The following is a 288,358-nucleotide window of genomic DNA, read 5'->3' as shown; positions in this document are numbered from 1 at the left end:
GCCCTGGGGGTAGATAACATGAATGTATGTATAATAAGTAACTAGTACATAATAATAATATACTTATACATAAGATTGGCATATAATTTCTATGTTTATGATAATTTATACATAGCCGATAGCTATGTAGCTACTGTGAGGATGAATGGTTGTCAAGGTAACGAGTAACGGGTTTAAAAAAATAGATAAGTGACATAATGATAGGTACATAGGTGCTAGCTAAGTATCGTAGTGGCCTAGAGGTTAAAACGTCCGCTTCTCATGCATAAGGGTTCGGGTTCGAAATCTGCCAACGGTCAGATACCTATATGACTTTTTCCGAGTTGTATGTCCTTTCCAAGCATGTTTAGATACCATTGACAAAACGGTAAAGGAAAATATCACGAGAAATGACTAATAATTATAAGTTTGAAATCGTCAAAATTCGCATTGAGCATTTCCGTGAGAAAATAAAAAGTACGTGTCTGATGTTTTAAAATAATCTATTAAGGACAGAGGTGGACATTAAAATAGAAATTGGTCATCTAGGCAAATTAAAATTTTACTTGTACCTTTTTAAGACACAATTAACTAAATCAATTCAATTCTATATTACTCGTATTACATTCTTCAAATAAAATCAAAGTAGTAAGGTAGTAAAGTATCAAAGTACTTCTCCTTAACACGATAACTTGAGAAAATGGTCATTTAATCCGCTTTAAAAAGCATAAAGGAGAAACAATCTAACTGTAGATCGAAATCATTGATAAAGTTCTCGAGTTCAAACGTAATTCTTGCGCTGACCCGTTTAGTTAAACTACACATAGATAACTTCACCTCGTTGTGTTACTATTAGAGTGACATTAATCTAGTTTGTCTGACAAAGTCGAAATTACTGTTAATTTATTTGGAACTTGCTGATTGATGCTCGCGACTTGCTTCGTGTGGATTTCGGAATTTGTGAGTCATAAAAGTTACTCCTTAGCACATGAGTTACTCATACCTGTCAATAAAATTTTCGTCATAATCGGTACAGGCATTTCCGAGATTAGCCAAAATAAGCAGACTGACAGACAGATAAAAATTGTAAAAAAAATAATTTTGGTGTATGTATCAAATGTATGTTCTGTGCATGTAGTAAAAAGCGGTTATATTAATATGGACTGGACCAATTTAGACGGGACTTTTTTGCAGGTAGTTGATGTACTAAGGAGAAACTTAGGCTATTTTTATTTTATATAAAATAAAGTCACAATGTCTGTAATCTACGCAAGTGGATCTGCTGTCTCTGTTACATGGACTGTCACTGTTATATGGTAGATTTGGTAATTTTATTATAACAGTGATGTTAAAAATGACAATTATGTACTTAAGCTTCCATGATTTGCAATTACACTTGGGATTACAAGACCAATAAGGCAATCCCTATTTCTTAGAAGAAGAAACCATTTCATCTTTTTAATCTAAAATATGAAGGATAAGTTACAAAAGCAAAAAAAATCGGACATCAAACAGAAATTCTTGAATAAAATATGCTCGAAAGTAAAAGAATAATAAATAATTATAATTAAAACAGTGTTCCTTGCCTTAGGGTGTATAATTAATTACAATGTAACGTTACGTTTCGTGTCGGTTTTCAAAATGGATGAGCGTTAAATACTACTCTAAGTCAACATATTAATTGGTGTGGTTCGCTGTGATTGCCGGACTTGGCTTTTGCAGTGTCAGAAACTGATTTCTTAACCTTGATAGTAGTTTTGTTTGGTGGGTGCTTTTTGTATACTTAGCTGTGATTTACATTGAAAGTTGTTCCTGAATATAGTTTAAAAGTGTTAGAATCAACAAGTAGTATAAAATTATATCTACTGCCTTTATGATATTTATTAAAATCAAAAAATTATATCAATATTAATAAGTAGGAACTGGAAGTTAGAGCTATAGACTACTTTCCGGAGTTGCAGACAATGTAACAGGTCAGTGGGGCTCAAATCAGGACTAGAAAAGGGGTGGTTTTTAGTCAGTAAGAATCTGAATCTCCTTCTCACCTCGCTAAATGGGGGAGAAGTCACTTAATGATTTTGCCCCCGTCAAAAAAGAGAGATAAACTTTTTCTACATCTGATGTCACTAATACGTCTATTTTGTTTGATGTTCCTTTTTTGTTTCGTTATTTTTTTTATCTTACGTCCGTGAAGCATATTGGAACAGTTTATAGAGCTACTCAAAAAACTTAGCTTATTATCATATCAGACACAAGATGTGCACTACTACAAAATTATCAGCTTTCCCTAATGTCTTCCAGATTGGCAGGTGAGAAGGGACTTGTATCCACCAACTCCTTACGACGATTACCTGGTCATGTATCCATTTTGTGAATGAAAATCTTATGCTATGCTTGACGGTACGCGTCCTCCATTCGAGAACCTTTTTGCCCTATAGATAATGCATATTTTCCAAACGACCTCATTTTTTTTCTTTAACTTTTATCCCTATTGTCACAAGTCCCTTGGGCACAGAACGTAATGCTATCAAATGTCACGCGTATTCTATAGGGGGTTGGTAGAGAGCTCCGGTTTTGTTTTCAATTGTTTTTCTTTTTAAGATGTCAGTTGAAGATCCCTGACGGAGAACGTAGTTTGTCTTTAGCATTAGTCAATAATGTTGAATTTTGAAATGTCAAATATATTTATTTAGACTTTTTAAAATGATTTTTAGATTGTTATTTTTAAATGGAGGAAGCACAAAGTATGCTCACAATAACTGTCGTAAGATGTACTTAATTAACCAAAAACCACGGAAATATTCTAAGAAAAGCTCTACTAGTTTCGAGTCACAGATGAACACCATGGAACAGCGTGTGCACGCTGCCTGTAAGTAAATCTTTGGTTTTACTTAATTTAGTAAGTAGAATATTTGCTATAGTGCTATAGGAGTGGTGGTGGTTCCTAGATACTAACTAAAACTAATTAAATTCTCAAAACAAGAAACAATTATCATGATAAATATTACATTTCCACAAGGACAAAAACAGACACAGAAAGAAGCGTACCGAAAAAAATTAAATCAATCTTTTATCCGAACTAATCGTGACATCTAACGCTCTCCAGCCCAGTCACACAAACAAACCACTGCATGAAACCAGAAAATCTACCCTCAAGAACGCCACGTCATACTCTTAAATCTAAGCACCTGTTCAAGAGTCTACTGGAACAAAATCCAAAAATGGACGTTAAGCAACTCAGTCCAAAAGAAAAAAAAAGTGCCAAGCGCTTCGTTGGCGTTGTTCCAATGCCTGGCAATATTGCTACCTGATGGCCAGCTTATCCTCTATTTAAGGTAAATGCCAGACTCTTGTCACGTTCAAACTAGGATTTTATGCTGAATAGGCATACTTAAGTTGTAGTCATTGTTTAGATGAGCTGGTGTTATTGAGAGGACTAAATAATGGTATACAATGATGAGAATAGATGCTGGTTGCACCTTACCTTTGATCTGTAGAAGAGGTCAATTAAGGGTAGCTATAATGTATTTTATGAGAAATCTCCTTTTTTCAAGTCGGTTAAAAAGTATATAGGATGTAAACGGAACGCTCCTGAAAATAGCTACAAAATAGTTTGGTCTTTATATAATATTTTTATCGTTTTTAATTTCGTGTTATTCATGCAACATCAATCTTAATCAGTTGACTACAATTATTATTGTATAAAATAAACATTTTTTACCATCTCCTGTTTGCGGCGATTGAGAGCGTTCCGTTTACAGCCTGTATATTATATACATTTATACATAATATTGTAATTTTATTGTAAAAGTATACGTATATCGTACAATGCACTATGTAACACTTTTCATCATAATTGTCATATGTATAATGAGATTTTTTTAATGAATAAATTCTTAAATGCTTTGCAAAATATGGTCTTTGTATAATTTTCCAACCCTTCTAGAAAAATGTTACTCGAAAATATCATCATATAGTTTTCTTTTTAACGTTGCCCCACTCTAGATATTGTTCCTGTATCGTTGATGCGTTTACATACATACAACATTTACAGGATTACACAAAGAGTTGCTCCGTGCGGGAATCGAAACCGGTACACGTTGAGTAGCCGCTTACCCAGCCTACGCGCCAAACCTGCAGCCAAGTCAGTCATATATCTGCTACAATAGGTCCACTGCTGAAAGGCTTTTCATCTCTAGATAGGATGACTGGAAGCGACATAGCACACAAGCTACTAATAAATCCCTTGCGTCATTCATAATTCAAAACTGCTTACTGCACATCAGTGATATTAATGAGGAAACATCAAGATTATCACTTGCACTAACATTATTGAGTATTACTCAGTATTACTGAGGGTAAGGTTTAAACTAATGATTAATTCCGTTCACACACGACCGTAGCGTATTAAGGGTTAGGCTATAGTGTACGGTAATGGGTGAATAATTGAAATTTGTATCGGGTTTTAAACTTGGTTTCTCTTGCTTGATGTTTAGCTTCGGGTTAGCTCTATATACATAGTATAATTTCACGCCTTTTAAAGAGTTCATGGTTAGCAGTGCTGCATATAATAGTATACAATGTATAAGACAGGTAATAAGCCATGTAATAAAAGATGAGCATTGTTAGGGGGGGATCATCAAATCTCCCACCTTGGGTCAAGCGAGGGGGAGTGTCAGAGTCTTACTGACTAAAAACCATCCCGTCCTACTCCTGCTTTTAGAGCCGAAGCCCCGGTAAGCCCGCTTAGTAGTCCGCAACTCCGGAAAGGGTGAGTCTATTGCCATATACTGGAAACGATTTTAGACTCCGTGTTATTACGAAAAGAAAGAAAAACTGAGAACCCTTTAAAACACATTACTCTGCACTGCAAAACACATGCTCGCCAATCACACTTACAACCATTCAACTAAAGAAACAACTTGCTTTTATTATGCCCGCTCCCGCTACAGCCTATCACCAAAAGCACACCCAAAAGCGATCACTTACAGAACACTTAAAATATATTAACGTTAATGTTCAGTTTAAATGGAGCAACCTTAATTATGTACCAAAACTCTCTGCATGTCTTTAACAGCCATTCTCACGAACTATCTCCTATATCCGGCCATCGGTGTTAAGTAAAGATTAATTACCGAGTAATTATTTTAAATATTTATTTTGGTACAAAAAATCTACATATATGGACTTTTTGTTGGTACGATATGTTTATGGTTCATTGAGTTTGAAGTGAACTCTTTTACTCGTACGCTTTCTTAAAGAGTCTTGTTGCTTTAGGAATCAATGATCGTGTACATATTTTTTATTGTATAAGCCGGTAAACGATCACCTGATGGTAAGCAATCGCCACCCCACATGGCCTACCGAAACACCACAAGTGAAATTTAAGGGTTGTTGGGGAATCGGGGATTGTAAAGAGTGAGAAGAGGAGTAATTGTGCCGCCGGTAACCTCAGTTATACAACGAAATACGACACAAGCGTTGTTTCACGTCGGTTTTCTGCGAGGCCGTGATATCACTCCGGTTGAGCCGGCCCATTCGTACCGAAGCATCGCTCTCCCACACTTTAATGGTGCTACACCTTACAATACTCTGTCAGACCAAAGTATCGCACCCAGGACATAGTTCTTAACAGTAAAACTTCCAACAATTTCACTACAATAACTAAATACTACCTAAAAAGAAGGATTAATTAAACAAATAATACCTAAGTACCAATTCATTTCAGTCCAATTTACTACAGTGTATACTATCATCGTATTTCCAGTTTTCAGAGTTCCTCAAACAAGCTGAAATATAATTGTGAAATTAATTTAATTTGCTAGACGGACGGACTTTCAGCTGAAAACGGATAGAAGTAATGTAGCTGAAATATGACAGACTAAGAAGCTTGTGAATTCAACAGGTATAGTTGTTTTGGAATGAAAGGGTTGAATTACATCTTGGTATCTGTTTAAATGACATTTTTTCTTTATAGGAGATAATTTGTTTTTTTTAAAAAGGCCTGGCCCCAAACTAGGGTTTGTTCTGTGTTATGGGTGCGTTTATAAATGTACAAGTTCACATACACATGACACCCAGACCCAAAGCAACAATTTGTGGATTGTACAAAGAGCTGTTCCGTGCAGGAGTTTAAGCCGCTATCCGTTGCACATCAGCCAGTTGCCTTTTTAAAGGCCTTGCCCCACTCTAGGGGTTTCTCCTGTGGCGTGGGTGCGTTTACAAACATACATATTCACATACACATGACACCCAGACTCGAAGCAACAATTTGTGGATCGGGATCGGAATGGGAATTGAAACCCTACCCGTTGCATGGCAGCCGGCGTTGCGGCCCAGGCACCGCATACCCAAGTTAAAAAGCCTGCAAAGCACTTGTCACTTCTCTAGTGTTGCTAATCGCTTACCGTCAGGATTAGGTGACTCGTCAGGTGATTTTGGATGTGGTAAAGACGGAATAGAACATATTTGTCATCACCACTACCACACCACACACGTGGTTGTCAGAGAGAGAGACTGGGCAGTAGCGGCAGATAAATTAACAGATTTCTGCTTCAAAAACCTCTGCACAAAAAGGATTGGACGACCGAGGCTAAAAAAAAATATCCGCTCCTGAATTTTTTCAGAAGAAAATTCGTGGAAATTCTAAATATATTCACAACGCAGTTCCATGAAAGACAACGTGAAAACGACACGTAATACAATCCCTTCACGGATCTTCATGTCCATTTTAATTACGTCACAGCTTTGTTTCAAGAGAAATTAAAAGAAAGAAAATATGACGTTTTCAACATTAAAAACTCAGTCGCTTTTACAAAAGGGTTGGATTTGAAGTTGTATTATTTCATTTGGGACTAAATATTATTATGATCTGTTTTTCTTTAAACAATTGTTTCACTCATTTTGAGTTTGTCAATTACTTAGCGATGTTTTAGTTAGTTGATAACTTAGTTAGTTAATAATGCTTATATTTGAAATTATTGGTTTTATATATAACATGTGTAATATATTATATTACTAATTTATAATGGACCTATGTAAGAGAATTTGATAATAAATTCTAATTCTAACAATAGTTAGTTAATGATTAGTATAATATTATGAAGTACTTATAGATTAATATAATATATAATATCTAAATTACATGATTATTTAGTTACCAGATAAATTTCTGCGCTCTAACAGGGATATGTACTGCATTAGTAGCATATATAATACCTCTACGTTTGCAATAAATAAATGAATAAATAATATTTTAGTAACAAAAATTAAACCGTAAAAAACCCTACAAATAATGATTACCACAAAAAAGTGCCTGAGACTTAGGAACTTTCAGTTTTAATAAAAAAAAATCAATCATCTTGAGTATGAAAAAGTGCACTCAAAACAAATATAAACTTCCAAATTCACTTACCTACATACCCAAAAACTTTACCAAAATATAATAAACCTTTATAAACTATAAGTCCCATAATACGACAACACCCTTTCAATACAAAAGAAAAAAACACTCAAAACACATGAACAACTGCCCTTCAAGTGGGCATCTTGCGAAAAAACGAAAAACTTTCGAAAAAAAAACTTGTAAAATGAAAAAAATATCATTGTTATTCGTTATTCAGCCTCACACGAGGCTCTCTGCCTCCCCCGAAAGCCACGGGTACGAGCTTCGAATACTAAATAATAATTATTTACTTGCTGTTGAGGTAACCTTCAAGTAGAATGGATATAGTATGCGAACATTTTGGGATAAAACTATCTTGGCGCGTTTAATTGAAGAAAAGAGTTCATTTTTTAAAAGGCCAGCAATGCACCTGTGAATCCTCTAGTGTTGCGGGTGTCCATGGGCGGCGCTGAACGCTTACCGTCATGTGACCCGCATGCTCGTTATCATAAAAAATAAATAAAAAAAATGAGTACAATTTTTTTTACTATACTATTTTTTTTTCTTTTCTAGAATGTCATTGTCACGTTTTTTACAATATTTAATCAGATCTTTCATGATAAGGTTCTTTCTCTAATAAATGTATATTAGTGTAAGTTAAGATTTCTTAAATAAACATGACCAAATAAATCACTAACGTTAATGAAAAATAATAATATACTATTCTAACTTAAATATTATTACCATATATCAACAGGCATAAATAATTTTAAATTGATTTACGATTTACAAATCTCTATAAAAACACAAAACGAGCCAATCGCATCCTCTTTCCACCCTAACATACCAAAATCCAGATCTGGACATTTCCCGAAAATTCCTCAGCGTAGCCACCCCAAGCGAGGCGCGGGACAAATGTGTTCGCGTACGTATTCGGAATGCTACCAACTTTTTCTTTTTTTTTCTCCTGAAAAAGATTTTCAGGAGGGCTGTATATTGACCCCCGTGTAAGGTCGCAAGAGACTCCATTATCTGTATAATTTTATGAAGTGCGCCTAATGTGCTGTGTGGTTTTAAGGAAATGGCTTTTCTTTTGGATGATAAAATTTGAAGGTTATTCTTTCGATATGGGTTTGTGGCTTTGGTTCAGTATGTCTCATAAATATATAAATCTCCCGATCGAATTCGATCATGGGTGGCTAGTATGTCTAAACTAGACTAGTCCACTACGCAAGAGATATTATAGTGCACAAGTTGTGTGCAAACACATGTGCTGCACTCTCTGTTCCCTCGCTCTCTGAACCCAATAGACCGGAGAGAGATTAGGCGCAGAACCAACAGCCTTAAATGAATTTCCTGACTCTTGAAGAATAATAATCATTTTACTCCAAAAATGCCGTTATCTCTTTTTGACCGGAACGCAGCGTGGGACATGCCATAGCATGTCTCATAGTACTGACCTAGTCAATAGCTTTTGCTGCATTTAGGTACATGTTGATTGCTGAGTTAATGAGATCAGTTACGTTCTAGTGACTAGTCTATACTTCAACATCCGTGCGTCCGGCGAGTCGCGTTCTGCGTGCGCCTCAAAGAGTCATCAGACCACCACAGATGGAGCCCAGTAGGGCTGATGCCTGATCCGGAGCTGCGGACTACCTAGTGGACCAGGGCTCCGGATCGAAAAGCAGAAGTAGGAACGGGGTGGTTTTTAGTCAGTAAGAGTCTGACACTCCCTCTTGCCTCGCCCTGGCAAGAGAAGTAACTGGATGATTTCCCCCTTAAAAAAAATACTTCATCATGCCGTGACAGTCTACTCCAAGAGAAAAAATACTATAATCTCCAGGACAGGTGATATTAGTTTAAAACACCCACTTACGACAGGGCTTTTAAGACACCCACGCGATGAGTAGGGGCGTTAAGAAATATACTCTATCGTAGCACATCCCACGTCTGGATTAGACTATAATTTCTATTACACTTTAGGAAACAGCGAATAAAGCTCTCTAAGACCAGTAAAGGAGGATCTTCCAACCAGGTGAGATGACCCCTGTTGGGCAGAAAGACCGCGACCATCTTTTTTTTTGAGGGGGAAAATTATCCAGTCTCTTCTCCCACCTTGGGTAACAACCAAAAACCACCCCATTGACTCCTACTGACTAAAAACCACCCCATTTGTCGTTTGTCCTGCTTTGAGCCGGAACCCCGGTAACCTGTTACGTTGTCTGCAGCTCCAGTCACGACCATCTACGTTCGGTCTTTGACATTCTTTGTTGGGACTTTCTATCCATATTTGTTCGCATGTACACTTCACATGTGTGATGTAGAGTTTGTGTCATTTCGGTCATCTACGCGCGTCATATGTACCTTTACCATGAGTTCGAAGCAATAGTATTATTTTGTCGATCGTCGCTAGCGACGTCGTAAAATTTTCCTATTGTATTTGTCGTAAAATAATTTACGTCGTCACTATCGACAAATACTATTGCCTTAAGTTCATGGTAGAGGTTCTGACTTCTACCATTTGTCAAGTGTCGTTGAAACTTCAATGTGCCACAATACGTATAATAATAGACATGATAAGTCTAACCTTGAAAATTGACATCATCGTTTTGTTTCGCCCTCCATCAAAACCTCTATAATTGAAAGCCTCATATTTGTATCCAAACGTCAAAACATTCAGCCATACAGACAACAATTAATTTCATGCCACAACAACAATAATTCTAAGAACGAAACTCCCAAATCAAATAACGTAGCAAATTAGTCAAAATCAAACCCTAACCCGACCTCAGAGGTCATAATTTTCAATACAGCCCACAAATAGAGAAATAAAACATTGTTCTTTTTAAATGATCTTTCTGTAACGAGGGCGGAATATCTGATTGTATAGCCAGTATAAGATGGTCTGGCTTCTTTTGAAAAAAATGTGTGACTCGAGTTCATATTATACTGGATTTGTATAGTATGTTGTGTTGGTTGTATGTTGAAGCGTGTCATTTGTATCTGACGACATCAGATTACCTGCGAAGTGAGGTTTATATGTTCTGTGAAGGTTGTATTAAGGACATTTGTTTGGAGTCTCTTTTGAGTGAAGTTGTTTTATGATTACACGTGTTTCATCATGAGTTTTCCTTAAGGAGCTAGTTGAAATATCTGTTGTGTTATGGACCATCTTGCTTGTTAATTCCTGAAAGGATATTTTCAAGCGACGGCTTATATTTGTTGCCAACTGTAATTTTTTTATTGAGATTTTCATGAAAACCAAAATGACTCTCGTGTCTCTTTGCCCAAACAGGGAATTGTACGTGAAGCCTTTTGCTCGGCAGTCAATATTAAAGTTTGAACACATCACATCACATCAACAGCCTATTAGTTTGGAGTCTAGTAGTATGCTAACCGAAGACCTCTTTTCGCACGGAGAAGGTTTGAGTATTAATCACCACGTTTGCTCAGTGCAGGCGGGTAATTTCAAACTTGAAATTATAAGCCCAGGTTTCCTCAATTTTTTTTTTCGTCAACGTTTGTCAGCAGTGCCTAAATAATTTGAAAAAGTACATGTAGCTCGGAAAAAGTCACATTGATACTTGCCGTTGGTAGGTTTCGAATCGGCACCCTGTCTACAGTTTAGTAACTAATCAGTTTAGTAATCCTTCGAGCCAGATCCATTAAATATACGGTACACATTAGTTATTGAATATTAGTGATGACAAATAAACATTTTGGCTCTCTTTGTCAGCAACTAATCAAGTCAATATGCGTAAACCACAACAGCACTGAATCACACACAATTATTAAACGCACAATTAACGCACAGACCTTTTAAACACAGGCGTGGTTGTACAACTAACAAGATGTTATAGTAACAACAAGCTTCTACAATCGGCATAAATTAAAATAATCGGGTCACACAAAGGTCTCCACTCGCCAGGGATCGGCCACCTTTCACTAGTCGCAGGCGTGCGAACTAAACTGGAACCTTCGAAGGATCGCCTGGGTGTGGCATCTTGCATCTTGAGGCTAATTGCAGCTGTGAATCTATTGTTTGTGAACGTCTCTGATTTTAGTTCTATCATTTTGTCATTACTCAGATAAACCTGAAACTATTTTGTATTACTAATCAATAAAAATAATTACATTAGTAACTTTACCAATAATTCCCAATCTTTCCAATCCCCGATTCCCCAACAACCCTTAAATTCCTAACCCCTAAAAGGCCGGCAACGTACTGGTAATGCGTATGGTGTTTCGGGTCCATGGGCGGTGGCAATTGCTTACCATCAATCAGGTGATACGTATGCGCGTTTATTGGCATGTTTCATAAAAAATATAAAAATATTGCTGCTGTGAATCTATTGTTTGTAAGCGTCTCTAATTTTAGTTCTATCATTTTGTCATAAGCAATTGCAATAATTAACGATAACAATGCGGCTAGTCTTCTGGGAATGTTCCCCAGTGACAGTGATGCGGACGAGTACTTTGACGGCTAATGGAGGGAAGATTTTTTTCTTGTTTTATTTTTAGCTTAAAATGGGGTCTGCCCAATGATAATTATAAGTTAAAAGGTGTAGATAAGTCATTAGCGCTCAGAAAGTAGCACATTAAAGGGTAAACAATAAATTGGCAACTTCTTTGTAGTATGGAACTGCATTTTGAAAAATAGGACGTGTTTTATAATAAATATATTGCGCTCCCCGTAACGTGTCACGCGGCAGGTAGGCAGAGGTGCATCTGCAAATTACGGAACGTAATGCCATTGAACAATGTACAACCAATTATCACCATTTGTGTTATAAGTCCCATATAATAGGGAGTGAGCCTATTGCCATGTACTGGACACAATTTCACACTCCGTGCTACTACTGAAATTTTTTTTTCGAAAATGGGAAAAATACCAGTAATACTTTTGTTTTCCAGTTGCAGTTAATCCAGTTATGATATCTCTATGTATTTGCTTCATGTTACTCAGTAGCATCAGTTGTTCAACACAAATAACAAGAAAGTAAAGAATTTTTACCTAGCTACTGAGCTTAATAAGCCCACACATACAAACAGTTGCATCAACATTTTTATATGAAATTTCTCACGAATGCTGATTGTCCAAGAAGTGAATATGCGTCTTATTAGGCACAGGTGCACATCAAGATACCCTTACCTAGTCCATTTCGTCGTTCAATCTTCAACCTTAAACTTTGTGAGATAGGGTCAAAATTGAGATAATGGTCAGTATAGCTTATAATGCTGGTGTCTGTATACAGGGTGTATAAATCATGTAATGTCGGTCTGGGCGGCGTTCGCTGATTGCTAGCTACTAGCTAGAGTTTGGACGGCCTTCCGTTTTCAACTGGGATGGGTAAGTAGAGAAAAGGATTTTGTTAAGTATGCGAAGATGATTTAGGTTATTTTGTTTTGTTTCTTTTACTTGGTTGTTACATTTTTAAATATTAAATTAAAAAACACTTATAATTATTGTTTTGTTATTATTAATGTTTTTGTACTCCGAAGAGTGTGTAAGTTCAAAGATTATTTCAACGTTGCCCCACACTTTTTTCTCCTGTGTCGTAGATGTGGGAATCGAACACGCAGCGCGACGGTCGGCAGCCAGCCACAGCATCAACCGTGCGGTAATAATCAACAGTAATTTTAATATAACTTATGACATGATTTTTTTATAATAATATAAAATAATACCACAATACCAATTTATCTACAAATTATCCCTTTTCAGTAACTAAACGTAAAAAATTACATCAAAAATTATCACAATCAAAAATCTATGAATTTCTACCCAAAAACGTAGACAAATCCATAAATTTCCCATTAAAATAATTTAATAATATTTATCCATTAAAGTCATATAATAATACCAACCATAATACTTAAAACTCATCCAAATAAAATACAAGAGCCCACTCTATACCAACCAAACCTAACCACAGGTTACTAGTGAGATAAAAAGAAAGAAAAAAAAAACCAAAATAAACCGGCGGTACAAATGAAAGGTTTCGGTTTGGGACCGCACCGCATTACCCGCACCGTCCGTTAGCTGACCTTGAATATTATTGTATCAGTTTCTACTTGAACTTATTATGTCACTAACATAAAAATTCTACACTATATTTCGAGTTTTTAATAATTTTATAACGTTAAAATATGTGTTTTATAACGTGCCGTCATGTGCACCTCTGCCTGCCCCTTCGGGGATAAAAAGCGTGATGTTGCATAATTATTTTTTATTATTATAAAATCTATTATAGTTTCGCGTTTTATGACAATAATAGAGTAGCTACTTATAAGATGCTAGTAGACATACTAGCATCTTATAACGACTTTGCCCGGGATCTGTAGGACAGCCTCTGTGATATTCCAGACTATAATCTACAGGTGGTGGTGAAAAGTGGTGAAATGTGAGCGTTAAACGCAAATTTCTGCCAGCACCTTCTTGATCAAACAAGCGTGATGCTTAATTAATTATTTATTGTTATCAAGTCACGTAACTGTTTGACGAGGATCTCGACTAGTTTTAAACCTTGCTTGAGGCTCAAGAAGAGCTGGTGCTCTTCGGGAGCGGGAACGGGATGGTTCCCGCGACACATGACGCAGCGATTGTCGCGCTGCTACTGTAGCAGCCTCCAACATGGCTTGAAACTAGTCGAGTTTTTGTCAAACAGTTACGTGAGTAAGCCGATAATATCAAGCTTGTTTGTCTAAGAAGGTATTGGCAGAAATGTACGTTTAACGACCACTTTTTTGTCGATACTCCTATATTTAAGCCGATAACATAATAATTAATTCAGTATGTCTTATGAAAGTTATAGAAAAAGCGTAATGATGTATGTTTAATATAAGTAAATCACATTTCAAAAATAATTACCACAGAGAAAGCAAACGAGCATGCGTATAATGAAATTAATCGGAATGAATTTTGCATTGAGCGTATTAATAATTATTGAATGCGTAAAATTTTTCATTAATATACGTAGTAAGTACCTAGATATACCGCTCAACGCGAACGGTCAGATTATTGGCAAACGTTGAGTAACAAACAACGAGAATTTTAATTAATTATATATTAACAGTTATTAATTATGAAAACCGACATCCAATAAGGACTATTATGTAGTGGCAGTTGATTATTTTGATTCGTTACGTGTGTGTGGAGTTAATGTTTAATTTTGATTGAATGTAGTGATGGAGTTTTAATGATAAGTAGGCTACATTTTTGTTCGAATTTTTCGAAAAGTGTCAATACCTATACAACGTGTAACAAAATACCCATAAACATCAAGAAGCCCTGATGAATACAGGTTGAATATAATCTCTACACAAAGTTTCAGCTTAAAACACGTTAAAAAAAAAATATTAGTACCAAATATTTTATTTAGTATCGCATGGTTCTTGATTTCAAATCATACAAACGTGTCACAACACTACAGGGATCACTCGCTAATATTACGAAACATTTCTTCTGTCAATCTAACCGCCTAGTACCTGTCTATCTAATTTTGATCCGCTCGCCGGCGCGATTTGAAAAATTCATAACTTGGTACCATGAAAACATGAGTTTAAAAATCCCTTCCCGTATCGTTTGTTATGTTATCTAGAAACCGTGCACTTGATATGAATACCCCCTTTTTGTTACACGTTGTATACTGTGATATTGGCGGACTTAATACCATGGGTATTCTGTGATAGTCAACCATTGGGTGGTTTACGATGAAGTGGTAGGTGCAAAGTTATAGAAGAGAAAGCATAATGTAAAGAACAGAAGTTAAAGAATTAGATAAATAATTAGGAGTAGCCATAAGTATTATAATCGACACACAGCTTTGTGTTTTATATATTATAATAATCTAATCTATTTTTATTATTTTCGGAATTATAAAGATTAAACAACAATTTAAATATGCATACAATAATTCCATTAAAACTATCGAGGTCAGGCACTGAGCAAAATCTAATTTTAAAAGAAGTTACCTAAGAAACTCAAAACACCAGGAAAACCTCACGAAAGTCCAATTTAAGTTTTCTTTTAGACCCTCAAATTTCGGGCCGTTTTGCCAGGGAGGCACTCTTAGCCTCGAGAGGTGAAAAACTTTTTAAGAGCCCAAAGACGTTTGTAAATTGGTTTTGCTTTTTGAGAACTGGAATTCGAAGGCTCGCATTTCATTTCGTCGACGTTAAAAAGTATTTTTTTGTAAGAAAAGTTAACAGATGAAATTATTTTGTAATTAGAAAAGTAAACAACCATTCCAGTTTAGTTTGAGGGCATACTTTATGTTTGCAACTAAATAAAGCTAAGAAAGACAAATCGTAATGCGACTATTTTCATCGTAGCAGAAAATTTAAATAGAAATAGAAAGCAATTTCCCATTCAACTAGCAACCATCAAGTGCTATCTCGACGAACGAGAAACATAAAAACAAAACTGCATTGTTTTCTTAAGTGGCCGCTTACAGCCGGGGCTATTATGCATCTTTTTGACCCAAATGCGCCCCTGTTCGGAAAAGACGTTGATCCCTAACATCAGAGGAATATACTAATGGCATTTACACAGCGTGGTTATTTGAAAAGTTTTTCGAAAAAGAAGGAAATTTGTGTTTTTTTAAACGTTCCACCTCAGAGCTAAAGCGGTGTGACGGTTGTTGAAAAAAAAAATCTCGAACTTTCTTTGGCTCGGCGTTGAAAAAGATGTGTACAAAGGGAGGCTCGGGCAATAAATATTTTAGACTTCGCCGGACAACGCTGGTTGGCTTATTTATTCTTCTTAAAGATCTCTATCTGATTTTTTGCACGCTTAATTTTATAAGGAAACAATTTTTTTGCTGCTTTTAGTTAGTCTCGTTGCGTGTTTGTTCGCTGTTATTCTAAGTAGATACTTAGTTGGTGCATTTTGTGTATAACGCATAGTAAAAATATCTTTATTTTTTATCTTGTGGGCTATTCTACAGTATAATAAGTAGTTTACATTCGATTTGTTTTGGGTCACTACTGATAAAAACATACATCATAAGTACGTACTTTATATTGGAATAAGCCTACCTCAATATCAAAACGAAAACACAGGAACACTGAAGTCCAGCGCGTCCCAAAGACATGAATAAGTCTTGGATCTCGCAACGACATAAATCAGAAGATATTATTAGAGAAGAAGAAAAAGAAAACGATAGTTTCCACATCCCTCAGTGAATTAAATGCAGGAGTCAAAATAACTTCAGCTTACAGGCACAAAAGAGACTACACGACTTGGACAAGGCCAGTCGTCAAGCACTACGGAAATTTGACTTAAAACTAAGTAGGTCCACGTATGAGCTGTTATACTTGCTCCCAATAAATAGGTTGGTATGGCAAAAACGCCTGACCACACGGAATTTGGTTCTAGATTTCACAAGATCCGTATACCTGATGAAACAATTAAATGATCTAACATTGTGTTACGTTCATATTGCTTACACAAACAAAACCATGTCCATAGAGCTAATCATTGCAAATTTTTAAGCAATTACTTCAGTCACAGTTCACACCAAATTGCTCGAATCCAACGATTACATGGTCAAAGCACTTGGCCATTAAAATTAGTTTTAACATCGGTTTTCACTATTACGCGGTCGGCTAAACCAAATATCGCTTCATTAGCCGCTGTGTTTGTTTTAAAATGTTCATTTTATTGCTAGTTTAGGTTAGTATTACATCGGTTTTTATATAACGTAATGATTGAATAAAATGTTCTTGGTTCGATTGCAGGTCAATAATATCTGTTATTGTGGCAGCGATCTTATTTTTGCTTTTTGTAACTTTAGTTGTCTTTATAAAAGGGTCCAAGTAAAGATTACAAGAATCTGCTTCAAGCAACTAATTGATTTTTTTAAGGAGGAGAAATCACCCAATGTCTCCTCCCGGCTGAGGCAAGGCGAAAGGGAGTGTCAGACTCTTACTGACTAAAAAACACCCCGTTCCTATTCTTGCCGTTTGAGCCGGAGCCCCGGTAAGCAACTAATTAATTAGGAAAGTCATTGGGGAGGTCCATATTAAAAATACTGAACGATTTGCGGCTGATATGATGATGATATCCTACTATAAACGCGAAAGTTTGTATGCTTGTTTATTTGTTGCTCTTCCATGTCAAAACGTCTGAAAGGATCGAAATTAAATTAAGAACAAGGGCTAGATTATGGTCTGGAATAACGTATAAGCAATTTTTCTTCTCACGGAAACACGGGCGAAGTAGCTGGGAGGAGGTAGTAAGAAATAAAGGGATTTTCACCAGGGCCTGGCCAGGCAGACAACAGATACTTAGACATGATAACTAGGAATTGACTTTTTGAGAGTAGAAACAGAGTAAGCAGCCAAAAAATACTGTCCAAAGATATCAAAAATCGGTAATATATGTAGATAAGCTACGTAATATACTTGCACACAACAAAATATTATGCATTTTTAATGGGAATGAATAAATAAATATTTATTTCAAACACATCACGTAAGGAATTCGCACTTAATGATAGGATAGCAATATGCAAACATACATTACTTTGTGGATTGAAAAAGTTGATGCTAGTTAAGGCTGGTTGCATATGAGACAAGTTTTGTTTTATCTACAGGTTGGTTCTTGGCTTCTGTGACTGCTAAAGTCAAAGTCAAAGTACTTATTTCAATTAATCCTTAATTAGTCACTTTTGAACCGTTAAATTGAATTGTCCGTCAGTCTGTCTGTATCTATGTCTGAGTGCAATGCCGATTCCACTTTCACTCGGATTTTTGGCATCGGCATTCCGTATGATATCATCGGTACGCATCGCATGTAGGCATTGCCGATGAGCGCTCCGTACAATGCGGATCAGTTGTATGAGTTTCTATATAAGACAAACTAAAATCCGTTGCGTGCAATACGTCCGATGCATACGATGCGGGCTTGTGAACGCTTACCTCGTGTCGACTCCTGTGCTACGAACAAAAATGGTGACAATATATGTATGTCTTCTTCGCCGCCACTAAAAATAATTTGAACCTTATGTTGAACTTACAGAGTTCACAATAACAATCTACCAGTAACCTATGTATTTCTAAAATCGAATATAACGTATCACATCAACTCAGTCTCGATCCATTGGCCTAATGCCTATGAATGCTATCCATTGCTCCGTAACTAATGTCTTTGCTTCAGCCTTTGAATGCCAGCGGGTTAATGGATGTAATTATTTAGGTTTTCGATCGCTTTGAGTAGAATGTGTTAGATGATGCAAGTTTTAACATGATACTCATGTAGTCATGATGTAATGAGCTAATGGGTATGCTATAATTCGATTCAAGAACCTAATTTTTCTATGGGTGCAAACGAGCAGACAAGTCACCTGATGGTAAGCAATCAGCGCCGCCCATGGACACCCATAACACAAGAGGAGTCACAGGTGCGTTGCCGGTGTTTTATAGAAGAGGACACTCTTTCCTTGAAGGTTTGAAGGTCGTATTGGTTCGGAAATGCTGCCGACGACAACTCTTTCTACTGTTTTGCTGTACCAGTTTTTAGTTACGAAGTTATAGGATAAGGGAAAAATTATGAAAACATTTTTTTAACACAATGAGAGCTACCGGAATTTTTTGTCATCAGAAGGCGCAATTGTAGCAAGAGAGTTCGAAATCTACCAACGGCAAAGCACCAATGTGAGCACCTTTTTCCGAGTTGCATGTACTTTCTAAGTATATTTAGATATAGTGAGTGAATAGGTTGCTTATGGGCAGACGTGCTCCACCGTAGGCCGCATCATCACTTACCATCAGGTGAGATAGCGGCCAAACGTCGACCCATTAAATGTAAAAAAAAAAAAAAAAAACAAAAAAGATACCTAACGGAACTGAAGGAAAGCACCATGAGGAAACCTAAGCTTGTAATTACAAATTATAAGTTTGAAATCGCCAACCCGCATTGAACAAGCGTGGTGATTAATGCTCAAACCTTCTCCACGCAAGAAGAGGCTTTTGGTCAGCAGTAGCTACTTATAGGCTGTGGATGATGATAATTGAGGGTAATTATAAACTTATTCTCTTTTATCGTCATATCGTACGCATTATAACCATACTTTATACGTTATTTTCGGTAATCAGATTTGTATGTCAACAATAATGAGTTTCTCATCACGTTCGTTTTATTTTTACCTCATCCATCAGTGAATTTGTCAGAATAAATTTACCGTGTGCAACGAGCTTAAGCGACTGCCATTTTCAATTTATAATATCTGCGGGTCGACTGTTGTTTTTATTGAAAGCGTACGAACCTAAATTATAAATTACTTTCATGCCAATCTGGATATTTTAAATCTGAATCGTTTTTCGTTGAAATGTAATATAATGTGGCAATGTGTTAAGTTATATTTTTGTCTATGCTAGTGGCTTTTTAGACTATTAGGAGAATTACTTCAGTTTAACCCTTATTTTTGGAAAGATATTTTTGCCGAATTGAGGTTACCGGAGACCTATTACCCTCCCCCCCCCCCTTCCTAGTCTCCGATTCCCCAACAACCCTGAAATTCCTAACCTCCAAAAGGCCGGCAACGCACTTGTTACGCCTCTGGTATTGCGGGTGTCCATGGGCGACAGCGATTGCTTACCCCATCAAGTGATCCATCTGCTCGTTTACCGGCTTATACCATAAAAAGGCATATTGCCCAACTCAATCACCGAATTCAAAACCTTGAACACAGCAAAACGATCATTATAAACAACGTACATACACTAATCCTAATTTTATGTATCAGCCTATCAAAGAACAAAGTAATATCACCAGTTTTAATAACAGCCTCGGCGACAGGGCCCAATTACGGAACATCAATAAAAGTAAATAATTACTAATTGTCAATTCCAGTTGCTGTATGCCCGAGGCAAATAAAAACTAAAACAATACAAATATAGCAATCAAGTGTTATTAAATCTGTAGCAAAAATATGACCAAGATACGGACGGAATATGAATTTGTGAGATAATTGTTTCGTTGGTGGAATGGTCCAGCTTGATGGAGTAGAGACATCCGCAAACTGGTTGGGTATGAAGAACTGGGATTTGAGCTCAGTAGACTGTTGGATAGGCATATTCTTTGAATGGGATAAGCTCATCATGACAATCTCCCAAAACCACTGCCACTCTGGTGTAAGCCAAGATCTACAGATAGAAACATGAAAACACCAGATCACTGAAGTCCAGTACGTCCCAAGGACATGAATAACTCTCTTGGATTCCGTAACGAAATAAATCAAAATATGATAACTAGAGGTGAAAAATAAGAATAGGCGTATATCATATTCTTGAGAGATACGAGGGTGGTGATGATTAAAAGAAACACGGGCTGATGATAACGATGGATGGAGTCACAAGGGTCGTTGCAAAGAAAGAGGTCTCAGTTCATGCAACATTAGCAAGGAGATAAGAATTGTGCTCTGGATTCAAGTCTAGTACGATATACAAATTTATGAATAAAAAAAGAAATATAACAAAATCAAGACTTAAAATCTCAAATAATGAAAAACTGAATAGCCTAAATTTTAGTAGTATCCGATTAGCCTGACCTGTAATGACAACTACAACAACATTAATTACATAATTTCCACGAAGTAGAAATTTTGTAAACGCATCCTCCTTCCACATTTTCCACATAAACCCATGATTTAACGTTTAAAATGCATACCAAAGCTCTTTTATATGGCCTCCACCTTTTGTCAGAGAATTCAATTATCGCCTTGTCACCGTATGAATGAGATGACAATTTATTATCCGATTCTGAACAGAGACATTTCATTATTATAGGAAGGGGGAAATCTTTTTTCCCTCTACATAATATGGTGGGGCGAATTATATTACGTACAAGTTCAGGAAAGGGTAGACAAAATATGTACGTATGTATATACAGACGTGACGTCACGCATGTCTCCCATTGACGTAGACAGAAACAATATAACGCCATATAATATGATTCTGGTATTCCTCGTGGTGGCTTTTTCATGGATGAGGGCACGGCTTCGAAAGCCTACCAATGACATGTACCAATGTGACGTTTTCCAAGTTATATGTAATTTCTAAGATTATTTAGATACTACTGACTAACGATGAAGGATATCATCGTGTAACCTGGGCTTATAATTTCTAATTATAAGTTTGAAATCGACAAAGTATGCGTAGTATTGACTAGAATAATCGTCTTGTATTACATGGGACTTATAACATAACTGTTCAAAATTGGGTGGTATGAAATAAATAGAGCACTATACTATTCCAAAACCAACATATGCATGTAAATCTTCAAACGAAACATAGTAAGCATTAACTGTAATAGATTTTCCAAAAACTATGTAAAAAACTAAATCATTTTTAAATTCAATAGCTACCTAAACATCAACTATAATAGATTTTTAAAAACTGTATAAAACTATATCAACTCTTTATATTTATTACAACAGCCCTTGTAACAACATTTGTAACGCCTTTGGTGTTTCGGGTGTCCATGGGCGACAGCGATTGCTTACCATCAGATGATCCATCTACTCGTTAATCGATTTATACCATAAAAAAAATCATTTTAAATTAATTAAAGGTTTTACGAAACTTAATATCCTTCAATAATTTAATTATTTTTTCAACACTGTAATTGCACTAAGGCCATCTAACTCAATAACATGATCACCATGAATCCAATAAAAATAGAATAAAAAGAAAAGATTTCACGCCAATTTTAGACTGAAGAGTCTGTTATGAAAAGGGCCAATGAACTTCTTATAATGAGTGACTAATTGTTCTAATTAGACCATTTATAATTAAGTGGGTTAGTTCAAGTTCTTGTTATAAATACCCCCTGCTGAGATTAGATACTGCTTTTCGCTCAAAAATAAAAATAATTATTGTTTTGGTGGTACCGTTTGTTAATTGTTTTTATTTATATGCTGTGAAGACCAAAAAATGGGGTTATTTGTATTTTTTTTTATTGTGGTTTGAAAATTAACTGCATTAGTCTGTGCTTGAGTGCTTATGAGTGCAAGGTTTCTATGTCGAGCATGAGTTAAATTTATGGGTTGAGTAAAGATTGTTTTATTTAGCAAATTCATTCATTTTGAACTTGTAGCTGTTTAGTGGCGAGCTTGTATGGATATTGTATGTCCTAAAATTGAAACTTACAACCGAGATAAAATGATATAATATGATAAAAGATATTTATTTTTGCAAATTGGTTACAAGAAGAGAACACTTTTACACGTCAATCTTTAAAATGTTCTATCGGTCTACTCCTGAGAAGAAATGCCAACTCAAAGGTCGTAGTCTCTTTTATGGTCCAGACAAATCAAATAAAGAATAATGTGAGAGAATCGTGCAAGTTGATTCTGTAGTGGTCTTTAGAGGAAAGAACCACAACAGTTTGAGCGGCTGTTCCGAGAGCAGCAATGGTACTCAATTTTCAATAACTAATCTGCGATGCGAATTTCTCACCACCAAATGTTGTGATCATTGCAAATGGAGGATTTGCAATGGTCTTAGGAGTATTTACTTCAGAAAAAGACGTAATCAAAGTAATACTCATTTTTGCTTACCATATAAGATTGACTGATCTAGCAATACTTATTCAGAAGTCCGACTACTAAATCATATCAACAACATAAAGATGCATAGAAACACAAAAATGATTTATGTAACACCATGTTGTTAATTAAAACACCCTTTGTTCCTTTAAATCTTGCTCAATACATTCAAAATACACCTTAACTTAACACATTTAGAGTTAAATTTCGTATAAAACTTTTTTTGTTCTTATTATGGTTGAGATATACCTACCTGGATTCCAATGGACACATACAAAAGCAACTCTAAAATTTTAGAGGTAAAGTGCAATTTTGAACAAAATCTAATCGTCTTGTTAAGATTGGTACCAGCTATTTAATGATTGTCAGATCAAGTACCATTTATAAATAGATTGATGATATAAAATGTCTATTGTTTATGATATTTCTATAATATAAAGTATTGCTTTTAACATCTATTGTGATAATTATATTCTTTTATAGTGTAGAGATAATAATTATATTAATTTAGAGTTCTGTAAACGTGACAGAACTTGACAGAGACTGTTATTGTTATAAGAAGCTTTATCCTAATCTACATTCCCACCAACCAGTATGTTTTAAAACAATTTATTTAGTACGGGCCAAAAAGTCTTACACTAAATAGTGACAATAAAATAAAACCTCGCAAACGATTTTGATCTCGCAAGATATATTATAGTGCAAAAGTATTTGTGCAAAAACAGGTGCACTCTCTGTTCCCTCACTCTCTAAGCGCGATAGGACAATACAAAAGAGCATACTACTTTTTAAAAGGCAGGCAACGTACCTGTGACTCCTCTAATGTTGCGGGTGTCCATGGGGGGCACTGATCGCTTACCAGGTAATTCCTCTGCTCGTTCGCCAACTACTCCATACAAAAAAAAATTGGTATCAGCAATAATACAGTACATTAGTACAGAACCATTTAATTTAAACTCGATACCCACTTACCACATTCTTATATTAAATGGTATTGAACGATTTTTTAAGGCTTTTGATTGATATGGACAATGTGGGTCTAAATAGAAGCCACTGAAGATACCGACTGGAGGTCAAAGTATTATATTAATTAGTATAGCAGTTTGTTAATTAATGAGCCCCTCTTGTGGTCTACTGATTAGTTGCGTGTATGTGTGTGTGGTTTTTTGTATAGGTCTCGATATCTTATAGTTAATTAAAGTTGACTGAATGTTCTATGTCCCTTAATTTGAGCAGAGGGCGTCCATAGAAGTCCTGCATCATGAACGCGTTCAGCTCTCTCTCAGATGTCCAGCTGTGAAATGCCATAGGCTGTTGATTATGTGTCTGTATTGAACTGTAGTTAGTTTGTTTTTTTATTATTATTTTTTATATCTTCACGCCTTTTATCTAGAGGTGCACAACTACACGTTATGGCACATTATCCCACTGTACAATGTACTCCCACTTTTCATAATTTATATTGTTAGTTCCATGTAAAAAGTGGTGCTGGTGAGCCTGTTGCCATATTTTCAGACTCCGTGCTACTACTAAAAAAAATTCGAAAAACCGACCAATATTTTACCCTATCCTCGATCGAACCGAAACCCCATGGCAGGCAGTCGCACTTGCAGCCTCAACACTAGGCCAACGAGGCAGTTTTTATTTATGTCGATGATGGTAAATGATATCAAGCTCTTATTTTCCTACTTATTACAATTTATACTGTGGTTACCTATTAATTGTAAATACAGAAGAGTGCTATATTACTGTATTCATGTTGGTGACACTAAATAAATAAATAAATAAATAATTGGCACGATGATTTGTACTAGAAAATGGATTAATTCAACACGGCATTGACATTTAATACTAAGCAGTAAGATAAAATCTGTAGCGTACAAAGTAACAGGTTGTAAACCTTGTCCTAATAGATCACTACTTAGATTTTAATTCTAGATATTATTGTTAAAATACTTACTGCAATTGATATTAATAAATTCTTTGAAATGGATTACCTGTCTCGTTGGTTGAGTTTGATTAGATATGTTCTGATACTAAGCTTTGATTTTCATCTAGTTTATAATCTATCTTGTTAATTGGTTCAAATTGTAATCAAATGGTCAAACATAAAATTCTAGATTGTTGGTTCAAATTGTGATCTAACGATTGCATATAATATTCTTGTCAAACAATTGAACTTTGAATATTTGCGAAGTACTTCTTCATCGTACGTATACACATGGAACTGACTGCATGGTTGCCTAGCGGTAGCGGGTTCGATTCCCGCAAGGGAGCAACTCTTTGAGTGAACCACAAATTTTTGTTTCGGGTCTTGGTGTCATGTGTATGTGAACTTGTATGTTTGTAAAGCACCCACGATACAGGAGAAAGTCCTAGAGTGGGGCAACGTTTAAGAAAAAAAAAATGTATTTTCGATATTTGCGAAGTACTTCTTCATCGTTCGTATACACTTGGAACTGACTGCACGGTTGGTGCGGTGGCTAGGCAATCGGCTGCAACGAGCAACGTGTAGCGGGTTCGATTCCCGTACAAAGCAAATCTTTGAGTTGATACAGAAAATACTAGCAACAAAATAACTAAAAATATCTCCTAATTAAAAATGTAACAGTCAAAATTTCTATGGTGTCAGAGAAATATTTAGAAATAAAAGAAAGTAAATGATGCCATGAGATAAATTCTTTAATTGATGTTTTAATGACGTTCTATTGTTTAAATCATTCATAACGATCTGTAGCCTGCAATGATTTATATCTCAAATCTTAATGTGTTTTGATTGATAGCATTAACATTCCCATGAACATAAGTTTAATATTATCTTCGAGGTAGTGGGCAGGAGAATATACTTAAGTACATTACAGGGCCACCAACTTACTTGGAGCGAACCAAATTGATCATTTGAAAAAAGAAGTCTTTATCAATTTCAAATAGAAGAAATTCCATGGTTTTTCTTTTGAACAAATCGGCAAAGGAGCTCACGATTAACCTAATGGTAAACAATGCAAGAAACGGCGCCATTCATCCGCAACACCAGAAGCCTATTGGGCGAAAGGTATTTAAGGATTATTGGTCAGTCGACGCTTTGTGTCCCTAATGAAAATGTATCGTAGCGATAGAAGTAAAAGACTATTCCTAAATATTGTGTGACTATTTCTATCTTTTTGTTTTGATGACGGAGGTAAAGCTTCAAAAGACTCCTAGCTTTGTGGGGAGAAAGACAAGGGATTGTGAGATTTTTACCTCACTAAAACCAACCCTGTAGCCACCTTCAGTACCGATAAGGAGCCCGAGTTCTCTTATTATACCTGCTCCGGAGCCCTGACTTTTTCTCTCTAGTGTATCCAGTAAGCTATAAAGTTGAGAATGCTAGCAATGAAAAATCCATAATACCTGAACTCAGAATCGATCATGATCTCTCAACAGATGCTACCAACCATAAAACAAGGCAGTTTACATTCCAACATTAAGCAAAATTTTCTCACAACTATCCCACAAAGCAATTCAAGCATGACTTTCCTGTCTTCAAGGTTGAAAGTTCAACAACAAAGGTCGCAGCAAAATGAAGCTAAACGTAACATATTACTTACAGTTGGTGTCACATGTTCAACATATAAATGAGGCATTTCCAACTTTGTGAACATGACTGAGAGGCACGCACACAACTTTGTAGTTAGGTTCGTTTGATAGTGAAAGCGGGAACAGAAATGTTAGGATTGTAGTGGAAATTATTATTGTGGATTTTAAAAGAAAGGTTGGTTAAGGAAATTTTTGTTTATAGCAGAGAAAACTGTTGTTTTTAATGGGTTTCAAGGCTTGCAGTTTCTCAATTAGGTCTACTTTTGTTTTTTTTTTCTTGAGGGGCGAATATCATCCAATGGCTTCTCCCGCCTTGGGTGAGGCGGGAGGGAGTGTCAGACTCTTACTGACTAAAAATCACCCCGTTCCTTCTCCTGCTTTGAGCCGGAGCCCCGGTAACCTTTTACGCTGTCCGCAGCTCCGGATACTTTAAGGTATATATAATACACTAACAATGAGATAAATTCTTCGTTTTAATTCCTCTATAGATGTATTTTCAGCATGCGGTGTATAGCACCACCCTCCTGCTCGCAAAGAAATGCTCACGCAGCAGGTTATATATACTTTTTAATCGCCAACCCGCATTGGACAAGCGTGGTGAATAATGCTCAAACCTTCTCCGTGTGAGAAGAGGCCTTTGAAAAGCAGTGGCCCCTCATAGACTGTTGACGATGATGATGACGATAGGCGTAGCAGAGCATTCTGATAAACATTAACTGTTTAAACTGTGGCCTTCAACCTGTCCGCTAAGCGAAGCTATCTTACATAAAGGAGGCCTGTAATTCAACACTGGATCATTGCCATGTATTTTTTAGACATGTGCTGTCAATGGTGGATTAACAGCCTTACTCTAATGCTTTCATACTGCGAAAATGATATAGTTTATAATAAGTTACTTTGTCGCATTAGATTTAGTATATCTGTAATGGCAAAGGAAACATGTGATAAAAATAAATAAAAATAAATAAATTTTTCCAATTAGGATATTGACTTTGCAGCGAGTCATTTTCGATATGTAAGTTTATCAACATTTTTGTGGAACAGTCTTTATAATAAAATTTGGAGTGGCAAAGCCGGGATTTACTGCTTCAGATTACTTTTTTTAAGGGTGGAAAATCATCCAATGTCTTCTCCCGCCTTGGGTGAGAGAGTGTCAGACTCTTAGTTACTAAAATCCACCCCGTTCCTACTCCTGTCTTTCAAGCTAGACCCTCGGTGAACCACTACGCAGTCAGACCTTCACATTATTCAGTTTTATTCGGATAAAAGGAATCCCATCTATAATTGAAGGCACAGAAAATACTAAATATAACGAAACATTTTTAGGTACAATTTGATTAAGACAGCAATACCATCTTTCCATTATCATTATCAACATGATCATTACGAACATACATAGGACTGTTTAATTCCAATAACACGGCACTAACCTACGTTTTTTAGCTCACCAGCTCACCACGTTCTACGTCTGCTAGTTATAGTACATTACGGAAAAGAGACCTAATAAAGAAGCCACATTTAGCACAAGAGGAAACCACCATCAACACGCCAAACAGTGTCAAAGCAATCGATTACTTAAAAAACCTTTTTCCTACCACGATAACATGAGTAAAACCGAAGAAAATCAATGTTAAACAAAGGCTGTTAATAGGGTGACAATGCAAGGACGATCACGCAACAGGAAGGGAATAATTTAGTAAATTACCATCCGTACCGCAACTGGACTGGACTCGCGTTTAAGCGGACCGGATTGAAAGCTCGACAGTGATGGTCAACCTACTCTGACCTGTCAATTGCGATTATTGGAATTTCGACTTTAAATTAAGATTATTTATGTTGAAAATCGAGTAAAGATGTTTGACAGAATGGAGTAGGTTTATATGCTGTAGCACGACAGTGATGGTCAACCTACTCTGACTTTAAATTAAGATTATTAATGTTGAAAATCGAGTAAAGATGTTTGACAGAATGGAGTAGGTTGAAATGCTGTTGTCTGTACATGCTCATTCTCTTTCCACTAAGTTATGGTAAGTGAATTTAATTTTAAGTATCAGCTTGCTATCTTAATGTTGAAGAAATATATGAGATGGTTTTGTTTTTAATGGAAATGGGTCGGTCGGCGAATGGCTACTTTCTCACCTGGAACTATTTTCAATCACAGTGCAGGCATAATATGTTAATATATCGAAAACCATTTATCTGCTTATGTTGTTTTTCGTTGTGTGACTGAGGTTCTTTGTTAACATTATGGAATGCAAATAAATATATGAATATGAATATGAGGTTACCGGAGGCCCAATTACCCTCCTTCCCAATCTTCACTATCCCCGATCCCCTACCACCCTTATATTCTTGACCATTAAAAGGTCGGCAACGCACTTGAAACGCCTTTGCTGGCGATATGATTGCTTACCGTCAGGTGATCAGTACATTACGTCATCCGGCTTATACCAAAAAAAAATATAAATAATATTAGGTAAGTAACTATGAAATTACATATATTCTGAAATTGTTAAATTCAAATAAATAAATATTTATATACTGAATATAAAAAATCTGATAAATAAACATATAAATATTAGAATATAATTTATTCAACTTCTAATTTATTTATACAAAATTATTATGCATCTAACCGTAATTACATTGTGTTATAATTTAGTTAAATTATTTCACTTAAATTTAAAATTAATGACATTATTAATTTAAATAAATTACATAGCTAATTCACGTTTACATTTTGTAACCAAAATATTATTATGTAAATCACTTCAAATGTGTTGTTTTTGCTCATTAACTTCAAACTGATTAGATTGGAATTTATTAATTTGTGAATTATTTTTAGTGATTTAGTTACCTGAAAGAATGCCCAATATAATATGGCAACAGCTTATTGCTCACCATCAGGTGACCGGTAAATAGTTGCGGATTTTCTCCTGTCTCGTGGGTGCGTTTACAAACATACAAGTTCACATACATATGGATAACAAGCTTATTTCTATACATCAGACACAATTTATACTTCGTTATAATACTAAACTATAAAACCAAGTATACTTAATAATACTTTCCAGAACTCTGGCATATAATTCGGACCTTTTTGCTTACATCTATTTAACCAATGACGCACTGTTTGAACTAGGTAATAATTTGTAACTGCAAGCGTAGGTGAAAAGATCAAAGACCATAGAGAGTTGTGTCATCGTCCTAAGTACAGTTAGGTGCGAAAGGTACTAGTATTTTTTTTTTTTGATGGGGTAATATCATTCAATGACTTCTCTCGCCTTGGGCGAGGCGAGAGGGAGTGTCAGACTCTTACTGACAAAAACCACACCGTTCCTACTGCAGCTTTTCGAACTGGAGCCCCGGTAAGGGGATTGGACACCCCCATCTATGGTGATCTGACGGTTTATTGAGACGCGCGCGGAACGCGACACAGCACGAAACTGTCAAAACAAAATAGTTTTTTTGAAAACGATTTATTAAGATAGTTAGTAGGTAATTCTCAGCTTCTGGAGAAAATCTAATTTAGGACCTCGTGTCATTATCACTACATTATCAACAAATACACAAGGTAAGTATATCATGCATTGCAATTAATAATGCACCTATGTTTTGACTGAAAGCAAAAAAAAACTTATAAAACAGTTAATTTCATCAATTAAGCCATTTTAATAAAAATGTTTGACATATTTTTATAGGAATCCATTAAAATGCAAATTTTCACAAGCATATAAAACGAATAATGTGAAACATGTATTGTTGATGTGAACATAAAACATAATAATTGTAAAATAAAATAAAAATTATATTTCACCAGCTAGTAGAGTTGTTCAACAATAATTTTATAAGTGCACTTGGCTTAACCTCAAACTATCTTGATTTGACTTCATCTTACTAGTATTATTATAAATGCATGATTCGCATTTGCGCAATGCGTTTGTGTATTTGTGTGTATGTTTGTTACTCAATCTTGTCAAAACGGCTGACGGGATTGGGATGAAATTTGGAACAGGGCTAGATTATGGTCTGGAATAATACGTAGGACTTTTTATGCCACGAAACCGCGGGCGAAGCCGCTGACAGAAGCTAGTTATACGCGTTCTTGCGCATGATCAGCTGTGTTAAGACTACTAGGTACCTATTTTGTTGTTTTGTTATTGTGATAAAAATAAAATGAATGAGTATACATAAACAGTTTCTTTGGGAAAGTTCTTTGTAATCATGAGTACAATCATGTGTTAAAATATCGTTCACTAATTATCAGTGACCCTATTTATAAATCGTTTTAATTACACTAATAAAGAGTACTTTTAAACATCAAACAATTGATTTAAAGTAATAAAAGTTCTTACACTGTCTATCAGTTGTTCATAAGGGTCGATTTATACTAGGGCATTTATACTAGTATAAATTGACCTTAAGCTGTATCTTTATCAGCTGACTGTACTTCATAACACAGTACTCTCTTTATTTGGACTTTAGACTTGCAAATCTAGGTTAACAAGACTCCAATTTAGTATCAAAGTAATGTAGGCATACTTAGGTTGTCAGTATAATTTTATGTTCCGTCCTATTTGGTAGGATATGAATGCATTCTTGCAACATTGCGTAGTTTAGATAAAGTATCTTTGCAGATTAGGCTAACTGCCTTATTGGTCAAGTTGCAAATTCGAGTGCTGAGCATTAGGGATTGAGTGTTATGATAATTTGGACTGAGACTTAGTTTGAGAGGGTTCTACATTCTTTAGAAGCAATCATCTTCGGCCCGAGATGGTGTACTGCTGGTCTCTTCTTAAAATAAATTCTGCACATCAAGCCGGTAAATGGTATAAGCCGGTAAACGAGCAGTCGGATCACCTGATGGTAAGCAATCGTCGCCGTCCATGGACACTTGAAACACCAAAACCGTTTCAAGTACGTTGCCGGCCTTTTGGGTGTTAGGAATTTAATGGTTGTTGGGCAATCGGTGATTGGAAAGGGAGGTAATTGGGCCTCCAGTAAACTCATTCACACAACGAAACACAACGCAAGCGTTGTTTCACGTCGGTTTCCTGTGAGGCCGTGGTATCACTCCGGTAAAGCCGGCCCATTTGTGCCGAAGCATGGCTCTCCCACCAGGTGCCACAACAACTTGTCTTTTTGTAAATATTTCTATGAGACTTCATAATATGTATGAATAATGATAATATCAAAAACCTGTTCCTAAACAGTTTCTTTACATAGTACAGGATAATTTTGCTGCGAAAGTATGCAAAATCACTTCATAAACCAAATTGTTTATGAATTGAAAGTTTTGTCATATAGATATGCAGATAGCAAGTATGATTGTATGGAGAAACGTCTTAATTCGCATAGGATTGCATTTATACCGAAACAAGTAGTCTATGCTATCATTGGAACTTGAGACGGGGTATTTACCATGTTTATTTTTGTCAATAAGTTTCCGATATTGGTATGATCATGACGATTGCGACAGTGCCGAAATATCGGAAACTCATAGACAGAAATAAACATGGTAAATATCCCGTCTCATGTTCTAATGATAGTGTTGGTGATCATGTCAGTTTAAAAACTTAAGTACGAATTACATACTATTATTTTTACTATTTTATTAGATATCTTCATTGCTTAATAGTAACGATTAATAATATGAATGTTGGTGTAAAAAAATTATTAAAATTAAAACCCTATTTAACATGTGAAGTTTAATCTAAGTTACAAGTGCATTGCCGGCTTTTTGGGAGTTAGGAATTTAAGCATTATTGGGAAATAGGGTATTGGTAAGGGGGTAATTGGGCCTTCTATGTGCAGAATAAAACAGATAAATAAGTCGTAGTTTTGATATACACTAGGGGCAAACTTTATAACAATTACAAGCTACAAAATCCATACAAATATCACTACATTAAAATACAATAAAATGGCGTCCATCCAACGCACATTTGCGATTAGCCACACCTACGGCACGAGTAATTGAGCTTAGTGATGGACTAATCTATCGATAATGTTATTATCGATATTATTAATTCAAATCGCTTTGCGTTTATGTGTTGTATTAATTCGGATTATAATGTGATTAAATAATTATATGCAAATGTTGAATTATAATTGAATGCATTCAATTATTGTTTATGTTGATATCTAATCTGCGTATTAGATGAAATGACCACTTATTTCCTTTTTTTTCTTTAAGTCTGAACAGAAATGTAGTTTTAAATAACTTCAAAGATGATTTAATTCTAGGACTTTGTTTCCTACAGTGATTCAGATATTGATACAGTTGGTTGTTCGACATCAAAAATGACAGTTATATCTTAAAATCTGAAATTGTGCCCAATATTACTCTTAAAAAACTAATCTTCAATAATCAGTATATTATTATATTTTTTATAAAAATGTTGCCTCACACTAGAATCTTCGCCTGTGTCGTGGGTGCGCTAACAAATATACAAGTTTACATACACATGACACTCAGACCCGAAACAACAATTTGTGGATCACACAAAGAGTTGCTCCGTGCGGGAATCGAACCATTACGCATTGCACGGCAGCCGGTTATCCAACCACCGTACCAATCGTGTAGTCAGACATCGTATCTTCATTTTCAGCTTCTAATATCAAGATTGTATCTTCATTTTACAACCAAACACATTAAAGGCCTCTACAGCACACAACCTTCATTTCCTTTATCTCCTCAAAAATTGTTATTACAAACACGTTTTATCTTGTAACAATCGAAGCAATTTTATCGATAACACTTCCCATCCCTAGCGCCGACCACAGGTGTGGCGCTTACATTACATTGCTATCATAGAAACTAGGAATGTCGATATTCTTTCCGTCTCGATACATATCGACCGGTGGCAACACTATCGGTTCACCGTATCGAAACGAACTGTGCATTGTATAAATATTTGTGGTTACTTTATATATGGTGATGTCTTCATATTTATGTGTCTATTTTAAACGCTGTGTGAGTGATTACAAAGTTATGACTGCAGTAAGGCCTTCTTTCATAGCCTTGATAATACTAACAACATGGTGGTGTAACACCTCGCTCGAGGCGGGAGAAGTCATTGTAGGATGATATTTGCTACTCAAAAAAAAAAAATGGAAGGTCAACGTTACGTCCTTTGACGAATGCTTGCATCCTTCACAAATAATAGGCGGTCTACAAATCACATTTGTTTGCAACTTGCTTAAAAAAGCTGAAAACTGTCCAAGAAGCGGCAACGTTAAACCGCCTATTGTTAACTTATATTATTTTATTATAATTTCACTGTTCAGTAGTAATTTGATTTCCTCATTGGTCGAGTGGTCGCAAGAGCGACCGCCGGACAAGAGGTCTCGTGTACGATTCCTAGGTCGGGCAAAGTATTACTAGGCTTATTACGGTTCTTCCAAAATTTCTCAGCAGTAGCACGGAGTTTGAAATTGTGCTCAGTATATGGCAATAAGCTTACCCCCTATTACATGGGACTTATAACACAATGGTGAAAAGTGGTTGTACATCATTATGTGCCGCAATGTACACCTCCGCCTTCCCCTTCGGGGATAAAAGACGTGACGTTTCTTCTATTTTTTTCACAGTTCAGTAGTAACAGCGTGATTGATGGACAAATATCAAAACAAAGAAACTTTATCACTTATAATATAAGTGTGATTATGCTATTATAAACTGTTTAGAATATTTAAATGCAATGAATTCAATGTTTTCATTTGGGCATTGAATCGTGAAACAGCTTGCTATTGTTTGTTGCTCATTTCAAACATTTTGTATGCACAGTTTTTGTTAATGTAGTGATTATAAATAATTTAGTTAAATGCTGTTTTATTTTATCTTATCTACATGCTGTTTTGATTTGAAAGATTTCAGTTTGAATGAGTAATAATACTGAATTTTTATTAAATAAATACACAATATTTTTTATGTTCAACGGTTTTAATGTGTCTCTGCAGCTGTCGTCTGCAGTTTTTGACTGACTTTAATTGACTGCACGATCGGTTGGTGCGGTAGCTGGGTATCCGGCTGCCGGGCAATATGTAGCAGGTTCTTTTTCCGCAAAGAGCAACTCCTTGTGCGTCTGGTGTCATGTGTATGTGAACTTGTAAAGGGTCCAAGGGTGGGACAAAGTGTAAAAAAACATTAAGACTAAGAGTGTGGTACCAAATATCAGATCGATCTGTCGTCACTTACATTACACATACATAAAAATTTGACCCAAACAAACAAACGAGACGAGCTAAATAAAACGGTTTAAAAAGTAACTGAATCACATCAGTTATGCTTGTAACCAGTCAACTATCCACTCTACTAAGTAACCAGTCTTAAGAAATTTCCTGCAATTTTGTCTTCCTGAGAAATCTGAGCATAATTAGTAATTGCATAATTTCTGCAATGATTACTCATGATCTGTTTGTGTAGTTGTAATTTGAATACAAAATCTTGTCTAGACATGCATGCCTATGATATAATAAGAACCTAGGTATCATGTTAGTAGTATTCTGGAGCTGCGGACAACGTAAAAGGTTACCGGGGCTCCGGCTCAAAGCAGGAGAAGGAACGGGGTGGTTTTAGTCAGTAAGAGTCTGACACTCCCTACCGCCTCACCCAAGGCGGGAGAAGTCATTGGATGATTTCCCCCTCAAAACATAGGTACCATGTAGTATGATAGTATAAAAAGTAATAGGGTAGTTATTACTTGTAAGATTAAAGGATCACATCATATCAACTACCTAAAAGTGCACACTGCTGAGCAAAAGCCTCTTCTCAAACGGAGAAAATACCGTGTCAAAAAAGTGCCGTGAGAAAATTCACCTATGTCTTATTGTTAATCAATTCTTTTCCTAGGGATGTGCTGCAAAAGGCGTTGTACCGTAGCGGCTCCGGAGCACGTCTATTTAGAGGACTCGGTTAGGACTAGTGCAGATGGAGGCCACCGGGGTTGTTTTAGTAATGTAAAAATCCCACTCTCCCTACTCTTTTATCCCCAAAAGCTAGACGCCTTTTGAAGGTTTCCTCCGTCATCAAAAAAATGTTTACTCGTGCACCAAAATACTGACTGACGGGATTAAAACTAGGTCATATCTACCAAATTCTACCAAAGCTTCAACAAAATCTTTATCCCACCAATCAGCGATGCTTTGCCAATAATATATGTTGACGTTAATCAAAAAGAAACAGTCGTATATGAGCACAGACGGGGAAGATCGAGCAGTCTGCTGCCAATTACGGTGATTACGCGTCGCAGGTAACCGAAGAACGATTGTCTTAAATTCCACCTAATGAACCCCATTTATTGGGTAAACGGTGCGTGTGTGGGTGACACACGGTGGTTAGGATTGGCGAATATTTTTTTCATGATTCTTAAATGTAATTATTTTTAATCCAACATCACTCAGTCAAATATAGTGTCTACAGAATTCTATAAAAAATCTAGAATCTTAACCCTTAGTACGAGTTTCCTTTACGTTTAAAGTAATCGACACAAGAGCATGTTCGGCGCTCTGATTTGCTGCCTCAAATCAACTAAACAATCAGACCGCATTCATACTAAGGGTAAAGCTAACACATACTAAAGGTTCAGATTCTAGAATCTTTTTATTCATCATGTAGCCTATACTTATAGTATCTTCAATATCCACATTGATAGCTTGTGAAAATTCAGTATTAGATAAGCTACTGAACCAGACCTAAACATAAGTAGAATTGCTATAATCTAGCTTACCAGACAGATAACCACCAGACATAAAGCTGCCAAATTTCTATCATTAATAATATACTTCCTAACGCTCTTACCTGCCTAATGTATTTTATTCCGCCATCCCTACATGGCTCGGTGTATCTAATAAACAAAATAGATTGCACAAAATTACCTGTCACCCATTTCTCTCGCCCGTATGTCGCCTAATTGCGAGTCGTCGGTGAAAATCACAGTTACAATTGACGCGAAGCTTTATTTTCATTTCGGCACTCATTCCTCAAGGTCCTAACTCAGTCCTTCATTTTTATTGGAGCAAAAATGTTCTTTTGGAAAAATTACTGCGCCCTGATTGGCTGATTGAAACCGGGTGAGTTTTATCGTACTTTCCAAGTGTTTGGTACCTAATTTCTGATTGTTTGTGACTTAGGTTTTGTTTGGTGGTATTATTTTCTTTTTTTCTTTTGTTCTGTTGGATTTTTTCTTTGTGATTTCGCCCATTGCTAAATTAGATTTCATTGTAGAAATGTTCTATTGTCACATAAGAGGGTTTGCTCTAATCTTCTCGCTTTGCAGGCGTTAGGAATTAAATAACACTGTTTAAAAGGCTTAGGTTGGCCGGCCGGATCTGGCCGGTCTTTGACACGGCTTGAAACAACGCAAGTCGTATGCATGAGGTTACCGAAGGCCCTATTTTCTCCAATCACCGAATTTTCAACAATTCTCCTACACCTAACCTCCCAAAAGGCCGACAACACATTTGTAACATGTCTGGTGTTTCGGGTGTCTATGAACTGCGCCAAAACCTTACCATCAGGCGACACGTCTGCTCATTTACCAGCCTATCTCATAAAAAATATGTTTTTACATATTTTATATGTTTTTACATATCAAGTGGAAAGTGTAAAAACACTCTCCACTAAAACTGCCTATATTAAAACTACGAAAAAAAACTCTGTGACATAAAGCTGCCTATATTATTTGTTCATCTAAAAATATCCATAGCCTAGCCATATAACTTTTTCAACGTTTCGATTTGAAAAAATATTCACGGACAGCTCCCTGGGTGTAGGCACGTAAATAAACCTACAAACTGGGGCAACTGATCTAATTCTAGATCTAAAACTATGTTAGTCGAAACTGAGTTTCACAAACCAGGCTCAAAAATAACGTTTTTTTATGTATATTGGTCGGGTTTTACGTAAAAAGTTTGGGATTTTTATAACGTGTGATGTGATGTGGGCGTGATATGGATATAAAATATAAATGTAGGGTTTATTTCGATTATATTTGACTACCTAGACTGTTTTGTTATGATAGTAATTGTATTTTAAATTATGATGTTTCGAATTTGTTCGCCAAAACCCTATTTAATTATTATTTTAAATATTCCATAGTAACGATTTTGTTTCGAAAATTAACCATTAAATAACTTTGAGTAAGTATTATAAATTTGTTATTATTACCAACAGGCATTGATAGTTTACTTCAGGACTATAAGTTTCCTCTACATAAGAGGGTTTGAGTGTTACCATGGTCTTACAGAAAACCGACGTGAAACAACGTGTGTATGAGGTTACCGGAGGCCCAATTACCTCTTCCCAATTCCCGGTTCACCAAAAACACTTAAATTCCTAACCTCCAAAAGGGTGACAACGCACTTGTAACGCCTTTGGTGTTTCGGGTGTCCCTGGACGGCGCCGATTACTTACCATCACGTGATACATGAGCTTGTTTGCCCGCTTATGCCATAAAAATAGTAACGTGAACTCCCTAAGTTAGCTCCTATGATACCCACGGCAAGAGTGCGGGTGGTAAAAAAAACAAACACAAACGTATAACCCAAATAACTACTAAACGAACCACTTTAGAACAAACAACTTAACAAAGCCATTAAATCTTATTGATTTAACAAAAATAAGATCTTTGACTCTGACTTTGACTTTGACATTGACTAAGTAACTAATATAATCTTGATATTATTAATTTCGATGCTCGGAACATCAGAAGCGAAGCAATTATAAATAATAGCAGCGTTATCTAGTGGCGGTATGTTGCTTGTTTTATTATTTCCGTTCAATCCACACCGGATGAAATAGCGTTATAATATTTAGGGGTCTATAAGATTAAACGTGTTTCTTATAGGTTTTTAATATAAGTGTTATTTTTATACTAACAATTTTTTTAAGGGGTGGAAAATCATTGAATGACTACTCCCGTCTTGAGTGAGGCGAGAAGGAGTGTCTGACTCTTACTGCCTAAAACCACCTCTTTCCTGCTTTTCGAAGCTCCGGTAAACCCGCTAGGCTGTCCGCAGCTCATAAAAACAGTCTATAATGCCATTACAAAAAAAAAAAAAAAAACCATTGCAAAAAAATACTGAAGTTTAAAGTGCTACAGAACCCAACTCTGAATACGTTAAACCTTTTACTAACCACATTTTTTGATATATCAGAATCGATTTATACTATCGTATGTTAGTATAATTATTTTTCTGCATTGATTAATCTAATTAAATATACTACATGTTTATATGTACTTTAAACACTCAAAACAAGAACTCTATTTAAACCAAACCAACTTTTATTTCCAAACATATAAAGCTCATTTTAAAATAACAGGGAATTTTGAATAGGCTTCGCTGATCATAGGAGTAAATGAAATTGAACCGTGTGTTTAATAGGGAATAAGGTTGTTTATCCTAAAGCTGGGTAAGCTTAAAGTAATTTATATAGATGTTATATCATATTGATGAATGGAACTGGTTGGTGTTTAATCTTGTGCCATATATTTGCTATGTTTGTGTCACTTGTTAGTCATTTATTTGTAGTATAGTAGCCTAGTACTCATGATCCGGAGCTGCGGACTACCTAGCGGGTTTACCGGGGCTCTGGCTCGAAAAGCAGGAGTAGGAACAGGGTGGTTTTTAGTCAGTAAGAGTCTGACAATCCTTCTCGCCTCGCCCAAGGCAGGTGAAGTCATTGGATGATTTTCTCCCCTCAAAAATAAAACCAAATGCCCATGGCCATGCGTGGCGGTCTCTGGATTGATTTTCAGGTTGGCCAAGGATAATTAAATTTTACTATTAAATCCCTTGATGATTATTGAATGGCAATTGATTTCGTACTTCATCACATTAATATTTATGTTTGTCCGTCATTCACGCTGAAACTAATTTTGGTACACAGGCAGAGTATGTTCTGACTTAGGTGATAGGACTTTTTATCTAGCATGAACGCGGGCGAAACCGCTGGCAGCATGTCGTTATACAATATACTATGCTTGATTTTTCTGTAAAGGTTTTAATATCATTTAAGTAAATCAGGCTATCTATTTGAAAATCGCATGATTTTGGTGCGGTGGCTGGGCAACTGGCTGCTACGCAACGGGTAGCGGGTTCGATTCCCGCACGGAGCAACTCTTTGTTTGATCCACAAATTGTTGTTTCTGATCTGGGTGTCATGTGTATGTGAACTTGTATGTTTGTAAAAAAAAAACAACCTTAAAAGCACTATAGCATTTTACCTTGCATTTTTACCAAACAAAACACACAATTCACTAAAAGCCATAATAATTAGATAGCACCGGGGGAAAACGAAAAGAAAAAAGTATACTATACTATACAGTAGGTGCCCAAAAACCTCTAATTACACTTCGGAACACGTACCACGACAAATGTACACCATATTTTTTACAAGTAACGATTGCATTTTGACATTTATTGTGGGCATTAAGGAAAACGATATTTGCCACAAATAGCAGCCGCATTTTCGCGCACGATGTGAATTCATAAAATGGCGGATTACGGTCAACGTTTGACAGATGTCGTTGTTTAGATATTAATTAGTTTTTTTTAGGTACGCGTGTGTTTTATGTTTTTGGTCAGGTTTGACAAATGCATGCGTTACTTTTGTCATTTTAATCTATGATTAATGCAGACATTACTTTTTTAATGAAAAGCGAATAATGTTTTATTTTCTTCTATTAATCGTTAAACTTATGTATCGTTACTTATTTAAGTGTGGACCGGCTCAACACTGGTGAAACAACGATTGCGTTGTGTTTCTTTGTGTGAGTGAGATTACCGGAGGCCCATCATTCAATCTTCCCAATTCCCGATTAGGTACCCACCAACCCTTAAATTCCCAACCTCCAATAGGCCAGCACTGCACTTGTAACGCCTCTGGTACTTCGGGTGTCGCAGTGATTGCTTACCATTAGGTGGCCCGCCTGCTCGTTTACCAGCTTAAACCATAAAAAAACTTATGACAAAACCGAACAAAAGTCTACATTTGGGTGTCAAAGCATTTGTTCATAAAAAATCATAACATTGCCTCTTCTAACTCATATCTACACAATTTTTACCAAATATTTACAAATAACTTAAATTACAATATTTACCAAATATTTACAAATAACTTAAATTACAATTTTTACCAAATATTTCCAAATAACCCATACCAATTAACAACTAAACCACTACACAGCTCACAGGAAACAAATTTAGCAAGGACTAAACGCGATTCGCAAAACCATTTTGCAATACTCGTTCGTGTATTAAAGTCCTTTCGAAGTGAAGGGATAAATTCTTAAAGGCCTCGCCTACTAGCCGGGTTATTCGGCACGTCTGCTTTGACTTTGCCCAATACGTTGCTAAACCTAACCTGTTTACAGTGCAAGACAAAATTATTGGGCAAGATGTGTTTTGTAAAAAATTGTTTGTGTGTTTTATGAAGTGATTACAATTATTAATATCGCCGACTGCCACGTTCATTGAATAGTATCCATTGATTCCTGTGTCTAGTCACGATTTAAAAAGATCAATTCATCACTACGCACCGTGAAATTGCGATTTGTATTATGTTTTACTGTTTCTGTTATGACTACCCTGTTTTTTTTATACGGAATATCTTATTTCCAGAGACCGAAACAAAAAATACATTAAAATACTTTGTCAATCGGTTTTCAATAAATTAATAAAAAGAAAACGTTGTCCCACACTATGATATTCTCCTGTGTCGTGTGTGCTATTACAAACATATAAGTTCACATACATATGACACCCAGATCAGAAACAACAATTTATGGGTCACACTAAGGGTTGTATCGTGCGAGAACCGAACACAGAACACATTACGCGGCAGCGGGTCACCCAGTCACCGCGCTAACCGTGCAGTCAAATTCCAAAGTCAAAGTCAATTGAATCCAAGAACTCGACAATCGCACTTGAAACCACTAGATCCATAAATATAGCAATCGTTTATGATTTTTAAAATAAACATTATACTTTAAATTTTCCTTCACCTCCATAAAAAAAAGAAAAACATCGCAAAACAAGATGCCAATCTAAATACCAAAACAGTGTAACTAACTGTGATGACGTACCGCTAGGAATTCTGCTCACATCGTAAGCATAATGGGAGCGTGAAGATCCATGGTAACCTTATTGCAATTGTTATTGTGATTGTACGGAATCCCACGACCATGGGTACTCTACTGACATGGAGAAATATATGCTGACTGTTACTACTCAGTAGCTTGATGATAGTTCTTTGGTACAAATAGCATTTACTTACCTACCTACATTGTAATCGTAGTAGTTGGCTTTGTTGCTGTACTCGTTTTGCATTTCTTTGAATTTTGATGCACTTTTATTATAAAGTACACTTATACTTATATTTTTATTTGTTAGTCAGTATCTGATGTACATGGAGTATTGTAACTTTCATGAGACATACTAAATTATTAATTATTATATTGTTATCGACTTAATCACGTAACTTAGTAGCAGCGCGTTCATGAATATAAGCCTCTAACTTGGCTTGAAACTTGTCGAGTTCCTTGTCAGACGTGAGTAAGTCGATAACATAATAATTCATTTAGTATGTCTCGGATCACCGATAACCTGTAAGGTAGTCCGCAGCTCCGGATCAGATCCCCAATTTTTTATCACCAGGTAAGTTAGGTATTAGTCCTTTATAACAGGGAATATGCTTAAAACAGGGAATATGCCTAAAACAAGGAATATGCGTAAAACAGGGAATATGCGTAAAACAGGGAATATGCTCCGAACAGGGAATGTGCTTCAAACATATTTATACACCTCTGTCTCCACTTATCCACGGGGAAAGTATAACTTACAACTACTAACGACTACCTTCAAAACTGTAAAAGCTAATTTAACAAGACCGCGTTATATTTCATCAGCAATTAACTCATAATTGCTTGTTGTTGTAAAACAATGGTTAATACAAATTGTAGCTAATCATAATGTAGGTGCGCGAATCTCAACATTAAAAATGAAAGCTTTCTTGGTGAAAGTGAGAGAGCTACTTCATTTTGGCAAAAATATTAGGTCATGATTTTTCTTTTTGATTTTATTTACTATGTATCTTCAATTTAAAGGTAGGTAATATGATTGCTGTACTTAATATCATTATAAAAATTTTACTTCTCCAAGTAATAATAATAAGCATTCATACAATATTACACTTTGGATCAGGCGATCTTTCACTTTTGTTCGATTTTCGGGTCGGACAAAGGTATAACTAGGTTTTTTCCGGTTTTTCGAAAATTTCTCAGTAGTAGCAAGGAGTCTGGAAACTTGGCCAGTATATGGCAATAAGCTCACCGCCTATTACATGGGACTTGCCTATAACAAAAATGATGAAAAGTTGGTGTACATTTTACAATAGCATTATGCCATAATGTGCACCTCTGCTTACCCCTGCAATTGATGCGACTTTCAAAGTCTATGCTATTACTAAGATTTTTTAAAAACGAACAATAAACCTTAACCTAATTCGCTTACAAAAATGACAATAACAATGTGGTACTGTTATGTTTGGCTTCAAGTGTACAAATGATAATATCGGGCAACCGTACTAAGATCTACACAGTAGGACATTGAAACAGATTCAGCTTTGCGATAAAATGCACTGCGCTACACAAAGATTTGTAGTTGTAGCTTTAAATACTTTCTTATATGGCATAGTATAATAGTACTTCCAATTTTTTTTAAAAGATGTTACTCCACATTTGTTCTTGCTCCTGTGTCGTGGGTGCGTTTACAGACATACAAGTTCACATACACATGACACCAGACCCGAAACAATAATTTGTGGATCACATAAAGAGTTGCTCCAGGCGAGAATTGAACCCGCAACACGTTGCACTGCAGGGCAGCCCAGCCCAGGTTGCTCAGCCACCGCGCTAATCGTGCAATCAAAATAAAATAGTCAATACTTATCAAAATAGTATTTGAACTTAAGTACATAACTGAGTTAAGTAACCATTAAGTGACTCTAAGTACGGCGGTAAATCTATAATCTCATATAAATTAGAAATTGCAACTGAACTAATAATTCATAACTAAGTAATTTTAAAGATTCGTAATATCAAACGCAGTATCCTAGAACGAGTTTTAAATAACCATAAAAAAACGTCTTAACGACATTTTTTTGTTGCCAGGAAATAAAAGAAAAAAATATAATATTTTTACGTTCGTAGTTAAAAGAGAACTAATTGCTAAGATTACTGTAGTTAGTGTTGCAAGTAATGAAAATGTAATTGTGTAGATTATAAATAAAAAATCTCGTTATTTTAATGGTTTCGCGCACGCGTGTAGGGTTTCAGGCTCGATGGAGTAATTTGTAAGTAATGTACTGTAAATTGGTAGTTGTTAATACCTTGTCATAAGAATAATTGCTGAGCTCATACTCAGCAGATTTTCTTATGATTTATATTACGGGGTTCCAACTCAATACTAAACGGTTTTGGCTTGATACTCAGTTCGATAGAATGCAAGAATATGCTATTAGTTATTGATCTTCTCAGTATCATGTAATTTACAATTAGTACTCTAATAAATATTTTTATTCTAACTTTCGTGAGCAATACTAAATTAATTATTATGCTATCGACACGTTTCAAGCCATGCTAGAAGCTCATATCATAATAAGTAGCATTGCGAATTTAGTTAAACAATTACGCGAGACAGCCGCTAACATAATAAATAAATAATTAAGGGTAAAAAACAACATGGTAACAAATTTGTCTTTTGTGTACAGTGTGCTTTTTACAAATGTACAAATTCAGGTGTGTTTCTATTCAACACTTTGAACAAAAAGAAAACCTTATGCTTGAAAACTATGTTAAACCTCACACTTAATTTTAACCTGAACCTATTGTCCACAATATCCCAACAAACTAACATAAACGAACTAAATCAATCAAATAACAACAAAATAATTTCCAGAACAAAAAAAACAACCAAAACTGCATTCGCATTCTTCATCTGATAATCGTCCGATCGATGTGCAAAAACCTAACGTGACGTGGCGTGACCAAGAGATACCAGAATATATTTTTATCTCAAACAAAAACTGGAATCCTGACAAGTACTCAAGTCATACCACATAAGTGTAAAAGCGGTTTTATATTATCCGATACGATTTCGCTGTAGCAGTATCCGACACGACGTACGTACTATGTACGATGCGCCGCAAGACGTTAGGAAATGCCGACGTCATCTAGATTTTTTTATATAATAATTTGGACGTGTAAAAGAGCTCTTTTGTAGTCTATTTACAAAAATAAATTCATTGTTTCATAGACGTCCACTCCTGAATGCAGGAATCGACCTGCATCCACCTGCTTCTGGCAAGTTTTATCTGGTGGTCCATTCAGTATTCAGTTTGTTCTTGCTACGTATAAAATCTTTACATTGTCCGTTCCGATGTCAGATATTAGATCAAATACTAATACATTATCCGCAGTATCGGAAGTGAATATTGTGTTTTATAAGTAAAATACATGAATATTAAATATATAATTCTTTGTGTGCAACACTACATAGTATAAAACAAAGTTGCTTTATTTGTTATTTGTGGGACTTAAATCTTTAAAACTACGCAACGGATACCGTTTTTTAATAGATAGAGTAATTCAAGAGGAAGTTTTATATGTATAATACATGCATAAGATATCACTATTGCAGAAGCTGGATCGGGTCGTTAGTATCATAAAAGCTATTAAAAAAATTGTTGGTTCACAATGATTTTGTTGTAATCATGACACGAAAACAGCACAAGATTTCGCTTTTCAAGATTCTACACCGATACCGGATCGGATACTTTAAAAGCTGCTTTTACGGAAGACAGAGATAGAAAAGTAAATATGTATAAGTGTGACAAGGACGGCAGATGTCGCGTGGCCATACAGGATAGTTCTAGGTTCGATTTTTTTATCAGTTACTTGTTTTGCACACCTGATGATTGACTCAGGTTTCGCAACGGGAGACGATTCATCACGGTTGTTTTTTGATTATGGGGTCGGCAGAGGCAACAGGTTTTGTGGTATTGTTATTTTGAAGTTGTAATTGTATTGTGGATTCAATGGTTTTTAGTTTAAGTATTAAAGTGATTGCTTTTACGGAGATTGAACTTGAGATATCAAAATTCAAAATCGCTATTATAATTATTGATACTTTTATATATTTAAAATCTTATTTTTTTTTAATTCGTTTATTCACGTAATACATACATATAAAAATACATACAAAAATCCAAACTGTGAGCCAGTTTGTTGGCGATAATGGCGCTCTTTAATTTACAATTACACACCAGTTTAAATGTTTGTCACGAAACTAGAAAAAAAAAACAAAACACTGAGTTTTACACTATCCAAAAATTAAACCTTCAATACACAACGCAAGCGTTGTTTCACGTCAGTTTTCTGTGAGGCCGTGGTATCACTCCGGTCGACCTGCTTCATTCGTGCCGAAACATGGCTCTCCCACACAAAATATACAAAAGTACATAAAGATGCAATCGTTAGAAACAAATTAGTTATCTCAAAACGAAACGTATACAAAACGAGTCCAATTTTCATAAATCTTACACAGCAACCTCATTTAAAAAGCGAGATTAATAAAATATAATACAAAAGTAAAAATAAAAATAAGAATACGGTGCGCAAAAATAACTTCCTACAAGGAAAGGAAATAACCAATATGCAAAGAGACGAATGAGATTTCAACGGAAAAAATTAAGTATATTTTTCTCCCACTTTTTTATGGTACCAGGAAAAAAACATTAATGAGAATTTCCTTCGCATTTTTTTTCATTTCTTATAAGTCATTATTTTGCAGTTTATAAAATTACGAAAAAAACCGCAAAAGCAACGATTAGTTTGTGTTTTAATCTTTATAAACATTTTTTATGTAAAAAAGAAACATCTTTGATCACTGAATCTAAAAGTTTATAATGTAGCACAAATTAATACTGATTAAAGAATCAATCTTAAACAATTAGGACCCTATATCATACAAGTGAAAAAATCTTTCCTCACGCAATGAAAAACAAAATATTTTGTACAACTTTTATTTAAAACATTATCAAACTTTTCACTAACAATAACACGTTGCTTCCCCATCAAAACAAAAACAAACTAATTGTCTAATCAACATCCAAACAAAAAAAACCATCATCCAAACAAAAAAAACACAATTTTCAATATCCACCCCCATTCCTCTTCACATACTAGACCGCAGAACGTATCGTAACAATAATAGCTTCAGTACACAGTAACAATCCGATTGAAAATATCGTCTGACCAACTGTTCCTATATTTTATTCAACCCGCACCAGACCAGGCCAATTGTTCACCAAAAAAAAAGAAAACAGCCCAACTTATATCTGCATCCATTTCTTTATCCTCCAAAGAAATTTATAAGTCATCCAAACCCTCATACTTAACTCCTCATTTCTTGAAGAAACTCCACACAAGAAAAATTCATAGAACTATAAAGAAAAATTACCAGTAAGATCAAATGTTTGAACCGAAGAAACCTACTCTGTGTCCAGTCTAAAGGAAAAATTTCTTATTCGGAACGCGCACGTTGATAGTACGGTGGTTCTACCTCGTTTTTGAGGCTCTGCAGTGATGGGGAACAGAGACAGACATATACGTTTACGCTTTGTGAAAGAGAGACAGAGGTATTATTGCACCGGTAGTGAGGAGTGAAAGAGATCAATAATGAGACGCACGAGGAGTTGAAAAGGGATTTCAGATTAAGGTCGTTGTCGAGTCAAAGAACAGGTTAGTGGGAAATTTTGTAGAAGTGCTGTTTTGGTAGAATAGTTGGAGGCTTTATAGTGAAGCCTCAGTGATGACTATGAGAAGTGTCAAAGACCAAGGAGGTATTAATAAATTAAACTAAAATTATCTTTATTAAGTTAATAAGTGTAAGTAAGTTAATAGAGAAGTGTTATTGGGGTTGTGATAAGAATAATCTTTACCTGTTGCATCGTTCAAAATCTTTTTGATATTCTAGAACGAAAACTATGCTTGATTACATTATAAGCGTCATGGTTAAGTAAGTTTTGCTATGGAATATACTTTGATTATTGTATACATTAAAAATATTTTGGATAGGTTTTAAAACAAAAAAAAAAGTAAATATAGTATAGCATTTGATATATGATATATGAATATTAAGTATTGACAACATAGAATATTACAGTAGAGTAATCATAACTGAGCACGTATTTTATATTAAGTTTCATTCAAGTATTTCGAAAAGCAATCACAACAATCATACCTATTACCTTTTTTTGTTTTTTTAAACAAACACATATAAAACAAGTAAATCAAGAGCAACGCTTCACTTCAAATGTTCTGACAAACTTTCACACACACGGTAGGTAGAAAAGCGCCCGCCATTTCTACAAAAGTCTGCTCTTTGGTGCTCAGCCTGGCCGGGCGAGCGCAGCTTTACATACACCCTCAGTCAGTGGCTGAACGTCACGGGCGTCAGTGTGTTTTTAGCTCCCCAACGCGCGTCATTACGCGGCATTTTGAAAAAAGCGAACATTAAAAAAATATTCCCAAAAAATTAACAATTCAGTGCTATTTTTCTGTGAGTGCGTGTGTGAATAAACAAGAGATTTTTCTAGTTTGAAGTGGATGATTATTACCGTGGATTTGTATAGTGTTGTGTCGTTTCAGATGTTGGATTTTTAATGTAAAAGATTACAGGATTACCCAAGTAATGAACGTTTTGTTTCGTGATTACGTAGCTAAAGGTTAGTAGATTATTTTACGTGAAAATTTATATATTTTTGCGCGCAATTCTCGCGTGTTTTGCTTGGTTGAAACGCTTTTATTTTTGTTATGAATAAAATGTGTTGACGATGCAGTGTTTTTGGACGATACGTCGAGAGAGAATGCCGTTTCCATGAAAATTCGGCACCATTTTTGGGTTGTAAATATGCGCGTGTTCTATACATATATATTCTCGTTTTATAATAGAAAAGGTGGCTTGTTTAAAGCGGTTGTATAAGCAACAAAGATTCGTTGAATTTTCAAAATGTGTGAGAAAATTATGAAGCTTTTGTGCCACGCGTTTTCTAAGAGAAAATTCCCTAAGGATGACGGTTCTTCCTCTAATATTGTGATGGGATATTGCCTGTATATAATATTCACCAGTTTTTTTCTACAACCAGTTTAACTGATAACAAAGTGATCCGATATTTGGAACTGTAAAGGCAAAGATACCAACATTTTTACGTCTTGTTTTAAAGGTTATAGCTATCCTAGAAAAAAATGAGTTCAAGGCTCTTTGCCAGTAAGCTTTGTACTCGTAATACTCATATTCATTTTCAACTTTAGCAACAATGTACGTACATATTTCCCCTGGTGTTCAACATAAAATTATAACGTTCCAAACTCATTAACATAATCACAACATAGAAGTTATTGTGTCAAAACATTCTGTTGGCGTAAGGAAATTATCTTTTGTATACACATGCTAATAATTTTGCGGGTATAAGCAGAGTTTTAGTTAATAAGTCAGTGTTTGTTGCGTTGAAGGCGTGTTGTTTGATAATGAATTATTATCAACAATATTATTGCGCTTGTTTACTCCTAAAGGCATCGGTAGAGGTGTGGTTTATTATAGTACTTGCACTAGTGTCTGTTATGATACATACATAACCTCACGCCCGTTTCCCATGGGGATAGGCAGAGACAATGCAACACCAATTGCTACGAATCTTACATACCTCTTTCGCTTCATCGATAGTCATTTGTCTTATTACTTCAAGTTCTTCTCGTCAGTTCAAGGCACTTATTTGTCTATTATGATATTAGTTATATAGTTAGGTCTAACCCGCATTGAGCAAGCGTGGCGATTAATGCTCAAACCTCCTTCGTGTGAGAAGAGGCCTTTGGTCAGCAGTGGCCACTTATAGGCTGGTGATGTGATGTTAGGTCGAGCCAGGATTAAAAGCAAATACCGGCTTCAAATCTGTCCTTTAATAGTTTTCTAAACTATGAATAGACTTGGGCACTACTGCAAAAGTAATAACGTGTAGGTAGGTATTAATGTGTAGGTACCTACCTAGAAATAATTTTGGCTTTTATCGATTGCCGACTTATCACTTTCAGTTAATAGTTATACAAACTATTATTGTATATATTTATTTATTAATTTACACTTCTGTATATAACATACGATGTCTGACTTAATTTAAACCTTTTGCTCTAGATAATTACAGTTGATAATCGTAATGCGTTATCTTTCAGTAATAATGTATGAAATAATTTTCCGAATAGCAATTGAAACAGGGAACCGGTACTTTTATGGAACAAAGTAAATTATATTCAACCAAATTACACAGAATTATGAACAATATATTACTATTGATTATTAAATATTGAAACTTTATGGTAATATACTTTGACTACATTCAAATTATTTAATATACACCTACGTGTAGTAACATTAATGGAATTATATTATAAGTGATTCCCAATCGTTGTAATTTATAATTCTTGTATTTTTTTTTTGTCAGTCTGTTTAATATTAGTGTATAACCATAACCAGAGTATCTTCAATGACTGATTGAATAGGTTGCTTTATGGGCAGACGTGCTCCATCGTAGGCCGTATCATCGCTTACTACCAGACGAAATAGTGGCCAAATGAGTAGTTGCTAGCACGGTTTGCTCGGTGGCTGGACAACTGGCTGCCCCACAACGTATAGCGGGTTCAATTCTCTCACGCAACAACTCTAGGTGTGATTTGTATGTGAACTTGTATGTTTGTAAACACACCAATCCCCACACGAGAAAAAGTCCAAAGAGAGATAAACAGTCACTGTTACTCTGTCTATTCAAAATCTAAAAATAAAATTCTAAAACGATTTATATTCAAACACTTAATTATACTCAAGTTGATCGATCATACAGGTAAAACACAAAAGAACTAAATCCAACCCACTTAATGACAGACCAAACAGAACCGATCTCATAATTACATGGTGAAAAAACTACAAAAAATTGGTTCTTTTGAAAACACGACATCAAACAAAGTCGTAATTATAATTACTTAGTATCCAAACTATGTAAAGCAAAATTAATTACGGAGTTGGTTTGTTGGTCGCAAATACGACAGGTAAGCAAGTGATCTCTGTTTTCAAATCGCGTAAAGCATTGTTGAGATTTTTTTGTGATTTTCGCAAAAGGCTTGGAAAAATAGAGAGTTTAGTATTGCCAATGGCAGGTTCCTATGAAGATATTAAAACATTACAAAATATTACTGTTATAGTAGTGCCTAGATCAATTCATAATTTAGAAAATTCTTAAAGCACAGAATTGAAACCGATATGTGGTTTTAATTCTGGCTCGAAAATACGATTTACCTACCGTAAATCGTCACGCCTTTTATCCCTGAAGAGGTAAGCAGAGGTGCAATTACGGCATATAATGCCACTGTACAATGTACACATACAAACTATGACTAATATCATAATAGACAATACTGCATGTACTATAACCACACCTCTGCCGATCCCTTCTCTGTGGACGATCTGTACCTGCTTACCTTAAGATATCAAAACTTGCTCACTGCTACATGACATTCATGTCAAAACTGAGCAAAAGTGCTCAAGTCAAAATAAAACTGTTGAATAGCACCTCTGCCTACCCCTCCAGACATAAAACCTATGGCTGTTATGGTATGAAACTATAAACAGTGGTTACATACAAGGGTGTATTTCAACTCGCCCCCTAAATCTCCCCCCAACTCCTCCCTAACTGCCCCCGGCACCTAATTCAGAAAAGTGTCACGAGTTTCACTGACGTCAGGTGAAAAATGTCGACTTATGTTTGAAATACTCAGTTATTGTTTTATATTGAGGTGGGTTTATGTTTGTGCTTAGGTGTTTTAGAGGTCATCTGTGGGTTTATCGAGCAAAGGGTTTTTGACGGCAATTTTTAGTTTCATTTGCAGAGGTACCTAATAGGAATGATGTCGGGGAATGAAAATTAAGAATCTATTCAGTCCCTCCGCTAGGTAATGAAAAAAATATTAGGCACGTATTTTTTTAGATAGAACTTAGATAAAACCAATCAAAGTTTAGAAGTGGGAGCAAATACGTTATTTTTACGTATAGAAGTAACGTCACGCGATATTTCAAATCAATATATCTTCAAAAGTATTTGTTTTCGTAAGAAAGTAAAAATACTCTACTAGATAGACATTAAAATGAAAATTAGTCATCTACCCTATTTGAAACAAACAAGTCTAACAGCACCACACCTCGCAAAAAGCCCTATTAACGAAACCTAAATCGTTAGTGTTCCTAGAATCTAGGTAACACAACAAGCTTTTTATATAGCCTTATAAAATTATAGCCTTTTAGCAAGCTAATTTATGGACGCTACTATAGGTCGACGAAAATCTTTAACGTCACATTCAATGGGACGTTGTTCGAATATTTTCAATTGATTTTCCAAGTTATCCATTAATTATTTTCAGGTTAATGTAAATTCGTGATTTTGGTGTTAAATTTTGAATGAATGGTGTTTGGTCGTTAGTGGGTTATAGTATTGGTTTTTTGTTGTAGCTAAAGTGTTGTATTGTTGGGGGTTGTTGGCCTATGGTAGCTGTTGTATTGGTTCTGTTCTGTTGGTATTGTTGCGAAAAAAAAGGTTTTTCGGATCACGAACTTTGGCTTCATTAAAAAGGTTCGTTAAAGTATAATAGTTTATTATGTACTTACTAGATTGCCAAAATATAAAAAAGGGCCAAAGAAAGAAAAAGGTGTGTAAGATTCGTAGCTATTTCCGTTCTATTGTCTCTGTTTATCCCCATGGGAGACAGGCGTGTTATGTATGTATGTAGTGTATTAGTAGAACTAGATTCACCTCTTGGGCTTTGCTGACATGTGGTCAAAGAAAAAAGAAGTAACCTCCATCATATGCTGTTCTATTGTCTTCAGCCTTTTATCTATCTCCAAATCTCGCAAAGCAGGAGTAGGAACGGGGTGGTTTTTAGTCAGTAAGAGTCTGATACTCCCTATTACCTTGCCCAAGGCGAGAGAAAGCATTGGATGATTTTCCCCCCTTAAAAAAAATGTATACCCAGATATAAAATCCTTAGTCGATAAAAAGACAAACAAACATACGAACGAACACGCTTTTGCAATTACAATATTTGGAAGGATCCAAAAATATTATGAAAATCACGTACGTACCTCAAATTTATCGAACCCACCCCTACTTTAATGAATTTTATCGTCCACCCTAATTACAACACTTAATGGTAAAATTATTAAATTACTCTTTATTAACCCAATAACATAACATCACGGTTATATTCCATAAAAGAGTATACAGAAGTGTAATACACTTTTCGCTGTTCATGTTTATGGGTACTACGTAATAAAGGGCAACCCTATTACCATATATCGGCCATAAATTCGTTCTAAGTACTACTATTAAGAATTTACAAATTAAAACTTTCAATATTTTTGTTCCTTGAAGGAGGGGTTAAATAATGTCAAACTCACTTTTACACACACCTAGGTTCACAATTGGTCAGTTTCTTAGGTCAAAAATAAATTATTTTGACTTTTAAATTCAATCTATCCCAAAAAAATAAAATAAAATAAAAACTAATTAAAATTAAATGTGTTATTTGATGCAAAACTTTTATGACGCTATTTTAGTGCAAATCTCTTACAAAATTCATAGAAAAGGAACAAACGAAATGGTGGTACGGGTAATCTAATAATCACCTACATATTGATATTTGACAGCTATGAGTATCAAGATTATTATTAAACCCGTGACATTTAACGGTCTTTGTCAAAGGGATAATTAAAATTATAGATATATTCCTTTAGCAGTCTCTTATGACACCCACCTCAAGAACAAAGATGATAAGACAAATATATTCAATCCTGTCATCCCCCACAGCTAATGACTGACATACAGACAGAACAATTGGGTAGTTTCCTAGGTCAAAAATAAATTATTCTGACATTTCAATATAATTGTAGGTTTGTCTGTGTATTATGTCTTTGTGAACCTATACACTACACCACTTATTACTGCTATATATTAAGTTCAGGGTCAATAATTTGGGATTAAATGAATAAGATGGTAATACGTGAAACACAGTAGATATATTTCCTACGTGCGCCTACGGTTCGGCGTTACAAGCGACTGTCTGACTGGCTCTATACTAGCGTACTCAACGCAATCAGTAAAGTCAGCATTTGTGTCCCTACATAATGAAATATCCCAAAATAATCTTACTTTCATTCATTAGTTTGATGATAATATACTTATTTATTTAATTTTTTTGGTGAATTTTAGAGAAGTAAGTAATTAAGTATGCTAATTGACGTAAAAAAAATATGACGTCAAAGTTGAGATCTCCTACAAAATTCATAAAAAAGTAACGTTTTTTGACATTTCGATGAAAGTATTGAATTTGACTAACTAGTAGGAAACTACCGTATTGTATTCCCTTCACAAAACACAAATATTATTATTGATCCTATAAAAAGAGTGGAAGGCACAAGTGGTATCAATAAAACGGTATCCAACCGAAGTTCTCAAGCGATGGAACATCTGATCGGGTGCGGTCTCAAAAACCAGTCGACTTAGAATAAAAATAAACAGCCGACACACCTGTTGGTCAATTATCCCAGGGCACAAAAACCCGCTCCCAGTTTTAATAGCTAGTACTAAGGGTTCTCGTTTCGAGGTCACCGCTTGGTCGGTTATCACTCGAATTGAATTTTAATTTTACAAGATTTTATTTAGCTTGAAATGTTTATGATGTTTGTGTTTTTTTTTAACGTTGCCCCACACTAGGATTTTTTTCTGTGTCGTGGGTGCGTTTAGAAACATACAAGTTCACAGTATACAAATTTAATGATACCCAGACCCGAAACAACAATTTCTGGATCACACAAAGAGTTGCTCCGTGCGGGAATCGAACCCGCTACACGTTGTGCGGCAGCCGGTTATCCAGCCACCGCGCCAAACGCGCAGTCCATTGTATTAAATATAAATGGATACCATGATGCCTAATTGAATTAAGGATTTTATTATGATGAAATACTCGAATGGATAGTGTATTATGGAAGTGCAATTATTTTAATTTACTCACGTATGTATTATAAGTGTCATTATTAGATGGTGTAATACATATTGATATTAACATACGTGTTCCACCAATTGAATTATTATTTTCTGTTAATGTTTTCATTTCATTACATTTAGTTTTTCAATATAAATGTAGGGAAACTCGAAAAAAGTAATGTGTGTAAAGGAACAAAATACAACCATATAGTCATTGTATTGTCGATTTTTAAAATGCAATTGCTAATTGAACCAACGAAACAATGTAACTAAGAATTGTATTGTGAACCTGATAGAAAAAGAGTAACCTATACAGTTTCTTGCTCATTCTTCTCCATAGGGATATACACTTTGGAACAAGCAAATAGCTTCACTAGAGGACCGACAGATAGACGTTTATTTTTTTTTATATTGTAATATTTGCTTTAACGTTCAAAAGTGCCTTCCTGGTCTATTTGAAATAAACTTTGACTTTACTACAAACTTATAACGCATAACAAAAAATAATGAGTGAGAACGGCTATACCAAAGTGATAATCGATCGAGTTTCGTTAGTATATGCCCATACTAATGTCAAGTCCCCTAGCTAGGGATACCTTTTACAAAATCAAGGTACATTTTGCAGTATCACATTTTTAGTTAAACTTTTGTTTTTGATGGAACGTTCGACGTAAAGTGCTAAGTTCGATTTTTAGCAAGCTCACTGTTTTTTAAAACGAAAGTTTTCGAAAGTTTGTTACGGTATTAGCTTTTAGATAGAAGTTTTAGTTATTTTTGTGTTGTGTCTGTTTGTGATTATTTTGAGCATAGTGTTGTTCGATTCTTGGTTTGTTATTTTTTAAGGTTTAAGTTTAGATTATGCTTTTTTTTTCTCAACTCTTAGCCAACAATTTACAAAATCATCTGTTGACATCGTATCAACAGCCTATTACTGGCCACTGTTGACCAAAGCTTCCTCTCACATGAAGAAGCTTTGAGCATTATTCACCACGCTTGCTCAATGCGGATTGTCGATTTCTCAAACTTATAACTAGAAATTAAAAGCCCAAGCTTCCATACGATGTTTTCCTTCACCGTTTGTCAGTGTTGTCTAAATAATCTTAGAAAGTATATGTAGCTCGGAAAATGGCACATTGGTACTTGCCGTTGCTAGGTTTCGAACCCCCACATAATCAGTTGATATAATCATTCCAAATCAGGCATCGACCATGTTAAAGGCTTTTAATCTCCCGTTTACTTAGTAGACCATAATAAAAGTCTTAATAAGTCATTCATACAGCTTTTATCGTAAATCATTTCAACACGTAATCGAACCTAGGTACTATGGTCTTATAAACCATTGTGTGAAGTGGACTGCATCCATTTCCCTTAGAAAACTAAGTCTTATCAAAGTTAACTATAACTCTATGTACCTTATCGGTCATAAACACCAATCAAACAATTTTAGAATTCAACACAAAAGACTTAAAGTTCAAAATAATTATGCGGAGATTCGAAATTTAATTAGCGAACGATTTTCAACTTTCACGCCGCAACTTTAAAGTTGTAAATCAAATTTTAGATTTCAGACCGTTCCTTTGTTTTAGATTTCTCACGGTAAATTGATATTTTGTGTTCAGCGAAAAGGCTTTTTGCTGTGTTTATGTTATGTTAGATTATTTTAGGAATTGGTTTTTAATATAATACTCGTATTATATGAAGTTTATTCAATCGATAGGAGCCACAACTAACGAAGCATAGAGTTCCATTCTTGGATCGGTAAAAAATGGGTTATTTACATTTTTCGAAATTTTAGAGTAATAAGTAGCAAAAAAAGAAACTTCTTGTTCTACTTTTTGATCTACATGCATATGCATATACATACTTACGACATAGTATACATCCAAATTATTTTTTTTTTTTATAATTTTTGACTGTCTGTCTGTTTGATCCCATTAATCTCTAAAATGTCTGGATTGATTTTAACAGGACTTTTATTGACAGATAGCTGGTATAATAAAGTGTAACTTAGGCTACTTTTATATTACGCAGAAATAAATATTTAATTTCAAAAAAATGTCAAATACCCAAATTCTGCCATCAGTCATTTTTCTACGCGGACGAAGTAGCCAACAATAGTTAGTTCTAACAAGAATCTAATCAACATCAAAATCTATAGTTAACAAACATGAATCCTCAAAGCTGTTACTAAACGTATCAGAGTGAAATTGTAGGTGTATTCGTATGAAATTGCTCATGCAACGCCCTCCTCAATCTTGCCCACGCAAATTCTAAGAATCACTTAAAGCAATAGAAATTCAGCCCACCTGGTTTAACACAAGACCTAAGTATACCAACAGCTTTCTTCATCCAGACTGCCTCGTTGGCCGAGTGGTTGCAAGTGCGACTGCCGGGCAAGGGGTCTCGGGTTCGATTCCCGGGTCGGACGATGTTTTATTGGGCTATTTTCGGTTTTTCGAAAATTTCTCAGTGTTAGCACGGAGTCTGGAAATGTGCCCGGTATAATAATATGGCAACAGGCTCACCACCTATTACATGGGACTTACTATATAAATTGTGAAATGTTGGTGGACATTGGCATTATGTGCCATAATATGCATCTTTGCCTACCCCTTCGAGAATTAAAGGCGTGACGTTATAACATAACAACTTTCTTCATACAATAATGCTTTGAGGAATTCTGTTGAATTGGTTGTCATGTATGACATCTCAAATTTTCTAGAGGTTATATCGGTTATGAATTTGTTTTCGTAATATCGTGGAGTCTAAAAGTTTATCCACCTACACATTCGCAGACACCTACACTTATGTGACTCATAAGATGATTGACTTAAAGTAGTACACTTATTCATATGTATAGATGACTCCCATGTCGTGTGTTAACCGTATAGTAAAATTTTACTGTGATGATGAATTTGACGATATTTTTGTCGAGACGTAGATGATTATGGGTATAAAAGTAAAAGGGATTTAATTTAATAAGAAGGAATGGAAGAAGATATCGATTTCAAGCCTCTGGCTGCCTCGTGGTCGTGACTGCCGGGCAAGGCGTCTCGGGTTCAATTCCCAGGTCGTTGGGCTTTTAACGGTTATTCGAAAATGATGTGTATATGCCGTAATTTGCACTTCTGTCTATCTCTTCGGGGATTAAAGGCGTGACGTTGCATTGAGAACCATCACGAATATGATGACGAAGAATGAAGAACGTCGTACAATCAACGAAACATGAGCCAGACTAGAAGCTACCTTTACTAACGAAGCGACCATCTGACAAAAAGAAGATTATAACAATGAATACGCGAAAATACTATTTATTACCAATTCCAAAAAGTCTATTCTTGTTCAATACAAAGATTATTCTTGAACCCACATGTTAGCAGCATTGAACGTATTATCATCCTCCACTCATCCGTAAATAAGCCATTATCTAGATTGGCTTTTACGGACGCAAACACTTGAGGCTTAGCACTTAATAAAAGCCAAAATCGTCTGATGAATGATGAATGTACGGTAATGCTCTCCATCATTAGGAATATGAACATTATTGGTCTGATAATTGAGTTCTATTTTGTTTAAATTACTTATGGTTTATACCTGTAATCGAAAAGTTCGTCTTTTTGGGATGATCAATCAAAAATGATGATGTTTTTGATTCTCTTATGGGAGTTGTCGTAATCAAAATGAGATGTGGTGTAATCAACGTGTGATCTATATTATGTGTTAGATATATTTTATTTTACTCGTAAATTACGTTTCTCGATTAAACGCTAACAACGATTTAACACGTCGCAAGTAAGTTACATATTTGTCGTTATGCTGTACGATTGCGCGATTGGCGTGGTCGCTGGGCAACCGGCTGCTGCAAGACATGTAGGTGGTTGGATTCCCGCACTGAGCAACTCTTTGTATGAACCACGAATTGTTGTTTCGGATCTAGGTGTGATGTGTATGTAAACTTGTATATTTGTAAACGCATCCACGACACAGGGGAAATTGTACTATTTATTTTAAAATTAAAATAAATAATAATCTGCCAGTACATCTTGTAGTGATACTTAAACTCGTCTAATGATATAAATAATAGCGCTTTGTAAAACAAGTAAATGTGACGGTTCAATAACATGGCAGTATTGAGAATTATTCTGAATTAAAATTAAATACAAATTGACTCTAAACCCATAATGAAACACAGTATCCCCACAACAAACATAATTTCGCAGACATCGTCACGGCATCACTTCGTCGCCGCATTAGCAAAAAAAAATAATAACTATAATCCATCGTAAAAAATATCATAATATTTGATATAAGTAGACATAAACCCAAGAAAATCACACAATCGTTGCCACAATACCATTCGGTATTCGTATGTCGTTGCTAAACCGTTAGCCCATCGCCCGATCTTCTGGTCCGCCCACGGTACCCATAACTTCGGCTTGGGGTCACATGAAGAAAAAGTCTTGTGGTATTGCAAAATGAATGTTGATCGGGTTTTTTTTTCGTTGTTGTTATATAATTTTTTTTTTCTGGTTTCTGGTGTTTTGTGCTGGGTTATATTTTGGGGTTTTGAGTTAAAATCTCAGGTAGAAAAAAGGGTGTGATTTGTTTTAATTGTCTTTTTTTTTAGATGATTGTGTTTTGTTTTTTTTTACTTTTTTATCTATAGTGAAGTAGGGGATTTTATTTGTCCTTCCATCGATGTTAATTTACACCAATACGGCTTTAAAAAACAAAATTAATGGCCAAAAAGGCTACCTAATACGGAGAAAAAAATGAAATGAAATGAAATGAAATATCATTTCGATAGAATCATTGTCAAAGTCAAAGTCAAACCAAATCAAATAGGTATCTACCTATTTTTTTTTTATTTACCAACAAATCACGCTTTTGATCAATATCATAACTACCGAAGATCTTACTAAATACCTAAACGAAATTGTTCCAGCCAACTCATTACTTTTTATGCTATCATACTTTACACTTTAATCAACCTTGGTAAATAGCCAACTGACACAGTTTCCTGTAAAAACCTGTATACATAACGAGGTTAATTTAGTATGCACCTACACTAGGTATAGGCGTCCCATTAGCTAGAAAAGACCTTTCTATATCCCACTTTCTATAGACTAAGCTGTACAGGGTGTAGTTTTGAAACCACAGTAGTCATAAATGTTCGATTTAAAATAAGGTTTCTGGTCAATAGGTAAAAACACGGCTATAATAAATTATTTAAATTTGGCAGTATTTTAGAATAATCCTTGGTAATTGGTAATAATATCAAATACGTGTTTGAGTTTGTGTGTGTAATGCCGCGTTTTAAGCTTTCAGTTACGGATTTCCGTAATTTACAAAAAAACCCTCCATTTTTTTTTATTGATTTGGACTGAGAATCGATAGCCGAGTTACCTCCTTGAATGTCTTTCGGCTTCACAACGACAGCCTGTATAATGTTATTAGAGTTTGCACCTTATAAGGTGTAAATAAATTAGCTATTTTGGTCTGGTCACCACCGCAAATTGGGATTGGTCAAATTATTGACCAATGTTGGTCGTTTCTTAGAATTAGTTAGGTGGAAGAAATTTGGTCGTTGGTTTTTATTTTAAAATTATATTTATTATTTATTTGATTGTTTGGCAGTTTGGGAAAATTTTGGGAAAGTTTTTCATTGGAAATATTATGAACTTATGGCTGACTACACCATGTTAAATAACGGAATATCAATAGTCGTATATATACTATCAACAAGCCTTTCAATGAATGACGTTATAGAAATGCTAGATCGCACATATGAAGATAACTTGCGAACTTTACTCCCTGTTATAAACTGACTTCTGTCTGACACTGTGCTACTATTACTAACTAACATAACATCACTTGAAATGTAATTAAGATACAAAAGCGTAGACTTTGCAGCACGTACTTCTTTTTATTTCACCATACGTGTTACACTATTTTCAACTTAAAACTACAATTAAGAAAGCTTAAAATGGAAAATCTTTTAACCTTAATTGACCAGACACCGAACTCTCACTTGGAATTTGCATTTACCATCTACAACGAATTTCAATAAAGACGTTAATCCAAAAAACAAGGTTATAAACCCATCGATGTTACACTACATACTATGCCGAACCCATTATTGTACCGTGGGCGATACTGATATATTACCCATAAATATAAACGTCTGTCGTTTTATATTCATTTTATCTTCAAAAAACAATATATCATCGAATTAATGTCCGAATTTTAGAATATTAAGTTAACATTGTAATTATTTCGTGAAGGCTTTTTATGGAGGCCGACAAACGAACAAACCTGATGGTAAGCAATCTTCTCATCGCCGCCTATGGACACCCTCGACACTAGAGGAGTTATGAGAGCGTGAGGCCGGCAAACGAGCATAGGGATCTCCTGATGGTAAGCAACCTTATCATCACCGCCTATGGATACCCGCAACACTAGAGGAGTTATGAGAGCGTTGCCGGCCTTTTGCACTTAAGGGTTTGAGGATTCAGAGAGATAGGGGAGACAAGGAATTGGGTTTCCAGTAACCTTACACAAACGGTGAAATAATTAGCAAGCGTTATTTCACCTTGATTTTCTGTGCCGTGGTATCACTCCGATCGAGCTGGCCCATTCGTGCTGAAGCATGCCTCTCCCACACTTAAGGTTTGTCACGGGCGAACATTTTGACACGTGCTCGAAATTGGTCAGAGTATAAAAATACATGGTTTATATTGTTGAGTTGAAGTGATGATCTGTGTAATAAAATTGTGTGGGTCAGAATTATTTATGGCACCATTGATCTGTTGATCTAGCCGTTGGGTCAACTATAATAAAATGACTAAACATTATAATTAGCAAATATAAAACAGGTCCGTTTTTTTTTTTCAATAGTAGAACCTATGGAATAAAAAAATGCCTCAAATTTATTAAAATACTTTTTTGAGGGGGAAAATCGTCCAATGACTTCTAACGCCTTGGACGAGGCGAGATGGAGTGTCAGTCTCTTACTGACTAAAAACCTACCCTTTCCTACTCCTGCTTTTCGAGCCGGAGTCGGAGCCGGTAACCCGCTAGGTAGTCTGCAGCTTCTGCCAGCGGTTTCACCCATTCCTGTGAAATAAAAGTTATTGCAGACCATAATCTACCCCTGTTCCAAATTTCATACCGATTTCTTCAGTCTTTTTGACGTGATTGAATTAAACATAGGTACTTACAAACTTTCACATTTAGGGAAAATATTAGTAAGATACTCGTAGTAGCTTTGACAACAACTCAACTAAACTTGCTATCTTTTTATTTCTCTTCCAACACAATAACGACTCATACCAAACAATTGAGTGACAGCCTATCACAAGTTTTTGCCAAATTGCTACCAAAAACGTAACAGTTACACGAAAAAAAATGTCAACCACGTAATGAGGTCTTAAAATTTTTTAATAATAGTTCGTTACTTATAAAAATAATTACTTTTTGCGATACTACCTTCAAGTTCTATACAATAGATTTCACACTTTTCAATAATGAATGTCGAGTCAACTAAATGAGGTTTTTCTACGTTTAGACATGAAACAAAAAACGTGTAAATTCTTCTAGTACTCGTTGCTATAAAAAGCGAAGGGTTCTGTATACATTTCTTTATGAAAACGTGGAGAAAGTGTATTTACCGTACCGTGATTGTACAACTGTCACAGTGACTGGACAACCGACTGTTGCACTACGTGTCGCGGATTCGAAACCACTCTTTATTAGTATTTATCTAGAAATTGTTGGTCTGGGTCTGAGAGTCATTTTTTTCACGATACACTAGATAAGTAATTATCATTAAGCGAACATATCACAGTGTGATGTTTTACATTTATGACATAATAGACATAATTAAGCGAACAGAGAATCTTAACTTTATTTTGTTTTTTCTTTTAAAATAAAAACAAAATTTAAACGTTGCCCCTAACTAAGATTTTTGAAACGAATGAAACAACAATTTGTGAATCACACAAGGAGTTGCTCCGTGCGGAAATCGAACCAACTTGCGTAGCAGCCGGTTGCCCAGTCATTGCGCTAACCGTGCAGTCAACTCAGTTAAGTCAATGAATATGTGTAAGACGCGGGTCCCCAAAAATATAAACGTGCTATGTGACAGTTTCTCTTTATTACAATTTTCCAGGCAACCAAATAAACCTATATAAGTTATAAGTTTATTTATTATACTCTAACATAGTTCGTGTTCTCATTAGAATATGATACAGCAGAAAAATTTTATTGCAAATTTTAAGTTTTTTAAATTAAGTGTGATAGAGACATTATTCGGCCCGAATAGAGCGGCTCGGCCGAAGTAAGTGTCACGGCTTCACAGAAAACGGACGTAAGACAACGCTTGTGTATTGTTTCATTGTGTAAGTGAGGTTATTAGAAGCCAAATTACCCCTTCCCCAGTCTTCCCAATCCCCGATTCAGTAACAATTCCTAACTCACAAGGCTGGTAACGCACTTGTAACGCTTCTGGTGTTTCGGGTGTCCTTGGGCTGCGGCGATTGCTTACCATCAGGTAATCCGTCTGCTTGTTTACTGTCTTATACCATAAAAAATTAACAAGTAGCGTAAATTTTACATAAATCAAAGATAACTAAAGATTAATCTTTATTTGACTTCTATCCAATCGAAAAATAAATAAAGGAAGTAATTCGTCATCTACCTCTTTTCTTGAATTACCATTTCATTCAAAAGACGTACCTATACGAGTATTTTAAAATTCCAAAGCGACTAACTATTTTGTTATTTTTCTGAATGAAATATGTACGCACAAATCTTTCGTTGACATCCCGATTCATTCATGAATGATTCACTAACATTATGCTGTTGAAAAATGTTAATTTTATTACATACAGACAGATGCAAAACTGATACTGATGAACAACGGACAGACAGTTCAAGATTTATTACTATATATTTATATGCTGGCTACTTCCACGCAGTTTCACGTATCGCCTACTCTGCTCGGCTTCTTTTGAGTATAGCGTGATGTTTTATAGCCTTCATTGATAAATGAAGTATGTAACAAATAAAGATTTATTCAAATCGGACCAGAAGTTTCGGAGATTAGCGCGTTCAAAATAACAATAAAAGTACGGTATAAGGTATCACAAGTACTTTTTAATTTAAGAAAGCAAACAAAAATATTATTGACTTTATTTTCTACAATGAACTGTCCAAATTAGTATGTTTCACTTTTAGGGCATTTTTAAAATTCATAAATAGCAGGTGCGCCAAAAAATGTACAAGATTATTCATTTAATTAACACGATAGTCTCAGCCAATCCCGCCTTTCAAATATATTAAGATACGTTATAAAAACTCATCTTGCAAATATATGGCGTCCTTTATCACTTTCCATAAGGAAATGCCTTCGGTTTTCCATAAACACTAAAATATAAAATACCCAATTTTAGCTGCTCACAGCGTTCAGAATTTCTCATATAACTGTTGTAGATAGTTTTAAGAGAAGCCTTCGACGTTTAGAGACCCTATAAAAGATTTACCGCAAACCATTTCGGTAAAAATACAACCCGTATAAAAGTTATAAAAAGATAAAAAAATATAAAAACATAATTTACGAGATCTTTTGCTTTCGTAAAAAGGAAAAAGTTCAATGTATTGTTAGGAAAGTAATAAAATCGAAAACAGTGTGAAATTACATTTTATAGGCCTTAAAAAAAATTTAAAGTTTTCTTTTACGGGTTTTTAAGCCGGACGCCGAGGATTTCGGAGTTTATTTCCGAATTAGAAACGTTAAATTGTTTGTTATTTTTATATCTATAGTATTATATACCGATGTTTTCTTACTAGATTAAAGTATTACAGTTTTATATCTTATAATATACAATAGGTATTATAATTCCATCTGCTTATAGACTCTTCTGTCAAAAATGATGTGTTCTCTACACACACCGAGTATCAAAATACTCAAGTACAATAACACTAGAAATGTATAGAATAAAATCTTTTAATCAAATTAGAGTTCCGATATGTGGCTAGTGCCTAGTGGTTGCACTTGGCTTGCCACAAGCTGAATAGAATAGAATATTTTATTTGCAAAGAATGTAGGATTATATTATTATTAGGTGATACAAAAATTTTAAGTCCCTTATACATTTTACCTGAATTGGCATGCAATTTACATTTTAAAAGAATTTAATAATACTTATCATCTAAGAATTCTTGTACTGAATAATAACATTTTCGTAGAAGTAAATTTGTTAAATGCTTTCTAAATTTTGTTAGTGGTAGTTCCTTGACATTATTTGGTAGCTTATTATAAACAAGTGCTGAAGGCTGTGATACTATCGAGCCAATTTTATCTTTGTTGGAATAAAAATACAGAGCTGAAAATCAATAAGGTAGATGACTATTTTTTTCATTTTAATGTGCGTCTTGTAGATTGATTTCAAAATATTAAACACGTATTCTAATTATTTTTTTGGGAAAAAAAACTTTCGAAGATAAGATTATTGATTTGAAATGTCGCGTAACGTCACTTCTAGGTGCGTTTTATACGCTGAAATGACGTAGTCGTCATACAGGCCCAAATGTACCCATGATGCTTGTTTTACTAGTGTCTGTGTTAACTCATAGTTATAATCAAAATCAAAAGAAACATTGTCTGTCTTTATCTTGGTATTTTGCTCAAGACTTTAGTTAGCAAAAATTCAACTCAATCAAAAAGGACCTACAATAATATTAGAAATGTATATATAGAACAAAATTGTATAATCAAATTAGAGATCGGATATGTGGCTATTGGCTAGTGGCCAGTGGTTGCATACAGGTACTCGGCTCGCCACAAGACATGTTGCTGGGAGGCTGCGACCGGTCACACATCCGGTCTATACACCTGTCGTGAACGGCGCCTGACCACTGTGCAGTGTGGTTAGACAGAAGGTTTATTTTGATTTTATATGTTTGGTACAAAACTGTTACTTAGACTTTGAGTTTGGTGTGTTTTTTTTTTTGTATGAATACAGTAATAACAACTCTTTCTCTAAATTTGGAATGAAAGAAATGACGTTAAAATACGTATATGGTGAATATAAATAAATGTAAAACTATAATTACTATACAATCGGTGCGGTGATTGGGCAGTTGGCTACCGCGCAACGTGTCGCGGGTTCGATTTTCACACGGGCTCTTTGTGGGATTCAAAAATTTATTAGGTCTAGGTTTGATGTGTGTATGTGAAATTGTGTTTGTTGTGCGTATGGGACAAGGTCTCTATTTTTAAATAGGATATGATCTTCTTTTACAATTAATACATTAAAAAAATTGTCAATAATAGTTAGCACGCAGTTTGAATTTGTGCCCAGTGAATGGCAATAACATCTTTCAAATGCTATCAGTGAGTTTTTTTTTTTTTTGATGGGCTAAAATAGTCTCATGACTTTTCCCACTTTGGGCTAGGCGAGAGGAAGTGTCAGACTCCTACTAACTAAATACCACCCCGTTTCTACTCCTGTTTTTCAAGCCGGAGTCCCGATAACCCGCTAAGCAGTCCGCAGCTCCGGATCGGAATACCTTTTGATTAATTGTAGGTAACTTAACTTACATATTCGGTGATTAAAACACATGACATTGATTTACCTTCTAAACATGTATCTACATAGTGGCCGGATGCAGTAACGTTTATTTTGTTAAGTTACATACTTGTGACGCCTCGTTGCTTGGCTACTAGAGTCGTGAGTTCAGATACAGAGGGACTTAATCCACGGTGAATAACTGCCGTTTAGTTATTTTATGGGTGCAATAGAGTTATATGGGATTCTGAGTTGTTATTCCTTTTAAAGATAGCTGGTAAACTAGTTGGGGTATAAAAGTATTTCGTTTTGTTGTTCATTGATACGTTTGTTCTTTCTTCTGTACATTTTATTGAGTAGAGGATGTTGTCAAATATGGAGTGTAGGTAATGATCAGTGCTATTATAGTCTTTAACTTGTTGTGAATGCAGTCATTACTCTGCCTGCGTAGTACATAGTGAGTTACCGGGGCTCCAGCTCGAAGAGCAGGAGTAGGAACGGAATGGTTTTTAGTTAGTAATAGCCTGAGACTCCTTCTCGCCTCGCCCAAGGCGGGAGAAGTAATTAGATAATTTTAAAAAAGTCACTTCACTGCAGAGCTGAATACATTTTTGACCAATCCTACTCTTCCAAAAGATGTCTTAATGGTCGACTACGGGATAACTTATTTGGCGCACTCTTTGATAAACATCACACTTTTTAAATTGTGGAGATCGCAAACCATGGAACTCTTTCAGATAGAGGAGCTGATCTCTCTAATGTAATAGCACATTTATGATTTTATAATAATAAGCTATTTCACACCAGCTACAAAGTAAAATTATTATTCTTAACAATACATAAGGATTTTATGTAGTTTCATATAAAAATATTGCAATAAAGCCTCACAGGATTACAGTACAAACACAAAGCGTAAATGTCAACAATATTTATTTATTTTAACATAAAGAAGGACATCACAAGATACGGTGAAATCTCATATTTAAACGCGAAAACGAAAATATGAAATATAGACATTTTCGAACAATGGTGTAAAAATAAAAATTCTTCTTTAAAGATTGAAGCAATCGCGACGCATCGAAAAAATGCGAAAAAAAAAGGAAAGAGATATATAAAAAGAAAAACCAGTTGTGTCCCCGCTAGTACTTTACGCGTGGCCACAATATCCTAACATAGAAGATCGTATACACCGTTTCCCTTTCACCCCAAATTGGCACTTACTTCCAGGGAATAAAATCCAAAATGGCCTTTAGGGTACAGAAGCGTTCGCGTGGCGGTCGACCGTGCATACAATATCTGAAACGGCATATGTACTAAAGTCGCTTTGATCGAGAATGAACGTTGTGCTATGAGCATAAGGTTGTATGTTTATTGGTATGTTTTGTGGTAGTTTATAGCCTGTAATGTTTTGCGACGTCTCAAGTCGTCATTTAGCTACCAGTTTTGTAGGTACTGTGTTAAAACTTACGACTAGAGAAACAGAAGTACTATAAAGCGGGTTTGAAGTTATGTGGTACTGCGAAGAAGGGATAAGATTACAAAAAATACATGATTGTGTTTAATGTAATCAGATGTTTATGTTTATTGTAGATCTTAATGACTGTCTAGATAAATTTATTTTACTTACGTTTTGTTTAACAAAGCGTAGTATAAGTATACTTATTGTAATTAGTGCTGACTGTTTCGTTGGTTGAGTGACGGTAAGTGCGACTGCCGGGGTCTCGGGTTCTATTGTCGAGTCTGAAAAAGTATTACTGTTTTTTTTTTTTTGGTTTTTCGAAAATTTTTCTGTTGTAGCACGGAGTCTGGAATTGTGATCAGTATATGGCAATAGGCTCACCCCTGTTATATAAGACTTATACAACAAATTGTGAAAAGTGGGTGTACATTGTAGCATTACCGCTACCGATTCGGGGATAAAAGGCGTCACGTTGCCTATATAATCAAAAACTCAATAATACTTTATCCCACTCGAAAACAGATAACAAGACCAGTAGTCCCATTAAAAACTTAACCAAATACTCACTTAAACCGTAATCAATAACCATTAAAGGTATTAACTCGATTCCATCAATAGCTTATCAATTTAAGATAAAAATCTCATCTAATAAACTCTACAGATTTGTCATTTTAAAGAGACTGACACAAAACACATCTTATCTCTTCGTGTGTGGTCTGAAACTGATCTTATCAGATAAAGTCCTTAATTGAGAGACATTTAAGACAATGTTTTTTAGTAAACTTAAACGGTGCTTTTTTGTATTAATTTAGCCGGCTAATTGGGCTATGTTGTTTTTGTTAATCGACTTAACTGGTTAAGTGATAAGGTCTAAATTAAGTTGGTTATAAAATTGTGCTAAGTGATGCAGTTTTGTTTTGGAGTACGCCTTCCATACTTTGAAGCAAATATAAAGAAAAGATAATAGTATGACAACGATTCCCCAACAACTCTTAAATTCCTAACCCTAAAAGGCCGGCAACGCACTTGTAACGCCTCTGATGTTTCAAGTGTCCAAGGGCGGCGGCGATTACTTACCATCAGGTGATCCAACTGCTCGTTTACCGGCTTATTCCATAAAAAAATATATCTGGATTTCCTTTTAACATATCGATAGTACGGAAGCCATCTATAGTACACATCCATAGTTCACATCATTCTATATAAAAACATATCTTAATTGAACCCGTTTCCACCAGTGCTAAGCTATGTTTACCAAATATGATTGGTGGAAACAAACGCATCCACAGTAACGTAGCATAGCATATCTCTGGTGTGAGATCACCCTAAGGAATTAACAAACAAGAATTAACAATAATGTTAAAATTATGTGTAGCAAATAACAACAGCAGATCTCATAATGTAGCCGGAATCAGGAACCCATAAAAATTCCAAAATATCTGCGTGGGAGTTCTTACTCATCTTGTTTTTGAAATAAATTATATTGATCTAGTTCTTACATCATTTTCGCACCTGTTACAACATTATAAGGAATAATACTAACCATTAGTAAAGATAAAGATAAGTATTATTATTATCTTTTACTTATTTTCAAAGGAGTTGGCGTCAACGATTAGATTTAGATACTTTTCTCTGTTAACCTTTAGAAAAAGGTGAGGTTTGTACTGCCAATAAAATAACAACATTATTTTTTAACAAAATAATGTTGCCCCACGCTAGGCATTTTCTCTTTCTCCTGTGTCGTGGGTGCGTTTACAAACATAAAATTTCATACAAACATGATACGGAGATCCGAAACAACAATTTATCGATCAGACAAAGGGTTGCTTCGTGCGGGAATCGAACCCGCTACACGCAGTCAATTAAATTGATTTTACTCAAAATCATACCTGGTGTCTTGAGTTACGTAGTCCTTCTCCTTATAATTTAGTTTATTCAATAAATATAACTTAACTGTAACCTTTTTATTACAATAATACAGAAGAAAATTTACGTAATACGTAAAAACATAGAGTCCGATTCTGCATGTGGTCCTTTTCGCGGGTAAAAGACCAAAATAATAATACTAACTACAAACTCAACGGTTATCGATCTTTAGTAAATTTTTAGTCACTTTTTTGTTAACTAACTTGAAAGTGCAAAAATGATAAATTAAACACACGCAATACAATGATTTGTTTCGTTAAAACTGGTTTTTGATTCGTCACTTTGTTTGAAGATGGTGGAAAAATTTATTTTACCTACAGTTGTTAGGTTCCGTACTTGATAACCAATGCATTTTTTTATTACTTATTATTTTTTTATTAAGGGGGAAAATCATCCAATAGCTTCTCCTGCTTTAGGCGAGGGAAGAGAGAATGTTAGACTCTAACTGACTAAAAAACACCCCGTTCCTACTTCTACCCTTCGAGCCGGAGCCCCGGTAAACCCGCTAGATAGTTCGCAACTCAAGGTAGTCCACACGAGTTAAATACTAAAGCAAGTAATATCAATGAACCCCAAGAGCCACATCCAGTCAAACAAGTGTCATGTGTGAAACAAATTGTACAAAAAATACAAAACGATCTTTAGTTACATTGGAGTTTTAACGATTATAAAGATTTACTATTTCGTAGAATTTTTGCAACAAATATTTTTGACAACGGTCAATGTATCTTGTGGAGTTAATTTTATTGGAAGGTAAAGAAGAATAATTAATTTGTTTTGTATCGATTGGTTGTAAGTTAATGAGAAAGAGATATCGGATTAAAGTCTACTTATTATTATCTTATGTATGACACTTAAAAGAAAACTAAATTACCATAATTAAGTCTTTGACTGCCAATAGAAAACTGTTGAAGGCAAATCCTCCGCTAACGTCGGTCACCGGTGACCATCACCGCGTTCAAAGTGCTAAGACACAAAATCGCATGCGAGATTTTCGACTCTTGATTAGTCCAGTGTATATTTTGAATTGGTGTATAGGCTCGGCCCCTTATCAAAATTAGACTAATAAAATTACCAACAAAAAATTGCCTCCATAACTTACACAGTAATAGATTTAATGTAGAGCATAAACTTTATAGCCACTACTAATATTTTACATAAACAAACAGAATAACTATGAAATAATACAAATTAATGCCAAGGGAAATACGAGCTACAAGCCACATATATTAAAACAAAACATACTCATGTTAATATCAAAAATTTGCATAATAATCGGCAAATTGTTTCAAAACTAATTTAGTGGCGATTGGGGAAAAATTTCGACAGATATTAAGTATCTACAAGAACGGAACGAAAGTTATTCGGTTATGTAGTTATAACTTTATAAGTACAACTATTGAGCATAATGCCTTGCATAGATTGAAAATTGGTTCATGTCAGATATCTTAACTTTAATTAATAACATGTTGATGTCGTCTCTAATCATGTTTGGTGTTTAGCAATCCTCACGCACTCCTTACAAAATAATGAGCCTTATTGTTATAAGGCTAAATAAATAAATATTTTAGATCATGTTTGTAGTAACATGTAAAACCTTTACGTCCTGATCAGGGATATAAAGTAAAATGTTAATACATAAGTGTAAAACATGTTACAAACAAGTCAATATAAAACATTAACAGTTTAAAACCTGTGATGTAACAGGTTTGTAGGGGATTGTCTGGTTTGCCAGTTATGTACTGGTTCATATACATCGTTGACATTATATTGCGGTCACCGATATGCTTGCGTGGCATGATGGTGTCTGTCCAGTGGTTTGATAAATTGGTAGTGAAATGCTTGCTTGTGACTTTAGGTATGTTGTGACAAAATTGTAATTGGTTTGGTTTTTAAAAGAGATTATAGTCTATGTTTTACAAAACGACTTCTGTAACTTTTCTCGTTAATGGAAAATGCTTACATTGTATTGTCTTAGAGAAAAAAAATGATTGAGAAAACAATCTTCATTTAAGTGTGTTCATCTTAAACATTAGTTATTCAGCTTTTAGAAACTAAATATAGAAAAACACATATGTTTAAAATTATCATCGTCTTCACGACTTTTATCATGTAGGCAATTCATATTAGGGCACGTAATGCCATTGTACAATATACACCCACTTTTCATAATGTATAAAGTCCCATGTAATAGAGGGTAAGCCTATTGCTAGATACCGAGCACATTTCAAGACTCCGTACTATTACTGAGAAATTTTCGAAAAAACGAAAAAACCCAGCGCTTCTTTGCCGAATCGGGATTTGATCCTGAGACCTCATGTCCGGTAGTCACACTTACAACCACTCGCCCAACGAAGTATATATAAAATCAACCAAAACCATAAAAACCAAAAAAACAAAATGTCTGTCTCTAAAAATATTCTAACTATCACATCACAACCTCATTAATTTTACATAACATAAACCTCAAGATTTTAATTAAAACCTTGCTCTCATTTAGATGAAATTTTCTTAATATCTATCTCGGGCGAATGATAAAAAATTGATCTACGTCGGTATTTTCCCATCAAGGCTGGCCACTGGAGACTTAGGCTATTAAACGGGAGTCTGAGACTAGATAATTTATTAGCCTAAGCGACTGTGGCTGCTTTACCGTGTTTTATCAGTTTTATGGGATTTTAATTGCATTGTGATTGAGTGGGTATTATAATTATCAAGTTTATTTATGTGTGTGTTCAGTAATTTGACATAACTTAAATAAATTATTTATTCAAAAAGGTATAAAGATAAATTATATGTTTGGTCTTAATTCTACATTATTGCTATATCATGTCATGTGTTTGAACTAAGTTCGAAACTTGTACCTCAGATCAGGTAATTATTAAATGATATATAATGTATCGTCTGATTTTCATCAGTTATGTTAAGAGTTCTGTGTAATGGGGTAAAGAAATACATATACCTATATATCGGGTATATACGAGTACATACATCGGTAAATATATCTATGTGGAGTTTCTTGCTGATTCATCTCATCAATGAGCACTTAGCTTTACTGACTAACTGATTTTAAATAACATCAAAGAGTACTAAAATCTATATAAGCTAATTTTTCTCCAAACTATAGATACATAAAAAGTCCCAAAATCCCTATCAGACACACATTGTCCATTTAATTATCCACATAAAAAAAAACTTCGATTAACGAAAAAAAAAACGAATCTGTGGGCGTTATAACATGATTCTCTGCTTAAATTCTAAATTATAGTATAGCTCTATTAATTGTGTGTAAAGGTCAGCCATATTTATACTATATCAAAGCTATTTTGGGTCAATTTAAGTATCATTTTGTGTGATTTTACCTTTCAACATGTTTGAACATTTCCCCAGTATTAATATTTGTTTAATGTTCTTGTATAGGTCTGTACTAAAGGAGAAAGCGAATAAATATTGTGTGAAATATAGTAATAAAATTAATGTCTATTTGAGAGTGTGTCTCGTTTGAATAAAGGAACTGTCAGGAAAATAGTGAAGTTACTCTTTTCTAAAAGGCCAGTAACGTACTTATAACAGTCTACTGCCAATCAGTTTTCGCCAGGTTATCCACTATTACCCTTGTCCTACGCAAAAGGACAGATTTAAATAAATATTGTCCCACACATTTTCTCCTGGGTCGTGGGTGCGTTTATAAACATACAAGTTCACATACATCACACAAAGATTTGTTCTTGCGAGAACCGAAACCGCTACTCGTTGCATGACAGTCAATTTCTCTTGATTAAAATAAAATAATCATATCTTAGCATAATTATAATGCAAGGATAATTATTATGTTAACGAATTATCATTCAAAATAATTTCTTAGCGAATAATTATACAATGAATTATCTATCATCATTAAATGATAAATTATATTTATTTTTACAAATAGGTTACAATGTAACTCTTTTCCACATCATTACTTTCTAAAGTAAGTTTTAAATAGTACAAACCTGTACAAAACTAAAATTTTGTATTGAAATTCCGCTTACAATCGCACCAGAACTGAACAGCGATACGACTATTTAATTTGGTCTGTAGCTAACGCGATTTTAATGTTGAAACTTTTGTGGCGGCCTGTGTATAAATTATACAAGACACATTAACCTTATACGTATATAGGAAGTAATGTTTTGTATGAAATATAGATCAAGTTTGTTTCGTTTTGGATGGGTATTTAAAAAATATATAATTATATTTAGTAGTCTTCTCATGTATGAGGGTTTGAAGCCAAATGCATATGTGACTCTTTCTGAGTTATATGTACTTTCTAAGATTATTTAGGCACCACTGAAAAACTTCTGCTAGCGGCTTTCCCAGCGTTCCCGTGGGATAAAAATCTTATAACCCAAATCAGCTCATACCAAATTTCAACAAAATTTGTTCTGTAGTTTTGGCGTGGTTAACGGATAAATATTAAAACAAAGAAACTTTTAGATTTATAATATTAAGGGTGATCACGTATTCACAACTGATATTCCTGCTAGTGGCTTCGCCAGCGTTCCTGTGGGATAAAAATCTTATCACCCAAATCGGTTTATATCCTGTCTGTATACCAAAAATCAAAATGTATTCAGTAGTTTAGCCTGGTTTACGGAAAAACATACAAACAAACAAAAATTTACATTTTTATAATTTTAAGGGTGATTATCCACGGGGTTCCGGCTCAAAAAGCTGGAGTAGGAACGGGGTAGTTTTAAGTCAGTAAGAGTCTGAAACTCCCTCTCGCCTCGCCCAAGGCAGGAGAATTCATTGGATGATTTTGCCCTAAAAAAAGTGTTGATAATCACACAATAATTAATTGAGATAATTCCAAAAGATAGAGAGAAACAATAAAATACTTTTGACATGTTATGGTCTTAGAAAATTTATTATTTTTCCTTGTCTTTTATCAGTTTCAATCAGAGGTCAACAAACTTTGATATTTATTTTATTGAAATAGAGTTGTTTTTTCATTAATAAATTACTTGATAATGAAATATTAATTCGCCAAAGTCTTTATCGGCGCTAAACAACTTTGAAAATTTATGGAGTTATAGTTTTATGGTTATAAGTAGGTACTTTAATTTTATTACAGAAAAACAGTGACTATTTTTTTAATTAGACACTATTTTTACAAAAAAACAATATACAGTATTCTATTATTCTTTTTTTAAACTTTGCCCAACACTAGTATTTTCTTCTGTATACGTAAACAAACATACAACTTCACGTACACATGACACCCAGACCCGAAGCAACAAATTGTGGATCATACAAAGATTTGCTCCGTGCGAGAATCCAATACAACCAGTTGCCCAGCTACTGCATCAATCGTGCAGTCTAAACTCTACCTACTCTATTAGGAGACACGTGTACAGACACCTATGTATGTTTGTAATACAATATAGAATAAAAAGAAAAAAATAAATTGCAAATAAACTATAGGTAAGGATGAATACACATTTTTATACATAATAATTATAATGTGTGGGCACACACAACTTAAAAAATAAGAGGATACCTATCACAGCCATTATATTTATTATATGCATTATCACTTCCTGTGACTCACGACAGAATTCCAAATAGGTGGTTAAAAAACTGTTATTCTTAGCCACAAAATAACTGGTTTTTGTCTCATATTTGTCGGTTACTCATCAACCTTTCTATGAACTGCTTAAAATAATTTGTGGCGACATGTAACTCCGGAGCTGCGGATTACGTAGTGGGTGGTTACCGGGGCTCCGGCTCGAAAAGCAGGAGTAAGAACGGGGTGGTTTTAAGTAAGAGTCTGACACTCCCTCTCGCCTCGCTCAGGGCGGGAGAAGCCTTTGGATGATTTTCTCCCCTTAAAAAAAAGCGACATGTAACGAGATCATTCCCGATAATCATTTTTTATTCCCAGATTATAGCGCTCATACTTTTTAGGAGGTGAAAACATACACAAGCCTTCTTATTGCTCAGTAATGGCATGCGTTTAAACTAGCAGAACAGTAAAAAAAACTTAATTACCGGAATCCAACCTGAACCTGATTAGTGGCACAAAATGCCTCTCGATGGTAATAATGCTTTGCCCAACAACCGAACCAAATCCTAGACGCCTAGCTCAATACCTATTTGACTAAAGCATAGTCGAAAAACAAGTTTACATCTAGAATTAGTCGATAATAATAATTTATCATCCTGGTTCCATGAACTGCTTATGGTAATCAATGGTGCCATCTATTCGGAATTAATAGGACTACTCGCATTATCGGACGCTTTACGTGGGCGATGCGGAAATTGGAAAATACATATTATATTCAACGAAGTGCCTCTGGTATATTTGTAGGAATATATTATTATCGTGTTAGCTTTCTATTTATTTGATGTTTTACATAATGTTATAAAATAAAGAGAATTTTCTACTGTTAGACTATGAGCCTGCATTACATGAAAGGGTTTGCGATAATTTTTATATCTGACAGGAAGGTTAAAGATCAGTTTAAAGGGTTCAAGTTAATCACATAAACCGATAGTGTAAAATCTCTATCAAATGAATAGTGCCATTTAGTCATCGCATATATATAATGGCGCATACAGTCTTTTAGAATTGTTTGTAAGCAAAAAACGCCGTAATGCGGCCGTAATTACTGTATGTGATAACCAACAACACCCAGGAAAAGAATTGGGGTTGTAACAAATGCTTACTACACCTCATTGTTTACTGGCAATAAAATATCAATAGCGAAAATTCTTAAAACACTATTAATATAACAGAAATAAACGGATTTATTTCTTCATACACTTCTTTCACTAATATTTTCAACATCAAAAAATCGTATTTAAGAACTCGAAAATCCAAAGAGACATCAAATTTATTACATTCAATTCAACATGCTGTCTACACTATAGCACCTATCTAAAGAAACAGGAAGAGCAGCTGATACACATTCTATATTCCCATACAACTAAAATAAGTCCAATTAAAATTACTCTATTAATTACTTAGTAGGAGAAATCTTAAACCAGTTGGATCAAAATGTTTGCTACTTAATTATTTAACACTTCTTTTAAGACAGCGATTGATGAGTACCTACTGGAGTTTTTTGAACTCGATTTTCTAGTTTTGGGGTTCTGTTTTAACTGATAAGTAAATAAAATAAAGTTATATAGCTACCAAATATTTTCTTTCAAAGTATTTATTTTTGCTTTGTGTCCACAGAATATAAGTGCTTAACATTTTGTGGACGCAAAATAGTGTCTAAAACTATATTTTGTCATTGGTATCATACAAATCAAGATTTTTGCCTAAATCACCGCAATTTTTAATCAAAGGATTAATTTAAATAAATGCTTTGACTTTGACTTTGATTTTAAGCGGAAATTCTAATCTATCTTCTCTTTTATGACTTCCAACAAGACACCATATCAAAAAGGTCTTTCGCGGTCACATAACGACAAAATTATCAAGGTCAAACTGTTATACGATAGGTCTACAGACAGAACCCGACTTGGCGCCATCTAGGAGCCAAGTTTTAATATGTCCACAGGAAACACTCGAATATTTACGACTTTTATGAATGAAATGTTTTAGTACATATTTCCTTTGATGTTAATTATTTTGTTTTATTATGCTTGCTTTGAGATTGGATACTGAGTGGATATAATGAGTTAGTCCTTCATAATTTTCTCGTGTAAATACTATGTTCATTCAGGCTTTGGGTTAGACTATGAGCAGTTTTATTATGGACTATACTACACTAAGCATAAAGATGTAAATGAAATATAAGGCAAAAATATAGTCAATAGTGTTTAGTCTGTAGGTAAAATGGTCGCCAATGCAATTGCTGAACAAGAAAAGTCGGTCAAACAACTCAACGGAGACAAAATACTCTATATCTTTTTTTTTCATTTATAAAGTGACACATATGCAAAAATATTAGCAGACCAGTACATACTAAAAAGACCAGCTTGTAATGCTTCTGGCGTTTCGAGTGTCCATGGACGGCACCGATTGCTTACCATAAGGTGATCCGTTTGCTTGTTCACAAAAAAAAAAACTATCAACAAACAAAGCATTCATCATAAGCCAAAACAAAAACACTGCTGAACAAAAACCTCCCCTTTTACAGAATGAAACCACTGAAAAAGAACTTTTTCAACTTTCCTAACTGATAAAACACAAAACAGCTTCAAAATTTGCTCGAATATCTCCCCATAACAGTAAAGTCACACAAAACAAAAATACCTCACATATACAGCGTGTTTTATTCATTCCTATCATTTTTTTACGCCCAAAAACACGAGACCAACTCCCAACTGTCAATTGATACGCCTGACATTTCCTGACACTGGAATTACCAACCTTACTTACCGTCCCGCAAATCAATCAACACCTTTAATACCACAGCACAAAGTTCACAATCGAAAACAATAAAGCGTCCGCCCGTTGCAAAAGTTCGGTAATAAAATCGAAATTGAATATTTTGCTGTCAAAAAGTTTCGGTGTTATTTTTTTTAATAATGCCCTCAGAGAAAGATTAAGCCATGCGCAACGGAGTCGAATTTAATTAAGCCTTTGTATAACTTTGTTTGCAAAACGTGACTTATTAAGATTATCTTAAAACCGAGAGAAGAAAAAATCGGCCGATGCGGTGAAAATTCGAAAGCATTTTGTATCGTAGCAGCCATTTTGAACTTGGTGACGTCATAGGTTATTTTTAAGGGGGGAAATTCATACAATGTCTTATCCCGCCTTAGGCAAGGCGAGAGTAAGTGTCAGACTCTTACTGACTAAAAACCACCCCGTTCCTCAGGAGTAGGAACGGGGTGGTTTTTAGTCAGTCGGGGTGCTTTTCGAGCCTGAGCTCCGGTAAACCCGCTAGGTAGTTCACAGCTGACGTCATGGGTTAGGAAATCGATGTTTGTAGTGAGAATATTACTGTACTTAATCATATTATTTTATGTCGTGTATGTATGTAGGTATATAAACATAGGTTGTAGAGAAAAGTGTGATAAATCGCTAGGTCGATGAACTCGAATATACTCATTATTTCACCATTACTGTATTCACAAGTACCTATATCTCAATGAATTAAATGTGAAAATTATATGTTCATTTGATAAGCATACTATGTGGAACGGAACGTCACGTCTTTTATCCCCGAAGGGGTAGGCAGAGGTGCACATTGCACATTGCCACTGTACAATGTACACCCACTATTCACCATTTGTGTTATAAGTCCTGTGTGATAGGTGGCCTATTGCCATATACTGGGCACAGTTTCAGACTCCGCCGTGCTACTACAAAGAATTTTTCGAAAAACTGAGTAAATCGCCCTCAATGCCTAAAATAAGTATACCACGTATATCAGTTATATACATTACCAAAAATAATTTATTGAACATTTATGGAGTAGTTTCTGAAGCTACAATTATTGATAATACACATTATTCTACCACATAATCACCTATCATTTCAAACAAATGTATCTGCATAATTAATATTCTTCACCTTATCACTCATGAATACTAAATAAAAGATACAATTTTACATATAGATAGGCCATTATCAGAACGATTTCTGCTGTGGCGACACATGACAAGTGACAGATGACAGAAGTCGCACATAGACGATCGACGAACAAATCGACGGGTGACGTCATAAAATCCTATATCGCACCTGTGAGGTTTACATGCGAATTAAACATCGATAGAAAATGTTAACGAACAACAGTTCGGTAGAAAGCCAGCCAGACACGATCACTTCGCCTTGCTTTTTTTTAAAAAAGAAACGTTGCCCCACACTAGGATATAATTTCACATGCACATGACACCCAGACCCGAAACAACAATTTGTGGATCATACAAAGAGTTGCTCCGTGCGGGAATCCGCGAATCCGCTACACGTTGTGTGGCAGCCGATTACCCAGGCACCGTGCCATCCGTGCAGTCATCGCCTGGTCGGAGGATCCTCCTAGTCTTAGGGGATTTTACTCTCTGTTCCCTAAACTGCAGATATAATCAATCAAGTAACGTTTCTAGTTTCAACTAAACTATATTATCACTATTATGATAGATATTATGTCTAGAGAAAAAATATAGTGTAGAAATATTATTTCTTCTTATAATATTATTGACTACCTTCACAAGCTTTGCCTTTGTGATCAAAACGTCTTTTATCTAAAGTAATCTTGATCACTCTTCAGCTTCTCACAATGTGAGATTTTTTGAAAGAAATACAAACAAAGATAATAATTCTACTGACGATTATAATGCATTTTTTAAAGACAGAGAGAGATAACCTAATTGGAAATTTTAATTAAAACCCATCTCTGTAAAAGCGAGTTATTGAATATTTTTGACAAAGGCTAACCCCAAGACGCCACACCGTGCGCCATTGCAAAAATGTCCGTTCATTTTTTTTTTCAATCGAAATTATAATAAGACTGTTCTGTTTGTTTTTTGTGACTTTTATGACTTTGTTTTTTGTGACTGCTTCATTAGTCGAACTTGCGTCCACTCGCAAGTTCGATTGCCTGGCAAGGGAACTAGGGTTCAATTCCCAGATCGGGCAAAGTATTACTGAGCCTTTTCCGGTTTTTCAAAAATTTCTCAGTAGTAGCAAGGAGTCTGGAATTAAGCTTAATATATGGCAATAGGCTCACCCCCTATTACATGGGATTTTTAACACAAATGGTGAAAAGTAGCTTTACATTGTACAATGGCATTACGTGCCGTAATGCAGGTGCATCTCTGCATACCACTTCGAGAATAAAAGACGTGAAGTTGCGTATTATGTGTTGTTTGTATTTTTTAAATATTTCATTTTCCAATTTAAAAGCGTGTGAAATTGTCTGAGTGTACACATATCAGATTGTGTGCTCAGTGAATACGAAATAAAAATATTTGCAAGCATGTTTACTTGTGCGCCGGTTGGAAAATTTAAAGCATTAAAAATATAAAATTCTGTATAAAAATCTTTGCCTGTTTTGTTGTTGATTGCAGTCTCAGTCTCATAATAAACGTCTCTTGTTTGTGTTTTTCAGAAGAATAGAATATACACTACCTACCCACACTCTGTTGATATGTATGTATGTTTGTGCGCGATTATCTTACGTTTAGCTCAACCGATTTTGATGCGGTTTTCAGCATATTATTTTTCAGACTTATGCGAAGGTTTATATTATAGTCGACTTGAAAAAAAAATAACTTTTGATAGCGGTTCCCATTTTTTTTTTAAGTTTTATTCAAACATTCTTACCAATCGACGATCGAATCAGGAATAATCAGGATACATAATATTAAATTTTAATGTACTACATCGATCCGTCTAAGCTCACAGCAGTCAAGACAACTAATATAAATATTATAACAGTTACTTATAACATCTCATCACTTTACGATTGACGTGTTAAATGTTGTGACGTAGCGCCACTGAATATTCCAATCAATATGTTAATGGAATAAAATGACTTTTGACTGACAGACATTCCAAACGTAAACAAAATTCAACTTTATACCTTTTGTATCAAAATTGATATTACTATGAAAAAGTAGCATGCTGTATCTTTAGATCTTTTCGATCGTGTTTGGTTAAAAATGGATCTTATCGCTTTGGAATAGGGTGGTTACTTATTTAACCTGTTTATAAATTATTTGATGGTAATTGAAAAAATGTGGTAGGTACATTTTTTTTCTTTGATAATGTTATTTAAATATAAAATATGGCTTCGTTAAGTCTTGGTTAATATTCTCATCAGAAAATTCATTTAGAAAACGATGCTACTATAAGTACTTCAATCTTGTTGATGATCAAGAGTGATGTGTACCTACTGTTTATAGTATTTAATTTTAATACTGCCTCGTTAGTCGAGTGGTTGCAAGTGCGACTGCTGAACAAGGGGTCTCGGGTTCGAGAATGTTTACTCATGCCAATATAAGTGTAATATGTATAAAGAAAAAAGGTTTTAAACAAGATTTTAAATTTTAAGACTTTTTCTGGATTTTTCCTTCTAGAGGAATAACACATTTCTATTGTTTTATTTTTCTATTTTTCCAAAATGATGATACTCAATTCACACTTAAGATCATTTAATTTTATTAATTATCAAACATCATCCAATGCCTTTTCCCGCCTTGGATCGCGGCGAGAGGGAGTTTCAGACTCTTAATTACTAAAAACCACCGCGTTCCTTATTCTGCTTTTCGAGCCAAAGCCCCGGTAAACTCGCTAGGTAGTCCGCAACTGCGGTACTTGAGATCCTAAACCTCCAACGGTCTCTATCGAAGCTACTACACCAAGCCAATTGATAAATCAATTTCAATGTTAATTAAAATTCCACATTGATTTACTGCCGTCAACGAGTTTTTCTTATTTGATTTTGATGTCATATTCAACTTACTACCCTTGGTAGGAAACCAGCTGTTGTATCTACTTATTTAGTTCTTGTTTTATGATTTATTTGAATAGTCATTTAATGATGTTTACTTGCGTATATCATGTATGTTTGTACTTATTGAAAGTAATTATTTTAGATTAAACATGTATGATGATTGTCATTCACAAACTTTAGGTCTTGTAGTAAATGCGTAAAAGTGGCTTAATGACATCCTATTAAATACTACTGCTCGGGTCCTACAACGATAAATGAACTATATAACACAAAAGTTGTTTTACAATCGATCTATATTTTACACCGAATAACCCAACTAGATGTCCTCCTAAATAAGAAACTCCTAATTCCAAAATTCCAGCAATGGACTCGTAACTCCTCTGGTGTTGCGAATGTCCATGGACAGAGCTGATAGCTTACCATCAAACGATCCGTCTACACGCTTACCGCCCTTTGTCATAAAAAATGAAACAGAATGTAGGTTTAGTGAAACAGAAATAAAGGTTCTTACGACACTCAATAATTTTATCAGTTTAATGTTCTCAATGTTCGTACAATGAATACCGGCACAACATTTAACAGGCAACTCAGATTACACGTGTTTCTTACAAGACTGTAAATTCTGACTGTCTGGAAACAATATTATGGTGAAATGGGAATAGTGTACTATGACTAACACTTTGGAACGAGCACCTAGCTTCACTGACGGACAGACTGACAGACTATTGTTTATTTCTTTCTTTGTTGACGTTTCAAAAGTACCTAAGTATATGTTTTAATTGGAATAAATGTTCGACTTTGACTATGACTTTGAACCGCATACATAAAAGTGTACATGTATTTACATGCACATATTATTGTCCCTATACAGAAAAAGCGTTTCTTAAAGCAAATGACTCACATGTTATTAGTACAGCAATGTTAATGACATTAACACCTGTTGCTGTCAGGGCTGCCAACCAAACAAATCTTTGTGTGAAAACAAACAGACCTCTGGATGCTCTAGACGTGCGAATGTGAATTTTATGAATGTTGGTATTGTACAGTGTACTAAGAGGCTTGGAGTTTAGTTTCGAGTATTCATTTTATTATTGTGTCTGTCTTTTGTCTGGTAGTTAGAGGATATGTTCGATAACCAGGTCACAATATTGCAGATACAATTAGTCTTTACCAGCTACTTCTACAAGGCTTCACCGACTCTGTTCGGCTTCAATTGGTCGGAGCGTGATGTTTTATAGCCTAAAGCTGTCTTCAATACATTCTATATCTAACACAAAAAATATTCAAATCGGACTAGTAATTCCAGATATAAACGCGTTCAAACAAACAAACTCTTCAGTTATATATGTGTGGTAGTTATGTATTGGGAAATATAAACTTAATTCAACTTACTACGACGGTAATCCGAAAAGATGTACCTGTAAAATTAATATAATATACCATTTGCCGACTCAAACACAAATTGTGAGTATTCCTACTCAACACTGAAGAACCACTAGATCAATAAAGCAGTTCACCAAAGTGCAGAAGCATTAACCAATTTACCAAGCAAAAATGATCCCTAACACTTAAACCCCTTAGAGACCAAACTCAAACAACACTGCTGACTCATTGAATTCCCAGACTAATTAAAACGAACACCTCCAAACTAGTCGATTCGAAATTAAACTCGATCGTCAAAAAAAATAATCGAAACTCACTGAAATCAATTAAACGCAAGCTAAAAAATAGCCCCTTTACTTCACGGCCCTTTCTAATCGACTAAACAATCGATTATTCGATTACTTCCACTCGATTCGACTATGCAATGTTTACTTTAAAAGTGTTTGGTGTAAGTTGAGGGCAGATGAAAGGATGTGAGAGTAAATTTCATTAGTTACGGTAGATTTTGTTGCTTCGGTTCAGATCAGTATTTTAGTCGATCCTCTCGGGATTTCCTTGTTCTGTGGATCTCTTTACGGCTTATGTATTAAATTTGTCCAGATTTTGGGCTTTGGTTTCATGTTATATGGATTTGCTGTCAATTTCAATAACTGATCTTAATTCAAAATCGTGCTTGCATTGTGTTTCGTTCTGTGAGTAAGGTTACAGGAGGCCCAATTGCTCCTTTCTTCTAATCTCCCTGATCCCCGATTTCTCAACAACCCATGAATTCCTAACCCCTAAATGGCCGGTAACACACCTGTTATGCCTCTGGTGTTTCGGGTATCCATAGGCGGCGGGGTGGTTGCTTACCATCAGGTGATCCGTCTGCTCGTTTATCGGCTTATACCATAAAAAATCTATTACGCTCATTTGTTAATACACTTCTCATTACATTATAAAATAATATAATAATATGTATCTTATAACAATTCGCTTTACACGTCTTTGTAATCTCAAAAAAAATACAATCATAATGCTAAGTTACGATATGACATTATCCTCTTTTGCCGAATAAAACACAATAAAAAATAAACCCTATTATTATAGCACGAACGTGCAAAAAGCATCGACACCCTGTATTAAAAAAGGATAGGCAATAAAACCTTATATGTATCTGTTTCACCTTTTTTTTTCTCTTTGGCCAGTATCGTTAACTCACTCACTTTATGCACAGTTCACCTTTAAAATACTGATTTCATCACTAAATATCTACACTCGATCTTCACCCTTAACCTCTTTAGAATAAAATCTGTATTCGTTTGTATAGATGTGTCTGATCATGGTTACTTGTTTTCGGATTGTACGATTAAACGGATGCTGTGGGCATCCGTTCTCAGAAGGATTGGAACGGTAAAAAAATTGAGACATACGGATGAATAATTTGTATAGCTTGTTGGGAAGTAGTTGGTTATTCATGATGTTAGTGATTATTTTTCCCAGTGACTTCAGTTCCTGCTATAGTTGGACCATTACAAACATACGAATAGGGTAGATGACTAATTTTTATTTTAATGACCGTCTTGTAGATTATCTCAAAATATTAGACACGTATTCTTCATTTTCTTCCGGAAACAAATACGGTACTTTCGAAGATAAAATTATTGGTCGCGTAACGTCACTTCTAGGTACATTTTGTACGTAGAAATGACGTATTTGCTCTCACTCCTAAACTTTGATTCGTTTTATCTAAGTATTGTTATTTTATAGGACAAAATAATAATATACGTGTCGAATATTTTTTCATTTCCTAACTGACAGACTAAATAGATTTTTAATTTTTATACCCAGTCATTATTCCTAATAAATAATTTGTACACAAAAATACTTTTTAAACAAAACGACCGTATCTCACAATCACATTTAACCCTTCAAAACAAGGTAACAACAGTAATAAGATGATTATTTTAACAATAGCTCCTTTGCTCATAATAACCCTAAACCAGTTTCCATATAGTTCAAAAAACAAATAATTGGGAACAAACCGACGAATATAATTGGTATAATGCCATAGCTATTTTTGGGTTAAATAATATACCGTGCTCATTGAAATTATCTTGCGTTCTCTTCAATGAGTCATTACAACAGGTTTTCTTATTTTTGGATATGAGAAAGCAAGGGCTTATATTTTAGGTGATTATTGCATAAGATTTGAGTTGTTTATCTTTTAACTTACGGTCATTAAAAGTTAAAAATATTTGCTGGTGAATAAAAATAGTACCTAGAGTATAAATGCTTTTTCGCCAGAGATGTGCTATGTAGCTTAGAAGCTTAGAAGACTACAGAATTCTACGAAGATGTAATAAGATGCTGTGAAACTATAATAATTATTATGACCGTTTTCACTTCACTACACTAATACTGAGCTATGTAGCTGTGCGAGTAAGATGCGCAGAACGAGTGTGTTTGTGTTGATAGTAGGGAAGCCATACCTAGCACACATCCGTAACACGTATCTTTTCATATAAAAAAAAAGATAGCTTAGTTGAGTCCGTTTCCACCAGTTATAAGCCATGTATACCAATAAATATGATTGGTGGAAGCCCATCGCATCCACAGCAACGTAACATAGCACATTTCTATTGGAAAAGCACCCTGAGTAGTGTAGGTGTTACGTCTGTTGGTTTACCGGTTTAGACCAACAAAAAAAAATCTATTATCCGTTTCTCGAACATAATCACGAATTGGATCTACACACAGAAGGACAAAAGTTTATCACTAATTGCTATGATAATTAGTTTTTTTTATTGATAACATGTCAAATGTTCAATATACGGACATTAATGACTGATATTAACATGTGTTTGAAATATTGTTTTGAGTAATTATTTTTATGTCTAACTACCGCACACAGAGACATGTATTATTGTATGTCTTGTTTAGTGATAGGCGGATCGTCACACCTTTTATCCCCGAAGAGGTAGGCAGGGGTGCACATAATAACTGAGTCTATTGGAATTAATAGACTCACCCCGTATAACATGGCATATACTAGGCACAAATGCAGATTCCGTGTTACTATTGAGATATTTTCGAAAAATCGAAAAAAAACTCATCAATACTTTGCTTGATCCGGGAATCGATCACGAGACAAAAAATTAAATATAAATACAGTTATAAGAATACTTTTTTCTTCTAGTTATACAAATAATATTTTTTATTTGATTGCATCAAAAGTAGAGAAAACGATATTTTTTTTTCCACAATCCAATCTTTACAAAAACCATAGAAATCTATTTATTCGAATCCTATTATTTTTCTGTTATGCAAAACGTTTATTCATTCATCTTTGATTGTGAAACTCAAATCTTTTATTTATCTCGACAAAAGGCATTAATCTCACTTTTTTACTCAAATGAGTTGAACAAAAACTAAAATGAGTTGAACTGAGTTACACTATTACTCAGTAATAGTTGTTGAATACTATTTTACTTTATTCATTATTGGACTTTTAAGCGACCGTAACGCACGTACAAAATAAATAGTTATAGAAATAAATTAATCTGAAGATCAGCTACCATTTTTTATACCTATCAAGAAAGTACTCGTACTTCAAATATTCAAGTATTTATAGCATCGATAATGTACATAGGTGTTGGAAAATACAGTATTTAGTCACAATTATGGACCCTGTCGGGCACAGCAAAATAAATTCGTAGGAGAGAGGGAGGGCATTTAAAACTAATTTATTATCGTATTAAAATTAATAAAATAAGTTATTTGGTAATTTCAATATTGTAGTGTATATGTTTATATACTCGTATTTAGTCCATATTTATAGTATATCAGAATATACTATACTATACTATACTTAAAAAACTAGTTCACGTCGAAACTTGTATGTTGGTACCCAGAATGCAGTCCATATCCGGACAGCCAATAGCAAGTCAGAGTTTAAATTTAGAACCATTTCTAAATTAAAATCTGGAATGGCGTCTTCCCTAGTGTCTGGCTGTAAAAGCAACATTTTGGAAAACATTTGTATAAATGAATTAAGTTAAGTAACGTCACGCCTTTTGTCCCCGAAGGGGTAGGCAGAGGTGCACATTACGCCACATAATGCCGCTGTACAATGTACACTCACTTGTCACCATTATTTATGTCATCATTGTGTTATAAGTCCCATGTAATAGGGGGTGAGCCTATTGCCTTATATAGGGCACATTTCCAGACGTCCGAGCTACTACTAGGAAATTTTCAAAAACCAAAAAAAAAGCGCAGTAATACTTTGTCTGACCTGGGAATCGAACCGGAGACCCCTTGTCTGGCAGTCGCAGTCGCACTTGCGACCACTCGATCAACGAGGCAGTCAGAGAATTAAGTTAAGCTTTTGTATCAACTGTTTTCATAATTAACTGAAACTTTCAGTTGTGAAAGCCATTCAAATGTAATGTGTTAATATATTTTTCTATTCACTCTGGTTAAGCGTCTCCGATGTCGTTTAAACCGATTTGAATTTCGAAAATGCGTTTAATGTGCTGTTCTCAGTTCAAATTTGGGTGCAACTATTTTAATTGTAATTGATTTTATGTTCGTTAAAGTGTTCCATATTTGGAAACTTGAATTCGACAACGATTTAATTCGATATTCAAATAGGTTGGGATATTTTAGTTAAAATGTTTGTGTTAATTAATTAATGATTGTGTTTTAAACAAACTTTAATAATTATTTAATTAATTAGTAATAACACTTTCAGTGTATTTTATAAATACATTACCTATTAAAATTGACGTATTATTATGGTGATTTAATTTATTAATTACTTTTTATTAAAAAGCTCTTTCGTATTAAAAATAAAGATATGGTTACGGTACTATTTATAGTATAAGTAACAAACGATTATTTTAAAAACGGATTCATATTATTTACTCAAGCGGCTTCTCTATTTAAACCAGCCTATTATTCAATGAAACATTACCCATTCATTTTTGTAATCACAACCAACTGTAAGAATACAAACGCCATAGTTTCTTTTTACTTTTATCCCGTCTGCATTAAGAACTATTTTTAACACAGAAACAACAGACACGATTAATTATTTAGTCGATCCGAGATCGTTGTGGCACCCTCTGTGACTCAGTTCCGTAGCTTACGAGGGGGTAGGTTAAAAATACCCACGACGGACTGAAATTTAAATGCCGAGACAGTCGCGTGGCACGGGTTGACTGGTCATACCGTTTTTACAGTCTGCAGTTGAGGGTTGAGTTTTGTGTTTTAGAAAAAAAACGTGTGATTTTTTGTATTTGTGTTCGTACTTTTTTATTGGTGGTAAGTTCGTTTGTGAATATGAGATTATTATCTTTTTTAAAATTAATAATTTTCGTGAAAAATGTACAAAACTGTAAAATAATATTTCTTATTACTTAATTAAAACATGATAATATATACACATTAAATTAAATATTTAATTTAAAACAACAAAATAATTAATGCACCAATAATTATTACCCCAAAACGTTGTACATTTTCAATCTATTTTCGAACATAAATAAAAAAAGATACTCATTAAAGAATCGTGAGATTTTTTATTCAATGAGTACCTATTTAATAATTAGTTTCGAAAATTACTTATCTATGTCCATTTCAACTCTTATCTAGAGGCGTCGATAATAATTCGGATAAGCTTTTCGAGTAAAGATAATGATGATTCGGACTAATTAACTTCGGTATCGGAAACATTTAATTTTATTACGCCGATTGATATTAAACTGATATCTTGCTAATGAAACTGTTAAGAAGCCATGCTTCTTAAATTTCGTTTAGCATGTAAATATGTTAATTGTGAGATAATTTGTTTGTGAATTATTGCCGGATGGTGAATCATTGTGGCGCTATTAAAGTCGCTACTATTTATTACTTAAATACTTACTTATTAACTAGTTAGATACTACTGGAAATTTTAATTTTGATTTCCATTTCCTTGCACAGTGGTAAGAACGACTTTGGAATGACAATTTCGGGTTTTCGAAAAGTTTCCAGTCGGAGTCTCGAACTGTGTCCGGTATATGGCAATAGGCTCATCTCATCGTCAATCGATATAATCATCGACTTCACTCACATAGGACTTATAACATATTTCATTTAGAAGATAACCTAACGTTTGACATTAAATTCACTACCCATAAATTACAAAAGTGTTAATGAAATTAATATCAAAATACTACAAAACTAACTCAACCTATGCATAATACCTATAAGGATCAAAATGCAATGACAAAATAGTTCTGATATAATGTAGATAGTCCAAGAAATATCTTCACTATTAACTTATCAGTGTTGCATCGAAACTAATCAGATTCCTATTCGAGACATCGTCTGAAGAACGAGTTGTGGTGTTCCTCTTTGAACGATTTTGACGGAATTAGATTATCTTTGAGTTCAATATTCTATCGTGTATCGTATACTAAAGCTACACTTTATTTAAATTTGGTTTAAAACTGGCTAGAATAAAACTTATCTCGTCGAAGAATAATAAAACTTCAATTTAATGCTGTAACAGAAATTCTAACTTGCCTACTTAAACTATACTTCCAAAACGTAATAATAACTATTCTATCAGTTTTAAACGTTCAGAATACTCTTGGCACCTCAAAACTAAAAAAAAATTGCTCATTGGTATCAACTCGACCCTTAAACACAGTTCAAACTAACAAATAAAAGACAGGCAAACTTCGTCCAAGACCCCTGGCTTGAAAGACACATTTTGGTACAATTGACTACAAAACTTACTAAATGTCACATCTTAGTAAAATATAACACAACTACTCTCAATAATTCAGCTAAATCAAACTCCTTAACTCAAATACCACGTGGCATTCCTATTAAAAGGCCATGTCTGGCCACTTGTCCAATGAATCAGTTAAAAGAAACACTTAAAAAGATTTGATGGATGAATCAACATATCCATCATCGACTGTCTACCCTTTTCCCAATTATTTCGGGTCGACACAACACTTATGTATTACATTTATCCATTATTTTTTTCTACAAAAAAAAAACAACGGAAATATAATGACCAGATTGGCAATATATTAAAGAAGGACCAAATTAAAAGTACGACGACGATTATGCATGAAAAGACTGATAACTGTTGATGAAGCGAAAGAGGTGCGGAAGAATCGTAGCAATTGGCAATAGTGCATAACACTATAAAATTCTAATATTAGGTACGAAATCGTTTCCCACAAACAAATTTCTCAGGGACTTTAATAAAGAGACCACTCATACAAAAATAACATAAATCACAAATAAATTTCACACTAAACAATGAAATAAATGATTAATAAACATAATCCATTTTAATTAATTCAATACCAATTTATATTTCACATAAAATGCAACAACAAATTAATTGTACAACTATTTTAACAAAACGTTACATGTGAATGAAAAAGAATTTATGATAATTGAACTCCGTATTTTCTCTTCTATTAATCGATTTTCATTTAAATTATATGAGTTCATTTATGTGAGATGAGTTCATTAATCGCTATGGAACTGTTAAAGTATTGTAACTAAAAATGATAGGATAACCTCGAGCATTTCTGGGTAAAATATATCACTTTATTTAGCCTCAAGTCGACAAAATCTTCTCTTTTGAAACCACAAAATGATAATAACATAATATATTGAAATGTCGGTTCCAAAATTCTCAGTAGTAGGCCAGAGACTGGAACTGTGGCCTCCAGCTATAATCATTACTACGCCAGCCTATTAATATTACTTACCAAAATTGGGTGTTCCCTAGAAAAACCTACGCCAAACCTTCGCAGAACAACCTATAAGCGGAACGTAGTTAGGTATAGGCGTGGTTCTTTCATCGCTTTCTTTTAAATAAAAACTGTTCCAGGAAATATTGGTCTTAGGGCAGTTGACAAAAGGATCATAAAGGTTACCAGATGGGCAGTAAAGGTACGCGTCCACAGGCCCGCATCGTACGCATTCCGTATGACGTCAATAGTACGCATCGCATGTAGGCATTGCTGATGATGCGATCCGTATGATGTGGATCAGTGGATGCAGTTGTATGAGTTTCTTTTCAAGAGGGCCTTTTCGAGGTCAGAGCAAATAGGTACTTTCTAAGTCTGGTTGCTCCATCTTCGGCCACATCTTCGCTTCGCAGTCCTGGCAGTAAACGGGTTGGAAGCCAAACGCAGACTTATCAACGTTAAAAAAAAGTTTCTATACAAGACACACATACGAAACCACACACACGCACGAAGCGCTTCGCTTCAAGCTTCCTTGTGCGAACTGCTAGGGACTGGAACTACTTGCCGGAGTCTGTGTTTCCTGATGGGTATAACTTGGGTGTCTTCAAGGTCCGAGTGAATAGGTTGCTTATGGGCAGACGTGCTCCACCGTAGGCCGCATCATCACTTACCATCAAGCGAGATAGCGGCCAAACGTCGGCCCATTTAACATAAAAAAAGACAAACTAAAATCTGTTGCGTGTAGGTCAATGCGGGTCTGTGGACGCGTACCTTGACTATCCATCTTCTAACACATGCAAATAACTCGAGAGTCATTATACATAATCGCACTATTACAAATACAAGTGCCATGGGAATCAGTACAAAACGATATAATTATTCATAAGGCTATACATTATTAGAGGCTGCTATAATTATTAGGCCATTAGTCTCATTTGAAGGCATAGATTAGTTCTAAGCTAGAAGCTAATTTCGAACCAGTTCTTGCTTGTGTAATGACAATTAGTTTGTTCCAGTTTTACTATTATTTATTTTAACTCGTTCTACTAGAATTTGTTTTACACAGAAATTCTAAATCTAGGTGGCACGCTAAGTCGTAAATTATAGAAAATAAGACTGCATTTTTCTTTCAGAAGAATTTTAAGAATTAAAACGTTTAGGGCGCTTTTATTTAAAATGCCAATGGAAATCATAAAAGTAGGTATATAAAATTTTGACGTATAATAATACATAACATTCTTGTTATACCTAAATATTTTTTATAATAGGCCTTTTTATAAAAGACCTGTTAACATAAGTGAGCGTTTCGTCAATTTGATCTTTAATTTCATGCAGAAATATGACACAATATTGTAACTTTATGACTCAATTTTCGGTACCTCCTAATTCTAAACGTTCTTTGTTTAATCCATGATCTATCAAATCCATCCAATCCATCTTGATCGAAATTGAAATTGAAATTCTATTTCAACTCAATAGTTGCATTTTTTTAAATCACTGAATCGATCTATCAATAACCATTTAAAATCAGATTCGCTAAACAGAAATGAACCTACTTGTTTACTAGACGATAAAAATACAATTTACTAGAACAAATTAATAAAGAAGAAACTGCAACTACAAAACTTTGACTCGGAATGTTAAGGAGATTGTTTCAAAGTATTTTGAACCTTCACTCAATGTTGTTATTGTTGCTTCTTCTTTGGCGTAGAGAATTTAATTTAAAGTGTGGTGTAGACTGTAAATGGCGAATTGATGTCTGTTTTTAGTGCCATGATTGCAGGTGACATTTGCTGCGTAGGAATTCTTAGCCTTTTTTTAATAGGTTGGGCTCGGGAGCTTAATCTTAGATTTTTCTAATGAATTTGATATTTATTTATTAAGTGTCACCAACGTAAATACAGTTATATTGCACAATATACTTTGTAATGGTATTTAAAGGTTGTTGTGGATTAAGAAGGGGGGTAATTGGAGCTCTGGTACCATCACCCACAACGCAAGCGTTGTTTCACGTCGGTTTTCTGTGAGGCCGTGCTATCACTCCGGTCAAGCCGGCCCATTCGTGCCGAAGCATGGCTCTCCCACATTTAGATCAATAATATGCTAAAAATAATTGTACAATTCAGTAGTTAAGAAGTTGTGATCATAACTATAAGTTCATAGATTATACTTGATAACAAGCCTAAAACACGTGGAAGTCGCATCAATACATTTTAAACTTTATAACGAAAACATTATAAGGTTAAAAACCGAATAAAGATATTCACAAATATAGCCCTTATCAATATCTAAAATGTCCCAGAGCTAAAAACATAGACTCTGATTTACTACTACAAATTATATAAATGATCTCATAACCAGTATTTTAAACAAAATGAGCTGAAAATAACAACAATAGCGATACACGAAATCACCATCAAAATAATGAATTATTTCGCTCACTAATAGACTCAATTAGTCCCATTTTATTATTTAAAAGGTTTGAAATAGCCGTGCTTTTAAATATTATATTAATTTTGAATGCATTTTGCTGTCTGTCTGTCTGTCATAGATTGCTGAATACTGAGTTATTTTTGCCATTGATGATGGACGAATACAGTATGGTTACTAATGAACGTGAATTTTTAATCTTTGTGTTATTTTGAAAAGTATCTTTTGGAGATAATTATTTGAATGAGTTTGTTCGCTTGATAATAGGAAAATAGTTATTAATGTATATAGAAGTATGTTTCTTTGTCTTTTATTCTTGTCATAATTTCATGCTGATTTTATGGAATGATTTTTGTATCTAAGACTGATGACTGTTGATGAAGCGACAAAAGTATGTAAGACTGTTGATGTGAGGCGGGCGTTAGGTTATATATGTATGTAGGTATGTATACATGTATCTGTCTGGAGATAGTATGTTAGAAACACGAGTGTAAGTTTGTGGGTTAAAAGTTAAAGTAATTATGATGACAAATTCATGAAGACATGCAACGTCACGCCTTTTATCTCCGAAGGGGTAGGCAGAGGTGCACATATTATGCTTAGATAAATCTATGCATCGTTGGAAATAACTGGCATTACCTACAAATACAATAATATTGAAAACCGATAAACGAAAGAAACGACCAACATCTACAAATAAGAAATGGAGCAAAAAAACTCTATTTTCTCAATCTTTCCCTCAAGCGGCGGACTGCACAGCAAAATAGTTTTATCGCGAGAATTTTCTAGAAAAAAAGTGATCAGTTCTTGAGTACGAGAGTACGAACTGGAGACTAGAACAATCCTGCCTTCAAACTTGTAGGGAACTTTATGTTTTCTTAGTAATTTATTATTTTTAGACTCTTAGCAAAGTGGGGCTAACGGGCAAGCCGTGGGCACGTTTTACCGAAGTTCGAAACTTGTGCGGATTCGCTTTTTTATGTGGTTGGATGATGATAATGTGATTTTTACTAACTTTTGTTTTGAGAATCCTATCGATAGTATAAAGTCTCGTTGGTTGAGTGAACAAGTTGACTTTTGGTTCCATACTTAAGTCGGTTAAGATTTTATTTTTATTTTTTAGAACGTTGGGAAACACTCGGATTTTGTCCTGTTTCGTGGGTGCATTTGCATACAAGTTCACATACACATTACACCTAGACCCGAAACATCCCGAGAAAATCATAGTGTGGGGCAACGATTTAAAAAAAAAATTTTAGAATTTCGTATTTTTTATTTGTAATGGTCCGCATTTGACTTGATGGTAAGCGATGATGCAGCCAATGATTCACAATTATATTACAGAACTTGATATTATATTTTGACCGCAATATGGCTATAAGGTTGGGTTTAATAAGGTCAGGGGCCAGGAGCTAACTTCCTATTATTACATTGGTCTCTCTTTCGCTTTGCGTTCCTTATTATAATAAGAATAAGATTAGTTATGAACACACACACACAACTTCACGCCTTTTATCCCCGAAGGGGTAGGCAGAGGTGCACATTACGGCACGTAATGCCTCTATACAATGTACACCCACTTTTCACCATTTGTGTTTTAAGTCCCATGTAATAGGGGGTGAGCCTATTGCCATATCCTGGACACAATTCCAGACTCCGTGCTACTACCGAGAAATTTTTCGAAAATCCGAAAAAAGCCCAGTAATACTTTGCCCGACCCGGGAATCGAACCCGAGACCCCTTGTTTGGCAGTCGCACTTGCGACCACTCGACCAACGAGGCAGTCAATTAATAGATTAATTCACTGCATACACAATGTTACAATCATATTAACTCCATAATAATCAACTTGAAATACGAATCTACTCCATCAATCAAAATATTATTTCACTTTAACACAATGATTCTCAAAATAAAAATTACTAGACTAATTTTAAATTTAAAATTCCATCTGCAAATAAATCGTGAAATAAATTAAACGTTGTCATAAGCTAAGTGACAGCACACACGACAGCGTTCAGTTCAAATCCGAAAATAATATCTCACACAAAAATAAATTTCATCAACTCACATTAAAATTAATTTATGATAAAAATACATTCATCAACTCACATTAAAATAAATTATGATAAAAATACATTCATCGACTCACATAATGATAATGATAAAAATTAACCTTACATTTTTCTATTTGTTGCAGATACGACACATCAGCGAGTCCTTTTAAAAACCGAAGAACAATTAATCATTTTATAAAAACAGTGACTAAATATAGAAAATGGAATTCCCTTCGGAACGGTTCAGTGTAAAAATAGACTGTTCATATAGGGGAAAGCGAAGCTTCCGTTAAAATGTGAATGTCTATATTAAAACCCGGATTTCCTTGTTATGTTAGCATATGGATAATTTTGTGTAGTGTGATTATCATGCAGTTGAAATATAGTTTTAGAATAAGACTAACGAGTAGGGGAGTGTCACAATTATTTCTGTTGCTACGGACTCAAAGTTTCGTGATATTTGCGATGTGTACAGTGTTTTTTGGAGTGTGTGGTGGTTATCAGGAGCAAAAGTTTGCTATGGAGCCTCAGGATCAGGTAATACTTTTTTTATATTATTAATTTTTTTAAGTTATTGTTTATGTGGTAACGCATCTGTTGTGCAAAAAGTTATTTCACGCCTTTTTTCCCTGAAGGGCTAGGCAGAGGTGAACATTAGGACACGTAATACTTGTACCAGTGTACAATAGACACCCACTTTTCACTATTTATGTTATAAGCCGCATGTAATAGGGAATAAGCCTATTGCCATATACTGGGACACAATTCCAGACTCCGTGTTACAACTGAGACATTTTCGAAAAACCGTAAAAAGCTTAGTTATCTTTTGCCCGACCCGGGAATCGAACCCGAGACCCCAATCCCGGCAGGGGCACTTACAACCACTCTAACAAAGAGTCAGTAGAAAAATACATATTTTGTATTATACCAGTAAGCGCTTCGTATTCCATATATTCCCAAGTTTGCATTGCAAAATATTTAATCCCGAACACCAAAGAAATAAACCTAGATAGCCTTTCCACTCCAACCAACCTAACACTTAGATCCACAAAAACCTAATCACAAAACCTAGCTCTCAAGCACCACAATAGGATCTAAAATTGAGACCACACGTCTAGCAATGCGGATGTAGGAAACGGGATATGAGACGAAAATGACTGTCGCCTCTAAAATAGTCACATGTCATTAGTTGCTATCGGACTGCAGTGAAGTGTCTTACAGGAGGAAATTTCTTAGCTTTGTAGACGGGCGGGACATCCCGTTAAATTAGTTGTAAGTCTAAAAATAGTAGGACTTTTTAATGCACTTATCTTCTTTTGAAATGCCTCGTTGTAAGAGTGGTTGTTAGTATGACTGTAGTAAAGGATGTCGGGTTCAATTGACTGCACGGTGCGGTGGCTGAGCAACGGGTAGTGGGTTCGATTCCCGCATGAAGCAACTTTGTGCGATTCACAAATTGTTGTTTCGGGTCTGGGTGTGATGTGTTGGTGAATTTGTATGTTTTTAAATGCATCACAATACAGAAGAAAAAATTAGAGAAGGGCAACATTTAAAAAAATAACCCGTGTTGGGAAAAATATGTTCAGGTGTAATTTTGATTTTATGAGCTTTAATTAGACTTCTGGAATTGTGAGAATAGGTAACTCTATTACATGATACTCATAGCGTCATTGGTGAAAAACAGGTGCTGTATCTCTGCTTATTCCTTAGTAGATTAACAATTTATGACGTTAATCTTTCTTTCTTTTGAACAAACATTAATTTAATCAAGTATTAAGCATCATCAACTATCAAAGTATTTCATTAAAATAAATGAAAATCTTCTAGATTTCAAATCAAAACTTACTAATAGAAAATGAATTACTTTAATGTGTTGATACAACTACTTAGAATTGAATAAACTAGACGAATTCAATGAGATAAGTAAATGATTAAGAAACTTTAATTTCTAAGAAAAATCCCTTAAGACCGTTTGGGATTCTGCGAACTAATCTTTCTAAGTAAATATTCTTTGGACTTGTAATCTAATTGTTGCAGTTCATAAAAGATTTATTACTTTTATTTCTTTGATATAAAGTCTCACAACTTTTAATCCTCGGAGTAGACAGAGGTACAGTTAGGGGGCAAAACTGCCATAACAGTGCAAGTGTAGTACAGCTTGATGCTTTTAAAGAAATGAACTCGTCACCATGGTTTAGTACACACGATGACGAACATACTCATTCGTTTACTCATGGAGATCACTCATATGATTTAAATGAAACTACAAGTAGTACTCGTCCACAGAAGCATAATACCACTGAATATTTCTACGATAATCGAAAATTAAAAAGCAAATCCAAACAATATTAATAATTAAATTAATTAAGTATTAAATTCTGTTGGATCATTCCTAAACTTTAATTCCTTTTATTGATTATTGCTATCTTATATGATATTGCTATCTTGACTGCCTCATTGGTCGAGTGGTCGCAAGTGCGACTGCCGAACAAGGGGTCTCGGGTTCGTTTCTCGGGTCGGGCAAAGTATTACTGGGCTTTTTTCGGATTTTCGAAAATTTCTCGGTAGTAGCACAGAGTCTGGAATTGTGTCCAGGATATGGCAATAGGGACATGTAATAGGGGATCACATGGGACTTATAACACAGGTGGTGAAAAGTGGGTGTACATTGCATGGCGGCATTACGTGTCGTAATGTGCATGTGCACCTCTGCCTACCCCTTCGGGGATAAAAGGCGTGACGTTGTGTGTGTGCTATCTTATATTACAAAGTAAAAAAATACTTGTTTAGGTAATATTTTTTTATTCCCTAAGTGACGTACTAAACCGATGCTTAATTTTCATACCGTACTTCTTCTTCATTCTTATTATGTATGTTAGTTATAAAATACTTACCTTTGGTCCACAGACAGCAGTAGTGGGATCTCGAGTGACGTTACCATGCAGAGTAGAGAACAAGGCGGGCCAGCTGCAATGGACGAAGGATGACTTTGGACTCGGCCTACATCGAGAACTGAGTGGCTATGACCGATACAAGATGATCGGGAGCGATGAAGAAGGTAATTTAGTTTTTTTATTTTTTTATTTTGATGCTTTGATCCATTAAGGCCGGCAAAGCACTTGTGGCACCCAGGCTAGTGGTTTCAGTAGTTTTAAGAAATGCTAGAGGCTCATATTCATAAGGTGATTGTCGCGGAATGCTACTCATGAATATGAGCCTTTAGCGCATGGCTTGACACTAGTCGAGTTCTTCGTCGAACAGTTTTGCGAGTAAGCCGATAACATAATACTAATTAATGTAACGTTAGACGGTTGAATCAAGAGCCTGATGCAGAAGGTAGTACTTCTGGATACAGCGCATATTGTCCGGTAATTCCTCTCTCTTGAGCCCTGACCACCGGTAGCTTGGATTTATCCCGTTACTGGTGGGCTACTGCTAAACGCACCAACGACACAGTAAAAAATCTGGGTGTGGTGCAACGTTTAAAAAACTTTGATAAATAGAACGACTATTCTCTGCTCGAAAATGTTAAGAATTGCCTCCATGACAATTCTTAACTTTTACACTAGGCCTATGTCATCTTTCTCCCGTATAAATGCGGTACTACACACCCACTTTCACAAAAAACACATCACACCCAGACTAAGTACAACAATTTGCAGATCACACAAAGAATGCTTCCGTACCGGAATCCACATCCCCCGGTTGCCAGCCACTGCGCTAACCGAGCAGTCAAGTCAATTTCGTATTTCTAGATTGTTCCTTATTTTGTTGTCGTCCACTGGGACTTGCTAAGCTTCCTACCCTTCCTTGTAAGCACGGGGAAACAATTGGATATATTTGGATCGATAGTATTATTTACGAAGAAAGATAATTGGAGGTTGTGAAAATTTTGAAAGTTTTTATATCTTTTTTCCCTGGCTTTACCAATTAGGATGTCGTGGATACTGAGTTTTTGAGATTCAGATGAATGCTAGCATCTACTATTATTGACTCCAAATCCATTCGAGTGTGATGCTACATAATTAGTCAAACCCGTTGTAAGGTGATTCAAGGGTCACTGCTGACCAAAGGCCTCTTCTCACACGAATAAGGTTTGAACATTAATCACCACCCTTGCTTAATAAGGGTTGATGATTTCAAACTTATATTTAGGAATTATAAGCTCATGTATTGTTACCTCACGATGTTTTCCTTCACCGTTCGTCAATGGTGTCCAAAATAATCTTAGAAGCAAATCCATAGCAGACACAATTAAATTTTATATTTAAAGAATCACTGTACTCTCAACCCATCTGAAACTACTTAAGTTCTACACAAATTACCATCATCAAAAAACCGTAAATAAAAGGCTTCTTCGAAACAGAGACCCTTTAATAGATAAAGTGTCGCCAAGATCAGTTTGTTGTGAACAAAAGCTATTAACACTACCGCCAACTGGTAGTTGCGTCTGTTTGTGGCTTTTTGCAGTTGCAACTCGTTAACTATCACGACTAATGTTCCATGGGAAACACTTTGTGACCGACCACTGGAAGATAAATCTTCTACAAACGTTGAACAGGGTCTGCAGTTGACAGACAAAGGACTATCGTGGACTGTGGAAAAATGGAAACATTGGGTTATGAGTTTACTGTCGTATTCAGACATATTTAATGTTTTTTTTTTTTGGTCTAAGCCGGTATTCATGATTCAACATACGGATCACCTGATGGTAAGCAATCGCTGCCGCCCATGGATATTTGAAACACCAGTGGCGTTATAAGTGCGTTGCCTTTTGGGGGTTAGGGATTTAGGGGTTGTTGGGGAATCGGAAATTTGGAAGATTACGAAGGAGGATAATTGGGCCTCCGGTAACCTCACTCACATAACGAAACACAACGCAAGCGTTGTTTCACGTCGGTTTTCTGTGAGGCCGTGGTATCACTCCGGTCGAGCCAGCCTATTCGTGCCGAAACATGACTCACCCAAACTTATGTGTGGGTGAGCCATACTTCTAAAATCCATCCTCTAAAATGTGGATATAAGCTTATACATATTATGCAATCTTATAAAGATTTTTCGAGGAATAGTAAGGCGTTCTTTAATATAACATATTTACAAGCTATGAGATGCTTACAAAGATGCAGCGAAGAAGACTTTTTCGTCTCACAAAGTATGAAACCTTACGGAAAATTGAAATTTATATGATCAAAATTACAAGACCTGTGCTAGAGTATAAATAGATATTCCCGAAGGGGTAGGCAGAGGTGCACATTACAGCACGTAATGCCGCTATAAAATGTGCATCCACTTTTCACCATTTTTGTTATAAGTTCCATGTTATAGGGGGTGAGCCTATTGCCATGTACTAGGCACAATCCTATACTTCGTGCTACTACTGAGAAATTTTCGAAACACCGAAAAAAACCTAGTAATTCTTTGACCGACCCAGCAATCGAAGACCCGCTAGAGTCCGGTAGTCGACCTACCGAGAGTGTCAAATATATAAATAGATATTCAATTTCGAATATTCAATTTAGTTTAATAATACTGCAGTGGTGCTGAATTCTAAAGGGGAATTTGGTCTCTTGTATAAAGCTAAACATTCCTTGAAGTGAAATAGCTTGAGAAATTATCTGCAGCCTTCAAGTCAATTGACGGGATTTGAATTCGGCCATTTTGATTTTGCTGGCTTAGCGTTGGTTGGAAAGCAGCTGACCAATCTTAGATATTCTGTGAATCTGGAGTCATATTGAATATTATTAATTTTATAGTCGGTTATAATGGTGAAGATTTTAAGGAATCATGATTTTTATATTGTTGTTCTGTGTTTCCTCATGGGTATAACCTGAAAAGTACGGGATTGTTTTACGTTGAACGAAAACGGAACGAGAGCGCGGTCGGGGCTCTGATTGACCCGCACAAAAAACCAACCAATCATAGCGCAGAACGCACTGTCTTTAAACGTAAACCAAACTCAAAATATTTAACATTACTAGTACCGTATTATTTGAATTACAATAAAACTTCTTTTCAATCACACTCAATTAATAAATGTGAAAGTTTGTTTGATTGGATATTGTCCGGCAATCACCCTAAAACTATGGAACGGATTTTGATGAAACTTGGTATATAGACAAGATATGTACTGACTTGGATGATAGGATACTTTTTATCTTAAAGGAACGTGGGTGAAGCGCTGGCATAAGCTAGTCTTACATAAATACTTCATCCAACACTAAATGGGAGTTTATGGTGGTACAAAGATTTTACCAAATAATATTCTTCCCTGAATACCAATTTCAGTTTCTTATTATTTCGTCAGCATTTAGAATTTTATAGCTGGCTCAGAACGCCATAAAATTCACCTTAACAAAAATTTGATAACCAGTATATAGGTAGCGTTAGAATCTCTTGATTATATTTTTAGACCTACCCCCGAGTGAGTCGTAAAATAAGAGGAATATTAAAATGCTTATAAAACATAAAACTGACTAATCCTAATTTTTAATTAAGACTTGATCTAATTACCAAGTTAGCACTACCCACTAAATGGGTGTCTGTGTTTCATGAAACAATTTAATGTTTTGTTTTCCCTTTTAAGTTAATTAATACGTTAATTTTCTTCTAGAGTATCTTTTTTGTCTTCATGTCTTTAAGGACAAGAACAGGACTAATGTCCGAATACGCAAACGCTTCTCAATTTTAAGACGCTCTCAAAACTAGTTCTGTCCTTATCAATTCTTTATAAAATGACAGAGATAGCATGATATTTAAGTTCAACTTAAAATTGAGTAGCATTCCAGTATTCGGGCGTAAGTCACTCGTATTAATGTTAATTATTATGGTATCGGCTTACTCACGTAACTATTTGACGAGAAACTCGACTAGTTTCAAGCCATGCTAGAAGCTCATATTCATGAGCAGCATTCTGCGACACATGACGTGGTGTTTGTTGTGCTGCTACTCTAGCGAAGTAAAAGAGTCGAGTTCCTCGCTAAACAGTTGCATGAGTAAGCCGATAACATAATAATTAATTTAGTATGTCTCACGGAATTTATAATAAAATTGCGTATTCATGTTACTTAGATTGACATAAGGTCGTGTTAGGTATTTTCATCTACATTCATTGTTTTTTCTCTGATTGCAAAGACTAGGTCATCTTATTGTCAACACCTTTACACTTTAACTGCCAAGTTTAAACTGGTGAAAGTCATCACCTCCATTCGCGAGGTACTCTAAGGGTTTATAATATTATTCCCCAAATAATTTGGTAAAGAAATTTTGTAATTGATACACTTTTGAAAATTATACCAGTAAATAACTAGCATATCGCTTTAATGTATATTCAATCTTTCTGATTTTACGTCCCACAATTTTCATGTACAATAATTACTGCTATAAATACGAAAATATTTTTACATCTCCATTAAATTTCACATTTTCGTCCTAGCATGTCTAAAATGGCCTCTAACTAACCTTTCCATGTTATGTCTGAAAAATTCGACCGATTTACCCCCTTTACGTTTGCTACCATTTTTCTGAAAATATTTCTTTAAAAACCATATTCGTATCAATTATTCATAAATTATCCATAATTAACATAAAAAATGGGGTTTTACTCGATTTTATCTTTCAGTATTAAAATTTTGAGCTATAGAAAAATGAGTAATTCTGTTTGGAAAGAAAGATTGTATCTAGTCGTTTATATTTGGTTTAATATCACGCTAGTTATTGTGTTTTCAAAGAACATCGCATTTAAATCACTAATTAATGGGGTTGAACTGTACAAAAATGCACACACACCCCTCTTTCCAATCTTGCCAATCCATGATTCCCCAACAACCTTTAAATTCCTAACCCCTAAAAGGCCGGCAACGCACTTGTAATGCCTCTGATATTTCGGGTGTCCATGGGCAGCGGCGATTGTTTACCATCAGGTGATACGTATGCTCATAAAAAATAAAACACCACCAGTTACTATTGATAATCACAAAATATGAATACAGAATCATACACAACAAAACAATACGTATTCTTCTAGCATAAGATTTAAAAATAATACGAGACACTACGTTTTGTATCAAAGCAACACAATTCGAGCATCTGTATTCAATGCACTAAAGGAAATTGTAAAGAATATATGTATTAAACTAGACAATATCTTAAAGCTTATGAAACAAAATGGATACAGTATTGTAAAGTTTATAACGTTCTTTGCATATGTGTGTGTGTTTGTTATTCATATTGTTTATTCATTTGAATCCTTTATTGTGGTACGGTAGTAGATTTTCCTAGAGCCTAACAGTTAAAAGTATGGGAGAGCCATGCTTTAGCACAAATGGGCCGGTTCAACTGGAGTGATACCACTTACACTATGGCTTCATAGAAAATTAAGTGAAACAATATTTGCGTTTTTTTTTCTCGTGTGAGTGATGTTACCGGAGCCCTCCCCAATCTACCCAATCCCAAAATTCCCAACAATCGTGGTTACCATCAGGTGATCCGTTTAATCGTCTTATCTTATTAATAAGATTTTCATTATTAATCATATTTTATTTTTCTCATTAATAAGTGCTCCAAACATATCGTATTATCGTCGATGATGACGTACAATCTTGTTTAGATCCATAGCCTTTTCCAACACTAACACAACAAGACTAGCTTAAGGACGAAATAAACCCTATCATTAAACTGTTTATTTCTCCCACAGGCGACTATTCCTTGGACATCAGAGACGTGACACTAGATGACGACGCGAAATACCAGTGCCAAGTCAGCTCCGGGATCAAAGGTATGTAAAGAAATATAAACTTTATATTAAAGTATTATGAATCAATTTCGAAAACGATGTGGTCAAATTGCATGGTGCTAGTAATATTACTGACATAGAGAGGTCTCAATTTCTTTAGCAAAGAGTTGTTATTTCATTTGTTATATATCATGACTTGCAATTTGACTGTACACTTACGTGTCCATATTTTGAAATGTTTAATATCTTTAATATTATGTTTCTTGCGGATGGCAATTCGCATTATATTGGCAAATTATTTAACTACAGAAAATTGGCGAAATCTTAAATAAGACCAACCCTTTTCCAAGTATCCACTTAAATCCAACTTAATCTTCATTAAAAATGGTTTCCATAAATTAACTGACGCATCGTTAAAAACTCACTTGATCATACAATATTAAAAAATAACCAAAACCAGACCACTTACGATGGGTAACCAGGAAAACCAACATCCATTAAACCAATAATTGTCTCAAAAATAAATTGGAAACTTCCAATAATGTACCTTATTTTGGAATAAAGTGATCTTCCTGAGGCATACGGCGTGTAATTTGAAATAATAAATCAATACATGGCACACAAAATTACGATACAGTAGCGTACAAACAGACGCTTGTTAGGGGCAGCATGCGAGGAAAAAATGAATTTGGTGGTCCAAGTGTTGAGAGAGGAGCGATTTTAAGAATAAAACGTTTTATAATAATCTTCTAAACAGACATTAAAATAAAAATTAGTCACGATTATGGCAAAACTTCCATAAAGAAAGCCCATAGTCCAACTGGACTATCATAGGTTTTTTTGTACAAATGGTTGATTTGTATTTGTAGTCAATAATGAATAGAAGTGAAATTACCAGCAAAGCTAATAAAATTAGGCACTACATACAGTTAACAGAGCAACTTTTAATCATAAAGCTCTTTAGTGGCTTTTGTGGTCCTTTTGACATATTAGTAGTATAGGATTTCGATGATTAGTGTCTGACCACATTTTCACTGGAGATTTAGAACCATTATTGGTTTTCACTATTTAGTGAACTCGTAGAAACAATGATTAGATTAAATTCTAATGCAATAAATGCCATTAAAATGATTTCTTTGTTGATTTCTTTAAGGATTACGTAACTTATATAATAAGGGAACTCTGCGTAAAGAAAAAAGATGAGATTTAATGAGATAATAAATATATTCTGGTCAAACAAACGAATCCTAAGAGAAGTATAGAAGAAAATTTGTACAAGCCAAATACTCGTAATATTTGTTAAGATAGCACTTACTTCGAAAATCAATATAAAATCTACAACAAGAAACAATTTTAATATCCTCGCAAATAATACTGAAGTAACAACAGAAATGAAAAACAATGGAAGAGAAGGAAACGAAATAGAAAAACTAAACTAAAACATCAATTCCGTTGAATTGTTGCTAGTGCTTTCTGGTTGGAATACTGCCAACGACGTAATTGAAAAAGAGCGTGAAGATAACAGAGTATAGTACTTGATATAAAGGAACAGATAAATACTACAATTTGGCGGTATAGGAGTCTTCGCTATAATTTGGTTTTAACTTGAAAACTTTTGGGAAAGGGATTGTTGTTCTTCATAGTAATATTGTTAACAAAATCAAACCTGATTCTGCTTTGTATGTCATTGTATAAGTGCACATTAATGAAATACAACATCTAATTTACACCAATTGTATCATAGGTTCTATATAAAAGTGGATGAAGATTCATATACAGTGGACTCAATTCTAGACTGACGTTATATTATCTCATTGCCGTTAAAGAGCTTTTGTATTTAATTAAATTTTTCTTTACTTAATAATTCAATTTAAACACCAGACCAACAGTTACGCTTCTGCTCATCGTATAGGGTTGAATTATCAATAGAATAACTAAAAATTACGGTTTATTCACGTACATTTATGGAGAAAAGGTCTTCTAATTTCGAGTCATAGAGGACCTGACACGTGTTTAGGCTGCACGACTGCGTCTGCGTACGCAGCTCATGATGAAGACTGTAGTTTGTTTTACGATAGTTATTATAAAAATCTATAGAATGTCTCAAAATCACTACCAACATAGCCCTTACCGTCTTAAACAAAACCCATTGTTCCAACAAATGTCCTTGACGTGGCATTACATAAGTAAAGTCACCAAAACTTTCTTGTACTTATTAAACACATTTCTTGATTCACAAACGTTGACCCTCCTTACCCTTATTATACAGTTCACTTTCCAACATAATTTGAATATATTATTACTATAACATAGTTACTGAGAATTATAAACTTCCAAGTCCCAAAGGCTAAGCAAACAAAGTTGTGGACAAAACCCCGAGTAAGTAATATACTTGTATCATTAATGTTTGTGCGTAATATATGGGTTTGTAGTGTATTTTTATATGTTATCAATACTCAAGAGGATTTATCAGTATTAATTGAGATTTATGTGTTTTAATGGATTGAAGTTGTTAATTAAGATTTAGCTTCTTTGTTCGAATGACCGTAAGAGGTTTCACCTCAAATGTTTTAAGCAAGCAAAGTATTATTGGAGTTTTATAATTCTTAGCAATTGAGCCCACATTTGATATTTGAAAACAAGATAACTTATCGTAGTTAAATAAACTCCACAACGAAATTTACCTTAAACTAGACCGAGGCGAAACTTAAATAAACCTAGGTTTATTTTTGACAACCTTTAACGACAAAGAAAAAGAAATGAAAAAACCTGAATCAGGTGCGAACCCTGATTAAGAAGGAGATTCTGATAGCAGTGATGATGATACATCTGATGCTATAAATGAATCTGATGATGGCGAGGACAATGAACCCATAAAAAATAATCATGTTTACCCTTTCCCATTATATTTTATCACCACTTGAGAAAATTTAGTACCACTAATTGATATCTTTTAATAGATTGAACTTATCGATACAGATTACTGGCTCGATTTTACTGCTATAGAATAAGCTGGGAAACATGACAGCAATGGAAGATTAAATACTCATAATTGATAATCTTTAACCCGAGAGGGAATAAAAATTAACTCTTTATCAAACATGAATATATTAGTATAGATTACACTTGATTCCCACGGTTTATGAGTGCTAATGATTTGGATCTAATCTTTATTGCGTTTTGTTATTTAACACCTCTGGTTTGTAAACGAAAGGATGAAGTAAAAGTATTTTAATTTCTATAATGTTGTTAAAATTGGATGCTATCGACAATTTTAAGGATGCAAAAGCAAAAAATGTAGTTCGGCAAAAAGTAAATGTGAGAAAATTTTGGTTTATCTATAATATAGACTTTGCAGGGTCATTCCTTTTTTATTTTCGTGTGGTGTGTAAGTATAATCTCCCGTTCATAAAATAATTTCCAAAAAGCTGGTGAAATACTAAATGATGAGTGGTATAAAATGGTTTATAAAAATGTCTAAAATAAAGCGGTTTGTAAAACGACAAAAATGTTGAAACCATTGTTATATAATAATCCGCTTACCTCTCATGGCTTATACCAAAGCTAATTCTTTCGATCCAAGTAACTATTGTTTTCGTACTTGAGCTGAAGCCTGCGAAATTGTGTTTGCTTTTAATAAATTGAAAATCTTGACTCGTATTTTATTCCTGGCCCTGTTTTCAGGCCTTCGTTTCACGATTTTTCTCCCCATTTTTATATAATACCTATATTTTAGGGGCTTGTAATCCGGTCTGATGGATTTTGAAAGTTTGAGCCTTGAGGGAAAGTCTGATTGTTTTTTTCTCAGCTGGGTAACATCAATTTGGGAAACAAGTTGATGTCGTTACATAAATCATTTGCCACGAAGCCAATTGTCATAATATTCGCGTTTTCTCTAAGGAACAATCCTTTGTGTTTTTGTTCTACAAAATTTGCGTGGTTTAATGTATTTTTTTGTTGTTCGCTTTTTTGTATGTGAACTCCTTTGGGTCGTATTTGATTAGATCTATACAATTCTTTGTAAAACTTTGTTGTTGGAACAATACATTTTAGATATCTTCAAATTGATTGTTTATTAATATTAGTTGCTTCTTTACGCCTTAAATTTGTTAATTTTGTGTAACGTTATATTTTTTTATATATTAACTGCTATTCTGTTGTTAAGACTAGCGATAAACTTATCAAATAAAATAAGTCATGAAATCAGTTCAATCCTTATTTAGGTATCACACACGACTTGCCATAATTGACTACCAATTAATGCAAGAGGTCTTAATTGTTTGAAGAGCGAAATTCGAAACAAAACCACCCAAAGCCTCCACCACTTCTCCCGTAACCAACCTCATCAATACCATTATTATCATCTGCCATCAATTCCTCTATATTTCCATCTTAATGCCTGTCAATACGTCCATTTGCCGATTGGCAAGAATCAGCTCAATTGTGTTTGTGAATAGAGTTGCAATCTGTCAGTAGCTGTTCACTATTGACGCATTAGTCACATACTAGCTTGTCGATGTCAGTCAAGCCTTGCTATTCTGCTTTGTTCGTTATTGACGTTTGTAGGTTAGTTCGTATCAAGAATGGACAGAGGATTTCTTGTTAGTGCTTTTGCTTCAGCGGTTTTGAGTTTGGATTTTCGATTGGTTGGTTCGGATTTCTGAGATGTTGTTTTTGGAAAGTGTTGAAAAATGTTATTGTAGTTTTGGATCTTCAATCTGTTTTTTAAATAGTGTTGAAAAACAGTATAGAGAATTCTGTGTCATTGTTAATATTGGACTTTTAAATAATTCTTCTTAACTTCGCACGGAAACTTTTATCTATCAAAATTAAAAGCCTCATTCACCTAGCTATAGAATACAGTTATATTGTAGTAAGGTGCAAGGCATATTGTAACATATTTTCAATACAAGTCTTTGAGTGACGTCACTAAATATATCCACGAATTATATTTTGGTGTAATAATATATTTTGAAAACGGGTGTTCCATTTATTCACCGAACACGCAAATTCGTGAAAAATAAAAAAAAATAAAATTGTAACTTTTTGCGAAGCATACAAATTGTCAGAATTATTGGATCCAAAAACCAATTTGATTCATTTCGTTGGTAAATTTTCAACATTTTCTATTATTTAATGCAAATTTTGATTCCGTGGTGAACCATAATTAGTAATTAATTCATCCACAACCCTTTCATTTCGCTTCCATTTTTGTTTTGTAATTTTTCGCAACGCTTAATTTGCATTTGGCTCCGCAGAAGATCTTCTAGTCTTGGGATTTGATATAAAATTTTTCTTTCAAGGAATGACGACTTATTTAATTTAATATTATATTCTTAGCTTATCATAGAAAACATGAAAATATGCTCATTTTATTAAATCTATTAAAAAAATTTCTTCTCTTTCCAATCTTCTAAATCTCTGATTCCCCAACAAGCCTTAAATTCCAAACCCCCAAAAGGCCGGCAACGCACTTGTAACGCCTCTAGTGTTTTGCGTGTCCATAGGCGGCGGGGATTGCTTACCGTCAGGCGATCCGTCTACACGTTTACCAGCTTATACAATAAAAAAAGAGTTTTTACTGTATTTGCTTTTATATTTACCTTTTTTATTCCATATCTACTGTTCACAGTTTCCTTGGTCAGCAGATTCCTCAATTTCCATCTTCGTATCTGCCCATAAAAGCAATAGATCTTTATCCTAGCCTGGAACTGGCAGACTTTATATGCCATCTAGTGTACAGATTTGGAATACTGCCAGATTCTAGACTTTGGTTTCCAACAAATATTTTCTTGACGGTATAATCTTGTTGTCTTTTTAGAGATACATTCTAGAGCGTTTTGATAGTTAAATAATGAACAAAAGGGTGTAATATTTAGGGGTTGCACATTACGACACGTAATGTTGCTATACAATGTACATCCCCCTTTCAATATTTATAAGTCCTATGTAATAGGGAATGAGCCTATTGCGATATACTGGGCACAATTTCAGACCCCGTGCTACCAAGAGATTTTCAAAAAACCGAAAATAACCTAGTAAAACTTTGCCCAACCCGGGTATGTATTTCAAAATTAGAAGTAGTACATTTACAAGTGGTTACAGAACAGCGTAAAAAATAACTTTTAATTTTATTCCACGCATATACAAAATCTCTTGAGTATTTACCACCATTCTCCCTAAAACATCGATACGTTCTCAGAAAAATAACCTGAAAAACGAGAACCAACTAATTAAATACCCTTGCTCCAATAAGATAACAGTTAAATTATCAACTTCCACGAAAACGTTGAACTTTGTATTGCTTATTTCCTCAACGATAACATCTTCAGCTTATTATCTTCAATACACTTTAACCCTACCGTTAAAGTCATCTAAATTAATTTCGCTGGCATCATCTTCAGATATAAATACAAATTTATAATAGACTCATCTCAGAAATTTCAAGTGCTTCGATCCTTTTAGAGTGAAGTGGTGAAGACTCTATTCAAATGCAAACGAAAAGGTTCATGATATTAATTTACATTGCTCTTTGTAGCTAACGTAACCTTTGATAAATTCCTTCTGGCTTTTGTATCTTCTGTGTTAGAATTCTTATCTCGCCTTAGAAGGCTATGGTCTATTCAGCTTTTGTTTTAAGATTTAGATTATGTTTCATAAGTAATCTTAAACATTCGTTATCCAAATCCTCATGGATTCCTTTGGTGTGGTCTTTGAGTAATTTACTCGTGATTATTTAGCTGTTTCTTAGTTTTAGGTTATGTATTTAATCTTTGTTAGTGGGATTTTGGTTTTGATAATAGGTTTTCTTGGAAAATCTTTTTAATCTAATTGTGTGGAATATTCTAATTTACATTATGGCTTGGAATTTTGTTAGGGGCTTTGATTTATATTTTAAATGGAATTCTCAACGAATTCTTATTTGGTATAGTTAAATAATGCTTACAAGAAAGTATGTATTATAAAGTACATTTCTGGTGAGTTCAAGGAACGACATAGTTCAGTTTCATTATATCAGACATTTATATTGATTTCTTAAGCCATGACCATTTAATTTGTTGAGAGTGAATTTCATCTTTCTTAAAAGACAAGATTGTCTACACTACAGTATTGTAAACCAGAAAGTAATTTACTAAAATCTTACCCCTATTCTTCACAGACAATAAAAACCCTTTGCAATTATTTTTAATCTTTTCAAACTAGAATTAGATGCGATTATACGCCAGGATCCTCTCTTAATATCGCGTTAAAGAAATGTTCTTGTTGCTAACAAATCCGGTATCTCAATAATAAGCTCAGTGCCTCAAGTTGGATTCAGATTAAAATAAATTAAACTGTGAACAATTCTTAAAACATTGTGTTCAGCTGTTATCTCTGAAGCCTTCAGGCGCTTTCATACTGTTTATGCTTATGTTAATTGTGTTTCACGTGTTTTTCGCTTCACATGAATTTCGTTTTGTGTAAATTTTATCTAGTGTGTATTAAAGGTTTTTGTTTAATGAAAATAGGATTCTAGGGGCTTATAAATAAGTCTTGAATTTAAATATCATATATTTTATTAAACAAGAAAATCTTGAAGTTTTTTTGAATTATTTTAGGTAGACAAGAAATGTGTCTGTGGGTTATCGAACCTCTAGTCATACCTGTAGTTTCGGTTTATTCTTTCAGTATAATATACCACATATATTTCAATATAACGTTGAAGAATTAATGTTTGGCCAAGCCAAGCAAAGCCTTCTTTAACCTATTAACTACCTGTGTCGTATTGCTTCCACAGTGAACATGCATGATTCTTTCGTTCTTTTATTTCGATGTAATTTTTTCGATCTGTAGCGGGACACTGTAATTGATATTATAACTTTAGGTCTTGTGAGCATCTAACATCTCTGTTTACGTTAGGTCCTTGAGCATAATGAAAAAAAATCATATTATTAATATTATAATAGATAACAGTTGGTAAAATCACAATTCAGTCTTGTAAGTATATTTGCATGTATCTCTTCAGCACGAAAAGTAATAATGACATTTTAAACAAACAAAACTAATTTAAAAGCCAACAAAATGAGAAGGAAGTTTGCAAATTCGTGGCTGGGGGCCGATGGATCACAATTTAATACAACAGGAGGGCTCAGAGACAATGCCTTGTCCCGTCTTAAGATAGTTTCTTCAGCGACTCGGACCAAAGTTTGCGAAGTTAAATAGTGCAAAGTTGTGCGATTTAGCCCCAACTCCGGTGGACCATTGTACGTACTTTTGTTGATAAAAAACAAAGTTACTGCAGTTACTTTCATGTAAATTTGTGGTCCTTTTTCCTTCAAAGTTTTCTGATGATGGAATTAATTTCAACCTCCGTTCGAGCGGTGTGGTGTGGTGGTCGGTTTGGGAAATATGGTGTATCGTTTCTTTTGCTGTAGATTTTTCTTTTTCAATATTTTTCTCGTTCTTTGTTTGTGGGGGCAATAAATATTAATGTAATGATTATTTTCTTATAAAATTCCGTTTAAATATTGGTTTAAAGTGTACTTAGTTGATACTGTAGTTAAATTATTTATATGAAAAGTTAAAGTGTATTATTTTTTTATGTTATAAGCCGACGATCAGTCGGATCACTTGATGGTAAGCAATAGCCACCGCCCATGGACAAACGAAACACCACAGGCATCACAAGTGTGTTGCCGGCTTTTCAGAGGTTAAGATTTAAGGGTTATTAGGGAATCGGCGATTGGAAGATTGGGATGGGCGGTAATTGGGTCACCGGTAAACTTATTCTCACAACGCAAGCGTTGTTTCACGTCGGTTTTCTGTAGGGCCGTGGTATCACTTCGATCGAGCCTACCCATTCGAGCAGAAACATGGCTCTCTTACACTTAAAATCGTAAGGTTATAAATATCATTGAGTTTCTATAAATTATTTATGATAAAAAGATATAACTGTAGTTATATCTTTTAGATATAACTGTAGTTATATCTTTTTTATCATCTATAACTCATTCAGTAACTATTATCTCACCATTAGTTGGAATATTATAACTTTTATCTATTGTAGAAGTTTTATTAGCTATCTTATGAATAATAACGGGGCTAAAGTTGAAACTAGTTACGACATTTTACTTGACATTTTTTTTATACGAAGATAATGAAAAATTTTGCAGAAGTTTTATGATTAACGACAGCTTGGAGCTAATTTGAATGTTAATTAGTATAATAGTTGTAGTTTGTAAACTGATTTATGTGTCCTTATTAGTTTGTCTAACAAATAGCTAATAAAAGAGATGTTTGAGGCTATTATTGTTTGTAGTAATTTAACTATTTCGGGTTTATGCTAACAATGTTAGTTTTGTTAATTTATCATCACCAAGTTGAGCAATCACATTCCTTGATTCTTCGATTGAATACGCGGTTATCAGTTAAGATATTGTCGAGGTTTAAAATTTCGTTGTTTTTTTTCATATCATCTATTTAACACTAAACATTTCTGTGAATACATGACTTGAAACCCAACTACAAGACCGTCCATGAATACCGAGCCGGAGTTGCAGACTGCCCAGCCGGTTACCAAAATCCCGACCCATAGCTACGGATTACCGAGGCTCCAGCTCGAAGAGTAGGAGTAGGAACGGGGTGGGTTGTTAGTCAGTCAGTCAGGCACTCCCTCTCGCCTCACCAGGGAGAAGTCATTACATGATTTTCCCCCTTTAAAAAAACATCCAAGAATGAAATATTGAATCACAAGTAAAGGATGAAAAGGGCTATAAATATCTGCCGGAACCCATGCGAAGTGTCATTGGATAGCCTACAGCCACACGTGACTTTACAGCAGCCATGAAACAAAATTGCCATCCGCCATTTTAATCTCCTGAACAATTTTATAACTCCCCAATATTTTTCCGATATCCGTACTCGATACGGAGCTATATAACTTCATGGCTTTTGTTGAATATAAGGGGTATGCAGACGAGTGTTAATGTTGCTTCCAATTTTCACATTTTTGGGCCGAGCAAAGTATTATTCGGATTTTTAAAAATTTTTCAGTAGTAGCACGGAGTCTGGATTTGTGTCCAGTATATGGCAATAGGGTCACCCCCTATTACATGAGACTTATAACACAAATAGTGAAAAGTGGGTGTACGTTGTAATGTGGATAAATGGCGTGACGTTGACATTGCCAATTTTCACCAATGCTATTTGAGTCCTATGTAATGAGAGAAGAAAATTGTATCAGTTATGAGTTCTATATAAAACAAGTTAAGCCTTTTATTGTAAATGAACTGTATTAGGTGCTAGACATCCACTGCGACACAAAGGTCCTTTGTGTACCACACTTAAATTACGTCACGCTAAACGACAATTTGCCAATTGTCTGTAACAACTACAGAATCCTAAATTACGTACTTATTACTTGAGGATTTTGTAAAAACGAATATAATTTTATTTTTTCCTTACCAGACAATCTTGTGACTGCACGGTTGACGCGGTGGCTGGGCAACTGACTGTCGTGCAACGTGTAGCGGTTTCGATACCAGTACGGAGCAACTCTTTGTGTGATCCACAAATTGTTGTTTCGGGTCTGGGTGTCATATGCATGTGAAAACAGGAGGCACAGGAGAAAATCCTAGTGTAGGATAACGTTTAAAAAAAAAACAAAAACAAACACAATCTTCTCATAGTTCGGTAGTCACGTTCAAAATTGCCATCCGCCATTTTAATCCCCTCAAAAATTTTATAACTCCCAATATTTTTCCGATATCCCCCATGCGATACGGAGTGATATATTAAAACTGTTTGACAGGTGAACCGGCTATTCGATCGCGGTACGCACGACTCACCGTGTTGGTGCCCCCAGAGCCGCCGCGCATCGTCGAAGGCAATTTCTTTTCGACGATAGAAGATAGAAATATCAAATTGGAATGCGTGTCCATTGGTGGAAAACCGCCGGCTGAGGTAAGGATTGATTTCTGTGTTTTATAGTGTTGATTTGTGTTTGGGAGGTGTTTTTTTTATGGAATAGAATCAAACGAGTCACCTGATGGTAAGCGATCAGCGCCGCCCATGGACACCCGCAACACCAGAGGAGTTATAGGTGCGTTGCCGGCCTTGTAAAAAGGAGTATGCTCTTTTCTTGAAGGTTTTAAAAGGACAAGGGACAAGTGACAGAGCCGGTAGCAATGAGCGATGAATTTTCTTTCTTTGTTTAACTTAAGTTAGTCTGTTTTGTGATAAAAAATTATGACTTATTGTTTTATGTTAAGGAGTTTCAGATGTTATGTTATGTCGTAGTAATGTTTAATTTATTATCTTAACCATCTAATTAAAGTTGAAAATATCATTAAGATACACCCTATAAAAGTAATTTTGATGTAAACAAAGAACTTGGATGTGAATGAAACAGATCGTTTTAAAAACTTTATTATATTGTATTTCATGAAAACAATTTCGTTTCTCCCATTTAAAAAGTAATATTCACACATGTTTTGCAGTTTCGGAATTGTATGCTTTAAAAATATTTCGTTTCATATAAAAAATGGGTACGTATATTTGCAACCGAATGCTTGTTGAAACACATATGAAAACATATATTTTCATGATATTTTGTAAAAACTTATTATAACTTTCGTGAGACATACTAAATTACTTATTATGGTTATCGGCTAACAGTTACTTGAGTAACAGTTTAACGAGGAACTCAACTAGTTACAAGACATGCATAGTCTCTCATAGTCATTTATTCATTAATTCATTAATTGAGGCTTGATTGTAAGCTATTATATCCATGTCGCAGAATGTTGCTCATAGAACTGAGCATCTAGCATGGCTTGAAACTAGTCGAGTTCCTCGTCAAATAATTACGTGAGTAAGCCGATAACAGTAATTAATTTAATTAGCATAATAACTCTGGATCCTATTCCTATGTGGCTAAAGGCCAAAATAGCCAAATGTAGATTTTAAATTAATACTAGTATCTCTGTTTAGTTTTTCGACCAATAAAAAGCAACGTCTAATTTTCACACCACAAGTAAGTAAAAAGAACACAAATAAATGTCACTATTAAATGTTTCCGCGGCGATATTTTTTTCAGTTGTCACCAACTTTCAGGGCCAGATAATATTAATTAATCAATGTCGCTACTTAAATGGAATTTTACAGGCTACCCGAATGTAATACGCGACCTTTCCATAAATTTCGCATTTTTCTTTAATATTCCACTTACATTTAGTGAACACCTATTTTTTTCTATTGAAAACCTTTTAAAATAGGTAGGTATATTGTGTTCAAAGCTTTGCAAACTAAAATGTTGCCAATTTATGGCTTCTATCGCCTTTGACACAGGTTCTAAGTCATTAATCTACTTAATGGATATTTTCTAGACTGCTAAAGAAGTTAAAGTTTGTCCTAAAAGCGATGATGCTTTTAAAAAATTTCAGCCAATTTAGTTTGTGAAGAAATTTTTGTAAACTTGTTTGTTTGTCCCGAAAATTATGTTCATAAATCACATTACAGTAATGATATCGTTATTTATTATGGAAAATATTTTTTTAAATTAGGTTTTTAATGTGCTTAAGAGATTTATGACTGAAAATAGGGCTTATTTCTTTCTCTTTATGAATTTCACAGTTCAATAATACTTTGTTCAAGTGGAGCGTTAAGCTTAAGTTGTCATTTATTTAATGATAACTAAAAATACTTATAACTGATTAACTAAAAATAACGGTTTACTCACGTAATTATACTGAGAAAATCTCTACTAGTTTCGAGTTACACAGGGACTCTTCCTCATGAGCAGCGTAGTTAATACTTTTACTTAATTTAGTATATCTCATGACAGTTTTGTAAAGATGAACGCCTTATGTAACTTTTAATGTATTTTTAAGTTATAATATTAAGTTAATATGGTTTACTAATTAGTGTAGTTTGTGTTATCAATAATGCTACGGTGATAACCGTAGCTATTATAAAGAACTATCAGACCACCACAGATGGGGTTCAGTAGGGCTGATGCCTGATCCAGAGCTGCGGATAACCGAGCGGGTTTGCTGGGGCTCCGGCTCGACAAGCAAGAGTAGGAACGAGGTGGTTTTTAGTCAGTAAGAGTCTGACACTCCCTCGCCCAAGGCGGGCAAAGTCATAGGAAGATTTTCCCCCCTCAAAAAAAGCTATCTTAAAAACTCGTAATATCAAACAAAATTGTGAAAAAACAGTGTATGTATACGAGAGAAAATTTTTACTCCAACTTCAAAGGAAACGTAGAAAATTCTGACCTATTTACAAACAGCGTGGAATTCAGAAAGCAGGTGCAGGGAAGTACTAAAGTATGAAGTATTATCGGAAACGGTACGAGTGCACACGAATGCACATCAACTTACACTGAACCAGTCTATCTTGGTCTCGTTTCGAACGATCTTTCCACTCATTCAAGGGCCAGTTTATACTGGTATGATATAGTTTGATGTGTAGCTGTGCACGAGAAATTGCTCACAATTTGTGAAGAGTACGCACGGTTTGTTGCAATGCAGTTCAAAGTGCAGACGAGTTTTTGAATAGTGCAGTGGGATATTTGAACGTTAATGTGCTTGTGTGTGATAGATGTCGTTGTGGCTCGGAGGTTTAAGTTGTCTGCTTCTCATATATGAGTAGGTGCGAAACCTACCAACGGCAAATACCAATGTAACATTTTTCGAGTTATATGTACTTTCTAAGATTATTTAGACACGACTGAAAAACTGTAGGAAAACATCGTGAAGAGACCTGGACTTATAATTTCTGATTATAAGTTTGAAATCACTAACCCGCATTGAGCAAGGGTGGTGATTAATGCTTAAATCTTTTCCGTGTGAGAAGAGGCGTTTGGTCAGCAGTAGCCACGAGTTATGTTAAACTATTACATGTTCATAGAACTATTGTAAAATGTTAAGCGTTTTTGTAGGTGTTCAGTAAAAATAACACAATAATCCAATACTCATCTCATGATGTAATATGTAGGGTGACTGGTAATTAGTGAACAATATTTAAACACGTCATTGTACTCATGATTACAAACAACTTTCCCAAGGAAACTTCTTCTTGGATTTTTTTTCTTTGGCAAGGTGTTTGTAATCATGAGTATAATCACGTATTTTAGTATCCTTCACTAATTACCAGTCACTCTATATAATTATTTGAATTTGTTTTCAAAATCCGTCTTTACTTTGAAATGGATACCAAATCATGAATCATTTACAATGTCAAAATCTTCAAACTACCAAAGTTTACATGTATTTCATCCGGAATTTCAATGAAGTTATCACAATCAGAATTAATTTTAATACAAATGTGTTCGGCTATGTAGTTGCGAGCGAACAGTGCATTGCAAATTGAGGCTTGGATTACATAAACGGTGTTAGTTTCAGAAATTAATAGTAGTCTGTTTCGTTATTAAATGAAATTCAGCTTCAACGAACAATTTGTTAGTGAATTTATACTTTAATTGCTATGACAAATTTGTCGATTTGTGTTTATCGATATTGTTGTGTGAGTATTTTCAATGCTTTCGTTTTTTGGGTAGCTACTTTGTTGTACATAGTATATTTTTATTAAATTTTATTATATAACATTTTTGTTGAATTTAATTTTATAGCAACAGACTTTGAATGCACAGTTATTTCAGTAATTTCGAACGAAAAAGAAAAACAGTAATAGTACAAACTGGCTGGTAACAAGGTTATCCCATAAAGTATCAAAGTAAAAAGTATTTATTGATACCTTAAAAAACCTGTCCAATATTTTCAATTAATCTACCACACAGACATAAAAATAGCCGTCTTTATTAAAGGTTCCATATCAATTTGTTTGTCCCTGTATTTCCCAGAGAATATTTCATTGAAGCTTCAAGTGGAGTGAATAGGTACCCATCCCGAGAGATCCCGTACAATTAGGAGCTAAATTGAAAATCATGTTTGAGCTTGTAGACCAATTCAGTTGGTATTTGGACGAAATATTTTATGATAAGTGAACAATACTCGTAGTAAGCTTGGTTATGGAGTGAAATTAGCAGGTCTGATTCTTAAATTAGGCCTAATAACTTTGGTGTTTCGATACTGTCTTAGTGATTAAAATTTCCGATCAAGAGCTGATGACTGCCTTTTTAAAAGGGGGAAAATCATACGAGTTACCTGGCCTAACAGGGACTCCGGCCCAAAAAACAGGAGTAGGAACTGGATGGTTTTTAGTCAATAAGAGGCTGACACTTCCTTTCCCCTCACTTAAGGCAGGAGAAGTCATTAGATGACATACTAAGAAAAAGAGAATCAAAATTTTTATCATCGATTTGAAAATTCTAAGTTAAGCAAAGTATTATTCGATTTTCTGATCAAGATAATAAATCAGCAAAACCATTTCTACCCAAAATAGAGGAAAGAATGTCTTTATATACCTCTACCAACCCAGAAGAACAAAAGTAACGATTCTATCTATATTATGCTACGTTGTAAAGGATTAGAATCGGTTAAAGTAATATTAGATATAACAGATTTTCTGATGAGGTACCGTACGGTTCTGAACTGCGGAAATTATTTGCCGAGAGATTTTAATCATCTTGCATAATTGATGTAAGCTTGTGAATTTCGGATTGGGTTCCTCTCTCCTTTTGTATTCACGTTTCTTAATTAAAATAATGATTTAGATGGATTAAAGTATTTTATTCTAGCTTTTCTTTATTAGAAATGTTTTTTTAATCATTAAATGATGGGTGGAAGTTTTTGGTTTTAAATATATAAAAGTAGGGAAAAGCCATGCTTCGGTACGAATGGGCCAACTGGACCGGAGTGATACTACGTCCTCACAGAATACAACGTGAAAAAACGACCCAATAACCCTTAAATTCGTAACCCCCAAAAGCCCATCAACGCATTTGTAACGCCTTTGGTGTTTCGGGTGTCCATGAGCGGCGGCGATTGCTTACCATCAGGTGCTTCATCTACTCGTTTACCAGCTCATACCATAAAAAAACAGGATGGAGTAAAATTGTGTATTTACTGCGTCCTTGTTATTACCCAAAAAAAAAACAAAAAAAAACTACGGTAACGAGGCAGAGATTTTCTGAAAGTAGGTTAGGTAACTTGTTATCATTTTTATCTAAGCATGGAGAGATCAAAACTGTATCAAGCAGTAGACAGAAATATGCTGATGATTATGATGACGATGATAACATAGAAACATAAAGCACATACAATACACCAATATGCAGTAAAACTAACACTAAAACCATTTCACATATCAGACATAACATAACATAACCCAAGCTCTTTCCTTTAAAAACTCCTATAAAAATGAAAGAAGTTCAAGCAAAATTGAGCTCACATTTCCTTACAAAGTTATACAAGCAACGGTTCTATAAACCCATATTTTTCTTTTGTAATTCCAATGCCCGAGACATTCTCAAAAGAGTATTTTGCATTTAAATAGTTCTCATCCTGATGGCTTTGTTCTTATATCTTTATACTTTGTTTCAGATTACTTGGGTTGATAGTAATGCTGGTGTTTTGACGCAAGGCGTCACTTATAGTGTGGAGCCCATGCCTGATGGGCAAAGGTTTACAGCTAGGTGAGTTTGTTTTATGTTTTTTCTGGTTATAACTTTCTTATTATAAAGGCCCTATATTTGTACAATAAAGGTTAAAAAAACCTTCTAATTATGATTTTAAACGTAATGTGTAATTCATCTATTGCATCTTTGGTTAAGACTAATCCGTACCCTTAATACGAGTTTGCTTTACGTTTAAAGTAATCGAAATGAGAGCGTATTCGGCGCTCTGATTGGCGGGCTCGAATAAATCAACCAATAAAGCAAACTCATACCAAGAGTACAGTATGGTATATGCAAAGATATACACATGTATGTATTTCAAGATTTTTCTCAAACATTTATGTCATAATATTATCTGAATTCTTAGAACTATCTACTTAAGGTTTCTCAAGTAAATGTAAATAATAATAATATTTTGCCGTACAATGACTGTTTTTCTTTTTGTTCCACCAGGTCAATTATAAAGATGACTCCAAAACAGGAGCATCACAACCAAACGTTTACGTGTCAAGCGCAGAACACCGCTGACAGAGCGTACCGAGCTGCTAGCATACAAATAGAGGTAAATACACTAAAGAAAAGTCATGCAACGTCACACCTTTCATCCCCGAAGTAGGTAGGGGTGTATATTACGGCACGTAATGCCACTGTCAAATGTTGTCCACTTTTCTCCATTTGTATGGGATGAGCCTATTGTTATATACTCGGCAAAATTCCAAACTACTACTACTGAGAAATATTCTAAAAACCGATTAAACCCAGTAATACTTTGCCCGACTCGAGAATCGAACCTGAGACCTCTTGCCCGGCAGTCGCGCGACCACTCGATCAACGAGGCAGTAGTTAAGTAGTAATATCAATTCATAGAATATAAAGCTCATCTACAAAAAGTAACTTAGGCCATATAGATTCGGAGCTGCGGACTACCTAGCGGGTTTACCGGGGCTTCGGCTCGACAAGCAGGAACAGGAATGGGGTGGTTTTTAGTCAGTAAGATTCTGACACCTTCTCGCCTCGCCCAAAACAGGAGTAGTCATTGTATGAATTTTCCCCCTTAAAAAGGCCATAAAGATATAAAAGAAGAAGTGTTAAACAAAATCCCATAAAACTCCGTATAAAATAAACACCAAAATTTCCTAGACACAGAAGTTAGCCACGACGAACAAAATCCAAAACATACAAAGAAAAAATGAAAAACAAAAATACCAGTAGGTAGTCCCGAAAAAATATTGACAAAACGGACTGGACACCGGTTCGGATGGGCGATACGTGTCGTCGTTCGCAACATGAAGAGATTTAGCACTGCCAAAGGCTTGCGCAGTAAATATGACCACACTAGCAGAATACGAAATGACGTTAGAAGTATGAAAATTGTTTCTAGAAGCGGCGTCGTATTTTTATGGCTTATATATTTATGACAGTGGAATTAGGGCCGCGTTGTCCGTTGAATATAATTTGCATTGTTTTTGGAATTGAATGAGCGTTGTTTTTAATTGATTAAAGAGGTATACTGATGGATTATTTTGTTGCATTTTGATGAGTTTATGTGTAGAGACTTCAAAAATAGGAACTTTTCAGTTTGACATGTTTGTATGGTTTTGTGCGATTATCTCGCGTTTAATTGAACTGATTTTGATGCGATTTTTAGCATCATATTTTTCAGACGTAGGACATTTTACGAATATTACACGACTTAAATAAATAGAGACGGTAACGAAAACTGAAGGCAGTTCTCGTTTTATAAAAAATATTTCTTAAACATTAAGAAATATTTTGAAATTAATCTATTTTAGTCATGATAAAATTAAACGTTTTCAAATCCAGTTTGTACATACTGATTAGTACAAAAATACAATTTTGAAGACTATAATGAAATAAAACATCCTATTAAATACAGACCTAATTGACACCAGCCATAGAATTTACTCTTACAAAACACATGAATTCCCATAACAAAAACCCCATCAAACACGTTGAATATAGAATTCACCCTCGCCTAATTAGGAAAATACTTGGAACCGACATCAGCCCCTCAATGCTCCTCTCATCTCCTTATGCATTCAAGTCTTGTTCGACATTGCCAGAAAACCCGTGTTTTTCTTTGGAAACAGCTAAGAACTGTTTCGAGTGAAAAATGGATTTTGTTTTCTAGTATCTTCTTACTCTTGCAAACATTTTCTTTTGTGATTTTAGTTTTTGTTGCTGTTTCTTTAGGTTTCATTTTTGATTGTCTCGTTTGGTATAATTTCTTTAATGTTGTTAATGGGTACTCTTTGTAGTCTTGTATCTAATGGTTCATATTTCACGAAAGTTATTAGGAACTTTTCATTTCATTGCTGATTTTCTTGTTACTAATGTTCCATAGTACTTTAATATCAGTGAGTATGTGCTTTTGTTAATTCATTGTTACAAAATATGTTCATTGGTAAACATAGCATCGTGGAAATTCAGCTAAGCTATATTTTTATATGGAAAGATGCGTGCTATAGATGGCTTCCCTACTATCGATACATCGCATATTTGAGCTGCGCATCTTCATAACACATCTTACTCGTACTGCTATAAAGCTTAGTATCGGTGGAAACGGTCACATAGTTATAGGTACAGCTTAGGTACTGCATTTTCATGTAGCATAGCTACATAGCAAAAACACCCTTAGTTTCACTAATAATATTATAACAAAATACATTTAATTCAATTTCCTTCCCTCTCTTGTATCGTGAACGAATTACAAGTATCAATACACCACATGTTACCAATACTTACACACGATTCTACCAAAACGAAGATATAAGATATCAATATAAGAAGTTTTGCTTTCGAAAAGTAAATAGCTTCTTTCTAAACTTTCCCTAGCTTGAACTCGATTGCGTTCCCCTCAGTTTTGCCTCATAAAATATTGAGATAAAATTCCAGGCGATGGTATATATATGCTATCTTCAACCCCTAGTAAAGTTTCTTTAGGCTGTTTTGTTTTCTCCCTTATAAAAGCATTGCCTATTTTCCATGAATTTTTCTATGGTTATGTTCGGATCGATTTTTTGTGTGGAAATTGTGAAAATGATTTGTCTGGGCTGTGTGATGGGATGGTGTGTGATGTTGATGTTTTCGTTTTTTGTTGTTATTTGGATTTCTTGGACTCTATTTGATTGTTTCAAATGAGTAATAACGTACATTTAATGATTACTTAAACTATTCGTTATAGTATGTAACGAATTTGTTTCGAAAACAATTGCTAAGTAACCGGTACGGCGGCAGTTAGTATTACAGATTTTCTGTTGTATTTTTCGATTCAGTTCGAATTCCAAATATACTGCTTTTGTTATAAATCTTAAAACACGTCTTTTAAGTATAGAGTAAGATCCCGGGGCCCCCAGACGTTACTTATTTTTGAAGTAACGAATTTTACGGTATAGACTCTCTTCTATGTGTTTAAGAGTGTGTGTGTAGTAACTAGTTTGACTAGGCGGCCCGTTCACAGGTAGCAGGTAGAAAAGGTAGACAAAAACATAACTTACTTTTGTTGAATTTGAAGTGCTGATTTTTATATATGTCACAGAGAATATTATTAAAAATAAATATTTCATATTGACAGACCGTTTCTGTGGGCGGTAATTCCTCCCAGACGCTTCAAACCTCATAAAAAAATTACCGAACTTTTGTTATATTCGAAGTCTTCCAATTTATATATGATGTTTGGGGGACTATTTTAATACCTTTTGTCTACAGCCAGACCAATCCGAAGGGCCAAACATTCTCCCAGACACAATGAAAGTTCCGCTAGTAGGGGCATTATGCAAGCGCTTGAGCGTGAGCGAGAGCAATATATTGTTTTCAGAACTACTCTATACCCTTTGCGCCGTAACAAGGTGCGGCTGACAGATTCAGCAACGTTTCGTATCACTCTTGAAAGTTGCTGCAATTTAAAAATTATGCCTTAGTATTTTAACTGTATCACATTCGTACTATGTTAAATCATTCGAAAGTGTAGTTAATTAAATTAAAACTAACCGGAATGTTCTAGTCTTTAAATAAAATCTAATGAAATGAAAAATAAAGTAAAGTGTTATGCGTATAACGTAAAGCTGGGTAGTCGATGTTTTTTAGTCGAGAATAAAAAACGTCGTTCAATTATCACTCTTAAAAAACCTTTAATTATGTGGGTAAATCTACTGTAGACGCGGCTCTCTCTGCCCGAACCACAGTGACTTTATCTGAGCACAAATATGTAGTAGACATTTCCGGCGCCTTTGATAATGCGTGGTGTTACTTAATCTGAAAGATCGTGGTTGCTTTAGTAACATATACAAACTAATATATACTTATATTCTTCACGGTTCTGTAAAACTAAGCCCGACATATGTCAACGGTCCCATCCTTAATAATATATTTCCGGTAGTTATTCGTAAGGATAACTTCGTCCATAATTGCACAGAAAAATCCTTCAGTTTCTCCAAAGAGATTACTGAATCGTAGCCAAGATACGGACGCCAGAAAATCTACACTGGGTCCATGAAGGGCCCGGAAGAAGCGTCCGTGGAGCTCCTTGCTATGCCATACCTCCTTGCGGTCATTGACGCTTAGTACCACAGGTTTACGCCAGTTCTCTTTTGCTAAAGATAGTGGAGTGAATCCATTGTCCACTGCCGCTACTTCTCGATGCATACCCTCGTTTACTTTCAGGAAATATTCCCTGAGGTTGCACACCTCACGGTTATGAAGGGTCTTAGCATTTAATAAGCCTCGACCCCCACACTTCCGCGGGATGTACAACCTCATTATTATGATCATTCATTTATTTCTTTTACTTGGTTGTTACATTTTTAAATATTAAATTAAAAAAAATAAAATAAAACATTTAAAAATATAAAAAGCAGTAGCCCACCAGTAACGGGATAAATCCAAGCTACCGGTGGTCAGGGCTTAAGAGGGAAGAATTTCCGGTCAATACGCGCCGTGTCCAGAAGTACTGCCTTCTGCATCAGGCTCTTGATCCAACCATCTAACGTTAGCCTACTCAGGTGTTGGTCGAGGCTTTTGGCTATAAGGCCATTGGCAGATACGACTATCGGCACAATGATTGCTGAATCTACATCCCACATGTCGACAATCTCATGAGCTAAATCAAGATATTTACTGGCTTTATCTTGTTCAGCTTTCACAAGATTCTCGTCATGTCAACCTCATTATTATTATATTATTATTATATGCATATATATTTCTACTGCATTTCTACACATAAAAGACATTTCTGTATATTTTTGTATAAATATAAAAATATAAATTGTTATTGACTCAATCCATTTGTTGTTGAAAACAAACCCAAATGTAGGCATTAAAAAAGATGCCATTCAGCCTCCCCGAAATGGAAGGTTTAGATTTAATTTATATGAAGATTTTGGAAAAGCATTTCTGTTATTTAATTTGTTGAATAACAAATATTTGATGTCAAGAATTATTCTTTTACAAAATTTAAAAGTTTTCATTATTTTTTATTATTTTTAAATTTTTGGATGAACTATAAAACTAATAAAAATCATTATAAAGTATAAGTGTTAGAGGTCAAATTAAAGGTTTTTAATCAGCTTCATTCATGCTTTTCATAAATGAGCTTTTTTTTGTCAATCAAAAGTTATTTACGGTTAAAGTTACAAAACTTGCAATTTTTAAAATTTTGAAAATTTTAAATGGCCGCCATTTCATAACTAATTGACCGATTTTGCTCATCTTCGAACTCGACCTAGGTAATTACCCAAAAAATAGGTGTACCAAGTTTCATCAAGATCGGTGAAAACATTCAAGATATCCTGATGACAAGGCTGGGTTATATTACATATACATATAAAAAATTTTTAACCAATGGTATTTTTGGAACTTACTTGACTAATTATAACATATGATAGCAAAATCAGGTGAAAATTCCACCATGAGGACTAATGCAATAGTTAGATTTCTAAAAATCTACCTTCATCATCATCATCATCATCAGCCGAGAGACGTCCACTGCTGAACAAAGGCCTCCCCCTTGGTCCTCCACGTAGAACGACAAGCCGCCACCTGCATCCACTGGCTCCCCGCCACTCTGACGATGTCGTCGGTCCACCTAGTGGGAGGTCTGCCCACGCTGCGTCTTCCGGTCCGCGGTCGCCACTCAGTCACCTTCCTGGCCCAGCGGCCATCAGTCCTCCGAGCGACGTGGCCTGCCCATTGCCACTTCAGCCTGCATATTTTGAGAGCTATGTCTGTAACTCTTGTTCTTTGGCGAATTTCCATATTTCGGATTTTGTCGCGCAAAGATACTCCGAGCATAGCTCTCTCCATCGCGCGCTGGGCGACTCTGAGCCTTTCTAAAAGGCCAGCAGTTAGGGACCATGTCTCGGTACCGTACGTCATCACTGGCAACATACACTGGTTGTACATCCTGGTCTTCAGACACTGCGGGATTTTTGACGAGAAGACTTCATGCAACTTCCCAAATGCTGCCCATCCGAGTTGGATTCTTCGAGCGACCTCTTTCTCGAAGTTGGACCTACCTAGCTGGATGATCTGACCCAGGTATGTGTAGTGGTCTACAACTTCGAGTATATCGTTCCCAACGACAACCGGTATAGGTGCAACATGGACATTTGACATGATTTTCGTCTTGTCCATGTTCATTTTAAGGCCCACCTGTTGGGAAACGGTATTGAGGTCGCTGAGCATGGTGTTCAGCTCTTCCAGCGACTCTGCCATTACGACTATGTCATCGGCGAAACGGAGATGAGTGATGTATTCGCCATTAATGTTGATGCCGCGTCCGCTCCAGTCCAAGAGCTTAAAAACGTCCTCCAGTGCGTTCGTGAACAGTTTCGGAGATATAACGTCTCCCTGTCTCACGCCCTTCCGCAACTGGATTGGCCTCGTAGTCTCTTCCTGGAGTCGGATGCGCATGGTGGCGTTGTTATACAAACACTTCAAAACCTCGATGTATCTATAGTCGATGTGGCACCGCTGGAGAGACTGCAGCACCGCCCAGGTTTCGATTGAATCGAAGGCTTTCTCATAGTCCACAAACGCCAAGCATAGTGGCAAGTTATACTCCTCGGTCTTCTGTATAATCTGCCGCAGCGTATGAATGTGGTCTATGGTACTGAAACCTTTTCGGAATCCGGCTTGTTCGGGAGGCTGGAAGTCATCAAGCCTGCGTTCGAGACGGTTCGTGATGACCCTCGAAAACAGCTTATACACATGGCTCAGAAGTGAGATAGGTCTGTAGTTCTTTAGCAGACAGTTGTCGCCTTTTTTAAAGAACAGAACCACCACACTCCGTTGCCATGCTACCGGCGTGGTTCCCTCGAGTATGACGGAATTGAATAGCTTCTGGAGGACTAAAAGTATCGGTTTTCCACCCGCTCGCAGAAGTTCCGACGTGATTCCGTCATCGCCCGGCGCCTTGTTGTTTTTAAGCTGTTTGAGAGCCATCCTAATCTCGTACAGGCTGATGTCTGGGATATCCTCAGTGTAGTGCCGCGTCAGTTTAGCTCTTGGGTCCCGAGCTGTACCGACGATGGGTTGCCGTGTTGAGGTGTATAACTGTCCGTAAAACCTCTCGAGCTCTCCGAGGATCTCGGACTTCGACGAGATGACGCTGCCATCCTCGGTCTTCAGCCTCGTCATTTGGCTTTGCCCAACAGACGAATTCTTTGCGAAGACTTTTGAGCCCTTGTTTCGCTCAATTAAGTCTCTGACTCTTGCGGCGTTATAGGCCCGCAGGTCACGTCGCATGTATTTCGAGATTCGTCTATTGAGCTTGCCGTATTCAGACATATCGTCTGAAGACTGCAGCCTCATCTCGCTACGATCCTTAAGAAGTTTTAAGGTTCCGTCGGAGAGCTTTTGGGGCCTGTTTCGGCGGGGGTCTTGAAGAAGTCTGACCCCACTGCTCGGACAGTTTCCACCAACCCATTATTTATCTCGTCCACGTTTCCACAATCAGCTAGACACTGGAAGCGATTTTGCAGTTGGAGTTGGAACTGCTCGGGGTTTTGGATCTGGGCACGTCCAGGGCGGAGCGTGGACTTCACCAGGCGTGACCGCTCTAGTTTTACATTGATGTTCAGTGTGCCCCTGACAATACGGTGATCGCTACCGGTTTTCACCTTCGCTATCACAGAGACATCACTGAATATACGTCTTTCGGTCGCCATGATGAAGTCGATCTCATTTTTGGTAGAACCATCAGGGCTTATCCATGTCCACTTCTTGGCCGGTCGCTTCTGGAAGAAGGAGTTCATCAAATAGAGTCTCTCCCTCTCCATAAAGTCGACCAGCCGCTGGCCCCGATGGTTTCGCTGCCCATATCCAAATGGCCCTATTCTCAACTCATCGCTATTCCGTGTGCCCACCTTTGCATTGAAATCCCCCATCACAACGGTGAAGTGTGTTTCGGAGGAGTGTATGGCTTTTGAAATTTCCTCATACAGAGCCTCTACTTCGTCGTCACAATGTGTCGAGGTCGGCGCATATACCTGTATGACCTTCAGCGAATACCGGTTAGATATTCTGAGTATAAGGTACGCTACCCTGTTCGACACACTGTCGACCTCACACACGTTGTTGACGAGAGACTTGCGGACGAGAAATCCGACACCACCCTGGGATTTACGGTCTCCTTCCCGGAAGAAGAGCAAGTTGCCGGAATCTAGGATTATCGTATCCTGACCCTCTCTTCGGATTTCAGATAGTCCCAAGATGTCCCACCGCATTTTGCTCAATTCTTCCTCCAGCTCGACAATCTTCTCATCAGTCCGCAGTGTGCGGATGTTGTGCGTTGCCAGGGCCAAAGTTCGTCGGGGGTGGTAGCGCTTTCTCTGCCGGGGATTCTTAGCACCCCCTGCTCCGCCGTTACCTGATCCGCTACCTAGATCAGGAATAGCGGAGCTGCCGGGGACTGGGGGCCGTGTAATTTTGTTGTCGCTCATAGTGAAAGGGGGGGGGTTGCCATAATCCCCACGCTTGGCAGGCGGCTTGGGGATCGCAGTTAGGTCACCGATAAATTTTGAGAATGCTGCTGCCCATTCCTCGGTGGCTGGTCGCAGTTTTAGGACGTACCCGGGTCCCTAAAAATCTACCTAAAAATTAATTGTTTCGGGGAGCTTAATAAAAATTTGAATTGTGTCTGGGAGAATGTTTGGCCCTTCGGATTGGTCTGGCTGTAGACAAAAGGTATTAAAATAGTCCCCCAAACATCATATATAAATTGGAAGACTTCGAATATAACAAAAGTTCGGTAATTTTTTTATGAGGTTTGAAGCGTCTGGGAGGAATTACCGCCCACAGAAACGGTCTGTCAATATGAAATATTTATTTTTAATAATATTCTCTGTGACATATATAAAAATCAGCACTTCGAATTTAACAAAAGTAAGTTATGTTTTTGTCTACCTTTTCTACCTGCTACCTGTGAACGGGCCGCCTAGTCAAACTAGTTACTACACACACACTCTTAAACACATAGAAGAGTGTCTATACCGTAAAATTCGTTACTTCAAAAATAAGTAACGTCTGGGGGCCCTGGGATCTTGGTCCAGAAGCAGAAACAGAATTACTAGAAGTCCAGTCCACAAAAGATTTTTGGTTACCTAATTTCATGCCAAACTAAATCTTTCTAGATACTACATGTTACTAACGTTTCTTTTTTGCTGGGTCTTGTTCGGTTGTGAAGAAAATACTTTATCCTTTCAGTAAAGGGAACAATATAGTAAAAGCAGTAACCAATATTTCATATAATATCCGTCATACTTCGGCTCACAATAAGGATAACATTAAGAAATTTCTCCACCACATTATTCGTTCAATCGGCCAAAAAATATCTTCGCTATCCATATTTTGAATATATTAAAAGTGACTATGTATATGTTCCCTTTCCACGATAAAAACGTACGTATTTGTCATAGTATAATGTGTGGAAGAGCCATGCTTCGGATGGCTTCGAATAGGCCAGCTCGGCTGGAGTGATATCACGGCTTCAAAGAAAACCGACATGAAATTACGCTTGCGTTGTATTTCGTTGTGTGAATAAGGTTAACGGAAGCCCAAGTACCCCCTCCCTAATCCCCAACAACCCTTAAATAAAGACATATTGTACTGAACCCAAAGATTTTTTTAAAACTACGGCCAGAGCCACATACAAAAGCTAGTAGTCCGCAAAATGACTTTTACTATACACTATATTTCTCTACATAGTTACATTATACACATTGATCAAAAGTTATAGTATTTTCTGTACCGATGTAAAAATTATTGTCGTTCCCAAAGTCAGTAGGAAATTACTATTCCGGTCACATTCACAAAGATACTGGATGCGGCATTAATATTAATATTATTATGTTTCTTCCTTTAATACGTAGGCTTCGTTTATTGTTTCGTTCGGATATTGAAATCTGGATGTGGTCTCGTTTTTGATAATGTATGGTCTAGGTTTTTGAAAATATAAATAGGTGCAACTTATTTTTGTTAAGGAAACTATTTAGGACACCCCATATTTCGTTGGGTTTATTGACTTGGAGTAACAAATGTCTCGAATGAAATGAAATATTGTCAATAGTTATTTCGTTTTCACTGTATTATGATACGAGGAACAGTTTTGGTTTTAATGGAATAGGAAGCAAACGAGCAGACTGGTCACCTGATGGTAAGCGATTAGCGCCGCCTATAGACACCCGCAATACCCGAAGGTTTTGAAACCTCTTACTACATACAAAACGTGTCTCTCATTAAAGATTGACTGAAAATAATAGTGACATAACTAGATAGATAATAGTCAAAATATGTCGATAATATAGGTATTACAATGACATTATAATCCAAAACAATATGTTTTCACATTTTTATAGTAATAATATATCTATATATATAAAAATCAATTGCTATTCCTTTGTCTCGCTAAAACTCGAGAACGGCTGGACCGATTTGGCAAATTTTGGTCTTGAATTATTTGTAGAAGTCCAGGGAAGGTTTAAAAGGTGAGAAAATATCAAATAATTGACGGAAAAACCCTAAAAACTGCCCTTTCCTTTATCCCATACAAACGTTTTCTAACTAATACGTAGAGTCAATTTGAGCTTTATTGCTATTGGATAAAGTTCATTGTTGGATAAATTCTATTGGATACTAAAAAACAAATGCTATTGAATAAGTGTGCGTTGGAGACTTGGAGCACAGAATCCCTACTAATATTATAAATGCGAAAGTAACTCTGTCTGTCTGTAATTACGCTTTCAAGCCTAAACCAGTGAACCGATTTTGATGGAATTTAGTACTGAGATAGAATAGACCTTGATACTTTTTATTGCAAAAAAATAGCGGAGAATGGGTAAAAATAAGGCATAAATGGTCATATGGAAATTCGTCATTTTAAAAGCTGTAACAGTAAAACTTTGTATTTAGATACTTAATGAGGAACGAAAGAACATGGTCTACTTTTTATTGCAAAAAAATAGGGGAGAGTGGGTAAAAATAGGGGATGAATGGTCATATGGAAATTCGTCATTTTTAAAGCTGTAACAGTGAAATTTTGTATTTAGACACTTAATGAGGACTACTTTTTAATAAAAAGGGTAGAAGGCGTAGTATGTTTGATAGAGGAGATTAATGTTTGCTTGAAAATTCGTCATTTTCGTTAATACGTTGCCTGTGGCTTCACTCGCGTTCGACTATATATCCCCACTACCATACTAATGTTATGAATGCGAAAGTAATCCTGTTTGTGTTAAAGGTTACGCTTGCACGAATGTTTTTTTTTTTTGGAATATAACAAGGAAACAATGTATTTTTTTATTGATAGGCAATATATAGGAAATTAAAGGATAATAATATAGATAACCTTGGCTACTTTTCATCATGATTATAAAATGATGAATCGGCGGTCGTGGTTTATTTGGAATACATATCTTTAAAAATGCTAACAGTAACATATTCTCAAGTAATTCACATTTTAGATGACATACGGCAGCATTTTGACCACTAACATCACTACGCGGACGAAGTCGCGAGCAAAAGCTAGATTCGATAAATTTTCATTTGTACATGTCAAATATTTGTTGTTTCTAAATTCAAATTCTGTAAATAATGATTGACATTTATGCATAAACTAAGAAAAGGGTGAATAAACAATTGTCTGTATTTTTTTTAATCTATTGAAAATGTTGAAAAGTGCATTAAGCATTAATAGAAATTCCTCAAATATTAATTATGCGTGCGTTCAGAAATAATGACAAATTATCAACAGTTACGCGTGTGTTCAGAAATTTATTTTGTGTAAATTTAAGTTTCTATTCACGTTTTCGAACAAACGATGCTCTTTCAATATAGTCTATTGGTGTGAATGACATTGACATTCGTATTGCGCGCTTTTTAAAATATGCAAAATTAAATGTATATTTTTCAATATTTCTGAGAGATTATCTTAATATTTCTTCGAGTTTTAAAGACTAAGAAGATTTTTATTTGCTAATAAGTGTTTGTTAATCAAGGTAAGTTCACATCTTCATTATTGATTTTTAGTAACTTTTGGTGACTACACTACTACAATTTGGTATACACGGTTATGCAGAAAATGTATGAGAGCTTTTTATTTTCAGTTGGAATTTCGTTTTTAACAATGCTACCAACCAGACGTACAAGCTTAGGCCGCAGAACTCGAAATACGGCAAGTCAAAGAAATATAAGAGCAAATCAAACTGATGAGCATCGCGAAGCGCGAAATGAACTTGAACTGAATCGATATCAAGATAGAAATGTTGTGTTTAATCCCCACAAAGCTGCATTCAGTTATAATGTGGCAATTGATTACAGTTCAGAGCAAATTGTTGCTATTGGACTAATGAACATTGTGTGTCCACATTGGGATTGAAATTAAAAAATTAAGCCTCTGGATTGTGTTGCGCCAGCGGCCAAGTCAAATTGACGCCATTGGTACCGCCACCAGAGCCACTACATTCATTGGTTCATTTTTTGACTCATATCCAGCAGTACAATAATTGCTTTCAAATGACATCATTTGGGGCAACAAAAGTTATACGAGACAATTTTTGCCTACTTTTAGCAAGTAAGTATAATGGCAAACGTTTTTTTTTTAGTTTTAAAACCATGTAGCTGGTGCAAAATATGTCGAGTCAGTGATGTGTTTATTTTGTAAACAATAAATCAAATTACTAATAATAGTCATGTTGTATTTTATAGTGGCATGAGCAAGATGTTCTTGGTAAAGCCTACTACCTAAAGCTGCCGTGGAAGGCTGTTTAATGTCGAGGTTAAAAGTAGTTTTAATTTGAAATGATGTAAAGTATTGTGGCAGTATTTTGCGAGCCACATGGTAGTACAATTTGCTATACAATTGCCTGTATACAGATTTATATTCTTGCAGATTCAGGGATTCAAATATATCATCAAACAGGTTCCTTATTGCCAGTGCCTGTTGAAGACTATACATTTTTGCAAATATATTTTATGGACAATTCAGCAAGAGAAGTCGATCAGCGTTGTGCACACAACAACTCAGTAAAGAGATCCATTGTGATGAACAACTTCAAACATTTTTCCTTCAACACAATGAATTAGTTGCATTAGACCGATGCATTAGACATTCACAAATGCATTAGACCGCATACCATCAGATAATCACAAAATTGTCATCAGAGCCGATAAGGCGCCTGCAGGACAGTGAAATGATTGAATTCTATGAAATAAACACTATTATAAAAATATATTTTGTTTTTCTAAGTCCTTTTCAGGTATAGTGAGATCAGGAAATTATGGATTCATTTTTATATGGAGGATATTTATAGATTCCAATTCAAATTGAATAGGGACTCATACATAGCTCAGCTATACAAAATAAAGTAGAGCATCATTGCTACGCGAAAGCGGTACGAAGTTCGCTGGGTCAGCTAGTCTATAATATAAAAATAAGTCGGGTTTTCCTTCCTGACGCTATAACTCCAGAACGCACGAACCGATTTCCACGGTTTTGCATTCGTTGGAAAGGTCTCGGGCTCTGTGAGGTTTATAGCAAAAAAAATCAGGAAAAATTCAAGAGAAAAGCAGGAAAACAGGGAAAATCATTGGTGGCGAAACGGAGTTCGCCGGGTTTGCTAGTAATAATAATAAATCTTTATTCGCCGAAATATGGTACAAAAAAGGTGGTAACAGGTAATAAACACATTTCGCCTTCAGTAGGCATGCGAAAACTTAAGAACTTAGTAGATTTGATAAAGTAAATAAAATCCTAAACACTGATTTAGCATTCATAAAACAGGTACATACAAACATAATACACAACCAATCGTAAAATCCTTATCAAGCCGACTCAATAAATAAGTGCGCTCACCCCAGTTTCTAAACTCCCAATCGTTTCCATTCTTTCAACATCCACGCCGCTGTTATGACGAGAAAGCCTTGTATGTTTATCATATATTTTTTCGTCGGTCATAAAATAAAACCCCTTTTTACTGGGTACCCAATTACTTTTTACGATCCGATGTTCCACGATATTACTATGATAGGAATATACTTGCCATTTGTAAACGTAATGTTTGTGTGACCGTTTTTCTTTTTTAATGGTGGCAAATATAATATTTTGATGGTGTCTCCTGTTTTTCGTGATTGAAAATTAGGAGATTTTTTTTGTAACGTCACGCCTATTATCCTCTAAGGGGTAGAGGTGTACATTACGGTACGTAATGCCGCTATGCAATGTATACCCACTTTTCACCATTTGTGTTATAAGTCCCATGTGATAGGGGGTGATCTTATTGCCATATACCGGGCACAATTCCACACTCCGTGCTACTACTGAGAACTTTTCGAAAAAAGCCTAGTAACACTTTTCCCGACCCTTGAATCGAACTCTATATCGACCAACGGGACAATTTTTCTTTTTTAATGGTAGCAAATATAAATTTTGATGGCATCTCCTATTTTTCGAGATTGAAACTTGTAGGTCGTATTTACGATATCTTTACGAGTATCGATAAATATTTGAGAGAGGATACTGTGGTTTTGTCGATTTACTCAGCGGATTGTTAAATATATTTATATTGGATATTAAAGTATGTTAATGGTTTATTTTTCGGCGTTTTAGATTTTTATCGTATGACGCTTTTGTTGTGTTGTAGATACATGTCGCTTGATGTGTGTTTATGTGTTTATTTAGAGTTAAAATTTTAATAATATTCGAACCGTTCCACATTATAGATATTGGTTTTTATTGAATATTTCTGAAGAATCACCGAGGAAAAGCCCTTTTGGTGCCTTTTTATTAACAGCCCATGATAGTTCACTGCTGGTTCTAGTTTACATAATACCTAATATATTTGAAATTGGGTAGTTGACTAATTATTATTTTAAGTATTTTCTATATCTATATAGCTTATACGACAAAATAAAAAAATGCGTATCTAATACTTTTTCATTACCTAACTGACGGACTAAATAGATTTTGAATTTTCATACCCCGTCATCATCCCTATTGGCAAAATACGTCTTCATCCATTTTCTCTCATTTGAGAAAAGAGTGTATCTCCTTTCTCATTCTCCTAATTTTTTTCTGAACACAGAACCTAAAATTATAATATCGAGCAATTAAAAATGCATAACCGTCCCCTTGTGCAATATTATTTAGTTTATTTGCACAATAATTCTCTTACCGTTCATTAATTACACAAGCAGGTACTGTTTTAGTACTTCTTAGGTGCAATAAATCATTTTTATTATCTCTAGTTTGTATTTAAACGAGCAATGAGTTCTTCCTTGTTGCGCCATTTTGTTTTTTCTCTCTTTTTTTTTGCTTGATATTGTCTTTTTTTTTTTGTTATGTGTTTAATTTTATGTTGCTGTTTTGTCGTTCTTGTGAAAATTTGTAGAGTTTTTGGGATTTTGTTTGTCAAAGCTTCGGCTGGATTACCTCGTTCGCTATGTGGTCGCAAGCTAGACAATAAGTATTTTTTTAGGGGGGAATATTATTCAATTACTTCTCTCGCCTTGGTCGAGGTGAGAGGAGTGTTAGACTCTTACTAACTAAAACCCACCCCTTCTCTACTCCTGCTTTTCAAGCCGGAGCCCCGGAAAACCCGCTAGATAGTCCACAGCTCCGGTAAACCTAAAAAGCATATTTTATTAATTCAGTACCAAACACTCGAGAATCGATTCTAGTGCCTTCTATAACCGCGAACCTTACTTGAGTCTTTATTAAAAGAAATTAAAAATACGGTCCTTATATCCTGTGAAGTCTAACCTCTATTCCCTTTGAGGAACACTGTACCTACCTCTTGAGCAAGAATTAGAATTGAAGCTTCAAAGAAGTCTCATATCTGACTCATAATAATTATGTTATTAAGTGAAAAATTCGACAGAGGTGTACCTACTAAATTATTAACCGACTTCACAAAAACAGGAGGTTCTCAATTGAGCCAGTATCTTTTGTTTTAAGTTTACACAATTTTGAAACAGTTGTAAATATCATTTTGATAATCGACTTCTGCACTATAAAGCCATTATACACAAAGTGAGCATTAATATGACATGATACAATCAAATTGTGTAAGATGTGCAGTTATAGAATATTGTTTTAAATAATCTTTTTTTGTTGACAGGTAAAATATGCTCCAAAAGTAAAGATGTACATCAAATCTGGTGCCAATGGGAAGATCCCAGAAGGAGATGATGTAGTTATAGGTAAGAACATGCATTTTATATAGATTTGCATCAAATGAAATGAAACCATTCAATTTAAACTAAACAAAGAACAAAATAGTATGCAATACGATGATGATCTTAAAGGAAAAAAAGAGAATAACAAAAAAGCTATTTTTAAAAATGTAATCTTCTTTATACACGCTTAACAAGCATTGTTCCGGTTAGGCTCTATCATGGTATTTTTTCGAATTGTGGCTGGCACTGGCACGCTGACACCTAGCCGTAAGCTAGGTGCCAGCGTGCTCAAGGCGCGTCGCCCATGAGGTGCAAGCTCGCAGTCGGCGTATACGCGCCTCAATTACAACTCAATAGGACCTAAAATATATCATACTACAAACGATTTCAAGTACCTATAAATTTTAATGACAAGTTAATCGCTGGGTTGTAGCGGTGCTCGTTAAGCCTTTTTTACCCTAATGATGACACAGAATTTCTAGAAATGAATAAGAAAAATCCTATAAAAGCCTTTAGCTTATATCTCTCAACCACTAAAACAAATGACGCACATTTTTATTCCATTTAGCTCTGATATTATCTCAATAGGTTTTCATTATTCATTTATCGGTATTAAATAAATTAATTTCCATTCCAACAGCTTGCAAAGCCGATGCGAACCCATCCAATCTGACTTATAAGTGGTTTCTGAATGAAAAACTTATTGAAGGAAATACTACTGAACTGGTGAGTACCTATAATTTAATATGAGGATTATGAAAATAATTAGGAGTAAATATCAGTAGTTTTATTACTAACGTATGCAGTTGATGTTTATGATGTCAAAGATCAATATTATAAGCATCAAGGATCAAAAAAGTATCAATAAAGAAGAATTCTACTTAATTATTTAAAAATCAAAAACGTTCATAGAAACATCTGAAATTGGTATTGACATTTTTGCAAAAGAAATTAAGAGATACTTCTAAGATAATGTAATAACTATTAAGAAGAAAATAAATATCCAAATGGAAAAACCCAAACAATTTTTTCTGTCAATATCATTTAGCATAATATTTACCCACGAATCACGATACAGACAACAACCAATTTTACAAAAATCAAACTACTAAAAACCAACAATTTTCTCCCAACAGAAAATCTACAACATCACAAGAAAGTACCATGACGCGACCATAAAATGCGTGGTCTACAATGACGTCGGCAATAGCGAAGAAATTGAGACACTCGAAATAACCTGTAAGTTCTACTGAATTATATATATTTTTAAAGTTAAAGGTTGTGGGATTTGTTCTATAGTAATTAGTTATTGTTATGTACGGTCAGGGTCTAAAATGCAGTTTCGGTGTAGCAACGACGTTTTCAAACACTAGAATGTATTCATATATACTAACACAAGCTGACGTGTCTAATGTCTATTTCTTTTGAATGCCTGAACTGTACTGTAATTAAGTATTTGACTGCCAATAGAAAATTGTTGAAGGCAAATCCTCCACTAACGTCGGTCACCGGTGACCACCACGACGTTCAATGTGATAATATACCTATACCATCCCTACTTCTATTTTTCGATGGGATCCTTATTCATAACATAAATGTACTATTAGCTAGTTTTATAGAAAAGAGACATAGCTCTAGACAATACTACACTGTTGCTGAGAATTTCAAGATTAAAGAAAATTAAACACCTCAATGATATTATGACAACCACATCAATTTATCTAAAAATAGCAGCAGCAGCTCCACCTGAGAAATATTTCTCACTAGATCATTTAAAGAACCTTTTAAGACCCTCTTAGGGACATAAATAGAATCTCTGACAACACGTCTAGAAGAAACACATCGATGTAATTCTTCTAACTTCTCCCATTTCTTTTAGATGCCCCAACTTTCAAGAGTCTTCCAAAGGATGTAGAAGCAGAAGTGGGTACCACAGTGACCCTCAGTTGTGATGTCGATGGATATCCACCTCCGGAGATCAGATGGCTTCATCATGAAGAGGATCAGATGATTGTAAGTACACTTTCATTTGCTGATTGAAGTTGCAACTTAAAGGTGATGTTGTTAGAGGATAGAATTGTTTGCAGCTTTTTTAGAGTGGTGTTTTTAAAGACATATATGAGGATATTAAAGGATTTTACATAACTGAATAGAACGCCTACTTCGTAAGCAAGGTAGAGCTAGCTAATTTAAAAAAATGCTACTCAGATTCAAGACTAATATCATTGTTTTGTATAGCAGTTCTATTTGAAGCTACACTTTCAAACGAACACCAAGCTTCACTGACGGATAGACTAACAGACTATTATTTATTTCTTTATTAATTAATTACTGACAGACTATTATACATTTCAAAATTACCTACTTAAGGTTTAATTAGAATAAAAAAATGACTTTGACTTTGAACTAATTAAGTAATTAATTTTAGTTCTTTTCTTACATTTCTATGTTTTGATGAAAACGACCTAGAAGTCTTTATAAAATCTTAAGGTATTACAAATATTTGTCTATAAATCTAAATTTATCGGAACTATTAGGAAAATTATTACACGAACTTAATTCAAAATCAAACTGTTTTTCTAAATGCGTTACGATTTCCAGAACCATCAATTTTTATCCGAGTCCTTCCTGGAAAATGAGCCATTCAATAACAATCATTGGAGTTATTTGCTGTTTTCCAAACAAATATTATTTTTAATACGCGTGGGACTTGTATTTATTAAGATGCAACATATTATTTTTATTTGTTTTTATTTTTAGTGTAAATAAACGTGTTGGTTAAGATTTATTTTAGTAAAAATGTATAGTTATTTTGATTACTTTCTTTGAGGAATCGAACAAAAATTAGGACTAAATTAAGTAAAAAACAGTCGTCCTACTAGTAAAAGGTCAGATGCTCTTTCTATATGAACATATAGCATAACATAGTAATATAATAGTAATCATATATAACATATAGTATAGGGTGGATAACAATAGTCATGTTGTTGTTATGGATACGTTTGGCTTCCAACAATCATATTCATTGGTACAAACAGCTTAGCACTGGTGGAAACGAACCTATGTTTTTAATATGGACAGATGCGTGTTATGAATGGCTTCCTTACTATCGATTCATCGCATGCTCAAGCTGCGTATCTTCCACGCACAGCATAGTATCAGTGGAAACAGTTACATAGTTTCACAGCTTAGCTATTACATCTTCATAGCATAGCTACATAGCGCATCTCTAGATGAAAAGCACTCTAAAACGTATATACGATTTCTTTTTCATCCTCCAAGCTCAAAATCTGCCAAATATATTTAACCTAACAAAACAGAATTGAACGAAACAAATATAAAAAAAAAAACTCACGAATCAACAAAAGAATTTCCAATTAGAAGCGAAACAAATGATTAATACAAGCAACGGTTGGACACCGTGTAAGTTTGTTCGTCACGATAAATTTTTGTAATACATACTTCATCGGATGCTGTGAAATTGATGACTTGTGTTCATTGTACACGCGTCACATCAAGCTATACATAACCAGTATAATATATCATGGTCTCGCTTAGTATGATCTTTCCGAACATTCAAAGGTCAGGTTATACTGGTTAGTATATCTTATGACTTGTGAACCTTAATGACTTTTGTCCAATGTCGTATCAAGCTACAACAAACCAATTTAACATGGTCTAACTTTGTATGATCTTTCCGCATATTCAAAGGTCTCTTTACACTGGACGTTTATCTTGATGTGTGGGCATGTGTTCCTTTTACCGTTAGCTCATGGTTTTGGTATTTAGGTTTTGATTATAAAGTGTCTAAGTTGTTTTTTTTTATAAATTTGTTGCTATTTATTTACATTTAGGCAGGGTCAAAAGTCGCGAATATTTCTTTTTTTTTTTTTGTTAAATTCCGTTCCTTTATGGATTTTAACTTATGTCAATAGTAATGAATGAATGTCAAACCTCTCTATTTCATTGTTTTTTTATTCTTTTATTTCGTATCTTATATTACGCCGTGGTGGTCACCGGTGACCGACGTAAACGGAGGATTTGCCTTCAACAGTTTTCTATTGGCAGTCAAAGACATAAAATATGTGTCAAAGTAAATAAAATTCAGATAGCAGTTATGGCATTCAATCATAAAAGAAACAATAGACACTATCGTAATTATAGTATTGAAGAACAATAATCATATGAAAATAATACAAGCTAAATAAACCATACAAACAATATTCTACAACTACAAAAGCATGAACAAAATCCATAACTAATTACACATTTTTAAATCGTCGGTTACAAATCAAGTTTCTTTGGCATTCGATTCTTATTTATTTATTTATTACTATCTGATCCGACAAACTTCACACTGCCTCCAACATATTTTTCTCACCTTTCAAACCTTTCCTGGACCTGCACAAATAATTCAAGACCAAAATCAGTCCAGCAGTTCTCGAGTTTTAGCGAGACTAACGAATAGCAGTTGATTTTTATATATTACTAGCTGACCCGGCAAACTTCGAAACCCCTCAAACATTACTTTCTCACCTTTTAAACCTTCTCTGGACTTTCACAAATCAGTCAAGTTCAATTCGGTCCAATAGTTCTCGAGTTTTAGCGAGACTAACGAACAACAATTGACTTTTAACCATGATCGTCCCACTATAGTACAAATGCCTGTTTAGATTCAATTCTTCTATTAAAACAAATGTCAATACCAGTGTCGCCCTCTAGGCATATTATAATTTGACGTATTCAACTTAACGAGACATCGGCCATCGTCGTTTCTTCGAAGATGTGGGTTGTGTGATGCCCACGTTTTCATGACTAAAAATATTTCGTTTTGACAAGTTTTTTACATAGTGGGTGGATCTAAAACTGTCTTGTTATGCAAACTAGGCATTGAACCTTTCGTACTAAGATAGAATATTGATTGGCAAGTTGTTAGAAGTGCAAATAATAAAAATGTTGTATTTTTTAATTAGGTTTTTTTGGTATTGAGCGTAGCATAGTAATCTTCTTAAGTGACAATATTTACGAAGTCACTTATAGTGGAAAAGTCATATGCTTGCTTATTTGTATCTCTTTCACTGTCTCTGTCGTTTCGTCAATGAAAACAAAGCGACGCATCACGCGTATTTGGGGACCACTTTATGCAGAGAAGAGTCAATGTTTATATAACTTCTTTATACGGGGTAAGAAATCTACCTGCCATTAAAGTCGTGGCAGATAATTTTATGACACCTTATACATATATCTAGTAAGGAGCGGTTAACGGGCTAAGTTAAGAGATTGTCATTAGGATAACTTCAGTGTCTTTAATCACTTTTGTCCTACATCAAGGATGGTTTTCAGGCCCAAGAGTCAAAGTTAATGACGATCAATCTGATATCGTAACGTCACTCCATTTATCCCCGAAGGGGTAGTCAGAGGTGCACATTGCGCCACGTAATTACACTGTACGCCCACTTTTCACCATTTGTGTTATAATTCCCATGTCATAAAAATAGGGGGTGAGTCTATTTCCATATACTGGGCAAAACTCCAGACTCCATGTTACTACTGAGAAATTTTTGAAAAACTGAAAAAAGTCTAGTAATATTTTGCCCGAAACGGGAATCAAACCCGAGACCCCTTGTCCGGCTCCGACACGGGAACCGAAGCATTCTGATCTGTAAACATCATAATTATTAGTTATAATAGTTTGATAACAAAATCATGTATAACAAAACCAATTACCTATATCTCCATAACAATATATAGAACTACTCGAGTATCAATATCAAACTCCTAATTGTTTGGCTCTTCCAAAAGTTATTTCATTTCTGTGATTTACTTTGTATGTAATTCGCCAACATAAGAATTGTTTTTCCTTCAGCTTTGTGTTCGTAAAAAATATAATCAGATTCTTGGATATAATTATGTTTAATTGTTGTTACTTGGATGGGACTGCCTCGCTGGCAGAGTGGTTGCAAGTGCGATTGCCGGGCAAGGGGTCTCGGGTTCGATTCCCGGGTCGAGTGAAGTATTACTGGGTTTATTTACAGTTTTTCGAAAATTTCTCAGTGGTAGCACGGAGTCTGGAAATGTGCCCGGTATATGGCAATAAAGTATAAATAAATTGAGAAACTAGTTTCAGGGTCACAACGGGACTCTTATTAATGAGAGGATTAGTAGAGCTTACTCAATTCGTTTACGTATGTAAGCCATTAAATTGATTTAAGAATTATATTTTACTTTATATTTTGAGAAATCTATATTATATTTATTTTTATTGGAACGGATAGAGGACTCTCTTAATGTTAAAACATAAGCATCACCACTCGTCCAGATAATAATATCAAACTTAACAAGTGAAGTGGTCTATAAGTACTTATGTTTTTATACCTATATAATCTACAAAGGCCAAAACTATCTTAAAGCGACCTCATCGTGGACCGTGGGCGTCAAACATGGCTGCCTTATTACGCACTCAAACATCTTAAAAAGCATTTGTTCTAACACGACCTGAGATAGCTATATTTGTAGAAACAATACATAGTTTCGTTTGTTTTGTCTGTCTGTGTGGACTTTTAATGTTTCTATTATTTATACTAGCTGGTCCGGCAAACTTTGTATTGCCTCCAACATTTTTTTTATCTCACCCTTTATACTTTGCCTATATCTACACAAATAATTTAAGACTGAAATCTGCGAAAACCGTCCAGCAGTTATAGAGTTTTATCGAGACTAATAAACAACAAGTCTTTTTGATATATATATATATTTTTTTTTTATACAAATCAAATTCTCCAGACCATAAGGAACACATTTAATTTTTTTTTATCCAATTTGGCGCAGTCGTTCAGAAGTTATGCACGTACGTGCATAACTTATACGTTTTGGCGATAAATTTTTATTTACATTGCTTATAATATATATTAATTACCAATTTTTGTCAACAGAGAGTGGGCAGAACAGCAAACCTGACTCTGACACTGGACACCCATACTTCGGGTCGATACCTGTGCAAGGCAAGCGTGGACGGATACCCTGAAATAGAGGCTGAAGCTTCAGTTTTTATTAAAGGTAAGTCAATTTACACTTAACCATAATATGATGTTTTACTTAACAATATCGACTACATGGTTGGTGTGGTGGCTGGGCAACCGGCTGCTGCTCAAAGTGTAGCAGTTTCGATTGCCGCATGGAACAACTCTATGTGTGATCCACAAATTTTTGTTTCGGGTCTGGGTGTCATGTGTATGTGAACTTGTATGTTTGTAAACGCATCAACAATGCAGGAGAAAGGCCTAGTGTGGGGCAACGATATTAAAAAAGGTGGTAATTAATTAATTTTAACGTTAATAAATCTTTTATTTTGACAGAAGTAAAATTAGCTATGTGTGACATATATATTTCTGTAAGGAGCCGAGAAACGGGGATAGAAAAAGGGATTGATAATAAATTTACAATTTCAAAATCAATTAGGTTAAACTTAAAATTTCGAACATAAAAAAGGAAAGACACGTCACTTTACAAATGAATTCGGGACTAATTGCAGACAAAATCACATTTCAATTAATACTCAAAACACTACAGAACCTACCTAATACAGAACTAGAATAACCTCGTACCCATTTGCTCAAACAAAGCAGTTTTAATACTAACCCATTTTCATTTCAAGGTCCCAACGAAAGTTTCTAGTTATTCCATTAAAACCACTTTATACGAGTATGTGCGATTCATTCGAATTGACTGACACTCAGTATAAGTAAGGCGAAACTCAAGCTTACTGAGAATGCTTACGGTACTTAGTAATAATGCAATTAAAGGAATTAGAACAATTGAAATCTAAGTAGGTTATTTGAAAATACATTGAGTGTAACTGCCAACCATATAATCTAAGATCTCAGGTTATATTATTGAAATTGTATCATTTAGGTTTTATATTTCTTGAATCTTACGTGTTTGGCATAAGGCTCACTTTCATAAGTAATTAGGTATTGTTTTTATGGCATAAGGTAACAAACAGAACTATCCAATGAATTGCCTAAGGGGGCTTTTCCACCAGAGATGTGTGCTCTGGATGTGTGTCGTATACTCAAACTCCGTATTTTACTTACATAGCACATATATGTATATATGTATGTATCAGTGTACACAGTCACATATTTTCACAGCTTAGCTATTAAATCTTCGTAGCATAGCTGCATAGCACACCTCCGGTGAAAAAGCACTTTAATGATGAGCAATCAGCGACATCCATAGACATTGACAGCACTAGAAGAGTTACACATGCCTGCATTTTCGGTGTTTTGAGGAATGAGGGATTTGGGAATTGGTGATGTTCGGTTATAACTCATTTTCATTAGATATTTGGATATACGGTCCTCTCTATCAGAACACTCTTAGTAGTAAAATTGACGATTCCCAAATTCTAGCGTGCTCCGTAGTTAGTTGTACCAGTGCTTACAACCAATCGAAACAGTGGCTGACGCATGAATTATAAAACAGCCAATATTATTTATGAGACGTATTACGTAGATTCGACTCCACAAAATCTGAAGTCGTGCTTTTTGATAGACTTACAGTAGTAATTATAGGGGCTAAAATAAGAAATTATGAGTAACAAATATTTCTCCGTAATACAACGATTTCTTTTAACTCGGTCTTCAGTGAAAAACTGGCTTAATACTAAGTATATTATACGCATTCAAATTACAATACAAACGAAAACGACTTGACCCATAAAATTTCTAAGTACCATCTTGATTACCATACTAATTTTATTCCAAAAAAGCTATAGAAATTCCTACAAACTGTTTAGCTATTTAATTTTTCCTACAATTGTACAATTGGATGGTTTCTACGGAACTTTCTGTTCTGAGGAATGAAATGGTTTCTTTCATGAAATATAAATGCGTTGTTGCCTGTAGGCTTGCACGCTGAAAAGCCTCGTTCTGAGAGCCCTACCACGATGTTTCTTGATTAATTATTTTATAAAGGTATCGCAAATTCTATGAGATCAAAGCCAGTAATGTAATTAGGTGTGTTTCGTATGTCTTTTTATATCTAAATGGTTGTTAGTTAATTAGAAGTGATTTTTAAAGGCAATATTTATTTATACTTAATCGACCTTTTGTAATTATGAGTTTTTTTTATAAATGTTTAAATTTTATTCATCAATAAGCATTTATTTCGGTATTTAGTAATAGTCACTAATAGAGAGTTTATTGAAATATACTGCAAACGATCTTGACTTTCATTCTGACTTTGAATTTTAGAATCAAACTTATTGTAACATGTTTTTATGTATCTAAGATTATTTGATTTATTTATTTAAAAATAATATGATTTATTTAATATGATTTATTTATTTAATATTTAATATGATTTATTTTATTATTGAAATATACCAAACACACAACAACCATGTACTAGTACCATTTCTTACTTCTGTAAAATGATATATTTAAAATAATTACTGGATACATTTGTAGGTATGTCAAGTAAAATTAAAATTTTAATTAGACAAACTAAAATGTAATTCTCTAATTAGTTTAATGTAATAAGATTAGAATAACATAACCACACATGATTATACTCGTATTAAAATTAAAAACTTTAAATTCAATTAAGCAAATACACTCCTTATTACAAATACCTAAATCTCATTTTAGATTACATTAATTAAATTAGATACGTACAATTATCTAATTACTTTTGCCTAGACTGAAATTCTTGATAGAATATTAAATAGTTCTAGGCTCTGTCTAGTTTCAGAATGTATTGAATCATTTAAAAGGTTTCATTAACAATTGCTACAAGAGCTTGTAAAACTAATACATTTAAATTATCTAAATTAATTTAGGTTTCAAATTAAACGGAGTTGGAATGTTTATTTGATACAAATTGTTGTGATTGTGTGAATTTAGTTTTAGTTTCGACACTTTAATAAGTGGACTAATTTGCATTATTTATAATATTATGTTGAGTTATTCTTAAGTTCATTTAGTCTCACAAGTACGACTACTGAATATGAAAGAAAGAAAAAATGTTTATTTTGCGCCGGGCACGATGCACCAAAAAAAAACACAAAATTAAAATTCCACTTATCATATTCATTCGTACACATAGCTTAACACGGGTCGGAAGCAACGGACTCACTTAAGCTATGTTTTTTATATGGAAAAATGCATGCAGCGGATGCGTGCTATGAATGGGCTTCCCTACTACCGATACATCGCATACTTGAGCTGTGTATCTTTCTCGCACAGTTACTTTGCGGTGGCGCATCTTCGTAGCACAACTACATAGTTTAGTATTGGTGAAAATGAATTGTATTGGATAATTCACAGCTTATCTATTTAATCTTCGTACCATCACTACATAGCACATCTCTGGTAGAAAAGCAACCTAATCATTATATAAAACACACAAAATAAGGTTACATTGTTAATAGTTAATATCATAATATTCTTAAATACTACTTCCAACAATCTGGTTCCATTAGTACGGGTGTTCATATACCTAACCTAGTCTATATGTCTAAGCCTACGTATATAATCTACCAACCAGAGCAGCCTTGGAAAAGTTGAATGAAAACTTTCATACAGCTACTTTGCTAGTTTGTTTCCACAACGCTTGCTTCGTCCTTTGTCTATTACTCCTGTCATGGAGATGAAGTATTGTCTTACTTAATATTAGGGGATAAGTAGAATTGAAGTAATTTTTGTTGTGATGATGGGACTGTTATTAAGATACGCGTGATGATATTGATTTTTAGAGTTACTTAAATAGTTAATGATTCGATGGAGTGTGTAACACGAGTCTAAGGTTTTGAATGCATGAATGGTATGAAGTATTTCGTTTTTGCCAATGGTTTTTTTTTATGGTATAAGCCGGTAAACGAGCAGACGGATTACCTGATAGTAGGCAATGACCGCCGCTCGTGGACACCTGAAACATCAGAAGCGTTGCGAGTGCGTTGCTGGCCTTTTGGGGGTTAGGAATTAAAAGGTGATCCAATCCCCGATGATAGGGATATCATCGGGGATATCATTGGCATGATTAGAAAGGGAAAGTAATTTTAGGCCTCTGGTAGCCTCACTCACACAACGAAACATAACACAAGCGTTGTTTCACGTCGGTTTTCTGCGTAGGTATCACTCCGGTCGAGCCGATCCATTCGTCCCGATACTTAAAACACCAAACCTAAAGACATTTTATTTGAAACTCGGTGAAAATAAGACATGATATATTCCCTCTATAAACAAAACAGTAGAAAAGAAACGTTTCACATAATGAATTCATAACAAGATTAATAACAATGATGACTTTTTATTTTCTTAAAGAGAACCATTAGATTAATGAAGTCCCAGACATAAATACATAATAAATAAAGTCCATCAGCCTAATGACCCAAAGTAAATAAAACTCCATTTAATTATAAGTCTTAATATGAATAAGTTAGCGTTCAAAGTACAATGGTAAACGAACAAAGGCAGAATTTCGAAGTCATATAGTCGAGTTCTTACCTAGAATAATTTGTAATTTTAATCACAATTTGTAAGTGGGGCAGTTCTAACTAGGTTAGTCACAAAAGGGTTGATTTCTAAACCTAAAACATTCGTTGTTCCCATTCAATTTAAACTTTGTTGTAATGTGAATTAGGTAGGTATTTCAATGACTCAATCCTCGGCTAATTGCGTAGTTACATTGATAGGTATATTTAGGTTGAGCTTTTGTCTTCTTCGTTCAAATTAAATTTTGGATTGGAAAGAAAGGGATGGAATACTATTAAGCTAGAATAGTTAATAAACACGGGCTCGTTTATCTATTGATCAGAATATTAGTGTAGGCGCAAACGGGCGACCGACCAGTATCACCATTGGTTGTCGCACACTGCTACCACTTTTGTAACAGTATCACAAGCGAGCTACAGCCACCATTATTAGGAAGCTACCACATATTATAATCTCTACTACACAGTCTTACGATAGACTCCAACTAGGAAAGTTTGCTTACGCTATTGTTTATACATAGGCGGCGCCAAAGTCAGCTTCATTGCGTACATCCAATGTTAACTGGTCCTACAGTAAAATATAATGTACGTCTTGTATGGCCTGTGCTGCGGACTATCTAGCGAGTTCACCAGGGCACTGGTTCGAAAAGCACGAGTAGGAACGGGGTGATATTTAGTCAGTAAGAGTCTGACACTTCCACTCTCGCCTCGGTCAAGGCGGTAGAGGTCATTGAATGATTCGCGAACCGCCACCGGGCGGCACGATTGTGGTGCGTCTTTATATATGTATATGAACAAACGTATTAAATAGCTGTCGCTAGCCACTAGTAACTGTTGTCGGTAGCCCGTTTGCGCCGACCCTTAGTATAAAGGCGTAAATATATAATAAGTAGGTACAATTTATTCATGAATATAGCCAAATAGGCGAGGTATACAAAAGCCTTGTGGTAATAGCAGAGAAGACTATATCGCTACACAATATAATTATTATGTAATAATTATGTGTAACGATGGTGAGTTGGCTAGGTGGTTTTTAGTCAGTAAGAGTCTGACACTCCCTCTCACCTCGCCCAAGGCTGGAGAAGTCATTGGATGATTTTTCCCCTCCCCCCCCCCCATGGAGTTTCTTGCTCGTTCTTCTCCATTCGAAGCTACACTTTGGAACGAGCGCCTAGCATCACTGACAGACAGACTGACGGTCAATTCAATTTGACGTTTCAAAAGTGCCTTATTTAGGATAAATTGAAATAAATGCTTTGACTTTGACTTTGTATATAAAAAAAATGTATTCCTTTTAATGTTCCATTGGCTAATTAAAACCTTCTTTACAGGTCCTCCGAAGATAATTTCAAATCAGACTCAGTTTGGGTCTCAGGGCGACACAGTGAACATTGAATGTGCAGCCTTCGCAGTGCCCAGGATAGACAATATCATCTGGACTTTTGATGGGAAGGAGATCGATTCTATACATGATCAGGTAAGGGCATTTTACTTATTTATTTATAGTTAAAGATTTTAAAAGCAGGTACTGTTGGGCGTTTTTCAAAAACGTCTCAGTAGTAACACGCTGTCAGTATATGGCAATAGGCTCTGGCTGGTGAAAAGTGGGCGTACATTGTACAGTGGCATTACGTGTCTTAATGTCTACCTAACCTATCGGGGATAAAAAGGCGTGACGATCCGATTATCGATTTTATTCTGTAGAGATTTGTACGGTGTTTATGTTAAAAGTTATTTTTTAAGTTTGTTGTTACGTATGTAAACAAGACTTGTATGTAGAGACAAAAATAAAAGATAGGAATAAAATAAAGATTAGTTTCTTTTTAAATCAATGAGAGAGTACCTAAATTACATTATTGAGCTTACAACTATTGTCTAGAAGTAAATATGCTGCTACTATTTTAGTTAAACATTGACAGAGAAATTACAAGTTAAGTTGAGTCTTGTGTGGTCTAATTAAAGGGTTCTTCAAGTTAATTTATCCTATTCTACAAACACAATAGCTTAAATAGCATTAAACAACTGTCAATTACAACTTATAAAAAACTCAATATCAACTAAATAATTCAACAATCACTTTAATGAAAAATACCTCTGTTCGCAGTTATTAAATATCGCAACAACGCTTCGCAGTAATAAACATCATAATTATTATTGATATCAAAATTTCATATCATTCGATAGAATTAATTTTGGTTTTAATGACAAAAGGTGTCTCGTCATTAGTGTGTAAAACTTGTTATTTATTGATATATGCCAATTACAATTTATGAAGCTGTGCTATTTTGTACCTACTGTCATTACTTTGAAGGTCGAAATTACAGTAATTGGGCATAGAATTTTGATTAGTTTTAATGATCGATTTGATTGACAAAAATGGACTTTATACTAAGTACTTATTATAGTAAAAATGTTACTTTCATTCAGATTTTTTCCTTAATATTATCTAAGAACTGATATTATTAGTTAAATACTCAGACGTCACTCAATTTTAAGACACTCTCAAATATATAAGTAGTTCAGCTGTCCCTACAAATTCTTTGTAAATGACAGAGATAGCACGATATTTAAGTACAGCTTAAAATTGAGTAGCATTTCAGTATTCGGGCGTATGGGTTAAGTTCTTTTTAGTTTAATCTATTTCTTAAACGACTATTTGAATATGACATTGTAAATTAAATCTTATATTCTTTCCAACAAAGTTCAATTTACCTTACGTACCTCTATTAACAACTTTGTTTTCTTGTCACAGGACTACGCATTTTTAGAAGAGTTACAATCAGGAGGTGTAGTGAACTCCACGCTTATCATCAGAGAGAGCCAGTCTAAACATTTCGGTGTCTACAAATGTAATGTCTCCAATGACTATGGCAGTGATACCATGGAAATTATATTAAGGCCTAACAGTAAGTGTTTTTTGAATAATTCTAAAACTGATTCTTTTGAAATATCAAAATAATTTGACCGTCAGATCAGTTAAGTTTGTTTCTTAATTATTTTGGTAATTATTGTCCTATTGGTTGAGTAAACGCAAAAGCAACTACGAAAGCTTAAGGTTTTAGATTGGAATACAAATATAAAAATATTTTCAATTAGTTCTTGATGTTTACAAAATACCAAAAAAGAAAAGACCTTCTTTTCTATATCCTTAGTATGAGTGAACTTTATTAATAACGCAACACGCAATGATTGGTTGATTTATTCGAGCCGAACGCGCTGTCGTTTCGATTACTTTAAACGTAAAATAAATAAACTCATACTAAAGGTAAGCGTCCACATCGTACGCATCGCACGCAACGGACTTTAGTTTGTGTTGTATAGAAACTCATACAACTGTGTCCACTGATCCGCATCGTACTCACCGCATCATCAGTAATGCCTACATGCGATGCGTACTAATGACGTCATACGAAATGCGTACGATGAGTGCGATGCGTACAATGCGGGCCTGTGGACGTTACTTTAAAGGTGTTATTCATAAATATTTTCGAAAAAACAAACTCATCATAAAATTGTAATATTAGGAAGTAAGAAAATCTTGTTTCTATTTGGTCTTAAAACATGATGGGTTCCGTCATTAGAACCATTGTTTTTTATTAACTATTTTATGTGAGATTCTTTACGACTTGCCAGTTTACGAGTTTTCCTTGCGAAGAAATTGAAAGAAAAGATTATCTTCTGTTTGATGGGCCTTTAAAGACCATGTAATACTATGCTGAAAAGAATTACTTTATATAGTTTCTTTTTGGAAGATTATATTTTTGGTGAAGCTTGATTAAATTGTGGGTGGCCTTTTAGAGTTTTCTTAGTTAAATCTAGTAAATATAAATAATAATAAGTCTAGTAGTAAATATTTGCAAGTGAGTGACTATACTATAAAGTCTTGGGTAATTTGGGTATAGCTTCCAGATAGACTATGGTTGGGATTATTGTATTTTTTTGTAACTGGAGATTATTTTTGAAGAAACACTCTTCACGTTATTTAACAACGTAGTAGTTTATTGTCATCCTTATTTTTATTTGATTGGTTGAGAGCCGTGCCAGAGCTTAATTTATTGAAACTAAATTTCGTGTTTCAATCGGCAGAATTGTAAATTTTTGGTTCGGGATAAAGACGCCGTTAACGTAAATGTTCTGTTTTTTTGAAAAATCGTCCAACTATTTAGATAAAAAATTTATTAAAAAATATAACATTAGGAACATATGTAAGTTAGGATTGCAAAAAATAAAACCAAAATCTCGATTTTCCACCTTTTTTAGTGTTCGCCACGCCACTCAATACATTAGACCAATAAATATATTATTACTGTTCATTCATAAACATAGTTGAAAGAACATCACTATTATTCTGCCATTGTCGTGAATGTACTGCCATTTTGACTTTATAACCCTCACATAACTATACCCTATCAATCTCCAATCTCTACACAAAATCTTAAAAAAAAGTCTTCACACAAGATTGGTTTTAGGTCTCCGTTGAACGAGGGTCTGAAACTAAATTTTCGTTTAAGGTTTGAAAAAGAAACTAGTGTTATACTTTCAGTGATGTTGTTTTGCGAGTTATTTTGATAAGTTTTTTAAAGGTTTGATATTTTCATAAAACAGGCACAAAATAAACTTTAAAGGAAATGTTAATATTCGTAGGAAGTATAATTAGATATTTTTAAGTAAATATAATTAGTTAGGTATTTACTAGGTAAGTATTTTCTAATATAGTTAGGTGTTTTCCGTGATCAAGGAAAAATTTACCTGAGATTTTCAATTTTGGTATTGTTAAAAAAAATTGAATAGGTATTAAGGACATTATAAAAAATACGTGTCTAATATTTTTACATTACCTAACTGACGTACCAAATAGATTTTACATATTTACATACCCCGTCATCATCCCTATTATATCTATCTCATGCAAACTAATAAAAACCATTTCAAACTTTTGTTCTAGAAACATTCCCGCTCCTCCTAATCCTATTCGGAGTGACATCAGGCACAATAATGGTGGCAGCAGTGATCATGCTAGTGATACTGTGTCAGAGAAAGCAGAGAAAGAACAAACAAACACAGGTAACAGAGAAGCCTGATGTCACAGTGACGGCTGAAGAATTGTACAAGGAAAACGACAGGAATTCCAATATAAGTGATCTGAAACTGGAACTGAGACAGGCAAATGGCAGTTGTGAGATTGTAAGTATGATTTTTTGTTGGCAATTCTTTGTGTATTTAGTGTGGTTTTGGTCAAAAAGGTTTGATATTTTTGGTAGGGTGGAGTAAGATGTGGCTAATAGTAAGTCGTTTAATAGTTTAAATTTTACTTTTAGGTCTTGATTTTCTTTTCAATCAAAATCGCAAATGAGAAAATTCTAGTGTGGGGCTTGGATTTTTTCTTATGTCGTGGGTGCGTTTATAAATATACACATGACACCTAGACCCGTACCAAAAATTTATGGACCACACAAAGTGTTGCTCTGTGCGAGTATCAAGCTTGCTGCACGTTGCGTTTCAACCGGTTGTCCAGCCAGCTATTCTAAGTTCCTAAGATTAAGATTATTTACTTCGCAATGTTCAATTACTATAATAGTTTCAATTGTGTATACCATTTTCTAGATAGAAAACTAAGCAAAAATCCAATAATTCCCAAGTAGGTTGAAGCTTAGCCCAGAACCCTTAGCCAAATATAGATGAATATTTAGAATAATCAACTAACACCATTTGCTTCGAGAATAACGATATTTACTAATATCATTGCTAAACAAAGTCATAACATTAAGTGTATACCTTTGAATATTGATGAACATAATCTTGGAGCTAAACTGATATTGCTAGAAAGAGACAACAATACAGATAGTGAAGCTTAAGCGATTGTAATAACATTTAATAGCTTCAATGAATGATCAAATTTCTCACCGTCTGAAGTTGTAATGGTTCGAATTTGAGAACATTTTGCTCAACGAGCAAGGAGATATGAAATAATTTGTGTTGATCCATCGATTGTTCTGTGGTTAGATGATATTTGAGTATACATGCTAATTATTATACTATAAATGTGTGTATCTGTTTATTTGTCAGCGTTTCACGGCAAAACGAGGCGACGAATTGTTGTGTTATTTTAAATGGAGATAGTTGAAGGGATAGAGAGTAACATAATTTATGGTGAGATACACAGAGTGGCTAATACAAAATTGACACAATAACAAGCATAGCTACATGAAACCAATTATAGGTTACCACTGATAGAATCAGAAACGGTAACAGAAGGCTAAGGATCTTATAAATATTAGCAAATATTTACTTACATTAATAGTAACTAGAACAGATAGTACAATAGGTTACGGTCCACTAAAAAAGAGACTTAATATCCTACGTTTTTATCTCTTTCTAACCCCACTTCCCTAACATGAGGGCTAGAAGTTGGTATGGAATATTCCGCAATTTTCAAAGTAGTAAGCTAAAAATTTGTATGTGGACTATTTAGTTCACACTTTCAGCCAATATTACCAATTTAAGAAAAACCAATTCCAAAGTCGTGTATTTTTTTTAATATAAATCTGTCTGGAAAGACGCCTTTGCCCTGTAGTGGGACGACCATGGCTGAAAATAAATAATAAAGAAAATAATTCTGTCTCCAATCCCTTAAATTATAATAGTGTAAGCAACGCCGCAGGTAAACGCTACAATAAAATAATTTGACTTAATCCATCGATCGCTCTGTGGTTACATGATATTAGAGTATCGTTAATACTAAGATATTGATGATACATGTGACCTCTTTGGTATGTGCCGGCTTTGCTACACTTAACCATGGTTGAATTAATGGTGATACGTTGTCAATTATTGTGTGTACCTCCATTATAACCGTCTCAACCTTATTGATGAATCAATCTGTTAAATTATAATCTAGTATGTATAATGAGTTTGGGATATTAATAACGAGTATACGCTTGCGGTATTTCTCTTGCATCTTTATTTATTATTACTTTATTAAATGGATACTTAATCGGGATTAACTGTTAAATATTGTATTGCAAAATGTAACTTGACCTTTTTTCATTATTATCAAATCGCAGTTTTTAAAATTGCATCAGACTAGTCAGACTATAATATTGTAAATGTGAAAGTTTGTTTGTTTGGATATTTGGATGTTTTGTCCGTCAATCACGCTGAAACTATCAAACGGATTTAGATGAAATTTGGTATACAGATAGGGTATGAATTGATTTGGGTGATGTGATTTTTCATTTTACGGAAATGCAGGCGATACCGCGAGCAGAAGCTAATTATCCATAAAAAGTTTATAGACATTTTTCTACTATTTATATTTTTACATCTGCACGGTTGGTGTGGTGGCTGGGCATCTGCGCAATGTGTAGCGGGTTCGATTTCCGCACGTAGCAACTCTTTGTGTGATCCATAAATTGTTGTACCGTTTATTATTTCTTTTACAACTTCCATATTATCAACTCGATCCTTTTTAACGGCCAGTTTCAATAACCTATCTATCTGTACATTTGCCTACTAGAGGTAGAATTTTGACACATTTTGTATGGAGCTGATGTAAGTGAGTGTAAGTCTATCTTTCTATCATAAATGTATCACTACTAATTTTTTCTAGGACTACTCTAACACTGGATCGGACAGCACATTATGTTCGAACGCCAAACTTGGTAGCGGGATTCCGTTGGCAGGAACAGTGCCTCTATCATCCATAAACCAGAACCAGAACACATACCAGCCGTATAGATACAGCAATGATTATACAGATCCTGCGTACGCTGATTGTTATAAGGTAAGAGAATTTGTAATACGTCTATCAATATTCCAGTCCATTTTTTAACCCCCGACGCAAAAAGAGGGGTGTTATAAGTTTGACGTGTCTGTCTGTCTGTCTGTCTGTGGCATCATAACTCCTGAATGGATGCAGTGATTTCAATTTAGTTTTTTTCGTATGAAAGGGGACTTATGTGCGAGTGTTCTTAGACATGTTTGATGAAAATCGGTTGAGCCGTTTTAAAGTTATGGGCGGTGAAAGTGGGGAGAGTAGCTGAAGGTCTGCAAATATACTGGGATAGGGTCTCAAATTAAACCGCACTGAAAGAATATATTGAAAGATATTATTTTTTCGTATTAACAAAAATAAAAAAGTAAAAAAAAAATGTAAAAAAAAATTTAAAAAAAATAAAAATTAAATTAAAAATGTAATAACAAAAATATAAAATTTTTAATTTTATACTAAGCCTAACTTAACCTAACCTACCTATAAAAAGTATAAAATAAAAAATTAAATTAAAAATTTGAAAAACCCCCGACAAAAAACTTAATTTTCCTTTTAAAAAGTAAAAAATAATAAAAGAAACTTAATCTTAAAGTACCTAAAAATGTACTAATAATTCTAAAAAAAAATACGTCTCGTTGGGGGACCGCATGAATACGGACTGCACACCGCCGCCCGCGCCGCTATATTTCTATTTTCTGCGTTATAGTTAAGTACTTAAACATCAATTTACTTTAATGTTAACACCAAGCATGTGATACTTATGAACAAATCGTAGATAAGTAAGAAATAATTAGGAGCGGTCCCCCAACGCGACGTATTTTTTTTTAGAATTATTAGTACATTTTTAGGTACTTTAAGATTAAGTTTCTTTTATTATTTTTTACTTTTTAAAAGGAAAATTTAGTTTTTTGTCGGGGGTTTTTCAAATTTTTGTGTAATCTTTGGACTGAGGTTGATGGTAATGTTGCGTTTTGTAATATATGTTTGTGCTTGTATGTATTTTTTGTATGGAATAAGCCGGTAAAAGAGATGATGGTAAGCAATCGCCGTCGCCCATGGACACCTGAAACCCCAGAGGCGTTAGAATAGCGTTGCGTGCATATTGGGGGGTTATGAATTTAAGGGTTATTGGGGAATCGGGGATTGGGATAGAGGGTTATTGGGCCTCCTCACTCACACAACGCAAGCGTTGTTTCACTATAGTTTTCTGTGAGGCCGTGGTATCACTCCGGTCGAGCCGGCCCATTTTTGCTAAAGCATGGCTCTCCCATACTTATAAAGTAATGTATCTGTCTGTTTGAAAGATTGATGAAGTCTTCTTATTATGCCAAAAAGTCCTGTACCTTAATCATTGTATTGTAGACCTTGCCGCAACAATCCCTAAGTCCAATTTTTGGTTACAGTTAATATAATTGATTTGTTTTTGATTACCAACATCTTACTAAGCTTGTATTCTAGGGATCTGGTACTAAATTTTTCTTTTTTTTAGGTAAACGGCTTTAACAACGGTTACCAAACTTATGTACATTATGGCCACGACTATACTCCTGGCTCTTTGAGGGTACAGTCACCGACTATGAGCAGTGAAAAGCTGACACCTAACAGGTAAGTTGTTAAGAAGGGCTTATTAATAAAAGAATAGGGATGATGACGGGGTATAGACATTAAAATCGTAGAACCGTAAATTGTAGCATGAAATTCGTACCTGCTAATAATATACTGTGATAAAGGCATCTAATTACTCTTACCTGGCTTTCTTCAATAGAATTCCGGCTCTACTGTTTTGTATTAGAGTTGCAAATTTATTTTGACAGTTAATTTTGAAGAAGTAGTACCTGGGTGATTCTTCAAAAAAAGTCACAAAATGTTAACGGCGTCTTTATCCTCACCCAAAAGTTAACAATTCTGGCGATTGAAACACAAAATTTGGTTTCAATAAATTAAGCTGTGACACTGCTCTCAACCAATCAAATATAAATAAGGATGACAATAAGCTACCATGATGCTTAATAACGCGGGAGAATAATGATTTGTTAAATAAAAGTTAAAGTTTTTTGAAGAAACACCCACCTGTACTATAAACAAAATAAATGCATTCTTCTTCAAAGCAAAAATCTTACCGCTGTACTCAGAGTCAATTAAGGTTTACTTAACCCAGTCCTTAGCAATATTTTTCGATACAAAATCGTTACTAAGGAATGGTTTAGGTACTCATTAAATGTCTCTAAGTGCGGCAGTTAGTTTTATTTATTTTAATCCTTAATCCATGTTGTATCACACCAGGTCTGTCAACGGTAGCTTACCACGCAGCGTGGATACTCCATCAACAGTCCAGTTTAACAACGGCAATGGGTCTCAGAACAACTCACTGCAGAGAAAACAGAAGAGACAGGATAGCAGTAACGCCTTGAATAATCTTGGACTGCCTACTCCTGATGGTAAGTCGACTTATTCTATGTTGATGCAAATCTTTACTTGAGTGTTCAGATCTGTTGGAAGTAAGCATGATATCTAAGTCTCGTTAAGTTCTTTATAGATTGTCTTTCAATTGGATTGGATTCTAGAATGAGCAATATTGGATTTTCTCGTTTTCTTTTTTTATCTGCAAGGGGTCTCGGGTTTAATTCCCGCATCTGGCAAAGTAACACTGGACCTGTTTTTAGGTTTTTCGATAATTTCTCAGTAGTAGCATGGAATCTGAAATCGTGCCCGGTAAATGTCAATAAGCTCATCACCTAATACATGGGACTTATAACATCAGGGCGGTAATGCGTACATCTGCCTATCCCTTCGAGGATAAAAGACATGACGTTGCATTTATTAAAAAAAAATATTCGGTTCTAAGATTACGTATTTAGTATCTGCTATACCATAACTATAACCCGATAACTTCATCTTCACTTCACAGTTCAGTTGATTCGTATATATTAACCATTATTTCTTTTTTAGCGAGCCGGGTACCAAACGGTGGTATCATCCACGGTGTCGATGTTCGGTACGCGGCTACCTACGGCAACCCCCACTTACGGACTGGGGGAGGTCTGGGGTTCGCTACCACGGTGAACACCGCTAAACCAGCATCTACTCCAGCACCACCACCATACTCCTCAGTCAGGAGTTCTGTGGTTTTACCTTCAGGTAAGTTTATAAAGGTTTATTTAATAACCAGTAAAACATGAGCTAAGATTGATAAGGTCATCTATTTGAATATAGGTCTTGTTATGCTAGTTTGTTTACTTGAAGATAATTTGCAGAGATTAGCGACTATAAATCAGTTTCTTAGGTACATTTATACAGTATGGAGATCACTCATATGACTTAAATGAAACTACAATTATTAGTAGTTTACAGAAGCATAATACAACTAAATATTTCAACGAAAACCGAAAACTTAAAAAAATACATTTTCAATTATGAATGAAATTAATCAAGTATTAAATTCTGTGTAAACAGCTCTATGTTCATTGACCACAGAAGTAGCTGTAATGTTGTAGGTTGTCTAGAAATGTTACGGACATGTGCCGCGGCTGTTACAATGCCGTATTTGTGAAGAGTGTTCAAATTAGCTCAAAGAGAAAAATGCACTTTTTGGCTTTCCTACTGGGTTTATTTCGGTCATTTTCTGTATATGGTCAGCCAAGATGATAACAAATAGGCTTAACGGTATACCTATCCTATATAGAATTACCTGTATGGTGTCCCATGTTAAAATTTTATAAAGCAATTCAAACTATTCTCGTCATAATTATAAGCAACAAAGAAGAATTCACTGCCAAACACAGGCCATTTTCGTCACATTTAGGTAAACATCTTGAAAAACATGACGTGTTTGAAATAAGTTTCTACATTACCTTTCTAAATAGAATTTCTATTTTTGTGCGTCTCCATCCCTATTGTAATATCACGTTACTAGGGAAAGAAAGAATTGTATATTTAGAACACCCCTGAACTCAGAAACTTTAAATTTATACAAGAATGAACCTTACAACAATGTAAATTATGTCGACAATTAAACCAGTACAGCACAGCTTTTGATTTAAAAAAATAATGGCAAGAGTATTTATTTTAATTATTTTTTTAAGCTCAGAAGGCAGTGGTATTCATTTTCTGCAACTTCAATTCCCTGACGGTATAAAAATCAATCTCGGCAGTCGCAATATTGGTTTTGCAAATATTTGTGTTTGTAAACTCATTCCGTGTAAAGGCGAAATTCATAGAACCAGGAAAATATTACTTTACAAATAAAAATACATGACGTTTTTATTTTCTGCATTGTGATGTGATATATTTGTTTTTGTTGTTGCACATTTTTATATACATATATTACACTGTGTAAAATGTATACTACATGTAGAAAACTTTTATTAAGTGTATGAAATTATTTATTTACAAATTAGATACAAACAGTTCAGGTTGTTTTCATTGTCGTATGTGATTGTAGTTTTCAAATTTAAGTTCTATTCTATTCTTCTTTTTCATTTCATAACTTTGACATCTGGTAATTAACAAATCTGCTCATAGTTTGTGACTAATTAAAATAATAAGTACTAGGTACAACCTACATACAGCACATTTTGGACATTTTTAGGCGATAAAAAAATACAGGTTCTCAGTTCGACTTATAGGTACTCGTATGTATGTATGTTTATCTCGCGTTTGGCTGAATCGATTTTAATGCGGTTTTTAGCACAGTATTTTTTAAACTTAGGAGAAGCTTTTAAGTGTATTGTCCAATCTAAAAATGTATTTAATTATCCGAAACGGTTCCATTTTAGAAAGGATTGTCTGTCTTATAAGTAAATGTAACTAACAAAAAAGATGTATGTAAAAACATACATCTTTTTTATATTGCTATATATTTGTAAATAATATTTTATATTATTTTGCCAACAGGTAACTCGTCACATTCAATAACGTCGCCGACCAGTCTGGCGTCGCCACAATGTGCAACCAGCCCCATTACCACCTCAACCATGTCCACTGACAGTACGCAACCAGCGGTAAGTTAGAAAAAGACAATAAATAATTAATATTTAAAATAATAAAGAAAAAAAAACTAATTTAATCTTGTGGACAAATAAGATTTAAAAAAGTAATATAATTTTTTGTTGCTTTCGTGAGGCATACTAAAATAAATATTATAATGTAACTTACTCACGTAACTGTTTGACTCGACTATTTTCAAGCCATGTGTTGCGTAGCAGCGCGACAGTCGCCGTGCCCTGTGTCGCGAAATGCTGCTTATGAATATAAGCCTCTAGCATGCCCTTTTCGATTATTTTTTTAAAGTTTGAGTCAAATATAAATTCTATGAAAGAAAGATGCATTTATAAATAATAGAAAAATATGTATTTATAAATTTAAAACATGGATTTGAGATCCATTTTATCATCTTTGTCTTAAAAATTTGATCCAGTCGACTCTTATAAGATTTTTTTTTAACTTGTCTTGTTTCTTTTATCCTAGGTTGGGGTAGCGACCTCGTCGGCGACACCACAATCGCCGAGTGCGCACTACATACTAGCACCATCGAATAGGACTATAAGTAATGCGACTGTTACTAAAAAAGGTAAGAAAAAATGTATATTAGACTAAACTATCTTGATTATTTCCTTTCTTTTTGTTTTTTTTTTTAGTATATAACGAGGTATTAATCCCAGCCGGGTTTTTAGGAAGGGTGACGTCAGCACCGCTGACGTCACCATCCGTATTATTTGCACTCATGATGTCTCAGATAAACGAAACACAATTTAGAAATATAAAACAGCTTTATTTTTATAACTTCTTTATCATTACAGTTTTGGTATACCTATAAAAGTAAATACACCTTTCCACTCAATCAATAAACACAATAATCAATAAACACAATAATAATTATCAACAGCAATAACAATTATAAGTATCAAAGCACTCACCAAACGACCGTTCGGTCCAATCGCCACGAGCAAAGTGTCTTAGTGAACTCAGTGAACGATGCAAGAAATCAACATGGCGGCTGAACGTCACGTTTAGGGAATTTACAATAACACGTGTTTACTTTTTAATTCTAATAATTCAAATTGATCTTTCATAATTCATAAAGTAATTTTAAACGAATTGTCGAATAACTAACACATTTTAAAACACAGTAATAACAAAACGGATATTCAAAAACCAACGATAAACAATGGCGGCTGTAACAACTACTAATATTTCAAATCCTTTTAAAATGATCGTTGCTTTTTGAACCTTTTAATTGATCAAAATATTCTTATAGAATTACCTAATTAATTATCAAGATCATTAATAAATTTATTTATCAGAACAAAGAAATGAAATGAATTAAAATTAATCATAAATTAGAAATAAGAATAAACTTTAAAACAAATGCGTCGACACGGCCATTCTGCGGGGCGGTGCGTGCTCTGCGCCTGCCTCGTTTCTGAAAGTAGAAAGTTTTTATCTTTACTAGGTATCTGGACAGCATACCTAGGGTAGGTATTGAAATATAATTTTAAATTTGCACATAGGAATGAGCTGTAATAATGATAAGCAAATATGTTCTCGTAGATCGTGTTTATAATGCTCCACGCATTTTACACGTTTCATATTTTTGTTATTTAGTAAATGCAAATGTCTCCACGCATCCTTGCATTTTTGATTGATGATGTGGTCTGGGCGGTCATGTACGCCGTGGTCCACAGTACATCTTTGTCTTAGAAATGTGGTTATGGGCGGTCATGTACGCCGTGGTCCACACAGTTTATTGAGTTAAAATTTAAAAAGTATTGTGGCTGTGGTCTGGGCGGTCATGTACGCCGTGGTCCACAGAGGCTCTAAAGGAAATGGGTAGGACGATGCTGTGGTCTAGGCCTTTATTTGACCGTGGTCCACAGAGGCTCTGAAAATGACAACTTAGGTGGGAGATGGGACATGTAAGGATTAATACTGTCTTGTTATGTGAAAAATTTTTAAGTTAGTTCGTTATTGTTATTTTAAACTGGGTTGTTATGTCTCTGTTAATTCTCTTTGTGTTTAAGTCATAGAATAAGTTATGAAATGAACTCACCGATTGTTTAACAATCAAACGTCATCGCAGCCTGTGACGTTGATGACTGCGGGTCACTTGTGTTCGTCTGGGGCTGGAGGTCATCAGGGTTGTTTTGTTGGTCATCATCAGAGTGCGTCGACATGGCACCCTGATCACCAGGCTGCGGTGCCCGCCGAAGCTGGTCGTGAGCAACCTTACGAGGTCGTCCTCTTCCTGTTACTCGTTTAACGATGTATCTGTCCTTATCTTCAACCCTCACGATCTCATAAGGGTCACTGTACTTGAGGTCCAGGCATGTTTGATTACGTGGGTTATTTTTAATCAGTACGTAATCACCTTTTTGAAATGGCCTTATCTTAGCCTTATTTTGATCAAAGCGTCGTTTGTCATACTGAGCAGCAGCTTGCATTTTCTGTTGGACTTGTTGGTCGAGTATGTCAAAATCAATAGTTTCTTCATCAAGGTTTACTAGCCTCAAAAGTTGTGGGGGTACAGTATGCTGTCTTCGAGTCAGGAGAGTGAGTGGCGCCATTCCGGTTATACGATGAGGAGTGCAGTTGAATGCCAATTGCAGGGCTTCCAAAGCAGTTTGCCAGTTCTCGGTTTCATAATTTTTTACCATGGTCAACGCGTTCTTCAGTGTAGCCATGACGCGCTCAACTTGTCCATTCGCTCGGCTAGCTCCTGGCGCAATCGCGTGAATGTTGATACTAAAGTTGTCACAATAGTTTTTGAAATCTCCCAGGAATTCTCTCCTCCATCAACTATAACTTGTACGGGTGTTCCAAATAAATGGATCATGCGTTTTAATGCAGCGAGACAACTGCTTGGACTTTTATCATTTGAATAATTAAGGAGTAAGTATTTGGTAAAGGCGTCTATGATAACAATCACATACTCGTCCTGACCATTTTGGTTTCTAGAACCCAATTTGCCCGTAATATCCATATGGATAACTTGGAACGCCGTAGTTGGTTTTTGTATAGGATGCAGTTGAACTTGTGTAGCACCAGAAGGACCCTTTGACATTTTGCATACAATGCAATTATCCACGAACTTTCGAACGATTGAGCTCATCTTGTCGAACCAGTAGGACTCTCGTAATTTACATAGCGTCTTTTCCCATCCCGGGTGTTGTAAAGCAGTGTGATACGAATTTATTAAGCTCCATTGAAATGACTTCGGCACCACAATAGCTTCATAATTGCCGAATCGTGAGTCGGTAAGACGTTTCTTGAGTACGCCATCCACCAGGACATAGTTCTCTACTGGATTACCGCTGGCAATACCATCAATAAGTAAGCGTAAGTCACTATCTCGTCTCTGCTCTACCTGAACCCATTCCGTATTTCTGGTCAAAGTATTGATTGTACTCTCCATATTTGGGTTTCTACTAAAGAAATCGGCATGCTGAAGATTCTGACCCTTACGATATTCTATTTCAAAATCATAATTTTGGAGAAACGCCCACCAGCGATGAATTCGTGGAAGTAAATCTTTCTTGAATTTGGACGCTTTAAGCGCATTGCAGTCAGTGATGACCTTAAACTTCCTCCCGTACAGGTATTGACGAAAATGTTTGATTGCTTTAACCACCGCCAAAGTTTCAAGTTCGTAGGAGTGGTATCGACTCTCTACTTCAGTGGTACGCAGGCTCATGTAGGCCACTGGATGATGTCGCCCGTTAACTATCTGCACCAACACCGCCCCGTAGCCGATGCTGCTGGCGTCGGTGTACAGTTCAATAGGAGCGTCTTCCTGGAATATCAAAAGGGTAGGCGCAGTGGACAAGTGTTGGATGACATAATTCCTAGCCTGATCATGCCTTGTATTCCATTCCCATTTTGCGTCTTTTTTAGTTAACTCGTATAGTGGTGTCATAACACGAGAAAAGTTTGGTATAAAGCGTCTAAAATACCCCGCTAACCCGTTAAATTGCCGTACTTGTTTAACAGTTGTGGGAATGGGGGCTTTCGTTAGGGCTTGTATTTTTGTCGGGCTAGGACTAACTTGTCCGTCTGATATGATATTACCTAGGTACTCAATAGAACGCTTAAAGAAGGCCGTCTTCTCCACATTGATTGAAAACCCTGCTTCCTGAAGAGTCATGAGTATTCTCTCAATGCGTGACAAACCCTCTGAAAAGTCCTTACACTTTGTGAGTACGTCATCTACGTATACTTGACATATAGGATTAGGCCCGTAAAGTAGAGGCCCCAGAGCTCTATTTATACATCTTTGGTATACAGAAACAGCGTTACTTAAACCAAACGGCATGGCCAAATACTCATAGAGGCCATCGGGCGTTACGAAGGCAGTTTTTTCAATAGAGTTTTTGGACACCGGTATTTGATGAAATCCCGCTGCCATATCAAATGTTGAGTAGTAGAAGCCCCCTGATAGTTGATCGATTTGGTCAGAAATTATAGGTAGAGGGTAATGATCCCTAAGAGTATTTTTATTCAGCTCCCGGTAGTCTACGCACATGCGATTCTGCCCGTTCTTCTTTTTCACCAATATAATGGGACTAGAGAAAGCAGAGGTACTCTCTCTAATGATATTATGTTCTAACAACTCGGTCACGATTTCTCTGACTTTTTCTCTTTCGACAGGACTCAATTTGTACGGCCTACGCTCTACATACCTGTTAGGATCTTTTAAACGGATTTCTAATTCACCCGTGTTAACCCGCGTACGCGGATATCCATGAATGAACAAATGTGTATACTTGTTCAACAGTATTTTTAACTCGTTTATCTGATCTTCACTAGATAAGTCGGTAATAAGTCTATCAAATTTTTCATCATGTGAATGCATGTGATAGACCACCGGTTGGTGCAGTAATTTGGCACCCTGGGCCGTAACTAATACACTTAGGTATGTGTTCTTAATAAGGTTAGTACCGATCAACATATCAGAGCATATTTCGTAATCCGGAACCACATGAAACTGTAGTTCCACGCGTAAATTGTCTATCTGACAAATGGTAGTTAAACAAGTTAACGACATCAATGTAAACTGCCCAATGCCCTTCAAGTAATGGACTTGATCAACGCGTTTACCCGGAATTTTCGCAGCCACCGACTCGCGTATCAGTGAACATTCCGCTCCACTATCAAAAATAGCAGTAAATTCAAAATTTCCAATAGTGACAGGTAACCAAGTAAGATTTGGTTTGCCAACGCAATTCACATTTGAAACCACTGAGCGTTCACGTTTAAAACACGTTTCATATGTATGCCCAGCTTTGGAGCAAAACGTACAGGTAGGTTTGACAGTGTTTTGCGTTTCACTATTTGAAACCTGACGCGGCTGTGGAGATGTGTTTTTGTTCGCAAAACGACAATCACGTGTATCATGGTTAGTCCTCTTACAAACTTGACAATATAACTTTTCTGCCAAACGTGGGCGTTTGTTTAAATTCTGTGACGTCTGATTCGAATTTAAACGTTTTGTTGGACGTATTGATGAAGCTACAGAAATTAATTCAGGTACAGATTTTGCACGCGCATTTAATAATTCAATTCGTAATCTTTCGTCACTAACGCAGCCAATAACAGCCTCTACCGCGTCATCACTAGTCAGCTTATCTTTGGTGACACGTTGCCATAATACCCAGGCCTCGGATAGAAACTGTGCAATGTTTTTGCTACTGTCGTAAACATGTTCTCGAAACCGAAATACATCTCGCGAATACCGACTTTCAGGTTCAAATGTCGTGATCAACACATCGCGCAGCTCCTCCCAAGACCCCGTGGACACCAACCAATTGTCTACGTATAACCTCGCACGACCTTTCAATAAACTACCTACTTTCATTCGAACATCATAATCACTGAGGTTGTACGTGTCCATTGCAGTGCTAACATGCTTGCACCACTCGCGAATTCCTATATTACTGTCCGGGTCATATGACGGTAAAAATATATCACTGATTTTCACTTTAGAATCGACCTTCGTCATACGATCCGATACGTGCTTCATCATCTGCATCATTTGAGCAAAGAACTCGGCTGGAACCCCGCTAACAGAAGTGTTAGCTATGGGAATTGCATCAGAATGACTAGGAGAAGTGGGTGGTGATCCCACTTCTGATAACGAGGTATTAATCCCAGCCGGGTTTTTAGGAAGGGTGACGTCAGCACCGCTGACGTCACCATCCGTATTATTTGCACTCATGATGTCTCAGATAAACGAAACACAATTTAGAAATATAAAACAGCTTTATTTTTATAACTTCTTTATCATTACAGTTTTGGTATACCTATAAAAGTAAATACACCTTTCCACTCAATCAATAAACACAATAATCAATAAACACAATAATAATTATCAACAGCAATAACAATTATAAGTATCAAAGCACTCACCAAACGACCGTTCGGTCCAATCGCCACGAGCAAAGTGTCTTAGTGAACTCAGTGAACGATGCAAGAAATCAACATGGCGGCTGAACGTCACGTTTAGGGAATTTACAATAACACGTGTTTACTTTTTAATTCTAATAATTCAAATTGATCTTTCATAATTCATAAAGTAATTTTAAACGAATTGTCGAATAACTAACACATTTTAAAACACAGTAATAACAAAACGGATATTCAAAAACCAACGATAAACAATGGCGGCTGTAACAACTACTAATATTTCAAATCCTTTTAAAATGATCGTTGCTTTTTGAACCTTTTAATTGATCAAAATATTCTTATAGAATTACCTAATTAATTATCAAGATCATTAATAAATTTATTTATCAGAACAAAGAAATGAAATGAATTAAAATTAATCATAAATTAGAAATAAGAATAAACTTTAAAACAAATGCGTCGACATATAATATAGGTAAATATATTGTCGTATATATAATTAAAATGTTATTTTTTCAATTAAATAAAAAAAGTAATTGAATTTACACAGAGGCAATAGAATACCAATAGCTACTAATCTTACATACATCTTTCGCTTCATCAACAGTAATCAGTCTTCATGCATGTTCATCGGTTAAGGATACTTATAATTTGGCTCTTCTTAAATATATTATCGCCAATATAGTAAATTCTTTCGTAACAAATATAGAAAAATCTAAATAGAAATATCTAAATATCAAATTAAATAATATCTACCTGCAAATAATATCTGTATGCATAGTTTAATAATACCGTATTGTGAAACTTATATTCACCACAAAAATATACAAACATATTTTTATTACATTTCATTTCATATCATATATGAAGTTTCATCTATTCAAATACTGCGGAAATAGAATAGGATATATATCAAGTGTTGTCGAACCGGTAAATAATTCAAACTGTGCTGAAAACGGGTAGTAAATCATGAAAAGCATTTCAGAACATCCCGATAGATCGCGTATTTTCGTTCAAGTAACTTATAAGTACCTACTGACTTATAATGTCTTTTATAACTTATAAGTTTAATTCTAAGTTTTAAACGACGTTATATTATCTTGTTAAATAAACATTGTATTATGTTTATTTATGAGTTATTATTCGTATAGTAATATCACATCTATAAGTGGCCACTGCTGACCAAAAACCTTTCCTCGCACGGTTCGTTTTGCATTTTCAAGCATTAATCACCACGGTTGCTCAATGCGGGTTGGCGATTTCAAACTAATGATTACAAAATAAAAGCCCAGGTTTCCAATGTTTTTCTTCACCGTTTGTCAGTAGTGTCTAAACATACTTAGAAAGTACATATAACGTTTGCTTCTTGCCGTTGGTAGGTAACCCCCGGGCCGCCGGAATGTTTTTTATAATAAAATATTGACAGTTTTTTTTTCTTTTCAGGTAACGGGCATCAAACCCCTTTAGCAACCCACGTGTAAGTTAAATTTAACAATTTTTCTATAAAGAAGACTTTTGATGAATTTACTACGCAATGACTTTGTGTAATATAAATAACTTAGTTTTTTTTTTATTTAATTATTAATTTAGAAGTATTTTCTCAAATCACTTCAGCGGTCAAATTAATGAAATGTAATCAATTATTAAACTTTTGTAATATATAACAATTTGAATTTAAATATTTTTTGTAGATTTAATTTTAAAATTGTATACTAAAAAAAATACAAAAAATATTTGAATTGAAATTGTGAGCCTCTACTGTCCTTGACGTTGTTTAGCTAGCATATTAGTGTTCAAAATCTAGGTTTTAGATCGTAACACTAGATTACAACAAAAGAAATCCTTGTCATAACCGAATTAGGCAAAGATTGATCGGTTTGTACCTATCAAGATGTTAATTATGCCTATTGCGTGTATTTTACCTTAATAGGTGTTTTATTAAACTGGAAAAATGTATAATATGATGAAATGACATCATTTTGATTTAAGACAAATAATACTGTTTGTTTTGATGACTATTCATAAAAAAAAGTAATTTACCCTTTAACCGCCCAGTTAAATATCAATTACCATGCCACTAGCGCGTAGCTAAAAATCTAAAAAAATATATCTACACTAAATAAAGAGGAGCAATCATGTGAATAGAACGAAAAAATCATGCATGTGCTCTGTCGCAGCAATACGACATGAGCGGCAGGGTCAAATATGTGACACAGGCGGTTAAAGGATTATAATATTGAGTATTTAAAATGCTGTTTTCTAGCTCTTTACTATCGGACTGTAAGCAAAATGTCAAAAAATTAAAATGATGGTTCTTCAACATTCAAAACTTTTAGTCAATTCTTTGTAAGTTGTTAAACAAAAAAAAAAATTGTAAATTTTCGTCAATTTCGTATAACCCGACTGAGACTGGTCTTGTTACTATTGTATTAAATTGTGTGTATAATAATATTAAATTAAATGTATTCAAATGTAACGGCTGCATTTTTTGAGAGAATGTAATTTTTTCTGTTATAGTTATTGTTTCATAAATTTTTTTTTTTTGGGTAAAATATATTTTAGCTTAATAGCTATTTTAATATTTTAAATGTATAAAATATCTCTCTCAAAGAAAACGTCTGTTACATTTCCATTAAATCATCGCCTTCTAGATTCATAAAATTTTATTTTTTTCTTGTAGATAAAAATCAAAGTCAATTTTTATATAAAAAAGAACTTTTAGAAATACATGCGTAGTAAATAGTTACTTTATTTTTATGTTATATTTTTCACAATTATAAAATAAAATGTAGTATAAACGTTGGACAAATAGTAGCTATTCTATATTATTTTACGTGACACCATGTTTTTTTTTCAGAAAGTTACATATCAAAATAAATAAAGATTCTTATCACTTTCTGTCTCGTAGTTTGTTATTTAGAAATAAATCTTATAGTTATGGAATAAGCTTTAATTTTGTCTAAAATGTGCCATTCTCATAATATCTCAAACATATCTTTACATATATTTTTTTAATTTTTGCAAAATAGCACAGTTCTTCCATTATTTTCTGTAGTGCAATGTTAATTTATATTTTATGTATATTACTGGGCATTTTTTAAATACTTGTACTATTTTATTTTGCCCAGATAAAAAATAATAGTAATATTAATTAAAATCAATTATCAAATTAAATAATTACGGCTTATCACATGCTCAATAATCTATAGGAAACGTTAATATTTCATTTAAATTTTTCAATTCAAGACTGATTAGACTAACCTACACCACACGCCTAGTTTTTCTATTTCTACTCTTCGAAAAATCATTTTAAACTCATGAATTGTTTTTAGAAATTTTACATTGCATTTATTGTTAAAAAAATATATACGAAAATACATTTTTATTGCCTAATAGAATTTATATTTCACTTAAAAAAATGTTGTTTAAAAGTTTTAGTTTTAAATTGTTTGATTAATTTAATAGTATTTAAAAATATTTGAAGAATTTTGCGTAAAATAGCCTAGAGATACTATATTTATATCGACACAATCGCCTTAGATATCATGTCATCCGTCTTGTAATGTTAAATTTCAACCCGATATTTTTTGTATTTTTAGTTTAAAAAATGTACTTTTATTTTAAAAATCTTTTTCTATTTTGTATTTTAGTTTAAAAAAAGATACGAAAAATATCGTGTACTTTTTTACTAGCTAAATAAAACTGCTTACACACTCGCGTATTTTAAACTTTCGAAAAAATGCAAAAACGTCTGAGTGTAGGGTGGTTTAAGTCGATTATTCCTCTTGTAATAAAACTATTATTATGCTAGATAAATAATTATTTTTTCTGTGATACATAGATTAAAGTGTTTTTTGTAAATATTAATCGCTATGTAACTATGTGAGTGAAAATTGTTAAGAAAATTGTACTACATAATATTAAAAAAAACAATGTAAGGCTTTTGAGTAAAATATGAACTAATTTAGCGGATAGTATGGAAACTATGTTTTATGGAGTGAAGATAAAAAACCTAGTTAGAGAAAAAGGAATGAGTTAAGAGTTGCAACTTGTAAATTAGTGAAATTGTACAAACTACTTTTCTAAATAAAAGAAAACTTGGCCTATGTAGTGTGTGTTTTTATTTCCCCTTTGGGAATCTAATTTAGTTGGTCGATGTCAAAGGATGTACTTTGTGAATAGCACGGTGTATTGAGGGATCTCTTTCGCCATTTCCTTCGACTACACTATTCTATTTCGTTATCTTTTTGAAGGGAAACTTTCAATCGAATGCTCTTTCAATTTACCTTTAGTTGATATGTTTTTAGTATTAGGGTGTTTTTGCCTCCAGAGATGTGCTGGGCTGAGCTACGTTGCTGTGGATGCGTTTGCTTTCCAAAAACTCATATTTATTGGTACAGATAACTTAGCGTTGGTGGAAATGGAATCAGCTGAGATATGTTTTTTTACATGGAAAGATGCGTGTAATAGGTGCGTGCTATGAATCGCAACTATCGTTATATCGCACTCTCGAGCTACGCATCACACTCACACAGTTAGCTTAGTATCGGTGGAAATCGTCCCATAGTTTCACAGCTTAGCTCTTATATTTTCGTAGCATGGCTATACACATCTCTGGAAAATCACCCATATTTTGGTATTACTAACGCATTTTAGGTGGCTTTTTTTGGCTGAAAATGCAGACTTTAACCTCTTTAATGGCTATGATCTAATATGAAATTGATTAGTGACCCTGAATAGTTCAATGGGTTCGATTCCCAGGTCGAAGAAAATATTTTTGGAACTTTCCATTAATAAGTTTTAGATTGTGCCCTGTCCTGTGCAATTTCCTGAATTATGTAGTCTAGACCCACTTATTTATATACCTACAACACTAAAATTTTATTCAAAACTATAAATAGTTTATTGTCTATACATGACAGAGAGTTTATATGTCAAATAAAATTTGGAGACAGTTGTAAAATGTTTATAACTTCTACAAAATATATTATACAGGTGTATGAGTTTCATGTCATATAAACATCTATTCTGAAACTGTGGATATTTAGAAACGGGAAAGTTAAAGTGGACGAATATTCTAAAAAGGAATTTTGACAATTTTGACGAATGTTGACAGAAAGTTAAGGGTGGTTTTTCACCAGAGATGTGCTATGTAGCTATGCTATGATGATGTAATAGCTAAGCTGTGAAACTATGTGACCATACTAAGCTATAATATGACTAGGCTATACATATAGTTCTGCGAGGAAGATGCGATGCTTGAATATGCGATATATCGCAATTAGGGAAACCATCTATAGCACGCATCTTTTCATATACAAAATGTAACTTAGTTGAACCCGTTGCCACCAATGTGTACCAATGAATATGATTAGTGGAAGCCAAACGCATCCACAGCAACGTAGCATAGCACATCTCTGGTGGAAAAGCACCATGATCTACGACCGAAATTATTATCCGATCTTCATCCAAAATCTAGCACAAGATTCAAGTAAAATAAACCAAACATCTCAAATCAAAAAGCAATGTATTTGCTTATAAAATATCTGCAGCGTATGACTTGACAGGTAGCCGAACTACTGCCAAGACACACTCCGTGCGCGGCGTGGCAACTAGACTGCGAGTCTCTCTTATATTTACAGCTTGGAATTATGTGACAGCTTCATGGATAGAAGTTGTGACTGAGATTTTCGAGTTTCGATATAAATACAATACTAAACATATATGAGATACAGTCTAGCGTCTTTATGCAACTTAAGAGGTTTTTTAAGTGGGGAAAATCATTCAATGCTTTTTCCCGCCTTGGGTGAGTAAGTGTCAGACTCCTACTGACTAAAAACCGTTCCGTTCCTCCTTTTTACGTTTACTCCTGCTTTTCAAGCCGGAGCCACGGTAAGCCCTCTAGTTAGTCCGCAACTCCGGATCACGCTTAACACTCTACTGGGCCCTATCTGTGGTGGTCTGATGGCTCTATGAAGCGCGCGCAATACGCGACGCGCCGCACGTATTGGTCTGGTTCTGGTCGGGCGACAATGTACCCTTGCTGCCCTGCTCGCCGACAACAGCCGCAGACTCAGATGACCCAGACAGTTTCTAACATGATCCGCTTCATTCTTGTGATACCTCTAAGAGGTTCGTTTACAATTGCAGGAGTCAAAAATTCCGGAGCTGCGGACTACCTAGCGGGTTTACCGGGGCTCCGGCTCGACAAGCAGGAGTAGGAACGGGGTGGTTTTTAGTCAGTAAGAGTCTGACACTCCCTCTCGCTTTGCCCTGGCGAGAGAAGTCATTGGATGATTTTCCCCCTGAAAAAAAGGAGTCAAAAATTAATGGTTAGTATTTTTGAGCTATCAACATTCAGACTACATTGAATACATTGGACTACCTAGTATCGCATCAGATATCTTTTCGATGAACGATACATTCATACGCAGTCTCACAAAAAAGCATTCTGCAACGTACCATGAGATCGCTAGCGCTGTTTGTTTGAAGGTAAACACTGCACTCAGGTTTGAAAGTACTGCGCACTGTTGGACATGTAAATATTTGCACGGCGTGGGAATCGAGACGTGAACCCTGAGAAAGTATTCTGTAGAGTATCTGTGTTAAAGATGGTGTAGTTTTAGAGATTTGGCTTAGTTTACGTAAGCATATACAAGTATCGTTGCTCGAGCTAGGGGTCTCGGGTTCGATTCCTGGGCCAAGCAAAGCATTGCTCGGCTTTTTTCGGCTTTTTGAAAATTTCTCATTAATTTATAGCACAGAGTTTGATCCCAATGGCCTGAGTGTGATGTGTATGTGAACTTGTATGTTTATAAAACACTTAGTGTATTACATATAAATATACGTTCTATAGTTAAACACTTTAGTGAATTGTTAGTAACAATAGGCAATTGCCTCGATTTGTTAGATATAATAGTTTTAACTGAGTCTAATATAAATTACTCATTATTATCATTTTATAATATTAAAGGGTACAACCTAAACAGTTATGTTAGAACGGGTCGTAGCGGTGGTGGCGTGTTGGTGTACACGCGCGCTGAGTTGTGTGCATGTGTGTGTGACCTAGCAACACCTGCAAATTGTGCTCGGGCGGCGGAGTACGTTTCCATTACACTTGATTATAATAATGAACAGATACACCTTTTATCAATTTACAGGCCTCCTAAAATTAATAAACAAGATAAAATAAAACAGTTTCTAATTGAATTGCGAAGCATCCTAGAAACTTTACCACCAAATAAAAAAGTAATTATATGTGGCGATATTAATATTAACCTTTTAAATAGTTCTGACCAATATGTTAACTCGTATGAAAATTTACTTTCTGAATACGGTTTTACTAAATGTATAAATGACGTCACGCGTAAGGAAATTTTACTAGGTAAAATTGTGCAATCTTGTTTAGACCACATATACATAAGAGCGAATAATATATCTATTAACTCGGCAGTTATAAAATATAAAATCTCTGATCACTTTTTTGTGTCAGCCGTGGTGGAATGGAAACAAACTCCGACGCCGCGCGCGCGATTCTCGTGCACATGCGCCTAGCAAACGGGTACTTGACAATAAAATTGTAAAACAAAAATTGGAAAATGTCGATTTCGATAGTTTATTGTCAATTGAATGTCCATGTGAATTGTATAGTAAATTTTGTGGAATATTTACTGACATTTATAATGAAAGTTATAAAATTGTATGTACAAAAAGCAGTGAGAGAAATAATAAACCATGGATAGATAACAATTTGAAAGCTATGATAGAGGAAAAAGATAGATTATTTAACGTATGGTGTAACGAACCAAAGAATATGCTAAAACGCCTTAATTATACTAGATATAGAAACAGATGCCAAAAAGCTATAAATAAAAGTAAAAATATATATGATACAAATAGTATAATAGATTGTAAAAATAATATTAAGAAGCTATGGGAAAAAATAAATAGTTTAATAGGAAATACAAAACCGTCCCTAGATAGTTTAATTATTTCTAATATGGACAGCTCAATATCTATTTCGGAAGTATGTAATAAATTTGCAATAACATTTACAGAAGAAATAGAAAAAATCAAGCATCAATGTAATGAAACATGGATAAACAGAAAGGAATATGTGGCACTCACGGACAGGTCTATGAGATGGCAACCGGTGACCGCTAGCGATATAAACAATGTCATTAAAACCATGAGTACTAACAAATCACCGGGAAGTGATTTAGTTCGTATGTCCGATATAAAAATAATTGCGAAAAAGTTGTGTCCTGTACTGGCCAAACTCGTAAACCTGTCAGTTGCTACAGGTACTTTCCCAAATAAATTAAAAGAGGCAATTGTACGTCCTATACACAAAAAAGGAAATTTTAAAGATGTTTCAAATTATCGACCGATAGCCATATTGTCAAGCGTAGATAAAATTATTGAGAAATGTGTGGTCAATCAACTAGGAAAATATTTACAACAGAATAATATTGTCAATAAGTGTCAACACGGGTTCTTAAAGGGTAAAAGTACAAGTACACTGTTATCTGAATTTACTGACGAAATTAATAATTATTTAGAGGATAAAAAAATTGTAATATCCATATTTTTTGATTATAAGAAAGCATTTGATACATTGCAAAAAGATACCCTTATTAACGCTATGAAGGAGTGCGGTGTGGGACAACCACTAAACCAGTGGTTTAGTGATTACCTCACAGGGCGCTCTTACCGGGTAAAGGTGGGTGATACTCTCAGTGACAGGGTGGAGGTACGGAGCGGAGTGCCTCAAGGATCAGGATGTGGTCCTATCTGCTACCTCATGCACGTGAACAGCTTATGCGGAGTGTTGCGTCATTGCTCGTCATACATGTACGCAGACGATCTATGTGTGCTCCGCGCCGGAACCGACATCAATGACATCTGTCCGTTAATCCAACAAGACATAGACGCGGTAGTTAAATGGTCCCATGACAATGGGATTATTCTAAATGCTGATAAAACCAAACTTCTTGTCATCAGATCACCATATTCACACCTATCCATTCCTACTCCTAAATTGATAACGCACGAATACTCATGTTTTCATAATCATTTAATAAATTGTAATTGTAAACCTGTTGAAGCTGTTAATTCTGTTACTTATCTTGGTGTCAAAATAGATGAGAGTTTTTCATGGTCCTGTCATGTAGATTACATTTGTAGTAAATTAAGAATATTACTTAGTAAGTTTTATCATTTAAGTTACAAAGTTCCTATTAAAATATTAAGATGTTTGTATATATCCTTAGTAGAATCAATAATAAGTTATGCTCTTGATAGCTACGGGCTAACGTTTAAGACTTACATAAATAAATTAGAATCATTACAAATAAGATTTCTTAAACTATTAGTTACAAAAAAGACTAAAATAAGTTGCAAAGACGATTATAGAAAATTGTTTAAAATTTGTAAGATCTTACCGGTTCATTTAAAACATACATACCTTTTAGCTATAAACCAGCACGGCAGGAAGGAGCATGACTTACCTATTGTGACAAATAACCACAGTACACGGTCGGTGGCTGCCGGTAAATTTAATGTTCCAAGAGTCAATAATTACTTCGGCGATAGAACTCTAAAGAAACGTATACCTTACGTGCTTAATAGTTTGCCGGCAGACATTCGACAGGAAAGTAATAAAAGAATTTTTAAAAGTAAGTTAAAAAAATACCTGTTTAAAATACTTATATAGAATAATAATAAATACTTAAATAAATACTTATATAGAATTAAATATAATAATTCTAATTAAATACTTATATAATAATTATAATAATTCTAAATAAATACTTATATAGAATTATATAGAATATATATTATATAGAATAAATAGTAGATAATAATAACTTTGTATAACAATGCGGCGCAACACCCACAGTCAAACCGCTAAACCGGTTTTGTGGGAAATTGTCATAAATATAATGCTGTATTTCTTTTATATAAATAAATAAATAAATAAATAAATAATAAATAATAAAACGCTCCTACGACACGGGACAACGTTTAATAAAAGAAAAAAAAAATAGTAGTCACAATATACATGAATGTAACTAATGGCTTGGCTTCTACATGGAATTCTTAATATTAGGTTCGAGTGAAAAATGAGTTTTGCATACAGAAACATGTACCTACAAATCTTTCTTTACTCCTAGTTTTATCTATTGGATTATAACACGTGTAACATACAATTCTATATAAGCATATTAAAATATGTATATAGGTATTTATAACAAAGCTAAACAGAATTTGGACTGTACAACAACAAAACGATCAAAAACGAATCCTAAAAACAGCTCACCAAAGTCCATATTTCATCACAGTGCCCACACATTCGTAATAAAATATTTTCTATACATATAAACAGAATTACATTGAGAAGATGAAGAACGCCACACTTCGCAACAGACAGACGAACCTACTTTATACATATTACGAGGAAATTCATATTGTAGATGGACGTAGACGTAAAATGTTTATCACTCCTGTTAGTTTGGGGCCATGAGATCCACGATGTATCATAAGATGCTAATAAACAAAATTATACTCCTATTCTTTCCATGGATTTCAAAATAACCCACTAAAGAATAATTAAACATCACAATATAAAGGATTTATCGTGTGTTGGTAGATATTTTTTTACGATATAAGCCGGTAAACGGAACGGATCACCTGATGATAAGCAATCGCCACTGCCCATGGACGCCCGAAACACCAGAAGCGTTACAAGTAAGTTGCCGGCCTTTTGCGGGTTAGGAATTAAAGGGATGTTGTGGAATAGGGGATTAGGAAGATAGAGAAGGTTGGTAATAGGGCCTCAGATAACCTCACTTACAGTCTTACACAACGAAACACACCGGAAGCGTTGTTTAACGTCTGTTTTCTGTGAGTCTCCCTCTCTCGAGACCAAGAAACAGCAATATCTGATAGACCCGAGTGTTTTAAACTACGATCTACAAACTATATGCCAGATACTGAGATGTACGCTTATATTTTCTAAAAGTATCAATAGAACCTGCTAAGGAGGCAATCAATTTGGTCAATTAAACATTACAGGAATCAGTGTTTTCTAATAAACCTTTACTTTTTAAATTGTGATTTCGAACTTGCCTGCTATAGATGAATAAAACGCAAATTCTTTTTATATAAAAGATACTCCATAGTCCAGTAGTGAACTGTCACAAAATTTGATGATGATGCTGAAAAATTTAATTGCTAAAAACAACCTTATTGCAATGAAAATCGCACCTATTTGCAAAAATGTCCTTTACTAAAATCGCTTACTTCATAGCTTCAAAGGATTAAGACAGACATGAAATATACGGGTTATAGTGCACGCATGGTTTATTTTTATACTGCATGTACTCTAGAGCTGCGGACTACCTAGCGGGTTTACCGGGGCTCCGGCTCGAAAAGCAGGAGTCAGAATGGAGTGGTTTTTAGTCAGTAAGAGTCTGACACTCCCTCTAGTCTCACCCAAGGCGTGATAAGGGAGAAGACATTAGATGATTTACCCTACTTAAAAAAAGAATTTTCGAATATCCGTAAAATGCACAGTAATACTTTTGTTAAACCCGACAATCGAATCCGAGACCCCTTGCTCGAGCAACGAGGCTTGTATATACGTACATAAACTAAGCCAAATCTCGAAAACTACAACTTATCAACGAAGCAATTTACAATAAGGAAACAAGCAAAACAAAAATAACTCCAAACGCCAAGAAGATAATTAACATCTCGAATTAAGAAAGAAGACGGAACCACTTCATCCATTAAATGTCCACTTAACCAGTTATTTTTACCAACCTTTAGAGGAGCAGGTAACAGTTTTAAAATTAAATAGAGAATGCAAATCTCTCGAGATTGGGACTAAAGCGAGATCTCGCGATATTATCAGTTTTGTAAGTATTTTTTTGAAAATAATAATTATTATTTAAAAGGCTGGTAACGCACCTGTGATTCCTCTGGTGTTGCGGGTGCCCTAGGGTGGTGCTGATCGCTAACCATCAGGTGACCTGTCTATATTTCATAGTTTCCCCCTATGCCATAAAACATATATTTATATAAATTAGGAAAAAACACTATGATTATGAGATGAAAAATTTTTTGATGATGTTTTTTCTCGAAATTTGGAACAGAAGAATTCTGTCGCTGTAGTTACGCGCATAAACTTAAAGACTGTAGCTAGTATTTTAATGAATTTGAAGTAGTTTCCTATTTCTACTTTGAGGTACATAATTATCAAATATCAAAATGAAAGAAACAACTAGAGAAGTCTCTTATAATACCAAACAAAAATCCTTTCAATCAATCTCGATAATCTCGCAAGATCTCGTCCACATTTCGACCGAGATTAATCTCGCTAATAATGGACGAGACCTCACGAGATCGAGATTGCATTCCCTAGTTATACTCGTAAAGCTTTAACGTTTAACTTTTAACGTTTTTAACTACGAGTGGACGTAAAAAGTTTATTTGCACCGGTCAAAGGCAAAATTATTTTTAACCTAGTTTTTCGTAAACCGCATTTACTAGAGCACCGACTGCGCTTGGGTTTAAATATAGGAAACGTGTCCAAACTTCGTTCTTTTCAAAACGTTCGCTACAATTTTTCTTATGGTATTTTCCTAAACTGTGTTTGTTGGTACAATGAGTGACTTTGAATCTGACTTATGTTTTTAAAAGTCTTTTAGTAGGTAACTCCTGTTTGTAGAAGTGATTAAAATTTTTCGTTTCACGTTTCACTTACAATTGTGAATCTTACATACATAACCTCATGGTTGTCTCCCATGGGCGTAGGCAGAGACAATGTAACACCAGTTGCAATGTAACACGATTCGTAAATCGTACATACTTATTATCAACCAGTGGCGTCATTTGAGAAGAAAAAAAAGGAAGAAGAGAAAAAGTTCAAAAGTCTTGATAACTGACTAACTACTAACTTTGTTTTTTTTTATAAGTGGGGAAAATCATCCAATGTCTTCTCTCGCCAGAGCGAGAGAGAGTGTCAGACTCTTACTGACTAAAAACCACCCCGTTCCTACTCCTGCTTGTCGAGCCGGAGCCCCGGTAAACCCGCTAGGTAGTCCGCAGCTCTGGATTTAACTTTGATTATGGAATGAGATTTGGTTGAACTACAATTCAACATGTTTCAGTAAAGCTCAGTATAAGTTGAGGAACGGCTAGATATTGGTACTACAACAAGAAATAACGAAAATAAGTTATGTTGTGTGAATACGATTATAAATTAGAATGCCAAAAACCTTTCAGCCCAACCCTGAACATAACAACAACCTCTAATGTTCAGGGTTGAAACTCGTTGAAAACAATCAATATTTTTTGTCCAATAAAACTAATTGCTTCCCTATCAAACGCCCGTTTGTTTTAGTAACTCGATAGCTATCGATTATTCGATTAATTGTGTCATTGCTTAAGCTTTTAGTGAACTGTTGTGCGTATCATTGTTTATATTTTTATGGTATAAGCCGGTAAACGAGCAGACGGATCATCTGATGGTAAGCAATGGCTGTCGAACATGGACAGCCGAATCAATAGAGGCGTTACAAGTATGTTCCTGGCCTTTTGGGGGTTAGGAATTTAAGAATTATTGAAGACTAATTATTGAAGGCTTCGGAAGATTAGGAAGGGGGTAATTGAGCTTCCAGTAAACTTACTCGTACAACGCAAGCGTTGTTTCATGTCGGTTTTCTGTGAGGCCGTGGTATCACTTCGGTCGAGCTGGTCCATTTTTGCCAAAGCGTGACTCTCTCTTTAGGTATTACTCAATGCATGTCTTAAATCAGCAATCAGTAGTGACACTTATGCCAAAAAAACCTTATTTTTGATTAAAATCCCTAATCCTTATCAAGCCATTAAAAACCCGAACACCACTTATAGTTTTTGCTATTATTACGAAAACAGCATCCAACGATCCCCTTTCTAAAGAAACGTTTGGGGAGTCAAAAGAAGCCTACATATGACCTCTTTAAGGTACCTATCGGGCCATTTGGAAGGCGCCACTCGGATCCTTTGTTTCCAAAACTGCCTTAGACAGGTCCCGTAGTACACTTACGGTGACATTTTGCATAATATTCGGGTATCCAGATTGTTAAGGCTACGTCGTTTTCGTTTCCAAGAAAGTACCTTTTGGGGCATGAATTTATATGGCACAGCTAGACCTTTTTCCCTTGGTTTCGGCTACTAGCTAAGTGTTTCTTGTAGAGGTATTGTTGTTTTTGCTTCGAAAGGTTGGCTCGAAATTATGCAACGAACCGTTTTTTGTTTGGGAGTCCGACCACGAACTGAATTTTGTGGATTTGGCGGTCAAGGGATTGGAAATCCGGGTGGTTTTTGGAACGGAATTCCTTGATAATGTTTCGCAAAATGTTTATTTAGTTAAAAGGATTATTTTTTAGAAAGTGTTTTAAAAAAGTGTGCTATAAATAAAAAAAAAAAAACTAACTAACTGGAAAAAGTTCTCAAAGTGGGCCATTTCCAAGGCATATCCTAAAACTGTAGGACCTAGAAATATTTCGTCGACATCAGGGACAGGGATTGTTGTTAGCAGATATACAGGATGTTTGCTAACAACAAAATGACCTAGCACTATTCTTCATTCAATTCAGGACCTTATATTCAACAACCGTCCCTATAACCCCTACACAAATAGTTCCAGGCTTTATCTCCGTCAATAATCTCCAATACAGTCATGTTGCTTTTCCCAAGCGTCGCACCATCGCAGCTCAAATAGAGGTACAAGCTAGCCAATATAAGAAAACCCAGACACTCCAAGCAAAAAGCAACCTTATAGGTTATTCCTCTCAGCAACTTACCCTAAGAAATTGGCGGCGAACCAGTAAAGATTATTGCCTGTGCGTCAGCTAAAATATTAGATAACAAAAAAAGACATCAGGCATACGATATTGTGGTTTGTTTTCAGTTTTATATCCTGATGTACCGTTGCGGGATCGTAAAGTTCTTTTTATGTGCATGTTCACGTCCCAAAAATATCTCGTGAGAAATAAAACAATCGTGTCCAGAGTAAGACAATTTATTGCATAAAACACTGCTCAGGTCATATATTGACGGAGAATCTTAACACCGCGATGTACAATATGACGTCACGGCACAGTGTCATCTATTATTTAATAAAGGTACTAAACTAAGAACATTGACAGTTGACATTGACTTTTGTCATAGTAAATAAATAAGTAATGTAAACAGAATAGACATTCCGCCCACCATGGACGGCTCTGTCCATCAACCAAAACATGACAATATTAACTTAAATTAATTCGTTTTCGATTACCCATTACAATCTAAATCTAGGGCCTTATATCTACAATACAAGTTCATGCTTTATGTAATAATATAAATTTCATCAATAAAGTGATAAACAATAACTAAGTATTGACAGGTAAGATAATTAATTTAGATATAGGTCTTTTAATCTCATTATTTTTACACCGTATTGTTACCACGCGAGTAATATTGTCCAAACCTGGATGTTTATTTGTAATGATACCGTATAGCCATCTAGCGGGTGGAAGACCATCCTCCTTCACCAGAACTACGTCTCCAATCTCAGGTTCAGGCTTACAATCTGTCCATTTATATCGGTGCTGCAATTGAGTTAAGTACTCTAGTGACCATCTACGCCAGAAATTTTGAAGCATTTTTTGGGTAAGATGCCACCGCTTTAGATTACTAACAGATGAATTTTCATAATTAACATCAGGTACAGTTACCAGAGGTTCACCCACGAGAAAATGCCCAGGCGTCAATGGACACGAATCCTCTGGATTATTAGAAAGCTGAGAGATAGGCCTCGAGTTTAGGCAGGCCTCAATTTGAGCCAACACAGTTGTCATTTCTTCAAATATCAATGTGCTGGTGCCTATAATTCTCTTTAAATGGTGCTTCGTGGACTTGACACCCGCCTCCCACAATCCTCCAAAGTTTGGAGCATGGGGAGGTATGAAATGCCATGTCGTACCATTCATAGAAAGGAAATCCGCTATCTCGGAAGCTACCACAGACCTTTCAGCATTGAATAGTTGTCGCAATTCTTTTGCACTACCAACAAATGTGGTCCCGTTATCACTCCACAGGTCCAATACTCGGCCACGTCTGGCTACAAAACGCTTGAAAGACGCAAGAAAACTCTGAGATGTCATGTCGCTGACAACCTCGAGGTGAATGGCTCGAGTGGACATGCAGACAAATAAACATATATAACCCTTAGTGGAGTGATGACCACGACCTTTAGAGCTTCGGATGCTGATTGGACCTGCGTAATCCACACCACTGCATTGGAAAGGCTTCTGAACAGACACCCTGGCTTTCGGTAACTGACCCATCATTTGTTGATGTGTTTGTGTGGAATGTCGAATACAGATTACACACTTATGAACATGTTGCCTAACGAGAGTCTTTGCATTGATTATCCAGTATTTGGATCTTAAGTAATTCAACATCAATTGCGGCCCGCCATGCAAAGTTCTCTCGTGAGCCTCTGCAATCAAAAGATTGGTAAAGTGTGATTTGTGAGGAATTAAAATGGGATGCTTCATATTCTCATCAATCGAAGCCCGGTGCAAGCGGCCGCCAACTCTTAAGATCCCGTCATCGTCAAGAAAAGGACTCAACGAGGTAAGTCTACTTCCCTTATTTAATTTACGGTTCTTTTTCACAGATTCTATTTCATCACTATAGGACTGGAGTTGACAGAATTTGATACAGGTAAGTACAGCTTCATTTAATTCCTTTGTAGTTAGCCAAATAGTTATTTTAATTTTATTACGTTCTGATTCTTTCATTCGTAGAAACCTTCTACAATAAGCTATTACTCTTATTAACCTACTGAACTTAGAAAATCTAGTTAATAGACTGTCATCAAATTCTACTGCAGTTGCATGACATTTTCTTTTTATCTTTCTTTCTTCTAACGTAGTTTCTTGTATATTTCCTCTATTATAGTCTATTTTTTCATTCTGTAACCATACCGGACCTCTTTTCCAGAGTTGCAGGTCGCTACATTCAGAAGGGCTAACTCCCCGAGATGCGCAATCTGCTGGATTTTCCGACGACAACACATGTGACCACTGACTTCTATCCATAATGGTAAGTATTTCGGAAACACGATTCGCGATGAACGTTTTCCACCGACTAGGGTGGCTGCTTAACCACGCCAATACGACGGAGGAGTCTGTCCACGCATATAAGTGCTGTTTGGGAACTTCTAGAGTTGAAGCGACTTCTTGAAGAAGTTTTGCTAGTAAGACAGCTCCACAGAGCTCTAAACGAGGGATTGATACCTGCTTAACAGGAGCAACCCTGGTTTTTGAAGTCACCAAGGTTGTATGAATTTGTCCTTCTCTATCAATAATGCGAACGTATACCACCGCGGCGTATGCTACATTGGATGCATCTGAAAAGCCATGCAATTCTAGAACCCTGTTCTCTTTGCTAGAGTTGATCCAACGAGGCAGACGAAACTTAACAAGGTTACAAAGGTTCTTCCGAAAGTCAAGCCACTCTTTTAGCAATGGTGCAGGTAGTTGTGCGTCCCATTCGATCCCAGTCATCCATATTCGTTGAATGAACACCTTCGCAGTGATGATTATCGGTGCTAACCATCCGAGGGGATCGAATAGTCGCGCTATGTCCGAAATAACCTTACGCTTCGTAACTGGCAAATCTAGCTCATTAAGCTGAATAATATAAACGAACTCGTCATTGTCTTTGTCCCACGTTAAACCTAATATTTTTGAAATTGCATCCGTTTTTAGTTCCATGTTCCCTTGTGTTTGTGGTATTTGTTGACCGTCTTCAATTAATCTCAATAATTCTTTGTTATTACTAGCCCACTTTTGGAGCGGAAACCCTCCACGTTTAAGTAGCTCCGATATCTGCTTGTATATCTCTACACCTTCCTCTATGGTTTGACAGCCCGTCATAAGGTCATCCATGTAGAAGTCTGAAAGAACGCGGTTCTTTGCTAAAGGAAATTCAGCGCCTTCGTCCTGAGCTAACTGCTGCAATGATCTTACCGCTAGGTAAGGCGCCGATGATGTTCCGAACGTTACTCGCAAATGACGTAACACCTGAATTTCGTCATCTGGATTCTCACGCCACAATATGCGCTGAAAATCTGTGTGATCATTGCACACCCTAATCTGTCGATACATCTTGACGATGTCCGCGACCAGACAGATAGGTTCACAACGCCACCGCATGATAATATGACGAAGTTCAGGTTGTAGAGGAGGACCCACCATTAAATCGTGATTAAGAGATACCCCGTTGCTACCTACACATGATGCATCAAACACGATGCGCACCTTTGTTGTACTTTTTTCATTACGGATGACGGCATGATGAGGTAGGTACACACAACCTTCTTTATCCCTATTTTGTACTATATCCATATGATAAAGAGCTATATATTCATTGATAACAGCTGAATACTGAGCCTTGAACTCTGGATTCCTTAGAAATCGCTTTTCTAAGGTTAAAAAGCGTTTAAGAGCAATGTCTTTTGATCCACCATATTTACAAGCAGGATCGCTTGACCTGAAGGGCATATGCACAATATAGCGACCAGATTCATCTCGTTTGGTCGTGCCCTTAAATATTTCTTCACACCTTTGTTCTTCTGGGGTCAAGTAGACCTTGTCGTTAACGCCTTTGGGTTCAGCTTCTAGTTCCCAGAATTGTTTGAGGAGTGTATTCTCATCTGTGAGAGTAGAATGCAATGTGACGACTGTATTGTGGCATGTCTCGCTTTGGTTGATTTCACCTACTTGACCAGACAAGATCCATCCTAGTCTTGTATTTTGTGCGATGAGTTGACCAGGTGAACCTCTGATTAAACCTTCTAACAAAATCTGGCCATAAACTTCAGCGCCTAAAAGCAAATCAATCTTGTTCGGAGTATCGAACGAAGGATCTGCTAAAGTCAAAGACGAGATTGTAGTCAAAACGTTTGCCATAACTTTCCTTTCCGGTAAAATAGTCGTCAATTTCTTTAAAACATAAGCCTTAACCGTGATAATAAAACTAGGGTCAACGCGTGATTTTACCTTAATGAGAACCATCGAATTTAATGAAATTGTTGATTGGTCTTGATCACAACCTATACCTGAAATTGAACCTTTAGTTGGTACTCTTTTGAGACCTAAGAGCTGGACTGCGGACTCCGTCACAAAGGAAGCCTGAGATCCCTGGTCTAACAGTGATCTTAATACTATAGCAGTACCGCTCTTTGATTCCGCTGCAATCAGCGCAGTAGCCAATAATATTTGGCTATGACTATTAGCAAAACAACTTACAATATTAGTGGAATTACTCTGGTTTGAAGTGGCAACAGCAGACACACTGCTTTCTGCAACTTGATCAGGTTTGTTACTATCACCACCTGATTTGGAGACATTTTTGAGATGAAGAAGACTATGATGCTTCTTTTTACATATATGACATCTAGTGGACTGGCGGCATGCATATACAGAGTGATTTGCTCCTAGACAATTATAACATAAACCGTTTGTTTGGACAAAATTACGACGCTTATCAATATCGAGACCGGCGAACTTTTTACAATTAGCGAGCTTGTGGTTATCCTGACAAAATATACACAGTATAGTCGATACATGAAGTGACTTGACTGGCACATTACGATTGAACTGACGACCTTGACCTTTGTTATCTAAAAATTCCAAAGACCGAAATCTTTGTTCAAGGAAAGATTTGAACTGATTGATTGTAGGCAATTCGTCTGAACAATCACTAATTTTCATTTCCCATTGTTTACGTGACTCAGTGTCTAGTTTTAAACCCAATACGTAAATAACTATAACATCCCAATGCTCAACCATTATGCCTAAATTTCCCAAAGCATGTAAACATTCATTAGAAGTATCTAATAATTCCTTAATAGCACTAGAAGATTCTGTTACAATATATTTTTGACTCATAAAACGTTTAATTATACAATTAGCTAAATATTTTTTATTATTATAGCGATTCTCTAATTTACTCCAACAGGTTGCATAATTACTACTAGTAATAGGGATGTGCCGTAAAAGACCTTCAGCCTCTCCAGACAAATGTGATTTCAAATAGTGCAATTTTTGAACGTCGTCAAGTGCACTGTTATCGTGTATTAAGGATTTAAACAAATCTCTAAAACTAATCCATTCAGAATAACTTCCAGTAAACATGGGCAATTCAATCTTAGGCAATTTCACAGAACATATCTCTTTAGAACCTTTCGCAGAAGATTCAAGTACTTTAGCTGAACTATCCGAACAAACAATTTTTTTCAATGCTTCCTTCAACTCTGTTTTATACTCAGTAAATAATTCTTCCGTAGTCTCATAAGTGTTTTTTATGTTATATTGAGATTTTTCATAATCAATAGACTTAACAGATGACACAATTTTCATATGAGTTTCAAAAAAGGCTGACCAGTTAGCTTCTAAATTTTCTAGTCTAGTTTCTATATAAGAACTGGTTAGTCGCTCCTTAGGTGATTTCTTAAAATTAGACCTTGCTTTACTGATAGTAGACTCTAGATTAAATTGTAAATTACTCAACGCTTCCATGTTGATATAAATAAAGTACTTTACACAAACTGTTCTGGAACGTTATGCTAAGTCCGTAGTCAACACGTAAAAAATCACAAGTCTTTGAACTTATTACACTTCGCTGCAAAATCGGGCATAGGTTCCCCGTAGTTCACTTTTTATCGAAATTATTCTAAGTCCAAATTGTTAAGTAAAATTTTCTAAGTTAATAAGGTCTAAATTTGCTTGTTATGGTTAAGTCTCAATATATTAATTTAGTCACTTTGATATTATAAAGTACTCACAGTTTGTCTTCGTATCACATCACTTCACTGTCACTCACTTTTACGTAGCTCGTCGCAATGATATGCGGGGTACTCCTCCTCCCGCACCGCAGCTGCCGCGCACGCCAACAGGAACCACCGCCGACCGCTGTGTACCACTTGTACATATACGCGTAAGCGCCAAACTTATACGATCCGCCGATGCTGCCCGCGTTACACTCGCGCCACTCGCGGCAGGTTGACCATGCAACCCTACGACCACAGGAAGACGATGCACACCAGTCCTTCATCCGGCTCGAAGGACCACTTGTTCACGTCCCAAAAATATCTCGTGAGAAATAAAACAATCGTGTCCAGAGTAAGACAATTTATTGCATAAAACACTGCTCAGGTCATATATTGACGGAGAATCTTAACACCGCGATGTACAATATGACGTCACGGCACAGTGTCATCTATTATTTAATAAAGGTACTAAACTAAGAACATTGACAGTTGACATTGACTTTTGTCATAGTAAATAAATAAGTAATGTAAACAGAATAGACATTAATGTGTCTGGTCATAAAGTAGCTACGTGATACTTTTGTCAAAAGCTCCCGAGAGATGTTTTCGTTCAAATTAAATGTTCAAAATTAATAATTGGAACATTTTTATTCACTTCACAGCGTTTGTCGTGTTCGCCTCTCCGGTAATGTGCATGCTTGCTTCGAAATGTACTGTAAATATCTGTTATATTGGCAATTGCTTTTTTTACTTTGATGGCTCTTCATTCATAAAAGATTTTATCGCTACTAATGAAATAAAAAGTATTTTTTACTTCATGATATTTTGAAAGTGGTTTCGAAAATTGTCACAAACTAAAAAGAAATATGTTAAGTATGATACTTAACCTAAAACAAAAAAATGTTTTGGCACATATTTCAATTCCTGGCTAATTTATTTACAAGTGATACGCCAGAACGTAGATCGACACGAAGCATTGTATATTTATTGTATCTCATTTTTTTTTTTTTTTTTAAAGGGACAAGCCCGCCACAACCTCCCACACCGCTGCAACTCCTGTAAGCCAGGATCTACAGTAGATACAACCATGAAAACACCGGAACATTGAAGTCCGGCGCGTCCCAGGGACATGAATGACTGTCTTGGATCCCGCAACGAAATAAATCAGAAGATATTATTAGAAGAGAAGAAAAGAAAACGATAGTTTCCACTTCCCTCGGTGAATTTAATGCAGGAGACAGAATGACTTAAGCCTTAAGGCACAAAGAGACTCCACAACTGGGAGAAGCCCAGTCGCCAAGCACCACGGAAATTTGACTTAAAACTAAGTGGGTCCTATGTGTGAGCTGTTATACTTGCTTCCAATAATAGGTATGGCAAAAACGCCTAAACGCACGGAAATTCGTTCTAGACTCCACAAGGTCCGTATAATAGACTACACCTGATGAAACAATTAAATTATCTAACATAGTGTTACGCTCAGATTGCCAGAAACCACACTCCCAGAGTATGTGATGGGCGGATTGCTCATGTTGCAACTCCGCTGTCGAACATTGGCACCATGGTGAATCAACGAGTTTAAATGAGAACAATTTGCTTTTAAAGTTGCCATGGCCAGTAAGAAACTGGGCAACACAGTGATCCACCTCCAACCATGTCCTCTCCAGTCGCTCATGCACGGATGGAAAGAACTGGTAAAGGTGACGGCCCTTGGTGGAAGATTCCCATCTGCACTGCCATTCAATTAGAAGCTCATCCCAGACGTCCGTTAATGGCTTAAGCAGTCTAGCAATTTTGTTTCGATCACGTTGTGCTAGAAAGTTTGCGGAAAAGTTAGGTCTCGCATTGTAATACATAGCAGCACGTCGCTGCACCTCAAGATCGACTGGAAGTAGTCCCGCGAGCACAGGTAGGGCCTCTGTGCTAACCGTCCTATAAGCCTTACACAGAAAGATCAAGGCTAGACGCTGACCTTGAAGAAGCTTCCGCCGTACCGCGCCTATTGTGGCCCTATCAGCCCATACTGGTGCCCCGTAGCACACGCATCCTAGGTAGGTTGCTCCATATATGGTTTTGAGCGTAAGAAAAGAGAGACTGTATCTCATATACCAGTAATCAAGAGATTAATACAAACACAGACTAATCAAGAAACAGATGTTACATTAGAGCATTTTTGTAATTGCTAAAGCATTCCCAACAATTTATTGATTGGAAAAATGTATCAGTGAAGTTATAAACATGCAATTTTTTAATGTAACGAATGCAGTTTCTTGCTCGTTCTTCTCCATTTAAAGCTACACTTTGGAACGAGCATCTAGTTTCACTGACGGATAGACTGACAGACTATTATTTATTTCTTTATTTGTTGACATTTAAAAAGTACCTATTTATGGTTTAATTGGAATAAATCATTTGACTTTGACTTTGACATGATTTTAAGGAAACTAGGCACGAAATTCTAATCAATACTCATCCACCCTCCTGGCGATAACCAATGAAGGTGGTGGTGGAAGGTGTTTGTGCACTCAAGCGGTTATAGCAAGGCTTACTAGAGTAATACAGTGTATTGTTACAATTTAATACCCTTTGGGATCTAAACCTATCTCACTTGAGTTCCACGGTGCCCTTTATTAGACAAAAAGTGTGGATATGACAACAGGTTCGGGGTAAGTTCGTATTATAGTATTTGTTTATTGGGTATGCGAATGTGAAAAAATTGTGTGTACAAAAACTGCTTTGTAAAATTAATGAGAGTTTACATTCTAGGAGTCATCTAAACATTTTTTAAGAATACACAATTACCCCCTTCCCATTCTTCCCATTGTCCGATTCCTCAACAACCTTTATATTTCTAACCCCCAAAAGGTCGGCAAAGCACTTGTAACGCATTTGGTGTTTCAGGCGTCTATGAGCATTGGCGTTTGCTCACCATCAGGTGATCCGTCTGCTCGTTTCCCACCTATTCCATAAACCGGCTTATACCACAAAAAAAAACAACTAAATAAAGAAGAATAGAATATTCAGACTGGGTTTGCAAATAGTAAATGGCAGTAAGCGGGTTGGTGGCCAAACGCAGACTTATCAACGCAAAAAAAAATCGTAGTAGATTATGATTTTCTCTAAACTCGATAGCTTCGTAGCTGCACGATATCAAGGATACCAAAAAAGGAACTAATATAATTCTCTACTACCAGTATCCTAATTCCGCCATTTTTGTTTCTAAATCAACCTCACGCAAAACATTGAAGAGCACTTTCGAGAAACTTCAAAAATTCAACCATTTCCACTGAATTTTTATTGATATTATCTGGCTTTGAATTGAAAACTGTTACCTTTGTTTGAAATGTGTTCAAAGTTTGGCTTGTGGAGCGCAGAATTTTAAGTGATGTTGACTCATCGCTGGTTCGAAGGTTCGAGGCACTGGGGATGGTTTCCGTACTCCCAACCGTTTGTGGTGTGACAGAGTTGAAGTATGGCCATGAAATTATAATCTGTATACTTGTTTGTGAGATTTTTGTGACAATTTTTGGTTTCTTGATGGAGATCTAGATTTTGCTATTGTTTTGGGTAAGTTTGTTAAATATTGATTAGGGTTTGTATTAAATCCAATCATTGTAGCAAAGTTTCGGACAATTTACTGGGTAACTGAAATAATATAATCGTGAGTAAGCCGATAACATAATAATTAATTTAGTTTCTCTCACGAAAGCTACAATAAAAAATCAAAGCATCTGAAAAAATCGCAATACAAATTTTATTCCAACCAAAAAAAAACTAAACACAACCAAAATTAGTAATATCACAACAAGACACACTACGTATTAAACCCAAAGACTTGTTCAGCCATAAACAGCCAAACTTAATCCAAAGAAGATTAACAAGAAGCCCGTAAATCTCACCGGATAAACTTAAAGTCGGTGAAACAACAAAATATCGGTTCTAATTACCACTATGAAAGGCGTCGGCTATAAAAATAAAAAAGGTCGAAGGATAATGAAACGTCTCCATCTCAGAGATAAGGGAAGAGGAAACAGTTGAAACAAGAGCCAAAGGTACAAAAACTCTTAATGAAGAAAGGGGACAAAGTAATTTAAATTCGTTACTTCTACGCCATCTGCTAAATGCACTTCATTAAAACGTGCTAACTGTAGCGAAGCCAAACGTCGACTGACACGGAACGAATTCGAATTTCAAATTACCACAGCTCTTTTTCAAATTTCGAATGCAATTCTTGAGTGACAAAAAATGGCGGTTCTTTTAAATGAAGAACTGTTATTATGAAAGAGTTTTTATTTGTTTTCCTTTTTTGTATTTCGTTGTTTGTTTGTATAAATTATTTATTTTATTCGGCAGTATTTCCGAACCGATACGACCTTCAAACCTTTAAGAAAAGAGCATACTTCTTTTTAAAAGACCGGCAACGCACCTGTGACTCCTCTGGTGTCCAGGGGCGGCGCTGATCGCTTACCATCAGGTGACACGTCTGCTCGTTTGCCACCTACAAGAATAAAATACGACATAAAATATATTTAAATATATTTTTCAACATGGAAGCCGACCGAATGCATGACAGCGCTAAGGACGCAACAAAGAGTTTCGCCTCACCGAAAAATGGCGACAATATTTTGTGCATTTGCGTTGCACAGGAATACTCTCTACTTGTCTTATTGACACTTTGAGTTTGGACGTCAACTTACGTAAATATAGTAGTGGTACGATTGGTCGTAAGTGCTATTAACCAACGTCAGGTTTGTGATAGATCTAAGTCGCCTTTTTTCCCTAAAGGGGTAGACAGAGGTGCACATTACGGAACGTAACGCCGCTGTACACTGTACACCCACTTTCCACCATTTGTATTATAAGTCCTATGTAATAGGTGGTGAGCTTATTGCCATATACTGGGCACAATTCCAGACTCCGTGCTACTACTGAGAAAGTTTCAAAATCTGAAAAAAGCAATACTTCGGCCGACCCGGGAATCGAACCCGAAACCTTTTGTCCGACAGTCACACTTGTAACCACTGGGCCAAGGAAGCAGGCAAGTTTAAAAAAAAACTCATCGATTATAATGACATCTGACATTATGAGTACCTTATGATTTGCGCACAACATAATGAGTATCAAAATCACCGAAATCAAAATCATCATTATAAACCAACAAAGCTACGAGATTTTTCTTTAAATTTAAAATATAACCCTACCTCATCTAGCAATTCGTTTCCACTAATTTAACTTGGTAACTAAATAAAACTGAAAAGTCTTTGATGTTTCTTCAAATTAAGAAAGAAAAAATGAAGCTCAATTATTAATGATTTTAAAATAATCTTAAATAACATGGCACTTTTTCCTAAGAAGGGATTGAGATATGAGAATTCACTTTGTAATCCCATTGATATTGTGTTACCACTCTTGCTTTTATGAGGAGATTGGTCAGAACAAAGGCCTCTTCTCACATGGAAAAGATTTAAGCATCGATCACCACGCTTGCACAATGCGGTTTGGCGATTTTAAACTTATAATTAGAAATTATACCAGGTTTCTTCTCGATGTTTTCATTTACCGTTTATCAGTGGTGGCTAAATAATCTTAGAAAGTACATATAGTAGTAAAAGTCACATTGGTACTTGCCGTTGGTAGGTTTCGAACATGCACTCTCATGCATGAGAAGCAGGTTTGAAGTATTGAAACCTCCGGGCCATCACAACACTACAACTACAAGTCTAACGAAGTAGAACTAAACGTTAGCAAATATAACAAGAACTAATTGACTTTTAGATTAAAATTCTCATGCAAAGTTTGACTTTTCAAAGATGGGTAGACCTTACTCTACTCTTTATTTGCTTTTCTTAAGACAATATTTGATTTCTTCGCCTTCGCACATTTTATGTTAAATTCGTTGGATTGACTTGCCGTTTTGGGATCTTCTACTTTATTGTCTTAACCTATTTAACTTTTAATGCTTTTATCTTGAGAGTTGTTTGGTAAGGTTTAAAATTGCATGTCCGGGTTTGAGGCTGGCTCTTAGGTATACATTTCTTTTAATTAGGGCAAGGGTCCTACATAATTTATCCATCCATAGATCCTCCTATAGAGCTCTTTCCCTGTTTAAAATCGTAAATTCCTATATAGGATGAAAAAAATATATTTCCTGGTAATCTTTATAATATATTAACATCTACTAGCAGCTTCGCCCGCGTTCCTGTGGAATAAAAAGTAGCCTATATGTTATTCCAGACCATAATCTACCACTGTTTTAATTTTCATTCCTATCTCTTGAGCTGTTTTGACGTGATTGAGTAACAAACATACACACAACCTCACAAACTTTCACATTTATAATATTAATAAGAATATAGTAGTATTAGTAGATATATATAATTAAAATGAACAGAAATATCAAGAAAATTCTGAAAAAAAATTGCCAACTTTTCACATTTTTAAGTACTTACCGTACGAAAAATTTCACCCTCATCCTCATCCGTGTGTCATTTTTTCCACCTCACCAAACATAAAAAGTCGTGTTTAAATAAACACCATATGTTACCGGCCGGTACAAGCGGAAGGGACAACGATGACGTCATAAAAATGGCTCCGAATACTATCACACCATTTTATGGATACGTTACGCGAAATGACTTGGATAAGTCATGTACTTGTGTTAAATATTTGTTATCTCCCTCGCCTCTCTCCCTAGGCAGTCCCTCGTTAGTTTTAGCCGAATATTTCTTATTTAGTGGACTAGAATGTTCTATTAAATTTACTACTACTACGTTTTAGTCTATTTTAGACTTTATGTTGTTGATAAGAACGTTTGTTTCAATTACAGCTTTCGGAGGTTCAGTGGGAGTTTGGTTGTTTTAGATGAAAACTAGTTTTGCTTACGGAAAATGTGTTTAATAATTTTAGAGTTTAGTGATATTTTAAGAGAAGTGCCCTTTGGTCAATAGTGGCTAATTATAGGCTGTTGATTATATTTTAAATATGATTGACCTGCGTGATTTATAAATAACTATATGTACCGTATTTTAATTGGATCAATTATCAAGATTTCTAGTCTATTATCAAGTCTAGAGCATCAGGATCCTGTGAACTACCTAGCGGGGTACCTGGGCTCTGGGTCGACAAGACTAGAAACGGGGGATTTTTAGTCAGTAAGAGTCTGACACTCCCTCTCGCCTCACCCAAGGCGGGAGAAGGCATGAGATTATTTTCCGCCATCAAAAAACAGTGCATCAAGATTGCTAAATGTCTTGAAAAGCTTAAAATACAGATAGCTTGATCGACGAAAGACTTAGGTATCGACTCAAGCTACGTTAAAAATACATTGAATAGGAATTGATAGTTTCTTTGTCTCGGGAGAACATACATACATACGTAACCTTACGCCTGTCTCCCATGGACAGGCAGGCAGAGACTATGGAACGCTAATTGCTACGATTCTTACATACCTCTTTCGCTTCATCAATAGTCATCAGTATTTTCATGCATGCTCGTCGGTTAAGGGTACTTTTAATTTGGCTTTTCTTTAATATGACGCCAATATGGTCGATAAATGTCCGTCTAGAGCGCCCTCTATCGATGGTCACATTCATATCCGCTCTGTATACTTCTTTAGTAAATCTGTTTTCATCTATCCTTTCTACATGTCCAAACCATCTTGACATTCCCTTTTCAAGAGAATAGAAGTTATTTTATTCGTTAGGTATGGCTACAAGTATGTAAGTACAATATTATCAAGCTAAACTAGTCTTAATTTTTATCGATATAAGAATCAAAATCCCAAGAAACCATCCAATAAGTAGCAGTGAATAACAAAAATCACAAATGACATTCGAAACGGATTTAAGAAACAAACATTTTAGACCCTACATTATGCCGAAACAATTCTTATTTTAATATGTAAATTCGTTGAAAGCATCGTGGCTCCGTATAAATTGAATTTTCTTACTTTCAATTCAATGACCTTAAAGATGGAACCCAAATTCTTAGTTTGCTAAATCGGATGGAAATATTCAAGTTGGATAAGGAAAGGCCTTACTCCTTTACAGCGGTCAGACCTGTAAAGGTCTTTTTAACAGGTTTTTAAGAAGGCTGCGAACTTCCTTTGTCCGGGTTTTCACACGTGATACCTGCCTTCTCATTAGGGTTTTGGGGATGAGTAACGTGGATTTGACCCAGGTATCACTGGCAAATGGCGGTGTTTTTATTTAATACTACAAGATTAGTAAATGTAAATATGATAGCTATGAGTTTTATTTTATGCTTTTTTCCATAGATATCCTTAAAACGTAGAATAGGGATGATGACGTGGTATGAAAATTATAAATCTATTTAGTCTGACAGTTAGGCAATAAAAAGTTTTAGACACGTATTTTTTTTATTTTGTCATATAAGATAATAATACTTAGATAAAAACGAATCAAAGTATAGGAGAATAGGGGGCAAATGCGTCATTTCTACGCATAAAACGTACCTTATGTGACGTCTCGCGTTATTTCAAGTCAATATAGCTAAGAAAGTATTTATTTCCGTAATAAAATAAAAATTCATACCTGTCTAATGTTTTAAAATAATCAACAAGACGGATATTCAAATAAAAGTTAGTCATCTACCCTATTGTAGTTTAATTGATAAAATGTTATTCTAGTTTGATAAAAAATAAATAATAAGAAATACCACCCAAATGATCCAAACAAAAGAATTTTAACGGCTTCCTAGAAACAATAATAAATCCACTTTTGTAGACAATGAACTTTCATTTGAAGAACCTTTCTTTCGAGAATTTAGCTAAACCTTCTTTAATCTCATAGTTGACCGTACTACCAAGAACTTCGCAAATCGATTAACGCGACACGTTTACGAAGATCCACGAAGAAATCTGGTCTCGAAGAATTTTCTGGAAAACTAAATTATTTGTTACATTACTTTAGCAACAATTCCACTTACGATATCATGAAACTAGTTAGACTCAAGTAGGCACTCAAACTTATTTACTTTCCGAAGTAATATCATAATACCATTCAACATAATTAGACGAGAAGTCATAACACCCACATAGCAAGTCACAACTAAGTATAACAAACTCACAAAATCAAATATAATACGGAGCGGAATCTTGAAAATCTTTAACAAGCAAAACTTGGATCAATCATATTGAACAGGATTCGGATTGTACGATCGAGTATTTCTCATTACATAACTACTATACAACTCTTAAGTGGCTCTAAGCGATTGGTAAGTCAACCGACTTGAGTTAGCTCGTTACCGATGCCCGGAGCTCTGCGTAAATTTTGAGGTCCTCAAACGTTAATTGAATGGGGTCCAGATGTTGATATTGATGTTTTATTTTGTGTTATACTGTCTTAGTCTAGTTTAAGGATGTTATAGTATGTATCAAGTGGCAGGAAGCTTAGATTTAGCTACAAAATTGGACTGAAATGTTTTCGAGTTTTAGTGTTTTCAAATAAATGGAACGGTGTGTGAGGAAACTGCGGGAGAGCTATGCTTCAGCACGAATGGACCGGGTCGACGCAAGTGATACCACGGCCTCACAGAAAACCGACGTGAAAAAACGCTTGCGTTGTGTTTCGTTGTCTGAGTGCGTATAAGCCGGTAAACGAAACGAGCAGTCGGGCCATCTGATGGTAAGCAATCGCCGCCGTTCATGGACACCCGAAACACTAGAGGCGTTACAAGTGCGTTGCCAACCTTTTGAGTATTAGGAATTTAAGGGTTATTGGGTTTCTGGTAACCTCACGCACACAACGAAACACAATGCAAGCATCATTTCACGTTTTCTGAAAAACCAGTTGAAAAGAATTCTAATCTTTTGATGATATTTTATTTTATAATAAGCGCAAATTATTTCAAATCAACTATCTAGCTTAATCTGGAATCTCCTTTACCTAAACAAACAAGACACAAATCTACATCTCTTGAACAAGCTGAACAGATAGTAACTCCAAACTCCAAACACCGGATTATTGAGCCCTACTTGATCATCATTCAAATTGGTTCCTCAGTTCGCCTACAAGGGTTACTCTTGATTATTGGACTGTGTTGATGACAATTGACTTAGTATCTTAGCTTTCATTGAAGGGTAGGCAGAAGAATACGGGTAAGGTGTTATAAAAATTGTTGATTGAATGTATGCTGTAGCATTTAAGGAAACTAATCTATATATTAATACGTGATGCAAAAACTTTGGACCGCTTTTTATTAATACGTGATGCAAAAACCTTGGACCGCTTTTTACGAAAATTGCGCGGACGTAGGAGCATAAAATTACTACACTTATAGTTTATGTGTAGGAGAAGTGCAGGACGCTAATATTTTTCAAAAATAATGCTTATAAAGTACATTAAATCAATAAATAAAACATTACACACGTGCATAGTATCTGATCGTATTTGACAAAACGTCAAAATCTATAGACATTGCGATGATATTCTCACGTCTCATATGAAAAGAGTTTTATAAAAGAGTTTGTTTGAGTTAAATAAAAATTATCCTTGAACGTATGTTAAGTGGTATTGTAAATTAAATCGTATATGGTTGAATTTCGACCACTAGGCGACCACTAGTTTGATTAAAAATAAAAGAATTTTAGCTTTTTGATAGTAATCTTTATCGGTTTTCAAATTTAAAATTCGTGCAATAAAAATGATGTGAAAAACAAAATAAAAACAATCAAAGAAAACCACATATGCTTTGATATTTAAATATTATTATTCGTCGATAGAGTGAATACAATTGTATATCAATAAATGAAATAATTAGACCAATTAAATCAAGGTCACAGAAAACAGTCTTTGAAACGTCACGCATTGTGATTTTCTGTCTTTGAAGCCTTTTTGTATTAGTAAATGTTATTTTATTTTAATTTTATAAGTAGTTTTTAAAAATATAATTTTAGAGGATATTTAAATAGGTAAATGAATATATAATAATAATAGCGAAAAAAAATTATATTTAATGATGTATCTGGCTACAGACTGTTAGCGTACCTTTGCCAATAACTTCCATGGATTATCCCTATGAATCCATAGTTTAATTATTATTTGGGATGAAAAATTTTATTAACAACTTTATCTAAAAAGTATCCTTAAAGTGAGGATACACGAGCGCAGCCAAGGTCAAAATATTTAACCGTACCGCGACTACACCTGTTCCACGCGTACATAAAATATTCACACTTTTTCCCCATTTACATTTATTTTATTTCATAAAAGCATTATTATCACGACTATACATGGTATAAATGGAACGATCTCAAATGTCGAAAACTGGTGATGGTAAAAAACAAAACAAGTTATTATTTTCAAAAATTTAAGAAAAATCGCCACGTGTTTTATCCCTAAAGGGATAGGCAGAGATGCACATTACGGCGCATAATGCCGCTATAGATACATTGTGACTCCTCTGGTGTTGCGGGTGTCCATGGGCGACGCTGATTGCTTACCATCAGGTGATTTTAATTCTAAACCCAAATTCTGTCAAAAGTCATTATTCTTTCTTTCTTTAAAAATAACGTTGCCCTACACTAGAATTTTCTTCTGTATCGTGGTTGCGTTTACAAACATACAATTTCACATGCACAAGACACCCAGACCCGAAATAACAATTTGTAGATCACACAAAGAATTGCTCCGTGCGGGAATCGAACCCGCTACACATTGCATGGTAGCCAGTTGCCTAGCCACTGCAGTCAACCGTGTATAGGGTTCCCAACTATACTGTTAAAAACAGTATTATACTGTTTTTCACTAAATTATACTTTTTACTGTTGAACAATAATAAAGTATACAAAATACTGTTTTCAAAATGCTTAACACTACACAGTGTTAAATGTTAGACGCTCACACATATTTAAAAAAAAAAAAATACTGTTAATTTTTCTAAAATACTGTTTACTTTCCTTCTCAGACCTAAATATACTTTATTTCTTGTAAAAAAAGTTGGCAACCCTAACCGTGTAGTCAGTTAGTCAGTCTACGCGGGCGAAGTCGCGGGCACCAGTTACATAGTAACATATACAATTATACATATATCATTTAAATGAAAAAATAATAATACGTCATATTATCGTAAGGGTAAGATTGTCTGATAGGGAGACGTTTAATAGTTGAGCTGGTATTACAGGAATCAATAGACAAACGGAAGCCCCCGGACAGCCCTAGACGTTTATTATACCCTACTACAAATGTTAGGGTTCGATAGGGTTGTCAACGCGTAGGTTATGAAGAGAAGTGCTTATTGACGGTTGTAAAAAACATGGAGGTATGTTTTGTTCAATGGTAGACAACAAAATTATTGTATGGTTTTGAAATGGTTTAGAGTAAGAATATTTTATTAAGTTATTGTTATGATAGAATTGAAATTGATGTTGAAAATATTGCTTTAAAGGGCTTTACCAGGGGGCTTACTCTTTGGGCTCGTTGTCATTGCAGCGGTAAGTCCCCTCTTTGAGGAGAGTATTGAGAGGTGCTAAGGTGTCCTCACCTACCGCCTGACGCAGGTGCTTACAGAACATGGGAGCATCGGTAGGTTCCTGTTTCTCATAGGGCGATAGGAAACGCCCGGGTGTCATCACTGCAAAGACCGACCGGAGGACACAGTGGAGTATAAGGTGGCGGTATGCCTTGCATGGGCTGAGCACCGCCATGTCCGCAGGTATATGGTCGGCGACGATGACCTCTCGCTTATTTTGCCCTGGATTTTTTTTATATAATACATCAAACTCATATATTTTAAAATCTCGGGATCTCTTACATGTTTTCCAGTGTCAAAATTCTGTAAAATATACGTTATTTTTTACAAAAATTCTTTATAATATTGCCAATTGCAAATATAAATAAAATCACCCCAATATTCTTTAGCGCGAACCAGTAAATTTATCCGGACACTCCCGGGCAGGTAACAACCCTAGCTATATCCGAAAAATCCGGGGATTGTTTCAAAAAGGATCTATACCATATCAACACATCAAAGGGACTATCACGCGATCTGTCATGGCGTAACGTAACACATGGCGGAATACAGCCGTGCGTGGCGTTTTCTTTCTCATTCACTTTTAATATTGTAGTAAATAAAGGGAGCTTCTAATATGTATTGTATATTGTAATATTTTAGGTGGTTATCATGTGATAAGTGTGGGAGAGCAATGCATGCACGAATGGACCGGCTCGACCGAAGTAATACCACGGCCTCCCAGAAACGGTTTTCTGGGAGGCCGTGGTATCACGTTTAAAACGTGGTAAACGTTCTTTCACGTCGGTACGTGAAAGAACGTTTGCGTTGTGTTTCGCCGTGTGAGTGATGGTATCGGAGGCTCAAATACCACGCTCCCCAATCTCCGCAATCCTCAAATTGCTAAAGTCCTCAAGTCCGCTTTTTCAGTTACACCTCAAAAACATTTTATTTTTTTCTGGTCACCAACTATTTATAAGTAAAAGGCTTTTGTAACATATGAATCAAATATAATACAGATGTGTTTAAATAAAATTTTAAGTTTTGTCTAAGAAAAAGAAATCTAATACAAGAAACATTGAAGAAACCATCACATAGCACCCTGAGACACTGACAGAACATTCCTCTATCCTTGTATGCCCTATTATCAAGACGTGGAGGTCTCAACAAAGACCTTTATCTAGGCCTGGTCCCTTGTCCATCACTTGTAACCCATCTTAATTTTAGACCTTTGTAACTTCATCGGGCCTGCTTTCGCCGTCGAGCTACAGAAATGTATAAATACGCCGTGTATTTGTCGTCGCTTACATATATTGAAATGGGTCGTTGATGCAAAGTGAATGATGTTAAAGATTTCTTGGTGAACAATTTAATCTTATTATAACTTTCGTGAGACATACTAAATTAATTATTATGTTATCGGCTTACTCACATAACTGTTTGACGAGGAACTCGACTAGTTTCAAGTAGCAGCACGACCATTGTCGCATGGTGTTGTGTGTCGCGGAATGCGAAAGGCTCATGAATATGAGCCTCTAGCATGGCTTGAAACTAGTTGAGTTCCCAGAGGCCCGTGGCAGTCTATAATCTATCCCTGTTCTTTAGAACATAGATCTTCAGAGAAATTTATTTCATCCTAATCCCTGCAACCATTTTGAGTAACAACAAAACTGGCATTTCAATGCATTTGTGACATTAGTAAGACTTTTTGTTAACCACATTGTCGGATTATTTGAAATTATATTTGTTTAATAGCACTGTCATTGATATTAGTATGACAAATAACACCCTAAAACGTTTTTTTTGAGCTACAGTATTGGTGTATTAAGCATAGTCACCATACGTAAATTGACAGGGCTAAGCGTAGGCAGACATGGGCGGTTTTTCATCGCTGTATCCAAGCCACAAACGTCTTTGTGAATTGAACACCTAATAATATTATGTGTGGCTTTGTGCTCCATACAATTGTTATTATTTTCTTTGAAACTTCAAATGTATTGTTGTATGTTATAAGGATTCTCGGTTTCTTAACAAAATTTGTTTGAAATTTCGTATTTTGTGAAGCCGTTGAACTTTTAGAGGAAAGAGTTACGTAAATAAATATTCTTTGGTTTTGTATTGTCGGTTTTTCCTTTTGCTTTATCGAATTTGGGACTTTGTACTGAAATATAGTCTTTTGTGTATTAATATTAAGCAAAGAATATTGAACTAGCGTCTGCCAGCGGCTTTGCCCGCGTTTTCGTGTAATGAAGGTATTCTATCACACAAGTTAGCTCATACGCCAGTCTATACCATATTTCACCAATATGTGTTGTATAATTTAAACGTTTGCGCATCAAATATCCCAAACAAACAAACCTTTAATATTTGTAATATTGTAAGTGTTATAGACTTCATAAGCCTAGTTGATTTGATTCCCAGACGAAACGCAGTGTTTTGATGCAAATTGGTCAATCGGAGATCCATCCGATCGAAAAGACTCCTTAGTCTTACTTATGACTGACTTTTTTCTTAGTATCTGTGACCGTTTCTACTGATACTAAGCTATGTAGCTGTGCGAGTATGCGATGTATCGATAGTAATGAAGCCACACGCATATTTCCATTTAAGAAAACAGCTTAGCTGATTCCTTTCCCACCAGTGCAAAGCTGTGTGTACCAATTAATACGATTGGTGGAAGTCAAACGCATCCACAGCAACGTAGCATAGCAGCGTCTCTTATGGAAAAGCACTATAAATTATCCATACAATTAAAGAAAAACTTAACAAAAACCATCTTACTGATAATATCGTCTTCACATAACAAAATTATGAAGTACACAAACCACTTGGTTCCTCTGAATTACAGAGGATGATAAATTAATTAAACCACGAATGGAGGCTATACTTCGCCCGCGGCTCCGCTCGCCTCAACCGTTTTTCATACGGGCCCTACATTAATATTTTAGATAGAAAAGGTCGGGTGTTACGATGTAAGAGTGTGTGGAGAAGGCATGTGAAGAATTTTGGAATAGTATTCTATGAAACTTGAGCTGTTTTCTGGTTGAATGATGGAAGAAACTGTTGAGCATGAATTCTTGGATTATTAAGAGATAATAGAACTAGTAATTGTGTTTTTCGTATCTTAATGTGCCTACAGTTTGCAGATAGAATTTTGTTTTAGAAACCGGGTATTGTACACACACTTATGCCAATTTGGTTAGAAAATGTGATCCTGAAACAAAATAGAAAAAGGTAGATACGTTCTTGGTGTTTATTTTAAAGTAAAAACAGATCATCGTTTCTTAAATCGGATTTTACAGACACTTATGCCTCATAGATATACACTCTAAAGCAAAATAGAAAAAGGTCGCATTCATTATCAATTTTTTTTATGATAAAAATATCATCGTTGCTTAAAGAGATTTTACCAGGTTTAGATGTCCCATAGATCCTCTAGCAACATTATAAATCTCGTATTAATTGTTAATATACTATAATAAAAATATCATAACAATTTGTCAACTACAACAAATACGTACCAAACAATCAATCAATTAGCACACAAACAATAAAAAACCTTAAAATTTCAACGACGAAGTTCAATTTTGTCTACACCCCACACGAAACTAAGAAACTCCATACAATTTCCAACATCATAGCACAAAGGGTAGGTTGAATAAACATAATGTTTGTAGCCGGAGCGAACAAATATGAAATGTAACCCTTCCACTGCTTACGTTGAAATAGTGAGGCTAGTTGTTACTGAACTGACAGCTAAGGGATCTTGTGTGAACGGTTAAGTGGTTCATTTTTAAGTTATTATAGGTAGCTATGGGAAACGTATTATTGGGTGTTTTCATTTCCGAAATGGTCTGTGACTGTTAAAACGGGTTTGTTATAATATATATTTGGGTATCGATCATGGTTTAAACGAAACAAGTGTGTCTTTTTTTAAGGGAATAAAATCATTCAACGGCGCGGCGTCTCCCGCCTTAGGGGAGGCGAAAGGGCAAACTCTTACTGCCACACTCAGAGTCATTTAATGATAACTAAAACTATTTCTTAGTAACGACTTTGTTTCGAAAATAATTATTAAGGACTGGGTTAAGTAACTTTTAAATGTCTCTGAGTACCGCATTTACTGACTAGACTTACCCTGTTCCTACTCCTGCTTTTCGAACCGGAGCATCGGTAAACCCGTTAGATAGTCCGCAACAAACAAGTGTGTCTAAAAGCTTCGTTTCTACATAAAATTCCATTGATTTTAATGTGAAATGTATGTATGTTTGTCCCATAGTTGGCACTAATAAGTAGGAATAGTGACAAATTGTATTCTTCTATGCCGTCACCGTGTAGGAATAGTGACAAATTGTATTCTTCTATGCCGTCACCAAGCAGCATATTATCAGACAGCCCTTAAGACACAAATATAGTAGAACAACATAAAATCCATCACTTTTCTAATTCCAGCAAAAAATAAGTCAAAAGTCAACAATCCGAATCAAAATCGCGTATTCTATTTAAAGAACCATCATCGTCTAAAGTGACTTTTCCCGAAATATAATAAATGGAATTGCTATCGAGTGCGGTATAACGAATCTTCACTAAAAAGATATAAAAGCTGAAACACCACTTATACAGTATCGAGTAAAAATTCTAGCAATCTGATATTCAATTCACAATTCCAACTAAAAAAGAATCTATTACACTTAAAGCCACGAAATACTGAACACAATATAAAAAAGTTAGCAAATGTCTAGGTGGCAAAATGAACTGTTTTTACTCTATCACACTACCAATGTAAATTAACCTTCGATAGAACCCAATTGTTTTCTTAAACGCTACTCTGAAAAGAATTTTGATTAGATTAAGGGGTCAAGTTATTTTGGCCGATAGTGTCTCGCATCGTTTCAAGGGTTATCGAGTAACGTAGGTATTCGATTTTCGAATGAAATTCGATAGTGCTGCGGTGAAAATACCTAGTTGTAAGTTTGTGTTTTTTTTTGTAACTTTTTTAGTAAAGTGTTCGTATATAGGTATTTTTTGTACGGCCAAGTGGAAATAGGTTTTAAATGAAAAGTATTTTTTTAGTTTCAGTTTCATTTTTAGTTTTGACTATTTTTTTAGAGAGAGCTCGTGTTCTGTTTTTTGTTTTTGGAATATGAAAATATTTTTTGGTGAAAATCTTTTGACTTGAAATGTAGAATGTAATGACTTCTCCCGCTTTGAGCGAGGCGAGAGGGAGTGCGAGACTCTTACTGACTAAAAAACCACCCGTTCCTACTCATGCTTTTCGAGCCGGAGCCCCGGTAAACCCGCTAGGTAGTCCGCAGCTCCGGATCGAGGTTACTTACAACCAAATTTGTTAACATAACATGGATATCCTTAATATTCCTGGTATAAGGTACCTACTATCACTATTTGTACCTGAAGACCACAAAGCCTTTAGACCGATATGCAGATAACTTTATTTAGGTAGACACGAATATTTGAATAGGTCCTGTACTGATTTAATAATACAGTCACATTGTTACATAGACCTTTTCGTGTATTACTAGTTGCGGGTTTGATTCCTCGATTGTCTATCGGTTGTGTTGAATGTAAACTGGCGAATTTGAAATCCTGTGTGTTTAAGAAATTATGCTGTTTGATTTTCTTGTCTCGGTTGTTATGGTTCTATTCAGTTTTCTGCCCTTATCTTAGTGTAGTTGAAGTCAACATTTACTATGTTTTAAGTGGAAACTATCGTTCTCTTTTCTTCTCCTCTTATAATATTTTCTAATTTATTTCGTTGAGGGATCCAAGACAGTAATTTATGTCTAGGATGCACCGGACTGCGTGTTCCGGTGTTTTCATGGTTGTATCTACTGTACGATGGTTTACAGGAGTTGCAGCGATATAGGAGTTTGTGGCGGGCTTGTCCCTTTAAATTTTACTATGTTTTTATTTAATAACCTTCGGTCACGTGTCAACCTATCTTATGATCTATTCATTAGTTCTTTAATTTTTGTTCCATGATTAGTTCTTTAAACAACTTCCACCATCCTATCCTCTCACATTTAATATCACTATAGGACACAATACTGTTCTGCTGTTTCCAAGATATTTTTGTAAAAACTTAAACACATACGAGTATAAGTATATTGCTGTAGGTACTTGGACATTGAACTTAAGACCTCTTCCTTGGCGAATACAAATCAAGCAGTGAAAAAATTATTAATGTGTAGACATGCTATTTAGTAACCTACACTTATGGAAATAGAGTATAATTTATATTAACTTCATCTCCAAATACATTTATCATGTATCCATTGTATACAGAAGCTTAGTAGCTCGTTGCAAGGTGTAGATTACAGTTTGCAACAAGAAATGAGCTTCAATTCCAATAGATATTCCAAACAATGGTCGTTATAGGTAATGGATGTACGAAAATCTGACAACTAGCAGTAATGTTGTAGGGGTGCTTTTCACCAGAAATGTACTATGTATCTATACTACGAAGATGTTATAGCTATACACTGATACTATACAGATACTAGCTTCTGCCCGCGACTGTGTCCGCGGGAAATTAAAAAAACAGGGTTGTACTACCCTTAACATTTAGTAGGATGAAAAATAGATGTTGGCCGATTCTCATAGATACCGGATAAGCACAAAAATATTTTATCAAAACCGGTCAAGCCGTTTCGGAGGAGTATGGCAACGAAAACTGTGACACGAGAATTTTACATATTAGATGTAGCTGTGCGAGAAAGATACGCAGCTCGAGTATGCGATGTATCGATAGTAGGGAAGCCATCCATAGCACGGTTGCGTGCCGTACGTAAAACAATTATTGTCTCAGCGTTATTCTTACACTAGTTATACAATGAAGAGAGTGTACCGTGCTACAGGTCAATTGAAACTTATTTTTCTATCTGACCATCGAAAACTACTGCTATGAATCGCTTACCATCCCTATTTTCGCCCAAACAAAACAAAAATTGCACCCGAAAACCGACACCGAATTCTCAATCCCACCGAAATCGAATCGATCTCTTTAAAATTCACTCGATTCGACAGTCATTCGATACAGATTCGATGCCAAACATATCCCTTTAACCCTCTAACGTCAATGTATAATTGATTTTGTTCAAAGCCCCAAACTCTAGAGGATAATAGTCTATTTTCCGCTTACTAACTTGATTCCAAATAGTTTGTTTGCTCTTATCGAAAATTGTTTTCAGAAACTGAATATTTTAGTTGCTTTTGATTGGGTGGAGGTACGAATAATTGGGATTTGTGATAAAGATCGGATGGTATTAGAATAATTGGGTTTTTAAGAGTTTTAGTATGTCTCTTTAGTCGTGTGCCTAGCTCAGTAAGAATTTGGTTCGCTGTCAATTGCAGCGGTAAATCCCTTTCTTGAGGAGTGGCTTGAGAGACGCTACGGCGTCCTCACCTACCGCCTGACATAGGTGCTTACCGGACATAGGAGTTTCGGGAGGTACCTGTTTCTGCCAGGCTGAGAGGAAATGCCACAATTGTCATTACTGCGAGGACTGCCCGGAGGACGCGGAAGAGCATACGGTGGCGGTGTGCCCTGCATAGGCTGAGCACCGCCATGTCTTCAAGCATGTGGTTGGCGATGGCGACCTTGTTCCATAAGAGAAAATGACTGCAGTCGATGTGCCCTGCATGGGCTGAGCACTGCCGTGTCTTCAGGGATGTGATCGGCGACGACGACCTTGTTCCATATCAGTAAAGTAGTGTACAATGAGCACAATGTTCGCTGATTCCTGGCGTATTTCGAGAAAGTACCTTTCTAATATATCGAGTTTCATTATAAAGGAAAAATTCTCCAAGCCTTTGACTTCTGTACACTCCTGGGAATGACAGGCGTAACTTTAATTCACCAAATAGCACCATAAATATCAGTTATGATTGAACATCAACACCAAATCTCACCATTAAGTTATCAAATCCAACGAAAAAAAAAACTCAATAACATCTAAAGAATTCGTCCAAAAGAACATTTCTCATCGTTTTTGTGGCGATGCGTATTTTCTTTTAGCTGGACTTACACATCAAGATATATTAACCAGTATAAACTGACCGTTGCATGCGTGGAAAGGTTATATAAAGCAGGGACCAAGATAAACTGGTTTTGTGTAGTTTGATGTGTAGCGATGTATACCGAGTTAATGACACTATCTTAATTCAATTGTGGATATCTTGGACGTAATAACTCTCTTGTGGTGGCCGATGTACGGATGGTAGAAAGTTTTTATCTCTTTATTTTGTTATTGAGGTAAAATTTACTGTTTCGTACTTCGCTGCTGAATGGTTGTATTTAGAATTGCTAAGGAATAAGAGAATATTTTATAATAAAAGCCGGTAATGGTAAGCCGGATGGATCACTTGATGGTAAGCAATCGCCGCCGCCCAAGGACACCAGAAACACCAGAGGCGTTACAATTGTGTTGCCAACCTTTTGGGGGTTAGGAATTTAACAGTTGCTGGGGAATCAGTGATTGGGAAGATTTGAAAGGAGATAATGGGGCCTCCGGTAACTTCAGTCACACAACAAAACACAGTGACAGTAAAAGAGAACTCTTTCATAACAAACATATACATAGATTTTTTTCATGAAAAAAGGAAAATACTCGTAATCAATTATGTATATTTACTATTGTATTCTTCAAACACAACACTACCTCCCATTAAAATCGTGGCAGATACTTTAAAAGCTATCCGGAGCTGCGGATAACGTAACAGGTAACGAGGGTTCCAGCTCAAAGCAGGAGAAGGAACCGGGTGGTTTTTAGTCAGCAAGAGTCTGACACTGCCTCCCGCCTCACCCAAGGCGGGAGAAGTCATTGGATGATTTTCTCCCTCAAAAAAAAGATAGGTACTTTAAAAGCTCTTTAAATAACAGGCAAAAAGCATATCCTCAGTAATTACACTGCCTAACTCTAACTCTGTTACATAAAACCGGTATATTATGTTAGAAAATTCATTTTAAAAAAGGGGATTATTTTCGTGCGGTCTGTGTAAAATTGTATGTTGTTTTATTTCGAGCTCGCTGGGTCACGGTAACACGAGTTGCTGTTAACGATATACTGCGTTGCAATTTGTTCTAGTTTATTTTAGGTGAAGCGTTATTTTGAATATTCCTGTGTTGGAAGTATCATAGGGGATGTAAAAAAGTTTATTTTAAAACAAAATAACCTTCCGAACATAGTACTACCTCCTTTTCTTGAAGTTGGTGATGCCGGAAATGTTAAATGGCCAACCTCCATTTTTTTAGTCGGGTAATATATTTGAAATTGTTTCCCCAGTGTGAAAAATGCTATGCTCAAAATTGCGTCAAAATCAGATCAGCCAAACCCGAGATAATTGCTCACAAACATACATACATGAAAAAAGCCGGTTTTAGAAGTCGGTTAAAACAATACGTGGTCAAAATTTAGTTATGATTTTTAAGACATTATTAATCTCATACTTTAAGTTTATATGTGTAAGCGTAATGTTTAAGCACAAATAGGCTGGCTTGACCGGAGAAATACCGGTGTAAACAATCGAAACGTTGTGTTTCGTCAGGTTATTGAGATTACTGGAGAAACAATCTTCTCCTCCTATCATTCTCATTCCCAAATATCTAGCCCTAATCTTCAAAAAGCCGACAACGCACTTATAACTCCTCTGATGTTGCGGATGAGATATTTCTTTTTTTAGGTCGATTTAAAATCCAGAACTTACCGACACCCATACAGCACATTAAAAACCTTGAACCACAACCGCATCAAATAGATAATGACACGTAATTACGATCAGTAGCGATACGCACCGGGTTCCATGTTTTTTCTACAAATATCATATTAGTTCGTACAATACTTCCGTGGTGCAACTACACATTAATCAAAACCAGTTTAACGTAGTCTCGCTTTCTATGTTCTTTCTACACATTCGACGGTCAGTTTATACTGGTTGTGTATAGTTTGATGTGTTGTCTTGTGTACATATGTTCTAAGTTAATGGAGATTGCTGTAGATTCTTATCTTTGTATCTTTGTGCTTTGTGGTAGCTGATGTAGAAAATATTGTGTCTGGTTTGATAGAAATCAATGGAAGAAAATCACACATAATATGGAATAACAGAAGCATACACAGTTTATAAATTACTAAAATATTGACTGACAAAACAATCAGGTTTCAGGCATTTCTCTTTGAAAACAATCAATCAGATCTCGAGAACAGTTGGACCGATTTGGCAAATTTTGGTCGTGAATAATTTGAGTCCAGCGAATGTTTAAAAGTGGGAAAAAAATGTTTGAGGCAGTACGAAGTTGTCAAATGCCGGGTCAGCTAGTCATGAATAAGAAATAAATCAATAATAAATAGACGTAATATAATTCACTTGGCTCACGAGGTTGTCGACATGTGGATTGTGGATTCGGTTATCATTGTGCCGATATATTATGTCATGTCGGCCAATGCTCTGATCCCTAAAAGCCTTGACAACCATCTTAGGAGGCTGGCGTTAGGCGGATGGATCGAGGGCCTGATACAGAAGGCAGTTCTCCTTGAAACAGCAAGTATTGTGAGGAGGTTTCTGTCTCTTGCCCTAATCATCAGCAGCTTCGACCATGCTCCCGCTATTGGTCGGCTCCTATTTTTATATTTAAAAAAAATATTTTTGTGCTTTTTAGTATATAAAAATGTTATTAAAATTACTCATAATCAGTCATTTATATCTACTATTGTAATCTTCAAAGACAACACTACCTTCCAATAAATCTATGGCAGATTTATACTGATTATGAATTCGAAAATACAAGTAGCATAGCGGGCTACGGCTAAGCAGGAGAAAGACCGGGGTGGTTTTTAGTCAGTAAGAGTCTGATACGATTAAATAATAATAAAACCATGACCATACCAGTCTTGAACAAGTAATATCCACTAAAAATATAGTTTCCACTAAAATAAAGACTTCAAAACGATCATAAAACAGATCATAAATCAAAAGAAAACTAGCAGACGCAGTCTTTAGAACTATAAAATCTATATTTTATGTCCTACAAACTGTGGAGCGAGAACAGAAAAGGGATAAATGATTAATTTCTACCTGGAGGGCCTTGTAAACTACAAAAGCGCCACCTATGATGCTATTTTACAAATCTATTTGTTAAGAGACAGGGCAATACTAATACTGTGTACTTATTATTTACTAGCATCTGTCCGCGGCTTCGCCCACGTTCCCGTGGGACAAAAAGTAGCATAATTATGTTTTAAAACAGACCATAGTAACCTTTGCCAAATTTTATCCCGATCCCTTCAGCCATTTCTATACATTATTACAAACCTTCTCCTGACAAAAAGGAATATATTAAAGAAAAAATCATCCAATTTGGTACAGTCGTGTAGAAGTTATGCGCGTTCATACATTTTGGCTATTAATTTTTATTTATATAGAAAATTATTATATTTTTTTATTATCTGGTGGTAAAGCACCACAAACAATGCATATATTATAGCAATATCGGCAAAATTATACTCAGGAAGAAATATGAGTAAAATAATGTACACATACAAAATCAAAGATAAAGAAGAACCTTATTATAAAAGCAGTAAGGTACAAAATTATGCTAGAAAAATCTTCAGAAATAAGTGTAGCGTTCCTACTGGGAATATGATACAATACATTCAAGTAGTTTCAACTTTAGCTAGGATAAGTATAAGCTTTGTTCAGTTATGGTATTTTTCTTCCTATTTGTTGAACAGTATCTAATGGTAGCTTTGTCATCTCGATTTGAATTTGGTTTTGGTATAATTAACTGCTTTATTAGTTTGTAATTTATACTTTGATTTTTAGTGAGAATCAATTTGCGACGTCACGCCATTCATTCCTCTTTACGTCACGTAAAGCCGCTATACTATGTACTTTTCACCATTTCTGTTATAAGTCCCATATAATAGGGGGTGAGCCCAACGACATACATATACTGGGCACAATTCCAAACTCACCTCTGCTTACCCCTTCGGGGATAAAAGGCGTGACATTGCGATTGGCGCGGTGGCTGTGCAACCGGCTGCGCTGCCGCGGAACGTGTAGCGGATTCCCGCATGGAGCAACTCTTAGTGTGATCCAGAAATTATTGTTTCGGTTCTAGGTGTCATGTGTATGTGAATTTGTCTATTTATAAACACACCCACGACTCAGGAGAAAATCCTAATGTAGGTCAACGGGTTTTTTAATCTCTACGGAGATTTTGTTTACTAGAGAACCCAGTTCTACTTTTATGTCAAGTGACCCCAACTTAACAGTGGCACTAACACGACAATACACAGGCTTCACAGAAAACCTCACTTTTAACACAATCAACCCAATATCGAACTTAAACACTGCATTCAATCACTCATACTGTCGACGAAAACAGAACATCCCATCAACATCCATACACATAAATCAGTCAGGCTAAGCTAAATGGCAGGCAGCCAGGGTTGCCAACTTTTAACATCAGTTAATCTAACAAGAGAATGTTGGCGAGAATTCAAGATAGGTAGCTGATTTTTTTTTTACTACGATTTTTTTCCAAAATTTGGCAGGGAACAGTACAGGGTAGAAAATAAAAATCCAAACACGTTAATTGCTGTGACCTGAATTGGTCGGCCTTTGTGCTTTGCTAATTAAAAAAAAACACAGTAAAAGGTATTTTGAACTAGATAGGTGGTGTTTCTATAACGGTGATGTTTTAGTTTAGAGGTGATTGGGTTGATAGGTTATCTATTTGATTGTCTGTCTTTTTTGAGCAGGGAAAATCATCTAATGTCTTTTTTCGCTTTGGGTGAGACGAGAGAGAGTGTCAGACTCTTACTGACTAAAACCACCCCGTTCCTACTTCTGCTTCGAGCCGGAGCCCCAGTAACCCACTAGTGTCAGTGTCAACCGTTTTCATCACCTCTATTCTTTCCGCAAGTATTAAAAGTATCGATTAAGGGGCTACAGCCAATTAATATGATTGGTGGATGCCAAACGCATATATAGCAACGTATCATAGCACGTCTCTGGTGGAAAAGCAGCCTTTATGGGCTGATGCTGTTAATGATAAACATGATCATTATTATTCAGAATTAATTTGAGAATAAAAAGCCTGATACATTTTTGTTCCAGTTAATTTGAGCACCTGATTTCGGTGCAAGGAATTTCGCGAAGAAACAGTTGGCAAAAGTTTAAATGGGCTACTGAAAAGTCATAGAAATGAGTTAGCATGCAAGTTTTCTTCGGCTTTGTATGAAAATTCTCCATTAAAAGTACAGTATACGAAAAGTTTCGTGCAGTTTGTTTTCCAAGTCATTTAATGTTTGACTACGGAAATAGAATTAAAAATATTTTATGTTGTTTTATATAATGCTACCCAGAAATGTTTATTTTGTACAGGAATAAAACCCTATATAAAGAAAGTTGTCTTCAAAAATTGGCCATTACCACATATTATTCAGCGTCTAAAGAATTTACGACTAAAACATACCAGTATATCGTATTAAACAAATTAATTATACAAAAACTCCACCCTCTAACAAACCTAAAGCACCCATAAAAAAGAGGCGACGACTTAATTATTGAATAAATCAAATAAATTTAACCGAGACCCAAGGCTAAACTATTTAAAAATAGAAAAAGAAAACTGCGAAAGGCCAAGTTTTTTTACCGTCTGTTAAGAATTTAACAGGAATGGCGGTCAAATGGCCGTATCTCCTGAGTCCCTGGAGAAATCATGGAATCTACCACACTGATATAAAAGATGTACACAGATTCTGTAAAAGAACCTTTCAGTTATTCGCTGGATCTTAATAAATGATGAATGAACGATAGGTCAGGTGGACTTTACAATTGTTAAAGTCGTGTTTAAATTGAGGCTGCGTTTGGTGTCGTGTGAACAGGGTGATACTGATGCCAGTCAATTGTTCTCGTAAGTGCTATTAGAGAGCACTAAATGGTGCTTTTCTACCAGATATTATTATGTGCCTTGCTACATTCCTGTGGATGCGTTTGGTTTCCACCAATCATACTCATTGATATACATAGCTTAACACTGGTGTAAACGGACTCAGCTAAGCTGTTTTTTATATAGAAAGATGCGTGTTACGGTTGCGTGCTATGGATGGTTTTCCTACTATCGATACATCGCATACTCGACCTGCTCATCTTCCTCGCACAGCTATTTTGCGGGGGCGCATTTAATGTTGCCGCATCGTTAATAGATTTTATTTTTTACTAAGCAAGATACAAGCATTTGTCATTTGTCCTGTCCTATTGTTTATAAATTATTTATATTGTTTATGAAGGATGCATGCATACATCAAATGACGTGACATGTACAGTAACCCTTACCTTAACATGATAAGCTTCATCACACATCAGAAAAATAGTTCTATTTCATACTAAAAACATAAGCTAGGATCATGTTCGTCCCTGCCATCATGCATTACATTTTCTTTTAATTCAAAAATTGTAAGACGAAGACTGTGGCAAATCCCAAGAGGGGTGGGTGGAAATACGTTTCAAAACGCGGCGTAGAGAGTAAATGGAGTGTTAAGATAGATAGTTCGCCAAAAGTGTTAAATTGTACTTTAAAATGGAGGTACAGAGTTTTGGTAGTTTTAGCTGTTTGAGATTAGGAATGAATAAAACTGCATTTATTACTTCTTGTGAGAAAATCGTATATTCCAAAGAAATCCCAATATTTTTATTAAGAAACGTTTTCCTATACTAGGATTTTGTCACCGTTGAATGCGTGCGGGTGCGTTTAAAGGGTCAACATACAAGTTTCCAAACACATGACACCCAGACCCGATTGAGGGAATAGAACCCGCTTCACATTGTACGGCAGCCGGTTGCTCGGCTACCGCACCAACCATATAATCTTACAGAAAACATTAATTTGATACCACACTAATTATAATTAATTTTGTGTGTATATTAATGGTAGTGTACCATGAGCTTTGTTAAATAAATTCAATTTCCCTTCTCTTTCTTTCAACTACTGGTTACTCCATTGACTATTAACTCCATGCTCCAGACAAATAAGAGAGTAGCTGTATAGCCATGTAAATTCAGCGAGGTGATATTTTTAAAAGTTGTTAAAAACACAGACTATCTAACGAAGGGCTGTGCAAAAGAGTTTTCTTGTAAAGTTTAATTTATTTATAAGTTTTTGTAGACTTGTTTAGAACAAGTTTCTCTTTGTGAATAAAGATGTTCGGTTAAAAGGATTACAGCAGTAGTGTAGTTTGAAGTTTTTTAGTCATTTTCGTTTGAAATTATTTTTTTTGTTATAAAGTCTGCAAGTCTATTTGGTTATTTTCAAAGACTCATTAACGTTGTTTACTTTGTACGTAAATATGGAGATAAAGTATTGTGAAACCACCAACTAATCCGTCTGCAAAATTTTAAATAAAATATTTGGTAAAAATCACAACTTTAAGTAATAAGGAGCAGTTTTTGAGTACGATTCTCGTGTATAAACTAATAAATTATTGGATGTTTCTTTAATAAATGTGTAAAACTAAATTATACCTTTAATTTGTCCGTCTTTATGGTACAAGCCGGTAAACGAGCCGACGCATCACTTGATGGTAAGCAATCCCCACCACCTATTGACACCTGGAATAACAGAGGCGTTACAAATGTATTGCCGGCATTTTAGGGGTTAGGAATTTAAAGGTTGTAGGGGAATCGGGGATTAGGAAGATTAGGGAGAGGATTATTGGATCTCCGGTAATATCACTCACACAATGAAATACAACGCAAGCGTTGATATCTCTTAAAAGTATTTATTATCCCTTTTTATCTTTGACTTAGAATCTAAAGAAGTAGCTACAGAAAAATAAGCTAGGCAATAGAACCCTGGCTCACATTGTACATGTCTGTGTGATAAAATTCAAATACGTACCGTTGAGAAGCCCATGTGGCCAGTTAACGGCTTGACTTGCAATAGTTCTGTTTCTACGGCTGTTGAGGTACAAGTGATAAAACAAAAGCGACTATTTCAGAAGGGGTAGATGGAACCACTTTCCACTAGAGTTAAGTTAAGAGTGCTTTGTAATAAGTGGAGTCTATTGCCAAATTTAAAAGAATCTAATTAATACTTTGCCTGAAGTAGATTTGCCTTGACGAGCCAGTAGTTCTTGCGACCTCTTGATTCCATAAAAAAAATTGAAGTGGCAGTGAATGAAGGAAATATTTGGAGGCATCCTTTTAAGTCTTTAGCGCCTGATATTTTTAATTAAAACATTAATTCTATAGCATTTTTGAGCGGGGATATCATCCATTGACTTCTCCGGATTTTAGTGAGGCGAAAGGGAGTATCACACTCTTACTGAATAAAAACCAAACAGTTCCTATTCCTGCTTTTGGAGCCGGAGCCCCGGTAAACCCGCTAGGTAGTGCAAATAAAACATCGCTCCTCCTGTACCTTACACCACACATCTCCAAAGACCTAGCAGTAACGACATGCATGCAGAATTGTTAACATACACTCTATTATACAGACAAGGAGTTAATAACTAAAGTACAAGATCATCTCGTTTCAAATTACACCTTCTGTTTTAATAGCCTAGTATTAAATATGTGCCTGTGTTGTAGTTACAGGAGCTATGTAGTGACAGCAGAGTGGAATACACTTTTTTATCTCTTCTACTCTTCCAGTGGGTATAGCAGCCGTCATAGGTACTTATAGGGACTATACATAGAAGTATGGGTACGGACTTATTTGTAAAGTGTAGAAGAGCCATGCTTTGGCACGAATGTGCCGGCTTGACCGGAGTAATACCACGGCCTCACAGAAAACCCATGTGGAACCACGCTTGCGTTGCGTGAGTGAGGTTACAGGAGGCCCAATTACACTCTCTCTAATCTTCCCGATTCCCGATCTCCCAACAATCCTTAAATTCCTAACCCCCGAAATGCTGGTAACATGCTTGTAACGCCTCTGATGTTTCGGGTGGCCATGGGCAGCGGCGGTTGCTTATCATCACAGCATAATATCTCTCAATATGAACTCCTGAGTTGGTCAAATTATTACTGAATTTTTAATATTGAACATTATTACGCACAGGTATTAATGGCATCTAGAATTATTGTGCCCTGTACATGGTAATAAGCTCAATCCTTGTTACTTAACAGGAATGCATGCGTTTATGTGGTGTACCTATGTAGGAAAATTATATTGCCTCATATTACAACCCTTAGTTTTAATAGCTCTATCATTATATGCATATTGCAGCTATTACTAAGCTACCTAGCTCTTTGGTCTTGTAAGACGATCTTATTTGTATTATTACTATTGGTATTGCTATTAAGGGTATGCAGAGGTGGAAATTGTAGCTGTACCTTGATTGGTAAATAGACTTAATTTTGTTTTTATTTTTATATCTTGAGGCAAAGCTGTCTTACATAAAATATCTCTTTTCAAAAATTAAATTTATATAGACACATTTTTATAATACCTATCATGAGACATACTAAATTAACTAAAAATCACGGTTAATCACGTAAATTAATGGAGAAAAGCTATACTAGTTTCGAGTCACAGAGGGACTCTTCATCATGAGCAGCGTGTGCAGATGCGGCGACGTTGCGCAGTCTTGTCTATCATATAACTTGACATGTACATCAATAAGTTCTAGTATTTCAGGACAATTCTTTCAAAGTATTTTGTTCTAAGCTATATCTCAGTTCGTTTCACACAAGACGTCTAAGATGATCCCGGCTCAAAGGACTCGTTCACTTTACAGGAACGGGCGCGCTTTGCAAATGTCGCGAAACTTCTCGAAGCATCGAGTTTAAAAATGGATGCGTCAACGTTGCTATGGCAACGTTTTTCTATAGGATACGATGCAAAAGGATCACTTGATGGTAAGCAATCAAAGCTAGAGACGGATATTCGCATCTCTAGAGAAGTTAGTAAACCTTTGGGAAGGGAACAGTGCCCCAAGTATGAGTTTGCGGACGTTCGGCGCTCTAAGTGGCCGGTTCGAATAAACCAACCAATCAGAGCGCCAAACGCGCTCTCGGTTCACACACTAGGCAAGCAGCAGGTGGTAACGTAGTTTGTTTGAAATGTAATATAGGTAATGCATACTCAAAACGTAAGAATGCTTCTTCATAACTATTGATACCTTAGTATTAGGCCAACTAATAACAGGGTACAATCTTAGTTCTTCAAGGTCACGTGAAACAGCTGAAGAGCTTGGGATGAAATTTAAAACAGGGATAGGTTATGATCTAGAATAGTACATAGGCTATGCTTTTTCGCGGGCGAAGCCACGGACCGCTAGTTTCCAATATAAAAAAAAACACATACTGAAGCTAAAAGCAGCTAATATTGATACCACATCCATACACATTTCATCCACCTATCTCCACAACTCCCCTTAGCTTTGTGCATTATTGTTTCAAAGCAAAATCTTCCGTTTTCTTTGTACGTCGCCTTATTTAACCATGCTTCGCTTTACCTTTTATTTTCAAATGAATTTCTGATGACTTGCCTCGTACAGAACGGTTTTGGAGGCTTGTTGTAAACCGATTATGTAGCTTGTAACGTATGAACGTACAGTCGATGATATTTTATTGACTGTATTTTGCTGTAGGCTACTTTTTGTTTCAAAAATATGTTGCCCTACACTATGGTGTTCTTCTGTGTCGTGGGTGCGTTTACAAACATACAATTTCACATACACATGACACCTAGCGTTGAAACAATAATTTGTGGATCACATCACACAAAGAGTTGCTCCGTGCGGGAATCGAACCCGCTACACGTAGCGCGACAGCTGGTTACCCAGCCACCCCATTGACCGTGCAGTGCAGGTTTGAATGATTGCAATTGTGTATGGGAATAGTTTTAACTGACTTAAAAACAGAAAAAGAATTGACCTGTATGTATTATCTCATGTTCGGCTTAACCGATTTCGGTGGTAAAAAAAAAATGGAGGCAGTTCCCTTTTTTTTCAAAAGTTTTATTTATAATTCCTTGAACGCCACTTCTTCGGCCATAATTTCAGGCTTTACACATGTGTGCATTACCCAAAAATAACGCCACCAATGATTTGCACGACATAGGAACCTAACTCAAAACTTACCTAACGAGGCATAGACTTCATAAATAATTTGACAAAACCCCTTAAATATGAGCTTAGTAGCTTAAAATAAGGTACCACAGCACATTCAGCTACCCTACTTCACTGGATTTTAGACATTACTCCGATAAGAATAAAGTTCAAAATAATTACAATAACGGAGCCAGTAGCTTAAGATAAGATACCACAGCACGTCAAGTTACCCCGTTTTATTCAATGAATTTTCGACATTATATGTGTAAGAATAGAGTTGAAATTAGTTAAAGGATTGATGCGTATGGGTTTATAGTTTATGTGATATGTGTAATGGTCACCATTGGTAGGGAGACAGGTGTGTTCCGATATTTAATAAATCTGTTTCGGTGGTATACAGGTTGGGTTCCATTTTTTTTGGCTATTTTTGATGGTGTTAGTGGCGGTTTGGGATCACTTTTGTGTATTTTGAATTTAGTTGTTTGTTTGTTTGTGGTGTCTTAAGTACAAAATTATGACAACTTAAACAATAAAGTTGTCATAATTTTAGTATTAGCTGGTTAATTATGTTGTGTTTGACATACAAAATATTTTTAAATACCTATTTAAATAATTAAGAATATCATAATAGTACTGTGTACTGGTTGAGTGGTCGCAAGTGCGACTACCGGTCAAGGGGTCTTAGGATCCATTCTCGGGTCGGCTCGAATATTACTGGGTTTACTTTGGTGCTTCGAAAGTTTCTAAATTACAAAATACTATAAAATCAATTCGAGATTTACTTATACCAAAACTTATAGCAAGTTTTAAAAAAAAACATTACTTTTCTCACTCATATATTTATATTTTCAACACCATGTATATTATTAAGTAGATACTATAAGTACGTAATCAAGTTTTATTATAACACTAGTTTATTAATAATCGTTGCCATGGGAACCATTGATATCGATCTCTTTTCTATACCATGTCCATATTCCACCTGCTGACCAAGTGGTTAGAAGAACGACTGCTCAGCGTGAGGTTTTGGTTTCAATCACAGATCATATCATTTGTAATTAATGAACCGTTTGCGAAGTTCTCTTTACTTTCTTACTTACGTAGGTGTTAAAAATTGCTTAATTTATTTGCTCATTGCAGGGCTAAGACCCTCCTTCCACTCCTCTCTGTGCAAAGCTCTATTCGCCCAATCCTTATCGTAGGTGTTAAATTCGTCCCGCCATCTCCTTCAAGCAAGTTAAGCATTTACTTTGTAAAAATAAAAATAAAATATAATTGAATTGTGCTATGTTTTTGACCTTCTCCTTTTTTGAAGTCGGTTAAAAATAGAGGCAATACGAAAATACCGGAAACAATTCTAGACTCCGTGCTATTACTAAGACATTTTCAAAAAACCGAAAAATCTAATAAATCTTTGTCCAACCCGGCAATTGACCAATGAGACAGTTTATAACAAATCATTATAATTTGAAATGGTTCATTTCCGAGCTACATACCTTTTATAACGCATAAAAATCGGATTATAAGCTATTAACAATGGGATTATTAGAAAAATATTATACCAATAAATTCCGTGATGGCATAATAAAAAGATTTTTCTTATAAACATCGGTTCGGTACACTGTTTTTGAACAAAAACCAGTTTTACTGTCGCACTCAGAGACATTTAATGATTACTTAAACTATTCCTTAGTTAAGATTTTGTATCGAAAACAATCGCTAAGGACTGGGTTAAGTAATCATTAAAAAACTCTAAGTACGAAAGTAAATGGACTTCAATAAGCAGGTGATTTAAAGAGTTGGTTGGTAGCGTGCCTGATCCGGATCTGCGGACTACCTAGCGGGTTAATCGGGGCTCCGGCTCGAAAAGCAGGAGAAGGAACAGGGTGAAAAAAGCGTGGTTGCAAGTGCGACTGCGGAGTAAAATACCTTAGTATTGCTATCTATCCAACTCTGGTGTGAGGTGATGTGAGAATATAGGAGTAGTATTATTAATATAAACAACGTGGGTCTTCTTCTATGAACAGTGCTTTCTGAGAATAGTGATTTCTATGAACCGTGTCAAAGTCAAAGCATTTATTTCAATTAATCATAAATTAGGCACTTTTGAAACGTCAAATTGAATTATTGTCCGTCAGTCTGTCTGTCAGTGAAGCTAGGTGCTCGTTCCAAAGTGTAGCTTCGAATAGAGAAGAACGAACAAGAAACTCCGCGCTTTCTGCATATACATACATAGTAGTGTCTAACAAACGTAATAATATATAATTACATTCCACGCACATGTGTAATCAAATTGTTCCCACGATCAATGAATTAATTTACTAAATAAACCAAACACAAAATAATCACAATTAAAGATAATAACAACACAAACAGAAAACATTAAAGACCGAAATTATCCCAATTATTCGATTATAAAACATTCGAATAATCGTTTTATAATCGTTAAAGTACATCCCTAATTCAATTATGGGCACTTTGAGTTGATAAATTTAATTAAAAATTAATCAGATGCACTTAGGAGTGAACATAATTATGGAAACAAAACACTACGCATTTAGTTTTTTTTTGTCACGCTATTGTTAAGAAGATTTTACACCGGGTAGAGATCGGATGTTTAGGATTTATCCATCTTTTTAAGTGTGGGAGAGCCATGTTTCGGCACGAATAGGCCGGCTTGACCGGAGTGATACCACGACCTCACAGAAAATCGATGTGAAATAACGCTTGCACTGTGTTTCGTTTCGTTGTGTAAGTGAGGTTACCGGATGCCCAATTACCTCCATTCCCAATCCCCTATTACCTAACAAAACTTAAATTCCTAACCCCAAAAAGGCCGGCAACGCACTTGTAACACTTATACCATAAAAAATGTGCAACGGAAAAAGGTTATGAATTATTGTACTTGGATAATTTTTATATGTTTAATGTATTTTACAAGTAAAATATTTACTATATAAACATAAACAATATGTACAATTTACTATAACTTAATACTAAAATACAGAAATAATAATATAATTATAATCTGTGTCTTTAAAAAAGTATTTATAGATTATTCATTTTTAGATTTCACAACAAAAGCCGTTATAAAAAAGAACTCGCCATCTTTCTAATTAAAAACAAATTCTCAGAATTAACTTTTAAAAATAAAAAAGATATCAGTCGCAATACAGTCCAATAAGCAGACGTAATCTTATTTAAAAACTCATAAAACTTTCAACTATCTTCAAAAGAGATAAAACAACTTTTTAGACAGTTTTTTTTTCTTATTGAAAGAGCCTTAAAAAATGTTTGTGACCCACTTAATTTATGGATTAGATTAGCTTCTGCCCGCGGCTTCGCTCGCATTCTCGTAGGATAAAAAGTCACAAAGCCACAATCTATCCCTGTTCCAAATTTCATCCCAATCCTTTTAGCCGTTTTGACGTGATTAAGTAACAAACAAACAGACATTCTCACAAACTTTCGCATTTATAATATTAATAAGATGTGGCGCTATTTTGCATTCGTATTCGTTAAAGACATTGTTTGTAAATAAAATTCTTTGTATTCTGTGTGTTTAGGAGACATTGTTTCATATCATCAGATCATCAGCCTATAAGTGGCCACAGCTGACCAAAGGCCTATTCTCGCACGAAAAAAGGTTCGCTTGCTCAATGTGGGTTGGTGATATCAAACAAAAATTAAAAATTATAAGCCCAGGTTTTCTTCACCGTTTGTCACTGGTATCCAAATAATCTTAGAAAGTACATATAACTCGGAAAAAGTCACATTGATACGTTGCCCTTTATAGGTTTCAAATCCACTCTCTCATACATGAGAAGCCCACCACGACTTCTACTAACAGTAGTTTTATAACTAAAATCCTCCATATTATCCGACACCTAGTATACACACTCCCTAACACCGACAAACATCTTAAACGAACCCATATAAATTAACGGTAAAATCAAGAGACGGTGATGAATTAACATTCAATACATCGCCATAAACATTTGGCGGTGATACAAAGCCATTAAGGCGATATCTGGTGATAATAATGGTTATTAATGGTGATTAAGTGGATCACTGGTTGAATTTATTTATCTTGTTCGGTTCGGGATTTGAAAGGGAACGGAGTTTGTGGGATTAGTGAATACGGTTTTGATTGTCGAATTAAATTACTGTTTTTTGGTAGTTTTAAGTTTTTTTTTTGTGAATTGTATGTAATCTGTTGTTCATTTTAGAAAAGTTGTTTCTTTTACAATTATAATGTTTACTGCATTTAAGTGTGGACTGCATATCCCCCTTCCCAATCTTTCCAATCCCTGATTTCCCAACAACTCTTAATTATGTTTGAAACAACCCGCTTTTTTAATTTATATTCTTTACAAATTGGTTTTATTGTCCCATAGTTTTGACGTGGTATTGTCGTTACATTGTTCCTACATATATATACAATAGGTAAATGATCAAATAATGTATCAGAGATATTGTAAAAAACATTTTTTGAAAAGAGTAACGATGGAGTTTCTTGCTCGTTCTTCTCCATTCGAAGCAACACTTTGGAACGAGCGCCTAGCTTCACTGACAGACAGACTGACGGACAATTCAATTTGACGTTTCAAAAGTGCCTAATTTAGGATTAATTGAAATAAATGCTTTGACTTTGACTTTGACTAACCCCCGAAAGGCCGGCAACGCACTTGTAACGCCTCTGGAGTTTCGAGTGTCCATGGGCGTCGGCGATTGCTTGTGACTACTACAATTTTTTTTTCGGACTCACATTTTGTTGAATTATAAAAATATACCTATTTTATTACTCAACAACTAACAGATAAATCTACAAACACCTATCGAATTATAAAAATATCCCTACTTTATTACCATTACAAAAACTAACAGATACATTTGCAAATACCTATATTCTTACAAAACACAACAAACCATTATCAAGCAACGTCTGCCAAACAAAATACAAGTAACCAAGCAACAAAGAGAGACGATTTAAAAGAAAACTCCTTAATAATATTTATCTACTGGTACTTCGATGGCCAAACTTTGCACTTACTGTGGATTTCGGGACACACACGGCCGCGCATCAAGGTATATTAACCAGTTTACCATGGTCTCGCTTTGTATGGCCTTTCTATATATTTAGAGGTCAGTTTATACTGGTTTGTATTGCTTGATTTGATTGCACTGTGGGCACTTGGGCAGTGTACTTTGTCAACAAGTTTTCTTATTGTTTTCTTCTGTTTCTTTTTTCTTAAGTATTGGTTTGTATTGGTTGGTTTTACTGGAGTAAAGTGTTTTATAAAAAGTACGTATAGAGAAATACCTATTTTGAAGGTAATGCTGCATTTATGTCAGGATTAGAAATTTTGATTTCATTGTGCTTGTTTGGGCGACTCGTCAAGCAAGAACCTGGGTTGGGCAAATTATCAAGCTTTTTGAATTTTGAAAAGATTTTTATTTGCTTCTTATAAAAAAAAAATTACCCCGTATAGAGCTAAACTATAATATTACATACCGGGTACACATACGACTCATAACAAATTTGGAGACAACTGTAAGTTACCAAATGTAACAATCATTCTGTGGATGATTGTTTGTGACATTGTATTAGGTATTTTAATAATAATTTTCGTAAGACAAACTAAATTAACTAAAAATAATGGAAAAATGCTCTACTATTTTCGAGTCACAGATAGACTTTTCATCATGAGCAGCGTGCGCAGACGGTAGAGCTAGTATCTTTTTTCCATTAATAATACGTGAATAAACCGTGATTTTTATTTAACATTGTATTATGTTACATTATAATTATCTACCAACCCATTATGCGAATAAATCAGATATTTTCTTCGTCAAAAGAGCAAACAAAATGTAGTTTCTATACAACGTGATAAAAAAAAATAATGATACTACGTTCAGTATTTCTCTCACAATATTTCCAAGCACAAACCTTGTATTGTATGAACAACCCTTTACTCTTAAGTATTGTCATAAACTTACAATACAATACATGTTAGTTGACAATTTATTATGTGTTTTATAAGTACTTGGAATAAGGGTGTTTTTATTGAATCATTATTATATTGTTAGACAGTCCTTCAAAGTTGTGAATAGTTGAGCCGTTTCGTAAGAGCTGTTGTTGTTACTTTATTTATTTATTTTAGAAATAAATAACGAATTCTGTGTCTTAAGTATCTTTTAGTATAGGCATTTTTAGGTACTTATGTTTTTTTTATGGTATAAGCCGGTAAACGAGCAGACATAATATCACCTGATGGTAAGCAATCGCCGCCGCCCATGGACACACAAAACACCAGAGGCATTACAAGTGCGTTGCCGGCCTTTTGGAGGTTAGGAATTTAAGGGTTGTTTGGGGAATCGGGGATTGGGAAGATTGGGAAGGTGGGGAATTGGGCCTCCGGAAAGTGGGTGTTACATAATGCACCTCTGCTTACCCCTTCGGAGATTAAAATGGATTCACTTCTATGAAGAAACAAAAGCAAATAATAACACAAATAGACACAGAAAACAGAAAAGAACACTTCAAACATATTCAAAATTAACGGAAAACATTTGAATAGAGAACTCGTTTACTTTATACTGGCAAAGTTATACCGGATTCACATTTCGAATTTCAAAATTATTCGAAAGCAGAACCACAACGAATTCTAAGCTGCCAGTACATAGAGTATAGAAGTAAAGAGTACTAACATAGTTTATGAGAAGCGATCAATCATAGGAGATATTATGTCAATCCAAATATTATTATTATTTTTTTTTTTTATGGGACATGCCGGTAATCGAGCAGACGTATTACCTGATGGTAAGCAATCGCCGCCGCCCATGGACACTTGAAACACCAGAGGCTTTACAAGTGCGTTGCCGGCTTTTTGGGAGTTAGGAATTTAAGGGTTGTTGTTCGGGAATGGGGATGGGGAAGATTGGGAAGGGCGGTAATTGGGCCTCCGGTAACCTCACTCACACAACGAAATACAACGCAAGCGTTGTTTCACGTCGGTTTTCTGTGAGGCCGTGGTATTACTCCGGTCGAGCCGGCCCATTCGTGCCGAAGCATGGCTCTCCCACACTTATACTCCCACACTTATAAAAGTGCTTTTCCACCAGAGAAGTGCTAAGTAGCTATGCTACGAACATGTAATAGTTTGTAACAGATTTAATAGATAACAGTTAAGCTTGAAACTACATAGTTTTTTTGGCCGTTTCCACTGGTACTAAGTTGTGTGAGGAAGATGCGCAGCTCGCTTACCATTAGGTGACTCGTTTGCACGTTTGTAAACTATTCCATAAAAAAACTCAAGTATGCGATGTATCACATGACACCCAGACCCAAAACAACAATTTGTGGATCACACATTTGGGAATCAAACCCATTCCACGTTACACGGCAGCCAGTCGCTCAGCCACCGCGCCAACCGTGCAGCCATTGCTTACCATCCGCTGATACATCTTCGTTCCCTTTCATAAAAAACACTACAAAATTGCAATTTAACACATCACAATGTGTGTACTCTTTTGTTAAATGGGCCGACGTTTGGCCGCTATCTCACCTGATGGTAAGTGATGATGCGGCCTACGATGGAGCACGTCTGTCCATAAGCCACCTATTCACTCGGGTCTTGAAAACATACAGGTTGTACCCATCAGGAAACACATTATAAAATACATTATAATTTACACTCCATACCTTTATACTCCGTGAACTAGAGTTTCGGTGGCGACTCGCACAACGTTACAATACAGTAGCCTCCTTTGTGTTAAGCCTTTGACCGAAGTTAACGAGACCGTCTTTAGACGGGAGGTGAACGACTTTGTGTTATCCTTTTCTGGATTAAAATAACGAAACTTCATGTCTTTTATATTTCCTGAAGAGTATAATATGTGATGTGAATTTGTATGGAAGTACCTAAATACAGTTTTTGTGAAAACATTGAGTACCTTTTATGTGTATGTGCTAAAATATAGTCTCTATTGCTATACATGACTTTTTTGAGGGGAGAAAGTCATCCAATGACTTCTCCCGCCTTAGGCGAGAGGGAGTGTCAGACTCTTACTGACTAAAAACAACCATGTTCCTCCTCCTGTGTCCATGTGAGCCCCAGTAACCCGTTAGGCAGTCCGCAGCATCGCTATACATGATATCGCTTAAATACCAGGCGACTCAGTGGTCAAATTATAAAAGAGCATATAAAAAAATGGTAATATTTTGTGTTTGGAAGACTTTCGCAGTGATTTCAATAAGATGTAGTAAACAACTATTCGATAATTTCCATTACGTGAAGTCTTCTCATCAAAAACCCCGCAGTGTCTTATGACCAGTGCAACCACTGTGTGTTATCGGTGATGACATGATCTGTAACTTCTGAACTTTTAGAGTCGCCCAGTGAACGATGGAGAGAGCTATTTCCATAAAAATTTCACAAGCATGATGACTATGACTCCATTCATTCACATACCGAACAGCAAACGTCAAGATAAAGAAGATAAAGATAATGTTTATTTGCATTAACATGAGTGATATTACATATAAGGAATACATGCAATGGTGGTAGAGTAGGTATATGAGCTACATGTTATGCCGTCTAGGCGTACAAATATTTATAGTTTTAAACCTTAAGCATACAAAGAATTATATAAAATTATTAAACTTAAACAAAAACAATGTAAGATATTCCAATTATAAGTAATCACAAGCAACAAAAGTTAGAAATTAATAAAAATTATTATATTCTTAAATTATATTACAAAATTATTAAAAAATATCAATTATTAAAAATCTAATTTATCATTTAAAAAATCTTCTAAGCTATAATAACATTTCTTATACAACAATTTTTTTAGTTTAGTTTTAAACAAATTTAAATTTAACTCTTGTATGGATTTAGGTATTTTATTATAAACTTTAGGACCTAAACATATTATGCTTTTGTGCAACAATGCAGTTCTAGAGGGATGAATGCAAATGTTATTTTTGCGTCGATTTCTGACATGATATTCAGACAGACGCGGAAACAAATGTAGGTTATTTCTGACAAACAATGCAACTTCAAGGATATATAAAGATGGAAGTGTTAAAATTTTGTGTTTGGTAAATAGCGGCTTACAACTATCCATACTTTTTATTCCGAACATAGATCTAATGCAACGTTTTTGTTGTTTGAAGATAATATCTTTATGAGTTGGATTTCCCCAGAAGATTATTCCAAACCTAAGTACTGATTCGACAAGACCGTAATATGCTGTGAGCAGAGTTTCCGTGCTGACTGTAGGGGCTAACTTATATAGGGCATATGCTGACTTACTAACTCTTTTACTTATTCCGTCAATATGATTTTTCCAATTGAGATGCCTATCAATAGTTAAACCCAAGAATCGAGTTGTATCTACTTCTTGAATAGTATACTCGTTATACATTAGGTTAACCGGCAATGAATTTGTTATGTTTTCCCGCTGTTTAAAGTGCATTATACTAGTTTTTTTAAGATTAATTTTTAAATTATTATTATTAAGCCAATCAATTATATTTGATAATGAATTATTAATTTCGAGGTTGTAATTATTTGGATCTTTACATTTTACAGTTATTGTGCTATCGTCAGCAAAAAGGACCATAGGTTCTGTAGTTGCCGACGGTAGGTCATTTATGTATAATAAGAACAGGAGGGGACCTAATACACTACCTTGAGGAACGCCATAACATACACTACGCTTATGAGATGTAAATATTTGTTCGCTTTTAGTTTTTGGATTAAACTTTGGTACTTCCGTTATTTGCTGACGATCTGTTAAATACGACCTTATTAACTCCAATACATTACCACGTATACCGTATGCCGAGAGTTTGTTGACTAAAATATTATGATCTACGCAGTCAAACGCTTGGGACATATCGCAATATATAGAACAGACAGGCAAGGATCTGTCTACATGTGTGTATACATTGTATAAGAAGTCGTATACTGCCATGTTTATATAATTTTTTTGCCTAAAACCCTTTTGATTATCACATAAAATCTTATGTTTTTCTAAATATCTATTGATTTCAATATAAAAGTATTTTTCAAATATTTTAGAGAATATAGGTATTAAAGCTATTGGTCGGTAGTTCTCCATTAAAAATTTATCCTCTTTTTTATGCAATGGTTTTATTATGGTAAGTTTTAGGTCACTTGGGAATGTACCGTTCGCTATACAAAGGTTTATTATATGACTTAAGTGGCATGCAATACCCTTATCCACTGATTTAATTATTTTAGTGGGTATTCCATCATAACCGACACTATTTGTGTTTCTTAAATTATTAATAATTCTTAATATCTGATTAGGTAGACAAGGCGACATGAACATGGAATCTGTATTGTGATTAATCAATCTCGTAGATTGCTTTCCCGCACCAACGGTAGTTTTTACTTTTTCAATAAAATATTTATTAAACGCGTTCGCTATATCTGAAGGATTTTGGATATAAGTGTTATTAAACTTTATTTTATCAATCGATTCCTTTGGTGTAGATGTTTTGTTATTATTAATTATTTGCCATGTTGATTTACTTTTATTAGTTGATATATTTATTTTATAATTATTCTGAGCCCGTTTTGTTAAGTTTATAATTTTTTTCATTTTTTTCGAGTAGTTCTTATAATTATATTTATTTTCAAGTGTGGGTTTACGTCTATAACTCCATAACATCTCTTTTTTCTTTTTAGAACACATTTTGATTCCACGCGATAACCATTTCGGTTTATTGTTTACTCTCACTAATACTTTTTTTATCGGAAAGCATAAATCGAAGAATAGTTTAAATGTATCTATGAAATTACTATATGCTAGTGTTGGGTCTTCAGTTTCATATACATCACTGAAAGACAAGCTTTGTATACATGTTTTAAATTTCTGTATATTATCAATATTATAATCTCGCATAATCTTATACCAATGTTTTAATCTTAGCATTTTTTTGACCGGGATTTTAATTAATTGTGCTGTATGGTCCGACATGCCAAGTTCTAGTATATTTGTTTCGCATTGTCTCTGAAAATTATGGGCAAAGTTATCTATACATGTGTTACTTATTTTTCTTGTAGGTTGTTTTAGCGCTAGTTTAAAATTGTAATTCAATAGTAAGCATTCAAAATCTAGAGTTACATTATTGCACTTCAAGACATCAATATTGAAGTCACCGGCCAAAATAGTATTATTGGATTTAATTTTAGAAGCATGTACAAGAATTTCCTCTAATCTTTGAAAGAATAGATTCAAATTATTATGTTTGGGTACTCTATACACACAAATAACAACAATCCTAGATTCTATCAGTTCAATTGCACAACACTCTATAACATTATTAATAGATAATTTACTTATTTGAGGGAGTTCTCTAAACTTATGAATATTATTTACAATTATGCAAGCTCCACCTCTTTTGGTCTGTGTACGACTGTAAGTTGAGGCAAGAGTGTAGTTGTGTATGTTAAACACTTGTTCATGACCGGCTAACATGAAATGTTCGGTGATACATATTACATCGATGTCTACTTTTTTATCCTTGAGCTCATCTAAATGAATAGTTAATATATCTGATTTATTTATAAGACCTGCAATGTTTTGATGTAGAATATTTAGAAACTTATTATCGAAAAAACAAAGAGTTTGAATCTTCTACAATTACAGAATCATTTAGTTTACATTTTTGTTGCAAATTCGAATTAATATAATTTATCAATAATAACATATTTTCAAAAATGTTTCGAATACCATTGTTGTTTATTACACCTGTTCGTAAGTTAAACATAGTGTGATCAAAGGCTAAATCATAGTTAGAATCTAAATAGTATGCATGTTCGTGATTTATTAAATCTAAGTACAGTAGATTCGTTCGTTCGTTCATTCAAATGTAAACAATAGCTCCGTAACGAATAAATAATTAAAATAGTTTCACTCAATAATATCTACCTAAAAGTGTATAACAGTGTTCTGTAACATTCGCTAAACCAGTGATATTAGTGGGATAACACAGAGATACTTTTTAAGAACATAAACAACGAATCAAGTGCACAGTGTTTAACCGTTTTGTTTACTACTTTTAACGTCCGAGATCAATACAATGGATTATCTAAAACTTGTGAAATGGGATTCTTACTCAAAAAGTTCAACTTGAAAACATAACAGTGATATTTTCGAGACTTAATCCTTAAGTGAGATTGTTAAGTAAAACAATTTATTTCATATTTTTTGCGTCTACCACCTGTTTTTGACATTTCAACTACGCTGTCAGTGCTACCAACATAATTATCTTTGGGCGCGTTCCAGATCAGGTGTTTTCTTGCTACCATAAATTAAGCATTGAAAATTGTCAGTGCTACCAACATAATTATCTTTGGGCGCGTTCCAGATCAGGTGTTTTCTTGCTACCATAAATTAAGCATTGAAAATTGCTGCAAAGTGTGGCCAGATTGAATATTTAATTCTGCTCTATAAACAACAAGTTGACGCCTGTTTGCTTTTACAAGGGCTAATACACTTGCCGCTCCGCTTTGCTTGAGTGACTTTTAATTATGTCTCAGGCAAAACAAAAATTTGGTTGCTGTGAACGCCAAACGTTATCAACGGGTTTCTTAAACTGTCAATCCTGTAAATTCAAATACCATCTAAACTGCGTTAATATTCAAAGATCACTGAAGGATTTAACAGAAGACTTTAAATTAAAATACATCTGTCCAGGGTGTCACAGCAAGTTACCGAAATTTGATAACACTAATACACCTATACGGCCCAGTAGCCAAACGGCAAGCTGCAATCAATTAGACGACCCTTCTACTAACGTTAACAACAGACGAGGCGGCCAACCACTACACCAATTTGAACCAAAAGTAACAACTGAGGATATTAGACTTATCATAAAGGAGGAACTGGAAAACGTATTCAATAGTTTTAAAGCTAGTATATTAAGGGAGGTGGAACGTAAAACCCAGGAAGTTTTGGATCGCTTTAACCATGTATCGGGTACTTTGAAGATATTTGAACAAAACCAAGCTAACCTAAAAGAAGAAATTACCTTGAACTCTAACAGGATAAATACACTAGAAGCAGAAAACATATCCCTCAGGGAAACAGTAACTGATCTCCGGTCTAGACTGACTCGAACTGAACAATACTCCCGGGCCACGAACTTGGAAATCCAAAACGTGCCCGAATTCAAAACTGAAAATCTATATTCGGTAGTTAAGCAGATTGCAACGGTGACTGGCTTTAAATTGGAAGAAACAGATATTCAGCAGTGTACGAGGATAGCCAAAATCAACAACGAGAGTCGACGTCCTAGATCAGTAATAGTTAAATTTAATACGCAAAGAACGCGAGACGGTTTTCTGGCTGCAACGTTGCAATTCAACAAAAAAAAACAAAAACCCTGCAGACAAACTAAATTCGAGCCTACTAGGTATTGGTGGTGATAAGAAACCGGTTTTTGTGGTTGAACACCTGGCGCCGGCACAGAAAGCTTTACACGCTGCAGCACGAGCAAAGGCAAAGGAGTTGAACTATAAATTTGTCTGGGTAAGAGGTGGTAAAGTGTATATGAGGAAGACTGAATCTGCTGAATATATTAACATTAAAAACACTGAGGATTTGTCTAACCTTAAAGAGTAATTTACTACCTGATTGATTATTTTTAAGTCTTGATAACCTGATTATTTTGCTTTATTGTTTAATTTTTTTCTTTTTTGTTCTTTATTGCTTGGCTATTCCATTGCTGAATTGTTTGACATTTCGGATATTTCTGCTTGTTGGGTGATTTGACTGCTTATAAGAGTGTCATACATATTTTTTAATATCTGTTTTATAACTATTATTTGATTACCTGATTATTTGATTCTGATTCTTTGACCATCAAGCTATTTAGTTGTTTAATTATTTGACTTAATTAATTTTTTTGATATTTAACTGTTCCTATTTTGTGTTTATTGTGATTACCTGATTATTTTATTCTGATTCTTTGACCATCAAGCTATTTAACTGTTTAATTAATTTTTTTTTTTATATATTTAACTGTTCCTATTTTGTGTTATTGTTCGAACTGTTCAGTATAAGCACAACTGCATGACAACTGATTGTTTGAATATATATTATCAGAATGTAAGGGGACTGAATACGGTTTCGGCTGAAGTGCGTCAGCAAATTAGTAATAACAATTATGATGTATATATATTTACAGAGACATGGCTTAATGGAGGATGCTTTGACTGTGAATTTTTTGAGAGTGGCTATAACGTGTACAGACGTGATCGAGAGACTACGGCTTCTACTAAATCAAGGGGAGGCGGTGTCTTGATTGCGGTGTCGGATCGACTTGTATCAACACGTGTTGATGAGAACGAAGGCGATTGTGAGGATGTTTGGGTTAGGGTCACTGCAGGGTCGGGAAGAAGACCATTGACACTCAACATCTGCGCCATCTACTTACCGCCACCGGTAAGAAACGATGACGTAAAGACATTTACGGATAAAGTGAACTCTATATTACAGAATAGTTCCGACCGAGAGAATACGTTGATTGTGGGGGACTTCAACATGGGTGGCATAGCTTGGCAACGTGATGGTGACAATGATACTTGCGGCATGACCCCTGTGGGGTACGGCAACTGTGAGTTGTCCTGTAGGCTCGTGGATTTTTTAATGCTGAATGACTTAGGCCAATATAATAATGTTAAGAATAAAAATAATAAGGTGTTAGACTTAATCTTATGTAATAAAGAGTCTATTATACACGTTACTGAATGTCATAATCCCATAAAAGATATCGATAGGCATCATCCTGCGCTAGAAATTCAATTAAAAATGTCAGTAGAGTCTCTGAAAAAAACAGTTAAAATAGAACGTAAAAATTTCTACAAGGGTGACTACTCAGCTATTAATGACTATCTTAAAACTGTAGATTGGGACATAGAATTGGAACGTTTTGATAATGTGAATGAAATGGTTTCAAGATTTTATGAAATACTACACGAAACCATTACTAAACATATACCTATGTCTAAAAATCGCCCTAAGTCTTATCCTATTTGGTATTCGCCGCAATTAATTAAATTACTTAAAAAGAAGCTCAAATATCATAGAAGATTTAAAAAATATGGCAATCCACTGGACAAATTAGAATTTGACTATTTAAGAGCTGATAGCGGTCGGATGATAAAAGAATGCTATAAAAAGTACATAGGAACAATAGAATACGATCTAAAAAAAAATCCAAAGTTTTTTTGGACACATATTAAAAATTTAAGAAAATGTTGCTCATCATATCCCAGTACAATGATATTAAATAACACTGTAAGTTCGGATACACATAGAATTCCTGACATGTTTGCCACCCATTTTTCTTCGGTCTATGAAGCGGGCGACACTGATCTTGATGATTATGTTACTAACGCACGTTCTGAACTAAATTCAAATATTCAAGATGTACTAAATCCTCCTCAGTTCAGTCCTGAAGATGTCAATAAGAAATTGAAGAAAATAGACACTGCGAAAGGAGTTGGCCCCGACAACGTCCACCCTCTTTATCTGGTTCGGTGTGCGGATGAGCTTACCCTGCCTTTGTGTATGCTTTTTAATAGATCTATGCAAACAGGCAAGTTTCCTGATACTTGGAAGATGGCAAGAGTAGTACCCATATATAAAAATGGCAAGAAAGACCATGTTTCCAATTATAGGCCAATAGCAATAATATCAGCAATAGCTAAGATTTTTGAGTCTATGGTGCATGCTATCATTTACGCCCATATACAAAAATATATTATCAATGAACAGCACGGCTTTATGACTATGAGATCTACATGCACAAATTTGGTACTCTTTGCCTCTGATTTGGTGGAAACCGTGGACAGAGGGTCACAAGTGGATGCAGTCTACACTGACTTTTCGAAGGCGTTTGACAAGGTGAATCACAAATTACTATTGGACAAACTATATCTGTTCGGTATAACTGATAATATTTTGGACTGGTGTCGATCCTACCTTACAAATCGTCTGATGGAAGTGGTTGTAGAAAATGAAAAATCGAAACCGTTTTTGGCGCATTCTGGTGTCCCCCAAGGTTCTGTTCTAGGACCACTGTTCTTTAACGTGTTTATCAACGACCTGTCGGAGAAAATCAAACATTCGAGGCTGTACCTGTTCGCTGACGATTTAAAACTGACCAAGGAGATTACATGTATGGAGGACTCTAGACTTCTACAGGAAGACGTTGACAACCTTCAACATTGGTGTACTAGTAACAAAATGTTGTTAAATGCTTCAAAATGTCACCACATAAAGTTTACCAGAAAACGTAATAAGTTTCGCACTGATTACGTAATAAATGGTACCAGACTGGTAGAAGTTGACACCATAAGAGACCTAGGTATTACCGTGGATGGTCAGCTGTGCTTCTCGAATCACATTGACCGAATCATTAAAGAAGCAAACAAGTCATTAGGGTTCATTCTCCGCAACACTAAAGACTTTAGAAAGCCTTCCTCACTCATTTTGCTCTATAATAGCTATGTAAGAAGTAAACTTGAGTACTGCAGCACGGTCTGGAGCCCGGATTATGCTATACATAAAAATAGAATTGAACGAGTCCAAAAAAAATTTATTCGCAGTCTATCGTACCGCTTTCAGACACCAAACACAGTAAAGACATATGCAGAAAAACTAAGGCATTTTCATCTCGATACGCTTTCCGGGCGCCGACTGTGTCTCGACATGTCCTTCTTGCATAAAGTCGTTAACGACAAAATTGATAGTCCTACACTGGTTGGTCAGTTTATATATCATGTACCTACGAGAATACCGAGATACCCATGCAGATTGTTTAAACTCAAATTTTGTAAAACAAGATTGGGTCGTAATTCACCGGTTGTACGTTTGGCCCGTCTGTACAATGACCTGACAAATAAGTTGCCAGAACTTGATATTCACTTCCAGCGCCTCCCTAAGTTCCTTAGAATTATCAGAGAGAGTGACGTACTTTAGCTTAAAATCGGCAATTCGTTCTGTTTTTGTTAATTTTTGCTGAGATTATTTTTAGTTTTTTTATTCACACTTTATTTTGATTTTTAGTTTTTTTAATATTATTGTTAACTTAATATCATAATACGCATGCTGTTGTTACCTATAATTGTAAATACAGATAAGCCTAAGGTAGTTTGTATGTAACTGTTATTTTTATTGTGCAATATTGCTGTATTTATGTTGGTGACACTTAATAAATAAATAAATAAATAAATAAATAAATAGATTATTGATCCAGTTGTAAAGATTATTACGATTGGTAAGTTTATAAGTGGGAAAGCAAATTATAATGTTCGTGTGGCTAACTTGTTTTAATATTTCACGAATTACCCGTACATTACTGTCATAGTTGGTAGTTATCTTGAAGTCTTCTTCTCCAATTAATACAATGCAGTAATCCTTCATTGTATAATCACGCAGCTTTGTTTGTATCCCGTTGAGGAGTTGCTCTGTTGATGCTCCACCAGGTGTGATGTAGTGACATATGTCATATGTGTCTAGCAGAAGATCTTCAGCGGTCGATAATATTCTACTTTTATTATTAGTGCTTAAAATACACATTTTACTTTTCTGGACGACTGTAGACGTTTCATTTTTATTGATCTCCGACGTTGAGGCTTTGGTCTTGGGTTTTGCAGATCTAGTTTCCGTATTTGTAGTATTAGTTATCTCTGTTTGTGTTTGCTTAGTTTGCAGATTCTGTTTTTTAGATTTTTTTGTTGGTGTTTTGAGTTTTTGTTTGGCTGGACTATTAGAAATTTTCCTAAGTACTTCATTTTTCTTTAATAAATCCTCATTAGTCGTTCGCAATTGAGTATTCTCTGCTGACAATAATACAATTTCGTGATGTGCACTTTGTAATTGTGATTCCAAATCCAGTAGCTTAGCTTTTAATATATTAAGTTGTTCATTTTCATCTTGAGATAATTCTGGCATACTATTGACGGTAGACTCAAGTGTATCGGGGATAACATCGCTGTTATTAAGCGTTGTTTCTGAGCAAGCTCTATTGCGGTTGCGTCGAAACGTAATGTTTTCTAGAAAATTCATTTTAAGAAGTTTTATGGTTGTGTTTTTAATAAATCCCAGTTTAATTTGTTTTTTTCAATAATGTTTGAATAAATTTGTACAAACATTCACAAAAAGAGTTCACGCGCAACTGAGGTTCGATCGTGCGACACTTGCATTCGATAGGTAGCGTCTATCGCCAACAGGCTATCTGAACATTAGGGAGAGTTTCGAAATAGTAGTTCCTTTTTCTTTTGAGAGTTTTTTTTAAACGTTAGGACGCGGTAATTTGAAATTTTATAAACTGAGTAACTGTTTTTTAATTTTTATAACACTTTTGTTATTTCACTTTGTTTATTGTTTACACCATAGGTTACACTAATATTTGTTTCAAAACACTAATTGCCAGTCTTGGAAGGTCACTAATTTGTTTATTTTTGTTTATAAAACTTTTTTTACTCATAGTCACTTTATATTTTGAAATATTTTGGTTTTTACACAAATTTGTTCATTGTCCACAATCACACTACTTTATTGTTTGTACATTTATACTTTAATCATATAATTTTAATGAAATTGATGCAGTAACTATTTTTTCTATATTTTTAAATACGGAGCCAAAACAAACGGTGACGGTGGCGCCACTACCAAGTGGCTATTCCATTATTTGGATCTTGTATTATTCGGTTTTATCTTTCAAATAATAAAATTTATAACTTTAACTGTGACCAGGTGACTAACAAAGGAATTTAAAAATGTTAAAATTTTACATTAATTTAAAAAAATATTACCTAACTTATACAAAATGGAGGTTTTGTAACAAATAATGTAATGTTGATCATTCTTTTAGATGACTAAATGTTTTAAGAATGCAGTGTTTTTAGGGTGTGTGTACAGTAAAGGAGTGATGCTATAGATTTACATTGCTATAAAAAAATGAACCAATTTTGACCGTTTTGTCAGTAAAATAATTTTGGGCGTAGTGTTTCAGGTTCCGTTATCAAGTTGAATAACATATTTTTCAGTTTTTAGTAGCTAGAGCTTAGCAGTCGCAATTCCGATTATCCGACCAACAAGACAGTCAGAGGCGATTTAGTTAGAACTAAACATGGGTTATGTTACTTCGATCGCCATTTTATTCTGCTCAAGATTACCTAAGAAAATGCCAAAATTGCAGCAGGCGATTTTAGTCACCTGAAACATTAAAACACACCATTTAAAAAACAAGTGATGTAGCTAGACGATGTTTTAGGCAGTTACCTAAAACTACTACTTGGCTGCACTACTGCCGCTTGTTAGCCGCACGACTAAAAAAACGTTCGTATTTTAAATGCGTCATATTGACAAAATCCGAGTCGAATTTGCAGTCTTCAGACAGAAACGTGTCTTATTAATATTATAAATGCGAAAGATTGTGAGTTTACGATTGTGTGTATGTTTGTTACTCAATCATTTCAAACCGACTGATGAAGTCAAGATGAAATTTAAAACAGTGGTAGATTAATAGTCTGGAATAGCATAGCCTACTTTTTATCCCATGGAAACACAGACAAAGCCGTAAGCAGAAGTTAATAAGTACCTGTAAGGAATAAATAAAACATTTTTTATCTTAAAATCTCATACATTAAAGTAATAATTAAATAAGTCCCAGTTATTGTGAGGTTAACTTGGCAACAGCTCCATTTGGCACACCTACAAACCTCAAGATCGGATAACGTTAGTTTTAATTAAGTTTTAACTATTTTTTATTACTAGAATTGTGGTTAAATAAGTTAAGTCTACTCCAAAGTTATGGCTGCAGCTTTAGATAAAGTTTTAAAATAAACTATAATGTTTATGTGGTAGAGTTTATATTGGAATGCAATTGAGGAGATAGTACGTGGTGATTCTGTTTTATTTTTTAAAATAACGTCGAATGTAGTTTAGATTTTTAAAATGCAGAATGCATGTTAAATAAAAAAAATGCACGTTAAATAGAATAAGATATTTGAATTACGTATTGGGTTTTTATGAAATAAAAAAAGAATGAAAACCTTTGGAAAATACCAACCAGATCGTACTGCTAAACAATCATACATGATGCTTGGACATTTATTGCAATTTTTTCGTGCCACTCAATATAAACAAACAAGAGCGCGCATGGTGTCGCCGGCATTTGTTTAGTCTAGACTACTAAATAAAATTGGAATATCTGTTTGTAATATTAAAATAACCGCTTTTTACTACATGCAGATGAATATACATACGATACATACACCCAATTTACAATTTTTGTCTGTCTGTTTGTTCCGATTAATCTCTGAAATGGCGGGACCGATTTGAACGGGACATTTATTGACAAGCAACTGATGTACTGAAGAGTAAGTTAGGCTACTTTTATTTTAGAAAAAATATTTAATATTTTAGAAAAAATAAGCCCAAATTCTTTCTAAATTCATTATTCTACGCAGACGAAGTTGCGAGCAACAGCTAGCTAATAATATATTTTGTAGCCTCTCTAACCCACTGTCGTATCACCATACAAAATGAGTCACACTACAAAAGCTACCTTCAACACTCGCGTCTGATAACTTTTAATGTATCACTCCCGTCAACCATTATTGTTTTAAATGGTAGAAAACTATTACTAATGCTTTGTAACTGTTTATGTTAAGTTCTAATAGACCAAAATATTTTAGAAATGAAGTAAGTAGCTTAGTGATGACGTATAGCTATTTTGAAACTAGCTTCTGCCAGCGGTTTCGACTGCGTTCCCTTGGGATAAAAAGTATCCTATCACCTAAGTCAGCTGTCTGTATACCCAATTTTATCAAAATCCGTTCAGTAGTTTCAACGTCATTGACGGACAAACATCCAAACACCCAAGCAAACAGTTTTTCACATTTATAGTACACACTCGTATTTTATGACTGCGTTGCAAAAGATATTTTGTTCAGTTACCGGCTAAGGCACAATAATATTGAGGCCCCGGTGTGTCCAAAAATCTTTTCTAATTACGTGTGTTTGGAATTTTGCTCAGTATATGGCTATAGGTTATTCTGATTAAATTAAAAGTCGTTAAAGTGTTGTATTACGAAAAAATTATAATGATAACTCAAAATTTAATAAATATCACTCTTTATGCATTTTCCGTTCATAAATTAAGTAATGTACGACTGCAGCTGAATTCGGAACGAATGACGTTTCAAGCACGATACTTTTGATGTTTAATGTGCTAGTAATAATTGCATTATGGATGTCCTTTGAAGAACTTTTTGATTCATTGGTGCATTGCCAACGCGCAAAAGCTATGCTTCAGCGCGAGTGGGCAGGCTCGGACACACGGCACGGACACTCATGGGTGGCGCTGATTGCTCCGTCTGCTCGTTTACCGTCCCATACTATAAGACAAACCTGGAGGTGTGGACAACCTGACGGATTACCGAGGCTCCGACTCAAAGCTCGGAGAAGGAACGGGGTGGTTTTTAGTCAATAAGTCTGATACTCTTTCTCGCCTCATCAATGACGGAAGAATCCATTGAATGATTTTCTCCCATCAAAAAATCATAAGACAAATATATTTTTTTAATAAAATATAAAGGTCAACGCACACTTAATCGCCGTCAAAAATAAACAGCCGCGAATTAGTTACACTTTACGCTTATGCGCTGCGATCGTGAGCATTCAATAAAACTGATGCTATCCCTTTTTTGCTTGGACATTTTTGTATGTTTTGTCTCTATCTTGCGGCACGCTTAGTGATGTAGAATATTACAAATTTTTAGATGAAGGAACGACGAATTATTGGTTTTATCTTGGTTATTCTTAAGTAATTTATTTGAGTGTGATAAAGAATGGTCTGCAACACTTACCTATACACCAGATAAAGATGTTCAGATGAATACATTTTTGATAAAGTTGTTCAGATGAACATATCTTTTAACATTATTAGCATATCAATATAAGGAATTGAATCAAATATGGTCTTCAGATTGACGCATCAAAACCAGCGGCTTTTGAGTTATGACAATGTTCATACTAAAACTTTCGCGAGACATACTAAATTAATTATTAGCAGCGTGATATTCGCTGCGTCGTGTGTCGCGAAATACTATTTATGAATATGAGCCTCTAAAATGGCTTGAAACTAGTCGAGTTCCTCGTCAAATAATTACGTGAGTAAATAGGTCCTTTACATAAGTGGGATTTGCCAAAAAGAGGTTCAGGTTTGCCAAAAACTACTGCTGTCCTTACCATGTTCATTTATATTCCCTTAATCAGGTTTTACAACACCTCAGGAAAGAGTAGGGGCTGATGCATTTAACACCAAAAACGCATCTAAACTCCAAACATATACTACAATCTTTAATTACCAACGTGCGAACTAAAAGTTAAACTATATCTTATAATTATAGCTGCATCATTCAAAATGCTTCCTTTTTTGTTTTCTTTTAATTTTTTATCTACATTTTTGGGTACTGCACGCTTCATTTGGTTCGTGGTTGACAATTATCTATTGTAAGCTCGATAGGGCCTTAAGGATGACACTTTAGTTTCTGGTATCGGGTTCAGTAGATAAAAGTTATTTTAGATTATTGAAACGGCGTATTGTGTGTAGCAATCTATGTACACATAATAAGATTAATGATAGATTTAGGTTGCTTTTCCAGTGGAGATGTGCTATAACTACGTTGCTGTGGATGCGTTTGGCTTCCACCTATCATATTCATTGGTACATGTAGCTTAGTACTAGTGGAAATAGATTCAGCTAAGCTTTGTTTGTTATATAAAAAGATGCGTGCTATGAACATTCATAGCATACATACACCCATAGCACACATGTGCTATGGGTGTATGTATGCTATAGATGTGTGCTATTGATGGCTTCCCTACTTGCATACTCAAGCTGCAAATCACCCTCGCATAGCTACATAGCTTAGTATTAGTGGAAATAGTCACATAGTTTCACAGCTTAGCCATTACATCTTCGTAGCATAGATACATAGCACATCTCTGTTGGAAAAGCACCCATAGAGGCAAGTTAATATGTTAATAGTAACGTAATGAGTAAGAAAAGCGGTATTTGTGAAATGATCGTTAATATTGTAATCATTCAATCCGGATACATGACTGTCAGTGAATTTATAGAGTTGCCGCTTCTCATAACTGATAAGGGCGATGACGAGCAGCTAATAATGACGCTGCAGATTTGCAAAAGTGTCTGTATTACTTATTAACTGTACTGATTATTCGATGATTGTCTATAACACTTATGGATTCGGTTTCAAGTTGCACATTTGCGTAAGTAGATATGTAGATACATACTATACATATTATACATATTATACATTAGGTTTTCTAAAGTTATCTGCCACGGCTTTAACGGGAGGTAGTGTTGTGTTTGAAGATTACAATAGTAAATATTAATTATGGTATTTTTTGTTATTCAAAATAATCTACGTTACAAAAAAGAGAGCTATCTCTTTCAATGTCTCTGTCGCTTCATCAGAACAAACAATTGATAGCAATTGTTTTCATTGACAAAGCGACGCATCGTGCTTATTTGTGAACCACTTTATACAGAGTAGAGTCAATGTTTATTTAACTTCTTTATATTCTCAAATTGAATTAACTGGTCCGGGGTACGAAATTTCTTTACTATTGTAATCTTGAAACACAACACTACCTCCCATCAAAGTCATGGCAGATATATTTAAAAGTCCTTATATAATTAATAGAGTTGCTTGATAATCAATGTTTTGTATTATCTACAGGGAACCCTATTTCAAGTTCAAATAAAACAAAACACAGTGGCCGGATGCAACGGTTCTTGAACTTGTAACAAATTCTAATCAAAAATGTCAATGTTAAGTAACTATTGAGCCGCCGTCTATCAGTTGTAAAGTTGAATTTATTATTCACCACCCCTACTCCTGCCGAGGGTGTGGTAAGTGATGAAAGAAAAAAAATTAAGATAATTAAAGAAATTATGATATAATGATGATTAAATAAATTATTATAACTCAATCTACCTTTTTTTTTCTTTAAGGTTAACATATCATCTTATTACTTCTCCCACCTGGAGCAAGGTGAAAGGGCGTATCAGACTCTTACTAACTAAAAACCACCCTGTTCCTACTCCTGCTTTTCGAGCCGGAGCTCCGGTAAAGCTGCTAGGTAGTCCGCGGCTCCGGCTAAGTGCCAATTTAGGACCTATACGTTGGTTTCTAAAGTGGGAAAAGCAACCCGTGGTATCACTCCGGTCGAGCAGGTTTATGTGTGTCGAAGCATGGCTCTTCCACATTTAAAAAGAAATAATGATTTCTTTTTTCTTTTATTTTTAAACGTTGCCCCACATTAGGATTTTCTCCTGTGACATACACATCACACCCAGACCCGAAACAACAATTTGTGGATCACACAAAGAGTTGCTCCGTGTGGGAATCGAACCCGTTGCGCGGCAGCCGATTGCCCAGCCACAGCATTAACCGTGCAGTCATATATGATGATTGTTAAAGAAATTATTACAAATCTATCTACTTCTATAGAAACTAAAGAGTTGATATTATGTTAATTATTGTCATGAACCCTCCAGCTGGCAATAGAAAGCCTGTGGCTGTTTCTTGGCTGAGAATTAAACAGCACACGCTTGGACGCCATCCAGCCGTATGTTCAATGAAATGTATTCATTTGTTTATTAAACATATTCATCTGTTTATAGGGAGAGGTTAAACTGTAATGGGAATTGTTTAGTCAGATAATAATCGGGTGCAAATATATCTTGTTTAAAGCTATATTGCTTAATTTAATTTACACAAATAATTTTATGGAAGCAATGCATGAAGTACTCTGGATATATAAGTATTAAAAAGGATAATGAGCAATTCATCCCTTATCTGTGTTAGAAATTGCCACATCCAATGACTTCTCCCGCCTTGGGTGTAGCGAGAGGGAGTGTCAAACTCTTACTGACTAAAAACCATTTCGTTCCTTCTTCTGCTGTGAGCTGGAGCCCCGATAACCCACTAGGTATACTGCAGCTCCGAGTATCAGCCCTACTAGGCTCCATCTGTCGTGGTCTGATGGCTCTTCGAGGCTCATATGCACGGGAATACAAGTTGACGGTGATTGGTTATGATAAAAACTCCACAAGAAACTTCATTAATTTTACCTATAAAAAATCCATAGCTACAGACTGCAGATAAACGCAGGCTACACACCCTGTAAAGTCAAACAAACACCCAAAAATTCTCAACTTGCAAGCTGTTTAAACCCGAAAACAAACTTATCACTCAAATAAACTACCGTTTCTCTTACTTCATAATTCTTGCATCAGCTAAAATCCTCCTCAATTATTTTTTACCTCCATCTTATCATGGATGTAATTGTCCCTTTGTTCTTACTCAAGGAAGGGCTGAGTTAAAAATAAACAGATTTAGGAAAGGATTTAGGGAAAGGAGTTGCCTTGTGAGATTTAAATGCTTATTAAGTTTGTGAAATACTCTTAAGTTGGTTGTTTAGTCAGTTAGAGGGTATTAGAAGACTGGCTGATTAAATAATTGTTAATAGAGAAAATATTATTATTTTTAACTAGCTTCTGCCAGCGGTTTCGTCTGCGTTTCCGTGGGATAAAAGTATCCTATCACCCAAGTTAGCTCATACTCTGTCTGTATACCAAATTTTTTCAAAATCCGTTCAGTAGTTTCAGCGTGATTGACGGACAAACATCCAAAGAAACAAACTTTCATATTTATAATATTAGTGTGATTAATATAGTGTGATAAGTTTGAAATCAGTACATCTTTATTATCGGTAGTAGTTGTTAGTGCCACTATTGAGCAAGGGGTCTCAGGTTGGATTCTTAGTTCGACAAAAGTATAATTGGGATTTTGTAGCAAGTTCGAATTCTGTACATAATAAAAAACAACGTTTTATCATTCACATTTTATTTGCTAAAACACAAGAGACACGTAATAAAATTAACCAGTGTGCATTCAATTAAATACCTTATTCAATTGGCCCCAAAGTCCAATTGACGCTATCATTCTCTGGAGACTGAATCGCTCGTGGAAATTAAGGTGAATTAATGCCAATTGAATCGGTTGACCCTTGCAAATGTGTGTATTTTTTTTATATATTTTGTTTACATGGCTTCTTTATAACTTAATATAATTAGAAAACTAATATTTTGTTTTGTTTTATAGCTATAGGTGTCGTCAAATAACATTAAGTATAATTTATATTATTAATTCTGGAAGAGGAATAATTGCACGACTGCACTGATTGACGATGTGCAACGTGTAGCGGGTTCGATTCCTGCACGGAGCAACTCTTAACTCTTAACTTAACCACAAATTGTTATTTCAGGCCTGATCGCACCCACTACACAGGGCAAAAACATGACGTTGCCCCATGTTTAAAAAAATACTTTTGCTTTAATGGTATGGTATTTTTATTCATTGCATAGCAAACAAATGTGAGCATTTATCTAAATATTAGTCATATCATACTCAATTATGTGTATTCTGAAATAATTTGACATTCAATTAAAAATATCTTCAATCCGCTCACCCATCAAAAAACCAACCTACCAAAACGCTCAACTCAACCACAAACATACAATATCCCATGTAAATACCGTAACTGCAATACCAAAAGAGGACCAAGGGACCATTTGGGGGTCTGAAAAGCTTACAAAAAGTCGGAAAAAGTTTGTCTGTCCGCCCAGCACAGCTAATTACATCCGAAACGACATGGCAGCTAAAACTCATTTCGAATAATTAATTTTAACTGAGTTCATGTTTTAGGACATGTTCCGAATGAAACTGAATTCCGCTTGAAATGCTACCATTATTTTACTTTTGCGTTGCAATAGAGATGTATGATTGTGATGTAGTTTTGTGAACAGTCACACAGTTACACAGCTGGTCGTATAGTTGTGTTCGGATGACTTTTGTTGTTTGTTATGGTATAAGCCGGTAAATGAGAAGACGGATCACCTGATGGTAAGCAATCGCCGCCGCCCATTGACACCCGAAACACCAGAGGCGTTACAAGTGCGTTGCCAGCGTTTTGGGGATTAGGAATTTAAGGGTTGTTGGGGAATCGGGGATTAAGAAGATTGGGATTGGGAGTAATTGGGGTCAATAAAGTAAGTTCTTTGTGAAGTCGCTTAACAAACTAAAATCTGCTCCTAAGTATTACACACACTAGTCTGAAAACTGCATCAAAATCTGTAAAGTCAGTCGTGAGGTAATCGCGCACAAACAAACTTATATACATAGAGGTCAAACACAGAACCTCCTTCTTTACTAGAGTCGGTTAATAAAAGTTTATGACGTGAAATAAATCTTTTCACGATCACCTATACAAACAGGGAATACCTGATCGCTATTCAAAACCAGATTTGTCCCAATATTCGAAGCTAATATTAAATCAAACTCAGTACCACGCAACAATAAAATTCAATTCTTTTCGCAATTCAGTCGTAGGTACAATTGTGAAAAGCCAAAATGAAAAAGGAGGACAGACCCCACAGTCTATAAACTCTAGTCCAGTTCCAATTAGAAATAAGGACACTAGGTACTGATACAGAGCAATAACAGGGAAGACTAGTACGTTCAGTACAGTACCAGGCGATAAATACTGCACATCGATTTTGGGAAGACATTTATTTATGCTAACTAAGAATACAGTAGATTTTTAGTTTAAATTCCGTTATACTTAGCTTAGTCTGTTAATTCCGCTTATACTTAGCTTAGCTTGAGGTCATCCATGTAAAGCAAGTGGGATATGACTAGACCCCTTCTCCGCAAAGGATAGCCTAGCCCTGAAGCCTCCAATAAAGTACTGAGAGGATTCAAGGCCAAGCAGAACCATAGTGGACTCAGACTGTCACCCTGGAATATTCCTCGCACTATCCTTACAGGTTCTTCACTCCCTTGGATTTGTCTACATCCCGGATAGCAAAGCACAGTACTCCATTGCCTCATACATGACTGCAAGAAGGCGCGTAGAGTTGCATCTATCTTATACAACTCCAGCACCCTCATGAGCCATGTATGTGGCAAGTAAGTATTATCTTTATTATTAATTCTGGAAGTGCAATAATTAAACCACTGCACTATGGGCGCGGTGCCTGGTCAACTGGCTGCTGTGCAACGTGTAGCGGGTTCGATTTCCGCTATTTGTGTGAACCACAAATTGTTGTTTCGGGTCTGGGTGCCTTGTGCATGTGTACTTGTGCATATGTTTGTAAACACACCCAAGACACAGCAGAAAATCAACCAGTGTGGGGCAACGTTTAGAAAAAAAAACTTTTAATTCCGTTATACTTAGCTTAGTCTGTTAATTCCGCTTATACTTAGCTTAGCTTAGTATTATTAATTCCACTTATACTTAAAACTAGAAATTTAGTGTATTGTTAATGTAGCATGGATTTTCGTAAAGTAACGCCTGATTCTTTTTTATTCACTTCTTTATGATCAATAGTCCGTGAGACTCTATTGCCAAACTATAATATTCTCCTTTTTACGAAGGAACGATTTGCCGTAATCTTTACGCTTGTCAAATGGATTGGTGATTACATTTTTTTTAATTTTAATTTATATTTATATTATATCTCCGTGCTACCTGATCCGTGCCCTTATCGTACATTTTTTTTTTTGAGATTGAAATTTAAAAGGGTCAAGTTTATCTAAGGACGCTGGTGTTCATTTCCTATCCCGACTCCTTCAACGTCCCATGAGAGTTGTGGTGGTATGGTGACAAAATGTATTCTTTTCTGGCGTCAACACACGGCTATGCGTGATATTATTGGGGTCGCTTATTTATATTTAAAAAGCAATTTCATATGAATTATTAGATTTGTTTTATCGGCTTTTAAAAGAAAAGCCTCAACTCCGGCACGGCGAGGTTTCGAATTGTGGCTATCGCTAACTGACAGCGTACTTACGGTGCGCCGACTGCGAGGTTGCTGCGTTCAAGCAGTGCTCGTTACTTGTATGCTATGTATGTGCTCAATCGTAAGTAGTAAGATTGTTCAGTACTGAGATTTTGGTTAACTTCTCTACTGAAAGAGGTCCATTGATCAGCTGCAGTGGATTTTGACGGGCTGCTGCTGATGATGATGATGTTCAAAGTTAAATCATTTATTCCAATTAAACCATAAATACTCGAAGGTACTTTTGAAATGTCAACAAATAAAGAAATAATAGTCTGTCAGTCTGTCCACCAGTGAAGCCAGGTTGTGATGGTACGCGACGACCAGCCCAATTGCCTCTTGCCAAAGATCGATGTGCACTATTTATCGTCGGGTAGTGTACAATTCACTACATGGGTCCAATTAGGGGTGTTACACAGAAACGATAGCCGCTTCGCAACAAAGGGAATTATTAAAGTTTACATGGAATTATGAAGAGAATGGAAGTGACACGTGTAGTTTACGTGTTTTTTGTTTGCTTTGAGAGTGGAGTAGGTGTGTACTAGTGGATATTGAAGTTTTGAAAATACTTTTAAACAATTGAAAATACTTTTAAGCAATCTTAGGAATGGAACAAATATGTACATCGTTTTTTTTTTAATAAGACGTAGGTCCTTTAACGAAAGGCAAATTATTCTGCACATGTTTTGAGCTGTCCTGAACATGTTCAGAATAAGTAATATGCCATGGATTAAAACTTTGAAAGAAAAAACTAAATTATGGAATAGAGGGCAAACGAGTAGTCGGTTCACCTGATGGTAAGCGGTCAGCACCGCCCATGGACACCCGCAACACCAAAGTAGTCACAAGTGCGTTGCTGACCTTTTAAAAGTAAAAAAATAAGCTCATTTCTTGAATGTTTGAAGGCCATAACAACATTGTTATAATTTTACTATAACTACGAAAATTAAGACAAATATTTGTAAACAACAGTAGATGGAGTAGACTGCGCAACGTCTGTGCACGATGAAGAAGGGTCCCTCTGTGACTCGAAATTAGTAGAGGTTTTCTCAAATATTTACGTAAGTAAACCGTTATTTTTCATATAGAATTTATTTTAAAATTTAAAATATTAACAATGCAAACATACCTTTTGATTTTGGAACAGAGTCTGAATTAAATGCAGCGCCATCAGAGTCATAATTTGAAAAAAACTTACCTAATTGTCGGCAATAGTTAGTCATTACAAAATTATCATTCTACGACTAACCTACCTCTCTAAGACCAGCTGTTTTGGGCGTGTCCCTAACCCCTTTGTACACGATTAAACATCATCAATTTATTAATTGTTTGTTAATAGAATACCTATGAAACTTAATTATAATTTCAGCCCACATTATAATTTACTGAATGTATCATTATATTATAATGAAGTGTTCTAATTATAATTTTGTTTCAAAATTAATGAATGGGTCTATTTCTTGCTTTTAATTGCTTTTGATCTTTTTTATAGTAAGTATGGTTAAAAATAGCTGGCGACATTTAAGTATAGGTTTATTTTCCTTATAAATGCTAAGAGCTTTTATTCTATAGTGTTGCAGGAGATCACGGGTAGCGTTGATCACTCTGTTTTTGAGGGAAAAATTATCCAACGCCTAGAAAGAGGCAAGAGAGAGTGTCAGACTCCTACTGACTAAAAACCATCCTGTCCCTTCTCCTACTCTTGGAACCAAACCAACCATCAGATTATCCTTCTGCCCATTGGACGACGAGTTATTCAAGCGGCAAGCTATCCTTTAATGTAAAGGACTAATGTAAAGCATTAGACGTCTTCAGGCTGATGATGATGATTCAATTAAAATAGAAAAATAATGTTTACTAAGAGATCTGATGCTCGGCAACTGCTCTTAAGACTTTACAATAGTCCTATTTCTTGACCTAGTACTGCGGACTACCTAGCGAATTACTGGGTCTCCGGTTTGAAAAGCAGGAGTAGGAACAGAGTGGTTTTTAGTTAGTGAGAGTCTGACACTCCGTCTCACCACACCCAAGGCTGACTTCTCCCAGTCATTGGATGATTTTCCCCATCAAAAAAAGTCCTATTTCTTCGCAAAATAACAAACATAATATTACATTATATTAACGGCCTGATTTCAACGACATATTGTAACAATCCCTCCGCAGACCGGCGATCCTTAAATAATTGGTGGTCAGATAAAAACGGGTCTGACACACTCTAGTCCACGATTTCTCGACATAATATTTTGCTCAAAATATGAGTAAGGAAAACGTATTTTTTGTACGTAATATTTGATTCTAGGAACTTGGGTACTTACTATCTTTAAGTGGTTTTCTTTATACATAAAAATATGTATTTTACCTAGTAACAATTTATTTGTTATGACATAACTAATGGTGCAAAGAAAACAACTACTTAGCGAGAAATGCTAGTTTCATCATTTTGCGGTTTAAACAAAATCCAGAAAGGTCCAAATGTTTGTGTGTTATAGGAATAGAATAATCAAGAGAGTGAACAATTATTTTAATATAAAAATATATTCTAATTGCCACACTCAGAGTCATTTAATGTTTACTCAATCCAGTCTTTAGTAATTGCTTTCGGAAAAAAATCATTAAATTTCTTTGAGTATGGCTGTTAGCATGATCATCATGATAATTATCTACGAAATCGTAGATCAAAAATTTCCACATCAAGAGTTAGCAATACAGTCATCGTTACTTTTAGGTGATTTGAGGATCACAACTATGTTTTACTGATGGTCTGTTAGCACTTGTCCACACTATTAAGAAATACTAGGAGACCAAACCACAGCATCAATAAACATCTATCCAAACTACTTCAACGTCAATGAAATACAAAATGTCACAGTGAAATAAAGTGCTTCAATAGCTGTCCCTAAAGCGCTTAAAGCGAAACAGCAGAGAATGGAAACAAAACACAGCGCAGAGAGAATCCAAACTGACATGTTTTTGATGCTTTTACTACTGGCACCAGTTCAATATACTAGCCCAAAAAAGGTTTATAACGGTCCGTTGATTCGTTGGTCTATGGAACATCATATCAGAAACGTTGTGCGGAGTTTTGTGGTCGAAAAAATAGATTTGTAGAGGTAAAGTTACTGTATGGATGGAGCGGTGGCTGGGCAACCGGCTGCCGTGCAATATATAGCAGGATTGTGTTGTTGCGGTTCTGGGTGTTATGTGTATGTGAAATCGTATGTTTGTACAATACGGGAGAATTTTAAGTATATGGGGCAACGTTTATAAATCTTAAATATAGAGAGTATCTCTTAAAAAATGCGCCTAACTCGAAACTGTTTGAGGATGATCGACTAATTTCAAGCCAGAACCGGAGTTCGTAATTATTGTTAGCGTTATTAAGACATCATAGAACATACCCATAGTCTACCCATATATTTCCAGTAACATTATATGGGACCCATCCAACGATTGTAACAGCCTTATAGATCATGACTGAGATTTTATGAACATAAATGAATTATAAGCTATTGTCATATAAAATGAATGGCCGGTTCATTCAGAAGTGCTTTCAAATTGTTCAAAAGATGGCAAGATAATAGAATCGGGGTGTTATTGATTTTGATTCCTTGTAATGACTGGGTCACAATCTGTGTTATGTTTGGGGGTATCAAAAGCAAGGTCTGAGTTTTTGTAAGGAGAAAGGTATGCTTGTTTTATAAAAGCTGTATCACATTGGTGTATATGATTTGAATGATGATCGTTTGTTTTAAAGGTTCTTTATTTGATTAAATGGTTGCTAGTACAATTAATGAGTAAGGACAACAAACATTTTCAGTGATCATTAGTTCTATTTTAAATTTATTTTTGTCCACTCAGCATTTGCCTGTTTAAATCAAATACTAGGTACAATATCATCACGCTTTATATCCCTGAAGGGAAAGGCAGAGGTGCACATTACGGAACGAAATGCCGTACATACATAATATACATCCACTTTTCACAATTTATAAGTCCCATGTAATAGGGGGTGAGTCTATAGCCATATATCAGGCGCACCAGTTTCCGCGCTGTTCAGTAGTAGCATAGATTAATTTCTTAGTAGAAATTTATCGAATGCCGGAAAAATCCAACGCGGATATAAAAGTCGAGACCCCTTGCCCGGCAGTCGCACATACGACCACTTAGCCAAAGAGGCAGTCCTGTCCTCTAATATTATATTACTCAAACCAGTTACTATTAAACGAACCTATCAATAATTTTACTAACAAAGCATTATTTATGGTCACCGAGAAAAACAGAGTGCATTATTCTTACCCCCTTTTAAGGGACGTCTCGGGGGATAGAGAAACAATAATTTATGTTGTTTCTATAGCAAGTTCAATCCCCTTGCTTTGCCTATAAATAATTTATGGATATAATGCAGGACACATAAATAAGCGAGGAGTGTATCTGTTCAAGGATCGTAATGCAATATGTATTAGATGTAATGCTTTGTTGGTTGATGACGTTCGATACCCGGATTGGGTAAAGTGTTATTAGTTTTTCTTTGAAACTTTTTAATGTTAAGATGTCTGGATTGTTTTTCTCTATGTATCTATTACCATGGCATTGATAACTTGAATATAAAATGTACAGTTGATGTATTGACTTATTTGATTTGTTTAAGTCCTGTAAGAAACATATTTTTATGCGTTATTTATTAACTGTAACCTTAGTACGAGTTTGCTTTACGTTAAACGTAGAAAATCGAAACTAGAGCGCGTTCGGCGCCTTGATTGGCCAGCTCTAATAAACCAACCAGTCAAATGACCGAATGCGATTTCGTTTCGATTACTTTAAACGTAAAGCAAACTTGTATTTAATTAAGGGTACTGTTGTGGGTCTAGATGTGATAATTATGTAAGTATATGATTTTCTATCCCCAATACAGGAGAAAATCCTAGTGTGGGAGCAGGATTAATATAAAAACTGATGAGAAATTAGTGTCTTAGAAAATTTCTGCATACATTTTCGGGGTTTAAAACTGATTACGATACTTTATGCTAAGAAGTCTTTTTATATAACAATAATGCAGGAGACATAAATAAGATACGAGTGTATCTACCCAAGAATCGCGTAACTTAATATTTATAAGATGTATCGTTTTGCAACGAGGGGCCACCTTTTGATTCTGTTTAGCGATAGCGTAAGTTGTTGAGAGTTAAAACATTTTTATTTTAAAAAAGTATATCCACTGAATAGTTATACTGTATTAAAAAATAATACGGCAATGTTACTAAGTTTTCTGATGTCTCGGAACTGCGGACTACCTACCGGGTGTACCGGGGCTCGGGCCCGAAAGGCACGAGTAGGAACGGGGTCTTTTTTAGTTAGTAAGAGTCTGGCACTCCCTCTCGCCTCGTCGGCGAGAGAAGTCATTGGATAATTTTCCCCAATTAAAAAAAACTTTTCTAATGTCTGTATATTTTTGTTTAATTTTAACGGTACTATTTACACTTGGAAGCTAAGAAACGGAGCCACTAGCGTTTTTTCTTTTTCATCTTCTATAATATAAAAATAAGTCGAGTTTTCCTTCCTGGCGCTATAACTCCAGAACGCACGAACCGATTTCCACAGTTTTACATTTGATGGAAAGGGCTCGGACTTCGTGAGGTATATAGCAAAGAAAATTCAGGAAAAACAGGGAAGACCAGTGGTAGCTAGCTCTGCTAGTTTCTTTATAAATATTTTCTGATACAAATATTTTATTAATTGGTAGATAACGTACGAAACCACTCTTGTTAGTATTTCTTTGATATAATCAGTAGTTAACATCTACGAAAAAAATATATATAATAAATTCTGTTTGTATGTATATTATGTATGAACCTTTTTGCTACATTAGACAAAGAACTAACAATTTTACTTTTACTTTCAAATTAGGTATACAGAGTTCAAAGAAAAAAAATAACATACTTCTTGTTTTATACCTAGGTCCCAGCAGATCAAGCTACCCCATATAATGAAATATCTTTAAAAGAATTTCAACTTTATCCTAAAGCTGTAGAGTAGAATATGTATTGCTAGTGCCAGTATATATTCTTGTATCTTTTTAGTAGTTCACGAAAAGTTTTACTAAGCCTATAAAAATAAGTTCCATTATATGTTTTCTACCTTTTTCTACGGTAAGTAGGTAGTTAGGTACCTATTAAAGACTTTTAAAAGACTTACTTTTTTACTTTAACTTTTTCTTTATTCTGTTGTATTTTCTTCTAAATCATGCGTAAGTCATAAGTCCCAAATAAAAGATGATGTAACGCTCGCTATAATAATTGGTTATAATCTTCAGTCAAAAATAAATTATTTCGTCTGTTCAATACAATTAAAAACATATAAAAATAATCACATAAGATTTGATGATCTACTTAATTTTGGAATTGAACTGGCTAATTTTCTAGAAATAAGTCGCTTATTTGATGTAAAAACCTGATGACATCACACACTATTTCATAGAAAATAAAGTTTTTGTTATAAACTTCATGCATCCTAAAGATAAGAAAATCTTATTTGACTATCAAAAAAGAGTACCTATAATCCTTTTCAAAAGCCATTTGTAACTCCTCAGTTGTTGCGAGTATCTCACACATCAACAATATAAGTGGTCACTGCTAACCAAAAGCCTCTTCACGCACGGAGAAGGTTTGAGCATTAATCACCAAGTTGTTCAATGCGAGTTTGCATTTATAATCGCATTCTCAATGCGAGTGTCTAACTCCTCAAAAGCAATGAGTGTCGTCTTAGCTTTTGCTTACCATCAGAGAAACTCGTTAATTCTTTTACCACTTCATGCACAATAATAAGGGTGATTGTATTTTGTAATATTAAGAAAGCACCATAAAAAAAAATCTAACAACACCTTAAGAAAGAAAAAGAAAAATAGATGCCCAATCTTTGGTCGAAGCATAAATTCCTTTTCACTCCAGAAACTGCTCAGAATAATCGAAATCGAGGAGGGCTAACAAATCGCCGAGGGATACTTTATCATATGGACTGCAATCAACAAGATTACATTTGCACCCTTATGTGGCATGCAGGGGTTGGAAACCAATGTTTGTGGCCATGTTCATTCAAGGGGGGTGTTGGTGGCAAATGTTTGTGGCTACGGTTGGTGCAATGATGGTGGGTGAATCGCCATTGAAGCTAATTTGCATTAATGGTTGGACTTGGTTGTAGTCGTTTGTAGCGTTGCGTCTGATAAGTTATACCTGGACGATTTTTTATAATATACTAGCGACCCGGCAATGATGATATATTATGCATGTATTATAAATAAAACTTCCTCTTGAATCACTCTATCTATTAAAAATACGGCATCAAAATCCGTTGCGTAGTTTTAAAGATTCAAGCTTACAAAGAGAAATAGGGCCAGAAAAAGCGAGTTTGCTCTCCGTGCGGGAATCGAACCCGCTACCCGTTGCGCCGCACCAGTTGCCCAGTCACCGCACGCCAAAAGCCAAAACTTGAAATCCAAATCTCTTACTCCATATTCGTGGCAGCAACCAAGGATAGTGAAGTCTAATTACTTCTTCAAATTTTCTTTCAAATTGTTTTACTATTTTCAAACCATAACATATATTTACACAGTGACGTCACCAAACATATTGTTTGTCTAGCCACCTATGATATAGACACACATACACAATATTATATCCACACTCGACTCCACTGCACCCCTCGAAACATATTTCAACAAACAACTGCACATCAACCTCCCCAATTTAGCCAAACTCCTTCAAGCGATTTTCAGCTTTAATACCCATAATTATAAGGTTGAACGGCTATGGGTTAGTAAAGGGTATCTTGATGTGCGTCTACGTTTGTATCGGTAGGGCGGGTGGTGTTAAATAATTAGTTTGGCCCTGTAATTGTGTTAGTAAACAATGAAGGTTTGCATTGAATTTGTATGTGTCAGGTTCATGGGAAATGTATGGTATGGTGGTTTTGTTAATGATATTAATTGTGGAATTCAATTTTGTGTTTAGCGTTCAATGTATTGTTATATGGGTACAGGGAATTAATTGGGATTATTATGTTACAAAGGCTTATATAACTATATATTCAGTTACTTTTGCTATCCGAAAGTGTAGGTAGAAGACTTTACACATCATCACATCAACAGCCTGTATGTGGCCACTGCTGACCAAAGGCCTCTTCTTGCACGGAGAAGGTTAGAGCATTAATCACCACGCTTGCTCAATGCGAGTTGGCGATTGCAAACTTATAATAAGAAATCATAAGCCCAGGTTTCCTCATCATATTTTCCTTACCATTAGTTAGTAATCTATATAATGCTTTTAAATATATTCCGGAAAAAGTCACTTTGTCTTTGGTAGGACAAAAAGACGTGTAACGTGGTAAAAACCACGTCACACGTCATTTCTTTTAGCGTCGTTTAATATTTTTTTATTAAACGACGCAAGTAATTATTTCTGAAAATTACATTAAAATAGTAACTTCTAAGGAATATTTTACTATAAACAACATCATAGTTTGGCGCAAAAAAAAAATCCAAAAAATCATAATAAAAATAAACCCAAAAACTCCTAACAAATTACACGAGCATTTTACCATCCCATTATATCGGAGATTTCATCTGTACAAACATATGGAACCTTATTATAACAGCATAAGGTAAATAATGCGATTATCAGGGGCGCACTTAATAAATGTTCGATTTTCCTCGTAGGAAAAATGTAGAAAAGCCCGACAAATGAAATGTAACGATGTCGTATTAAATTTGATCGTAAATGGACAGTTTAATGGTTGTCTTGTATGATGTATTGGGTGCAGTGAAGCAAAGTAATATTGGGATTTTCAATTTTAATTTCATCTCATCATCACCATGATCAGCCGAGAGACATTCTCAGCTGAACAAAGGCTTAATCCTCCACGTAGAACGACCTAATTAATTAATTAACTAATCAATTTACATCTATTTTAATTTAATTTAACGTCATAACAAAAAACGAACAGTAGAAGCCAGCGTCTGGTCTCCTTAGGTTGTAGTTGAGGCGCCCACGCGTTTCCAGCGTCGTACACGGAAAGCGGGCCACGTGCTTACTGCTCGCTGACAGCCCCCCGGCCACCAGGCGCAAGCGAAGCAACGTCACATCGCGCGCTTGCACCTCGCGGGCGATTCGCCGTAAGCACGCTGGCAGCTACGGTGTAGCTACAAATCCAAACAACGCCGCCGTGCCAAAGGCGAGCCGGAGCCGGGCTTGTTAATAAGTAGTGCGTTTAGATTTTTATATCCGCTCAATCAGCAAGAAGGTGAATATAACATCCTATATACAGAGTGACTTTGAATTCGACGTATTCCCACTGTTGGATCAGGGACCTCAAGGCTAATTTTGTGGGAAATTAGATGTATTATCACCTCCCGAGTTACAGACATAGCTCTTAAAATATGCAGGCTGGAGTGGCAATGGGCAGGCCACGTCGCTCGTAGGACTGACGGCCGCTGGGCCAGGAAGGTGACTGAGTGGCGACCGCGGACCGGACGACGCAGCGTGGGCAGACCTCCCACTAGGTGGACCGACGACATCGTCAGAGTGGCGGGGAGCCAGTGGATACAGGTGGCGACTTGTCGTTCTACGTGGAGGACTAAGGAGGAGGCCTTTGTTCAACAGTGAACGTCTTCCGGCTGATGATGATGATGATAATCACCTCCCGAGAGGAATACGTTGAATTTAAAGTCAACCTGTATAATAAATAAGATTATTTTCATGAAATTCATAATAAAAACAAAGAAGAATAAAATCGCTGAAGGATGCCATAGAAATTAGTTCACGAACAAAAGTCAGCTTTGCCTTCACGTTTCACGTTACAACAGCAGCGAAACTTTATTCAGATTCGAATATCCGTCGGTCCAGAGAAATTAATATTTGTTCTACAATATTCTTTGTTAGTTGGTAAGGTTTCACGTGACATACATCTGTATGTATTTATTTTTAACACACATTAGAATTTTCTCCGTGGAGTGATACCACGGCCTCAGAAAAAACAGACGTTTTGTTGTGTGAGAGAGGTTACTGGAGGCCCGATTACCCTTCTTTCCAAACTTCCCAAATTTCGATTCCCCAACAACCCTTAAATTCCTAAAGACCGGCAACGCACTTGTAACGCCTCTGGTATTTCGGGTGTCTATGAGCGACGACAATTGCTTACCATACAACAAAAATAAGTTGTTTTTAAATTTCTGCAAGTGTTAAGTCTGATTTGAAAAACATAAGAGGTATTCATACTACATCCACTTTTCACCATCTGTTTGCTTATTGTCCCTAATCACATCCACACAAATCCATATTCGATTTCACTACTGTGAATTCCAAAACATCTTCTTTCTATTAACATCGAAACTGAAAAACCCAATATATTTTCCTCCCTTATTGAATCAAAACTCTCGCCAATACCTCGCATCGAGATCAAAAAGCCACTTACTATCACTCAAAGCGTCCTCTAAAAGATTCTTATCAAAATAACAAATTAATCCAAAAAAAAAAAATGGAGCCATCTCAAAAGTTTGACAAGTGAGTGCGACCTCAAAAAAAACGTCGAACGATAAAATACGAAGTGAGTATCAAAACGTACGCGCTTAAAAAATATCGCTAGACAAACTTGTTGACAGACCGCGAACCTTTGGCACATAATTTATCAATGTCGGCAAAAGAGCGCGGTATTATTAGGAACGACAAATGGTTGCCGATCGCTTATCTATTGATTCGTACATCCATTCGTAGGATGTGTTAATATTGTGTAGGTTTTTTAGGGGTATGAGGGATTTTTTTGAAAAAGTTTGTTAATATGAGTCTAAACCAGATAATTATGGTTTTAGAATGAAATTTATTAGAAGACATTAAGCGAATGATTACAGGATGATTCTTTATCGCTTTGTTTAATAAAAATATCTACTGAGATCCGTAGCAGAAGGACAGTAGCAGCACAACAGTCGCGGAATGCTGCTCTTGACTGAGCGTCTAGCATGGCTGGAAATTAGTCCAGTACCGCGTCAAATAATTACGTGAGTGAGCCGAAAAACATAAAATTTAATATTAAATAATACTTATATCATTCTGTATAATGTCTTAAATCGATTTCTTAAAAATATGCCATTTCTTTTTTTTGGAAATTATGTTACACCATAAAAAATCCGATTTAAAACAGGAGTCTTAATTTTTATATACGGAACCCCAACACCTTATATACGTTGTACTGTACATATTTACGTGACCAAATTTTTTTATTATACCCACGAAAAGTATATTACTATAACATATTGCGAGCAAAAGATACCATTTTTATGGTAATTTTGCTCGTGTTAATATTATATTTTATGAAATACAGCAAATATGAGGCGGGTAACAAAGAAAAAGTTGAAAAAATACGTTTTCTATGGCTTCGTGCTTAACAAAAATAATGTATGTATTTTTCATAAGAAAATAAATGTTTGAAGTTATTTCTAACACTGTTTATGTTTTTTTTTCCCAAAAAATTTAATATTTATTTTTTTAATATTTCGTTTTAAAAAATATTGTATGTAAAGAAAATACCTGCTGTTATACGAAAAACAAAAAATGTTTCTCTTATATACCATTATGTAATTGTTGCTTGTACTTCGTGAAATTAAAAAGAGTAAAGTTATGTAGATAAAAGATTTTTTTTTTTTTGAGGCAAACGAACCGCCTTATCTCCTGACAGTAAGCGATCAGCGCCGCCCATGAACACCAGAGTAGTCACAGATGCGTTGTCAGCCTATTCAATGTGACATTTTCCGATTTATATGTCCTTTCTAAGATTATTTAGGTAAGCAGTAGCCACTTATAGGCTGATGATGTTATAGCATGTTATCATAATTATTGAACTTTACCATTATTTATTTATTATCATATTAATAAAAAAACATCCAATGCTTCAAATAAAACCAAGTACAGTACAAAACATAATCTTATCGACGTAATTTTCTTATACCAGAGAATTATCAAGCAATCGCTTTAAACGCTGTAAAGCACCGACACCCGCTGCATTACAGCTGCATAAAGCGCTGAAAGTTTCGCGGTTTCCAGTACTGGAGTGAAATGTTGCATCGCGATATCGCAAACCGAATTTAATCATGGAAACAACTGCGTTTACATGGAGACGGTTTCAATGTAAGTGTAAATACGGAATTATAATTTCATGATTGCTTTGTTGGTTCAGTGGGAGTAAGTACTGCGATCGAACATTGGGTTTTTCATTTAATCTAAGAAAGAGAAAGAATGTTATATTAAAACCTTAAATGTTTTCAGTAGGAACCTGAAATTGTGCTTTCTGCATAAAAGGTCAAATCAAATCATTTATTGCATTCATGTGTAACACAGTAAGTCGTCTAATTACACCATAATAATATATTTTTTTTTTTATTCTCAGTAATAGATCGGAGACTAACGAAACTGAAAATTGCGTGTTTGGCAATTTCTTGCTGTAATTATATGAAATCCATTTACATTTAGCAACGAAAAGTTGTATCTCGTATTACAAAAAAAAAAACTCTCATTAACTCGTTTTTTACTCACCTTTTCACAATTTTATTAAAGAGAGATAATGGCATCATTAGCCATTTGATTTTGTTCTACTTACAACTAATAAACCAGACACGGACTCAACCCATCCAAAACTGCCAGGGCCGTACTCAGTTCGCGAAACAGTGTGCTTTGACATACCACATTTTAGGGGCCCCGTTTCTCCATACACGATACGTTGGTTGATCGTGTGGCACACAGTAATGCGTCTCCCCCCTCCCCCCTCATTTGCATGGCCTGAGCGGGCGATCTCAGCGCTCCTGCGGTTTGTTAATCTTTTAATGGAATTAACCCGCGCCCGCCGATGTCACTAGCAAAATAGCGGTGCTGTGGATTTAAATTACTGGATATGGCTTGATTTGGGGTGAGAGTTTTTTTTTGGTATAATGTTATTGTAATGTATTTAATAGTCCTATCAGAATCTTAGTAGACTAGCTCACTAATATAGCCCGCTCACCGTCAATAGATGTCGCGGCAGGCCCAGAAGAAGATGGCAGGATGAACTCTATGCCTAAGAAAAGGATTAGACATAAAAAGCTCCACGAAGAGACGAGTAGAAGGAAGGTAGGGAGGATACCTTTGCCCTAGAGTGGGACGACTATGCCTGAACAAAAAATCTGGATCTTAAAGAATAATATACCATCATGATAGGTGTGTAATATCAATAAAACTATTGCTACGAATCTTACATAACTCCTTCGTTTCATCAACAGTCATCAGTATTTTTATGCATACTCGTCCGTTAAGGGTAATTGATATTAATACTAACACGAACATAAATCATATACAACAAAATACAAGACGAAATATTTCTATAAAACTACAAATACCTATTGCTTTAAAAGTAGGTGCTCATTTTAAGAGAATTAGCTACAGCAGGTAAGTAACTTTAGTAGGCACTTCCATAAACTTTAACTCTGTACATTCGCCTACTAGATTGTTTCGTTCCTTGCATAATTACTTAGCTTTTGTTACTTAATTACAAAGAGAGGAGTGGGGTTTTTAGTACAATGAGATGAACGGTTAAAAGGCTGATTTATAGAATTTACGACAACATAAATATTGTTGATAGGACGCGATGGAGCGCCTAGACAAAATGGAGTAGTGAACTAATTTGATGAAAATTTGTGGACTGCCGCTTTGATCAAGGACCTAATTAGGGATGTTTAGTAGGTATGATATCTTAATGGTTTATTTTGAAATTATCAGTTTTTTTTATTTACGTTAATTACCTAAGTGGTACCACTTCATATGGGATGATTGCGTATATCTAAGTTTGGGCTTCGGTTTCTACATAGGTCGAGAAAACTATATTACTTGACTTGGCAGGGGCCATGCGCCCAGATATTAAAAAAATACGTTGCAAACGTTACAAATATACAAGTTCACATACATATGACACCCAGACCCGAACAACTTGTGGATCACACAAAGAGTTGTTCCCTGTAGGAATCGAACCCACTACACGTTATGGGGCAGCCAGTCGTCATCCAGTTACCTCGTCAACCTACTACTGCATCCTTATTATACCTTTTTTTGTGGGGGGAAAATCATCCAATGACTTCTACCGCCTTGGGAGAGGCGGGAGGGAGTGTCAGACTCTTACTGACTAAAAACCACCCCGTTCCTTCTCCTGCTTTGAGCCGGAGCCCCGGTAACCTGTATCCTTATTATACCTACTACTGCACCTTTAAGTCAAAAACCAAAGCTTACAATTTGAACATCAGTCAAGCCGGCAAGTTAAGCTAAGTAAAATTACAATAGCTAACTTGTTGTTAGCGTAACTTTAAGCTAATGTGTGCAGGTAAGTTAGCAGCTCGTCAAAGTAGCTTAGTAAGCTAATCTTTGACTTAACAAGCTGTTGGAACTTTGGAAGCTTGGATTTTCAAACGAAATGTTCTTATTATATTGTACATACATAAAATGTAATGTTAATATTTTTTCAGATACGAGTAATTTTGTTATTGGACTCATTATCCACAGTTTCTCAACTCAGATAAAGATCACATTGGTACTTGCCGTTGGTAGGTTTCGAAATCGCATCCTCATGCATGAGAAGCGGGCGTCTTAAACCTGTTTACAATATACACCAAATTTAAATCAAGACTCTGCACAATTAGGTCCTGTGAATTGTTGACTTTGTGACCAACACAGAAACTAAAGTCAAAATCATTTATTTCAATTAGAACATTGAGAGGTACAGGTATATAAGTGTGGGAGAGCCATGCTTCGGCATGAATGGGCCGGCTCGACCGGAGTGATACCACGGCCTCATAGAAAGCGACGTGAAACAACGTTTGCGTTATATTTCGTTGTGTGAGTGAGGTTACCGGAGGCCCATTTCCCCCTTCCCAATTTTTCCAATCCCAGATTCCCCAAAATCCCTTAAATTTCTAACCCTCAAATGGCCGGCAACGGACTTAATGGCGGCGATTGCTTACCATCAGGTGATACGTCTGCTCGTAACTCGGCGTGTTCCATAAAAAAAATAAACGTCAAAAAAAAAAGATAAGCGTCAGTCTGTCTTCTAGTAAAAGTATTTGCTAATTTAAGGTGTAGATTCCTATGCAGAAGAACAAGCAAGAAACTTCATAACACAAGACTCTTAAGCCATCATGAGAATCAATCGAAATACTCCTTTCTCTGCAGTCAAGCTTATTACCATACACCAACCATTCACCAAGTGGTACGGTTCATTCATTCAATCAATTCAACCTAATTTTATTCCTCGTTCATTTCATTTCGTTCATTGAACATCTTGAGGTTTCTATAAGGATAGGAAAAGGTTTGGGTCGGGTTAAGGAAGATGGTTGTGTATTTCTTTATTTCTTTATTAGTATTGGGTAAAGGATCATTATTTATTTGGTGGATATGTAAACGATTTTCTGGGAATTTGAAATTATGTGTGGGATTCGTATATGAATTACTTTTCTTTTATACGGTGTAATTTATTTAACGTAGCTGCAACATATCGATTATAGAAATTAACAGAAACTTTTAATCAGTAATCCGGTGGTTACTGATATTTTTTTTTATATTAAAACTTTACAGGAGTTTTTTCCTGAACTAAATCTTTACCAAGGAATAGTTTAAGTAACCACCAATTGTCTCTGAGTGCCGCTGTAAGATCTCAATAAATAAACTGACTTCCATAAACTAAAAACCATATGTTGTACTGCCTGTGTCTACCTACTTCTAGTTTAGAAGTCGGTGCCACAAATACTATCACGCAAATCGGACCAAAAATGTTTAAGTTATCGATGCAAAAATCTACGACCTATCGTTAAAATACCATCGTACCTCCTCCTTGTTGAGAAATCGGTTAAAAAAGTTCGAAATTAAAATTTGCCAGACGTATTTAATAAAATATAAGGTTTTAAAACAATATCACACCCTTTCATTTTATTTTAATACTAAAATGAGGACAGATGACATTAAATTATTTACAAACTCAAAGTAATACGTATCCCAAAGGTCCCTAATTAACAAATTGCATTAAAAACACATTAAAAACCACCCAACACAGATAAAACATTAAAAAAACTCTCTCAATTTGCAGCCTACTGAAATTGCAGAGATGGTACTAAGCAGTTTTATACAGAAGTACTATTCTAAAATATAACTTCTCTTAGTACGAATACCTGTCAGCATGAAATAGTATTAACTCGTATTTATTTATTTTTTAATGGCAAATACATAAATTGAATTTTATAGTAGTGACAGTGATAAAAAAACGCCAAAACACGACGCGGTGCGATAATAATTCAGCGCAAATTTGATTTCGCTGTGTGTCGTAGTGGCCTGGAGGTTTAAAATGTCCGCTCCTCATGCATGAAGGTGTGGGTTCGAAACCTATCAACGGGAACTATAAATGTGACTTTTTCGGAGTGGTATGTATATACTTTCTAAGATTATTTAGACACCGCTGACAAATGGTGTAGGATCATAAATAAAATAAAACATCGTGAGGAAACCTGGGCTTAGAAGTTCTGATCTATACATATAATAAAATCGTAGAAAAGTGCTGTCTGTACATTGAAAATAAAAATAAAAAAAATAGCAGGGGTTATTGTTATGTCGATGTCGAACCCAAAAATGTAATTAACTTTTTTTTTGTCTGTTTGTCTGTTTGTCTGTTTGTCTGTTTGTCTGTTTGTCTGTTTGTCTGTTTGTCTGTTCGTCTGTGCGCGCTAATCTCAGAAACGGCTGATCCGAGTTGGATGCGGTTTTCACGAATATATTGTGGGATGCTTAAATTTACATTTAGTGTTTGTTTCATTTCAATCGGTTCATAAATAAAAAAGTTATGTCAAATTAAAGAATCACGTCGAACATTCTATGCTTATACCATTAATCTCCGCAACTATTTGACGGATTTGGTTGAAATTTGGTACAGATATAGTTTAGAACCTTAGAAAGGACATAGATATATTTTTATTTCAAAAATCAAAAAATAAAATAAAAATAAAATAAAAATAAAATAAAAATAAAATAAAAATAAAATAAAATAAAAATAAAATAAAAAAAAAATAAAAATAAAATAAAATAAAATTAAAAATAAAAATAAAAATAAAATAATAAAATAAAATAAAAATAAAATAAAAATAAAATAAAAATAAAAATAAAAATAAAATAAAAATAAAATAAAAATAAAATAAAAATAAAATAAAAATAAAATAAAAATAAAATAAAAATAAAATAAAAATAAAATAAAAATAAAATAAAAATAAAATAAAAATAAAATAAAAATAAAATAAAAATAAAATAAAAATAAAATAAAAATAAAATAAAAATAAAATAAAAATAAAATAAAAATAAAATAAAAATAAAATAAAATAAAAATAAAAATAAAATAAAAATAAAATAAAAATAAAAATAAAATAAAAATAAAATAAAATAAAAATAAAATAAAAATAAAATAAAAATAAAATAAAATAAAAAAAAAAATAATAAAAAATAAATTTATTCCGGACATACAGCGCCATCTATTGTTCAATTTCGTACTTATAGTACGGAATTGAACAATGTCGGGCTGTTCCTATACTCCGTAGATAGATGGCGTTGATCGCGCAATGGTGTAATTACAATTGTTCAGTTCATGTTATTGTTTTAATTTATTGGAAATTTGTTTTTACAAAATAGTAAAAAGCAATGAAAAATATAACATAATACAACTTTTAGTACAAAGAAAACGCTCTAACGGAGTATAGATAATTCTATGTCGATCGTTACACGACTTCGGTTCATGTTATTGTTTTAATTCATCGAAAAAAGTTAACAAATAGTAAAAAGGTATGAAAAAAATTATATCAATATAATTAAACTTTTAGTACAAAGAAAATGCCCGAACGGAGTATAAATAAATAATCCAAGTTGTCTTTATCCTCGATAGATGGCGTTGGGATCGAAATAGATTGCGCTATGGTTTTGTTACAATTATTTGGTTGGGTATCGGCCGAGCGCTTCGGTACTATTGTAGAAAATGTGTATTATCAGTCGTATGATTATTTGTCTGTAGTGGTCCTGCTGTTTCGTATATTCTTAATTGGTTTCGTTGTATTTGTCAATTAATAAGTTTATTTGTTGGGTTTTCCTGGTTTTCTGGTTAACTATTTAACGTAGGTTTAGTTTGATATCGATTATTAGTAGTTACTGTAGTTAGTTTTTTTAATAAAATTGTAAGTCTAATTTATAAATTAATTAGATTAGATTTAAGTCGTTTCTTTTAAATTATTTAGTTTAAGCTTGGTTATTATATCATAAAGGATAGGTTCTAATATAATTTCTTTTTTAATTGTTATAAATTCGTAATTCGTAGCTTTCTTTAGTTTTAAGTTAGTTTAAGTCCGTTTTTAAACTATTTTTTCAATGCCCTAAGTGAGTATACATCTATTAAAATCAAACGCAGAGCTCATTATGTTGATTTTTGAAGAGTTCCCTGGAATATCTTCCACATCTCATTTTTGAAGAGATCCCGCGAGATCGGGAACTCATCATCATCATCATCAGCCTATAGCTATGGGAACTATGTGGTTAAAACCAAAAATTTGCCGGAAGTCACTATTCCACGCGAACGAAGTCGCGGGCAAAAGCTAGTTATAAATATAATTTAAAATCCGTAATTCGCCTTCTCCGTGTTTATAATTCTGTCTTAGTCACTAAAATTATTTATTGTCATAAATTACTGGGTACTAAAAACAAAACACGAATGGTAATTTCAGCATTTTTTTATTCAGAAAAACATCCATGGCAGATTCCCATCCTTACAACGTCATCAGTCAAGTGCCATAATCTTTGATGACAAAATTAACCCCTTTACAAAGTAGACCTTTTGTATGGACCCCACGGTGTGAATCCACACCGGTCATATAGACCAAATGAATTATTTCTCCCAGCCGGACCACTGAAGGGTTGAAGTTGTCAACGTAACGAATTCCTCTTAATTAGACGGTCTCACAGACCTTTTAACTTTTTCACTCAGCGTCGCTATAAAAATATACAAAATGTTTAATTAGTTGAGGCGAAAGTGTCAAATGAAATGTAAATGGTGGTCAACGGGATTTTTATTTCATTTTAATTAATGAAGAATTAATTTCTTACGGTGTTCTAATTGCTGATAGATTGGAAGGGGAAGAAGAATCAAAAATAGGATTAATGGAGTATCTGATGAAATATATTGAAAGGAAAGAGAGGTGGGTAGGGATGAGTGAGAATAGACCCACAAGGTGGACAGACGACCTAATTAAGGGAGCCGCTGGATGCTGGTCGCTGCCAACCGGCCTATCTGGAAGACATTGATGGAAGCTTATGTTCAATAATGGACGTCTTGTGGCTGATATGATAAGTGAGAATAGAATAAGAATAGAAATGATTTCATAGTTAGTCTATTTTATTATTTTACAAATACTGAAAAGTTATCTTCATATGAAGAAGGTAAATACATAGCATGAATATTTTATCTACAGATAAAAACTAAGTCAACAAAAATACACACTCACTAAAACAGCGTGTATAAAATTAAAAGTCCGTATTTCAATACAGTTAAGGCTGCAAATGTGTAAACATTTATTCTACGTTAAAACACAAGTTGGAAACTCGATGCATGCTACAAATGTATCTGAAATGCAAGCAAGTATGTCGTGGCAGTATGTTGTAGGATCTAACAAGTTTGGTGCACCAAACAGCTATACCGAACATGTCCGTATTTCTGGTTCAAATTTAGATTCTACATTGGGAGTGAAAAAGGGTAACTAGTAGGAATTTGTTTGGTATGCAATCTCGAGTGATAGATAGATAGCCTATTTCTATTAAATCATTATAATATGCATACTTACTTGATGACCCAGCAAACTTCGTACCGCCTCAAACATTTGCTCGATTGTTAAAGCTTTAAAATAATCGAGTACGCTCAAAAATAATCGAGGACGCTCAATCACTTTCGTGTAACGCTCAATCACTTTTGAGGACGCTAAACAGTTTTCGAATAACGCTTCAAAATAATCGAACACGCTCGAAAGTGATCGGGAACCGCCGATCGTTACAAAGGCATTACAAATACGTGGCCGGCTTTTGAGGCAGGTTAGGAATTTGATGATTATTGGACACTAGCTACTTCCGCACGGTTTCACCCGCACTGCTCGGCTCCTATTGGTCATAGCGTGATGTTTTATAGCCTGTAGCCTTCCTCGATAAATGCACTATCCAACACAAAAAGAATTATTCAATTCGGACCAGTAGTTCCGGAGATTAGCGCGTTCAAAAAAACAAACAAACAAACAAACTCTTCAGCTTTATAATATTAATAATATAGATTAGTATTAGTATTAGTATAGATTTGGGGATCGAAATATTGGGGAAGGTGGTAATTAGGCCTTCAGTAACCTCACTAACACAACGAGACACAACGCAAGCGTTGTTTCACGTCAGTTTTCTGTGAGGCCGTGGTATCATTCCTGTCAACCCGGCTCATTCGTGCCGAAGCATGCTTCTACTACACTTAAAACATTATTCATTTATAAAAATACGATAAAACTTTTCCCGAATTTTCATACGAGTCCTTTTGTCTGTTGGTCATCCGAACAACAAAATATAATAAAACAAGAATTAAAATTCATTCGAAGGGAAGGAAATGTTCCGAAGTTTTTCCTTCACTCCTCCCTCCTCCTCATCAACAAATAAAGAGAAACCCCTTAAATGCCCTCGCAGATTTATAATGGTTTCTGGGAATATCGAATTTCTACGATTCATGAAATTCAAAACCACTCCAATCTTTGATAGCGTTTAATTTGAATGGAATACAACGGAGTTGGAGTTTATTTTTTTAATGCAATGATTTGTTTTGGGCGATGGTTGAAACTTTAGTTTGTATTTGATGGAATTTTAAAAATAATTTTATGCATCGCGATTATTTCGGTACTTAATATATCGATAGTTGAAAGGCTTCTTGATCTAAGGGACATTTTTTTGCTTTTTGAGAATAATTCGGTGATTCTGAATTTGTATTTAAATTAGTATGGCAAAAAATACGACTTAGATCATAATTGATCTACCGATCTAATTGATTTATTTATTGAAGGCTAATGCCTTTCAACCATCAATATGATTGTAAATGGTATAATTAAAAACAGAGATTTTAAATTAATATCAAATGACCATTACTTTGCCGCCTTTCTATATATAACGGGGTGTCTCTATATACTAGACACAATTTCAGACTATGAGTGAATATCATGAAGCAAGTACAAAGAGCAGATGACATAGTGTAGTTGTGCACTGTGTGTTTACCCAACCTCGTTTTACAATTCAAGATCACTTACTCAGCAGTCATGCTTATGACCACTTCACAAATAAGGCAGTCTTATTATAATAATCTCCCGCAATAAAATGAAAACAAACTAGCCTATCATAGATCAACATAAAGAACGTTTATTTAAAAAAAAGTTATAGCTCCTTTTATTTCTACGAGCACAAAATCAGACCATAAACTGTTCCTCAATATTTTTACAGGTAAAAATTAAGCCATGGCCTTCCATCACAAAGAAATATGACCACAACACTGTAAACAATAAGAACCATTTTTGCTTAAATCAACAGTTTGAGCAAAGTCTACGCGCCCATATAGAGGATAAGGTGTTGTTGGTAAATGAATTTGAGCTTTGTGTTTGGGTGTGGAAGGTTGTGTTTTGAATGTGTTTTGTCGAACCATTGTTGGGTAAAGATAACAAAGGATGAATTTGCATAGAAATAAACAAGGGTTGATTTCTAACGATTTATGGAAACAGCAGGGTGGTATAGGCTTTGTTTTGATCTAACTAATGTCTGTCTTGCCTCCAACTTGTATCACTTTTAATCTTGGTTTAAAGAGGGTTCTAATTACTGAAGGATTGGAACAGGGGTGTTAAAAAGTAGTTGGTATTGAAGAATTGGTAAGTTTTTGAAGAAAATTGAGTTTTGGTCACAGTTGAGCTCACATTCCATTTCACTCGAAAAGCAGGAGTAGGAACGGTGTGCTTTTTACTCAGTAAGAGTCTGACACTCCCTCTCGCTTCAACCAAGGCGGGAGTAGTCATCGAATGATTTACTCTCCTCAAAAAATAGCACCCATTTTCATCATTCACGGTTCATTCATCCTGTGTAATGAGAAGTAAGTCTAATGCTTGTCCTGTCTGTAATTTTATTTAAAATGTTCCAAGAATCCAAAAAACATTATTAACATTTACCCGACATGAGAAACAAACCCAAGATCCTTTACTTTGCAGTCGCACTTCGACCACTGAATTAATTAACGAGGCAACTTTAAAATTTCTCATCAAAAATTTCTGGATGGATTCCCAATTACCTATTTGAAAAAAAAACCTAAATATTCTTCCAATCAATAAATTTTAACATCACTGTTAACCGGTAGGAATCTAATTAACTAACACTATCGTTAATGTCATCTAAAGCACAGTTAAATTTAACTAGTCATACGTAATTGTTTAGATTAAATCTCTTTGCCGCCGAAGTTAAAATAAAGACAGTTATTATATTCCAGTACAAGAAGTTATTTATAAGAATGTTGTAAATATAACTGCCTCGTTGGCCGAGTGATCACAATTGCGACTGCCGGGCAAGGGGTCTCGGGTTCGATTCCTGGGTCAGGCAAAGTAGTACTGGGCTTTTTTTCGGTTTTTCCATCCGTTATCCGTGGCTCCAATTGAAAGATCTGGCTTGGTGGCAGCATCTTGCATCCACTCAACAAGGTGATTTATTTTATGAGCTTTAAAAATATAAACAAAACAGCAACGTTACCCCTTATATCCCCGAAGGGGTAGACAGAGGTGCATATTACGGCACGTAATGCCGCTATACAATGTACACTCACTTTTTACCCTTTATGTTATCCCATATGATAAGAGGTAAGCCTATTGCCATATACTGGGCACAATTCCAGACTCCATACTATTAGTGAGAAATTTTCGAAAAACCGAAAATTGCCCAGTAATAGGTTCTTTTCTATTTTGCTTGAACCGATCGAACTGTACACTCCATACTCAGTAGCCGTACTCACAACCACTCATTTAATGACGCAGTCATTTAGAAAAAATACCTTTTTTTTCTTTTCCTTTCTTCATTCCCAATAAAGATAATTGTCGAATATGTTCACACGCGCGTTTAACGTATCTGATGTTTATCAACTGATGCTCAGATAAGCAATTATTAATTAATATGTCTTATACTAATTGACGGCTACCACAGGATACGCTACTGGTTTTTGTAATACTTTATTTTTATTAAGTCGGTTAAGTTATGTGACGGGAATGTTACATAATCGATATTTGAGTTATTTTACTATTTAGTGTTATTATGAGAGTTGTTGTATTAACTTTATTCAACTACTAGCTTTTGATATTGTCTTCGCCCGCGTTCCCGGGAGATAAAAAGCCTAAATAGCCTATTCCAGAACGTAATTTACTCCTGTTCCAAATTTCGTATCGATACCTCAAGCCGTTTTGTCAACTAGTACCACATACATTATTTAGAAATGAAAAAAAAACGCAACAGCGGTACTCCGTAATAAACCTGACATTTAAACCACTATCTCCAACCTACCTTATATTGAGCGGGGTAAATCATCCAATGACTTCTCCCACCTTGAGTGAGGCGAGACAGAGTGTCAGACTCTTACTGACTAAAATACCACCCCGTTCCTACTCCTGCTTTTCGATCTGAAGCTCCGGTAAACCCGCTAGGCAGTCCGCAGCTCCGGACCATGCATTAGCCCTATCTATGGGAGTCTGATGTCTCTTTGCGACGTTAAGGCTATACGCACGGGATCTCCAAGCGCGAATATTATAACCAATCTTCTTATACAGAGAAGTCCTATAGCCCAACAATGAACTGTCAAGGTCAAAAAAACAAATAATACTAGGCGCACAATGAGACAAAGAAGTTCGAGTCATTCCAATATAAATAGGCGTCATTATAAACCATTAAATATGCTTGATACTGGAAAAATAAAGCTGAACGAAAACTCACTGTATTTGATTAATTCAACGAAATAAAGGCCTAAATAGCCTGACGTAGGCATTTTTTAATAATATAACGCGAAAAAAAAAACACTGAAAGGTTTTCATGAAAAGACAAATTTTTCACGGCTTCTTTCAATAGGTAAATGGTCCATTTTGCTAAAAAGAGCTTCGAAAAAAAATAAAAGCATTACTACGCAAGGGCATTATGCAGAAGGTTTGTTTTGTACAAACTTGACTTTCTCGCCTTGGGCGAGCCGAGAGTGTCAGACTCTTACTAACTCAAAACCACCCCGTTCCTACTCCTGTTTTTCGAACCGGACCGGAACCCGGTAAACCCGCTAGGTAGTCCGCAGCCCCGGTTGTAAAAACTCTTAAAAAAGTGATTTTGTGTAGGTGTTATCACATCAACAGCATATGGCCACTGCTGACCAAATGCGTCTTCTCGCACGAAGGAGGTTTGAACATTAATCACCACGCTTACTCGATGCGAGTTGGCGATTTCAAACTTATAATCAGAAATTATAAGCCCAGGTTTTCTCACGATGTTTTCCTTCCACATTTGTCGGTGGTGTTTAAATAGTCTTAGAAAGTATAGTTTCGAACCCGCATGCATGCATGCATGAAAAGTGGGCGTCTTCAACCTCCGGGCCACCACAACCTTCATAGGTATTTTTTTTTATTTTGAACTCTTTTAACCCTTTAGTTGGCAGAATGTAAAAAAATATAAATTATGTAGTTTCTTCATAAAGTTTGCCAAAATGATGGTAAAGAGATATGAGAAAAATAATAAAAAAAATCTAGATATCCTAGGTCTTGAGAAAACCTATGTACATCACAATGCACACCGCCAACTATTCAGAAATATTGCAATTATATTGTTTGTACATCGTAATGTACGTTGCCAGGTTGATAATAAAATGCAGTTTTAAGGTTTATTAGAAATTTATTAAAGAAAATACACCAGAATCATTATAATTACTTGGTATGGAAATTACGAAAGCAATTACGTTTTTGCTTGCCAACAACGAAACACAAATGTAAATTACATTTAATACAGTAGACAGTAGTTCTACCACTTTTGCAATATTTGCAACGCATTGTTTCATCCCCAGCTTCTGGAAGATAACCCTTGTCATCGAATCGAACGCTTTCTATTGGTCGCACAGACACTGGCTTATGGATTTTTAGACCCTCATCTATATCTTCGGTAACATTTATATTTTTAACTATTCTATTATGCTTTGTCAATCCTTCAAACAATTCAAACCTAAAATCTTTCAATGCAGTATTTTTACCATCCCGCCTATACAAAAGCCAAGCGTTATTGATACACATATCAATAAGCTGCGAAAATATTCCCAAATACCATCGATTACTTTTGAAGGGGGGTTCTATACAACGAAATCAACATATCGACCAAATCTACCCCGCCTATGTGTTTGTTATAATGTTTGACGATTTGAGGGCATTCGACATCTATCTTCTTTTTCTCGTCTTTGTCGTAACGTTTGATAGTTTCAATCGGGTGCGAGTCTATATATAAACTGATTAGTGTGACAACTTTGTTGTCATGCCACTTTACGACTGCTAACTTATTTTTATTACAAACCACTTGCGCACTAGAACCACGTTTCTTTTTTTTAAATTGTTGATCAGTTGGTAATAAGGCTTGGCAGCCCCTTAGACGATTCGTTCGTATGGTACCAAGACTAAAGATACCGTACTCTTCTCGCAATATACATATATGTTAGTTCTGGTGACATGAAAAATTTATCAGCGTACACAATGGCTGGTTTTTTCTTTATGGTTTGACATTACGCAATAACCACCATACCTCCCAAACCAATTGTAGCTTCTTTTTCTGTAAAAACCAGTCCACGAAAGGTATCGTCACCACCATACAAAAGAAAATCATAAATAATACCCGAGACGCCCGCACGCACAAAATTTTTAAACCCCCATTTTTTAGGTTTCATCTTTACATATTGCTTTCTTTTACCCGCTTTACGACCTTTATAAGGTATCATCATCTCGTCGATTGAGTATTTTCCTTCTTCTTCAACTTGCAGAAAATTTTGTCGTATTTTCTCCATTATAGGACGAATTTTGAAATAGCGGTCCGAGTCTTCCAAGGTGTTATCTGCAAAATGTATGTATCGACGTATTTGTTGATACCTTTTGAGAGGTATTAGGTCAGCAATTAGAGGGTATCTGGTTCTCTTAGCCCAATAATCAGTGTAAGCCGGCATCTGTACTATACCCATCATGATATGAATGGCTAAAAAGTTTTTAATCTCGTCTTCTGTCAACTGAATAGATCGCCCTAGTTGTTGCACTGCGTATAAATTAGTGTTATGAACGATATCACCAATAATATCAGGTGAAAAAAGTTAAAAAAGTAATCCAATACTGTATTTATACATGTTTGATGAATCTCATACAAATTTTCTTCAAGACAAGCACTATGACGAAATACTTCCTTGGACCAATGATAATCTAGGACCAATTTCTTGACCTTAACTTTTTTGGCTATTACGTTTTTCGTTGTCTTTTTGCGCTTAGACCTGGTAAGTGGCTGCTGCAGTTGGCTAGTTCCAGGTAGTGGATGTTCAACGGTAGGAGATGGTAGAGACTGGATGGAGTTTAATGTAGGTATGGCATTGTAATTGTTTGTATTTGGCGATGGGAAAACTTCATTAAAAGTTGGCGTTAGTGGCACACAAACCATGCGTTCATCATTCTGTTCTTGATCGGAGTCAGTACTACTTTCGAGCAGATTAAGGGCTATAAGCGATGAAGCTGGCGAAGGTGGAACAGAGGAATCTGAAGAAGGAGGTATATATATATTTGTTTCCTCCTCAGATGTGGAACTTTCATCAGAGCAAGCATTTCTAGCAGGAATTAAAGCCAAGATCTTGTGAGCGCGAGTTAATTTTAAGTTCTGCAGGCAAAAGAAAGAAAAAAGCTCTAAACAAACACCTTATACCACAATGCAAGGAAAATAATAATCAAAAGCCGCAAAGAAAACCAATAACCAAAATGTCTATATACTTGGCAATGTACAGTGTAGTTACCATAGTCCACGATTGGTGTTTTACCGCGTTATTGGCAACGTGCAGTGCAATGTACATATAAATATTTCACTAAAATGCATTAGTTAGAATTGACCTAGCAACGTAATAAATCACTCATTGAATAACTTGATACTTCTTACATCGAAATACAAATAAAACATTGCCAAGTTTATAGCCGAAATGTTAAATATTATAAAAAAACTTACCCGTGTCACACGTGTTCCTTGTTGCTTCGCGGCCATTTTGACACTGACGTCTATTTAGCAGTGTTGTCACAGTGAAATAACTATCTACTAATTCTACAATATTTACCAATATTATTCATATAAAAGATAATTTAAAAACCGCTGTATTTAACGAGTAATATTTTTTTTAAATGTTTGTACACCAGGATGTACACCGTCAACTTAAGGGTTAAGGTCAGAATAAAACACAAAATCCCGTGTAAACCTTCTAAGTTTTTTCTGCACAATGTACTGTCTATTGTCATTTTTCAGTCAATTTACTGAAAGTAACAGTTTTTGTCCAAAATCATTCTTGCTTGATTTTGTTTGTGCGCTTTATAATGTATTCCTTAATGGCACGCAAATTTTTACTTTAATGTAAGATGAATGGCGTCATTTAGGTTGATTATGGGTTAATTAAATTATTTAAAACTGATTTTGAGTGACAAGATAATCTGTTGGCCCTTTGTTGCAGTAAATTTGTTGTATCTTAGAGTTTGAATATATCTTAGGCCAATATAGTTACTTGATGCCTATGAAAAGGATTGACCAAAGAAAGGTCTACTTGTAGCAGCGAGTGTTTTACTTAGCACGGTAAGCTAAACATCATCCAAAGCGAGCTTAAATGTATAGTTTGATTTTTAGACTAAAAACATCAGTGAAAATTTGATTTCATTTAGAAATGCAACGGCATCTCGTCAAGACACCTAGGAAGTCTGTTTAAATAGTTTTCGTCTCTTTTATAAGCCTATGTTCACATGACAAGCGTTAAGCGTGTAGTAAAAATAAGCTTACTCTTATAATTGCTTTACCGTATCATTATTACATCAATGAAAACTGATCTAGGTAGGCCCAAAACCTTGTTCAAAAGCCTGTTCTTTACTATGATCTCCTGAAAGAGTGCTTATTTTACATACTCATGAGGACCTAAGTGTTTATTTGTGTACCTGTTCGCAACTCATACCATATTTTTACTTCACCATCTTTTACCTGCACTTTATGTCGCTTCTTAAGTTCTAATCGACCCTACTCCATAGCAGTCCCACCACCAAACACCATAGCTCCTAACAATCCCACGAGTACTTTATCACAAGTTCACAAAGTCACCGCCAGAGGGCGTTTGAAGCGCAACTGTCATTCAGCCCACGTGACCTGTAATTTGGCGAACGGAAATGTTATCAAACTACGCTTCCGTTTCCGGTTGTTCATAATGGGGTACTATGTTTGATCATGTTCTAGGTTATTGTTAGGAATTTATGTTTGTTTGTTTGTTCGTCAGTAATTATGTTGATGTGTTGTTTGCTGTTGTTAATGTGTATGGATGTGTATGTAAACTTTTTTGAGCATTTGCTCTTTAAAGTTTAAACAATGTTTATCTAATATAAAATGGTGTTTTCCTTTGTGGAAACTAGACAGCAATGGTACTATTTTTGTTTAAACCAAAGGCCTCTTCTCGCACGGTTCTTCGTGCGTGAGTATTAATCACCACGCTTGTTCAATGCGGGTTCGCAATTTCAAACTTATAATTTGAAATTATAAGCACAGGTTTCATCACAATGTTTTCCTTGAGTGGTGTCTAAACTTGTTTAATTTTTAACAACTTAGTTGATGAATAATATTCGTCCGTTGTGTTATTAGCCAATAGTTTAACACCGATCACCATTTTCATCTTTACCAGTCTGCTGATTATACAATTATACATGTTACGAAGAACATGTTTCATCAATTGTTCAATAAATGACACAACAATATGTATAAAGTAAAAAACAGTTAACTCATCCTCCTCCAAAACAAATAAACGAAAAAAAAAATACAATATCATTGCCCTAAAATACCAAAGTATACCAGTCAGAACTATAACCGAATGATCTGCATTCACGGCGCGTATGCGAGAGTCAGCAAAAATTTTTACCCCGCGGTGTTATGCTTGCTGTAATGTATGTATGAATTTCACGACTAAACTTTCTATATACAAAGGTATCTGATCAGACTGTACTAGTCGGAAAATGTTCGTTTGATAATCATTTTCTGTCAAAGTCAAACGAAGAAAGTTCTTTTGTATCAATGTAAAAGAATTTTATTTGCCTACTTAGTGGCTTATCGCTGCGGACTGCCTAGAGCGAGGCACCTGGTGTTCTGATTTTCAAGCCGGAGCCCCGGTAAACCCGCTAGGTAGTCCGCAGCTCCGGATCAGGCATCAGCCCTACTGGGCCTCATCTGTGCTAATTTGACGCTAAGCTCATATTTGGCTATATTCGTAGTTTAATAAAAAAAAAGTGTGAACTTTCATCTATTTGCTAAAAAAATACCTGACCCAATTCACAAATGTCATAATTTAGCCCCGGAAAAAAAGGGGTCGCTCAAAAACCAACGATGTTTTTTCAAATATTCCTACCAATTTAAATGTAAATATTTTGTATGCATAAAAATCAACAATGATTGAACTGGCGGATGAATTATATTTTCATTGTGGACTTGATTGGGAGATTGTTTTTTGTGCAAAAGTTTAATAACATCGATTGAGCGTAATGTTAGGTTCAATGGATTGTTGTTTCCCATTTATTTATACGCCATTTATATTGTATACAGATCCCTGTAACGTTACATCTGTTATTTTATTAAAAACGTACACATTTTTCATTTAATTCTAGCTCTAGTCTATCGATACTTTTATATAAATTTTGATTCGAATTTTAATGGAACAACGAATGGTGATGAAACATTACTACTAGATTCTAATAAAAGTTATCATAATTTCATTTTTCTTTCTATTAAAATCAAACTCTTAACCGATACGACCTTCAAACCTTTAAGAAAAGAGCGTATTCCTGTTTAAAAAGTGGCAACGCGCCTGTCACTCCTCTAGGTGTACATGGGCGGCGCTGATCGCTTACCATCAGGTGAAACGTCTGCTCGCTTACCCCCTATTCCATAAAAATGTTATTAGTTTGTATGTAATGAAAGCCAGAAAGTAGAAGTTTTATTTGATAGTTGTATTGATAACTTCTATTATATATTTATTTAAAAGCCACAGAAAGTTATAAGGTCCAAATTAAGTCTAAAAAAATACAGAAATTCACATTTATTTTCTATCTCCACTAAACCAAAATCCCTATCTAAAAACAACATTATTTTCGAAATCGATTGTCACATTATTTATAAAAGCAGTTTGGCCATAGATTGGGGTCTGGCTACTTGGAAAATCTTTGAGATAAAAGTAATTTATTGTCGAGATTAGACCCCTAACTCGATTGTTTGGTCCAGCATCAATGGGGAGCTTTCTTTTTATAATTAAGATGTGAGACACCTTGGGAGATTGTGAACGGATTAAACGAGTGTTTAATTGGATTCTATTATTGTGGAAAGAAGTTGATTTGGATTAAAGAAGTGAGTTATTTTTGGTTTTGTTGTTACAAGAACAAAGCTTTGTTATTTCGAAATAAAGTTGAAAATGAAATAAGTTAATTAAGTCTGCCATAATCTCAACATTTAGCAAGCGTTTGAAAGGTTCAGGTTTATTAGAGCGCACTGCTAGCTAGTCTGGTTTCTGTTACGTACCTAAGTCTTTAGTTGGCTTTTATGAAATTTTGACGAAAGATGGATTGGATTTCGATGAGGAAAGACATGCATACTCTGCCGAGCACCTAGCTCCACTGACGGATTTCTCATATTACAATATGAATCGGACGTTTTAAAAGACACAGGTGGTGTCATTGGATGATTTCCCCCTTTCTAAAAAAGGTTTAAATTAAAACTAGGTTTATTTTTAGGCAATTGGCATTGGTAAATAAATTTATACTACATTCGCTATCAAATAATACAATATTTATATCAGAAAATATTTATCAAGAAATCTGTCTGGATGTCAAGTGTATGTGAACTTGGGTCGTGAGTGGGTTTACAAACTAAACTTACGCACAGGGGAAAATTATAATGTAGGGCAAAATTTAAAAAAAACCACATTGTTTTTTGCTGGTTATTAGTTAATCACCAGATAATCACCAGGTGATCCTAACATTTGATAAACCGAAACGATGACCACACCATACTAACAACCAACGAAAAAAAAAATTCTAAAGAAATAAAATCAAAACTTGAATTCCCAGTTGGATTTTTGTGACCGAGAAAAAAAACAGAGAAAATTCGTAAACTAGGTAAACTTATTTTTCTTATATCAAGGAAACTTTTTCGGCTGACGTATTACTCCCTTATGTATAATTGATCTCGAAGAGGTCTCTTATCACTTACTACATAGATCCTAACACTGCTCCCGGTGTGAAAAAATATACGAAAAAAATGGTTAAAAATTTAAGGTAGGTTAACTAAAGATTTTACAGGTAAAATTCATTTAAAAATCTTAGCCCCACACTAGGATTTACTCCTGTATCGTGGGTGCGTTTACAAACATACAAGTTTACATGCACATGATACCCAAACCCGAAACAACAATTGAACCCGCTAACGTTGCACGGCAGCCAATTGCCTAGCTGCTGCGCCAACCGTGAAGTCGAATTAAAATGAAAGAAGAAAAGTTATCAATTAGTGTTTAATACTTCATCAATCAGATAAGTCTTTGTAAAAGTCGCATTAGTTATGTTATATTATTGGTTTAGAGATTTTCTTTTACTGTTCTTTTATATATTCAACTAGCTTCTTTCAGCATGTTCGCCCGCGTGCCTATGGGATAAAAAGTATCGTATGACCCAAGTCAGCTCATACCCTGTCTGTATACACTGTTTGTTTTAAGGGCTTTCAAACCTATACTACTACGTTACGATAGCCGTTCACTGTTTGGCTATCAACTAAAGTTATAACGTATTTCAATCATCAAAGATGTTTATGAATACATCTACACAACCAAATTCATTACTACTTCACCCCTAGTACTAGTTTATCACGTATTTCCTTTAGTTTCATTGGAACCGTTTAATATTCTCTCTTTCTTTCTTAATCCTTATCCCTTTTCATTTGGGCCCGACCTCGGCTTGTGGGTCTGCAGGTCAATTTGAGGTCATTGACTGCTTAATTGCTAGAATTTTGTCTTATTCTTTCGGCCTACAAATCTTTGCAACTAGCTTGTGTTTATTGGAATAACTAGATAGGAATAGTATGACTGCACGGTTGGTGCGGTGGATGGACAAACAGCTGCTGTGTAATATGTAGCGGGTTGTATTTCCGCACGGAGCAATTCTTTGTGTGATCTACAAATTGTTGTTTCAGGTCTGGGTATCATGTGTATGTGAACTTGTATGTTTGTAAACGCACTCATAACATAGGAGAAAATATTAATATGGGACAACCTTTTTAAAAAAGAATCAAGAAAGAAACATTAAGCATTGTTTACTGAAGAAGTACGCAAATTATAGGCAATTGAAATCACCTTTAGCAAAAAACCTAGCACCTTACATGTCACTGTTAAGAACACAAACAGTACTCTTCCGTAATCAGAAATCGAATCTGACACTTCATAGTCCGCAATCACGGACCCTTAAAAAAACTTTAACAGAATATCCGCATCAGACCCAACGTAATTGCGTTTAGAAACTATGATACATAGCGATACCTACAAATCAATTCCTCCAACTCACCCCAGTCGAGACGGACCAAGACATTTCTATGACATATGGACACAATCACAAAGGAAAACCAACTATAACAACAACGAAACAGAGTCCGAATTTCATTATTAAGTTTCCAAGATTTTTTTCAAAAAAAAAGGTCTCTGTAATGGCCACAGTTCTTCTGATAAGGCATAAAATAGTGCCTGAGGTTGTAATTTAAGTGATTTTGACGGAATATATTGCCCCAAGGGACGATTCGCTAATACTATTTTATCTGAAATGCTTTATGCGGTACTGAGATGTTCCCTTTTATACGTTTTCAACTGAAATACTGATGCGAATGTCGATAAATGTAAGCCGGCTGGAGAAATACGAGGCACACTACAAGTTATGTTTTCATACAACTTTCCAAGTACATTTGCGTTGTAGTTTGATATTTATATTCGGAAAATTTCTTCGTAGAAGGGTTGTTTCGTTTTTAGGTGAAACTGTTACGATATTGGATAGAGGTAATCTCTTTAGCTTTTATAATTTCATACATATATTTAGATCTTTACTAATAAGGTAGTAGCCGGGGTATGAAAATTGGGAATCTAATTTGTCCGTCGGTTAGATAGCTAAAAAATATGTGACGTGTATTTTTTTTATTTTGTCATATGAGTATGGTCGCAAATGTCTTGACAAAACGGTGTAAAATTTAGAATAGGAGTCATTGCGTCACGTTATTCCATAAAATATCCCGGAGCTACAGTTTTCCTTTCTCTATTTAACCTCCTCACTTTATTTTCCAGTGTGGGAGAGCCATGCTTCGGCTGGAATGGGTCTACTCGACCGGAGTGATACCACGACCTCACAGAAAACTGACGTGAAACAACGCTTGCGATGTATTTTGTTGTATGAGTGAGATTACCGGAGGCCTTTTAGCCCCTTCTCTATCTCCGATTCCCCAACAACCCTTAAATTCCTAACCCCAAAAGGCCGGCAACGTGCTTGTAACACCTCTGGTGTTTCGGGTGTCCATGGGCAACGGTGATTGCTTACCATCAGGTAATCCGTCTGTTCGTTCACCAGCTTATACCAACAAAAAAACATCCAAGCACCAAAATCAATCCATTTAACAACCAAGTTGTTTACACAAAAGGAATACAAGTAAATACATTTTCGACTTTATAAATATTAGTAAAGATTATCTTTTAGCTTGACAACAAACTCGTTTAATTGAGTATATATTGATTTATCTGTCAAAGTAATGTTTAGACTTTGAAAGGGACGATGAACTTTGAGTTTGTTTTGATATCTTGTCTCCGAGGAGTTTAGTTGATACCAACAAATTGATCTTTGAAGTCTGAAGTTTAGGTACCTATGTGACAGTAATAATCATATCGGATCGTCACACCTTTTTATCCACGAAGAGGTAGGCAGAGGTGCACATTACGGCATGTAATGCCACTGTACAATGTACACCCACTTCGCACCATTGTGTTGTAAGTCTCATGTAATAAGGGATGAGCCTATGACCACATTATACTGGGCACAAATCCGGGTTCCTAGCTACAACTGGCCCAGTAATACCCTAGACCTTTTGCTCGGCAGTCACACTTGTTACCATTTGACTAACGAAGCAGTCACATTGATAAATCCTTTTTAATAATTGATCAAATATCATTTAACTTAATCATAGTTATGAGTGATGATCAATTCGGTAGATCCACCTGTGATCATCAACAATGTCTGACAGTCCGTTGCAAGGTATTAAGCCTCCTCTACACATTTAAGAGGGTTTGCCATAATCTTCACAATTGGAAGGTGGGTGGGGGATAGCAGTTTCCAGGATTTCATGGAACGCGTAATTTTATCGGTTCTTACGACTACAGGAGAAAGTTCACTACTGTGGGGATAAGTATTTTCTATTCTACCAGCGACATATGCAGCTCTAAAATTAATGTATTTCGTCAAAACCTATTACATTTTAAGCATAAAAGAAGAAATGTCATGATAATATTGACTCTTTCAGAAGACAAATGTCAAGATGGTTGAATCTCAACAAAACTTCTTAACAATCACAGCCTAATCTCAGCAAACTCTCAAAAATATAAGAAACTTTCTTAACAATGTAAATCTGACCGAAACTCGTTCTTAACCGGATAAAGACCACCAAGTCCCGTAACCGGGCGTCGTCCGGCGTAATCCGGGTAAATCGTGGTCGTATTTGGGGGGTGTTGGCCGGTTAAACACGCTCTACAGGTGTCCTTTAGTACAAACCGCACATCAACCTCCTCCTTTCTGTCAGATATCTTCAATCGAATTTCGACTATATTGCAAGAGTCTTAAGTTCAATATCTATTATAGAAATTGGGCAAAATAGTGTACGTTGATCAGCTGTCTATATCTGTTCTTAAGTTCACCAGTGAAGATGGTTATAATACTTTTTTGCGGATCATTTCTTTGGATATTTTTGCATGGATCAATGGAAGTCCAAACTTATTTAGATAATAATATAGGAGGGTATGTTTGTTGGAATTCGTTATTATCTGAAAATTATCTGAAAGTATGAAGGAATTTTGGAAAATTTGCAGGCAATTTTCTTTTTTGGCCCTAGAAAGAAACTTTGAACTTACACTTTGACCAAAGCGATTTTTTTATAGGAAATTCTTTAAATCGCCATTGAATATAATGTTTTATTCTACTCCTATTTTGAGTCGTTTGATGCTTAAATAGAAATACAAAAACACATCACAATATTCAAACATACGTCGTATGGCATAAGAATCAAATTAATGTTTTAATCATTTACAATATGAAAAGGATCGATCACTCAATAAAAAGTAAAATTAATCCAATATCTTCGTAACAACATTAATAAAATAAATATTCAACACAAATTCTCTGTTATTTTTCGACTAGAAAAACAGTTAATACTGAAACGTTTTCCATCACAAACACAATCTAAATTCCATGAAAATAAATCGACTAACAAAGGTCTTCTATAAAAAAACACATTCGATCTAAAACTCGCTCAATAAGAAGAGAAAAAGAAAAAATTGGACAAGTGTGAGTTGGATTCGGTTGCTGAGAGTTCTATTAATCAATCATCATCATCATCATCAGCCGAGAGACGTCCACTGCTTAGTCCTCCACGTAGAACGACAAGCCGCTACCTGCATCCATTAACAATAAAAAAAATTACCTTCTGTACCTGGAGCAACCCATCTCTCCCAAAGAGGACCCAGTCGTATTTTCTCCCGGTTATACATGAAATAAGAAGAACTTAAATAACAAGAGGTTTGTGCCAATTTGCACATGACACCCAGTCCCGAAACAACAATTTGTGGATCACACAAAGAGTAGCTTTGTGCGGGAATCGAACTCGCTACACATTGTACGGCAGCCAGTTGTCCAACCACCGCGCCAACGCCAATGATTTTGACGTTTACTTTAATATGAAACTTACATAATCTATACTAATATTATAAAGCTGAAGAGTTTGTTTGTTTGACTGTTTGTTTGTTTGTTTGAAACTTACATAATATGAAATAAATTGCGTGGAGTTTCCTTTTGAAGTACGGTACCCTAGAAAGTCCGAATAATCGATTACCATAATCAATTAGGTATCCTACTCGAATCGTATCAATAACATTCGTTCGAAAGGTTCCAGTTCAGTACTTAATCTTGTAAATTAACAATCGATTTTTGTATTCTTAATCGGTGCTTTATGAACTGAAGATCTAATTGATAGCTTGAGAAAATTATCCAATGACTTCTTCCGCTTTGGGTGAGGCGAGGCCGGGGACAACTTAACAGGTTACCGGGGCTCCGGCTCGAAAAGCAGGGGTAGAAACGGGGTGGTTTTAGTCAGTAAGAGTCTGACACTCCCTCTCGGCTCGCCCAAGGCGTGAGAAGTCACTGGATGATTTCAGACCCCTTTTCAGATCAGACTAATCATTACCAAAAATTAAAACTCTTCAACACAGAACAAACACAATCACCAATCACCCCTAAACCGACACTAGCGCCCCCTATTTACAAAATTACGAATCGCAAATTTGTTCTTAGTCAACAAATCGTAAATCCATCTTCTAAATAAAGAGACGGTGATAGTGAGTGGGTAATGAGCTTTATTGGTGCAAAATCACGGACGAACCGGTCCCAGTGACAAATTCACTGCGAGAACCGACGCGGCTGATTTACGTTTGAAACATATTTAGGTTATGTTTTGGGAAATTATTTTGCTTGTAAGGTGAGGTGTCTGCAATATGTACCGTTTGTGTAGTGGAATGTATCCGAACAGCAAATGACAGATATTTAAACATACATACTCTCGAAAAACATAGCCCTCCTTCTGGCGCAGTCGGGTAAGGTAAGTGTTCGGAAACGTCTGAACGAACATAAAACCTTATGTATAAATACTTTTTGTTTGCTGGCTGGCGACGGAAAAAGTGACGGCATCAAAGGGAAGATCGCGACTCGCCACTTTCGCCCGAGCAGCTGTACAAGCATCACAATGCGCGCGTCGCGCGCATAAAAATTATTCTTTTGTTTTCTTTTCCTCATATTTTTCTCATATATTTTTATAATCCGTTGTATAAATATACCAGTACCTATTATACAGCTAACCATAAAAAATCGTATTTCTATTGTACTTAACGAGTAAGTAACGTTCGGCGTTGATTGGTTGGTTTATTCGATATGCTCAATCAGAACGCCGAACGCGCTCTCGTTTCTATTACTTTATACGTAAAGTAAACTCGTACTAAGTGCGCTGAATAGAACAAAATGATTGAACGATGATGACAAAAATTTACATAACTAAAATAATTCAAAATTAACGCATTTTGTTAGTATTTCAAACTAATTGCCGCATTCATAAATTATTCACTAATCATTAGAATACAAAATGATACTGCAAAGTACGAGTATTGATGCGTAAAACAAAACCCATTTATTTTGCTAAAATTACTGATTTATTTTCCAATAGATACAAAATATTGTAAAGTTCACTAATTGCAATGATCATTCATCATTGAATGTAATGAATATCTATTGATACGTAAAGTAAACTCTTACTAAGTGCGCTGAATAGAACAAAATGATTGAACGATGATGACAAAAATTTAATACTAACAAAAATTAACAAAATTTAACTCATTTTTATTAGTGTTTCAAACTAATTAGGCATTTATAAATTAAAATAAAACACAAATTATTGTACTAATCAGATTTAAATATCAAAATGATAGACATTGCAATAGATATTCTCACGTCTCATATGAAAAGCGGTAAAACATTGAAGGACCCATGGTTATTCATGATGCGTTATAAAAGAGTTACTGATTTGATTTTCCAATTAGATACAAATTATACTTGTAAAGTATCACTAATTGCAATTGTATCATTCAATCGTATATGGTCGAATTTCGGCCACTAGAACCACTAGTTGAAATAAATATACGACATTTTATTAATCATATTAATATTAATATTTCCATTTGTAGCTAGATTTTGTCCGACCATATAATAAATAAATGAAAATTTTATATAAAAATAGAAAATATAGTTTTTGACGTTTCGAAAAACGTGGCGTTTCGTTTTGACTAGTAGGAAACTAGGCTATTATTCCCAAAGCTCTAGTCTTAGCGTGTTGATCATAAGTTATTCCCGTGACGTTATCTAAATGTGTCCTGCCCTTCATCTTCTGAGACATTCAACAAAACGCTAAGATAGACAAAACCGAAAATATGTTGTGATTTTATT

General features: G+C 35.2%; 3 protein-coding genes across 3 annotated transcripts; 2 read left to right on the top strand and 1 right to left on the bottom strand.

Annotated features, from left to right (window-relative positions):
• Window positions 1-47,976: 47,976 nt before the first annotated feature.
• On the top strand, window positions 47,977-171,656 carry LOC118276846 (irregular chiasm C-roughest protein). Its single transcript, XM_050699782.1, has 22 exons — window positions 47,977-48,280; window positions 95,749-96,142; window positions 98,513-98,663; window positions 104,298-104,378; window positions 115,126-115,277; window positions 120,821-120,912; window positions 121,348-121,456; window positions 137,526-137,607; window positions 138,224-138,309; window positions 138,720-138,822; window positions 139,463-139,596; window positions 144,516-144,639; window positions 150,409-150,554; window positions 151,830-151,983; window positions 154,023-154,261; window positions 156,687-156,860; window positions 158,338-158,453; window positions 159,132-159,286; window positions 159,798-159,986; window positions 161,742-161,848; window positions 162,315-162,417; window positions 169,689-171,656. Exons 2-22 carry the CDS (start codon window positions 95,906-95,908, stop codon window positions 169,724-169,726), a joined length of 2,772 nt encoding a protein of 923 aa, XP_050555739.1. The 5' UTR covers window positions 47,977-48,280; window positions 95,749-95,905; the 3' UTR covers window positions 169,727-171,656.
• A 3,411-nt stretch (window positions 171,657-175,067) lies between these two features.
• Window positions 175,068-178,233, top strand: LOC126911635 (uncharacterized). The gene has a single exon (XM_050699786.1). The coding sequence runs from the start codon at window positions 176,005-176,007 to the stop codon at window positions 177,958-177,960; it is 1,956 nt and encodes a 651-aa protein (XP_050555743.1). The 5' UTR covers window positions 175,068-176,004; the 3' UTR covers window positions 177,961-178,233.
• Window positions 178,234-183,589: 5,356 nt separating this feature from the next.
• Window positions 183,590-188,140, bottom strand: LOC118273288 (uncharacterized). Its single transcript, XM_050699664.1, has 3 exons — window positions 183,977-188,140; window positions 183,766-183,886; window positions 183,590-183,603 (listed from the first exon to the last, which is right to left on the bottom strand). The coding sequence occupies exons 1-3, from the start codon at window positions 188,138-188,140 to the stop codon at window positions 183,590-183,592; spliced, it is 4,299 nt and encodes a 1,432-aa protein (XP_050555621.1).
• Window positions 188,141-288,358: the final 100,218 nt, after the last annotated feature.

This window comes from Spodoptera frugiperda, chromosome 17, assembly GCF_023101765.2.
Source record: "Spodoptera frugiperda isolate SF20-4 chromosome 17, AGI-APGP_CSIRO_Sfru_2.0, whole genome shotgun sequence".
In the NCBI taxonomy this organism is placed as follows: Eukaryota; Metazoa; Arthropoda; class Insecta; order Lepidoptera; family Noctuidae; genus Spodoptera; species Spodoptera frugiperda.
Note: the sequence above shows the minus strand (reverse complement) of the source record. Positions and strands in the feature narration are given on the sequence as shown.

Excerpts from the sequence above, each read along its gene's own strand:
- LOC126911635 (XM_050699786.1), top strand. The coding sequence starts at position 176,005 with ATGATAGAGGAAAAAGATAGATTATTTAACGTATGGTGTAACGAACCA.
- LOC118276846 (XM_050699782.1), top strand. The coding sequence starts at position 95,906 with ATGTCTATATTAAAACCCGGATTTCCTTGTTATGTTAGCATATGGATA. Across the intron at positions 104,379-115,125 it reads AGTCAGCTCCGGGATCAAAG|GTGAACCGGCTATTCGATCG; the intron begins GTATGTAAAGAA and ends ACTGTTTGACAG. Across the intron at positions 150,555-151,829 it reads TCGATTCTATACATGATCAG|GACTACGCATTTTTAGAAGA; the intron begins GTAAGGGCATTT and ends TTCTTGTCACAG.
- LOC118273288 (XM_050699664.1), bottom strand. The coding sequence starts at position 188,140 with ATGGTTGAGCATTGGGATGTTATAGTTATTTACGTATTGGGTTTAAAA. Across the intron at positions 183,887-183,976 it reads TTAATTATGAAAATTCATCT|CACCGATATAAATGGACAGA; the intron begins GTTAGTAATCTA and ends ACTCAATTGCAG.